Source organism: Hoplias malabaricus, chromosome 2 (assembly GCF_029633855.1).
Source record: "Hoplias malabaricus isolate fHopMal1 chromosome 2, fHopMal1.hap1, whole genome shotgun sequence".
In the NCBI taxonomy this organism is placed as follows: domain Eukaryota; kingdom Metazoa; phylum Chordata; class Actinopteri; order Characiformes; family Erythrinidae; genus Hoplias; species Hoplias malabaricus.
In genome coordinates this window covers 72,336,965-72,580,757 of record NC_089801.1, presented here as the reverse complement: position 1 = coordinate 72,580,757, position 243,793 = coordinate 72,336,965, and the positions used below count along the sequence as shown (strand labels likewise).

The following is a 243,793-nucleotide window of genomic DNA, read 5'->3' as shown; positions in this document are numbered from 1 at the left end:
ATGGCTGTGCTAGGACCCAATGTGAGATAAAGATTATCTACATAAAGTTTATACTTAACATTAATGCAAAAATACTTTTTCAATACACATTTCACATATGCTTCTGCCTGTCTGATATTAATATATGATGTGTCATATCTAAATGACACGTTTCTTACTTACTTATTTGAGTCCGTGCTCAATTGACCATAAAGGAGCATTTTTGTTGTTCTACTGTTAGACTATAGCCTGTCTGTTGCTCTTCATACTTTCATCCTTTCATTCTATTCGAAAATGACCACATTTACTTGATTACCTTTTTACATGTGAAAATAAATAGCATTTATAGGTTAGAAACTTTTCAAATTTAGATTTGTTATGTTCAGTGTGATTCTTGATTAAATATACATTTTAAAAATAAAACACAACATGTTTAAACATATTTACAATTTTACAACTTCTGACAGCAAGAAACACATTAAAACGAAACTTATTGAAAAGGTCAACTGAATGAAATGACATCCACAAAAGCAGATGGCGACATTGTGGTAACGTGAACGCGCCTCAGGGAGGAGGAGGGGAGGGGAGACGGGGCTTTGTGAACGCGCGTCGGGTCCGCTAGATTATCGCTGTCCGCGCGGTAGACGGATGGAGTTGCTTTAAAAAGCAGTCCAATTAGCGCCGAAGAGTCCGGTTTACAGGAAAACGCGTCTTTAGCGCTGGACAAGTTCGGGAGCTGCAATTAAATTACGTCTTTGGTTTGTTTTTTTTCACCTGCAAAATTAACATCAGTGTCCAACTCGGAGAAATGCGCGTTCACGTTCCGCGGTGTACTCGGCGCTGGAGAGAAGGACAACAGATACTTTCTCCCCCTTGACTCAGAAAAACGTTACCCGTCGCGTGCAGGCGGGTGGTAAACACATCTACGCAGCATTTATACTCACCGACCTAACTGTTATACTTTTATTTAAGACAGAAACTTTGCTGCTTGTGGATATATTACTATTACGAGCTGCCGTGACTGAGCGGTTCGCTTGGTAACGAACGTTAGCTCAAGCAGCTAAAGCTCAGTCCGCGCCGGGCTTTGTTTTGATTGTGTGGAGAGTAACACTGGCGTTGTTTCACAGTTTTATCACCCGTTTACATAGACGAAGAGACTCCAAGACCGTTATCTTCGATGTTAGTTTGGTGTATTTTGTCCTTCAGCGACGTAACTCTTAGTATAAGTGAACGCTAAGTCGGCAATGACAGGAGTCCCAGATTAACACTCGTTTGTGGAGTCGCTAACGAGAAATAAGTATGCGATAACATTCGCTTCGTGTCGAGAAAACTCGCTTATTTCCACGTATAGCCCCTGTTTTACCCCCCAACTACCGACTAACAGTCGTGGGGACTGACCATGTCTTTCTTTAACTTTCGAAAAATATTCAAGTTGGGGCCAGATAAGAAGAAAAAGCAGTATGAGCACGTTCACAGAGACGTGAACCCTGAGGAGATCTGGGCGATTATTGGAGAACTGGGGGATGGCGCGTTTGGAAAAGTGTACAAGGTAAAGGAGAAAACCAGCACGCTTTTCTGTGCACAACGGGCTTTACCTTGTGCTTCACATCAGCCAGCGTTATTTCTAAGTATTCTAGTTATTTAATGAACTATATAGTTGAGTAGAGAGAGAGTTTTATGAATGAAGTGCCTTTGCTTCAGCAGTAGAACAAATTTTTGCACATTTTTGAAAGCTATGATTTCAACTGAATTCATTGTTATTGAGCATAGTCTCAAAATGTTTTACTGTTGTCTTAACATTTAAATGATTAGGAGAGAAGCTCAGATAAACATGTGCTGGCCATTTTGATGAAAAAACAAATATAAAGAGATTACTTTTTAGAAAAATAATTGTTGAGCCCCAAGTGACAATGTGAATCTGCCATTTATGGGCTGCTTTATTTTACAGGGTTGATGCCGGTGTTGGTTCTAAAGCCTTATGGCCATCTCTGTAGTTAAACACTGTTTACAGCAGGAATGAACAAAGATGGTGATACGAGACTGATATTTGCTTTTCAAGTCAGCATTGGACAGATGTATTTCAAAGCACTATTTCTACACAGTCCATTGAAATAAGAATTGACTGTTGAGGCAGCACTGACCCACTGGGTTAAAGTGTGAATGTTATTTATTATATGCCGTAGAAGTACTCTGTACACATGACAGATATATGTCTCTGTACTGATGATGCAGACGATTTTTAAATCAATATATGTATGGGCAAATATAAACATTAGACATCAGCACTGTTCCTACACTATTGCTACGTCCCTGACATTTTCGAGCTGTGTTTACATGTAACCTCTCCAGTTTTACTACCTTCTAAAGAGACCTCCGCTACTAGCACTTACAACAGCCATTCAAGCCAATTGCTTTCAACAACCATTTTCCAACCTGATAGCTTGTCAAGGCCAAATTAGCGCATGACTGCTTGGCTCTGAGATACAACAGCAGGGTCGTTTAGAAACACAGGGTGATTTGGAGATTAGCTTCCAAAGCTTGTGGCTTTGTAGGCTCTGAAAAAGAGCTCATTCTTGATCTAGATAAAAACAACAACAACAACAACATCCACTGCAGTAAGTGCTGTAAGGAAATGTGTTGGTGACCACTTTGAGCCCTGCAACTGCATGTTCATGATCATGTATTGTAATAGTGGAAATCAGCACTGGGTAAAGAATGCTTCTCTAGGACATGCAACTAGTGGCAAAATGAATAGGCGGAAGTGGGAGGAAGTGTATTTCCTGCAATGGGGAAATTGACATGCTTTCCGTGGCTTAATATATGACAAGGATGAGCTTGTAGCCATTTAAAACAGCAGGTAAATTATTCCAGTTATCAAACTACAATGAAACAATTTGCAGATTGTGTATTTGGATTATGGATGCACATACTGGACACTTTAAAGAGTTGGAGTTCAGGGAATGGCTGATTGAACATCTTAAAGGAATGTTAAGTGGACATGTCATTTTTATATTTTTTATATAAAAAAAATTACATATTCTATGGATATTTAGTATGTATATGTATACTAAATATTCTGTACATATCATAAATATAAGATATTTACAAAAAGGGACAACAATGCAGTTATGTCACTCTGTTTAGTAAAATATCTCCAAAAGAACCTATGTGCCAACTCTGACAAGAAAAGGTTAATTTCTGAGACTTTAAAGCATGCATTCAAAATTATACAGTGTCTTGAAGTACTGTTAAAAGGACACACTGCTATTTCATTTGGTCCTTGTGTATTTTTTTTCTCCCACAAAGCATGTCATAGATGTTTCGTTAAAACCCCAGAGAACTGTGGGAAATGGGTAAAATGTGTCACATTTTAAAGGAAACCTTCAGGTTTTTAAATTAAACCTCAGGTGTTTAATGAGTTATTTTTGAAATTTTCAGAATGCTTTTTAAAACTGTAATTTTACAGTGTTGCGATAAAATTGAGACTATACATTTGACACTTCAGTGGTGTTCTCTAAAGTACATTGCATTCTGTTCTCCAGAAGGAGAGGTGAATATTTGTAAGATTTCATTACAGATTAAATTGGGTGTATGAAATCAACAATTTAAATTTCTACAGTTATAAAAGAATAAAGTACAATTGTGCTCTCCCGTAAAAGGTACTGAATATGTACCCTTGAGGGTACCACCAAAGAAGCAATTTTGGCTCTTTCCACTCCATTGAGCCTACTTGAGTCGACTCAGCTCTTTTGCTTTTCCAGAAAGCACCACATACTTGTGTCTTTGATATTTTTGATGTGTGCATCCTTACCCACAAAAACCTAATGAGTGTCTTGATTCAGATATATTTGCATATATCTTTGTAGAAGTATAAATCAGTAATTAATATGGAATAACATCATGATTTTGTTATGTCCAGGCACTTCTAATAATTAAATTTGCTATATTTATTTAGGCATATTTACCTATCCTCCCTTACACACTGAGCATACGATATCATTTAGGCAAATCTGTTTAGTAATAAACATGTACACTTTGACCTGGTTAATTTTTCACTGGCTTCTAGTGTGTGCTGAGTTCCCTAGTTTGTAGACTCTCCCCTCTTTCATGAAGTCGGATATAATTATTGTAACGGTCACATTGTGGTCACTGACCTTCTCTGCTCTGCAGAGCTAAAAAATTAATTTGCATGAGTGACATTGAGAGTGATCGCTGCTGAAGGTTGGTCCAAGTTCCACCGGCTATGTGTCTCCCAATTGTTTCGTGCTGCAGACTTGGTTTTGTGTCGAATTCTCTGGAATGATTTGTAAATCAGCAGGAGATTGGAACAGATAATACAGACAGACACTATTTGAAACAGCACCGTGTTAAAGAGAGAATATGGTACAAACTTGTTTATATGTTGTCCATATGCTCAAACTATAAGTGTTTTTCAGTTGTTCACTATGTAACGCCTGATGTATTTTTGATCAAATTTAAGAAAATAATTCCCGTCATAGCTAGAGCTTCTTTCTCTGATATTTCACGGGCATTTGTGATTTGTCCTTATCTTATCTGGTCATTCCTACCAAAGACCATAGGTCTTTGTTTGGAACAATGCCATAGCAAAACAACATTTGGGTCCCTTGAGAACTTATCATAAGCTCTGTATTATATTTCTCTAATCAAACTTTATATTTACTTCTGTCATCAATATTTGAATGAATGCTGTGTCTGGTAGAGAACTTGTGGACTCTTAATAGCACTTCAGAGTGTTTTTTTTTAATCAATAAAGTAAATTATTTCTTGTCACCTTCTCTGTCTCTGCAGTTTGCTTATGTTTGCCATGTTGTCTGCCAAGGCAAATAGTATTTTCTTTTTATTATTATTATTTTTTGCATGATTGTAAACTCTTGGAAGCTCATAGTAAAAATGACTTCTCTTCCCACCTTCCCCCTCCACATCAGGCTCAGAACAAGCAGTCAGGTATTTTGGCTGCGGCAAAGGTGATTGACACTAAGACTGAAGAGGAACTGGAGGATTATATGGTGGAAATTGAAATTTTGGCATCCTGCGATCATCACAACATAGTCAAGCTTTTGGACGCCTTCTACTATGAGAGCAAACTCTGGGTGAGCATCCGCAATTTGTTTGGAAGTTTTGTTTGATGTATAATTGGATTCCTGAATGTTTTAGCTTTACAAGACCTCACAATCTCATGCATCGTTAAGCAGCTTTGTGAGAGTGGTTAACAAATGATGTGTTCGTTTTGGTGTGATGGATGCACAGCTGTGATTACTACTTGTGTATGAGGTGGCACATTCTATTTTTCTGGGAAGGAAGAGGAAATCATGCATATATGTAAACATGGGTTGCAGTCAAGTGATTATTTTTTTTGCTCCGGATGTCATTTTGAGGATTGATTTGCAGCACTAATGTATTAATCTAATTCACAGCTCCTCTCACTGTGCTGTCCATGACTTGTCATGATCCCACAGTGTTTAATAATGGGGAGAAATCTGTAAAGCACATTAGCCTCGTTATTCATGCACAGATTCAAGCTTCAGTAATTGTGTTATTTCACACAGGCACAAGCCACATTCTGTTCCCTCACTTTACAGGGTACATAATCTGATCGCTCTGACCCTGCTCTCTGAGAGATTCTGATAATGTTTTATTGCAATTGTCTGCCTAAATTATTCTTTGTTTTGGCTTAAAGTTTAATATGTAATTCTGATTGTCTGAAAATGTGAGATGATATTTCCACACCACAGTGAAACAGAGGCTGAATCATAAAGGTCTCCTTTTACCCTATGTAGCATAGTGTGTAGGTCATGAACTCACTTTCATGACTTCACTCAGATTGAAAAATCAATAAAATTTGGCTATCAGCTTCAGAATTCCCAGTTGAAGTGTAGAAGTCTTGGATTAATTAACTGTGAAGTGCACTATGGAGGGATCGTTGCACTATTTGGGACCCGCAGTTGGGCATAAACAGGACTGTTTCTAAATATGACACAGGTAAATGTGTCAGGGTTCCTCACTAATATTTATTTAATTTTAACATCTAAATGAAAACTAAATGTGTTCAAAGAAACAATATCAAATTGTGAGTTTATGAGACATGTGTAAATCTTCAAATGGTGGCTACTATTCACAGCAATGTCATGTGTAACCCATGGTAAATTGAGGAGAAACTAGAGCACTGATAGAAAAATATTGCTCTTGCCCCCTCCAGTGTTTTGTGTACCATTTGCTTTATTTACATGTAGTTCAGTCCACTGAAAAGATGATTGGGGCCACAGATATCACAGGCAATTTAGATGTTTAGCATACTTTGCTATGGGGGTAAAAAGTGATCCACAATCCAGCATGAAACAAAATCCAAGCTTAGGACAAACTAAGCCTGAAGTTAGCTGACAAAGCACGAAATCCTGCTTCGTGAGACAACCCCCTGGTCTCTGCCATAATGAATGGTAAGAACCATAAAACTGTATACACTCCTCATACTTAGTGATTTATTAATACAAAGTTTCAATCTGAAAAAAAATGTCACTTGAGAAATGCCTCCTGCTTATCTAGAACTTTAATCATTGATGGAAAAAAAGTGATGAAATGTTTATCCGACAGTTTGCTACGCTATCCTAGGTGCCTTTAAGATTACACACTCCTGAAATGTCAATGAAATGTTTGTGTTTTGCTTAACGTTGACTCATTAAGGATGTGAAAACTTACTTTCAGTGAGCACAGTAATTGGCATGTTTGTCATGGTGTTGAACACATGGCTAAACGAACAGGAAAAACTGCCTCTGGCTAATACCATATTATAATACTTTTCGTTTTTCTCAGAAAATGTTCCTTTAGTTAACTGTTACCCTGTTTCAAACATAAGTGGTATCATAACAGGTTGGTCTTATTTAGAGTAGACCACACATATAAGGACATTGAGGAAAGGATCAAAGAATGTGAGGACAAGGCCTGTTACATCACTGTTTTCCCAGCTTCCTGTGTAAAGAGGTTTGATAATATAGCAGCCAGTTCTTTTATACATTTATGCACAGTTTTTGTGGCAGGACAGACCAGCCATAATTATGTGGTTATAATATTACCGCCTTTGCCGATCCTGCTAGTGTCCTTTCGTTTCTCATTGTGCTCTGATAAATGGGTGTGACATGGAGCAGATTTTATCAGGTTTCACAGTTCACCAGCAAAAACAGGCAGACTTAAGCCCAGCCTACTTCCTCATGATGTAGTCAAAGCAGGGTTGTGCTGAAAATAGGATATTCCATATTATAATATTATTGTCATGTCATTGTAAAAAAAAAAATCATACGGGATATTTTTTAGGTTAAGATTGTAATTAATCACAGGTGGTCCATGAAACATAGCACAAAACTGTAATAAGGAGTCTCATGCTTAGTTTTGGTTTAGAAACTACTCCTATTTTTTCTGCAACCGAGGGTAAAACTGTATGACTTGGGCTGCTCATTGTAGAACTGGTGTGTGTAGTTTATAAAAGCAGACGTGTAGTAGATTGGCTCAAACATTAACAGGATGCATTGGTCAGAATGGCTCCACTGGGACTAGATAGGAAGGCAAAGCCCATGAGTATGCTTGTAACTTCTAGACTGCATGAATTCATGTGTAGGCTATTGTGTTATCTTAGTTGTTGTGCTAAACCAAACATCTCGCCACAGTGAAACAGCTGAATGGAGGTTACTGTTCTGAGAGAAGCTTCTTTGTCTGTTCTTTGAACAGGAGAGTCTGATGTCACCACATTGTGTCTGTCTAGAGACTGTCCCTGCTTATTTCTTAGAGGAAGACTGCAGACTGTGCTGACCTTAACTAAACCTAATGCTATTTTAATAATCGTGTTTTTTTTTCCAGAAATTTTAAATATAATTTAGTTGTCTATGTCGAGCAGTTTCTTATAAAATTGTGCAATCAACTAATCACTGCAGCCCAGATGTCCAGTGCACTACAAGTACCTAACTAAGTCTCCAGATGCCCAGCCTTATCCATGAACTGCCCGGCCAGTCTGCATGGAAACTCTAATCCTATTAGGAATAAGGGCTAAATTCTGGCTCCGTGTCAGTGTGCGAAACTCTCCAGCATGCACACGTACACGCATACATTCATGTCCTCTATTGGCCGATCCGCTTATATCACCAGCCATGCTGAGAAGCAGGAAAAGCCCTCCAGACTCAGCATATCCATTCATGGGCTGCCATTCCACTCCTCAGAGTTCGCCCTGACCGCCGATGAAGGCGTTCACTGGGACCCTCATTTGTGCTTTAGAGTTCTCAGCCAAATCGTCTTTGGACTGAACTGCAATTTTGAACTGCTGGGTGTTGAGCATGTTTTTTTCTAGGGCCACATTGGATGCTGTGTGTTGCTAAATTTAATGCGCTGTCAATCTATTTATAAATATTAAATGTTTAGAAATATTAAAAGTTACATTTGAAAATAATTCGAGTGATACAGTTAAATGCTGGAAACTCATTATTATTCACATAAGAGTTAAAATCTATTGGTATTCCTTTTAAAAAGAAGGTAGTTGTTGAAGCTCAAAAGAGAATGTGATTTGTAAAGACAAGAATAATGCATGGAAATTTTAAAAAGATCAGTAGCAAAAAAACAAAAAATCAAAAGAATCAACTGACAAAATGTCAGCAATTCTTTATTTAACAATCAATAGCCCATGTAGCTAACAGCAAAAAACTAATAAAAGAAATAATTTGTAGCATATGTTTTAAATGGTACTTAAATGAAGTTTAAAATCAAACGGTGTCCAGGTTAAAACGTATTAAAAAGCGTATTAAAAAAACGCTTTTTATAAAACGTATTATAAAAAGACGGCTTTATTGATTTATTGTGTGAATCATAATACGATCACTGTGCCAGGCTAATACTACAAAACTTGACTTCATTGTAAACAATTACAGTGATCCCTCATTTTTCGCGGGGGATGCGTTCCAAGACCACTCGGACTTTTGGACTTTTAAAACCCTCCCTGTTACTGTTAACAACCCACCCTTTGCATTAAATAGTCGTTCTATAATGTTTTTCAGCTGGAACTACATGTGATATCCTACCAGTTTCTTTAATAGAGTCATTCCTAAGCTGTGATTTAGCGTCAGTAAATTTCACTCGGATGTGGACATGAACAACACATGTACGTAAGAAATACTTGTAAATGATATATTTTGTTACCTACAGGCCCAGTCTAATACATGTATTTTTAGGCACCTAGTCTGTGATATAGTGGTCATAAGCCCCCTTGAAAAAAAACGCTAAGTAGTGAGTCCGCGAAAGAAGAACTGCAAAGTAGCGAGGGATTACTGTAGATGTATTCAGGAATATACTCAGTTGAATTTTGTGTTTTTCGAAGTAGTTGAATGGAGTACATCTATTGTTTGCAGATTCTGATCGAGTTTTGCGCTGGAGGGGCTGTGGATGCTGTGATGCTGGGTAAGTAAAACCACACTGATTTCACACTCAAAACGTCTGGTACGTTACCAGGACATTTCACCACTAACATTGCAGTGATATTTACTATTTACATAATATTTAATATTTATATTTACAGTGAAAGGCATGATGTCCACATTTAGGGTCATTAGATACTTCGGTTCATGCTGGTTTTATGCAGGAATAATATCCATACGCAATACGATTTTTGTCCTCACAGGATTAACCAGATTTTTTGAAATATGTGTCTTTAGGGTAAAATAATAAAAAATATTTAACTGTGTGTGTGTGTGTGTGTGTGTGTATAGAACTGGAGAGACCCCTAACCGAGCCACAGATCAGAGTGGTGTGTAAGCAGGTTCTGGAGGCCCTAGTGTATCTGCATGAAAGCAAGGTCATCCATCGAGACCTCAAGGCTGGAAACATACTACTCACATTGGATGGAGAAGTCAAACTCGGTTCGTACTTGCAGAAGTGGGTGTGTTTGTGTTCGGCCAAGTAATTAACTTCAAATGGGCTTTGAGAAGCTGGTCAAACGAGCATTTACTGACTTAGTGTGCTGATTTTTTTCCCCATAGCATATGAAAAATATGAATATAAATAAGTACACAGAATGTAGTGAGTGGCTCTTTTGGAGGATTTGTAAAATGCGGGCGAGTGAGTAGGTAAATTATTGTGAGCTACAAGGCAGTTTCATGAGGTGCTTAACCTCTAATAAAATTTCTAAAATAATACCAAAGGGGATAGGAAGCTTTCATGAAAATGTATACAACACAATGAATTGATGATGGATTTCTATAGCCTGTACAAATACTTTTGTCTTTCTTGTTAAGATAAGACCTACAAACTATGCAAAACAACTCCAGTATAGATTTCTCCAAAAGGGATAACGTTTCACACTTGCTTTATCTCATACTACTGCTTTGCTTGCACTTAATGCTTAACATATTTACCCACCACCAAAGCAACTGGCTACATGTAACGTGACACTCACTAAACTGGTTTAGGCTTGTTTTTTTCCAGCAACAAGATGTGTAGGTATATGAAAGTGAATAAAGACAGTACCAGGTATGGTGTTCACCTAAGTAGATGTTCCTGGAAATTTAGTCTTTTAAACTTTTCCAACTGGTAAATTAACTTCAACACAGTTGTTCAGTTTATAAGTAATCATTTTAAGTCATCTCGTTCATTTAATCAGGTCTGTTTTTTTCTGCCTGTTACTCCATGATCTGTATCTTTTGTGTTTAGTGCTTGTCTGCCCAGAAAGGACACGTTTTACTACATTTTATCATGCATTAGTGTCTGCTGGCACATCACCCACGTAGATGTTGATATGAAAGTAATATGCTCAAGTGCTGTGAAGTGAATTTGAAAGTCACATAAATCTGACTTGAAGTTTGAAGAAAAACTCATAATTTGTATATCGATTGAAGAGTTTGGCATATGCATAAAATTGAAGCTCAACACCATTCTGTACCCACAACTTTGAGACATATTCCAATGTTACCAAACTTCTGCTGTTAAATTTGAAGCACAGCTTACTGGCAGAGAGTGACAATCGGATTTAGATTTATGCTCCTTTGATTAACTAATAGCCTGGCAGTTTAAGTTCCACTAACTAGTGCTTCTACTTTCTAAAGTGCATTTTGGAAGAAACTTCTACCCTCTCATTTCAACCAGACAAGCACATATCCCTCCTTTTATCCATGGTTAATTTTGAACTGTATTCAAGGGATTGTGTTTTAGAAGCTTTCAGAAAGTGTATCAGGCCTATAAATGTATAAACTATCACTGATTTACTGTTGTGTTCAATAATTCCCATGCAGTTTTTTTAATCGTCAGTGGGACAAAATACCAAAATACTATTAAACACAACTTTTCGTATTCATTCATTTACATCAGCACAGTCATCATGTGGCCTTAATGTTCTGCTTTGTTGTTGTTCTGGTGCTGGTTATAAAGAGGGAGTGAGTCATTCCCATCTGTAATGTATAGCCGAAGCAAAGTGTTGCTTGCCTTGCATATTCTTTTATCGTGCTACCACTGACTAACCCCACATAGGCTTCCACTGCGTGAGTCATTGTCAGCTGTGGCTAAATGTGCTAATAATCATGTTAGGTGACAGAGAGCGAGAGGAAGAAATAAAGACCCCATTTGCATGTAAAAGTTTGCATGTAAAACCCTTGAGGACGTTTTAAAGAACTCTGAATTAACCAGTGGTGTTACTGCCCAGCTGCATGATGCAGCTTTTTATAGACCGTGGGTATGGTCTTGTTGAGGCTGCTTTTTAAGTTACAAAAAATAGCTTCTATTTCAGTCAGTTCCATTTCTCTTCATAGGGAAGCTGAAATTAAACTCTCTGACATCAGAAAGAATCATTTTAAACATTTTAATTCAGCGGAATTAATCTATCAACACATGCTAATATTTTCTACGTAGAGCATATACTCCTTTGAGTTATTATAGCTTAATTTAACTAAAATTTAATGGCTCTTACAATTTTATATTACAGTGTTATAATATGTTATTCGCATTCGCTTCACATTTAAAATCCATACTTTTGACAGGATGTTTTTCATTTAGCTCGCTGTTTTGATGACTGTGACATCAAAGGTTTATTGTTAATACTAAACCAGAATCAGCTCAGCTGGTAATTAGTCATGCTTTCTTAACAACACGTTACAGTGATCCCTCGTTTTTCACGAGATTTGTGTTCCAAGACCACCTTTGAAAAACGAATTTCCCCGAAGTAGAGGAAAGATATTTTATGTATTTAACGAGTATTTGGACGAGTACTTTTTTCAAGCTGGAACTACATGTGATATCCTATCAGTTTCTTTAATAGAGTCATTCCTAAGCTGTGATTTAGTGTCAGTAAATTTCACTCGGATGTGGACATGAACAATACATGTACTGTACGTAAGAAATACTTGTAAATGATATATTTTGTCACCTACAGGCCCAGTCTAACACATGTAAATAATAATGAAATATTTTGAATATTCATCTTTCACGGTTTTCCTAGATTTTCCCTCAATATTTGCGATATAGCAGCCATAAGCCGCCTTGAAAAAACCCGTGAAGTAGCGAATACGCGAAAGATGAACCGAGAAGGGATTACTGTATTCACATATAAGAAAAAAGTCTTTTTCAACTGGCATTGATGTTGTGGGTGTATAATTTTTAGTGCTGTCAGCCTTAAACCTGTTATCACATATGATTAATCTGAACATTTTAACACATGAATTAATCATATTACCAAATTTGGTCACAGCTTCCTCCCATAATTCACTCGTTTTTCAGAGCTTGGTGACGTATTAGCGGTTTAGGATTAGGCAATGTAAACAAGGCATTGCTACTGTTAAAGTCAGAAGGTAGATTATATTATTGTTATGCTGAAATGCTAAACCTCATAACTGATTCTCACTTATACCCTCTCTCTCTCTCTCTCTCTCTCTCTCTCTCTCGTACACATTGATCTCTTATAAAAATATTGAAGCCGGAATATGGAGATGAATTGTTGTCTGAGCTGTGAGTTGCACACTTCAGTTTTCTCAGTTAAAGCTTTCCTCAGAGCTTCGTGGTATTTGATGTCGACTCTTTTCCTGAACGTTTTACTCAACAAATTAATAGATTTGAATTCAAATATTGTAAACACTGCTCTGAAATGACACGATAAAGTAAAGAGAACAGTCTCCTCTAACCAGTTTGTTGTGCACACTACTCAACACATTTATCCCCCTTTTGGGAAAAACAAAAAGGAATTACAAATATATATTTTTTATCTTACAGCGGATTTTGGAGTGTCTGCCAAAAACACTAAAACATTTCAGAGAAGAGACTCCTTCATTGGAACTCCATACTGGTGAGGCACATGGCCATAGCAAAAATTAGAGTATATTTCATTTATGCTGTAGTGTTAAAAAACGTCCCCTCTCTTCCTTCTATACACACTCAGGATGGCTCCAGAGGTGGTGATGTGTGAGACATCAAAGGACAGGCCTTATGACTATAAGGCAGATATCTGGTCTCTGGGCGTCACACTGATAGAGCTAGCCCAGATGGAGCCTCCCAATCATGAGATGAATCCCATGCGTGTGCTGCTGAAGATCGCCAAGGCCGAACCACCCACTCTCATGCAGCCTTCCAAATGGTAAGACAAAGAAATGCAGACACAACAAAATAACATATGCATTTGATAGACAAGAAAGAAAACCAGGGGATTTGGTAGTATTAGCTTTGTGGAAATTTTTGCTTGCCTTTAACTTGCATTAAACTGAATATCAATTTTAATTCGCCTTAAAGTTCCCTAACCATTTAACAGCCGTTCCTAATCCTTCGTATACGTATTTGTTCAGGCTGAATAATTGAAAATTATTCTTTTTCATTTTTTGGGAGGGATATGGAGGGATAAAAATCTTTTGGAAATCAGTATTAAATAAACAAAACAGTGCGAAAACCTAAACACAGCCATAAGCAAGATTGATCCATATTGTTTGAGTTGAATATAACCTTCCTATTATATAATCTATAATGATAGATTGCAGTACATTTATTCAAACTCGGGTCTTTTTTTTTTCTCAGGTCTCCAGAGTTCAGTGACTTCTTGAGGCATTGTCTGGATAAGAATTTGGACAACAGATGGAGTGCAGCCCAGCTCCTTCAGGTGAGTCTGCTCTTTCTTTATCATTAAATCATCACCCTAAAATACTCAATCTTAAACCCACTGCCACTTATGAAACAGCCCCTGGTCTTAGATTTGTTTTAATTTGCCTCCACTTTTTATTCCACATGAAAGCACAATCTACAAAACTGGCCTTAAATCAGTGTATGCGTTTACCCACAGCCCATTTAGTTTCCTAAACACCTGCTGGAGCAGGTGGCCGTACCACATAGACATCTGTGTATTTAGTTGTTCGTTTGTCTGGTACTCATTTCGTCCAAGTTCATCCTTAGGCTCCTACGTCAGCAGAGGAGCTTTTCTTAACAGAGGCTTTAAGGAGCCTAGCCACGCAACAGTCTCTCTCACACACGTGTCTCCACACAGTGCGCTACAGTTACTCTGACACTCAGGAACTCGAGGCAAGGAATCTAAATGGGTGTGAAAATACAGAATCAGACTTTCCCTCCGATGAAGGTTATAATATCGAAGAAGCTGCACATTCTTAGGCCAGCTATTGACTATGTGCAGCAAATGGCTAAGAAGGTAAGACTCTGTGTTAGTTGTTGTGGAGTGCCATTAGTTTTTTATTAACACGGATGCCGTTGATGTTTAGCGTTTATTGATAAAACTCTGTTTTTAAATATCTTTTAAAATTAAGCTGAGAAAAAACAAGTGGTATAGTAATAACATTATCTAGCCGAGCTAAGTCAAATTCTGATTAATTACGATCTTTTAGTCTGCTGAATGTATATTGTCACTGTCCACAAAAAAACATTTATCCTCCCGAGTAGTAGCTTTTTAGCTTTCAGTGGAAGTCAATGTAAAAAGATTTTATTGCAAGTAAATCTGCTGCATTTCCATTGGTCTATTCATCACGAAACAATTACATTAACAGTTTACATTGCTGAGGGTAATGTGTGTTATGTTCTTGTGTATAGCACCCATTTGTGAGCAGTGTGGCTGATAACAAACCTGTACGAGAATTGATAGCAGAGGCCAAGGCTGAAGTCACAGAAGAGATAGAGGAATCAAAAGAAGAAGAGGAGGAGGAAGATCAGGAAGGACAACTGGTGAGACAGCCTCCTCTTTATATAGTTTTGTAAATATTGATTTTTCTAAGCTGTTTTCTAAGCTGAGTCACAGTCAATCAGCTTATAGCATTTTGCAGCATTTTTGCTCTAGCATGTACTAATGCACAGTTTATTGTCATCATCTTCTTTGCAGCTTAATCCATCTAAGGGTCGTGATACAGTTTATTGTATGGTTTGCTAGTTGTGTTGCGGTGCTGTTGTTTGGCTATAGATAAACAACTTTTTACATAGCATTTACATTGTATTCATTTTCATATATTCAGAATATTAGAGGAGGAGAAGAGGTTATATTTGAATAATGTGTTGATATCTGTCGGGGCTCCTAGAGCCAATGGCCTGTAGAAGCACAGTTTTCACACTAAAGTGTTCTAGTAACTTCAGTACCTCAAATGATTGAAGTTGAAAATATTACTTTGAACCAAAGAAACAGACGTAAATATAAATCAGATTCTTTTGCTCAAACCTGATCTCTGAAACTTGATTTGTATCCATCACTAATGTAAATGAAATAACATATTTTCCCACAACACACTTTGTAACTTCTTATACATTTATATATTTTTTTCCAGCTGTTCATATTAAGAAAAGGCCATAAATATTTCAGATGCTTTGCTGTAGTTTGGTATATACTGGCACTGCATTAACTCTAAATGGGTGGGGGGGGGGCTATTTTGGTGTCCACACAACTTGTAATATATCAGATCTATGCAAGATTAATAAAGAAGTGATTCTTGTCTCTGACTAGACAGTGATTCTTGTATTAGATTGCTTTATGGGTGATTAACCAGTATATTAAATGCCCACTCCTTCTCTGTAGCTCATTCCTGGACACAAACGTGCTTCATCTGATGCCAGTGTTGGAAGCTCTGAGGATGAGAAGCTTTCCCAGACGCCTTCTACTCTTGAATCTGTCCCAGAGAAAGTTGAAGAGGTTCCCAAGAGGCAAGAACTGAAGGATGACAAGGCGTCTGAACCAGAAAACCCCAAAGTAGATGTGAATCATATCAAGGAACCACTAGAACCTGCAGAGGTACTGAGTCTTAATGTGAAACCTCAGGAACCTACAGAAAGTGTAAACACTGTAGAAACGTCTGACCCGGTCCTCAGACAAGAGGTACCTTCCACACATCTGACTATAGAAAAGGCAGAAGAGAAGACGAAAGAGAAAGATCTCCCAGTACAAGAAGGAGAGAAGGAGATAGACACTGCCGAAAACGTGTCCATAATCCAGGGTAATAATGAGGAGGTAAGAAAAGAGCCTGTATCTGAGACTTCCACTGAGAAGGTGGAGATGCCAGTCATCGAGGACGCTATGAGACAGGTTAAGGTAACTGTCACAGTGCCTGAGGACAACCCTACACCTCCCTGCTCTCCAGTGAAGGAAGAAGAGAAGAGGGAGATAGAAGATGAGAAGTCTGGCATGGAAAAGGAGAAAGAGACTCCTAAAAAGCGAAGGTTTGAGAAGAAAAGCTCAGACTCTGGAATTGGTTCATCAGCTGATAACAGCAGCATTGATCTTAACCTGTCCATCTCCAGCTTCATAAACAAATCTAAGGAGCCCGGGGCCATGCAGGTGAGATTACTATTATTATTTTAACTAAATTACACCATGACTAGGTGGCAGCTATGTAATTTGGACCACAAATATAAAAGCAGGTTCACATATTTTGACTTGTGAACAACTCTGCCTTGAACAGGTGTAATTTTTTATAGGTTTAAGTAGCTTATGTGTCATAATTTCTCATACATCTCTAGTATTTTGATTAAAAACAAATCCTCATTCTGTCACATTCCCAATTTATTGCTGCTATAGGATGCAAAGCGTCAGAAGAAGACCCTGAAGAAGACTCGGAAGTTCATAGTGGACGGCGTGGAAGTCAGCGTAACAACGTCTAAAATCATCACAGACAATGATGTCAAAAATGAAGAGATGAGATTCCTCAGGTGACTTATGTGATTTGGGCTCATATTTGAGTTTGACTCATTTAATGTCATTTGCATAGTAATTTACATTTACCTTTTAATTAGTGTTGTGTGATTCAGACAAATATCTAGACAGCTTTTCAACTTTAAAAATATCTTTTAATGTCCCAGTAAATACCTGTTTAGGTGTCAGAAGCCTCTTGTTTAATTAGCACAAGTAGCTAAATCCCCAAAGTGCTTAACTGTGCTGTTAACATTTTTAGCGGTCTGGATCAGCCGAATAGGGTCAGTTGATTCTATTTACAGTTCTGCTTTAATGGGACTTCTTTGTTACTGTTTTTATCTACTGGCTGCGTTAAGTTTTTTTTATTTTATTTTATTATATTTTTTCCTTCATTTTTTGAAATAACAACAGATAGTTGGCATGATTTAAAAACAATAAAAATGCTATTTACATATTTAAAATATTAAAATGACTATTTTTTTTAAAACAATTAAATTTCATTAACATAAATATTTTGGGTATGATTTTATAACACAAGAAAGATACTGTTTTAATACGACCAGAGGTGTCAAAATTTAATTAACATGACCGCCATATTGGGTGAAACCATGCACGATAGTCCAATCTTATCACTACTGTCTGCCCTTTGGTATAATCATGTTGTCTGATTTTAATTAGAAATATATTTAATTGAAGAACTTTATCACCCACAAATCTTTTGGCCTCCCAGGATCTGTAAACACTCTTCAGCTCCCTTTTCAGCTTCATTAAGTACATACAATACAGACGCAACTGAAAAATATTTTACTTTTCCACAGGTCGTAAATATTATTGACATATTAGGCATCATATATTATTTGAATAATATTAATTCAGCCACGGCACAGAGAACTGTGAAGCAAAGACAGGAAGAAGATCGCTGAGTGCCACTTCCTCTTCTGTATTGGGGCATGTCCTGTTTGGTGGTCTAGGATGTCCTTTTGGTGCTGATCCTAGTCTAATATCTCACACTCCTAGTCAGTTTTTCCGTAGTAATTTCTTTTTATAAATGAAAACAACTGAAGGTTTTTAGCCTCCTCTGTTTGCATATACAAAAGCATTATTGCTCAGAGTTTTGTATTTACATATATATTTGTGTTTGAATTACACAGGCGTCAAGAGCTCAGAGAGTTGCGGCTACTTCAGAAAGAGGAGCAGAGAGCCCAGCAGCAGCTCAGCAACAAACTGCAGCAGCAGAGAGACCAGATCTACCGACGCTTTGAGCAAGAAACCATTGTCAGTACCTTCTGAAATACAGAAAGGAATGACTTTATAAAATGTGTGGCTTCATTAAAAATCTTTAGTTATCTCATTTCAACTATTTATTAGGGGTCGTTGTATCAGTCTGAGGCCCACTTGCCACCACCCCACTCCCCGGCCCTGATTTATTTAACTGATTAAAATATATAATAAATATCTGACAAGTTTTTCAATGGGAAGTTTATACTTCAACTGGTGGGGGCTTTTTATGGTGTGGTCATAAAAAAATCAGAATTTCTGTGATTTCTTGTGAAATCAATGCTAATGCTTATTGCAAAATATATTTTATTAATTTTTACTAATGATGGCTTGCACTTTTAAATAGTACGTCTCCATTTCCATGATGCAGTGAATTCAGTCAGCATTAAGCAGAATATTAAGTTTTAATTGTTAATGTTAACGACATTTTTCATGGCTTTTTTGCATTAGCATAATAGAGTGTTATCTTCTGTCAGTTCACCTGTCGTACAATATCAATAGTAGGAAAGACCAACAGGAGAATAATTAGGACAAAAATGATATTAATGAAGCCTCTTGCTTTGTCTTTCAGAGCAAGAAGCGTCAGTATGATACAGAGGTGGAGAATATGGAACGTCAGCAGAAACAGACCATTGAGCGACTGGAGCAGGAGCACACCAATCGCCTCCGCGACGAGGCTAAGAGGATCAAAGCCGAGCAGGACAAGGAGCTCTCGAAGTTCCAGAATATGCTGAAGAATCGTAAGAAAGAGGTACAAGAGACAGGAAGAAAGAAAAATTGTGTAGTTGAAAGTGATTTAGTTTCATATTTCAGGAGTGTTTTGATTCCAATGCCTACAGTGCTTCCATATCACTTTGAGAATATTGGTGCTTCCAGTGTTGATGCTCTCACTGTTTGTACTGAAGAATCACTTGGATCTGGTAATTGCTTCCAAAATGTACATTTTTGGATTACCAGATCACATCAATTGATTATTGGAAATGATATTGATGCTTTAGATTTGGTATAGTGGTAAAGGTCATGTGTATTCTGTCTCTGGCAATAAGTTTGGCAAAAGATTGTTTGTACACTAAATCCTAATATGTATGATGTTGAGTTCCCTTAACATTGTGTAGTTATTTCCTCTTTCTTTCAGTCTCCTTTTAATCTTGTTAGCCTTATTGAAGGGTTCTTTAAGCAACCTTTAGCTGGTAGAATCCTCTGGCACAAACAAGCCATGGCAACCACTCCAACAGATGTTTATGTAACGACATTTAATTCAGGCTTAACCTGCCTGTCTTTTCTTACCAAATCCAGACACATTATCACAGACACACAGCCACATTTTTTTTTTTTTTCATTTTATCTTTTCTCCCCATCCCCGTTTTGCAACATTTTCCTGACCGCTCAGGAGATGGGCCTTTCTCCCAACCATGTACGAAAACCAGTTACAAAACGCTTTAGAGAGGATCTAATCCAATCACCACATGAAGAGGTAACAAAGTGGCCGCTTGTGTCAAAAACAAATTTGAGTTTTACACCTTAATCAGGTTTGAATTTGAGGGTGCACTTCTGTCCACTTATTCATTTAGTATTTTGAATGACTGGTGCATGTAGTCTTGCATGTGAATATGGTATTTGATGTCTATTGAACACAGCTTATGTTTGATCTCATTTACGTCTGGTCACTATTCTGCTGTGATATTCTTTTTCCTCACTAGTATTACTAACTTAAGATTTTTTTATTATTATTATTATTTCACACACAATTGTACTCACATAGTAATTCACCAATTTTGAATCAACACTATCAGTGTTAAATTAACAATGAGGGGTGATAGTGTTCAGTAGTATAGCTGTCAGTATTATTCATTCATTATCTGTAACCGCTTATGCAGTTCAGGGTCGCGGTGGGTCCAGAGCCTACCTGGAATCATTGGGCGCAAGGCGGGAATACACCCTGGAGGGGGCGCCAGTCCTTCACAGGGCAACACACACACACTCACACACTCACACCTACGGACACTTTTGAGTCGCCAATACACCTACCAACGTGTGTTTTTGGACTGTGGGAGGAAAACGGAGCACCCGTTGAAAACCCACGCAGACACAGGGAGAACACACCACACTCCTCACAGACAGTCACCCGGAGGAAAGCCACGCAGACACCGGGGGAACACACCACACTCCTCACAGACAGTCACCCGGAGGAAACCCACACAGACACAGAGAGAACACACTACACTCCTCACAGGCAGTCACCTGGAGGACACCAACGCGTACACAGGGAGAACACCACACACTCCTCACAGACAGTCACCCGGAGGAAACCCATGCAGACACAGGGAGAACACACCACACTCCTCACAGACAGTCACCTGGAGGAAACCCACACAGACACAGAGAGAACACACCACACTCCTCACAGACAGTCACCCGGAGGAAACCCACACAGACACAGGGAGAACACACCACACTCCTCACAGACAGTCACCCGGAGGAAACCCACACAGACACAGGGAGAACACACCACACTCCTCACAGACAGTCACCTGGAGGACACCAACGCGTACACAGGGAGAACACACCACACTCCTCACAGACAGTCACCCGGAGGAAACCCACACAGACACAGGGAGAACACACCACACTCCTCACAGACAGTCACCCGGAGGAAACCCACACAGACACAGGGAGAACACACCACACTCCTCACAGACAGTCACCCGGAGGAAACCCACACAGACACAGGGAGAACACACCACACTCCTCACAGACAGTCACCCGGAGGAAACCCACACAGACACAGGGAGAACACACCACACTCCTCACAGACAGTCACCCGGCGGAAACCCACGCCGACACAGGGAGAACACACCACACTACTCACAGACAGTCACCCGGAGGAGGCCCACGCCGACACAGGGAAAACACACCACATTCCTCACAGACAGTCACCCGGAGGAAACCCACACCGACACAGGGAGAACACACCACACTCCTCACAGACACCCGGAACGGAATCGAACCCACAACCTCCAGGTCCCTGGAGCTGTGAGACTGCGACACCTACCTGCTGCGCCACCGTGCCACCCTCTGTCAGTATTAGTTTAAATTATAATGTTGATTTAACATTGGCGAATTTGCTGTGTACTAACTTCTCATGTTTCCTGTGTAATCACAGTTATGACCTTGTGAGCTTGGATTCAGAATGGTACAGAGCAAAAAAAAATATATATGCAAAAACAAGAGAATGTCAAGTAATAAATATACAAATAAGTTCATTTAGTGGAGTATTGATAACGTCTATTTTAAAAAATGTTTCTGAACAGATTTTTTTTAATCTATAGTTGTCCTATAGATTAATGCCATTCTTCTGATATAGCATGCTCTGTGTAAATTATGTCTACTGAAGTAAAGCTTACTCACTGAAGCATTTGGGTGGTTAAAAAAATGGAATTTACTGGTTAACTGCTTTTGGACGTTTCTTCTCTGGAAGTTTGAAATACGTTTTTTTCTTGCTATTGATTCCTTTTTATAATTTTGTGTTCATTCCCTGTTAACTGTTTCTAATCCTTGCACGCGTCTGTCTGCTGTGTACTCTAGTGTGTTATTTGAAATTTGTTTTATCATTGCTTCTGCATTTAGCTATATTCTAACCCCACAGGGTGTAGCTCATGTAATGATACAGTCTTTTCAGCTCTCCTCCTGCACACTGTTCAACGCTCCAATGCAGGATGTAAGTGTTAACCAAACTTCTGTCGTGGAACACTGATCTGAAACCAGCCTTTTGAATGATTTCATTTCAAATCTACTTCTTTTTGATCTATTCATGAGTTGTTTCTGTAGTCAATTACTGTTTTAGGGCCTATTTGCACCAAGTGGTGTTTTTATAAAAACAGATGTGGATTGTAAACTAGTTGAGCATGAAAAAAAGTTAAAGGAGAAATGAATCATTTAATTTTACTTCTACCACCATATTTCTAATTTATTTAATGAAATGCCCCATTTGTTAAAATCTGGCTTGTGTGATTATGGCTTCCTCGTTTGCTGATGTGCTGATTCGGGTGTCTTAAATCGGAGACCTCTTAAAACTCATTGGCTCTGAATCTGCGCTTAACCTTGGGAAAATTGTGCAGGAGACTTTGTTCTTAAACTGCACTTTCCTGAATTTAACATTCACTTCCTGTAGCTCTTTATAAATAAAATAATTTAAGTTATGCACACTGTACTAATTAAAAAGTAAATAGTTATTGAAGTGGTATTAAATAATACAAATATTTCACACATTTCAGATCAAACTTCGGGTCAAACTTATTTGCATTGGCCATGAATGAGGCCTTTTGTCTTAGTTGTTTTTTCACGAGTCTTTGATTTTTACTTCTTTATTTATTTATTTTTTGTTCTTTTTTTAATGACCATTCATGGCAGAGGGGTGCATGCAGGGTGTTACAATGCAAAATGGTCCCAAAAGAATGCTCTTTTTGTTTTCTGATTCATCCCACATTCATCAGCGTGTTATATAAATGCTCACAAGACACATAGTCCATTTTGAATAAAAAAAAAAAAAATCTAATGATTATATACATGTTCCCTTGGTGCATAACCCTGGTTCCAGTCAGCAGCATTGTAAAGAAATCTCAGCTGTTAATCTCAGCTCATATCAGACTCCTCGTAGCTACTTTGTTTACATCCAATAAAATGGTGAAAATCCAATGGAATTAACTTAAATTTATTATTTATTTCCTAACAGTACTAGTGTTATTTATAACATTCTTGTTCAAGTTCTGCAGAAGCTTTCTGTCAAGCCTTTGTGTCTGACTACGAGTGCCAGAGGAGGTCAGCCAGACCGTGTCCTCTCAGAGCTGGGTGGATACGAGGACTCAGGAACGATAGGAGCATTCTAATCTGTTGTGGGTTTGGCTTGGGTTATGATAGACATTATGGCCAGTGTGTGTCTGAAGTTTCGGTGAGCAGATGTTCCCCAACAAACATAAATATTTTTATGTTGGCTGCTGAAAAGTGCTGAACATTTGTGCCAAAAGAACTGGGATAAATGAAAACGATATACTGTCAGATTTCTAACCATGTGTGCTACTACAGCTTCAGTGGTTTGGTTTGTTTGTTGAGGAATGTTAGCTCTGTGTGCAGTGGGCCGTTTGTCAAAACTTTGAGGAAGCTTGGCTGCTTAAAGTATGATTATTCCAAATTGGGAACATTTTCCTTGTAGAGTCAAAGTCCCTTTTTCAGAAACAAAGTTCCCTGGTACTTAGCTTTTTGAAGATTTCATACTAATGAAAAACTTTGTAGACATTGTAGACATTATCCGTGGTATACTGGTAAAACCGTGTTGGACATAATGTGACATTTGACCTTAATACTGACAACTATCACAACATTGCCCCCTCCTATCAAACTGTTTTCATTATTCTAATAAAAGTGTTCACACCTCTGTTATGTTTTAATCCAAATATAACAGTCAATTTGAGACATTTTCCAAGTTTTTCTTTCTTTTCTTGTGTCAGTTTCTTGTCAGTTGTCCCCCTCTAATCATTTATATTCTCCCACTCTCTTTCTCTAGGAGCAAGAGTTTTTACAAAAGCAGCAGCAGGAACTGGACAGTGCTCTGAAGAAGATCATTCAGCAGCACAAGCATGAGCTGGCCACAGTGGAGAGAGACTGTCTCAACCACAAACAGCAGCTACTGAGAGGTGAGGCCTTCAACACTTAAGTCTCTTTCTCAAAATGACCTCTTTTGGTGACTGAGCTAATGCTGATTTCACTAATTCCTAAGTTATTATTTCCTGGAAAAGTGGCATGAATATAGTGTTGATCACATCCTGCAAAAAATGGTCACTTTTTTTTTCACGGTTTACTATTCACAGTGTATTCAAATTCTTAATGATACAAACTGTGCACCGTGTGTAAGTCGTAGATATACGGTGTCTGGCTGTTAGTGAAAAAAGTCTAGCGAGAACATCTTAGAGTAACAAATGCTAGCCTTGGTATCACCGGCTCATTTGATGACAACACCTAACAAACAATTCTGTAGGTTTTAATGGTATATAGTTGCGTTTCTTTATAAATGTTATTTATTATAAATATTTCCTACTGAGCTGAATGTTTAATATAATTTATTTCTTATAAACATACACTCTTCTAATGCTATAGCTAATGTAGATATAGAAAATTGCCTGAAATTTCTATTTTCTTAGATTTCTTTCAAACTTGATTTGGTTGGAAACTGTGTCAAAAGCCCTGTAAACTTTAGCACAACAGGGTGGAGAGGTATTTATGGAGAAAGCTGGTAGGCTTTAGAAGTGGACTGGAAGTGGCTGTTTCCCAGCCTGATAAAGCCATACCTCACCGGCTAATTCTTGTCATGTGGCACCCACGCACTGCAGATCAGAACAACAGCCACCTCCCTCTGATCCTACCGTTAATGCAGTACCTTTTCCCCACCACCGAAGTTCAGACTTAGAAGTCTATTTTTGTTCAGTTTGCAAATTTCCCTCTGGTCCTGTGGGTCAATGCGTTGCTTTGACATCCGCTACATTGTAGCCACCTCAGGTCTTTGGAGAAGGAAAAAACAGAGGAGCAAGAAGAATGACCATGGAAATTTTAGCTGAGGAGAAAAAATGTATTTCTCATATCACTGTCATAAAAAGACCTCCTAAGTCTGAAATTATAACTTTAAAGAAACAGGAAAACATTTCTAACCTCATGTTAAGTGAACTGTTGAAATGTATAACTAGAAAGAAATTTGGAGTTTGAGTTTCCAGAGAGCAGCTTATTTATTTATTTATTTATTTCAATTAATGTACAATAAAATGGTTGGCAGAAGTAGTGTTGTTTATTTATGTTTTTTTTCAATATGTTAAATTAAGCAAGTAAATAGTAATTGTTCATTGGACTCCGAATCACCATGGATACCAAACTATGTTTTTTTACAACAGTTATTTGTTTGTGTACTTTGTTTCTGGGGCTGCCTGACTCACAGTGCTTTAATCTGTTTATATGCTCTTAATAATCTTTGAGATCAATGCGGAATTCTCCTCCAACACTTGGTGTTCCCAGATTGCTTCTTAGTTTCATACTAAGTTCTTTTCCTGATTTGCCACAGCCCGTGAGGCTGCAATGTGGGAGCTGGAAGAGCGCCATCTACAGGAGAAACACCAGCTCCACAAGCAGCAGCTGAAAGATCAGTACTTTATGCAGAGACACCAGCTGCTCAAGAGACACGAGAAGGTTTGAATACTGTTTTATATCATGCGTTTTAGTCGGATTTGAAGATTGATTTGCAATTTGATGCATTATTTTAAAGACTGTGTGAGGATACAAAACAACCTCCTGTTATATCAATAGATGGGTATTATATTAAATATATACTTTTACTAAGTTATACTCTCTGGTGTTTTCAGTAATTTAAAAAGTATATTTAAATATTTAATGGAGGGTCAGAATGTGTTCCTTTTTCTCTTCAGGAAATGGAGCAGATGCACAGGTATAACCAGCGTCTGATTGAAGAGATGAAGACAAAGCAGAATCAGGAGAGGACAAGACTCCCCAAGATCCAACGCAGCGAAGCCAAGACACGTATGGCCATGTTCAAAAAGAGCCTGCGCATCACCTCAGCCAGTGTCTCCGCTGAACAGGAGAGGGAAAAGATCAAACAGGTCAGATGTTAAATCCAGTCCTTTTTGCTGAAGATGTATATTAGTTAAAGTAGTTACTCGTCATGTGGTACATATATATATATATATATATATATGTATGTATGTATGTATGTGTGTGTGTATATGTGTGTGTGTGTGTGTATATGTTCTGAGAGTAATTCACTCATTATAAGTGTGTTTTTTTATATGTTTGGAGCAGTTTGCTGCACAAGAGGAGAAGAGGCAAAAGAATGAGAGACTTCATCAGCATCAAAAACACGAGAACCAAATGAGGGACCTGCAGCTGCAGTGTGATGCCAATGTCAGAGAACTACAGCAGTTACAGGTACAGACACACACACACACACATGCACTCAATCATATGCTGAAGTTATTAACCACTCTTGGCTCTATGTTACAAACATCAGCCATGTCATTTTCTAAATGACCAATGTATTGAAAACCCCTTCCCTGGATTTACCATTGGTAAATTTCTGACCACAGTTGACCAGATATTATTTCGGTACTAGACAATTCTCTGCACGTCTTGCGTGGAAGTAACATTGTAGTGTGTGTGTGTAGCACTAGTAGAAGGGTATTAGGAACATCGGTGTTGCTAGAGATTTTAAATATTTTTCTGTTACTGTTCGACTGAAAGCAGTCCAACCTCCTAAATGTCCAGCTCTGTGGTCAGAAGAAATGCCCACTGTTCATACATCAAATACATCAAAAGCATTAACAAGCGAGCTACTGTCTCTGTACACCACTTGAGTGACATTATGCAGAACGGTTGATGGTTTTAATAAAGTTAAAGCCTGTTGTACATATCACATTCAGTGATCTGTCATGGTGTGTGTTCTCAGAATGAGAAGTGCCATCTGCTGATTGAACACGAGACACAGAAGCTGAAGGAACTGGATGAAGAGCACAGTGCTGAGCTGAAGGACTGGAGAGACAAACTGCGACCCAGGAAGAGGGTAAATCACCAACACTGACACACTGTAACACACTTATGAAGCCTGCACACCAAGCCACTACTGCAGTACTGTAGTGCACTAATGTAGCTGTTACTCAGTCAAAAGTGGAATGGGAAAAATGAAATGAAACGTTTTGGCATTAGATTGTAACTATTTCACCATTTAAATTGGAATGATAGACTGGATAAAGTATTGGGTGCCAGATTATAACTGCTGCATTAAGTTGGAACAAGAGTTTGGTGTCCAGTTTTGTTCTGTGTGGTTTTTAAGTAGCTTTTTAAATGTTAGGCCACATTTTGGTTTCTGTTTGATCTAAAACCTCTATTTTTAACATCTTTACTTTGATGTAAGATGTTGCATTTGTTCACATATTTCACAGTACATTAAAGGCTTGTGTGTGTGTGTGTGTGTGCTAGGCGCTGGAGGAGGAGTTTGCGCGGAAACTTCAGGAGCAGGAAGTGTTCTTTAAGATGAGTGGAGAGTCAGAGTGCCTAAACCCTTCCACACAGAGCCGCATTTCCAAGTTCTACCCCGTCCCCAGCGTCCACTCCACTGGTTTTTAACAGATACACACACACACACACACACACACACACAGAAATATATGCCTGTTGCATATGTTGGTAGAAACTGGTGTATTTACAAATGACATTTTCAGCTCTTATACAAAAATGCATTAACTATACACTATGCACACAGGTGGGTTCAACATGAAATATTGACTGATAAAACATGTGTACAGCACATGTACAAACTACCTGGGATTATTGTGACTCAACCTCTGCTGCCTTTCCCCTCTATTCTAAAAGAAGTCAGGTGTAATGGAGGGGCTCTACTCATATAAAGGGGATTATTTCCTCCTTTATTTTCTCTGTGGAAAGACTGCACTGTTCCTATAAGCTACAGGCCATGTGCATGAAGACTTTACAGTGTCCAGGTTTAGTATCTGTAGCATTTCTTTTTTTTCTTTTTTTTTTTTTTTTTTTTTTTTTTTTACTCGTCTAAAAGTGACATAAAATCCAACCTTGTTCCACGAAATGAAAAGTCAGTTCTTTTAGAAGTTAGGAGTCATTCATTTCATTTCACGGTGGAATTGTGGGACTGCACATTTATTAATATAGTGATTTATGCAGTGAATTACACTTACATCAATTTGACATTATATTAATTCATTATCAACAGATAAGTTATGCATGTCCGTTCTTTTGTTTTTTAACTGCACTACAGGCCTGTACACAGCACCATTCCATCTAAATCAAGTCATAATGGAATGTTTTCAGATGTACACTCATACCGCATCGACTGAAAGGTTAGAATACGGATTGCTGCTTGTGTCAGTTAGCTACAAGAGAGAAATAATTCATAAAATTACTCTGAGCTTTATCGCCGGCGATAAATGTGACTTCTAAGGGTTAATTAAGGGGAGAGGTCAACTTTCTAAGCATTTATTTTTAATCAGTGGTTCTAGTGCCTAAGCGGTTTGTCTCCATACACTGGCTTTTTAAATCCAGAAACACTTTAGTTTTGCACTAACAAAGCTGCCAATGAAGAATGCTAGAAGTCTATTATATTTACACGGTTCCGTGTTGTAGAATGTAATGTAAAAAAGAGTGAAGGAAGAGCACAATTTAAGAAAATAAGGTAAAAATTCAAAGATCAATGAGATGAAGGAAACTTGTGGTTGAAATTCTGTGGCTTCTCTGTGTAGCAATAGAACTACACATGCCTGTGGTTTTACAGCAAAAATGAATTGTTTCTTGCTAGTCCTCCCCCCACACAACTGGGCTTAATCTGTGTCATTTATGTCAGTTACGTTTACTAATAAATTCGCAGCCATACTGAAGGTATATGCATATCAGCTGACGTTTATGCAAACTTTCTACATCACTGTGGTATGAAAAGTGTAGTGACAACACTTTTAAACTGAGTATATGCGATGTGACACATTTTTGCAACTGAACTTAACTGGTCAGCCTTTTTCTCTTATTTCAACAAAAGATAACCTCTCAAACTCTCCAGCACCAAAAACTATACTACATGCTTTTTTTGTGGCTCTTTGCTGTTCATTTACGAGCTATAAGTACAACCGCATATTTTTATTTTCTCTATAAATTTGTATAGAGTAGAGGATGACTTTTTTTCTGTGCTTATAAAATTTGAGAACATATCCATCTGTATTTTTGAGTTACAGGATTTGTAGTTACTGTAAGTGCATTTACAATAAATCAAATAACGGTGCTGCGTTCTGAAGCTTACAGCAAAAAAACTACAAACCGGTGAGAAGTTATTGTCACTTTTTGATTAAATTAAATAAGTGGAGGCACTTTTGGAGCATTTTGTTTTCATGCTGCTTTCTGAGCTCAGAGCTTCGATCAGTGCTTGTATTTTATTATGAGATGAAGATGTGTTTAGTTTGATGAATGTGTGAAGGTGCTGTGCACTTTCCCCCACAAATTAGAAGCATTTTGCCAGTCACAGATCTAATGATGTGTATTTAGACTAAACTTTTAGCATGACGAGTTAATTTTTTCCATTATGTATTCGTTTGAAGCTGCAGTTATTGAATCATGTTTGAAACTGTTTTGTCATGGTTAGGATCTTTTTTTTTTTTTTTTTTTCTATTACCGATGTGTATGGAATTAGTGATGGTAAGAAGTACTGTATTCATGTCAGTGATCAGGTGATTTGAATTTAGGAAGCTATTGTTGATTTGCAGTAATTTGACTACAATAAAACTTTGGTTGTACATATTACTGTGCTGTACTGAGTCAAACATTTACATGGTTTTTCTGAGTTTATTACTTTTCTGTTTATATACGGGGAGTCGTGGACTAATGGTTAAAGAAGAGGGCTTAGGACTGAAAAGTTGTTGGTTTGATTCCTACGAACGGCAGGAAAATTGAGGGTGGTGGGAGTCAACAGGAACAGCACTGCCCTCCTCACTCAAACCACGACTGAGGTTCTCTTGAGCAAGTCACCAAACCCACAACTGCTCCCTGGGTGCCGGGGATGGCTGCCCACTGCTCTGGGTGCGTGTTCCCAGCCCCTAGTGCACTAGTGTGTGTTCACTGCCACAGATGGTTTAGATGCGGAAGACACATTTAGTTGTATATTCTACAAAGATAAATGATTGCACATTAATTATAAGTAAACTCCGGCAGCACTGCTGTGTCTCATCCACCCATACCCGTGCGACATAACAACACACCACCATGAGTGTAAGAAAAAATGGGAATTGTCAAACCCAAAATGTAAGAACATTTCTCATGGCTAGATGGCAAGGAATCTAAGTCTTTCATAATCTAACTTAAATAATACGGTTAAACTGTTCAGAAAATCTGGAGAAAACTCTATGTAGGGCAAGGCTGGACAAAAACTGTTGAATGTGCATGACCTTCCGATCCACGTATAACATTGCAGATAAATGATACTAAGGTAAATATGGCCTCTTCAACTTGGGAGTACACTTGAAAGTCGTTGGCACAAAAAGTAGTCTACAGCAGCATCAAAAATGCAACCTGAAAACTTTCAAAAATTCATAAACTAAAACATTAAGTATCCTCATTCCCAAACAATAAAAAGAAATGGTGATATAACACAATAGTAAACATGTCCCGGTCTTCTTCAAAACTTTTTTTTTTGAGTATGTTGCAGGTATCAATTTTATTTTGTGAAAAAATTGGAAATATTTGTGAAAAGTTTTTTGTCAGTTAAATAGAGAGAATAAGCAAATCACAGATTTTTTTTAATGCATTTTACAAACTCCCTTTTTTTTTCAGATGGATGGATTCATTTGTGTTGGACATATGAACATTTGTGTCGGCATCTTGGAAACATTCACAATAAATAAATAGTTTGATTTATAGTTCCTGATTAAAAGAACAATTGGGACACTTTCTAAAAATTAAATAAAAACTGAATCTGAATTTTTATTTAAGAACCAAATTGGTAAATAATTGATCTTCACTGCTTTCCATTACAAATAAAACTCACAGCAATGAAATAACTCACAGAAATAAAACACAGAGCAATGTTTACCACTGGGTCACATCACCTTTCAATTATACTTCATTTATAAACTGAAGACAAAAATGTTGTTGCTGTATCAAAGATTTGAGCTCCACAACAGTCTATGGTCACCACGGTGTGATTCTCCTCTTCATCAATCATAGATTCTTGTTTTTCCCACATTTTACAAAACCTTTTTTTTCTAATGTGCAATACCTCAATGGATCTGACAACGTTTGAGCAGTGTTTCATGGTACCACTCTGTCATTGGTCAGAGGTAAATAAGATGGCTTTATTAAAGAAAAAAAACTCAAGATTTTATTTTTCAGTTTCATTAAGAAAACAGATCTACATGTACACAGTGGTGACATACAATGCACTAATGCTTAAACAATTACCCACAAAGAGGAATGAACTAAACTCTGGTGGTTTGTTTCATTAACATGATCACAATTAGTACACTGATTAAAAAAGGACAAAATGCTTATAAAAGTACATTTGCTTTGACAAAGTTAATTTGAACACACACACACACACACTACATCCCAGACAAACATGCAAGAAAACCTAATAATTCAGAAACAAAATGTCTACAGTGGAATAACTGTATTAAAGCTGTGATTAAAACAACACGATAAAAACTGGAATTCCTCAAAAACCTACATAAAATATATATTCTTAAAAAAGTGTATAAAAAAATGTAAAAATTTAATATTGCTGAAGTAAATTTGTAAATGTAAATGTAAATTTCAATATTGCTGAAGTAGGGTGGTGCAGCAGGTAGGAGTTGCAGTCGCACAGCCCCAGGGTCCTGGAGGTTGTGGGTTCGAGTCCCGCTCCGGGTGACTGTCTGTGAGGAGTGTGGTGTGTTCTCCCTGTGTCTGCGTGGGTTTCCTCCGGGTGACTGTCTGTGAGGAGTGTGGTGTGTTCTCCCTGTGTCTGCGTGGGTTTCCTCCGGGTGACTGTCTGTGAGGAGTGTGGTGTGTTCTCCCTGTGTCTGCGTGGGCTTCCTCCCAAACTCCAAAAAACATGTCAGTTTGTCGATTGCAGACTCAGGTGTGAGTTTGTGATTGAGTGTGTGAGTGAATGTGTGAGTGTGTTGCCCTGTGAAGGACTGGTGCCCCCTCCAGGGAGTGTTCCTGCCTTTTGCCCAATGATTCCAGGTAGGCTCTGGACCCACCGCGACCCGGAACTGGATAAGGGTTACAGATAATGAATGAATACTGCTGAAATATTCTCTATAAAATCTGATCCTGAGATAAAACCATAGATTTGATATTTATTGTTTTTTTTTGTTTGTTTGTTTGGTTGGTTGGTTTTTTAGAAATGGTATGTACATACATTGTCTAAGACAGACATACAAGTAATAGACTGTCAAGACTGTTCACATTAAAGAGTCTCCATATTAATTTGTATTTAGATTTGTGTCTGTATCAGCTACAACCTTCTTGCCTTAGTTCATCCATTTAATTTCCCAAGCGGTTACAGATAATGAATGAATGAATGAATGAATCTAAACACCTTGGCTTCTTCTCCTCCTTTTGAGGTTCATGTATCCAGCAGCACCTGAAGCACAGTAAGAACTTCTTGTGAATAACTTTTCAATACATAAATCTTCAATACATCAAAACATAAATCAGCTTTTATTTATTTATTTATTTATTTATTTATTTTTAGTGTTAGACCAGATACCTTTCTCTCCCTTTGGTCCTGGAGTTCCATCATGGCCAGGAATTCCTGGAAGACCAGGAAGACCTTGCTCTCCTCTGGGACCTATAATATGACCATAATATAATGCACAACATATGGAAAAGTGATTACAATGGCTAAGATGCCTATGTTTCTTAAATAAACATATGGTTGATGAAGGTGGCAATTGAACAGCATTAATATTTGGACTCTAAGTATGAATTATACATCATAGTTCTATTAGGAAAATGTATTTTCAATGTGTTTTAAAAGCATCATCGTTGCTTGAATAAACATTTGTTTTGTTATACTTGTTTGTTTACTTAGAAATCATTTAAACAAAGAACGCAAACTGAACTGTTGTCTACTTTCATTTCAGTTATAAAGGCTCTTACCTCTTGGTCCTTTGGGACCTGGATATCCCATGTCTCCCTTCTGTCCGGGTCGCCCTGGTGGTCCAACAATGCTGTGTTCTTTAGGGAAAAGGAATGTGTATTATTTTGTCTATAGAACAAAGCACAAAAACACTCATTTGAGCATAGAGAATATGCTTATACAATTCTGGTGGATAATTCCGTTTGTCCCCACCTCTGATTAGGTTCATGATCTCAGTCATGTTGCTGTAGGGTCGGAATGTATGAACTCCAGGAGGTCCAGGTGGACCTGGTGGTCCAGGAGGTCCTTGAATAACATGGGGATCACCCACATCTTGCAGCAATAAACCATGAGCTGGAAAGGGTACAGCATAAAAACATTCATAGCAAAGCACAATGACAACATCATGAAGATAGTTTACACACCGTGTTTATGTTTAATAGTGTGATTTGACTTTAGGCACATTTTGTTAATGCTTCACCGCTGAAATGTGTTTATCTTACATCTGATGTAGTTCACCACTTGATCTACAATGCTGGAATAGTCCAAACGCTCACCTTTGGGACAACAGAAGAAAAGGCCATATAAGATATTCCACAGATAAAAAAGATTTATCCCCCATAGATTAAGGGCAGTTATAAGACCCCTGGTGAATTTTGCAATCAAACTGTAAATGTTTCCCTAGAATATATCATTTCAATTCATAATGTAAAAAACAAATTAACCAGCAATTTTCTCCAATGATTCAGAATATTCTTCCTCTTTAGATTATGAATCAACAACTATACTGACACCTTCTGGTCTGTGTGCAATAGAGGACCCGTATTAATCCATTTTCAACATTGTCACCCCCATGTACCGGACCTGTTCTATGGAGCATAAACTGGTGCATTCAGAGACTATGATGCGGTTTCATCATCTCTTTATCTGAGTTGCTCTTAACAGAAAACAATAAGACTAGATAATTCATTCACTCGTTCATTATCTGTAACCCTTATCCAGTTCAGGGCAGCGGTGGGTCCAGAGCCTACCTGGAATCATGCAAGGTGGGAATACTGGGAGAACACACCACACTCCTCACAGACAGTCACCCGGAGGAAACCCACACAGACACAGGGAGAACACACCACACCCCTCACAGACAGTCACCCGGAGGAAACCCACGCAGACACAGGGAGAACACACCACACCCCTCACAGACAGTCACCCGGAGCGGGAATCAAACCCACAACCTCCAGGACCCTGGAGCTGTGTGACTGCAACGCTACCTGCTGCACCACCGTGCCGCCCATAATAGATAATTTATTTCATAATATTATTTGCTACATTGTGGTGGCAAAAATGGAGAGGCAGAGCTTCTTCCCCAGAGTATACACACTCACTCTTCAGATACTCCTGTAGTTCTGCACGAAGAGGCTCCTGCTGTGCGTTCTCAGCATATGACACCAGTCCTCTCGTGATGCCAGGAGGACCCTGAGGTCCAGGTGGTCCAGGAGGTCCAGGGGGTCCTCTAAAACCAGCATCTGCAAGAAGGGAAGTCTGGCTAAAACACTGCACATATGGATGTATATAGATGTGTCATGGTCAGTAATTATCTACAAAGTGCACCTACACTGTAACAAAACTGGTCATTTACCTTAACTGATCAAATTATGTTTTGTGATTTAAACTGGATTTGATGAGTTTTCAGCCTTTAAACTCAAGTTTATAAATTACTCCAATGAAGAGGAAATTTGAAGGAGTGAAATGAACTTGCAATTGTGAGTTAAGGCTGTGGGCGGAGCTTTGGTACGTTCAAGAAGAGCTCCCGGCATGCACTGCGGGCCCACCTTTTTCACTATTTTGAGGTTTTATTTTAATTGATTTGTGCTGTGAGGGTGCCCTGAGAGCAAGGAGACGGCGGACCACTGAGGGCAAAGTTGGAGGTCCACTAGTGTTTTACACAGCGTTTTCTGGGCGGACCTCTGGTGATTAAACAGAATTTTAGACAAAAATGCCACATTTTAGCACTTTTCCATTCACAGTCCAATTTACATTTATTTCCTTCATTAAGTTCTTTTTGTTATTCTTTATAAATAAGATTAGTAAATCATTTAAATCCAGCACAGTGTCAACATCTTTATCATTGAATCATTTTATATCAGGCTTTTACTCATTATTATATCTCTCATAGTTGTTGGTAATATTTGTATTAGTTTGTTTTCCAGAATAAAAGTCTCTGTGAATGTAAAATCTGTTTGAGGAGATTATAAATGAGGTGTATCCTGTACAGGACAGTAATTTGAGTGGTCCGATGGTGGACCAGCAGTGGTCTACAGTCAGTGGTGTGCTAGCCTTTTTATGACAGTGGTGATATATGCTCGCTGTCTGGGTGGGAATAATATATATGATGCTTTTAGGTTGTTTACTGGTGTTTGGACCTATTAGGTCTTTCTTTGTAGCGAGAACTACAGAGCGTTTTTTCAGAGCCCTAACCCTCAGGATGAAACACTGCAGCATCGGTGATGTTCCAGCTGAGTCTCTTTACAAGCCACAGACAAATGCTGTGTTATTCTTTAATGGTTTTTTCAGAGAGTTTAAGTAAAGATTGTTAAAGGCAACTATGACGCTGGATGTTCTTCTTGACAGTGGTTGTCACAACTAAATTTAAAAATGTAACGTCAATACTTCTTTAACTTAAATACCTACGTTGGAATGAGTCATGTGTACGGTCAACGTATGTAGTTGAGTTGAAACAACAAGCAGTTCAAAGATAAATCAACTTGCAGAAAGTAATTCAATGCCAAACTTGACTTAAAATCATTCTAATTGGATTTAACTTAATATTTTAAGGCAGCTTTTGAACTTATGTTTTTAATTTGAAGCTGGTGGATTTTTTTTTTACAGTGTACAATGCCTGTCATTCAAAGATACAGAGCCCCTAAGGTCTTATGGTGGAAACATATTATATGGAGACTTCCCTCCTTTCCTCAGTTGCATAATTTGTTTTCTCAATTTAGTAATGCGTTCCTTTATTTTAATAATTTGTTCCCTAAACTTAAAAACATTTCAGGCTGGCATGATTTCTCGTGTTCATTCCTTATTTGCACGTTACAACCACATTTTTATCGACTAAAACATTAATAGCCCAGATAAACGATGATTGAATGAAGTCATAACTCTGAATCTGGTGGATTTTTAGCTGTGTGAGTTTGGCGCTGCACGCTTTCAGCAGGAGGTGGGACTCTTTATTTGTAATTATCCGATTAATTTAGCCTATTGCATAGGTGTAGGTTTATACTTATTTACTTTGTTCTGTGTTGTCTAAAGCAAAGCCTAACCTATGAAATAAAGGTAATTTAATTCTTGATTTGTGTTTATTAAAAAATAAACAGCCTTTTTAACAATAAAAGTCCAGGCAGCCTGAGGCACAGGAGCAGCCGCCATTTTGTTTTTGTGAGCCGTAAACAAGCCGAGCACGAGAAACAACTCCTTGGAATCACTGGTGGTTCCAGACTGGCATTCTTCATATTCTCCACTTCATAAATTGTATATTGTATAAGATAGCTACGAAATTATATGAAAACTGGAAGTTTCCTCTTTCTAACAAAGTAGTATAATGTATGTAAATAATTAGGGTCATAAATAGTGTCAAAAATTATGTCACACAATGCTCCATTACCGTGAATGCGGTGTCAAATAAAAGCTTAGGGCGTCCTCTTGTGGCCGACATTAGGTAGCGCATGATTTGATATGCTTGGGTTGAGCCTTCTGTCTGTAAGAGCCCTGTTAGGTTCCAATCCAATGGAAAGAGGACAGTTCTAGCTTTCGTATGTCACCTTTATCTTGTCTGTATGTGTCTGGCACCAGACGGCCGTAATTCTGTACACAACAATCTTGTTTTTTATGGTTTTGTGCATTTTTAAAACATTAATTCTTGGAAGAATTGGCAATAACAGATCAATTGGATGTTACTGATTAATTTGAGAATAAAACATGACTTTGGCTGTGGCTGTGTGCATGAACAACAGGAGCTCACCGTCCCACCTCCAGCTGAATGTGCGACGTGCCAAACATGCTCAACTAAAAACTACTGGAGTCTGACTGATTCAAAATTATGCTTATATTCACTCTCTCCTCTACCTTTACATATGTTTTAGTCTATAAAAAAGTGGTTGTAACAGGTAAATAAAGAATGAACAGGAGAGATCCACCACCTGCCCTAACTCATAACCTCTATCGTGTCTGAGTGACAAGGATTATTTAATTGAGGGAACAAATTATTAAATTGAGGAAATAAATTACTAAATAGTGGGAACAAAGTAAGTCTTTAAATAAAGAAGAAAACCAACACAAATGCTGCTTACTCTCCATGTATCTCTGAATGTCTTCCAAACCAAAAGTGCCAGTATAAGGAACTGGGCCTGGTGGTCCAGGAGATCCTGGGAAGCCAGGAGAGCCAGGAGGGCCAGGGGGTCCTGGTGGTCCAATGAGACCTCTGTATTCCGAGTCTTCAGAGAAGATTAAAATATATTTCACACTTTAAAATTAACATAAAAAATGTGTTCTGGTTTGACAGTCAATAACTGGCTTTCAATTCATCTGGAAGTAATCAGTTTTATCTAACATCGAACAATTATATTTACATGCCATAAAACTTCTGAGTATATTCACATATTTAATTCTGCAGTAAAATAATGGCTAAAGATTCTCAGCAGGAGGGCACTATAGCACTGCAGGAGGGTTTCAGTGTTCATCAGAATGTTTGAGATGAAACAATGCCTGCAATGTTAATGTAAACTTTATCAACTATGATTAAAGGCTACCGTAACTAACACTAGCCCTAGTCAATGCTGAAGCACATGCTTTAAATATCTAGAGTACACTGTCTGTAAAAGAGCATGGGGTTGCAGGGACTCATGGAGTTGTAGTGCAAAATAATACTATTTTCTCTTACTTTGTAGAAGAAGAGAGAGATCACCATAAGTTGGTCCAGGAAGTCCAGGAGGACCAGGTGGACCGGGGGGTCCTGTTTGCCTAAGCATACCCTGCTCTTAAAACACAAAAGCTTTTAGTCTTTTTTAGTCTATGCATTCATTTTGAGCGAACAATTATCACTCTAATTTCGTTTAGGAAAAGAAGTATCTTCAGAGTTTACCATTCATTAGATTGAGGATTCTTCCAGCCACTTCCTGAGTGTTAAACCCATAACCTCCAGGAATACCTGGAGCTCCAGGTGGTCCCGGGGGGCCAACAAGATACCGCCTCACTTCCTCTCCTGTTTCGCACACGGAAAAAAAAAAAATGTGATCATGCCAAGCACTAGTAAGAATGGTATAATAATCTAGTTCTGAAAGCTTACTTTGGATGTAACTGATAACACGCTCAGCCAAGTCATCATCAGAGACACTTCCAGGTGGACCCGGTGGTCCAGGAGGACCAGCCAAGTATTCTCTAATCCCATCATCTTCACAAAAAAACCAGAGAAACATCAGTGATTAAACTCTTAAAGCTTTTGAGTTCCATAGGGTTAATAAATGTAATTTAAAAAACACTGTACCAGAACCAACAGGTCCCCAAGTGTTTTTGAAAATACTCACTCCTGAGGATGTCAGAAAGCTGGTGTGCAACATCTGGAGAACTAGAGCCATCACCAGGAGGTCCAGGAGGTCCAGGGGGCCCAGGGGGACCTGGTGGTCCAGGTGCACTTCTACCACCGCCTTAGAACAGGGGTGAGGAATAAATCATTTACTGCTAGTCCATCTCTGTAATATTTCTGATAATGTGATTATAAGTGTATTCATGCTATTTCAAGACACGTTTATTCGTTTTTTGTAATTATAAAGTAGTTTTGCTGGTTTTAAGCCCAATTTAAATGAAGAAACTGTGGTCATTATTTCTTGAAACAGGTCAAAAATCTTCCAGTGGCATTAGACATTTTCAACTTAAAAAATCACCAGCAAATACAATATCTATAATTACTTAAAATAATTCTTAATATACTTACAGCTAACTCATAAGATATATATTAACTATATTGATTAGATGATGTCACTTCCTAAGATATCATTTTATTTTACGCATTTTTACACAAATCAGCAACAACAGTCATTCCTTCTCACCATAAGAATATCCTGGAATTCCAGGGGCTCCTGGGACACCAGCATCACCTAAAATGAACAAATTATAAAATCCATTACTGAAATTATTGACAATTAAAATTTAGAATAACACCTGGGGAGCTCAGTATCAGTATTTTCAATCATTTCTACAAATAACAGTTTTACTGAAAAGCCAACATCAATAATGTTATATTTAGCCAGTCCTTCACAGGGTGACACACACTCACACCTACGGACACTTTTGAGTCTCCAATCCACCTACCAACGTGTGTTTCTGGCACGTGGGAGGAGACCGGAGCACCCGGAGGAAACCCACACAGACACAGGGAGAACACACCACACTCCTCACAGACAGTCACCCGGAGGAAACCCACACAGACACAGGGAGAACACACCACACTCCTCACAGACAGTCACCCGGAGGAAACCCACGCAGACACAGGGAGAATACACTACACTCCTCACAGACAGTCACCCGGAGGAAACCCACGCAGACACAGGGAGAACACACCACACTCCTCACAGACAGTCACCCGGAGGAAACCCACACAGACACAGATAGAACACACCACACTCCTCACAGACAGTCACCCGGAGGAAACCCACGCGGACACAGAGAGAACACACCACACTCCTCACAGACAGTCACCCGGAGGAAACCCACGCGGACACAGGGAGAACACACCACACTCCTCAGAGACAGTCACCAAGAGGAAACCCACGCGGACACAGGGAGAACACACCACACTCCTCAGAGACAATAGCCCGGAGCAGGACTCAAACCCACAACCTCCAGGACCCTGGAGCTGTGACAGAGACACTACCTGCTGCTCCACTAATGATGTTCTCAAATTAGAAATATTTTTAAAAATCAACTTAACTCATATGATCTATTTTCTAATAATATAGTTATTAAAAATAATATTTTATAATAATTAAAATAACCTTCCACCTGATATGAGTTTTAGCACACCTTTTGGCCCTTCAGATCCTGGTGGTCCCAAAGGTCCTTGTGGGCCTGGTGGACCCTCAGGACCTGGACTTCCTCTTGAACCTGGGGGACCAATTGGTCCTGGGGCACCTGATTTAACAAAACAACAACAACAAAAAAAGACAGGAATTAATATATGAGTTGAATTGACCTATTAAAATTATTTAAGTGTAAATGTCTATAGTTTGAATCAGATTTACTTTGCATTGAGTAGGAGTATTTTTAACACTCTATAATCCGAAAATACTGTTAAAGGGTCAATGATAAAGAGATCAGTTTAGATTTCTTACCAATTCCAGGTTCTCCTGGTAGTCCAGGATGACCCGGTTCTCCTAAAGAAGAAACAAAATAGGGAAAAAAAACAATATAAACATATAAAAAAGGATAAATCATGATTTTTAATAACAGGGAATCAGTACTTGGGAATCTTTTAAAATTATGAGAGAGCAAAAGCATCAATTAGAATTAAGGAATCCTTATTAATTAAGTTTTATTTATAGTCTGATCATTTCAAATGAATTGAAATTTCTTTGGTGAATATCCACTGACTGTTGTTAGACGAAAGTGAAGATTTGTGTGCAAAAAAATTTTATATTTCACATATGAATTATATTCTACCTTGAGGTCCAGGAGCTCCAGGAGGTCCAGCGGGTCCTGGTGGTCCAGCAAAGAAGGTTTCTATAGAATGATTAAAAACAGCGCTTTTATGACCAAGCTGATTTGTTGTGAATGTATTTTTAAAGGAAATACAGGGTCTAAAATGATGGGAATTTGAATACAGCAGAGATAAACAAAGTGTTTGGAAATCATCTACCTGAGCTGGGTACAAAAGTTCCAGGTTCACCTTTAGCTCCAGGTGGACCAGGCTGACCAACACCTGAACCAGAAAAAAAAGGTGATGGAGATGAAACAAAAAACAAACACATGAAGGCAGAAAAAAAACATATTACATTATTGACAGTGGACATATTTAGCATATATTATAGTAGTATCATTATGCTACAATATGAATCAATTTTGTTTAGAATTTACTCAGTTGATGCGCAATAAATACTACAAAATCAACCAATACCATACCTGGCTCTCCAGGAGGTCCTGGTGGCCCTGCTTTTCCTTCACCTTTAGAAAAAAATAAAACTACATTCATTTAGAGTTACATTTTATATTTTTAGCTTTTTGTAACAGAAAAAAATCCAAATTTACCAGGTTTTCCTGGCTCTCCGGGTGGTCCAGGGGGTCCAGGAGGACCAGGGGGGCCAGCTACTGGTCCTGTGTGAGATTACAGATAACATTATAAATACCTGTAAAAAGCATATCTGCCTCAAAAGCATATGTACGTGTAAATGTTTTCACCGTTTTTTTCATTGTTAATTATTTGTTTATTTGTATTTGTGGATAATCCTGTATAAAAGTGAAAAACACGTATCTTCATTTTTGTCAAATTTTAGTTTACAACATCATTTGAACACAGCTGCTGTCCTCCACATTGTGTGAAAAGGTCATGATGAATGAACCAATAGAAATGCTCCAAAATGACTTGGATTAAAATAATTTTACATTGACTTCCACTGAAAGTTAAGAAGGCTGTATCCTTCTCCTGTAAAGTTACTATTTTTGGCATTTTTTCATTGAAGAGCGACACATAATGTAATCCAGCCATGGCATTAAACAGAATTTTTTAAAAAAAAGTAAAGCCATACTCTCAGACTTGGTTGTTTCAAAAGTTTTCACAGAGATGCCTGGCTCTCCATCTTGTCCCTTGTCACCTCTATCACCCTTTGGCCCTGTGTAAAAGAGCTGTCAGTGAAAAGAAGCATTCACAGAACTCTACTGTTTAAAAACACATATTATCCCAGTGTGCTAGTGTCCTACAGTAGATTAAAAACAAATGAAATTATTTGACACATGTAAGCATCAACCAGTAGGCAGTATTTATCTATATGAAGATAAGATAAAGATAAATATAACAAAACATTTCTTATTGTGTGCCTTTATTCTGCTAAAAGTCATTTTAAAAGCTGAATGTATTTTCCAGACTTTATGCTTAAAGGGACTCATCTTATTTGTGAATACATTTATTCACTCACTTGCAAAAATAATGTGTAAAATGCAAAGGGCCTTCAATGTGATTCTTTGAATGGATAAAATGTACCATCTCACCTGGTGCTCCAGGAAGACCAGCAGGACCAATAGGACCTGAGAAGAGAGAAGATATCTTTAACAAGAAAGCACACATGAATATAACTTGTCAATAATTTAGCAATTCATTCTTAGTCAGTAAGATGGCCGACCTGACAGTCCAGGTGGTCCAGCAGGGCCCGGAGATCCAGCAGGTCCAGGTGGTCCAGGAATGGCCACAGTGTTGGAAGCATGGCCTGTCAAAGAAGGTCATTCAGGGACCAAAAAAAAAAAACAATTCTTTAACTACTTTTTGGTTCTAAAAATTGCTCTTTAAAGGTAAATCTCAGATGAAAGTATTGCTAACATTTATGTTTATGTATAGACACTTGTAAGCATTAGGTTAATAATGGCATGCTAATCTCCCACAGTTCCATTAACCATGTGTTAGAACGTGTTATTGAGCTGCTCCTTAGATACAATTTGAACTTTTCAGTGAACGGTCTTTTGAAATGATTTCTAAGATCAGGACTAAGGTCGGCAAACTACTCACCAGCAGCGATAACTCTTCCTGGTTCACCTGGCTCACCTGAATAAACAAACATGTACATGTTAATATAGATATAATAACATGAGATGACATAACTCGGAAGAGGAAGAGGTTGGTACCTTTAGCTCCAGGCTGACCTGGTGTTCCTGGTAATCCTACAAACAGGAATGTAAATGAAATATAATGAAATATGCTGCATACAAAATGCCCCACAGCTCACTGAAAATACAGTAGATCTAATAGTAAATCTCACTGCTATAATGCTTTATTGACTTATTCTGTTCTTTTATGTCTTCCATTCATTTATTCAAGTAAGAATATACATAGCTAGGGTTAGCTACGGTTAAGCAAAGAAAAATCACAGCAAGGCAACATGTACAAACAAAACTAATTGAAGCAAGCTAATTAAAGAGATACATAAATCGAGGGAGCAGGCTAATGACTGTATGCAGTCCTAACGTCCGGTGGGAGGGAATCAAACCTAGTAATCACATGTACTTCTGAATGTGTGAGTGTGCTTGTTCAGAAACAATTAATATGCATCCAGAAATAAAGACAGGCTTGTGTGTATTTTTATAGTGATAGTAGCATGTATCTTTAGCGCCACCTTCAAAAGATTATACCAAGGTTTATTAGCTTAATATTCTAAGCTGGTGGGGTAAACTCAAACCTACCTGGTGGTCCTTGAAGCCCTGGAGATCCTGAAAAAAGTCCATTTAAATAGTGAGATGTGAACCAGCGGATGAACTTGTCATTTACAATAATGTATGAACTCATTAGTTTGGCAGTAATTGGCATGAGTTGATTTAAAATTTGGTCCAGACTCAGTACCTGGGGTTCCTGCATCTCCTTGCGCTCCAGGTGGTCCACGTGGACCTGGCAACCCAATTGGTCCTTGGTCTCCTGAAATGTAACACAAAAAAAAAGGCCATATTAGAAACCTGGGCAAAATTAACAAGTAAACGAAGTGCAGTTTCAAAGCAATTTAAACATACCTCGTGTTCCTTTTTCACCATCTGGCCCAGGGGGACCTACAAAATTAGATAAATAATATCTATATATTAAATAAACATAATAAAAACAAATAATATATATATACAGTTATATACTGTACACAGTTCTAGTTACGTCGCAGTTGAGCAGTTGAAAGTTTGCTGAACTACCTTTAATTATAACTATTTTATCAGCTATTTACGTCTATTTTTTGGCATTATATATAGTTACATTTTAGTATCCCATTACATTCTATTATGAAAACACATCCCATTTTTCCCTAAAACCCACCTGCTGATCCTTTAGCTCCTTTCTCTCCAGCTGATCCTGCAGGTCCTGGCTGTCCTGGCTCTCCTGCAAACACAGCGATGTTGCAAACTATGACTAATGCAGCAAAATAATACATCCAGCATCCATCACCAAAGAAACTAAACTTTGTACAGCTCTATTCTACTCTTATGTGGCAGTCAATTGTGGCCAAACACAAAGCAGCATGAATCCTGTAACATCAAACACATGCACGGACACTGTGTGACTGGTGCAAAACAATGAATTGCAAAGTATTTCGTTAAAGGTGAGTGAGTAAGTGAGTGAGTGAGTTACAAGCCAGTTCAATGAGGTGCTTTACATCTAACAAGGAATCAGTAACTAAATGTTAATGTCTAACATGTAACTGAGTGAAAAATGAATTCCTTGCCCACTTCTTTATTCAACAATTTACTTTTGTCCAGTCTAGACATAACAATTTGTTGTTTTTATCTTATATTATCATCAGCAAGTACGTACGATCACTTACCAGTAGCACCACGAGGTCCTTTCTCGCCTTGATCACCTATTGGAAAAGATGAGAAAGAACAAATATGTATATCATTATTGAGAAGCATTATTAAACATTTTAAAAAGTCTTCTCAGATTTGGGCTGACCTTTAGCTCCAGGAGGTCCTGCAGGTCCTCTCTCTCCTGTAAAATTAATGGAAATGAAAATATCAGTAACTACAGTAAATCCTTCTGTAACATTTATGAACTACAAACGTGTCCTTATTGTATAAATATGTATCCACATTCAAATGTAAACTTACCCTTTGATCCAGGGTCACCTGCATCTCCACGGAAACCCTGAGGTCCAGGAGTCCCTGGAAGTCCTGAAGTGCCTGGAGCACCAGCCTCACCTGAATGACAGTTTACATGTTACAGCTCAGTTTCTTCAGGAACACAATAAGAAAAATAAGAATATACTTCCTTAGAAACATTTTCAAACATGTATTTAGTTACAGTTGTCGTACCTCTGGGACCCATAGGGCCAGGTGGTCCTGCAGGCCCAGGAGCTCCAGGATCTCCACCGGACCCTAAAGAAGAAGATTATTAGAAGAAGAAGAAAATAACAGCCGCAACAGAAATAACAGCGGTTTGTTAAATAACACAGTTTAACACTGGTAGGGTGTTCTCCCTGTGTCTGTGTGGGTTTCCTCCGGGTGACTGTCTGTGAGGAGTGTGGTGTGTTCTCCCTGTGTCTGCGTGGGTTTCCTCCGGGTGACTGTCTGTGAGGAGTGTGGTGTGTTCTCCCTGTGTCTGCGTGGGTTTCCTTCGGGTGACTTTGTGTGAGGAGTGTGGTGTGTTCTCCCTGTGTCTGCGTGGGTTTCCTTCAGGTGACTGTGTGTGAGGAGTGTGGTGTGTTCTCCCTGTGTCTACGTGGGTTTCCTCCAGGTGACTGTCTGTGAGGAGTGTGGTGTGTTCTCCCTGTGTCTTCGTGGGTTTCCTCCGGGTGACTGTCTGTGAGGAGTGTGGTGTGTTCTCTCTGTGTCTGCGTGGGTTTCCTTCGGGTGACTTTGTGTGAGGAGTGTGGTGTGTTCTCCCTGTGTCTGCGTGGGTTTCCTTCAGGTGACTGTGTGTGAGGAGTGTGGTGTGTTCTCCCTGTGTCTACGTGGGTTTCCTCCAGGTGACTGTCTGTGAGGAATGTGGTGTGTTCTCCCTGTGTCTGCGTGGGTTTCCTCCGGGTGACTGTCTGTGAGGAGTGTGGTGTGTTCTCCCTGTGTCTGCGTGGGTTTCCTTCGGGTGACTTTGTGTGAGGAGTGTGGTGTGTTCTCCCTGTGTCTGCGTGGGTTTCCTTCAGGTGACTGTGTGTGAGGAGTGTGGTGTGTTCTCCCTGTGTCTACGTGGGTTTCCTCCAGGTGACTGTCTGTGAGGAGTGTGGTGTGTTCTCCCTGTGTCTGCGTGGGTTTCCTCCGGGTGACTGTCTGTGAGGAGTGTGGTGTGTTCTCCCTGTGTCTGCGTGGGTTTCCGCCGGGTGACTGTCTGTGAGGAGTGTGGTGTGTTCTCCCTGTGTCTGCGTGGGTTTCCTCCGGGTGACTGTCTGTGAGGAGTGTGGTGTGTTCTCCCTGTGTCTGCGTGGGTTTCCTCCGGGTGACTGTCTGTGAGGAGTGTGGTGTGTTCTCCCTGTGTCTGCGTGGGTTTCCGCCGGGTGACTGTCTGTGAGGAGTGTGGTGTGTTCTCCCTGTGTCTGCGTGGGTTTCCTCCGGGTGACTGTCTGTGAGGAGTGTGGTGTGTTCTCCCTGTGTCTGCGTGGGTTTCCTCCGGGTGACTGTCTGTGAGGAGTGTGGTGTGTTCTCCCTGTGTCTGCGTGGGTTTCCTTCAGGTGACTGTGTGTGAGGAGTGTGGTGTGTTCTCCCTGTGTCTACGTGGGTTTCCTCCAGGTGACTGTCTGTGAGGAGTGTGGTGTGTTCTCCCTGTGTCTGCGTGAGTTTCCTCCGGGTGACTGTCTGTGAGGAGTGTGGTGTGTTCTCCCTGTGTCTGCGTGGGTTTCCTTCGGGTGACTGTCTGTGAGGAGTGTGGTGTGTTCTCCCTGTGTCTGCGTGGGTTTCCTTCGGGTGACTGTGTGTGAGGAGTGTGGTGTGTTCACCCTGTGTCTGCGTGGGTTTCCTCCAGGTGACTGTCTGTGAGGAGTGTGGTGTGTTCTCCCTGTGTCTGCGTGGGTTTCCTCCGGGTGACTGTCTGTGAGGAGTGTGGTGTGTTCTCCCTGTGTCTGCGTGGGTTTCCTCCGGGTGCTCCGGTTTCCTCCCACAGTCCAAAAACACACATCGATAGGTGGATTGGCGACTCAAAAGTGTCTGTAAGTGTGAGTGTGTGAGTGAATGTGTGAGTGTGTGTCGCTCTTTGAAGGACTGGCGGCCCCCTCCAGGGTGTGTTCCTGCTTTGCGCCTAGTGATTTCGAGTAGGCTCCGGACCCACCACAACCCTGAACTGGATAAGCTGTTTCAGACAATGAATGAATGAATGAACACTGGTAGGGCCTATCATAGCAAAAAGGAAGAACATACAAATATGTAGCTATTTGTGTAGATGTAGAACAGCAGAGTGGATAACAAAATGTAGGGTGTAGCTTGGGCAAACAGAGTACAAACAAGGAGTCCTTGGTTAAGACTCCTAAAGTTACATTAGGCTTCTTTAGTAGCTCTAGAATGGTCTTACCTTTATCTCCTTTCTCTCCCACTCCTGGAGGTCCTGGCTCCCCTCTGGGTCCTGCTGGCCCCTCACGACCCCTCTGTCCAGGAGGGCCATCATGTCCTGGCTCACCTTGTTTGAAAAACACCCACTGTCACCTTCATTTTTTCAGCAGTTTTTTTACAATATAATTTTTTATATTGCTTTTTGGTTAAAAGGAAAACAACTAATAAGATTAACACTGAGTGCTGATGAGTGTTCAGTTTTTACACTCGCACTAATAGTGTTGATATAACACTGGTGAATTTGCTGTGTCTGCGTGGCAAAGTTTGTTATTTCTTTGCTATTTGGGGGGGGGGGGGCATCAAAGATATAACCCAGACATAATATCCATACATTTAATCATTGTATAAAATCTTACATATTGGCTTCAGTCATTTAAACATCCAGCTTTATTTCCCACACAAATTGTATTTATTTCTTGCCCAAAGAAGTGATGCCAGAATGGAACCATTGTGTGTATCTACAAGCCTACAATGCTGGTATAAAATCATTTACAAAACACTGTATTCTTGCATAAGACTTTAAAAAGGCAATACATTAATGTCATTTTTCCTGTGTCTTTTCCTGAAGTATATAGCAAACCTCTATATGCGGATGTTGCTGGCAGCTGTGGCCTAAAGAGAAGCAGGTTTGGGACAAAACCCTGATGTACACTTGCATGGGACAGATTAAGTGCTCATAGTGGGCATGTGGCTGCAAATGTGAGTAATGGGACAAAGCTAAATGTTTGAATCTTACCAGCACTTCCTTTAGGTCCCCTTGCGCCTTCTTGTCCTGGGTGTCCAGGAGGACCAGGAGGACCTGGTGACAAAAATTTTATAAAAATTGTATAAAATAATTAAAATATTTCGTCAAAATTACAAACATTTGGAATGGTTCTTGCTCTGGAACATGTGGAGATACGTCTCCTCTCACCTGGTAGTCCAGGAAAGCCTGCATCACCTGGATAAAGAGAGAGAGAACTTGCTATAGTGTTACCATTCTTCATTTTTAACATAAAATTTAAGAAGTGTGTCGGTGACAAATGTAAAACTGAAATTTTGTAGGTGAACCATCAGAGAATTTTGCGAATGGTCAGTTCAACTTAATGCTTACTAAACATACTTGTTGTGTGAGTTACCTTTAACCCCTGGAGTTCCTGGGTCACCTGTGGTACAATATGGAGGAAATATGTCACAATTAACATGGATTTTCACCGTGCCTTTATATGAGAGTCTGAAGTGTTCTGAACGATTAGATGCTGACCTTTGGGTCCAGGCTCCCCTCTCTCTCCTCTCAGTGAGGTTGCCAGTGTGGCTACATGTGTGAAAAAATAAATGGAAATGTGGCAAAAATTATCAATGGTAAATTTGAAAAAAAAAATGTACTGTGATGTGAAATGATCATTTAATAATTTAAGAAAACAATCGATAAAAAATAATATATATACGGTGTATATTTATATAGATTACATACACATTATAAACACATTATATACATATATAGATTTATTTTGACGCAGTATTTAAGTACTAGAACAAACTCATGTGTAACTACATTGTGAGTACCTCTGACACTGTCGGACTGAATCTCAGACTGGATGAGCTGTTTTATTGTTCGATGTAGAGTTGCAGCGTCCAGCTGTGAGGGCTCAGAGCTTAGGTTTATGGTATTTTCTGAGCGTGTTCCTGAGGTGTATGAAGAGTCCAGAGGATCCACGATGTTCACAGAGGAAGATAAGCGACTGGTACGAGCTGAGGCTGCACTGTCCACGCCACTATGCTCCAGAACATCTACACGAGCCTTAAGAGCTTTCACCTCCTCAGCTACACACACACACACACACAATATTTGTCTGGGTGAGTGCAAACACATATGACATGTAACATACTCCATCAAAGACAAGCACACATTATTAGAGTATTCAGAAAACCAGATAAAATAAAGAAAAAATGTAAATTCAAGAATAAAAATGACAGACATCTGAGATCCAAGTTGGTCTGAGCAGCATAAACCAAAATAATATTTACAGACATGTACCATGTAACAGTTATATAAATTCTTGTAAAACTGATTATAAAAGACTTTGATAGATGTTGCACTTTGTAAATAATAATTTTTTAATATTTTTTGGCTTTTAATCTTTTTACAATAATGCAGATCTACACAGTGTGTAGTTAGAAGTGAAATATTGTATAATCCAAAAATATTTTGTATACATTTCTATATAAAGTATAAAAAATTGAACACAAACAGTAGCTATCCTTTACACTGTATAAAAATGTCATGACGAATGGACCAATAGAAATGCTCCACAATTATTTGGAATAAATTTTTTCTTCTGTGAGTTCCATTGAAAGTTAAGATGATATTTTCCTTCTCCTGTAAAGTTACTATTTTGGAGATTCTCAGGAGTCTCACCCAGAGCAATGAGTCCGAAGAGAAGTCCCAGCAAAAAGAGCAGAGCCAACAATAATCCCAGCAGCCACTTCCACCAGGTACAACAAGAACAGAACCCTAGATTAGCTGTCCCATCATCTTTTCGGATTTCTGTAATACATAGGAATTGACTGCTCTTAACACTTATTATAACATAAAAACAAAATACATACACATACATATATCAGTTACCAATGTAGCTGTCGTGATATGATATTTTAGTAACAGGTGTAGAACACAGCTGCATACCTGCGTATGTGGCCTTGTCCTTGGTTGAAGCTTTAACACCTGTGAAAGTGCAAAATTCAAGATGTTATTGTATAGTGACTGACAGTGTTTGAATCTTTGAATCAAATAAAATCATGCAATGAAATCTTTAACCAGACCATTCGAAACTGTGGTGGTTTCAATGCTGCTGGACACAATCTTCTTCTCCCTCTTCAGTGAGTCCTCTGAAAATGAGCCTGTTAACACAGAAATCTAGATATCAGCATCAGCACAAATAAGCTGAGATTATTATTATTCATTCACCCGGAGGAAACCCACGCAGACACAGGGAGAACACACCACACTCCTCACAGACAGTCACCCGGAGGAAACCCACGCAGACACAGGGAGAACACACCACACTCCTCACAGACAGTCACCCGGAGGAAACCCACACAGACACAGGGAGAACACACCACACTCCTCACAGACAGTCACCCGGAGGAAACCCACACAGACACAGGGAGAACACACCACACTCCTCACAGACAGTCACCCGGAGGAAACCCACGCAGACACAGGGAGAACACACCACACTCCTCACAGACAGTCACCCGGAGGAAACCCACACAGACACAGGGAGAACACACCACACTCCTCACAGACAGTCACCCGGAGCGGGACTTGAACCCACAACCTTCAGGTCCTTCCAGGTATATATATACATACGTTTATATATTTAACACATCTTAATTTCAGTTTTTTTTTATCCTACTAATTTATAGTTTGTAACTTTGTAGTTAGATTGTAACTGTACATCTATTCAAGTAACTATTGGTGGATGGCATTAGCTTATGTAAATGCACATATGCACATTTATTTTAGATGTCATTACTTATATAGAACTGTAATGGAACTATAACAGTGAATATATCCCACAGATACACTGTTGTAACTACATTTTTTTCCCATAAAAATGCATTCTTACTGGGCCCACTGGTGGATGTAGTGGAGGTGAACTGTTTGCCGGTGTTTTTGGACCTGATCAGCCTCTCACTCTCTCTCTTTGCTGGAGCATTCTCTTTCTCGAGTAACATGAACTTGTAGTCTTTCACAAACACATCATCGGTGGTGACAGGACTGCTGGGGACAACTACAAAACAGACAAGAGGAAATTGGATGGATGTAAAATGGCAACTGATTTGGATTTGCTTATATTTTAAAAAATGAATCATGATGCCCTTTCTCACCAGAGGTTGTGGCAGATAATACAGGGGCCACAATGTTCTTTTGTACCCCATATACTGCAAGAGACAAGCACATAGAAATACACCAGACTCAGTTATTTTGTAACATGTGGATATGAATTTTTGCTCTTAATACATTCTTGAAGTTCTACAGGCCTCAGATTCTTTTTAAAATTGTTATAGATATTATCAAACTCATTAAGATAACATTAGTTAATATTTAATAGACCATCAATCTTAATATGATACGACTGAAAAAAGTCTTAGGATTAATGATTCCATAGTACACCTGCCGCATCAAAGATCACAGCTCTATTTTTTCAAAAGAAGAAGACACATAACCCCAAATAAAACCCATAACTTCTTGAATAGCTCATTTCACTGTTGTTCCTTTTCTCACCTGGAGCAGCGCTGATTCCGTTTGCAGTGAGGGCCACACCGCCACTAGTGGCCAAGTTATTCTGCATACCGTACACTAAAGAGGCCAACAACAACGAAAGACTTCATTTATAAAATCATAGACAATCCACATGTTTAATGAATTAGCACTTTATAGGATTCTTTTGCCAGTGTCTGTGGTAACATTAAATATATCCTTCATAATATGTTACTTAATGATTCACTGGTCAGTTTATTAAAGAACGCTGAATAACTGTCAACAGAGACAGCAGCTTATTGATGTTCAGTTTGATGCTGATCATTCTCTAATTTTCCAAATGAAAAAGTTCTAAGATGTTGTGACGCACTGCACGGGATACACCTAATTATACACCTGGAAGTTACATAGTGGAACAATAAATTAAGTGAAGCTCAGAATATTGAAAACGAGTGTAATCCCAAGTAGGAGTCCTAATATATTTGAAAATGAGCGTAGACCATAGATATGCTCATTATGAATTTATCTGAACAGAAGAACGACCAGATTCTTCCAACCTTGGGACCATGTAATGTTGCTCAGTTTATAATTTCATGTGTTTGTTGCTCTGTGAATGATAATGTCACTATGAAGACACACCTGCACCTCCAGCAGAAAGACCACTGCTCATGACAGAGGAGTTAAATGTCAGGTTGTTCTGCAGACCCACTATAAAAAACAATGCACAGTACACTAATCAGAGCGCAGTATAAACACAGATCAGCAGTCAGAACACAGCACAAACACAAAGCACCAATCAAAACACAGCACAAACAAAGAGCAGCGATCAGAACACAGCACAAACACAAAGCACCAATCAGAACACAGCACAAACACAAAGCACCAATCAGAACATAGCACGAACAAAGAGCAGCAATCAGAACATAGCACAAACACAAAGCACCAATCAGAACACAGCACAAACACAAAGCACCAATCAGAATATAGCACGAACACAAAGCACCAATCAGAACATAGCACGAACACAAAGCACCAATCAGAACACAGCACAAACACAAAGCACCAATCAGAACATAGCACGAACAAAGAGCAGCAATCAGAACATAGCACAAACACAAAGCACCAATCAGAACACAGCACAAACACAAAGCACCAATCAGAATATAGCACGAACACAAAGCACCAATCAGAACATAGCACGAACACAAAGCACCAATCAGAACATAGCACAAACACAAAGCACCAATCAGAACATAGCACAAACAAAGAGCAGCGATCAGAACATAGCACAAACACAAAGCACCAATCAGAACATAGCACAAACACAAAGCACCAATCAGAACATAGCACGAACAAAGAGCAGCGATCAAAACATAGCACAAACACAAAGCACCAATCAGAACATAGCATGAACAAAGAGCAGCGATCAGAACATAGCACAAACACAAAGCACCAATCAGAACATAGCATGAACAAAGAGCAGCGATCAGAACATAGCACAAACACAAAGCACCAATCAGAACATAGCACGAACAAAGAGCAGCGATCAAAACATAGCACAAACACAAAGCACCAATCAGAACATAGCATGAACAAAGAGCAGCGATCAGAACATAGCACAAACACAAAGCACCAATCAGAACATAGCACGAACAAAGAGCAGCGATCAAAACATAGCACAAACACAAAGCACCAATCAGAACATAGCACGAACAAAGAGCAGCAATCAGAACATAGCACAAACACAAAGCACCAATCAGAACACAGCGCAAACACAAAGCACATATCAGAACATAGCACAAACACAAAGCACCAATCAGAACATAGCACAAACACAAAGCACCAATCAGAACATAGCACGAACAAAGAGCAGCGATCAGAACACAGCACGAACAAAGAGCAGCGATCAGAACACAGCACAAACTCAAAGCACCAATCAGAACACAGCACAAACACAAAGCACAAATCAGAACACAGCACAAACACAAAGCACCAATCAGAACATAGCACAAACACAAAGCACCAATCAGAACATAGCACGAACAAAGAGCAGCGATCAGAACATAGCACAAACACAAAGCACCAATCAGAACATAGCATGAACAAAGAGCAGCGATCAGAACATAGCACAAACACAAAGCACCAATCCGAACACAGCACAAACACAAAGCACCAATCAGAACATAGCACAAACAAAGAGCAGCGATCAGAACATAGCACAAACACAAAGCACCAATCAGAACACAGCACAAACACAAAGCACCAATCAGAACACAGCACAAACACAAAGCACCAATCAGAACATTGCACAAACACAAAGCACCAATCAGAACACAGCACAAACACAAAGCACCAATCAGAACACAGCACAAACACAAAGCACCAATCAGAACACAGCACAAACACAAAGCACCAATCAGAACATAGCATGAACAAAGAGCAGCGATCAGAACATAGCACAAACACAAAGCACCAATCAGAACATAGCACGAACAAAGAGCAGCGATCAAAACATAGCACAAACACAAAGCACCAATCAGAACATAGCACGAACAAAGAGCAGCAATCAGAACATAGCACAAACACAAAGCACCAATCAGAACACAGCGCAAACACAAAGCACATATCAGAACATAGCACAAACACAAAGCACCAATCAGAACATAGCACAAACACAAAGCACCAATCAGAACATAGCACGAACAAAGAGCAGCGATCAGAACACAGCACGAACAAAGAGCAGCGATCAGAACACAGCACAAACTCAAAGCACCAATCAGAACACAGCACAAACACAAAGCACAAATCAGAACACAGCACAAACACAAAGCACCAATCAGAACATAGCACAAACACAAAGCACCAATCAGAACATAGCACGAACAAAGAGCAGCGATCAGAACATAGCACAAACACAAAGCACCAATCAGAACATAGCATGAACAAAGAGCAGCGATCAGAACATAGCACAAACACAAAGCACCAATCCGAACACAGCACAAACACAAAGCACCAATCAGAACATAGCACAAACAAAGAGCAGCGATCAGAACATAGCACAAACACAAAGCACCAATCAGAACACAGCACAAACACAAAGCACCAATCAGAACACAGCACAAACACAAAGCACCAATCAGAACATTGCACAAACACAAAGCACCAATCAGAACACAGCACAAACACAAAGCACCAATCAGAACACAGCACAAACACAAAGCACCAATCAGAACACAGCACAAACACAAAGCACCAATCAGAACATAGCATGAACAAAGAGCAGCGATCAGAACATAGCACAAACACAAAGCACCAATCAGAACACAGCACAAACACAAAGCACCAATCAGAACACAGCACAAACACAAAGCGCCAATCAGAACATAGCATGAACAAACAGCACCAATCAGAACACAGCACAAACACAAAGCACCAATCAGAACACAGCACAAACAAATCAATGTAAAAAACTCTCTCTCTCTCTCTCTCTCTCTCTCTCTCTCTCTCTCTCTCTCTCTCTCTCTCACTGCTGTGCTGTAGAGTGCCGGTTGGGCTGAGGTTGTTGGGATTGGTGTGGTATCCGTATCCAGCATACGCAGAATCCAGAACGGCACTGTCATAACCTAAACAGGAAAATCAAGACTGAATTCAGCCAAAATCTGTGTAAAGAACTGGGACAAGCATCAGTGTGTGTGTGTACATTAGGTGTTAGGTGTTAGGTGTGTGTATGTGTGTGTGTTACCTGAGTGGCTTTCTGTGCGTGTGTCCACACTGGCTTTTTTGGGGATGGGGAGAGTGTTGGTGGGAGAGCGAGGAGGACTGCTGCTGCTGGAGCGACTGCCTTTCAGCAGCTTCTTCACATCATCCAACTCAGTCCCTACCAAAATTAGAGAAGTGTGTGTATTATATATATATATAAATAAATATATATTTCTTTTTACCCCCAACACAGTGCTTAAAGAATCAATCAGTTATTTACTCCAATGATTCTTCTTCACTGCCATTATTACTGACACCTTATGGCACAGAGATGAGTCTGAGAATCTGTACTAAATCTATTTTAAAAATGGCTGTTCCCCTGTGGGAGATCCACTCTATGGGGCATATTCTGGTCATTTCAGAGATTACAAAAACTTTAGATTCTTCACCTTGGTGAGCTGCATTTAAATGTATTTAATGTAAACACTAATATATATATATATTGACATATTTCAAATGATACTGTTTTCTACGTCTTGATGATAAATCATTGCTCTTGTAAAACTCATTACTGACATCTGGTGGAGGGAGAGGCGCTCTGCAGTCTGGCTCTGATCTCACTCTCTGTAAAAGAGAAGACTGTTTAGTACCTTGCACTTGCACAGCCACTTCGGATTATAAGCTATTTTGTTTTTAATTATGTACCTCTGGTCTGTGTGCGCCCCCTGGTGGCCATACTCGCAGCTGCTGCTAAAGAGTAAAACAAGACAACAGAGAACACAGGTCATTTGAGATCACACAGGTCAAACGTCCCTCATCTATTGGTTGTCTCTTGGATAATATACATAATAACATTTGATTATTTATTCAGAAAAAAACATACTGTACTCCTTCCTGTTGTATTCAGGGGAAGAATTGGCACTGGAGCTTCCTGATAAACAAAAAGGTTACTGGTTTGTTTATTTTATATTATATATTTACACTTCCTCCATTAACAGCACAACTGCTCAATGCACAGGCACAGGCCATTAGACATGTGAATGACCACCACTGACATAAGAACCTATATGTCCAACAGTGTGATAAGCTCTCCCCCACCCCCCAGAAAAGTATGCATAAGAATTTATTTGTTCCGTGGATCTGAGGCCCTCGATCTTGTATATAAATATACAGGGTGGGCCATTTATATGGATACACGGGTGGGCCATTTATATGGATACACCTTAATAAAATGGGAATGGTTGGTGATATTAACTTCCTGTTTGTGGCACATTAGTATATGGGAGGGGGGAAACTTTTCAAGATGGGTGGTGACCATGGTGGCCATTTTGAAGTTGGCCATTTTGGATCCAACTTTTGTTTTTTTCAATGGGAAGAGGGTCATGTGACACATCTAATATATTGGGAATTTCACAAGAAAAACAATGGTGTGCTTGGTTTTAACATAACTTGACCCTCTTCCAAACTGGATCCAAAATGGCCGATTTCAAAATGGCCACCATGGTCAGCACCCATCTTGAAAAGTTAATATCACAAACCATTCCCATTTTATTAAGGTGTATCCATATAAATGGCCCACCCTGTACTATTAATTAATGCCTGTTGTTTTTACACATGAAAAATTAGGCACCTCAATGTATTTTAAGGGTTAAATTCAATATTTCAAGATTATTCTCTGGTTTACAGTCATTATCTAGTTATTTAGGTAGTTATGCTTTCTTTTCTCTAACTGCCTTTATATTTGATCATTCAGACTGAACTCATTAAATAATTAACCACAAAAGGACTTTTATTTTTTACCCCTTTCCCCATGTTTCCCAAAGGGTGGAAATATCTCTGGAGTTGACTGTATATATGGTCATCTGGTTTAAAAGAGCCAGAAACTATTGATATGTCACAAGGTCCCTCTCACCCTCGTATACTCCAGAGCGCAGGGTCAGGCTGGCCTTCCTCTCTGTTGGAACTGGAGAGTAGGTAATTGATGATGAGCCGCTCTTCATTGCGGCCCCTGAGGAAGAGGAGTTGAACTTGGTCACCATCAAAGATCCGCCTCCCCCAGACATGGCTGAGGAGGACGAGGACACGGCCAGAGAACCTCCGGACACACCAGATGTCACCACAGAGGAGCCGGTTACCACCCGAGAAGTGGAAGAGGAAGAGGAAGAATGGGACTCAGAAGCTCCAAAGGACCGTTCTCCTGAGGAGCCTCCAACTGTCACCACAGAGACACGGCCCGAGGCTCCGGCTGAGGCTCCAGAGCCTCCAGTAGCTCTGGCTGAGGATCCTCCAGAGATGGACTGTGCAATGGATGAGGTCACAGACGAGCTGCTACCACCTCCTCCGCTCACCACTCGCACTGGGCCTCCACTTGAACCTCCTAATGAGGATGCTGCAACATAGACAAAAATAAAGGATCAATGAGTTTAGAGGAACTATTAGAAACGACACTGGTCAAACCTCCTGCTTAAAATAATATCAGTATAGGTCAGAATCCACTTTAAATATGTTTCTCATCATGATAGTGACACCACAAGCCATTTACATTCATTCATTCATTCATTCATTGTCTGTAACTGCTTATCCAGGGTCTCGGTGGATCTGGAGCCTTCCCGGAATCATTGGGCACAAGGCAGGAACACACCCTGGAGGGGGAGCCAGTTCTTCACAGTGCGACACACACACACACACACATATTCACTCACACCTACGGACACTTTTGAGTCACCAGTCCACCTACCAACGTGTGTTTTTGGAGCGTGGGAGGAAACTGGAGCACCCAGAGGAAACCCACACAGACACAGAGAGAACACACAACACTCCTCACAGACAGTCACCCGGAGGAAACCCAAGCAGACACAGGGAGAACACACCACACTCCTCACAGACAGTCACCCGGAGGAAACCCACGCAGACACGGAGAACACACCACACTCCTCACAGACAGTCACCCGGAGGAAACCCACGCAGACACGGAGAACACACCACACTCCTCACAGACAGTCACCCGGAGGAAACCCACGCAGACACGGAGAACACACCACACTCCTCACAGACAGTCACCCGGAGGAAACCCACATAGACACAGGGAGAACACACCACACTCCTCACAGACAGTCACCCGGAGGAAACCCACATAGACACAGGGAGAACACACCACACTCCTCACAGACAGTCACCCGGAGGTAACCCACGCAGACACAGGGAGAACACACCACACTCCTCACAGTCACCCGGAGGAAACTCATTTTCTAATCATTTTAGCAGTGATCCCATGCTTTTCAGAGTTAATAATAATCATAAAAAATAATATGTAACTACATTTAGTTAAAAATTTTGACATCTTTATTTTGTTAAATACATGTTTATTCCAGATTCATGTGAGAAATTGTGTCCTCACAAGTTAAAAAGCAGCTCTGTCTACATTAATGGTTATGATTTATGATAGGATGTGAACACATATTTCACAGATACTTTATAACACAGTGAGGTTGAATTAGTAAACGTTCGTTACTGCACTGCACTGTACTGTTGGCAGGTGGAAAAACATTATAACACTCTGCATTATCATTGGAAATAAAGAGGAAAATGTAGTTGCACTCACAGGATATGACATAACTAGTGCTGCTGCTGCCTCCTCCTCCTCCACTGCTCTGAGTGATGATCCTCTTCTCCACCAGCACCGATCCAGAAGAAGATCCAGAACCAGAGCTAGAACCAGAACTAGAGCTCACCACCCGCTGAGTGCTCACTGAACTACTGTTGCCCTCTGGATGTGGAGAGAGAAGAGCTCTTTACAATCATATGTCTGTAATGAATATAATACAGTGAACAAAATGAATGTGAAGTGAAATATCCATTAAAAAGGCTCTTAAAGCAGTGTTGAATTATTACATACAAATTACTTTTGCAGCAGCATAATTTTTACTGTAATAAAATGTTTAATTTGATAAATATGTCTGTGAATTGTGTCCCAGCCTCCACCCCCAAATTAAAACAATACAGTACAGTGCACCCTGTAAACACCTATGAAAAATCTGTACTCAGAATGGAGGAACATAATTGGTTACCAGGCAACAGGCTGAATTAATGTGATTGGTTAAAACAGTTTGGGTGGAGATTTTTTTTGCTTAAATGGAGGAAAATATGACTCACCAATTGCAGAAAGCGAGTTACATTATCCTCCAATCCATAGAGATGAGATTTTGTCAGTTATACAAATGTATAAACTAAGTGTACAATAACAAAAAAGAAAGTTATGTTGTATGTTTATTCTTCCAAAGTCATTTCTGTCAGTCAGAGCAGGCAAACACAAGGGTCTAGGCGGAGCTTTACATGTTTATGTCGCTGTATTTGAACATCTCCGCCCAATGTGTTTTAACCAATCACATTCATAATGGGGGAGGCACGGTGGCGCAACAGTTAGTGTCGGAGTCACACAGCTCCAGGGTCCTGGAGGTTGTGGGTTCGATTCCCGCTCCGGGTGACTGTCTGTGAGGAGTGTGGTGTTTTCTCTCTGTGTCTGTATATCATTTACAAGTGTTTCTTACGTACAGTACAAGGGTGGGTTGTTAACAGTAACAGGGAGGGTTTTAAAAGTCCAAAAACTCGTTAAAAACATAAAAAACATCTTTCCTATACTTCGCGGAAATTCGTTTTTCGCAGGTGGTCTTGGAACGCATCCCCCGCCAAAAACGAGGGATCACTCTACATCTAGTCCACTAGGTGTCAGTATAATGAGTTTCATAATGTGAAGAAGAAATTGCGACTTAAAAATGCACCTACGTATTTCCCCGTGTTGTTCAACCCTACACCCAAGTGGTATTTTTTTTTAAAGGTATCACGATGATTTAAATTATTTTTTACACTGTTGATGTTTTTGTCTGTTGTTATTAGAACATGTGTAGTTTTTAAATAAAAATCCAGACTTACTTGGTGGAAGAGATGTTAATCTTGTCTTGGTGGTCACTGTCTCTGTAACTGTCAAAAAAGAAAAATATTTAATAATACTTAAATATTGTAAAATGATCTTAAATGTAAACAGCTAAAGATATTACATAAAGCGTGATTAACCACTCTATGCAGAATAGCCCCAAGGGTAGAGCTAGAATTTCACAAGAATCAAAAACTAAAATTTCAGAAAGTGAAATAAAAATTTTAAATTAAGTCATAATTTCACAAACTGAACCTCAGGAATTCATACATTTAAGCTATTTGAAGTTTACAAACTGAGCAATAAACAAACTACAAGGGAAGCTGAACTTTCATAATCTTAGTTATTCCTTAAGATATTACTGTCTGAGCTACAAGACGCTGTAGGGAACATAAATATCTCTCCACATGAAAAATAAGAAATTGACATGGCTTTATGCTGTGGGCTGTGAGAAGATATCACTTCATAGTGGCTTCCAGTAAAGAAACATCTTTACAATCTACTGTATCAAGAACTTCTTATTAGGGATGCGCAGATCCGATATTTAGTATCGGTATCGGTCCGGTTCTGGCCTAAATTGCTGGATCAGATCTCGGAAAGGAACAAAACATGCAATCAGATCCATTAAATATATTTAAAAAAAAATTTGGGGGGGGTGAAATTTGCAACATGCCGTAAGCCAATGCAGCACTTTCGCATCGGACCGGCAGGCATCACGTGATAGAGCGATTGTTGTTAGTATCGTATCGGCAGATACCCAAATGTAAAATATCGGTATCGGTATCGGACCTAAACCAGTGGTATCGTGCCATCCCTACTTATTAGAGCATGTAATACACAGGTTTGCAAAGAGTTCTACTACTCAGTTAAAAACGCATTGCCACTCACCTTTCCCTGAAACTCCTGATCCCCCCTCTGCATTCACAATCTTGGATGTGATTAAATTGTCCATTCCATGTTAACTGTTGAAGAAGTGGGTAAATAAAACAAAGCATATTTATTTAACTGTAGTGGCACAAATCAAGCAAAAAGTAGTCAAACTAGGTGACCAGAAATAATACAAATACACACAGCTGCAACTGCAACAAACACCATCAAAAATAGGCAGCGAGACAGGTTAGTACCATCCATGTTCAGCTCTTATTATTTCACAAAATACAGGTTATTCTTAAAAGCAATTCTGTAGCAATATGATAATGTTGACATGTCTCAACTCTCCCAAAAATAACACACCTGCTAAAATCCACAAAACTACGTCCTGCAAAGAAGATAAAGTAAAAAAATAATATATAAGGCACTCTGATCTGAGTATTTTTTAAAATTTTAAACCCACCAGCATGAGTAAAGCCCAACTCCATCCTACAGACCTGGGCTGTGCTCGTAAAGAAGTAAAGAAAATCGAAGCCTAACACGCCCTAAGGAAGCGATTTTAGCTTTGGCATCAGGTAAATTTAATGAATCTGGACGCCACAGGTTTCAACAAGACTCATCTCCTCATAGCAGCAGAGACATCTCTTATTCTTTACATAACACACTGTATGAAATATATATGGTATGGACTCTCCTTAATGCACACCTTGCCTCAGGATTCAAAGTAATTTTACACTCTTAAATACCCTTACAATAAAGATGCCAGAAGGAGGTATTTTTTGAACAATGCTATAGAAAAACCACTGACCATCCATCAGAAGAGCCATCAGAGAATGATTTTGGAAATAATCAGGTTTCTACATGAGATTTCTGAGGATTAGGAAGAATTTTGAAGAACGTCAGCACAAAAGTAAAACTAAATCCAAGCCAAAGCACATACCACCGTTAACACTTTTTTACATTTTTAACAAAAGAGAAGTAAAGCAAAACTTCGATATTACTCCAAATAACACTTTTGACACCTTTATTCTTGTTCTTTCTTCAAAGAATGTCAAAGAAAAAAATAGCAAATGCTGCTTTAGAAAGATCACATTTGGTTCTCTGCTGTCGCTCAAAGGAGAACCTCTATAAAATGTTGATGTTGTACACTGGTTAAAATCTATAAAAAATGAACCTCCAAGTTAAAAACCATTCAGCAAACTTTCCTTTTGCAGTGTATGACAAACAAGCACTTCAGAATAAAGACAAATAAAGCTAATTAACACATTATATACATTAAAAACATAACTTAAAATGGAATTTAATCTAGCAATTATGACTAAAGCCAAGTGTTTAATACAATGATCACAACACGACTGTAAAACTCAACATACTAGTTACTGAGATGTCTTCATTTTGTGAAAATATAATTAGAAATGTCATTAACTAATTAAATAAATACATTTTAAATATGATTAAATACATGCTGGATCAACGTTTAGTCTCAAAGCCCATATTAAAGCAGCACTGCTGTAGACGCTACCACACTTCTGGTCCCTTTGGCGAAGCAGGAACTCCAGGTACGAAACACACTCAAAGCATAAAATCAGAGATTTCTAAATAGTCATTGGCTTAGATGAATTCATCTTTCAAAAAGCTGTGATTGTAGTTTAAAGAATCACCATAAAGTGTTAAGGTTTTATAAACTACAAAAATAATCGTAAATAAAGCATTTATTTGGGGATTGGGTTAAAAAATGGTTCATTTGCTATCACACAATTAATAGCAAAATTACTCCGTGTGTCTAGGTATAGGTGAAGGTGCAATTCAAAAGAGAATAAGTGGAAATAGCAGTCTCCAAAAACAAGTTTCCAAAACTGGCGTTTCCAAAACCACCAACATGGTGGTCATCAGAGAAACATCAGAGAAGTTGGGCTTTTGCTGTTGGGACAGGAGGAAAACTCAAGTTCCACTATGGTCTCAGGTCTGAAAATGTATTTCTTCTGCTGAGAGAAAACATTGAACACTGTGGGTCTGAAAGGACATGTAGCTGAGAAGGATCCATTACTGAGAAAATTAAACAGATAAAAGATCAAACAGATTAACTACTAGTCATCTCAGAACAATGAACGGACCACCCTTGTCCCCACCTCACCATCATTGAATGTGCCTGAGAAAGCTGGAGTCATTTAAATTCGAGATCATTTGTTCTAAGTCTCAACTTTGGAGGTTTGGAAAGATCCCTATAGATTTCTTTAAAAACAAATTAAAGCAAAGATTTCAAAATGATTTGAAACAAATAATAAAGAGAAAAATACTATGGAACAATAAAGACAGACACTCTGAACACTCAAGCATTTGATACTGATTTAGAAACGTCTGGATGTTTAGTACATTTTTATTGATTGATTGATTGATTGCATTAGGTCTTTGCCCGAAGTGTGGCCTTTCACATTCGCAGTGCTGTGGTTTTAAACCCAAGCAATAGCCTTGAAAAACGATATTATTCTCACACTGCTAAAGAACAATTAAACTCTAAGATTAATGTATGGCTTAAAAGAATGAATTATGAAAATGTAATTTTGAATCAAAATGAATTTTGAAGACCTCCTCTATAGATTTCAGTAAACAATTCCAGATTCTGTCACACTGATCCTCATTATGTGTGTGTGTGTGTGTGTGTGTGTGTGTGTGTGCGCGCATGTATGTGCATGTATCTCAAAGCTAGTTATTATGGGATGTTGTACAGTCTTGAGTGTTGTGGTTTTCCTTGTATTGTAATTTAATAACAGTGATTACTGTCTTAAACACATTAATCACACTAATATTGTACTAAGCGTGTTCTTCTTGTATAAATTTCACTACGACTCTGCCTTTGATAATAACATGTTCTACACTTATTGCTCATATTGTCATTTTAAAGCGCTAAAGGTAGACAAAAATGTGCCATCAACAACAAATTTTGATTGATTTTGTCACAAAAACAAAGCCATTACACTTTTCACGTAATCTCGGCTGCATCTGTAGCCTATAGGCCATAATTTCAATGCTGTTCTTGACACTGTCTTGACACTAAGATATTTTTAAAACTCTTAATGCAGTGTCTGGTCCAGTCATACCATGGTCAGCATTGATTGCTTGGATGCAAGTAATTACAGTAGAGGAATGCTCCCGGTGCAATTTGAACTTGAACTCTTGTGGAGGTTTTTTTTTTTTTTTGCAAAACAGAAAAGACTGATTTGTTACGGTATAAGATTTTTTTTCTAGACATAATGTGACTTGTAAACAAAGTAATTAATAGCACTTCTTCTGAAATCAAGGGTATCAGTAGGACATTTGTCCTCCCATTTTTACAGTGAGGTTATGCACTAATGTTGAATGATAAAATCTGGATCACAAAGTTACTGGGTGTTATCACTTCAGAGAACGCACTTCCACTGCTCCTAAGCTCAATGCTGGCGTGCCTTATACCCCCACTTTCTGTTAGTTTTGGGCATGGTGCCCTTTGGTTCATGTGCAGCTGCTCCAGAGTATGCCATTTTATTTTAAATGCATGTGTCTGTCAGCAAAGGGTGCATATTAAAGCACTAGGACTGTCTACAAATATTTGGGTATATAAAGTACAACCAGCTATTGCCTTTACTAAAGAATACTCAGACCATATAAATGCACACATCCGTTTGTTTCCAGGCCTGAAAAACCTGAATTTAAGGTGCAATTTCAATATTAAATATTAAAATAAAATAAACTCTCACCTGTTCCCTCTCTGTGAAGAAATGGCTTTGCTGGTGTCTTCTGTGTCGAGTGTGAATGCTGAGGGCTGAAGACTGATTATATTTACGGCCTGGTCAGGATGAGTAATCCGCGGTCAGGTATGCAGGAGTTTTAAGAGAAATTCTGCAGGACCTTACTGTACAACCGTGGTTCTGACTCACTGTTACTTTCTGCATGTTTCAACAAGACGAGGGGCTGTAACCACCTGCATGAGAAGGGCACTTATAGTTAAGAAAATATAGACCCCCAGGGCAACTTAATTTTCAACAGAGAAAGTGGGCAGAAAAACACAGGCATAAGCTGAAAGATGGATTGCAGTAATATGACGATCTCCATCATGACCCAATGGCATTTTAATACTTCTGCTTCAGTGAATGGTTTGTAATGTAACTGCAAGCGACCCACCAATGTGTATATGTAGATATACATGCACGGCACTGTCAGACATACTGTCCATCTCCATAGACAGTCATTGCCCAGTACACTCTTAAACGTAAAGGTGTTTCAAAATGTTCTTTGAGCATTTCCTTAGAAGAACAATATTGATTTCATAAGATGTGGTTTGTCTAAGAGATGTGTGAGTGAGAAGAACAAAATCCATCACTCGATCTTAAGACTTTTTACTCATTTAAATGTATTCTTAAAAATGGTTGTTTATGGAAACATAAATGGTTCTATGCCATTGCTCAAAGGCCCGTGTATATAGCAATAGAACGGTGTTCTCTGAAGCACATCCACTACATTTAGGATAAGTTGGAATGGCGTTTCTGATCCAGAACTAATCATCCAACATCAGTAATGTTCTTGTGGCTGAATACCATCAAATCCTTAAATATCCAACATCTAATGCAAAGCTTTTTTGAAGTGTAGAGTCTGTTATTACACAAGGTATTCTGTTAATTAATTTACACTTAATTTCAGAGGGAATATTGGATAACCAGATGTCCACAAACATTTGGCCAGTAATGAAGAGTTGGTAGTAAATCCAACAAAAGATTTTTGGCAGTGCATGTGGGAATTGTTTAATTCTCAACCCTCCAAATTCCTCATGTAGGATACAAAAGTGTCAAAAACAACATCTCGCCAACAAGTTATTCGAGGTTAGAGGAAACCAGCAGGAAAAGCAAACAACACAGTGGGCACATGGTCATAACATGTTGTTATTTCATATGAATTCAGATCTTCAAAATATTTTATAGAAAAATATTACAATAAAACATTTCAAATTTTTACAAAAATTTAAAGATGCACTTGATGTGAAATGGTGCATTTTAGAGTAATTGCTTTTTACAGTGATGCTAAAAATCAGGAGTTGTGCACACAGCAAATAAAGCCAAACAGGTGTTTTTCACTGCTGAAATATATTCTAAAATTGTTATAAATAGAAATATTTCTTGAGTACTACACTGATGCAAGTCAAACTAAACACATTCATATGTCATAAATCATCAGGTATCAGATTCATATGAATTTCTTGCAGTTGCTCTTTGGTGGAGACATTTGTGTTTTAGATGTACAACGGTTAGACAATGAAACTGAGCCATTTTACAGTGCCTAAACGACTCATGTAAAGAACGCATGCCATATTATGGGTAACTGCATGCCATTATATACAGGGGTTGGACAATGAAACTGAAACCCCTGTCATTGTAGTGTGGGAGGTTTCATGGCTAAACTGGAGCAGCCTGGTGGCCAATCTTCATTAACTGCACATTGCACCAGTAAGACCATGTGCATCCAATGGTTCAAACATTGTGTCCTGAAGGCGGTGCCGTGTATCAGGACGACAGTGCACCAATACACACAGCAAGACTGGTGAAAGATTGGTTTGATGAACATGAAAGTGAAGTTGAACATCTCCCATGGCCTGCACAGTCACCAGATCTACATATTATTGAGCCACTTTGGGGTGTTTTGGAGGAGTGAGTCAGGAAATGTTTTCCTCCACCAGCATCACGTAGAGACCTGGCCACTATCCTGCAAGAAGAATGGCTTACAATCCCTCTGACCACTGTGCAGGACTTGTATATGTCATTCCCAAGACGAATTGACGCTGTATTGGCCGCAAAAGGAGGCCCTACACCATACTAATAAATTATTGTGGTCTAAAACCAGGTGTTTCACTTTCATTGTCCAACCCCTGTATTTACCTTATAACCAAAACCAACGAAAAAATTGTGATCTGAGAAAAGCCATTTGTGTCTGGATAATAGTTGAAATCCATATAACTCCTCAGATATTACCTTGATAATGTAATGCGGACTACAGTACTTAAGTGCAATTATTCTTTAATTGAAACAGACATTCTCTGTTGCATGATACAGGTGTCAGTTCAAACGTGTAAGTTAATCACATTCAGTGAGAGCACATGAGCATTATAAGTTACTGCTGATCCTCACATCACATGCCTCAGGAAAAACCTTTTACACATCACATATGTTTCTTGATGTTATTACTTACTCTGTTGATCCTGATGTTAAATATGTTGTAAAAAGTGTGCCGTAATATTTAGCCTTATTCAAACACACAGTTTTTTAAAGAGAGCAGGAAGATTTCACTAGATGGAACACACAAAACATGTGTACACACACTCATGCACACTTGTTTACATAACCACACGCTCACATCACACACAACACAAACCACAAACAGTCGTTTAAACCTAAAGTCCATTTTAAAATCCCTTCAGATTGCCTCTGAATGTTTGACCTTTATTAGGCTCCAGGTGTGAGCAGATGAAAGTGAAACCCTTCATAAGCGATGATTCACAGTGACTCACAGAAGTCATGCTCACACTATATACGTTATATATGCTAATATGTCAATTCCTCAGGGATAGCCATACATCAAATTCAAAGACACTTATAACCCTTGTGTAATCACATGATATGTTCAGTATCTTGGGACGATTTAATTTGCCAAAACACAGAAAATGAACTGAATTTCAGCCTTCATTGAAGCTGGAAATTTATGATTTGTTAATAGCTTCTTTTAAATAGCCTCTTTTGTCGGGCACAAATGAAAAATGAAGAACTGCTTGTATACATTGATTATTTATTTACGTTGGGTAGCGTAAACAATAAATGAATTTGTATCTAATATTTTGTTTTAATAATTGGATCTTCTTTCTTACGCATGGAACAAGAACAGGGGCGGCAGTGTCCACGTCGGTTTCCTCCGGGTGACTGTCTGTGAGGAGTGCGGTGTGTTCTCCCTGTGTCTGCGTGGGTTTCCTCCGGTTGACTATCTGTGAGGAGCGTGGTGTGTTCTCCCTGTGTCTGTGTGGGTTTCCTCTTGGTGACTGTCTATGAGGAGTGTGGTGTGTTCTCCCTGTGTCTGCGTGGGTTTCCTCCGGGTGACTGTCTGTGAGGAGTGTGGTGTGTCCTCCCTGTGTCTGCGTGGGTTTCCTCCGGGTGACTGTCTGTGAGGAGTGTGGTGTGTCCTCCCTGTGTCTGCGTGGGTTTCCTCCGGGTGACTGTCTGTGAGGAGTGTGGTGTTTTCTCTCTGTGTCTACGTGGGTTTCCTCCAGGTGCTCCGGTTTCCTCCCACGCTCCAAAAACACACGTTGGTAGGTGGATCCGAGACTCAAAAGTGCCCGTATGTGTGAGTGTGTGAGTGAATGTGTGAGTGTCTGTGTTGCCCTGTGAAGGACTGGTGCCCCCTCCAGGGTGTGTTCCTGCCTTGCGCCCAGTGATTCCAGGTAGGCTCCGGACCCACCGCGACCCTGAACTGGATAAGGGTTACAGACAATGAATGAATGGAATAAGAACAGATTTCTTTAACTAGTTCTCAAATACAACCTTAATAACATTTAGCAGACATATTAAACAAAGTTCCACCTGAGTAGTCTACATCCTACAGGTTCAAAGGGATCCAGACACCTCTTCTTAGCTGTTAACTTAGCTACTTAGAAGGGCACTCGTTGCAATACAATTTGTTTATTTTTCTCTAGTTGTTTCTGGAGATATGATATTTTATGCCCACAGTGAAGATTTATGAAGTGGTGCCACAGTACTGTGACGTTCCCTAACACTGACGTCAAGCAGCACACAAGTGTGTGTGAAAAAAAAAGTATAGGGAAATCAACAGATGACATCATGTCTCATGACCTGTAAACAAATCGTCTTTTATGTTTACACCATTACAAAGGCAGTGCCATGAAAAAACCTGCTGCCTACATTTATGTCATTTTTTGGGGGTGGGGGATTGCCACAGTAGTGATATGTTGAGGGCATTTAGCAGCAGTGAAATGCCAGGTGTGATTGAAAGCTGAAATCCCCCTATGGCCTGAGGATAAAATATTGAGCTTGAACAGTCGTGTTAGGGCACGGTACCAGCTCTTACCAGAGGCAATCATAGTTAAGCGTTTCACAAAACATTAAAAAATGAAAGATCAGAGGTGTTGTGAAACGCACATAAATGTTAAAGAAAATCCAGATACTGCTCAAAGCAAAAATATCCCAACATCAAGTCATTCACCTCCCACACTTTCAGTCCAATCAAAACACAGCTGTAGTCTGAACTTCTGAACACTGAAGCTAAACATCATCGATTTCAGTACTCAATACTATGAAGGATGTGGAACTGACACGATGGAGGTGCAGGTAGTGGCGAGTACTGGTGTCCTGTGTTTGATCACTGCCTCCACAGTTATGAGCGTGTAAGAGACAGAGTGAGTGTGTGACACACTGAAGGTTTGGTGGCCTGTTTGTTGTGTGTTCCAGCCATGAATTGGTGCATGAATGAATGTATGGATGGATGGATAAACGGATGCATGAATTATTCTTAAGCGTAAGTCATTATTGACAATAAAAATGAACATGTGTAATATAGTGATTCTAGTGATTTAACCTCCTGAACTGTAGCAGTATTTGAATCTTGGCTCGTCCAATCAGAAAAGTTCATGGAATGTTGGACATGTTTATTCTTTTAAACATCAGCTTGTGTTATTTCAGTGCTACGCTTAGGTGATAAAAGAGATCAGCGAAGCCTAACAAGCCCCAACCTCCCCCAGCTCCTCTGTCCCCAGGCAGCCCTCCACACTACATCACTGTATATTGCGCACTATACAACACTGAACACTCAGCTCTGTCCACATATCACTGGCCACTCAAGACTCAACCCCGAACAAAATGCCTTCAATTGGACTGTGAGCAATAAACAATCAACACTGAACATTACACAGTTAGGCTTAAACTAAATGCAATACACATGAGCATTGGGGTACACCTGGAAAACAGATTTAGAGTGAAACACGGGATTTTATGGACATGTTGATTGTAGTGATTTGTGGATGGGGTTTTTATGAAGAGCAGAGAATGTTAGTGTAACACGTACAGTAACATACAGAGCCCCTAAAGTGACATGGTGGGTTTATTATATAGTATTTTGAGGCCACAAAATAATATATTTAGGCCACAAAATAGTATATTGAAGTCAGAAAATAGTACAAAATAATATATTGAGGCCACAAAATAATATATTGAAGCCACAGAATAGTATAATGAAGCCACAAAATAATATATTAATGCCACAAAATAGTATTTTGAGGCCGCAAAATAATATATTGAAGCCAGGAAATAGTATTTTGAGGCCACAAAATAATATATTGAGTCAACAAAATAATATATTGAAGCCACGAAATAGTATTTTGAGGCCACGATTTAGTATTTTGAGGCCACAAAATAATATATTGAGGCTACATAATAGTAAATTAAGGCACCCTGACAAAACTTGTACAAACCTACTTTGTCTTCCACCATTTTTGCTGTTTGATTCTCCTCCGTACATCTCTCCTGGAGAAAGTTCTCTACATTGCACTGCTTTTCCATGTCGTCCATGAACCTCAAGGCACTGTGCATTAACGTTAACCAACTGCAGTTTGGTGTTAGACTTAATCTTAAAGGTTAGTTGTGTGGTTGTTCAGCTGCTATGCCAATCAAACTTGTGTGCTTTGCAAATGCAGGTCCCTTGGTCCAAGCTTCAAAATATTATTTTGTGGCCTCAAAATACTATATAGTGAGCTTTATGCATTTTCAGACCAGCACACCTTAGTTAGGCCCCATGGGTTAAACATGGGCTAGGTAGGTTCAAAGTGGACATGGGTTTTAGGTGGGTTGGTACATGGCCTAATAGTTTCGTCTTACTTTAGAGAGATTTAGTTTTTTTCCAAGAGGGCTTCCGCACTGACTCTGTGTTTACCAATAAGGCCATCCTGGTCTTATCACTGACCCTGAAGGGCATCCATATACGGGGCCAACATTTAACCCATGAACAAAATTTGCTGATACCCAGCTGGGCGGCCCATATGGCTGTGTTTTGGCTGGGTTATTGCTAATGCTGCACTTTTCATGTCAACTGCTTAGTCTTCCCAATGTCTACCCAAAACACTATACTAGTAATTTTAAATAAAAAGAAATATTTAGCTGCTTATTTATGATATTATTAAACACCAACCCACAAACACACTGCATGCAGGATAAGACTTCAGCTATTTAAAATGCTCACATTATAAAAGGAGCTAACGTGGCTAATCACAAATCAAATATGTTCATTTGTAATCAACGCCAAATTTTTACCCAAGGCTGTACACACTGTTTGTTCATGTAGGTTTTCTTGGTAACATTGTCCTTTAAGGTGTTTACCGGGTCAGCTCTGTAGTAGGTGAAAGGATCCTTGGTGGAATGCTGTTTAAGAGACAGGAGACTTCAGAGATCTTTCACATTTTTTTCTTTATCTTTTCATTTACTGTCATTATTGTGTAACTAGTTGACACTTGCACGTTTTCACACTGCGCAGGTTTGAAAAATCAGATGTAAAATGCATGTAGCTCATAAATTTATTGAGTGATTTTATCTCTCTTTGAATTTGTTATTCAGGCTTTGTCTTACATCAGTAATGTCTCATAAATCAAGTAATCACAAAGAAAAAAAAATGATTTGATAGCTAGCTTGTCTTGTGTTAGCTAGCAATACAGTTTCATGTGTAAGCTAATCTTAATTGTTTTTCTGGTTTTAATGACTGTCCAAACATTTTCAGTGTTGCAGGCATCTAATTCTATTTCTTTTCTTTATACATTTCAACTAAATACAGTTCAGGAAAATTATGAGATTGCAGATATTTGTATCTATTACATTTTAAGTGTCCCAATTTCTGGTAGTGGGATTTGAATTCAATATAGTATTATGCTATGTTTAACCTGCAGAGTTCTGAAAAACATTTCGTGACTGGGAGAAAACCCATGAAACTAGGTCTGTATGTGTCTAGACTTGATGCCAGTGGATCCTGTGCAGCAGTAAAAAGACATTATATTAGTGTGTAAATCTGCCATGAGAGAGAGAGAGAGAAAGAGAGAGAGAGAGAGAGAAAGAGAGAGAGAGAGAGAGCAAGATCAGTATCAATCTATTGTTGCCTGGGCACACTCAAAAATAAGATAAGACAGGAGTACTGTATATTATTGGTCACTAACTGTATAAATGTTCCTTTAAAGGTACAACAGGGTCTAGAGTCCATATGTGTTCCCTAAAAGGAAATTACATTTTCTTCTCCAAAACATGAATCTTTGTAATCTTTCATTATAGAACTGAATAAAATAAGACAACATGATTTGTTTGGGCTTTTGACATCAACATGAATGATTCCGGAGGTCCGGAGCCTACCCAGAGTCACTGGAACACACCCTGGAGAGGTCACCAGTCCTTCACAGGGTGACACACACACACACCTACGGAAACTTTTTGAGTCAACAAACCACCTACCAACGTGTGTTTTTGACCATGGCAGGAAACCGGAGCACCCGGAGGAAACCCACGCAGACACAGGGAGAACACACCAACTCCTCACAGACAGTCACCCGGAGGAAACCCTACTACCTACTGCACCATCGTGCTGCTCTTAAAGTACTGTTAAGTTCCCTAATTAAAAGTGTGTATGCTTAAGGGTACCACCACAGAGACATTTTTTTCTGACTCACAGACAGCCACCCGGAGCGGGAATCAAACCCACAACCTCTAGGTCCCTGGAGCTGTGTGACTGCAACACTACCTGCTGCGCCACCGTGCCACCGCACTTATATTTTTTCTTATAAATTAAGGACATTGTTACTGTCTTCCTCTCCCACATTTTTTACTCTGCTTAACTCCTTCGTACACTTTAAACAATAAATAAATGTTCTTGGGTGTGACGTCATAGACAAACAACTGAGGGTTCTGTTAAGAGCCTTTCAACTGCTGGTCCTTTAAAGATCAATTTTACCAAAATGAGTTGCACGTTTATATTTACTAACATGTTAAATTTAGTGATTACATTTAGTCAGTATCCTTTAAAACACGCAAGTGAAATCTTACTAGAGAACGCGTTCCCTCATAAAACATTGTATATTTCCCATTCAGCATCCAATATCCCAATTTTTCACGTGATTTCTTACACGTATCCACAATTAGTTGGATATTTTGCTGTCCAAAGACAACCTTCGGGTTTCCATTTGCTACTCAATTATAAACACATTTAATATTTGAAATTTATGAGTAGATGGACTAATAGAAGTTCTCCTAAAAGACTAAAATAACTTTGCATGAACTTACAAAACTTTAAAGCTTTATGAGGTTTTGGTGGTTCATGTTTTTATGTAATATTTCATTTGATGTGAAATAGTAACGTTCATTTTTTTACGATGCTACACGTTGACCAGCAGAGGTCAGGCTTGACCCAGAATATTTGCCGCTCAATCAATGGCTGATTAGCTCAGCTGGTGGAGCCTATAAATAACAGGTGGCAAACCCACTTTAAAACTTCTCGTCTACACTTTCCCTTTCTTATCACCTCACATTTCCCTAAACTAGGTTTTGGTCCACAACGTTCTTATCACAGATATCTTAAGATGTGTACCATGTTGCTAAAAGCTGCTATGGTTTTGGTTATTCTGAATAATAAAATGGACGCTTACCCCTTTACTAAGGATGACATTGTGGCTGATAAAGATTGGAGACCCGGAGACAAATCCTGGAAGGACGACACTGAGGGTCAGGAACCAGAGCAGCTGAATAAAAACAGTGCTAGCTCTCCTGCTCCACAACTAACCCTCCTACTACCAGAGTCACAGAGGATCTTGGCTTCAGAAGTCTATGAAGACCTCTTCAAACCCGGGGAAGGCATAAAACCAATGTCTGGTCTGCTGAGCTCTATTCTGCTTCCAACAACACCTCCTAAAGCAGTCACCCCTCCTTCACAACTGAGACCTGTGGACATGCTGTGCCACCTTGACCGCATTTATGTGAGGGTTTTGAAGAGTCTGTTCTCCAACCACGATGCCTGGAAGCATCTGAAAGTGGGAACATGTGCTGTGAACCAAGCCACTGATCAACATTATTACTTCTTGAATCATCTCAATAGCTGTGATATAAAGCGTCAGGTGGGTATTCCCTGCTGAAACAGCATGGCGGGGACAGCAGGGCCAGTATATCGTTCATATCGTGGCATCTCCAGCTCAGCTCCATGCTTTTACACTTCTTTGGAGACTAGGACTAGATGCTGATGCTTGTGTTTTGGACAGTGGTGTACTTGTCAGGGAGCGTGATCATGCTGGATGACCTGGGGAAAAAAACCCCAGCAAAATCCTACTTAGGCCATCATGGAACTACTTTGTGGCAGCAGAACTGAACGGTGTAGTTAAATTTGAGGTACAACAGATGTGTATTTTAGGGAGTTACACCACTGTCTTACACTCTCAAACTAGACTGATCTCCTGTTTGTGCTTGGCTAATGTAAGTCCCCAGACAACACTTCTATTCTTGTTTTAGCTTATGGTTAGGGCTGTGCCATATCATTTTTGATTATATCGTAGTTTTTAAACCTATAAAAAACATCAATATTGTGGTGATAGTGATATTCGGAGTTACAGGGGTTGGACAATGAAACTGAAACTCCTGGTTTTAGACCACAGTAATTTATTAGTATGGTGTAGGGCCTCCTTTTGCGGCCAATACAGCGTCAGTTCGTCTTGGGAATGACATATACAAGTCCTACACAGTGGTCAGAGGGGTTTTAAGCCGTTCTTCTTGCAGGATAGTGGCCAGGTCACTACGTGATGCTGGTGGAGGAAAACGTTTCCTGACTCGCTCCTCCAAAACACCCCAAAGTGTCTCAATAATATTTAGATCTGGTGACTGTGCAGGCCATGGGAGATGTTCAACTTCACTTTCATGTTCATCAAACCAGTCTTTCACCAGTCTTGCTGTGTGTATTGGTGCATTGTCGTCCTGATACACGGCACCGCCTTCAGGACACAATGTTTGAACCATTGGATGCACATGGTCTTACTGGTGCAATGTGCAGTTAATGAAGATTGGCCACCAGGCTGCTCCAATTTAGCCATGGCTCTGACCAGAAGAAAATGTCCGTCTGATGCCTACAAAGCACTTTCGTTTTTGAAATGAAGGAATGGGATCGGACTGCGCAGCGCTGTATCACAGAACCTCCCTTCTTTGTGAACTCTTTGTAAAAAACAGTATTAATTAAATACTGTAAAGAATATTAAAACTTAATCGGGTCTCCCACGAACACGTCGTCTCCAAAGAGAATATAAGGACGAGATATAAGTACCACATATGGAAGTGGCTCGAATCTGATTTTAAATAGATTCAATGTGATTTGTGATCTGTGTCTCTCATATGACCAAACGGATCAGATTTGGGCCACTTTTACCTGGGCCATATTGCCCACCCCTACTAGTGTTTCCCGAATGCTGAAATAGTATTGATCCTTTACTGCCTGCCCTTGCCTCTGCTTCTAGGAAAATGAAAATGAAGTGATCTATTCAAACACACTCCACTACGAGCCAGCAACCACTGATTTTGTGGTTAGAGAGCTGCCATTTACTGTGACACTGGAGTGCCATTACACCAAGTGAGGACCTTCTCTCTAAATCCAGACAAATTACACGTCTCCAGTGAGGTTAAGGGTCAAAATCTTTGCTTTGCAGACATCACCGCGCCTATAAGGTGGGCTTCTGGCCTGAAGTGGCAGGTGAGACCATCCTTTGGGGACTTAAACCTGTGGTCTCCCTCACACCTGTAGACCGTAAGTAACTTTAAACCTTCACATTGCTTGGACACTTCTCTGGCCTTGTATAAAGACTCAGTGTCGTTAGAGAACATTAAATATTAAGGGCAATGTTAAGTGGAAGTTAATGTTGATTAACGGCAGACCCCTGCAATAAATAGCATTGCGCTAAAGAGGGAGGCTAGCTCTGCTGCCTTGAGCTCAAAGTTCTGGTGGATTTTATGGAGGCATAATGGATTTAATCTGCAAATTTAATGTTGTAACCAGGTCCTTATAGTTTTAGATTGTCATCAGGTGCATTTTACTAAACAAGCAGAATTTCTGGACCTTCAAAGTCTGTACTTCACAACACTTGCATGTTACGTGTACGCTGACAAGTTAGCATACCTACGCTGAGCGCTAAAGCTAAAGGTGGGTTCTTGGGAGCAGTGCCTTAGTTGCCCAAAGGCCATGGGTCTTCCAATAAATGATTCAATCTAAAGAGCTTTTGTAGCTTCATAATAATAATAATAAAAACATTAATAAGGTTGAGGGAACCTCGACATGAGGTTGAATCCCATTGTAAGGGTTTTCCAAGAGCTGTGTAATTTAATCATGTATGTCAGCACGTACCCAGCAAATGGTATTTAACCCTGTTCAACAATTTCCCCTACAGAATTCTGGAAGCCTCTCCCTGCTTGGTCTAGCCATGTTATTGGTCAACCCATATACTTTGAGGCTAAAGCTCCAATGCATGGGAAAGGGGGAAGGATATACTTGAACACATGCTACATCTCTACTTCGCCATCCACAAAGTCACATACTCCAAGATATTCAGTGCTGGAGAACTATGGGTAAAACAGCTGCGAATGCTAGCTTTAGTTTTATGTAATCTTTTGAAGAATTAATGCATCATGGTCAATCTTCTTGTACAGATGCATGGTTGACAGTAAGAAGACTGCTCACACCACGTTCTATCCGAGTGATGACAAGACTATACTAAGGTTCTCTGTGGGAGCTCTTGTCTTCAAAGGAATGCCACATCAGGCACCAAAGAAGGTAAACACATTGAGAAATGACTTATTCTATTTGTATCCTACACTGTTAGGAAAAACCTCTCACAGTGGATCTGTATATTTTCTGTACCTTTTTAGTTAGGGAACATAAATGGACCTTATTCTATTTGTAGGTCTTTAAATAGTTGATTTCATATGCTCTTTTTCATTTACCGTACTGTTATTTTCTTACTTATATATGATTAAAAGATACATATCTCACTACTTTCTGGAGAAGCGACCGTACCTTAAGTTTAGGTTATTAACAAGGATTTTGTCCCTCGTTGCTGCATATCAGCATCTGCTAATCTGTTAAGGATTTTAGGCAGCATTATTTAACATCTGCTGTGAGGTATTGATTATGTTCTTACATGGGAGCATTAGTGAGGTCAGGTACCATTTGTCAGATGATAAGGTATGGATTGGAAATATCACTGCAACTGGAAAGGTTCTGGATGGAGGTCCATCACCTCAAAATAGTTGGGCTGCTTGACAAAACTGGGGAGCTTTTTATCCATCTAGACGATGCTTGTGCTAGAAATTCGGCATTGAGGAGTCAGGAGACTGGAGTTCGGCGTTGACTGGTGTTTATTTACACATACACAGGATCATGTATGAGTACAACTGGGTGATTGCATTCTATCTCAGGATGATCTGGAGGTTCAGAGGTTTCCTTCACGTGCATGCAGAAAAGCATTGGTCATCAGTTTGTCACCAGTTCAGTCTATAGTCAGTTCATTCTGTACCCAATTCAGTCTGTTCTCAGTCCAGTCTCTAACTGTTGCCAGTCCAGTCTGGTACCAATCCAGTCTCACAACAAATATTACTAGCCTTGTATACATTGGAGAAATGGGGGAAGGGAATAGGAGGAAGAAGAGGAGTTTGAGGTGGGGTAAGGGCATTGATGAGAAGAAGGAAGGGGAAAAATAGGTGAGAGAGGAGTGGTATCATGTAAGGGGGGGGGGGGTGATTGGTGGGAACGGGGGATGGGTTGAGGGGTATAACAAAAGGTCACACAAAGCTGCAAAAAGACCATCAGGTTTCTCTCACTTGTCACTGAGAATGGTAACCTAAGACTAATGTTGCTGGTCCAGAGCACATTAGGGGATTTGGAGCAATTGGATTGATTTCCATTGTCAGCAGTTATTTGTACACTTTATGTATTTAAAAACAGAGCAATATGGTGCTCCAGTTGCCTCTCACAATCCAAAAACACATGTTGGTAGGTCAATTAGCTGTGTAAAATTGGCCATAGTTGTGACTTTGATGGCCTGCAATGGATCTGGGCCCTGTTCAGGGTATTACCCTGCCTGGTGCCCAACAATTCTGGGTAGGCTCCAAGCTAGTCTCAGCCATAAGTTAAGGGAAGGTCTGATACTTCCAGTGCATTAAATTGGACTCGCTGTCAACATTCTGAAAATTGCTTTCTGATCGGCTCTTTGCTGCCTCCTAGAATATGTCAAAATGTCGTGATCACAAAATGTCGTGTGTTGGTCGTTCTTTTCCTGCAGCAGTAGGCAGTTCTTGGCCAAAAGGGCGTAAAGGTGCCAGACTTTCCCTAGAGACTAGCTCCAGACTAACCTCAGCCCTGAACAGGAAGCAGTTACAGATAATGAATGAATGTTTGTGTATGTGTTTGTTTGTTTTTTTTTTTCTTTTCCCTCTTTACAGATTATGTATATACATTGTGAGATGACTTTTGGCCCAGAAAACCCAACTCCAAGTGCCAAGTCATGTTCATACAACACTGTTACAAAACGGTGAGATGAACTGAATTGTGTGATTTATTTAAAAAAAAAAAAAAAAGGCTTTTTATTTTTATTTATATTTTCCATCTCTTTGTCATTATTTCTGTTTCAGGTGGTCAGAGCTCTATGGAAAGGACTCTGTATGTGCTTGCTGTGACTCCACCTGTCCTGCTCCAGAGCCCTCAGGTCTGTGAATGTAACATGAAATTATTTTCATATCTCAATGATGACTTGATTAATATAGAGGTAGCTTACGAGTGCGCTACTGAAATTTATGCTAAAATGCTATTTACCCAGAAAACAAACAAATCACATTTTGACCATGAATCCATTAACATTTTTATTTATATATAAAATAAAAGTCTTGGTGTTTATAATGCAATTTTTATTTTTTTGTCTATGTTTTATACAGTGGGTACGAAGACGATCAACAGCAGGCCTTGGGAGCTGTATTTTGAAGACGATGATGGTCTTGAGCCTACACCTAAGACCTTTGTGTCATAGGATATGAAAGTTTGAGAAAATGAGACTTCACACTTACTTCTGCTGTTATTTGAGTTTTTATTGTACATTGTCCAATACAGCCACAATAATATGGGTTGTCTCTTTGCTTTGTACAGAATAATGCAGAGTGTGAATGTATTTATTTAAAAAGAAAAAAAATACAACAAACAAAACACACACTTATTATAGGCATAGGGCTTGGGTCTGTGCAGCTTTTCGTTAATTGGTTTTCCATTTCTAATCCTACAATAGAGAAAAGAAGAATGGCCCATTCCCTGTTCTGAATGATATAAATATCATTGATTAAAGGAAAATAAACTTTTCTACAACATAATTCATCTAAATATGATGAAATATGGACAAATGTAAATTAAAAGGTTTTTTTCATTCCTGCTTGTGGCTAATTGAGTTGGGCAGATTTTAGCCAGAAGCTTGAGTTTTTAATATTAATAGCCCCATATATTGTGAAATAGAGGAAATTATTCTGCTGGTAGATTAAAGATGAACATACTTGACCCATTTCATGATTTAATTAAAAATATGTGCAAGGACAGGGAACATATGCTGAGATTTCTAGGCATGTTGGGGGTATGTCCAGAGAGGGTGTTCGAAGGCTAATATAAGTGTGTTTGTGAAACCGCAACAGAATGATGACATTTGTGGCACGTAGTTATATCTATTAACTTCCTTAAAAAACAAAATATTAATTTACAGTGAACTATAATCAATATATATCAGATTCTAATATTCCCTGTATTCGTGGATTGATACATTGGAGGGAAAAAAAAAACACGAAGTTGATTACATTAAAAACATGGAAATCCTCTGAATTTTCTTTCGCAGGATTAGAAATGGAAAAACAATTATTGAAAGGTACACAGAGCATCTTGTTAGGTCACCTGTGATTTAGGCCCAAAATGCTCTCCCCAGGGGTTTCTACTTATGTACATCAGCTTTTGGACACTGACAGGAAAATGTCTTGTATCTCGTACGTACGTTGCATTACGACCACAACCAAAAGCTTAATGAACAAAAATGTTTTTGAGCAAAAGGGTGCAGGGAATACATGGATGTGGGCCATTTAATTGTTGAACTTGAAAGTTAATAGAAAAACAAAAATAGAATTAAAGTCCTGAAATGGTCCAGTTAATCCTTGGTTTCCTGGATTGTGCCTTTTATTTTCATTCATACAGTTTTCCATAGGTCATTCTGAGCATTAAACTGAAACATACTCCTGTATAAGCACTGGTGTATTTTTCACCAATTCTTGTAAGTGCTGCAGAGTTCTCCTGTGTAGCTCTGGATCTGAAATCTCTGGCAGAAAAAGGTTGGTGGGTTTGGCTAATTTAACACCTTTAGGAAGTCCTATGCTACTTGGCACAAGGGAGTTTCCCACTAAGCTGTGATGGAACCTGCATGCTTCAAGACTTTGTTGAAGAAATATTAGCATATCAGTCAATCTGCCAGCTAAATGTTCAAGTTTCCATTCTGTAGGCTTGGTGGCGAAGAGGACGTGTAGCAACGTCAGCTTCAAATGGTAATTGGTAAGCCCACATTTCCCTGTTAATGTGTTTTGGTTTTTGTGCAGGAAAGAGAGAATTTGGAGACATTGAATATGGCAGGAATCATATGGAAGGCTTTTCTTGAAGTGCTGAAGAAGTGCCTTTTCATAGCTAGCGAGAGAAATTGGCCATGCTGTGTCTGATGTTCTTTGGTCTGATGAAAGATATGAGACTAAATACAGATCTGAGCCTTGGATCTGCACCACAGGGGTTATATTGAACAGAATTACCTGTCCTGACCTGAGGCGCACCTTCAAAGCCCCAGGAGCAGCCTGGTTCCGAAAAGCAAGCTCAAACTCGTACTTATGACTGTTTTCTTCCCATGCTTTCCTAATAGTTTTCCTGAACCATCTGACTACTTGTGTTTTAGCAAGATATGGTGTATTCTCTGCACACAGTGGACCATCAAACGCATCCAGGACAACACTTTTTGTTTCATTATGTGAATGGATTAGACATAGCATATCGTCATCATCCTTTATCCCAACACTGCAAGGGCAGCCATTTGAAGAGTTTTGAACTTTCAACAGTTTTATCCTGCCACTTCCAGGCATATTGAGTTCAAAGTCGAAGCTGTATGAATTTGGGGCAATGATGCGTACGTATAAATCACACACTATTGTCTTACCTGTAGCCCAGAACTCATATAAGCTCCCTACACCAACAAAATCTCCAATTTGTAAGTCGTTTGCTTTAATGCTAGTACGTTTGGCAGCTTCAAGAAGCTCGTCCACAAAACCCTCCACAAAATCGCATACTTGTTCCTGTGTGCTGGGAGGAATTTGGACACACTGCTCATAAAAGCAACTCAAAACTTTGTGGTCAAGGACAGATATCTTGGCTGATATGCTAGTAGCTAATGAGATTGTTTTGCTATCCATATTGGAACTCGGTTTTCCTGAAGTTTTTGATTTCCTGGCAATGAGTTTCCTGAGAAGACGGATCACTGAAAACAGGGAGAGACCTTTCCACAAATACCAGGTGTAGGCGTTTTCTGACAAAAGTTCTTGATTTTGTTCCTGACTTGAACTAGAAGGTTTTTGGTCCGCGTGTGGTGTTTCTTTAGCAGTCAGGCTATCTTTGCTATCAACCTCAGGCATTATCTCATCTACTCCTGTCATCAAGTCTTTCTGCATTTGGAGTTGTTTAGCTCCCTCTGATGACATGCTATCAAGAGATGGGTCCTCATTTTGAGAAGCTTGAAACCATTTCCCTCTGAATCCGTTTATTATCCACTGAAAAAATGACTCCTTTTCATTCTGAGGAATTTCCTTATCTTCTTTAGATGGTGTTTGTATGTCAGTAGTTTCCACCTGATTTGCATTTGAAGCTGATGATGATTGAACATCACTCAGAGTCTCTGTATCATTAACATGGTGAGGGTCTTCCGTCTTTTGCACTGATTCCCCATCCTGCTGGTGCATTAATTCATTTCCTTTAGACATGGTTTCCTTGGTTTGATCATGGCCAGCAGGTACAGGTACATTTGAGGCTTGTTTAAAAACTTCGCCAACATCTTTGTCAGTCTGTAATTCATCAGACTTGTCTTTTGTTAACGACGTATGTTGGCGTATATCCTGGTCTTTGCTTGATGGGATTTGGTGTCCATTTGGTGTCCCTTTGCCATTTGGCAGAAATGGATGAACATCTGACTCCTGGCCCTCCCCCTTTGTCAACCTGTGATGACTTTGTGACACTTGTGGTGGCTCCATGGCAACAGATTGCATTTCCTGTTCCAGCTTGGCCCCCTCCTTCTGCAGCACATGCTCCCGCTCTTGCAGGTCCATAGTAATGTTGCCCTGCTCTTCATAGACGGTGTGGTCCTTTAGGCACAACATACTGACCAACACCACACATACTCGCAGAAACACCTCCTCCATCCTGAGGCAAAATATGAAATTTGGTCATCACTTCAAATAAGTTGAAAATACAGTGAAAATCTAACATGAAAGCTGCATGAAATCTTTTTCTTAATACGCCTTACAAACTAGTCCAGCGTGGGAAGATGGTATAATTAGAATACAACCTTAGGTTCTGGCTGATGCACAGAATTTATAAACAAAAGCATTTTAAAAAACTGTTTTTCATGCTAATTAATTTTTTTCTGAATTTACATTGGATCTAAAGTTCTTAGGCAGTAGATCACAGGGCACTCACCTTAAATGTCAGTATCTAAACCTTACATTTACGTCTGGTGATGCAGCCAGAAGCACAATTTCAACTTCCTGGTTTAAAGAAATAGGTAGCTTCCTTTTCTGACTTTAGCAATTCATATTATTATTTTGTTAAAATGATTACCTTGGCTTAATGCAAAGTCATTTGCCTTTTCAGTCCACCTACCTGTATATTTATGTTCTTAAAGCCAAAGTTAAAAGAGCACCGCTGCATCAGTGTTTGAAACTTGCTCTGAACCGTTTCTTCCTACTGAGGATGTTGGTTGTCAGATGTAGGCAGACTTTGACAACACACTTCCTGTGTGCTCTGCCTGTGTGACTCTTTCCTCTCTGTCTGAAGCACCCTAACAGTACAAGCTGCCTCCAGAGAGCTTTCTCATTGTCACAATAATATCACGACTGACCACAAAGGCTTAAAGCACTCGCTGTTAGCACAATGTGTTGATGTTAGTTGATTTGAAGCTTACTGCCAATAGCCAAGTAATTCAATAACTTAACAGAGATGTGCTTAGATGTGTTAAATATAATTCAAACACTGATAATATTGAAGGAATAAGTAATAGTAGGGAGGGTTTTTTTTTTAAATATTTAAAATAAAAACACATCACAGTCCATGTAATACGTTTGATTACTTTTTTTTTTTTTTTTACCTGCCATAAGGTGTTTAAGTTTTACAATCACTCATCAGTGACATAGGCCTTGTTCGGTCAGGAATAATTTGAATAGGGTGAGGCAACTCTGCCTGAGTACATTGTCAACTATGTAAATACAAGAGGCTTTTTCCTACAGATTTTTATAGGAACAAGAAAGCATTATAATATATTGCATGTGTGAAATTGTTATGATTAATTATTAAGATGCATGGCATTCATGGTAATTTTGTATATATTGAATCTTGAGGCCGTGATTACAGGACGGGGGTAGCAGGTGTGTGTGTGTGTGTGTTGTTCAGCTCCACCCTCCACTCTCAATGTGGTTGCCTTTTTTCAAACCCTGGAAACTACATTGAAACTTCAGAGGATACTCGTGCTATTACGACACATGCTTCAACAACTTCTCATTGGAATATTACAACACTTCTAACACCTCCTAAAACCGTGTAAGTAGATCCAACTTTCTGTCTGTCTTACATGAATTGGTTTACGTACATGGTCATTTTGAGGAGTCATTTTGTGTGTTGCCAATGATGAAATGTAAAATTTAATGGAGTTAAGTGGGGTTTTAAGTTTAGATTTAATGTCTACTACTGTGAAATGGCAAAATTATACAATTTTATTAATTAAAACTCCCATAATGTTAAACATTTCTTAATGTATCTTTCCTTCTTAAACAGGTTTGTTTTAAAAAACAAAGCAAACCAAAATGGATAAGTTTCGTATGATGTTCCAGTTTCTTCAGTCAAACCAAGAGTCCTTCATGAAGGGCATCTGTGGCATCATGGCCCTGGCTAGTGCCCAACTCTATGCCATTTTTGAGTTCAACTGCCCTTGCATGCCTGAGTACAATTACACATATGGGATTGGCGTACTGGTCATCCCAGCCGTTTGGTTCTTTCTGCTTGGCTTTGTCCTAAACAATAATGTATCCATGCTAGCTGAAGAATGGAAGCGCCCAACTGGGCAACGAGGCAAAGATCCTTCAATCCTACGTTACATGTTCATTTCCATATGTCAGCGCTCCTTGATTGCGCCTGCTGTTTGGATTTCAGTGACATTAATGGATGGAAAAAGCTTCCTTTGTGCTTACAGTGTGGACCTGGATGTCTCTCTGTTCGGCAATATAACTGTACATGGATTATCAGAACAAGAACTCATGAGGATGCTTGCCAAAATCCCCTGTAGAGATATATTTGATGGCCATCGTGTTATATCTCAGGAAGCAGCTACCAGATACATACAGTGTGTGTCACAGGTATGGGACAGCATGAAATTGTCTTGTTCTTTGTCCATTTACATTTAAGGTAATCCCTAAAAACGAATTGATTTATTAACTTATTTAAATTACTATGGAAATATGGGCCTTTTAGTTAGCCCAAGATGACAATCACTGCTGAATTACCAGTTTGAGTTGACTCACTTTGTCCTTATCTCTTGAAATTCACAGGCATTTGGCTGGCTTTTCCTGCTGCTCATTACAGTCATTGCTTTCATGATCCGGGCCATTCGTCCTTGTTTTAGCCAAGCTGCCTTCCTCAAAACTAAATATTGGTCACACTATGTCGATATTGAGAGAAAAATGTTTGATGAGATGTGCACGGAACATGCAAAGAGTTTTGCTAAGATCTGCATCCAGCAGTACTTTGAGAGCATCAGTGGGGAGCTGCACAGCTTCCATGGCCAGTTGCATGGGGACGACAGTGATGACGATGATAATGAAAAGCACAAAGACGATGAAGATAAACTGCTGGGAATTTGGGCCAAGGAGGATATGAATAAAGCTTTATGGAACTGGCACACATGTAAACCTGCTTTAAGTCTGAGGAGGGAGGGAGTTGGTGAAGATACTAACACTCAAGAGAAAGGTCTCCTGAATAATGATGCTAGAATAAATGGCACCACAGTTGGTTATGACAATGCTAGTTTTAGCATAGATCAAAAGGGGTTTCAAGATGGACGCAGTAATTCTCATTTTGGCACCAATCACAATGACTTTTCACATAAGTCTGTCAGTGCTAATGACAGCATGAACCAGCACACCTTTGTAAATGGAGGGGATTACCCATCAAGCACTATTCAGAAGAAAGAGTGGGCTGTATATTATAGTAAGGTCTGAATATTTCATTGTCCAGAGTTCCATTGGTATGGTTGTCTTATTCCATTAAAAAAGTGCTGATTAAAAAAAGTGCACATTTTAAATGACAAAAGAAACCATGGCAATTCACTGCCAAATCACACTACCACAGATTTAGGCGCTATATGCATCTACATATTAAACACATTACTTCCTTAGTGATAACTAAAGGAGAATTTCCATTTATTTGATTACTCATGTGACTACTATTAGACATTGTTTATAGTTCCAACAGATACTGATCCTCCATTGTTATGGCTAGCTGTGCATCACAGGGTGTTGTCCCTCTATAGAGCACTTTCATCTTTGGGACATGCCATTGACAAGAGCAGTTTAGCCATCCATAGGCAAATGTCCACAAACATCACATTGTCTAGGAAAAGGATCAAAGCCTACCACTCTCACTGTAACATGTAGGTATTGTAAACCCATGTCACTGACTCTGTGTCTTGCAAATTAGGGCAGAGAGGCAATAGTAGAGTCATGCTGCTTTACATATTGATGAAGAAACAAGGTCACTTTGTTCATGTCTACCTTTGTTCACCTCTCAAAGTGAACATGTAGACTTCGATCTGATAGCTGGGATATTTAATTATCTAGTTATTTATATAACTGAATGGGTTTGTGTTCTATTATTGTGGGTAAATGCTGCACTGAAATAAACTGATTGTAATACTGATTAATGTTTTGTTATTGTTTTCTTGTAGGTAAGTTTCACTTTAACATATTGGCTAGTAGACGCCTTCAAACAAACAAACAAACCTTGTCTCAAGTGGATGAGAGAACAAAGAGTGCTATTTTACTGATCCCAGCAGAGGGCATAGTTTAGTACAGTAGTTATTTATGTATAGTGAGAAAAGACCTATACTAAACTATTGTGGCACTTATTCACAACAGTGATCATTTAAATATAGTGAACATTCATGTTATTAATTGTGTTACTTTATTTTAATCATTTGATACTTTTTGGCAACATTTAAAGGCTCTTAAATAAATACACAACCACACACTTGAATAGTATTCGTATTTCAAAGTCGTCTTGGAGATCCACACTACTTTATCCACAAACAGAAAGAACTTCTTCGTAGATCAGCAATAATTTATTTGGGATTTGTACGGTGATCATATATATTTTATCTACAGAGTGTATTTAAATACATATTAAAAGAACACTAGGTAAGATTTGGTATTTTTCCTCCTTAGCTCCCCCTACAGTTGCAGAGTGCAATTAATTTCTACAGCACTGTCCTGAAATCAAGGGGGAGGGAGTATTATGGTGCTTTTCCACCGCATGAGTCTGGCTCTGCACGACTCGGCACGCTTAAACTTGGCACTTTTCCACTGGCAGGGCTCCCCAGTGAAATGAAGCCGGTGACGTTGCAAAAACCCTGTCTCTAATGGTGCTTGTCCACCATGTGAGGCCGGCTCCATACAGTGGAAAAGCGCCATAACAGGAATCACTGGCTTTGAAAACCAAAACAAAGGCAGCGGTAAAGTTACGCGCTGTTTACTCATTGTGTATTTGCGTGTTGTTTTTGTTTTTTGGACTGAATACAGCTCTAGAACAGTTTTCCATTTTACTTGTTGCATGTTTGACTACATTTAGCCAGTGGAAAAGTAAAAGAGCCCTGCCAAGTCGAGTAGAGTGTAGGTTCCATGCAGTGGAAATGCGCCATTATAGGGGTTGGTTTCCTTCCCTCCTTTTAAAGTTAAATATTACGGTTTCTGCAGTGCTGACCCTGGAGTGGCAAGGACAGAGGCTCTCTATTACATGTCAGTAAATAATCACAATGACTCTGAAGCTGTAATTTTAAGGTAAAAATAATATTGAGTGTTTCCTTTAAGAAATGGTCAAATAAAAATCTATTCCTATTTTATATTCAGCCATATACCGATTGTCTAAAAGCAATCTTGTTTACATTTGTCCAATAAAATATTACAGAACCTAAAAAGATGTGCATGCTTTTGTTACTGTCCAGTTAATATCATTATTTCAACATTAACATAAATGGTATATTACGTGGCCACTAATGAAACCAATAGTGACAGCACAGCACTGAGTTCATATAGTCCCGATATCTCGGCAGAGATAAAATGCCTCGGAGGGGGATGTACACTGACACTATCAGCAGCTGTTAGGTCTAAAGCGGACAGAATCCCTTACTAGCGAGGGGGTGGGCTTTGTTAAGCCATTTCTGTATGTGTTGAGACATGTTTATATTCATCCACGAGAGCAAGGCAGAGCAGTATAGGCTCATGTCAGACAGTTAGTAGGTCAAACTGTAATACGCACAGCTTCTGAGCTGTTGTTGCCTGGTCTCTGGCTGTCACTCTCACTCTAATGTTTCCTCTCCCTTTTCCCTTCTCTCTTTCATGTTTTGTTTTCATCTATCAGTGTTTTGTTTTTCTTGCTGCATCTAGTCTGTCTTTTGCTGCTGATACAATGAGAGAGAGGTCATCCTCTGCAGTCAACCCTAAAAAAAGATGAGAGAGAGAGCGAGAGAGAGATTGGAGTAGGGGGAATAGCACGCAGGACGGCAGGAGGGAGAGGGAGGGAGGGAGAAAGAGAGAGAAAGAGTGGGTGAGCGGAGTTGCGAGGCAAACCCGGGATCACATGAGCACATATCTGTTTACAAACTGAAGCTGGGAGGCCGAGGCAAGCGGAGCAAGAAACAGAGGAGCTAATACTCTGGGGCCTGACACATACACATACTCCACCCAGGACCCTTTCGCAAGAACAAGGAAATCTGGATGAAGTGAAATCTATCATCAGCCATTGTGGGTTTGTTTTTTTCCCCCCTCCTCTTGAAGAAGGAAGGATTCAGAGACCAGATGGTTTGAGGCGGAGAGAAAAACACTCCCCCACATAGGCTGCATACAAGCAGATGCACAGAGTGAAGAGAAATACCAGCCTCAAGCGAGCTGGAGGGTGGTGGAATATAGGTCTGTATGCTTCCTTTTGTTTCTGTTTTTTGGAAGGAGGCCTGCATTTGAAAGAACATCCCTCTCGAATCAGCCATTTTCAGAAAGACGGACAGAGACAGAGGGCGCGCAGGACTCTGGAAAAAGGAGAATGACATCAACGAGGGACGAGGCTGGTCCAAATCCTTTGTGACAGATAGGGCTTGTGAAGCTGGACAAAGACCATTTCTCAAAGGGATTTCCTCCAAAATGGAGCATCGCCCCTCCACTGCCCTGGACCATGCCTTTGTGTTTTAAATAGTTGGGACAGCTCTTTGGAGGTCACTAGACCCGAAAAGTCCACATAGGCTGTCATTATCAAGGAATTGTACTCAATATCCATCTAACTGTCCAACTGTGGCTACGACACTAAACGTGCTCTGATGTTGCTGCTTATTTTCTGTCAGGACCTCGACTTGTTTTCTTTCTCCAGAGCCTAGAAAAACAAATAGGGGCACCGTCGACGTTAGTATGAAAACAAGCTCTTTGTCTTTGTCACAAGGCAACCGTTTGTCAACAACGAACTAATAATAGTAATTCTTTTTTGTGTGTAATATCCACGACGAGTTAAGAAAAAAAAAATGAGACGAGGAAACGAATGAGGTAAAGACAATTCAAGTGTGGGCGAGTGAGTGGTTCAAGCTTCTCTTCGAGCTTCCGCAATTTTTGTAACTTCGGACCGTTAGCTACATCTGACAGGAAAAATAAAGAGGACTCGACGGTTTGCTTTCGCCGTTTGGCTGACAGTCTCGTCTGGAGGAAAAGTGTGAGGCTGCGCGTTTGTTTCGGACTCTCTCAGCCTTCACTTCACCTCAGAAACCCTGACCATACCGAGCTAACGCTAACGTTTCGGAGTCGAGTTACATGCAACCACTCCAATGGTGTAACGGTGAGCAGCTGCACTGAACCAACTCAACTCAACCTTCAGAGACCACTACACCCTTCCCCACAGCCGTGGCTTTCACACATTCAGTGTTTACACCCTGTGTTACCGTCTACGCCGTTTTCCTTCCTTTAACTCTCTCCTTAGGGAACGCAAGCTGACGTTTTAAACTGTTGCCGTACTGACTCATAGGCCTAGTATTCGCCTCCATGATTTCATGTTTACACACGACTACGTGGATTCAAGTCCAGTATCGATTCTGAATCACCTTATTCATTTCTGTTAAATCTACTCTTATTCTCTGTCTAGTATTTCTCTGGTCCTTGATGTCATCTGTTTGCACTTATGTCAGGGCTAGGCTATATTCATCATTTTATATTCAAAAAACATTGTTGTACTGTAACATTTCATCTGTCATAGCCTAGGCTGTTTACCAACAAAAGGGATGTGGTGATGACTATATTAAAACACACGCTTTATGGCCTAAGATGGGCCCATCTCCTAAACCCAGATTAAGGCGACTATATAAACCCATCAGCTCTTGATATAGTCTAATAATTATAATAAAATCATATACTGGAAACAGGTGTAATATGTTTCATAGCATGTCCTTTTGTATGATTTAATAAGATGAAGCATGATTTTCAGGCACTGCTACATTTTTATAAATATATAACATAAAACAAAAATTCTTATGCTGTCTTTCGCAGATTTGAAGCATAAGCATAAAATAATGATGCTGTCTTTGTCTATGAAAGCTGCTGTTATATTCACCCCTACCTACAGCCTCCAGAATTACCGAAGTTTACAGTAATCCCAGTGTTAGGTACCCATCCCCCCCTGCAGTAGTTAAAGTAAAAGCTTTGTCTGGGGAATTTCTATAAACACCTCTGTTCTTACTGCTTACTTTGTTTGTTTGTTTTTCTTTACAAAGAACGTAAGCAACCAGCTTCAGCAAGTTTTTACTGTATGAATGAAGGTGTTTAGCAGTATGTTCCAAATTCCTTATGTATGAATGGAGATCCTTACAACGCACACACACATACACACCAGCTGCCTGCCCCCTTCTCTAAAGGGCCAGATGGCGGTTTGTTGGAGGTGGTGCCACAGTCGACCATGTTTGATTTGTGCATAGCTAATTACCCAGACTCTACCCTTGCCACCCAGCGTGTGGGCAGTGTCCAGAAGCCAGTGGCTTTAGATGATAAATATTTGGATTTAGCATCTTATCTTTTATGATAAACCAAATCAGCTGCTATGGGCTAGGTGTACACTGGTATCAGTACTGACACTGGATCTGTATCATCTTAAAAAAGTACATGTATTGGTAATAGAGAGTATATTAAGCAGTATGGGACTATTTCACAATTGAGACAAGCAAACGCAAAAATGCTCAATGCCAATTCTGTTAGTATTTTTAGTGGTGGTATTTTAGTGGTATATGTGAACCAGAAAGTGCCATTCATTCAAGCCAAGTGTGTTATGTTAGTGATGCAGAATGCTGTGTTTATAAACACAGGAGTTATAAGCATGTGTTAATTAGTTATCTATATAAAAATATATTATTCATGTCTGAGATACTTGAGGATAAAAAGTTTCTACAATATCCCCCACTTATCTGTATGTTTATGTGAATGTGTGTGTATTTAGGCTGCCTCTGTGGTCTAGGGCTGCAGCGTTCAGACTGCGATATGACGTCCGAGGGTCTGTATCACCTGCCGCTCAATGTATATGTCATCGTCCTGGGCATCGGTCTGTTTGTCTTTATGCTCAGCGTGATATTCTGCTGCTACCTGTTCAGGTACAAACACCTGTGCTCACTCTGTAATGTTACCTGTTCTGTTGAGAGGTCACACCCCCACACTTGGTTTCAGACAGCCTGTCGGTATAACACTTTGACATTCATTGTGTTTCCCAACATTGATTCAGATGAAGTTTGTGTTATTTTGCAATCATTTCCTGTCGGTCCGTTTAGAGGGAAATTTTAGCACAATGTGAAAACCCACAGGAGATTCAAATTTAAGGAACCATTTTTGGTAAATATGTATTACCAAAAATTCATAAGAATCAGTGTCATGGATCACTGTTCTATTATGAAACAAGTTCTCCATTTTAGATGGTTGCTTCAGAACTGTATGCTGTGTCTTGGCACATGAAACTTGGTGATCATGCCTTTGTTTTTTTATTTTATTTTGCAGGTTGAAACAGCAAGACACTAGACAGCAGTACAGTTACAATGAGGTAGGTTATTAAAGCTAACAGACTTCTCCAAAGTTTTGTCCTAAGAAAACCTTGTAGCCCTGCTTTAATGTAGAAGTATTTAAAGCTGACAATGCACTTGTAGTCGTTTTAAATGTCTGGGAGCTAAATGGACAAGTTTGAACATCTTAGAGCCTGGTAAAATGGTGTCAATCAGCAAAAAACTATTTTCTTTTCTGCATATATAAGCTTTTCTCGCTGCATTATGCTACAGATGGTTTTCGATAATTCCTGCTCAGTTGGTCAAATGTAGTGACCATAAAAACAGTCTAAGCTTTACAGGCTTTCCCTGAACCTGAATCTTAAATCCTTATAGATCAATGACCTTGACATCTGGGTCAGTAAGTGCTTAGGTTTAGTTTTTACGTACAGAGCAATATCTTCAGCTTGTTATAGAGTCCATGCATGGACTTCCTGGAGAAAACCGAAAGATGAGGTGGCAATGTGTCCTGCCCACACAGAGCAGCTTGCTCAAAAACATTTTCCTTCCTGGTTTTCTCTTAACAGGTGGTGCTGAAAGGGGCGGGGAAGAAGCTGAGCCTGCTGGGAGTATGTATTCAGTCTCTGATGTGGTTAATGTGTGTTTCATATGTAAACTAAATGCCTTTTGGTTTTGGAAATGATGTGCGTAGGCATGCTTCCTTTCTACCGATTAACTGCCTTGGTTTACACACAGGTTTGTGCACCACTTCTGCCATGATCATATACAAACAGAGTATAAACATACAAAAACAAAACAAAAAAGACATAAGGTATAACAGCATTCACTTTGCTCTTGCAGTCACCCCTGGGGCACTTTAACTATCATGAATACCAGATCATCCACCATAGCAACCACCTGGAATATCTTAGGAATTACTTAGAAACATCCTATCAGCCACTTAGTAACATTGAACCACCTGAGACACCCTATCAACAACATAGCAAGCACAAAAGAAAAAATCCATATCATCACCGTAGCATCCATTTAGCAAAACCAACCAATTTGCAAAATACAGTTTCTGCCTAGTTACCACTTAGCAACAGAATAACAAGTGCCTGGAATGCCCTAGCAACACCCGGAGCCACTAAGATTATGCAGCTTTATGTTTACTTTGGGAGAAGCATTTTTTAAAAATTATTTAAACTCAGTTCATAATAAAAAAAAAGAAGCTAAAATTGTTAGCGGGCTTTTAAACCCAGCTATCACTGTGTAAGTAAGCTCATGCTAACTTGGTAGCATTTTGGAGCATTATTATAGAATTAGGTTCTTAAAATTCAAACTTATCATTAATAATTACTTACTATCATAGTAACCGTTGCCGTTAATATGAAACAGTATGTCAAAACTACAAGAAATATTCTCATTATTATGACTTACTAAATGGCTATATTTTTTCGGAGTAAGGTAAGGAATGGGCTTCCATATAAAGCTAATAACAACTTTGTGGTTGAACATTACAGGAGCTGCAGCATAAAATCACTTTTACAAAAATGTCTGCTTATATTTGATAACAGAATTATTGATGTAGTTTTAGTTTATCATTGAAGTCATGGACTAATGTGGAACAATATGGTTGTTTTAACCTGAAATGTCTGCTGGCTGCTTTCAGCTACATAAGCAACCTTTATTTATTTTATTTACAGATTCCTAGCTTTAGATTTTATATAAAATAAATGTTGGCTGTATTACAGTGTGGCTCCAGCTCTAATCTTACGAAGCTAAATTCTGACACTAGACGTATCATTTTATCTTGGCTGATTGACTACGTCTGGGGAAAGTGGAAAGGTCTTTACAACTAATCATATGTTGTCTGTTCCTTGCAGCAGCCCTGTGCGGTGTGTTTGGAGGAGTTTAAAGCCCGTGATGAGCTGGGTGTGTGTCCATGCTCACACACCTTCCATAAGAAGTAAGTGCTAGGAACATTGAAGCAACACTTTACAGACACCTTTCAGAAGACTGTTTACACCATGTATCATGGATTTGCCAAGTGTTACAAACTAGAGGACATGAGGAAAGTGTTTTGGCTGCACTGGGTGGAGGCCAAGGATTAGTCTAAAAGCAGATAAAATATCAAGAGCATCTTATTGGTGCCAGCTTCTGATAGTGCTTGCGTATTTATTTGCAACTCATGCTAGTGAGGTGTGCTTACAAATTATCCAAGAATAGCTCAATGATTTAAAGTAACATTGCACACAAAATATGCTGCTTTAATTGGCTCGTAAACACAGTCGCCACCAAGACAAGGTCAGGCTTACTTGAAAGATGATTGGATTAGCTATTTACATGTCTGGTTCATATTCAAGTACTGATTGAGCGTTTTTAGGAAGTGACGTGGGGAGCACTTGCTGTTGAACTCTGTGGCACTTGAACAATCTTTTAATGTTCAGTAGTCTCATGCTTCAAAGCGTTTCCACTGTTATTTTCAGGTGCCTGTTGAAATGGCTGGAGATCCGCAGCGTCTGCCCCATGTGCAACAAGCCAATCATGCGACTGCACAACGATAACACTCCACGCGGCGCTGAGGGGCCACAAGACCCTGAAGAAGTGTGACCCTAAAATGTAAAAACCCCAGCAACAACAAAAAAATTTGGCCAAAGGCCATGTTTATCATCTCCAGTACTGCCACCATTGGAGCACACAGGATCTGACCCATCACCTTCGGAGGTGATAGGATTAAAATATAGCTCTCCATTATGCACCAACCTTTTGGAGGCCTAGTGGACTGTCTGCTGTCATCATAAAGAAGGGGCAACGTGTACTGCATTGCCTCCATTCAAGAATTAGCACTCAATTGGCAAAAGCCAAAAATAGCCCCTGATTTACTCAACAACGTTCTGTGAATTGACCCGAGTTATTCAGCAAGGCACAAGGCGTGTGTTCTAGGCAAGGTCGAAGGTCAAGAGGGAGGTAAACATCTCGGTAGTCCACCTCAGGAGGGGGGGGGCAGTGTCTAAGCAACCAGCTAATGAGGAACAGCACTGAACTGGAGCATCTGTATTAAAAGCACTACTGCTCACAAGGAGTGCTCTACTATGAGCAGAATTGTCTAACTGCAAGAGAGTCTGCCATGTGCTGATGTTTTACAGCTATAGAGAGTAGTTGAAAGTGTATTGTCTGTTCGACTGGTACTACAAGTCTTTAATTGGGTTTGTCTAGTGCTTATAAAAGAAGAGGGGAAAAAATAAAAAAAAAAATAATAAAAAAAGATACAAGTAACCAGCAGATACAATGTACTTCCCCATTATTAAATATGTTTAAAGGTCTCCAGTGACCATTCCCTACTTTTAATCTCGTTATTTTGTATGGTTAGATGTTTTTTGAATAAAAATGTCATGTTTTGTGGTTAAAAGTCTTGAGTGAAAGTTACTGAGTTGACACTTATTTAAAACAATGTCACGTTCTTTGAGAACGACAGGTTTTTATTACAAAACATTATCGATTTTAACATAAGTCACTAATACTTCTTCTACTGCAACTTTAAAAGGAACTAGCACTGTAATTTTTGGTCATTTGACTGGTTAAACAAAACAAAAACCAAATATAAATTCATTATCTGTAACCGCTTATCCAATTCATGGTCGCGGTGGGTCCAGAGCCTACCTGGAATCAATGGGCACAAGGTGCTGTTGCAACGTGTGTTTTTGGACTGTGGAGGAAACCGGAGCAAATATAAATTCAGTTAGAATTAAAAAAAAAAAAGTATCCCAATAAGCAAAAGTGATGCTGTTCTACAAACAAACACAGGAAGCGTCATAAGAGGTTCCAAATCCACTGGATTAAGAGTGTCTTTATGCAGAGCTCACAATGTCTAGTTATTCGCTTCACTTCCTTTACTTGCCACATATTCCACAGCTTTCCGCTTGACAGCCTGGATGCTCTCAGGTGTGCCATGCTTCTTCTCATAGTCCAGGTAGCGCTTGAAGAAAAACTTGATCTTCTTTACTGATACACTCAGGTGAATTACCCGGTCAAACAGGTCCCTAGAGGAGCACAGAAAGCAAATTTAGATTTAACTGCGGATCAGGTTCTTTCCTAGTTCAGTTCATGCAGCTTCCAAGTAAGGGAAGGATCCTGAAAGAATATATATATATATATATATATTTTTTTTAAATACATAAATGTTTGATACAAAGAAACGTAAAGAAAAAACAGAACTCTATAATACACTGTAAACCAACATGACTCTTTGTTAATATCGAAAGCTTTAGGAAATGCAGCAAAGTTCTGTAATTAACGAGTGTATCCTGAAACCGCTCTTAACTAAAGTACTACATAAACTCACTCATAAATAATGTATGACCTTTCCTATTCCTTATTCATAATGTGATTCTGTCCACAGAACCTGCTCACAGTTCAGCAACTACAAAGGCAGAAGTTACTATTCTGGTGGGGGGGGGATAAATCAAATAGTAAGCATTGAAATAAATAAATACACAAACCTCACGTGTCCCCACTGATTATGTCCCTGCATTTTACCCTTAGTTCCAATATACAGTTCCTCACTGTTTTCTGGTTCTCCATATTCTAGTGATAATTTCATTAAAACCAATGAGAGATACCTGAATTTTAGCGCAGTAATTGTTTGCCAGTGCATGTGTACGCTTCTTTTAATTTATTTGGTTCTCTACATCAGTGCACGTGGGGTGGGGGACTCAGATGAAATCAAGTTTCCAGGAACTAAACAAAGGTTAATTGTTACAATGACACTCATTTTGTAAATTGGGGAGTTGTATTAACTGGTAAATAAATATTTTTCAGTAAATTATACTCTTTGTTCAAATGAAAACAGAGTTTCTTATATTAATGCAATAATGTTTTGTTATTTGTCACATGGCTTAAATCTCTTCACTCCGTTTCCACTGAATTCCAACTTTCAAAATAGATACAAAATGTACAGGGTGGGCCATTTATATGAATACACATTAATAAAATGGGAATGGTTGGTGATATTAACTTCCTGTTTGTGGCACATTAGTATATGGGGGGTGGACTTTTCAAGATGGGTGGTGACCATGGCGGCCATTTTGAAGTCGGTAATCAACTTTTGTTTTTTAAAACACCATTGTTTTTCTTGTGAAATTCCCAATAAGTTTGATGTGTCACATGACCCTCTTCCCATTGAAAAAACAAAAGTTGGATCCAAAATGGCCAACTTCAAAATGGCCGCCATGGTCACCACCCATCTTGAAAAGTTTCCCCCCTCCCATATACTAAATGTGCCACAAACAGGAAGTTAATATCACCAACCATTCCCATTTTATTAAGGTGTATCCATATAAATGGCTCACCATTTAAGGAACAGGTGGCACAGGAGAAGCGCTGTGAGAGGAGGTGGATTAAAAGTCTTTCAAGCAATTATCTACCCTCCAGATTTTCATCATTTTACTGTGGGCTTTGCCCAGGACCCTTTCCTCCTGTGAGGTGAGAGGTATGGTTAATCGCCCTCCACCAGTTTAGGACCTCTGTCTCTCTCAACTCTCTCAAACTTTATCTTTCACCTATTAAAATATCAACAGAATAATAAAGACATTCTCTATTTGAGTGAAACGGTTGCTTCCAATTTCAAACTGGCATTTTGTGTGTGCAGTTGACGGGGAGGGAGTGATGTTTTTTGAACTTGATCATTAACTACAGAATTACAAAAGATTGTGTGTTTGTTTGTTTTTTGCCAAGATCAGTTAACCATGGGAGACTGTTCAATCCAAAGAAAAATATATTAGTTGCTTTTAGGATTTTTCTTAACGTTAAGATTGACATTTGAGTGAATATTTACTAATGTTTCTTCAGATTTGCTTGCTCTAGTTGACTGAAAGGCCTCCCCTATCTTGGGAACTGCACAGCTGTGGACCACCTCAGATGCAGGATTGCTAAATGGCTGGCTACAACAGTCCTGGGGTTTACTTGGACCTTATAGTTGTTAGTTTGCATAGTTATTTACAGCAAGTTTCCCCTACTATAAATGTGGTTTAACAGAAATGACAAAGTGGCTTCTAAAATAACCTTTTACATTTTTAAGCTACAAAATGTAATACAACAAGTGAAGCAACATTAACCACAAACACCCATACAATAACTATGAATTATTTCTTTTACATGTGCAATTTGTAATTCTACAATAAGACTGTAGGTCAGCACCCAACAGCAACACCACAGAGCAGGTATTATTTGGCTAGGAGATATTTTGTGGTTGGACTATGACCAGTCCAGCATTAAATCTGAAGACTTTTAAAACTCCAGCAGCACTGCTGTGTCTGATCCTCTCATACCAGCACAACAACAATAACACACCCACCACCATGGCACAGCAGTGCTGATGATACACCAGCCCCCACCCCGAGACTCATTACGGTGTTCCCTGCATGCCTTGCTTCTCTATATTTTCTGTCTTTGAGAATTTTTGATTTTGGGTTGCATTGGGGAGATTGTGTGTGTGTGTGTGTGTGTGTTTTTCTAATGATGTGTGTTGGTCAGGAAAGTTCACCATCAGCCCGTGTTCCCGAGTGCTGGAATGTGGCGCCCAGATCCCACACATTTATTTCGTCCTTTTAATAATATCTACTTTAAGGGCTGAATATAGGATGCAGTTTGGCTAATATCTAATGTCTAAATACAGCAATATCCCAGTCTCCATTCGTCACACAATTTACGTTAGTTCGTTAATTTTATGGCAAAGTACTGTAAACAAAACAGTTCAATTTACGGTAAAATTCTGTCAAACACAGCTGCCAAATTTTTACTGTAAATTTTACGGTATTTTTTGTTTTGTTTTAAATAGTGTAGTAATGCTGTGGATGATTGGTGTTTATATCATTCACTTGTCTCAAACCAATTTAAGTAGACGGTTTTTGATGAAATTATGTCTGAGAAGACAAAAACGTAATGCATTTGCGATAGTATTTACTCGTATGTAATGTTAATTTTATGGTGCTAAACAATGACCTGTTTAGTAGCAAATGTATCTTTGTACTTCCAGTGCAAAAAAAGAAAGAAAATGGGTGGGAAGTGGGACCCACAATCGACTAGACTACATTTTGAATAAAGCACTAAGCTCATGTTTTGTTACCCAGCGAGTAAACTAATTTTGATGGCTTAAACCACCCCTTTATCCAAGTCACCCCTCCTGATTCACGTCACCTAAAAAGTGGTTTTAACAACAGCCCTCAGAGATTGCATGATGGTACAAATTTTACTTCAACACCTATGTGCTGTGAGGTGGAAAAACAAAACAGAGCACATGATGGTTTAAGAACCACTGCATATAATGTAGGATGGTTCCCAGTGTGAAAAAAAACTCACCTGACATCCTTCTGTGAGCCGTGCTTCACCATCAGATCTATGAAGACAGACCACAGGTCTGTGCGCTTTGGATAGCTGGTAAGAACTTTTTCAAACATGGTCTTGGCTTTCTCCGTATTGCCATACTGAAATTCTAACCGGGCAAATTTGATGATCAAGTCCACATCTGTAATAGAGAGGAAGAACATATGAATCAGTCCCAAGTCTTGACAGAAATTACAGATTGAGGAAGGACCAGCTACAACAGTGTCATGCGTGTGAGAGCCCTGTGTACGAGGGTCCAGGGTGTAAGGAAACCCTGGGGCATGGGGAAAGAGGCACAAGAGAAGCAGGGTGTGGTGTGGTTATTGGAAAGTCATTTAAGCAAGAATCTACCCCTCCAGATATTCCTCATCTTAATTTTGGGCTTGCAGTTTTCCAGGACCCTCTCTTCCTCTGAGACAAATAGTGTTAGTAGCAGGTCTCCACCAGTTAAAACCCCAGTCTCTCTCCTGAAATCTGCCCTCCTTTTTGCAGGATATTTTGAAAGCAATGCAGACCCTTACATTAGGTTTGCAACATTGGCCTATTTCATTTTCTTCTTTGTTATTTTAAGACGGGTTACAGCATTGTGCACAATACATTGTTATATAAATTACAACTGACAAATATAACAATACAGGGCATCTAGGGTAGGTTCACATTAGTGTGCAACCAAACAATGGCCAATTATTTGCGCTTGCAGTTTTGTAACCTGTTTAAGTGTGCAGTGTTTTACCGTGTCCCAATTTTCAAATTTTCAAATTATTTTCAAGCTTCCAAGGCTTGAACAGCTACAACCATCTTATCCACCCTTAAATGACATCACAAAATGTATGCGCTTCAAAAAAGGCCTTTGAGATTAAGGAAAAAAAAGCTGGAAAAGGGCTTCAGAATGGAATAAAGAAGCAGAACTCACGGTCTTGAGTAGAAAGGCTTTGGAGTGCCCTCTGGAGGAGAGCATTGGCAGCATGACTTTGACCCTGGCGCAGCAAGAAGGAGCCGTAACTTTGCCACACAGCCTTCTCCTGCCTGAAACGCTTTACCATGTTCTTATACAGCGTCTCTGCCTCCTGCCCAAATAAACACATTTTATATTGATATACTTTTACTATTTTACAATTCATTGTGTTCCAGGATCAGTTCAGTGTAAACACATCTATGGGCTGCTGATTAGAGGAAAACTTAACTAAACGGCTAACATTCATTAAAGTAGTGCGTTTGGGTTTCGAGGTCTCACCTTGATTTTGTCTGACTTGGCGTAGATGTCTGCCAGCTGTTGGTAGACAGGCAGTGGCTCACAGTATTGAGTGGCTCGTTCAAACACATTCTGTAGACTCTCCTCTGTGCCATACATGTTCTCCAGGTTTAACAGAGCCACCCAAACATTCAGCTTCTCCTGCTCTTCCCTACAGACACAGAGGGGATTACAATCATTTAAACAAACACCAACTGAGCAGGCTAACCCAAGACCTCCATCTGTAGTCAAACTCAGCGTGAAGGAACAAAACTGTCAGAGAACACACAACAAAATGTAAATACAATAAAGACATACTGTACTAAATCCTTATAGTTTTGTATTTATGTGAGTGAAGGATTGAAGCGAGCAGTAAGGTTTTATTCTGATAACATTTCCATCCAGGTGGAGGAGTTGACCTTCATGGTATTCAACCATTAACTTTAGAAATACAATAATTTCTTTGTCTGTTATTCGCAAAGTAATTCATGGGAGTTTCAATGATGGAGATGTTAGCTTGAGTTTTTTTTACATTAAGATTTTCTTGCAAATTTGAATACCCTACTTTGGGTGGCACACTTTTGAAAGCACCACATGAAAAGTGGATGATCTTGTTGAATGTACAGCAGTCCTGAGATTTGAAACTTAGACCTTCAAGTGTTTGCCTCCAATAGCTTCAAATTCAGTTGTTGGGAAAAAATATAAAATGATTTGATGATGAACTTTCCCCTGTACTCTATTTTATTAAAGCTACAATTAATTTAGCACAGGGGCGGCATAACTTAACAGTACTTTAAGAGCAGCATGATGGTGCAGTAGGTAGTAGGGTTTCCTCCAAGTGACTGTCTGTGAGGAGTGTGGTGTGTTCTCCCTGTGTCTGCGTGGGTTTCCTCCGGGTGACTGTCTGAGGGGTGTGGTGGGTTCTCCCTGTGTCTGCGTGGGTTTCCTCCGGGTGACTGTCTGTGAGGAGTGTGGTGGGTTCTCCCTGTGTCTGCGTGGGTTTCCTCCGGGTGACTGTCTGTGAGTAGTGTGGTGGGTTCTCCCTGTGTCTGCGTGGGTTTCCTCCGGGTGACTGTCTGTGAGGAGTGTGGTGGGTTCTCCCTGTGTCTGCGTGGGTTTCCTCCGGGTGACTGTCTGTGAGGAGTGTGGTGGGTTCTCCCTGTGTCTGCGTGGGTTTCCTCCGGGTGACTGTCTGTGAGGGGTGTGGTGGGTTCTCCCTGTGTCTGCGTGGGTTTCCTCCGGGTGACTGTCTGTGAGGAGTGTGGTGGGTTCTCCCTGTGTCTGCGTGGGTTTCCTCCGGGTGACTGTCTGTGAGGAGTGTGGTGGGTTCTCCCTGTGTCTGCGTGGGTTTCCTCCGAGTGACTGTGAGGAGTGTGGTGTATTCTCCCTGTGTCTGTGTGGGTATCCTCCGGGTGACTGTCTGAGGAGTGTGGTGTGTTCTGGCGCCCCCTCTGGGGTGTATTCTCGCCTTGCTCCCAATGATTCCAGGTAGGCTCTGGACCAACCGCGACCCTGAACTGGATAAGCGCTTACAGAAAATGAATGAATGAATGAATAATTTAGCACAAGTAAGGGATTAGGTCACTGTTCTCCGTTACCTGAAGGAGATGGTTTTGAGGGCTCTCTCAGCCACAGCGCGAGCCTGCTCAATCTGTGTGGCCTGCAGATGGAAGGCCATGTACTGCAGCCAGAGCAGTGAGCTGTCTGGTGAAGAGAGCAGCAATCGTTCAAATGCTGATGAACTCTCAGGTCGAGCAGATGGGTCCATTAGCTCCGCCTCCAAACGACTCAGACTCTGCTCCGCCTGCTTCCGCTCCTGCTCCATCTCCTTACGAGACTTCTTTTTTACAGACTTATAAGGTGAGACACAGAGACACAGCGTGAGTCTTTGGAAAACTTGACAGCTCCCTTCAAGCAGATTGTGTCTTATATGGGCATGTTAAAATAGTAAAGAGCCATTTCACCAACAAACCCCCCAGTACTAACCAGACAGTAACCGGTTATAAGACCGTTACTGAACCAAGTCAAGGTGGGTGCTGAACCCCATTTAGTGCAGTATTTTTATCTAGTGCACATCTATAATTATCACTGATTTACCATTGTGTTTCTCTGTCATTTTAGTGTAATCAAGTTTTTTTTTTTTTAATACCTTTTAACTCATTTTTTTTGCACAGGACCTGCATATAACCATCATTCACAACACATTCACAATCAAGCTGGTTTTACATTACGGAAATCATAGATTCTTCAGTTCTGAAATACAGTTTTAAAACGTTTTAGAGAAGTTTTTAATTCATTTATATATTTATTTTGTAATTTACCTTGCTCTGGTTATCCTCCTCCTCATCGCTGGACTCATAAGTGTTATCTGCAGCAGTGGCAGGTTTCAGAGTGTTCAAATCTGTGTCCCAAGAGAAAGTAGATGCTACCTGCAAGCTACCAGGCTCTCCTGCTCTCTGTGTGTCCTACAAAACCACAAAATAATATTAATGCCATTACAGTTCTTATAGAAATGTCTCTGTAAATATGCATTGTTGTCAAATTTCAATATTTACATTTTTCACCTTTTTCTTTCCATTCTCTTTTTCCTCTTCTCTAAAATACACTTCAACTCCACTGTCCAGGTCTTCACCTTTGGAGTTTTCCACTTTTTTCTTCTTCTTTTTCTCTGTGGAAGTCTTCTCTTCTTTCTTTACCTTCTTCTTTTTCACAGCTTGCTCCTAGAGAGATACCATTACTGTTACATTAAAAGGAAGAATTCTGTCATTATAATTAGGGTTTAATATGTTAACGATTGTCATGCAGTGGTAGGTAGCACAGTATTTTACCCCTCAGCCTCAGTGTTGTGGCTAATGGTGATATTATACTTGTTCGCATATGTTTTCCTCAGGTGTTCCCTCATTATACTGGGAATCCCCGTGGTGTTAACCAATCCTGACTGGGGACCACTGAGATTAAAATTTAAAATAAATAAATGTGAATTATCGTAAGATTCATCTTGGTTGTCTGCGATAATAATAAGGCTCATAAGGCACCACTGTAAGATAGGGAAAGCATGATTAAAATGCACATAGCAACAATTATGGTTTGGGTTTTGCTGCCATGTTTGTTTCTGAAGAAATGTATTCAGTTTTTGGGATTTATTTACAACTCTCTCACACACACACACACTACACCTGTTTGCTCTCAGAGATCTTGCGCTTCTTTTTTGCCTGCTTCTTATTATACTCCTCTTTCTCCTTTCCCCTCAGACGCAGAGGGAACCCAAGGGATTCTGGTAAAATGTCGGGCTTCCCAGTGTCTTCTGGGAGAAGGGAGAGGTCCACATGGCTTTTCTTTTCATCAACGCTGAACATAAACACAAATACAACATCAGTGAATGATGATTCTACACAGTGGAAAATATGACCCTACCCATTATAGTAAAATACAAAATATTAATGTATATCCATATAGTTTACATAGGTCTTACACTTGTGTTATATTTTGTAATTTATGAGAAAACATTAAACACAGCCAACATAATTAATACTGTCGGACTAGGCACTAGAATGTAATTGTACATATGACTTATAACATTGTAAATCAATACTATATCATCTTGGAGCTTTAAACAAAAACAGCAACAAGTCAAACACAAACTTAAGAGGCTCGACTGTCGGTGTAAATTCTTACTGGAGGACTTTGGCAGTAAGAAGTGAATTCACGGTGATGTGTTCAGCGAATGATTCGGAGTCAGACGCAAAGTAGTTTGTGGCATGTTGGAAAAGGACTCTTCCAGTGACTAATCTTGATAACCTTCAACAAACAGAAAAATGTAGTGTTTCATCATCAGTTAGACAAGATAAAAAACCAAGTTAAACCAAGAAACCCTCAAATGACACAGATTACACACAAGAGTGTGTGTATATATATACACACACACACATTCATTTAAGGCAATGTCCATGAGGATCCAGGTCCATACTTCACAAATAACCAAGTTTAATACCTCATGTATATGCCATTGTCGCTCACGTTCTTCACATATCCTTGGACAATCTGCCCCGCCTGTAGTTCTGAGACAGAACCAATGTCCTTGTCCTTCACTGGAATAGGTTTCCCAGGATGGATCCTGTGTAGTGTCAAAGGAGAAGTGAAATATCTATTAATCTCCACTACATTATAACATTCTACTGTTACATAAAACAAGGCCACAAGACTGTGGATATTGTTCAAATAGAGGAACAACTCTCAGATGTTCAGACACTGCTCTTCTTATCAAAATGTTACCACAGTCCTCGGTTTTGATGAACTCTGTCATCAAAACACCACAAGGACCAAACACCACATACTCAGCTTTTCTAAACTGTTGTTTTCAGAAAAGACAGGCTTCAGTTGCAGGTTTTTCTTTGACAACACAGTTTTACCCACTATCAATTTGTTCTCTGTTCTTATTTTCACATTATTTGGGTCAGTACCCTTATTTCTGAGGGCTTGTCATGACCGTTTAACCTCGTCTTTTGAATTTCACATTAACATGGGTCCAGAGCAGTGGTTGGAGATATTCAGACGAGAGAGTGGTACATCTCTAAACCCTCAGCACTTGACATAAATGCAGCACAAGCTCTTCAACATTTTCTCATATCCCCTGAACCCCTCCCAGAGCCACCTTCTTTGTGACAGAGCCAATAGTGCAACAACGGAAAGCTGAACACTCTTGGAGTAAAAAGCTAAATGCCCAAAGTTGTCAGCTAAAATGGTTTATTATTAAAATATTTTTTTATTTAAAAAAACAAAGTCATTCTAAACTTTCAAATCACTGTGTGTGTGTGTGTGCTTTACCTGGACAGACGCAAGGACACATGGAATTTTTCATTCTCTTCACAAACAACACAGCATCTGGAGAGAAAAACATGGGGGCAGTTTAAACAATGTTTTTTAGTATTGTTTTGAAATTGGCCATAATTTGACAGTAGACTTACGCCCAGCATATATTTCATCAAAGCAAATAAATGGGTGTGTTATGTATGTGTGTATAAACTTCTCCATAAAAATTCTGCAGTTACAGGCTGTTGTCCACGTGTTGTCCTGCATACTTTATTTGCCAGCTTTAATCTTGTTCAACTGTTAGGAGCACCACAGTACGGGGATTATTTGGTTAGTGGATCATACTCAGCACTGCAGTGACACGGATGTTGAGGTGGTGTCTTGGTGTGTGCTGTGATCAGTACAGCAGTGCTGCTTGAGTTTTCAAATGCCTTCGGTGTCACAGCTGGACTCAATAGTCTACCAGCCAAAAAAATCCAGCCAACAGCGTCCTGTGGGCGGTGACCTCTGACCAGTGATTGAAATAAATAAATAAATAAAAATACAAGGATGTCAACTGGTTCTGTCTTGACTCTATAAGGTGGACCAACAAGGCAGAAGTGTGTAACAGAGTGGACAGTGAGTGTATGTAGTGTTTAAAAACAGAAGCAGCACTGCTCAAGAAAATCACACCACCACTGAGAATGATCCACCACTCAAATCATGGTCTGCTCTTTGGTGGTCCTCTAGGGGTCCTGACCATTTAAGAACACGGTGGAGGACTAACAATGTATGCAGAGCCACACATGGCCCAGTCTGTAGCTGCAGAATTACAGTGGTGCTGTATGGCCAGTGGAGCGGAGAGACAGGATCATGAGTGTAGAAACAAGGAAGTATTAGACAATCTCACCTAACCACCTGGCCCTCTTTGTACATCTCCAGTGGGTTTTCTGTGTACATGTCCGACAGATCTGTTATGGAAGCCAAGCCGGATTTCCCAAACGGCAGCTTCAGCCTAACTCCCATTTGGGGGATGATTGAGAGAACGGTTCCCATGGTAACAACTCCCGGCTCGAGCTTGTGGATACCTGCAGCGACAGAACACGCAGGGAACAGTGAAGCGGCCCAAGGGGGGAAAAAATAAAGTGTGACATGATCATGATGTTAAGGTGTGCCATTTCGTAATGTGACTTGGAAAACAGCTGATCCAAAATCTTATTTTGAAACACGTTTCTGCGGCATCCACTGGAACGGCCACTAAATCTACACTTCAGCCATCGTCTGAAATAACTGAACGTAAATACCTTTGAATTAGAAGCAAGGCGTTTTTGCTGTTGCTACAAAAACAATATATACATGTTACCTGCTTGTAAGTATAACATAATGTGCGTCAAAAGTGCCACTAAACCACTCACAGCCATGACCATAGGTGAGTGTGGGGTCATAGACTGACTAGTAAATCAAGAGCAACAGGTCAACAAAATGTCCAGTACAGTACATTACTATAGATCCTCATTAGAAAGACCCTCAGATATTGAACTTCTCCACTTCCCCACTAGGTTCTCAAGGGGCAAGCATGAAGTCCTAAGTCCTTTTCCAAGAATTAAACAAGGCCTCAGGCTTGGAGGTGGTGATACACATACTGACCGCTGAATGCCATGTTGCAACTAAAATGTACATAACAGTAAGTACTCGAAATGTGACGTTGTATTTCTTGTATTAATTGGTTGTAATGGTAGCTTTGTTTATGATGCAGAACTCTTCATCCAACATCAGTACCTTACAAAAGCTCTTATGAGTAAAAAAAAAAAAAAAAAAGTTCCTAAATGTAAGGACTCCTCAGATGATGTAAACCTGTTACTGCAGCCAAGTGGTACAGACTTAACCTTTGATAATTCCCTTGATTCCAGGGAGAAAAAGAAGGAAGAGTGTGTGTGTGTGTGTGTGGGGGGGGGGGGGGGGGGGGGGGGGGGGCTTACCTGAAAGGGAAAGGAAAAGCCGACAAGGCTTTTTGGACTTGACCCCGACGACTTTTGCAGACACGCATTGACCAGGTTTGAAGTGCTTTTGTGGGTGATTGGCATCCTGTAACAGATAAAACAAAACACAAATACACAATCAAATGACCTAACCTTGTTTCTGTTCATTAACATCATTAAAATATACATTAATCAGAGTTCCCCTCTAGGCATTAATTAAACTGATCATTAACATGCTTAAAAAATTCCTATTAGTTACCACAAATACTAGAGATGCTTAAAGACAGCTTGAGCTAAAGATTAATGGACGTTGCTTAGCATTATTTACCAATAACACAAGGCCAAATTATAAAGGCCTGCTCAGCCTTAACAGATCACAACATGTAGGACATTAACTCACGCCAGGTTTGTTGATCATGGACAGCAGCTCTACAGTTCCGGTGATGTTTGGAGACACGGCGAGCTCCAGGCATTTTGTCTCTGAAATGAACTGCAAGTACACAACCGTAGAGTTAATTATACACCATCAACCTTACAAACTTTATAGGTACATGTTCAATCGTTCTTACTTTGGATACAAAGCATATGATCTCATCTCCAGGTTTGTAGTTCTCCAGTTTAGGTTCATTCTCCATAGATTCAAGGCTCCTATCCATTTTCAGTTTACTAGAGCATCGAAAAAGATTCTACTGGTAAGATCTTCTGAGACAGTTTGACCAAGCTAATTCAGGCAGTTATGTGTTGAGCTAACTGAGTAAATGTTACATACCTGGGGAGAAGTGTGAGCTCAGGCAAAGAGTAAACAAAGTTTGGATGACTGATTGGGAGGAATCTGTGTAAAAAGAAATGTATTATTATATATATATATATCTGAGGATTTACAGGTAAAGATTTATTCTACATTACAGGCGGCATTGCTAGTTAGCAAGAAAAAACTTTCACCTCAGGGCTGCTAAATGTGCTGGGAAGGTCTAGTTATAATAAGGTAATAATCTGAAATTCTCCTATGGGTTTTACAATGTTATGTTAGCAGCAAGTTAACCAAAGCAAATTTATTTTTCCTTAAACACTATATTATAGTTTTCAATTTAAGTTCCATCTCTAAATATTATTCCAGTAGCCTGTTAGCTGTATGCTAAACTGATTTGCAGGCTAGTGTGGTGTGTTTTCCCTGGGTCCGCGTGGGTTTCACAAAGTGTCCACTTGCGCCCCCTGCAGGGTGTGTTTATTGTCTTGCGCCCAAAGACCGTGCAGGCTCTGGAAATTTGTGAGGGTGATGGACATTAATGAATGATGGTACAGAGCGCTTTCAGAATTAAAGTGAGACTGGTAAGTACCTGGTTTGTAGGATTTAGATCATCTTCTAAAAAGCCAGTTATAAATGTTATATTTGTAGGAACAATTTCAAATGAAATGCTTCAAAATCCATAAGAGAATGCTTCAACGTGGGAGACGCTGATAGGTGCATGGGTTGCAAGCTTGTATTACGTGTTAGTTTCATTAGCCTTGTATCTCTAGTGAACAGACTTCCAGAAAATCTAAGATGTGCCTGGAATGTAGAAATATATAAATCTGGGTTAAAGAATTTTTATTTATTTATTTTTTTTAACTATGCTTTAGTTTTGCACTACATTTTTATTAATTAAATTTAATCTTTAACTTAAATTATTCTAAACTATATTTTTCTTTTGGTTTTAATTTTTTTAGATTGTCTCTTATCTGTTCTTTAATGTCCTAATGATTTTAATTTACCTGATGGAGAGTACTTTGAACTACCATTGTGTATGAAAGGTGCTGTACAAATAAACTTGCCTTTGCCTTTAGTGTACAACTAAAGCAAATAGGAAAAGGGAAATTCTATAAGTGTAATCTGCGAACCGAATATCTCATCTACCTTCGTTTACTTAACCTTTGCTTTCAGAGTATTTGCTGAACGTATAGCAGTTTGGTTATCACACTTACTTGTGGCCACGAACGTCTTGACCGCCGATGACCCTTGCGTTGACCTCATCATTGACCTTCAGGGTGGATGTGGGGAAGCTGCCCACTTTTGGTGTGTCCTGAACTTCAGAGACGTGAATAGCGCCCGTTATCCCCTCCTCCAATGTCACAAATACCTGTGTGGGTTTGACCGTCTTGACTTTGCCCGTCACCACATCCCCAATGTTGTAGCTGTGTTTTGCACCCTTGCTCTCAGACACCTTGTGTCTATGTAAGGTTTTTACAAACTGCCAATCTACAAGCGGCAATCCCCTCAGGTCTTCACACTTTGGATTTGTCACGGTTACAGTCAAGTTGCTGCCCACGGTCAGTTTCTCTGCCTCAAAACGGAAGGTTTCGTTCAGGTGGGTTGTTGTGGATATTACAGTCAAACAACCGGTTTCGCCCAGTGAGATGACAGCAAAGTCTTTGTCCACGTATTGAACTGTGGCCATGTGCTGGGAGCCCTTTTCCAACTAGAGAAATACAAACAAGACAATAGTGTTTGAACAGGTATAATGTGACTTTCATCACAAAAAGTAATCCCTAGACCCCTGCACTTCTCATTTATCTTTCCTGTCTTTAAAGTAAATTAAATTTTACTGAATTTCTCTCTTATAGAGCACTGAGTTTATTTATTCTGCGCAACAGTCATCTCCCAAATGAACACTAATAGCAGCAGATTCCAAAAGAGCTGATTCTTTGATTCCGGATGTGTCCTGACCAGCTTCACAATGTGTTTGGCCTGAACTCTTAATAATAAAAAGGTGCCATAAATGGTTCTTTTTACTGATGCTATAAGAACTAATTTGAATTCATTAAAGAACCTTATACAGCGTGAATTTATATAACGGCGACTTGGTATAATTAATTATATTTTTGCCATACACCCAAACCTACTCTGCCATCCGTAACCACAGCTCTACTCACTTTCTTTTTTGCCATGAGCTTCGGAAGGAGGGACACATGCACTCGAGTGTTCAACAGATCAACGTGGAGCACCACAGCAGTGACCTTGTTTCCTGGGGTGGTGTTCACATCTACAAGAGTCAAACATTAAAACAAGAACAGTTAGAGTGAAATTTGTGTTTCTTTGTCCATCTTGTTTTCTCCCTCTCAGTATTTTCACAGCTGAATTGTTAATAACAAACAATGAAGATACACCAGCAAATGTGAGTGTTTACCATACAAATCAAACCTGGACCACTACCCTGCACCGTGGAAACGGAGGGCTTTGCTGTACAGGAGAGAAAAGACAACGAATGAATGACGAGAGAGAATCCTGACCTGTTGTGTGATGCTTTGAGGCTAGCACAGCAATATTTCCAAGCTTGTCAGAGCTCAGACTAACTGAACCATCCTCCATGACCTCTTTCACAGACATCTTCAGTTTATCCCCCAAAGACACAGAGGAGACATGCTGCAGCAGGTCAGAATCTAGAAAGAGAGTGACAAATGTATGAGACTAATTTTACTTTACCACATAAAAGGGCTCCCTGTGCCTCTTGAAATACTAACGACTACCACTTAGGTTCAAAATGTCCAAACCGATTATTTGATTCAAAGATCACTGTTAAAATCTGATCCACTGTCATGGAACAAGCACAGATTTTAAAGCAGTTAAACATAAGTGAGATCAACACACATTATATATGTATATTTCAAACAGTGGGTGTGTTTACATGCACTTAATAACCTGCTCTTAATAGATTTCTGCAGTTATTGGAATTACACTGATCCCTCGTTTTTCGCAGGTGGTCTTGGAACGCATCCCCTGCGAAAAACGAGGGATCACTCGTATTCCTGCAAAGTAGAGGAAAGATTTATGTATTTAACGAGTATTTGGACTTTTAAAACCCTCCCCGTTACTGTTAACAACCCACCCTTTGCATTAAACAGTCATTCTATAATGTTTTTCAGCTGGAACTACATGTGATATCCCACCAGTTTCTTTAATAGAGTCATTCCTAAGCTGGACACGAACAATACACGTACTGTACGTAAGAAAAACTTGTAAATGATATATTTTGTCACCTACAGGTCCAGTCTAATACATGTAAATAATAATGAAATATTTTGGCTATTCATCTTTCACGGTTTTCCTAGATTTTCCCTCAGTATCCGCGATATAGCAGCCATAAGCTCCTTTGTAAAAACCCGCAAAGTAGCGAATCCGCGAAAGATGAATCGCGAAGTAGAGAGGGATTACTGTATTCTTGTGGTCATGTAAAGAGCATACTCTGATTTCTTTTGGATTTCTCCATCTGCACATGCTCACAGACGTAAACAAAGAGTGGAGAGTTGTCTCCGACATATTTCGAAGTTCTCTCACTGTTCTTTATCTGATAATTCATTAAGTATATTAATATTTACAATAAGCTGCAGCAGGGATTTGTCACATTTTGCTGTTGCAAATCAGAAATCAGCCTCCTGTAAACTCTGAGACCTCCCAGGTGCATGTAAAAGCTTTGGTGGGATTACTCAGAAAATCTGATTTTGTTCAGTTGTCTATGCAATACACCCTCAACCATAGAGAGAGTTCTTTCATTATTTCTGAGTATTTAAGTCACGGCTCTCCTACCTCTTGAGGTTATCATGTCGTGGACTCCCATTCTCTCACGCTGACCCTGGATCAGTCTGGCTTGGGCATTTTGCTCTCCTTCAGAGCTCACCTCTGACACCTTCAGACTGACCAGAAATCTGTGCTTCTCCTCGTCCAAATTAGTGACCTTGGCCAGCACAGTCTGGCCAATCTGGAATATCCCCTCAGTACTTGTGAGAAACTTGTCACTCATTGCCTGAGAAAAGACAAAAGGAGCCAGAGAATACAAATCAGAACAGAGGATAGGAGTTTATGACTTTTTTCCCTTTTGCACACAATTTTTCTTAGTGGAAAAAAAAAAAAATTATATATATGATCCAGGTCTGGGAGCAGATCCCTCAGGAGAACATCTGACACCTCATCAGGAGCATGCCCAGGTGTTGTAGGGAGGTCATAGGTCACGTGGAGGCCACACACTACTGAGCCTCATTTTACCTCGTCTTGAGGAACTTCCACTGAAGCTGGATCAGCCTGTAATTTGATTTTCCACTTTTAATTTTAAGTATGATTCCAAATCCAGACCTCCATGGGATAATTTTGATTTACATTGATGATTTTTATGTTATTTTGTTCTCAACGCATTCCACTATATAATGAATAGGAAATTTTAATTGGAATATTTCATTCATTAAGATTTAGGATGTGTTATTCAAGTCTTCCCTTTATTTTTATTTTTTTGAGCAGTGTAAACACACACACACTGATGTCAATCACATTACACACACAGCACAGACAAATCTACTGATCCACACACACACACAGATGTCAATCACATTACACACACAGCACAGACAAATCTACTGATCCACACACACACACAGATGTCAATCACATTACACACACAGCACAGACAAATCTACTGATCCACACACACACAGATGTCAATCACATTACACACACAGCACAGACAAATCTACTGATCCACACACACACACAGATGTCAATCACATTACACACACAGCACAGACAAATCTACTGATCCACACACACACAGATGTCAATCACATTACACACACAGCACAGACAAATCTACTGATCCACACACACACAGATGTCAATCACATTACACACACAGCACAGACAAATCTACTGATCCACACACACACAGATGTCAATCACATTACACACACAGCACAGACAAATCTACTGATCCACACACACACACAGATGTCAATCACATTACACACACAGCACAGACAAATCTACTGATCCACACACACACACAGATGTCAATCACATTACACACACAGCACAGACAAATCTACTGATCCACACACACACACAGATGTCAATCACATTACACACACAGCACAGACAAATCTACTGATCCACACACACACACAGATGTCAATCACATTACACACACAGCACAGACAAATCTACTGATCCACACACACACACAGATGTCAATCACATTACACACACAGCACAGACAAATCTACTGATCCACACACACACACAGATGTCAATCACATTACACACACAGCACAGACAAATCTACTGATCCACACACACACACAGATGTCAATCACATTACACACACAGCACAGACAAATCTACTGATCCACACACACACACAGATGTCAATCACATTACACACACAGCACAGACAAATCTACTGATCCACACACACACACAGATGTCAATCACATTACACACACAGCACAGACAAATCTACTGATCCACACACACACACACAGATGTCAATCACATTACACACACAGCACAGACAAATCTACTGATCCACACACACACACACAGATGTCAATCACATTACACACACAGCACAGACAAATCTACTGATCCACACACACACACACAGATGTCAATCACATTACACACACAGCACAGACAAATCTACTGATCCACACACACACACAGATGTCAATCACATTACACACACAGCACAGACAAATCTACTGATCCACACACACACACAGATGTCAATCACATTACACACACAGCACAGACAAATCTACTGATCCACACACACACACAGATGTCAATCACATTACACACACAGCACAGACAAATCTACTGATCCACACACACACACAGATGTCAATCACATTACACACACAGCACAGACAAATCTACTGATCCACACACACACACAGATGTCAATCACATTACACACACAGCACAGACAAATCTACTGATCCACACACACACACACAGATGTCAATCACATTACACACACAGCACAGACAAATCTACTGATCCACACACACACAGATGTCAATCACATTACACACACAGCACAGACAAATCTATTGATCCACACACACACACGTCAATCACAATACACACACAGCACAGACAAATCTACTGATCCACACACACACACTGATGTCAATCACATCACACACACACAAAAAAAGGAGTTGAGAGTGAACTCACAGCTTTAGGGGCAAGGCCGTAGAGCCCATGAGGGAAGTCAATAAAGATGCCGTAGGGCATGATGCTCCTAACCCAGCCCACCATCGTCATCCCCACCTTTAGCTCTGTGAAGGAGGTAGCAACATCACCTCCCTCCAGAGCTTCAACCAGCAAGGGTTTCTTAGTGAGAAGCTGCGAGTAAACCAATTAAGGAACAAAAACCTCTTGCTTATACCACCACAGATTTATCAAAGTCCTTACAGGCAAGTCTGTCCACATCTGTCCAGGTCCGTCCGGCTCTGGGCAGTTATTCAAAACCCTTACAAGATCAGGTGACTCCATCTTTGGAGAGTGACCAAAACACCCCAAACCAAAGATCAAATTACTGTTTTTTTTTATATATTTCAATGATATAATCACTAACTTCCATTGTGATATAGCCATATTACACTGAGCAAAAAAGAGCTCATTCTGTTTAATGTGCAGTACGCAGTGTGGATCAAATGCTTTGTTGACTATGAAAAATAAAAGCAGGTGAAAGGAAGTGAATGTAAAAGGATACAATGGTGTGCTTGCTCTGGCAGAGACACATGGCATCGGAGACCGTGTCCCCCTCCTGTAGCCCCTCCCACAGCAAAGGCCAGTTGCTCACATGGTCAGAGAGATGCACCATGGGAAGAAGAGCTGTGACTTTCTCTGGGAGAAGAGAGACCTTAAGGCCAGTCAGGTCTTTCTTTAAGACAATTGCCTCTACTTTCTAAAAACAGAAGGGAATAAACATTTTCATATTAACACTCAGAAGAACTAATTAATATAAAAACATATGATTCACGTTTGTTGTTTTTAGGAACAATTCATGCATGTATGAATTAGACTTCCATTTTACTGCTTGGGGTTGTTGTTATTTGTTTGAAATTGTATGCAATTAAACACTTGTTCCTCAATCTCAAATACTTCACATCTGTGAAAGAAAACAAGTAGTTTCTACAGTTCTTTACCTTGCCCACTTCAAAGACAAACTCTGCACTTTGAACCCGTTCAACGTCTTCCTGGGTCACTGATTTGAAGGACAGAATCAGCTTCTCGTTTTCAGGATCACACTTCAGCACCTTGACCTTTACCACCTGTTCCAAGAAAGCGTAATAAAAAAAACACTACTGTTCAGAAAACAGCAAGAACGGAACAAACCATTCTTGGGCACAAGCGGCTAAATATCTGAAATCACTTTGTTTGGATACTGTAACACATTTATATAAGTATATATGGACACCTGCTAATCCTACATCTGCTCTAAAACAACAGTGTTAACAGTGAATTCTTTTCCCCTTTGCAGCAGTAAAGGCTGGGAAGGGTTTGTGCAATATTCACAAGCATTTGATTGCATTTAATCACAGCAGCACTGAAAAAGAACTAAATAATGCACCACCGTGGTTCACTGACCTGTCCGACATAAAACAGACTTTGTGGCTTGACTGAGGAATCCATGTTCAGTTCATGCCTTGGTAAGAGACCCTTGACATTGCCGTAGAAATGCACAATGCAGCCGAAGTCCTTGATGCAGACAATGAAGCCATGAGAGATGCGTCCCACCTTGGCATCCGCGTACGAGTGGAACAGAGGGAGAGGAGACTCCACCAGAGCCTTCTTCCTGGTCAGAACGACCTTCTTACTCTGTGGATCCACCGATAAAACCTACAGAAACAGAAAATCCCTTTAAACCATTTGACCAAAATCTCTGCTCACTCAGTAGTTCATCCACAATGACGTTCATCTCATCTGCTGCAGTTAAGATTTTACACTAGATATTGGAAAATTGCTGTGAAAACTGACTGCATTCAAAAGGCTGGAATATAATTATATTTTTCAATGCTAATATCAATGGTTTGCTAATTTTAATAATTATTTTTCCCTGCCCTCTGGATTTGAATTGTTCTTAACATGCCCTAGGCACGAAGAAAAAAGTCTGTTCTAGTGGTTAAGGTCATTAATAGTCAACTTATAGTTTATAATTCATTAATAACTTAAACATCTGTGCATCATCTACACTGTGAGCCCAGTAGTGGAAAAACAACCCATTTACTCCTTCTAATAAGGCCTTTGTACTGTGGACAGAAACAGGAGTTAACATTCTAAAGGATCTGTTTATTGACAAAACCTTTGCATCTTTTGAGCAACTTAAAACTAAATTTAACATCCCTCAAGCTCATTTTTCCAGATATTTACAGCTGCGTAGCTTTGTGTCCACAAACTATATTCAATTTCCTTATTTACCTTCGTCATTATTAGACACGGTTTTGAATATTAATCCACAGACAACGAATGTAATTGGATCTATATATTTATTATTGCATTCATTGGATATGAAACCCGTAGTTGCTATAAAACAGCAATGGGAGGAGGAACTTTATATTAGTTTCTCTGCCGAGTTGTGGCAGAATGTTTAAGGCACATTATAATACAATTTAAAATAGCTCATCGTGTACACTGGACTAAGGCTAGGCTGGCCAAATTTGTTCAAAATATGATTCCAACATGTGATAGATGTCAAAGAGGAACAGCGACACATGCACACATGTTCTGGTGTTGTCCAAAACTAGCTGTTTTTTTGGAATTGTATTTTTGACTTTTTCTCAGGGGTGTTTGAACAGCAATTCCAACCTTCTCCTATAGCAGCAATATTTGGGGTGACTTTCTTCATTTGAAGTAATCGGACTCAAAGGTGGTAGCATGTGCCACATTAGTGGCAAGACCTCTTATATCACTCAAGTGGAAAGAGAAAAACCCTCCTACTTTTAAAAATTGGGTGAATGACATAATGCAGTTTTTGGTTTTAGAAAGAATTCGACACACTTTGGCAGGGTGCAGTGGTAAATTTAATAGTATCTGGCAACCTGTTTTGATTTATATAGACAATATGGACACTGGATTAGTCAGCAGTTTGGAAACTATGTCAGTATCTAATATGCTATGGATGCTTCATTTAATTATTTAGGTGTCTTTTACCTTTGGCCTTTTATTTGTAAAATTGGATATGTTTATATAATCTTGGCTATATTTACATATTATCTGTTTACCATTCATTGTCTGAAGAATCAAGTTCTAGGTTGATGCAGAAGGGGTTTAACACTGGAGACCTCAGTGGGGTGGGTTATTTTTAGTAATTTTTTTAATTTTTTCTTTCTTTCTATATATTATACAAACAACTACAGAAAATCAAGTTGAACAGATGGAAAGGAAAAGTGTTTTTCAGGGTAAAGTGTGCTATGGAGTTATTAGAAAAATAAATAAAATAATTAAATAAATAAAAAAAGAGGAGTACATTTGGTAAGTAAACATTACTTAGTAAGTTTAAGAAAAAAAATTAATAAAAAGACTGGTGTGAACTCTAGTCTTCAGAACATGTTTTTCCATGACCATCTATCATTAAGGCTATTTTTTTTCTTCCCTAAAATCACATCATGGTTATACGTAATGAGGTGGGTAACTCACCCTGCATTTGATCTTCATGCCCTCTTTGTACTTCTTCTCTGGGTTGCTGAGGGTGATGTCAGCCAAATGAATTTTAGGGACCATGCCTTTAATATGATCAGAAATTTTTATGTGCATGCCATATACCTCCAGGCTCTGCACTGTGCCCTGAAAACACAGAACCAACAGTCCTCAGTCAAGTACATCCAACATATCTACCAGCATTTTATGACCCAAAAAACAAAACAAAACCCTTTACAATTTTTCAGATATTTAATTATTAATTTCAACACATTCTTAAAAACACTCTTTACCCAATTGGATGGCGATAGAGGACCCAACAGAAATTCTCAGACAGGACTTTAAATTAAAATTTCATTTTTGTTTCTTTTGTAAAAGGGATCATTGTGGATTATAATGGATTATAAGATTATAACATTGTGATATGTTTTTCTCCCTATGGCCAGAGAGGAGATGCAGCTCTTCCAAACACAGCAGAGGGATGTAGATCTGTGGCAGTTTCTGCTTCACTCACCTCAATGATCTGCCCTTCTTTAATATCATGATAACTGAAGAAGGTCGCTTCAACGGTGCTCCTAAGGTATTAAAAATAATAAATAAATAAAACACAAACGCGCATATACACAAGTCTCTGGCATGAAACCACATACGAATACTCACTTTCGCAGTGTGGCCAGGTGCATCTGCTCTATGGGGCTGTAGTCTGTGATTCTCAGCGTGTGTTCGGGCTGTGCAAGCAGTCTATTCGGGTTAAAATCCTCTTTAGCTTCCTTCATTTGATTTTTCTACAAGTCAAATTACAGTCGATACATCGTTAGGGTTCCTGATGAGATTAAATTATAGGAAATTGCTAAAGAGTGATCTGCAAAGAACCTAAAAATGACCTAAAGCATACAAACAGAGCTCAGGAATCACAAAACAGAGCTCAGCAGCTGTTTCCCACCATTGTTTTAAGTCGTACAACATACCATTTTACAGACATTATTAAAGGAGGTGGTGTGACCTGTCACTGGTTGAAAAATAAAAAGCTTGTGGTTTTGTGACATTAAAATACCTGTATGTCGGGAGACAAAAAATAAATCAAGAAATAAAGAAGTCCCATCCTTCAATGAGGAGCCAGCTCAGGTCCATCATATCAAAAATAGGCACGTGGACAGCACAACACCATAAAAAAAGCTGCTATTTGAGTCAAACACTAAAAACAATTCATGCAATTTATGCCAACAGTGATTTTTGTTAATTATTTTTATAGGTCTCTGTCCATTCAAAGATAATAAATTGGAAACAACTGGCTGGCAAATTGACCAAGATGGCCACAGAGCGGACAGACTTTCCTATAATGATTTAGGTGTTACTCACATGTACAAATGCAGAGTTTCCATCAGGCAACTCCATTATGGCTCCAGAGTGGTGGTGTACAGCTGTCATTTTACAGCCCTGTACAACTTCTCCTATACGGTCAGCGGCTACATTCTCCAACACATCACTTCTCGGTGGCAGGAGGTGGCTGCGCAGGGAAAGGCCCACCACGCGATCGGTGGGATCCACATAGAGAACACGCGCTTTGACCTGGATATCACATAATGAACCTTACTTTTTTAATTTATACTGAAACACAAGTATCAGAACTGCCGTAGCTATCTAGAAGCTACTTCTGTCTTTTGCAGTCTGTTCTACTTCTTAACTATCAGTATCCACTTGCTTTTTCAAAGTCCATTTAAAAATAAGTGTAATGGAACGTGGTGTTGCAGGCCCCAAATTTACAATGAGTGAATATTTGCAAAAAACGATAAAATTCATCCATTTAATCATCAAATATCTTGGTCTTTGTAGTGTATTCAGTTGAATATAGGTTGAAAATAATTTGCAAAGCATCGTATTCTGTTTTTATTTATGTTTTTACACAACTTCATTGGAATTAGTGTTGTAAGAATAAACACGCTTATTTGAGCCTACTGTAAAATTACAACATTTCAATGTAGAATTTTCTTTTTTTTTTTAAACTTACCTCATCACCTACGCTGTATGAGGACACTTTGTCTGGATCAATGTGCATAAAGTCCACCACACCAGAGAAAGAGGAGAGGAATGACACCATGAGACCATGAAGAGTCACCTACACAAGCGGACAAACAATGGTTTACTGGTTTGGAATAAACTGTTGTCACAGTAACAGTACACGAACAATTGGTCAATGACAAAAACTTTATTTTCACAGCCATTTTCTGGGTATTCCCTGGCCAAGAAGTCCATTCTGTAGTTAACGTGGCATCACATTCAGTCACAGAGAGTAGTGCTAAACCAAAGAAATGTAAGAAAACCATGAGCGGCTGATATGACTAAGTCATGTTATGCAAAAGGTGCAAAATATATTTAGGTAGCAGTCCAGATACTTGTGGAAGCTTTGTAAAAAATAGCCTGTGTGAGAATGAGTGTGGGAGTGTTGCAAAAAACATGCTCAAACATTTCACAAGAACGCATGGGGTTTGATGGAACTAAAAAAGTATTAATCACTGATTTAAGAGCGAAGGTCTATGATTCCAAGGCTTTATGTATGTTATGCTGTAACATCTGGAAAGCCCCAAAAACACTAAAGGTTCCACTTAAAAGAATAATAGTGTCTTTATTATTATTATTTAACAATAGGCACAGATAACCTCTTAATAGCCATGACTGAAATGACAGGGGATCCTTTGGTCATCACAGGTTTCTACATCTTAAAATTTTGCATAATCATTTGTATCATAAATGCAATATTAAAAGTAAACATGACCAAAAATGTATTTTTATATTAAATAATAATAGTTATGTAAAATAATAATAACATTATGTCTTTACCTTCTTAATCTGAGCTTGTATTAATAACCCAGGGACTAAATTTCCCAGCGTCCAACCATGCTCGCTCTCCGCACAGGCCTGACTGACAGCAGCAGGGTTAATGGAGAGACGCGCCACTCTTCCCTTGTTTTTCACCTCTGTCACCAGAGCCGTCACATACTGACCCACCTTCAGATCTGAAAAACAAACTTAGTATTATTACCCAATATATGTTCCCCATCTTCTATTGAAAATATAAATAATTTGTGGATTTTTTTGGCCAATTTTAACATAGAAAACGTTAAAATACATGCAACGACACTGGTACAGGTCGTATTCTCTCTTTTATTTATTTGCACATTTTTATATTTAGATAATAAACAGTAATTCTGAACTAAACTGTGCTCGGCAGGATGTGTGAGACAACATTTATCATGGCAAATCACCATTAAGAGTGGCCAAACTTGTGCATCCAGCTGTATAAACCAGAGCCTAAAGATAGATCAGTTTTAATATTACAGTATGATTTCTAATAATTCTTTAATCACTTAATAAAGTTGAACACCAACAAATCTGCACCGCTCAGTAACAATGTGCCTGATTAGAGCTACATGATGTTTACAGAACATTTTGCTTATATTATTGCAATATTACAAAAGGTTAACCTTGTATTTGTGACTTAGCTCCACTTGTTTTCTCTTTGGGCAGAAAAGCTTTCGTTCCAGAGATTCCAACGTCAATCAGAAATCCATGATCCTCCACACTCTCCACACAACCACCCAAAGTCTACAACCAGACAGAGAGAGAAATGTACATATATACATTATGAAATAGTAGATGAAGACCAAAAAAAAAAAGCAATGAAGAAGCAGGAGTTTGTAAATATCTAAAACCGGGACACACATACCATGCCTGCTTTCAGAGAGCTGGAGCTGAGCTCTTTATTGACCTCTTTAGGGTTGATGGAGACCCTGAGACAGACAAAGCCAGTTTTGGATGCATCCATACTGGACACCACGCATCTGACCAGCTGACCTGGCACGAGGAGGTTTGATGGATTGACATCCTATCCGTAAACAATGAATGAATTAAAACATTAGTAAGTTCAAAACAAAAGATCTTAAACATTCACTCTGTATCACACTGCAATTCAGTCAAAACTATAAACTATAAAAAATGATTCACAAATGTCAGAGCAACCTTTTACTCCATTCCATGTGAGAATATCGGTCTAAAGACAGTATATAACTGACTCGTTGCTTTTACTCGTTCTAGTTTACTCATCTCATCTACCATACTCATTACTCAATACTCATTACCTTACTCATTTACTCATCTACCAATGATGCTTATTTCAAAATATTCCTCAGCACACTAATCATTATATGTTTGAATACTTTGTAGCTACATACCAACAGATGATCACCAGAGTCCAGTTTCTCGCTGAGAAGATTGCTGTAGGCCTCACAGATGTTGGTTACTGGCAGGTAGCCTTTGAGGCCATTTGGGAGACCCAGCACAAACTCTAAGTTTGAAACCTCCTTCACACAGCCTAGTAACACAGTGCCCACCTTCAGATTCTAAGAGGAGGAAAAGAGATCTACAGTAAGACAACGGTAAGAATTTCCACAATCATTAAGTAATGATGAACGACTTTCAGTATCATCTGCTACCTATCACTCCTCTATCACAACACATCATAAAGATGAGAGGGTAAAGGCCAACACAAGGTCCTCAGAGATGTAAACGTCCACCACATCTTTGCAAACTTGTGCTAACAACTCGATTTAAAAAGCTCTAATTGCTTGGAGGATATTGCTAAAAAACACAGAAGAATTTGTTGGGAGATTTGAGGAAAGAAGACAGAGAAAGTGAAGACATTTAGACATGATTCTTCACCACTTTGAACTCTATGGTTAACATGTTCTCAGCTTTGAGGAACTTTGTTATACGTTGTCCATTCTGTCCTCTGCCTACACAAGCTCTGACGGAGAGTCTGATCATTTCTGTGGTACACTGTGGTAAGTCAACCTCACTGTCAGGAGCCAGTTGCAGTCGGATGGCTATCTGCCTCCTCTTACATATCAAGGCAAAAAAGCAAACTTGTGATTGGTCCGTTTGCATGTCAGTCTCATCTCCTTTCCTGCAGTAGTTCTAGGCCATGTTTGGTGATGAAAGGTACCAGACTGTCCCTAGAGAGTCCGGCAATGCGACACTAGTCTCTGGCTCACTTATGATTCTGAATAAATAGGGCTTAACAGATTTGCCAAACATGTCCTGGGCCATATCCAGCAACTCTAGAACCCCAAAAGCCTTAGGGGAGGTATTTCTGTTATATAGTGACAAGGGACTAGGACTCAATTTCGAAAATTAACCAAAGCTCCTGCCTTAAAAAGCCTCCATCTGATCTGCATCGAATAACTTTTTGAGGAAGAGAACATCCTTATCAGCTCCTACCTTCAGATGAAGGATGTCCACGGTGGTAGGAGCATTTAGTTTCAGTCCAGCGCCTTCATTCTTCGGCCGTTTGACAGTCGTCCCATCTTCCTGTTTGTTGGTGCCCTTTCTCTTCTTCTTCACCGTCGGTTCTCGGGTCTGAAATGCATTAAAAGTAAAGTGTAAGCTGTAAAGGGCCTACAGATTTATTTATTTTATTTTACAAAGTTTCATCACCAATAAACACAACCATCATCACCATCACTTACCTCAAAAAGACTGTCAACCTCCACGCGAGTCTTGGGAACTTTAGATTCAGGGGCTTTCTTAGCTGGACCTCCACGGGGAAAATCCTCCTCCATGATTTAATACTAACATACAGAGATGAATATGGATCAATAAAGAGCTTATTACACAATTAACCAAATCATTCTGAAAGCTTTAAAAGGGGACCCCCTCCCCCTTTTGTTTTTTTATTATTTTGTTTTCTGTTTTTATTTTAAAAAGAAGTGAACACAGTACTGGGGAAATGGTATGTTCAAAACACTGCATTGATTTATTTAAAAAAAAAAAACAAGGCAGGAACACACCCTGGAGGGAGTGCCAGTCCTACACAGGGCAACACACACACTCACAAATTCACTCACACCTACAGACACTTTTGAGTCGCCAATCCACCTACCAACGTGTTTTTGGACTGTGGGAGGAAACCGGAGCACCCAGAGGAAACCCACGCAGACACAGGGAGAACACACCACACTCCTCACAGACAGTCACCCGGAGCGGGCATCGAACCCACAACCTCCAGGTCCCTGGAGCTGTGTGACTGCAACACTACCTGCTGCACCACCAGATTGGAATCAAACTTCTGAATACTTTACTGCCTCAAAAAGACTGGCTCACAGAAAGGCATTAGACAAAATGTTTACAAAAACCATACACTGCCGAACACCTCAGAAATCCCCCTCCAATTAATAACAAGTCCCTTACCTTGCTGCCATATCCATATGGAGTTGTTTATATACAAGGAGACGTTCTGTTTTTTTTTTTTAATTCAATTTTTTAATCGCAAAGCAGGTTACAGAGGTCTAGGTCCAAGCCTCATTCGAGAAAACCAATGGTGACAGTGGCAAAAAAATATTAAACGGATTCTTCAAGAATATTAAACTTAAAATAGACGATTCTATACAGAAATATTCTGTTTAAAACCCTGTTTTTATAACTCTCAATATTAATGATAGTTTTCTCAATAATAAAAGGACATTTATTGGTTATGGATTCTGTGATTTTGGTTCTCGGAAACGTAGAACCTATTTTGATGCCATAGGGGACCACTTGTACATTCACAAATCTGCACCTACAGAACAGTAGTGAATGTGTAAAATTAAATCCAAGCTGGTTCTAAAGTATTAAGGGTTGTTGTTGTTGTTTTTTCCTTTTTCTTTTCCTATGAAATATCTTCTCAATAACACTGATGAAGTTACATTTATGGCAGAGAGGACTCTGAAGGGCAATGTGAGGCAATATATTCCTCAAAATATTTATATTTCTTTTAACCTGCATTTAACTTTCATCAGAATTACACGCAAAGAGGTCATGTGGATGTTCACTGCCTGGGTGAGAGGGTAAATAAAAGTCCATTATAAATTGTAAATATTAAAAAGGCTATTTTTGCGCTGTGGACTTTAGATCATTAGTTACTAGGACCATCAGAGTGAAAAAATACAAGTTTACAAAGAACCTATTCACGTTAAAACTACAATGAATACGTTGTTTACAACCTAGTTACTTAATTGTGTAAATATAAAAATAAAGATAACAACTTTTCAAAGCAGAACCTCATGCCGAGCCCATCGAAGGAAAATATATAAAACTAAAGTAAACGACCACAAATGTATTACATTACTTATTTTTACTTACACTCACTCTCTCTCTTTCTCACACACACTCGCACACAAAACACTTTCAGCGTGTTTCATACACAGCCGCAGGACTTATACCTGCACCGCTCAGACTGCTGTTAAATAAGGATAAATACGCTGTGTTTCAGAGCTCGACTCACCTTCTTAGAGCTGAACAGAAGAAATGTCTGGGCTGGTTTTGCTCATGCGGAGAAACTCACATGTTCCTCTCACAGCGTGCCATGTTTGCGATCCGGAAACACTCCAAGCCGCACCGTGCGTTAACAGTTAATACGAAGGAGGGAGAAAATAGACCAATAGGAGACGAGTATCCCTTTTATTGGCGTGATATTAGACAAACGACCGAGCGGCTTTCTTAGACTGACTCCCAAAAGGACCAATCAGCGCGGAGTAGGCGGGACTTCCGCTTCTTCACTCACTTCCGGTAAAGCTGTGGCTTGAAGGGCAATCGGCTTCAACTCATTTCACTTCAGAAGAGCTCGGCTTTAGGAGGTTAGGAGCCTTTTACTTTTATATTAATTTCTAGTATACGTCGTTCTAACTTTATAGCGTTTGTGGAGTGTAATTCCAGAATGAAAATGTGTGTGAATTTAACGTGTCTTCGCTTTACAGGGTCATCGTTTGTGGCAGCGGCAGCTAGTACTGTGTTAGCCAAGGTTGAGTTAGAGTTATTATTCGCAGGATACACGTTAAAATGTGTCGTTCCAGCTTATATATTGTATGGTTCTGTGCAAAGAACGAGTTTAACTGCTGCCACATTTAATTTAAAGTAATGCTTGCTGGGGAATAATGGGACAGCAGTGCTTCTTTCAGGTCGTAATAGAAACGGTGTTCTTGTGAAGAGACTGGATTATCTGCAGCGTCTTTGAATACCAGCGGTGGTTAGGCTCCAGAATTACTTCAGTTAAACAGTGTTTTACTTAATAAATATGCAGCTTTTGAACGATAATAGCTGCAAATACATTCTGTCCCCAATAAGCCTAAAAAACGTAGCGATAGCTAGCTCCACAACAGACTCCCGCAGTCACACTGAAGGTGACTGAGCCTCATGAAATCTGCCTGCTCTCTGAGCTACATTTCTGAAAGTATTTTAGACTGAGAGTGAAGCCAACACTATGTATGAGACAAAAAACTGACAATTGATTAGCACTCCTGTTCCATGCGTTCTTAAATATGTCCTCCAGTGAGAAAGCATTTTAACCTCATTAACCTGTTTGTTTGTCGTATTTATGCAAAAAAAGACGTATGCGAAATAAGAAGTTAACACTTGGCTGAGCATTAGTGTTTCATAGACAGTTTCAAACGGGCAGGTTCAAAGAGCAAGGGTTTCTTACATCACAACCCTAAATCAAAACTAATTACTTCAACTTGTGGGGCAAGATTTCAAGATGCGGGTAAGTGGAAATGGATTAATGCATACTGACTAAAGGAGAAGGGGTTGTGCAGCAGGTAGTGTCGCAGTCACACAGCTCCAAGGGCCTGGAGGTTGTGATTTTTGATTGGAGGTTTGATTCCTGCTCCAGGTGACTGTCTGTGAGGAGTGTGGTGTGTTCTCCCTGTGTCTGCGTGGCTTTCCTCCAGGTGACTGTCTGTGAGGAGTGTGGCGTGTTCTCCCTGTGTCCATGTGGGTTTCCTCCGGGTGACTGTCTGTGAGGAGTGTGGTGTGTTCTACCTGTGTCTGCGTGGGTTTCCTCCGGGTGACTGTCTGTGAGGAGTATGGTGTGTTCTCCCTGTGTCTGCGTGGGTTTCCTCCGGGTGACTGTCTGTGAGGAGTGTGGTGTGTTCTTCCTGTGTCTGCGTGGGTTTCCTCCGGGTGACTTGTCTGTGAGGAGTGTGGTGTGTTCTCTCTGTGTCTGCGTGGGTTTCCTCCGGTTGACTGTCTGTGAGGAGTGTGGTGTGTTCTCCCTGTGTCTGCGTGGGTTTCCTCCAGGTGACTGTCTGTGAGGAGTGTAGTGTGTTCTTCCTGTGTCTGCGTGGGTTTCCTCCGGGTGACTGTCTGTGAGGAGTGTGGTGTGTTCTCCCTGTGTCTGCGTGGGTTTCCTCCGGGTGACTGTCTGTGAGGAGTGTGGTGTGTTCTCCCTGTGTCTGTGTGGGTTTCCTCCCAAGCTCCAAAAACACACGTTGTTAGGTGGATCCTCCTTGGTCCCAAGCCGCGTAACCGTGTATTCTTCCGCCGCGCACACCAAACACGAAGTTCGCGTTACAATGTAAAACCACTTAAGTTGAAACAAGGCTTTAAACAGTAAATGGGAGATGTGTCGTAACCACGAAACATCGTAACTCGGGACCGACGTAACCCAAGGACCTCCTGTACTTAGCTCTTTTTCCAGCTGTGCAGGAAGTCTTAGTATTCAGCGACTGAATATAGAACTTGTCAATCTCTTGTAAGCAGGTTTTGGTGCTGTGCAGCATCAACACAACATTGTTTTCTAAGTCAATGTGCTGCCAGCGGCGATTTCTTTGTCCAACGCCAAATATCCATGAGTAGTAATGGATTACATTAATATAAAGTGATTTCTTTAATATGCAAGAGGTAATTAGAGATGACTGTAGTTCTTTAGTTTTAACACGCGAGGGGGAAGGAAGTCTGTCATTAGTTAAACATCTGTACATCATCCAAATGACTTAACTGTGTTTCAACAGGGAATCTTAACCATGGGTGGACATGACTCTGGAACGCAGCATCAGTTTACTGGCATTGCCAGATACTTCAATTCATACACCACCTTTGGAAGGAGAAATGTAAGTCAGTCTCACTTTTTTAACAAATTCCTTGTTTGAACTAGAGGCCGTTTGTTAACGTGAATGAAAAATTCGGATTCTGTTCTTGGTTCTTAACGGACTGTTTTCCCATCTCCACCAGTGTGTGTTGGCTACATATGGCAGCATTGCTGCCCTTATCCTCTTCTTCAAACTGAAGCCCAAGAAGCAGAAGGCCGTGACACAGAGTTAATTTATTGTAAGTAACTCTTTCGTTTACCTAAAAACCTCCACATATACAGTATAAAGTGAGGTGCAGACAGTTGTATAGTAATTTTTGTAACTTGTTCCTCTCCTCTTCTCTTTCAGGATGTTTTGTAAAGCTGCTGGTTGTCCTCTTGAGTTTCAGCATGTTGAAAATAAAACTTGCAAAAAACTCCATTATATAGAAAACATGTTTTATTTACACAATGGGAACCATTATAAAAGTCTGTACAGAAGGAGGTTTTTTTGGGCGGTGGACTGGGGCAGAACCGTGCTTGGCAGTGATAAACAAATAAAATTAAGTTAAAGCCAAACTAAGATTCACTTTGCTTAACAATTTCTGTTCTTAGTTGATCAAAGCATGATGACAATGCACACAGTAACAGTTCATAAAGTTTAGTCATCATTTGAAAGTCTCATTAAGAGACAAGATCCATGTCATTGGGCTGTGTAGAGTCAGAACAGCAGTAGAGGCATCACTGAGAGTTGTATGCGCCGGCAGCCAGGAGCAGGTTGCGTCTGGTGAAGTGGAGATGGATGACTGGTGTTGATTTTGTGAGGTATGTTCCCATTAATAATTCCTGTGAGTTGTCCAATAAATGAATGTGACCAGTGGCTGCAGTAAAGTCATCTGTTTCCACGTCATCAAAAGCCTTGATGGCATCCCACAACCGTACTGTATTGTCCATGGAGCCTGTAATGAGGAGGGTAACAGGGTTAAAAAGGTTAAAGAATAAAATCCCCAATTACCTGCTTATTTAGAAATCAAGTGAATGTTCTGTAGCAGTTTCATAATATTGGGAAGTACTGCTTAATTTATAAAAGGTGCTCATTATGGAGTATTTTCAGTGTGCTAAATCTGTTAAAAGCCAGGTCCCACCTTAAAGCCACTGTTCACTCATTATGCAATCTAAAAGATGTCGTGAAATAAGCATGTATCACTATTATAATGCTGCTGTGAGTGGTGTGCCATATCTGAATGATTTACAGGGCCATTGCTATGTCAAAAGGCTTAGCACAAAGCTAACTTAGTTAGCAGATGACAGGCAGCCAGCAACAGAACTGAAGTTTGTGATATGTAAAGCAATCTGCCAATTCATATTGTGTATCCCTACTGCTGATTTACAGAAGAAATTAAGATTTTCATTTTAGTAAATACTAGCATTATTAGTCTTTGAACTACAGTGCAAATCTATATACTTTTTTTCCCTCATTGATTAGTGTGTTAACTAGTCTTGACTAAATATCAGTTACATATTTAACACTAAAAAGCAGACATGAAATTTTGTAGAACATACCTGAAGCTAGAATCTCGCCATCTCTGCTGAACTTGAGGGCATAGACTGTGTCACTGTGACCCTTCAATTCACCGATCATAAGCCCATGGCCAATGTCCCACAAAAGAACCCTGCTGTCTGTTGATCCAGATGCTAGGTACTTTCCATTGGGTGAGAAAGCCAAGGAGTGAATGGGTCCCTGTAACAGAGAAAAACAGACTAAAATATGTCTCAATTCCTGGTTAGCTGCTGTGTTAGTCGCTGCCTTCACAGACGACTATATAATAGCATTACAAAATGCAGATAGCCTTAGGTTAAGATACTATATAGACAGGCGGAAAAAAAAGATTTGAGGAGACACTAAGACCCTGTGTGGGGTAAATTTAAAGGCTAAGCACCAGCTATATGAAAGTGTCAAACCAATAAATACAGTGGAATTTGAGTTGCTAACTTGTGTTTATTGATAGTCAGAAAACATGTTATTTCTTACTAATTCAAGGAATAAGGTTTAAAAGACCGTTGGTCTGCATCTGTGAACAAATGGCCCAAAGATCCCAAAATATCCAGAAAATGGACTAAATTTGTCAACTTTAAACGGGCACTTTGGAAAGGACCATCCGCTCACTCCGTTATCTGTAGCTCATTTCACTGGCGCTTTTCCAACAATATGGGCATGTAAGGACACCAACGAAAGGTGTTCAAGAGCCTCTGTAACATGGAGGTAAACAGGGTAAGGACACTCACTTCGCCTGTTTTAGTTGGTGTTAGTTAACGTTAGCTTGACTCGCTAAACTCGGTGGCTCAGATTATACTCGGCTACGTAGCTGCATTACGGAGGTTTATAGTGTCGGATGAATTCGAGTTCGACTTCGATCACATTTACAAGAATAACGGTACCTCTAAGTTTGAGTGTAGCTTATTGCTCGGCTATTGTCATGAATAATGTTGGTTATTTAGCTAGATACTGTCATAAGTCAGTCATAACGGTGTTTTACCACGGCGTTGTTCAGCTGTTGTCCACCAGTGACGTCACGGTTGCGTTCGAGAATTTCCGTAGCGAGCTCAGGTTTTTCCGTCAATTTAATAAAATTGTCAGTTTTTAAGCAAATTAAGCAGCTATTTTCATTTTAATTCATACTTATATCTGTCAGTAACTAAAATAATGTGGAATATTCATGAAGGTCCATTAAGTGGTGCTTAGCCTTTAAGATCAACATATAACTGAACAGTAAGACGAACTTCCATCAAAGCAGTAATAAGTAATTTTTTTCCCAAAAAAAAAAAACAACCCACAATGTAGAACATTTTGAAAAGGCCTACCTTGTGACCCGTGAAAATGCGGACGCAGTGCCCATTCAATACATCCCAGAGGCGGATGGTGCGGTCAGCTGACCCTGTGGCTACATAGTTGGAGTTGGGGTGGAAACGAGTGCATGTGATATCACCCAGATGTCCAGCAAACATGCGCAGTGGCTGGTAGTGGTCAGTCGCCCACAGGCTACAAGAAAGATTGCATTTCATTGCCCTCTGTTCTGATTCTTACTGTATAAATAGTTTGCAATCAACATAATGCAATAAATGCAAGTGCCAATCCTCCACATCATGTAAAAATAATAAAAATCTTAGTGGTATTCCTTGTGTCTTACCGTGCCACTCTGTCATGTCCTCCAGACACAAAGTAGTAACCATATGGAGAAAACTGAGTGTCCCACACTGGGTAGTTGTGCCCTTTATATGCGACCAAGCAGGTAAACGTCTGTAAGCTCCACAACCTCACTGTGCCATCTTCAGAGCTGGACAGCAAGTAGTTCCTGTGGAATAAATGGACAATCTTATATAATGATCAATACAGTAGTAAACCTGCTAAAAGAATGTGCATTTTGGATAAGATATTATATTTCTAAAGCTACATACACCTTTTACAGATGCTACATGCTAGTTAAAAGGCAGAGAAGCAAACCACAGCTGTTATTTGAACTGGTAACGCTCTCCTTTAAACCAAACCCCCAAACATGCAGCACAGTAGTTGTCAGTGTTAAGAAGCACATCCCATGAGGTAATATTTTCATCTATGGCCACCTCTCTGTAATGTTGTGCAAAGGGCATTTCCAAAACCCTGTTCTGACCTGTCAGGACTGAAGCTGACGCCATACACCGGACCACTGTGGCCGTACAGGATCTTCGACTCACTGGCCGTCTTCTCATCCATGATCCTTTCCAGCACGTCGTCAGACTCCTTGTCTATCAGACTGAGATCTAGAAACAGTGTGTTACATTAGACCATGCAACTCGATGCTTGTTTCAAACATACTGTCATTGACTTAATGCAAAAGTATGTTTTATATATATATATATATATATTTTTTTTTTTTTTTAAGCACGTGACACAAACTCGGAAAAAGCTCCAACTCACCTCCTGCTGATTTAACTTTGCGTAGTTTCTTGGGTGTGACACTCCACACCCGCACTGTGGAATCAGCAAAACCTCCGGCTATCAGACTGGAGTCATCTGTGAAGTCTATCGCAGTCAGTCCCTGAGGAGTGTAAAGTCAATATTTAGATTTTTGCTAACTCTACACAGACCATCCAACACCTTGAAAATGGTCAAGAAAGCAAAATAAATATGAAACCCCAAAAAAAGACCAATACAGGAAATGCTTAAAGCACACACAGTGGAACCTATACTAGCGAACCTTCCAAGATACGAACCGGGCATTTGAATATATTTTGCCTCCACCAACGAACCACAAGTCTAGAAATGAACCCGAGCGAAATGGCCACTGACCCCAATAGGCGAGTCTCCCAGCGCCCCCAGACTTGAGTGAGCTTTATGATTAGCAAATTGTAGTTTTAGCAATTTAGCATTAGTGCAAATAGCAGACATTGAAATTCGTGCTAAGTTAAGCCGTATCTACGCTTCGTCTCCCCACATTCACCGCCTACTCTCCGTTATTCCACCCACCCCCCACCTCCCGTCATACAGCCAGTGCCTGTGTTACTGCTCCAGCCAGTCGTCACGTCTTCAAGGTAGCGATAAGTAACCACTTAACACTTTTTTATTTCTTTTCTATTACTGTTACCACTGTATTCCTTTTTTACTTTTAGTAAAGCTATATGTATTTTTTTTACTAATTTGAGAGTGTTGTAAACATATATCAGTGCAAAAAGGGTGACTTTCGGGGTGGGGGCTGGAACGCATTCATTGCTTTTCCATTATTTTAAATGGGGAAAATTGAGTCGAGAAACGAACTTTTCCACTTACGAACCGGGTCACGGAACGGATCAAGTTCGTAGGTAGAGGTTGCACTGTAATTATATCATGATTGGATGAAACATTCCAATTCAAACATGTAAAACACAACACACTCCTTAAACATTAATATCATGCATATAAATGCTTGATGAGTTGCTCATACCTGATAAACATTGAGGAATGTGTAGAAACATATAGACGGCAGAGATTCTGGACCTAGCCGGATCCTCTTGGTGGCTTCTTTCATTAACATAATTTTATCCAGTTTATCAGAGTCCTTCAGCTCAGGAAGAGGAATCCTATACATTAAAGATGAGAGAAGAAAAAGTTCTAATCTGCGGTAATTACAGTAGAATCATAACGTCTACTCATCTGTTCCCATGATCCTTTAGGAATATCATACATAGCAGTTTGAAGACGGGTTAACCTGGTGTCTAACCTGTTTTGCTGTGGCGCATTAGGATCCTGTTTCTTGCTTTTTGAGCCCACACTATCCTTCTTGGGTTTCTTCTTCTTTGGTTTGCCCTCTTCATTCTCTGCCTCTTCGTCCTCGTCATCTAGGGGAACCTCGATTTCTGGCTCTTTCAGAAGCCCATAGAACACCTACAAACATTGCACGAAAATCACAGCTTTTATGGTCAAAACAGATGCAGCAATACAAACAATTGGGTAGCACTTACAGTTTACAGTTCCAGCTAGCAGTTAGATTTATTGAAAAATCTTTTGTAAACCACCTGTAAAGCCAGAGGGGATGTTTCCCGCATTACTGACCAGACAGTACCTTTGTCTTATTGGCCTCCCGCTTGGCCTCTCCTGCCAGGCTGCCGGACATGCTGTCTATCTGGCTTTTGCTGCGTGGCATGCCATCGAAAATGTCGATGTAGAGATGCTCCTGGATGATGTTCCAGATCTGGTTGTTCTGTCGCTCCTGCAGGTGCCTCTTCAGCAGCTGGTAGGAGTCGCGGGAGATACGCAGAACGAAACGGCTTGTGCGGAAGTCTAGCAACGTCTCGTTTCCCTTCATGTGCTCCTTCTTGGTCAGGCCAGAAAGCACACGCAAATCATCCTGGTAATAGCACTCCTGGTCCCCACTGAACCTGAACAGGAAAAGCAGCGTGAAGAAGTGCAAGGCCAATTTTCTGGCAAGAAATCTAAATTACACAAACGTTCCCGTTTCCCAAATGAACAGCAAAAAGCATGTTTGTATCTGAAGTTTGCTTAAGTAGTTTCGCTCTAAAGGTAAGCCCACAGGTAATTAAAAAAGAGGAAAAGTACAAGCCCCATTTCCGAAAAAGTTATGGTGACATGGTGAGCCACAGCCCTATTTGCTTACAAAGACGTTTTTATATCCAACCTGACACACACTCACCAGTTACCAATTCACCTAGTCATTAGGCACTATGTCCTAAAAACAGACTGTGCTGCAGATATCAAATTCAAAACTGTTTCAATTTACGACATACAAAACAATTCAAGATAACTTCAAAATGACCGATAGTTCTTTGTATTGTTTTCAATGTTTTTTTGTTTGAGTTGACTGGGTGACGGTCTGTGAGGAGTGTGGTGTGTGTTCTCCCTGTGTCTGCGTGGGTTTCCGCCGGGTGACTGTCTGTAAGGAGTGTGGTGTGTTCTCTCTGTGTCTGTGTGGGTTTCCTCCGAGTGACTGTCTGTGAGGAGTGTGGTGTGTTCTCTCTGTGTCTGTGTGGGTTTCCTCCGGTTGACTGTCTGTGAGGAGTGTGGTGTGTTCTCCCTGTGTCTGCGTGGGTTTCCTCGGGGTGACTGTCTGTGAGGAGTGTGGTGTGTTCTCTCTGTGTCTGTGTGGGTTTCCTCCGGTTGACTGTCTGTGAGGAGTGTGGTGTGTTCTCCCTGTGTCTGCGTGGGTTTCCTCCCACAGTCCAAAAACACACGTTGGTAGGTGGATTGGCGACTCAAAAGTGTCCGTAGGTGTGAATGTGTGTTGCCCTGTAAAAGACTGGCGCCCAGTGATTCCAGGTAGGCTCTGGACCCACCGCGACCGTGAACTGGATAAGTGGTTACAGACAATGAATGAATGAATGAATTCCTATACGTCACCAGTTAGCATTATGTAAAGCCTCACACTTCAATGAATTACATAAAAAGTAAACACACAGCTTATCATCTCCAGCACAAATATAGAAGCAAACTTTGAACACAAAACAGATCATAAATGCTCACATTTGGGGGGTAAGGGGAATCTGTGTAAATTTGATTACTGACTATAGCACCTCTGGTTACAGAGGGAAAAGACTAAAACAAGAGCATCCCACAGCCAAAGTGCACACACACTTCACGACTTACTTTTCGTAAAAAGCCTTGGCTTCGTTTTCATGGTTGTTGTAGACCAGCTCCAGGTACATGTGCACGAAGAGTGGATAAAAGAGCTGTGACAGCTCAGCCCTGTGGCAGTCCAGCACTGATTCAATAAACCTTTTCAACCCGCTGTAGTAAACCTGATACAAAGATGGGTCTCCCTGCTGGCTGTACGCTGAGAGAACAACACTGACATCTGGCTGATCATCTCCACCTACAGACAAAACAAAAACATAAAATAAATCATATTCTCAATACCTGTGGTTGTTTTCAGCACTGTCAAACAGGAACGCGGTGAAGTTCTCAACTAGCTTGGCCATGACAAGATCATTTTTGCACTGTTTATGTTGTTTTGCTTTTTAGGGCATTGCTTTCTTTCTAAAACAGTGAAGACTTGTGGATTCACTAAATGTTGAGAAATACTATGAAGTAACAAAACTCTTGAACCAGAAGCCATCCTCATGATATTGTAAACAGAATTCAAGCATTTGTTTCCAGAAAACTCGTACCTACACTGACTGATAAATTAACAACACTGAAATTTAGAAAAACACCTGGAAGTCCACTCTGACAGAGACTGAGGCGAGAATGTGTGTTTTGTCACATTAGCGTTTACAACACAGCAGTGCTGGTCCATCAAATTTCAGCTTTACTTCCAGTTAATTTTGGACAATTTAATTGTGTACGGTTAGTTTACCCACTAAAACTGATACTTTGAAATAACACACGCCGGCGGCAGCCAGATAACTCCGGACTCTACAATTCGGTTTTGAACGGACTCACTTTTAACGGTCGTCGGCGCCGCTACGCCGTGCGATGCCGCAGTAACGCGACTGATGAGGCTACTGTTGTCCGCAGCTCCGCTCTGGGCGCCCGCTACTCCGGCTCCTCCGCCGCTCTCTCCGACAGGAGCAGGGTCCGGTTCGTCCGCGAGTCCCGCCTCTCTCCGCAAAGCCTCCACAGACGCACTCAGTTTACTCCGCTGCAGAAACTGCAGCACGGCTCGCAATGTCTCGGGTTCCAGCTCCGGAGTTGCTGAAGGGGCTGCGGAAGCCACAGAGCCGCCGCTCATGGGCTCGCCCTGCGGCTGCGACTCAGGCTGCGGCTCCGTGTCTCCGTCCAGCTCGTTCCCTCCGTCCTGCACCGCCGCCATTTTCTCCACAGCCGCGAAAACTACAGCAGCGGCGCAGCGATTCACCAACGAATCACTTCTTATGAACCGGTTCTTTTTATGAATCAGTTGAGCCGATTCAGGATTCAGAGAAACGGTAGTCCCCCCGAAATTACAAGATACTAAATATTATTATTAGCTAAAACGACATAGTCACGATATATTCACTAAAGTATATAATCTCACAATATGTTCACAAAGACACAACGCACTAGTAGCATTATTATTATTATTATTATTCAGTGTTTAACCTGCTGAAATAAATCCATTTAAACCTTAGATAATAAAGGCATGCAGTTTATTACAAAAGTAAAACTTGCCCCAAAATCATAATCAAAAAATAATATCTACTCTAAAACTATGAAAGGCATTCGTTTCATTTCCTTTCTTAACGCCACTTCCAGTAAATATCAAGTGTTAACATGTGGGTGAGATGTTTCAGAACCTGTGTGAAACACAGAGTCAAAGCCATGACTGAGCATTTCCGTGGTCTTATACAGGTGAATTCAAACAACCGGTGTTTCTTACATCATAAACCTTAGCAACCAATCCCATCAGTTTGCATGGTATGGCTACTGAGTTGCAGGTCTGTGGTGGAGGGGTGTGTGGAGAATGAGGTGGGGATAATTTCATCATAATTCAGTGAAAACTGAAATAAGGTGTAGTTATAGAGTTAAATCTAAATCCGCTTCTGTTTATTTTTTCTTCTTTGTTTTCTTTTTTTGATAAACAACTGGTTTTGCCAATGGTTTGCCAACTACCAGAAGGAGAGTTAAAATATATTAGTACTGGCAGTGGTAACTCTACAGATATGTGTTGTATTTCTTTGTAAATGTTGAAAATGTAAAATGTGAGCATTGGACTGGTTTTAATGTTGACACTAAAAATGTCAAATATTAGTATTTGTGATTTCACTTGACAGTAACTGTCAAGTACTCACACTGTACTCATTGTGCCTGAAAGTTTTAATTATTTTTTTTTTCAGTTTTATTTATTTTGTCTGATCAAGTAACAGTCCATACTTCAGTGGAGATCGACGACTACAGAAAATAAATTTTGTTTTATTGTTGAACCCATTATTGAAGTTAGATGAAGAATCAATTAATTATTGAATCGGTTGAATGATTCATTAAACGTGAGGGAATCGGTTCAATGAACTGAATCGAACACGCGGAAATGCGAAGGAGGACATAGCATGTGAGGAAATCCACGTCCGACGCTTGTGATTTCATTGGTTGGGCTCAAGGTCTCTTTTACTTCGGATCATTATTATTTATTTATTTTATTGTGTTTTATCGGAATTAGCATTTTTCCATACTGTTTTCCATACGTAACAAAACTCAACTATACTTTAATAATAGCATGATATGTCGAAATAATATTAATATTGTTGTTATTATTATTCATAATATAAATATTACATTAATAATCATAACAATTTATTAAAAACAAACGAATTTTGTAATAAATATCGTCATGAGCACACAAGAACAATATTAATCCGACACCGTCATGGTGGGTTTAACCTGAGTGAGTTTTGTGTATGAACGTCTCTCAGAAACATTAGCGCTTTCTCGACCCTAGAGGACGCGCTGAAGCAGCTTGCACCGTAGCTGCATCCTGATTGGCTCTCGCAATATCTCCGCCCATTTCCCCAGAAATTGCTTTCTCATTGGTTGGTGCGAAACACGTCACAACACGTGTGCACAACGGTGGATTCCCGTAAGCGTTCGTTTACGCAGATCTGTAGTTTTGAAACGAAGACTGCGCTCACTTACGGTGACGTCTCTACGTTATTTTCGTAAATAAAAAATCCCCACACAGTCGAGTCTGATTCACTTTAAGGAACCGGTTCTGAATCTTTCGAGACGTAGTTTTTAAATAAATAATTCCCAAATATTCATCAATTTAAAGACATATGACAAATTCTCCACTGATCACATTGCTTTCTTCTTTGATGAAAATAAATGAACACAAATACAGTCATGGTGTTGTTTTATGTGTACTCCTTCCCTCACACACACACACAGCTGACTGGGACTGGACTCTATTTGGAAAATAAATATTACATTCACTTAAATACATGAATAATGAAAATCTGCCAAAGAATCATGGCCCGTACTCTCACACACTCGCACTGAAATGGACACACTGGCCCTCATAAGACTTCAGTTACTTTGCACTTTATATATAATATTGTATACATTAATATGGGAATTAATATACAACATCTAGTATATTATCGACTACTACGGCCAATCCACACGTTTATTGTATCATATCAAATGCTTACCCAGGCTTTATATTTCAATAGTGCATGTATGTTTGATTAACGCATGATATTTGTAAGATGTTCATAGGATGTGTATGCTAAAGTCTGCCTTTTGTACTTTTGCACATTTGCGTGTATTTGATCTTCTTAAAGGATATTCAAAAATATGTAATTTGTTGATTCTCTTGAACCTTGACTTATCTGACAATTCAAAGAAATCAACTTTAATATTTTGACTGAGAAACTTAATTTTATGAACATATTTTACATTTGAAAATTTGAGTATTAGCTCTTTCAACATATGCCATAAATAATAATGTAATGTGCAATTATTTGTTATTGTACAACAAAATATGTCTTCCACATTTAACCCGTCTGTGGCAGTGAGCACACACACAAACACACACACACACACACACACACACACACACACTAGTGCACTAGGGATTGTGAACACACACCCAGAGTGGGGTGGGCTGCCATGGGGTTTGTGTGTTCAGTGCTTTGCTCAAGGGCACTTCACCCGTGGATGTTCCTGTCGGTCCTGGGGATCAAACCGGCAGCCTTCTGGTACCAAGCCCAGTCTCTAACCATTAGGCCATGGCTGCCCACTAATGTGAAAACAGTCAGGGAATCCAGAGAAATCTCAGACCATATATGGCAAGGCTGGACACTAGTCTTGAGTTAACATGACATTTGAGCCCTTAGACATGAGGAACCATCATGGTAGTGTAATAAATATATATAGCCACATGGTCTCGGGAGTATGTTGGAAAAACACGGTCACTTAACACACTCTGCCACTGCTTCTGGAAATGCAACTTGAAAATCTGTTACAAGGTGAAAGCTGTACATTAGTTCTTGGGCATGAGCTTATCTAAGCTGGTTCAAACGACAGTGGAAATATGCTCCGGTCGGATGAGTACACGATTAGCATGTTTTCAGGAAAAATATCTTTGAGTTCTCTGAGGTACAGACAAAAGGCACCATCCAGATTGTTACAAAAGTTAACATCTCTTACAGTCTGGGGATGCATCTGTGCCTTGTATATCATCATTGTCCATAGAAAAGCATGTATCTCCAAAATTATAACTTTACAGGTTTGAGGAAAAACCTCTTAACTTTCGAAAGTTTAAACATTCATTCATTCATTATCTGTAACCCTTATCCAGTTCAGGGTCGCGGTGGGTCCAGAGCCTACCTGGAATCATTGGGCGCAAGGCGGGAATTCACCCTAGAGGGGGCGCCAGTCCTTCACAGGGCAACACACACTCGCACGTTCACTCACACCTACGGACACTTTTGAGTCGCCAATCCACCTACCAATGTGTGTTTTTGGACCGTGGGAGGAAACAGGAGCACCCGGAGGAAACCCACGTGGACACGGGGAGAACACACCACACTCCTCACAGACAGTCACCCGGAGGAAACCCACACAGACACAGGGAGAACACACCACAGAGCGGGAATCGAACCCACAACCTCCAGGTCCCTGGAGCTGTGTGACTGCGACACCTACCTGCTGTGCCACTGTTTAATGTTTAAACATTTCTTCCAATTAATTGGAATTTTAATTCTTAAAATTAATTTTGGAGCACTTCTATGGGTCGATTTATCATGAGCATTTGTCATAATGTAAAGGACTGTTGCTGTGAAAATTGAGATGCATATTTTTCTTTAGACAATATAATAATAATAATTAAAATAATTAGTAGTAATATAGTGCCTTTCACAAACCCAATTACGCTTTACAATCATAAGTTTTAAGCAGATATTTGGAGAAAGACAGGGCTGAACAATTACGAAGGACGGGTTTGTGAAAGGACAGGATATGTGATGCAGAGGCATATACTGGTATTTAAGAGAGACATAAGCCATCACAGTGATATCTGTTCCCCAGAAAGTCCATGGCTATTTCAGGAAGTCAATGACAGGTCTCATCCAGCCCACGCTACCACTTGCTCATTCATAGACACAGCATATTTGTGGTTGATGTGCCAGGCTACAGTCCAGATCTGTCTCCAGTGGTGCATGGAGAAATTGTTCACTCACAAAACAGCAACAATTAGTATCCTCAGTTCCCAAATCATCAAAAGAGTTTTTAAAAGAAAAGACAATGTAGCACAGTGGTAAACTATCCAAAAACTCATGGCCAAAGGTGATGATAGAGATGTAGATTGACCGGTATATTGAAGGTTTCGCTTTTTAGCTCAGTTCCCTCTCTTTTCCAATGACTGCAGCCACTGCATCTAATCTATGGTCAATCTCATGATACCTCTTCTTATGACCCGTGAATAAGACCCCATACAAGTTACCTTTCACATGATGTAGGTCCCCTACATGAAGGAAGCATGTCATCTTTTGCCATGAGACCACTTCAATCAAGTGCATACTGGAGGTCTTCATACAAAGAAGACAGAAAGACTACTTTATAGCACTCCCAGACAGTGCCGTGCCACCCTGTCCATAAATATCAGGAACAGGAGTAGAGAAAAGGCACAGTCCTGATGGGTCCAACCTTTTCAGCCTGTACTGAATAAGACTCATTTAATACAAAAATGAAAACTCACATTCTGACCAGCATGGCTCACCTCAGCCAGCCTCATACCCCCAGTCATATGCCTACTCCAAATCTTCAAAACACAGATCGAACAACAAACTCCCATTTCCCCTCAGTCATCTTCTAGAAGGTAAAGAGTAGGTCCACCTTTCCACAGCCAGGATGAAATCTGTGATATTCCCCCTCGATCTGAGTTTCGACTATCAGATATACTCTCTTTTCCAGTGCCCTGGCACGTAGTTTCCCAGGGAAGGTGAGAAGTGTGATGCCCCAATAACTGGCATACACTCTGCAGTCCCTGATTTTAAGAATGGGAAAAAACATTTTTAGTTTGCCAAAGGCACTGTCCCTAACGTCTATGCAATATTGCAGATCCATGTCAGCCAAGACACCTCCCTAAAATGGAGGTCTTTTACCAACTCCATGTGAATCTTATCCATTCCAGAGGTCTGCCATTACTACCTTAGCGACTTCGGCTAAGGAAATGGAATCTGACCGCCAGACACCTCTGGCTCTACTTCTGCAGGAGGGTTAGGAGGTTCTCTGGATCAGAAGTTCCCCAAAGTGTTCCTTCCAACACCTAACAACACAACAACAACAGTCATGTTCAGAATCAGTCCTCTGTAGACGTCACAGTCATTGCCTACCTGTGTGTAAAGGTGAGCCAAAATATATCTATCTGGTATCACTTTACCTCCTACACCAGCTCATAGACAGATAAACAGAAAGAGATAGATAAATAGACATTAATAAATAAACCCTGTTTACACTCCGTTTGGCAGATTTCACATCCTGCCAATTATAGAAATTTAATTCATATTTTAGATATTTTCACCCACTCTTCCTTGATATTCTTGTACCACTTTGTATGCACAGCATGTTTAAGGTCTGCCCACAGTTTCAATGTTGTATAGGCTGATCAGACGTCCTCTTTTACCCGGACATGTCCTCTTTTTTAGACTTAAAAAAATGTCCGGGCGGAATTTCACAAACGTCCGGGATTTTGTTTTTCTAGAGCTTACATAGAACTTCGAGAAGCGTTTCGTTCACAAACTAGTCCCTCCCCTACTCCGATTGGTTCGCTTGAGTGAGAAGGGGGCGTGGTGAAGTAGCCTAAAATCTTCTGATTGGACGGTCTGACTGTAGAGCCGTTATTGGTCGATATCCTTCCCTGTAAACATTTAATTGGTCAGTCTGCACGTCAGTAGTGCTTGTTTACGTCAGGCACAGCTCGTGTACCCACCCTCATCTCGAGCAGCTATGCCGAAACGTAAATGCAAGCTCTCGGATGAATTAAAAAGAAAATCCTATGTTTTCCCATGTGTAGCAAATAAAGGTGTAAAGCTCATCCATTCCCCCACCCCGGGTCACCCTACGTTTGTCACTGATTTAAAACTGGTGTATTTTTGTTTTCAGGCAGCGTTTGGCTTTTGTTTTTTTGTTATCTTGCATACTTGAAATGCCGAGGTTTGTAATGATGTGTTTATGCAAGTATTCTGTTGCACATAACATTTTTTCTTATATTTTATTTTTGTGAAAATAAATCAACATTTAAAAACTCTGAAGTTATTTATGTAAAAAAAATGTTTCCTGAAATGGTTTCGCTTTACTTCAAAAAAAGATACCAAATATTTAACTCGGGCAGATGTGCCCAAACTTTTGCGCACAATCGTCGTATGAATCAGTTCAACCAGTTCATTTCAAAGATTCGATTCTTTGTTGGTAAGTCGGTTCGTCTCTGTAGTGCAGTAGAGTTGACCAGATGCTGGCCTGGCCGAGCTACAGATTCTCGGAGGAGTGAGTTTAATCCAGGGTGGGAGTTTATCAATCACCGCAGTGTACTGTTTATCAGCTGGCTGAAGTCGGGACACGTCCCCGGACATTTTTATCTGACGGCGGATCTTTTTTTCCTTGAGTTTTCTTCGCGGTGATTGTTGGATGAGGAGGCGCCATGGCCAGTGGTCGGAAAGAGCAGCAGCTCACGTTCACTCACAGCAGCTAGCTTCGTTTTAACAGCGTTTGAAACGTTAATATTTAAAACGGATTAACTGTAAAAAGGAGTCACCGTCTGGATTTCTTTGACATCGAACCGTCTGTCTGCTGTGTTTTTACAGGCGTAGCTGTAGTGGTTAACGGTAACGTCGCTCATTCTCTGTTGCCTGCTGCTAGCAGCTAGTGTGCTAATATAGCCAAAAAGACGTTTTTTTTTCTTGGTTGAAACCGAGTGATATTTACTTGTAATACCAGTTTTTGTTCATTCAACGCCGGCACGTGCCCTTTGAATATATATCTTTAGCCAAACGAGCTATTTAAATTGACTGTTAGCGTTTATTTAGGGCACATATTGCCGTAAAAGCGAGTTAAAGACATTTTTAGCTGAGCCGCACAGAATCGCGGGGACAGCGTGGAGCTGACAGCGGGTTTTCTCCGCTCTGAGAAAAAAAACATTTCTACCTTTTACCCAAGACGTAAATAAGGATAAATCTGAAAAGGAAGTTCGCCTTCTGGACGCGCGGTTGGAGGAGAAATTCCAGGAACAAGAGCTGAGAAATGTCGGGTCGGCCGAGAACCACCTCCTTTGCGGACGGCTGCAAACCAGTGCCGCAGCCTTTTGGCAACGTCAAAGTGAGCAGTAAGTATAAAGCCTCACTCTCGGGTTCTGGGATCAAATGCTTAATAAATCTCACGCTTTTAAGCCTTAAATACCAAAATGCGTACTCAGTCGAGCTCTGAAAGGCTCAAGACTGCAGAAAATCTTGTGATTTTTAATGTGTCGAGATAATATTTCACCTGGAAACGAACGTAAACCAAGACTTTGCTTAGTTTGTCTGTAAACTACTGTACATTCAAATGATTTAGTGCTCTTCCCTGTAAACTGAGGTACACTTGCCTTTATAATATTTGGTGATATTCCATATAAATTAATATACACCCACTTTAACAGGCTTTGATCATCTTCCCTGTGGTCAGTTTTAAAACCTTGGTCACTTAATAAGATGTAGGGATAGTATGGGAATTATGTGCCTGTCCCTGTGTTTTTCATTATAATTAGAATGCTCAGTCCAGTGCTTGATGAACACTTGATGGTCTTTCTTAGTTTAAATGAACTCAGTGGTCACCCATCTGTTCAATAGGACTCTGAGAACTACCAGGGGATCCAGGGCAGGTGTCCAGTTGCGCTGAGAGCCGTGCAGTGATGCACTCTGCCACACTACAGCATAACCGCTACCTTAATGTGGATTAGCGGACGTAAAAATCATTGATTTTACATTTTGAAGACGGGGGCTGTGTGGTGGAAGTGGAGAGAGTTTCTTGATGCTGTGTCTAAAACGTTATTTAGACACGTGTTTACGAAACGAAGGGTGTTAACAGGGAGTTCGTTCCTCGTTTGCTGCATCACTAGCATCTACTCGACTAAGAAAATCTTTAGATGTTGGAACGTAACTGTAGGAATTTAATGGCAGTCGGCCAGTTCTACCACAAGAGCATTAGAGAAGCCAGGTATGGATGCTGCAAGATCAATCACGGCAGTCACTCCAGCTGATCCCAAAAGTGGATGGTGCTGTGTTGCTTCAGAGAAACAGTTAGACTGCACGTTTAAAAAACCAAGGGTGAGGGATTTTTAATACACAGTGAGTGATGAACATGGGTGTGGTTGCTTCGGGTTTGTCTCTATTCTTGGGGCAGCCATGGCCATAAGGTTAGAGAAGTGAGCTTGAGGCCGGTGCTAAGGGGGTTGGCAGCCCCCTGCTTTGTTTGTGTGTTTGTTCACTGCCCCTAGTGTGTGTGAAGAATTGCTCACCGGTGTGTGTTCACTGCAACGGATGGGTCAAATGCAGAGAAGCAATTTCCCTAAAGGCAACAATAAAGGTGTTTCTTCTTCTTCTTCTTCTTCTTTCAGCAATGCTTTTCTGTGGAGAAAATCCAAGCTGTATCAGTGCATCTGATCACTTTAGTAATGATTGCACCAAAAAACAGCAGAATATGCCATTAAAAAATGCACATGGTTACTCTGAAAGATTATATATGGCTGGCTGTGTGTTGTGTATTGGGAATACATTTTAGCCTGGAGTACTTTCCTGTGGCTTGACCCTGTTGCATCAGGCACGTCCTGCCACAATGATGTCCATCTCTTATCATGCATTCTAGGAAGTGTTGATCACAGAACTTACTTTGGACTCTATCCCAATAGGGGGCCTTCCTCTGATCCCTTCATAGTGCCCTATTAATAACAACATATTTGGCAAAGGAGAGGTGACACGTGAACGAACACTAGAGCTAATGGCTTTTGATTTTATTAGAAGCCAGACCCTGAATGAAGGTGTGAGTATCTGTGATGGTCTGGAAAGTGCATATCGCCAACAAAGACATTGAGATATGTTCATTTTTAGTTAATTAGTGCGTAAAACTCTAAAAACGCAATATTTAAAAATCACAAATGGGCTTAATGCAGCATAATCTATTTGGCTTCATTTTTGAAAGTAGTTTAACAAAGGTTCAGCTTTAGGAGTTTTATTCATATGTTGATAACCACTTTGAGTCTTCAGTACGATTGATTTTATCTAACCTGGATATATATAAATAAGTAAGCCTATGTTTTAACACTCCTTGAAACAATGCTGTCTTGTAAGAGAAAATACAACCAGCGTTTGTCTGCATTTTTTATTTATTTTTATTTTAACTTTGACTTTAAATAAAACCTTGTTGTATTAGTGCCCCTTTCCTGTTCTGACAGGGATGATATGTAGCAGGCCTCAGTCTAAACTTAATCTGCGCTTCTCTAAGGCAGCGAGAGCTGCTGTGCTCTGCAGTTCTGACAGACAGGTATTGCAGCAGAGACCTGCGGTTTGGCCTAATGCGGAAATCCCAGTGATTTTCACTGTGGCTCGGTCAGCCTGCCCTGACACAGCATTCAGCACCGGCCAGCTGAGGTCATCTGCAGATCAGCGACCTCCTTCAGATCTGCTTTGAAAACCAGCCAACATTTGTAGGAAGAGGAAACTGCTGCCAGTGTCTTGGCGAATTGTGTCTAAATCGACACAAGACTAACTGTAACGGAAGTAACGGGCTTTAATTACTTAGTCCCAGCGAAATTTACCTGGAGATGGACCCCTTATTGATACACATGATTTCAGATATGACATTGCGCGGGAAGGTTTCCACAAACATTTGCCAGTATAGCATTGTAAATATTTATTATTCATTAAGATCTGTAAACTGTTACAGAAGCAGTGAGAATTCCAAAGAAGAAAAGAAAAAAGAGAAATAAAGAGCTCTGACATGGCACTTTAAAATATGGGGTGTGTATTGCATCTGCTTTTGTGTCAGAAAGAGGAAATTATCAATATTAGTAGGCTTTGAAAGGGTATTTTTTTCCCCTCTACGTACTAAAGATCAGAAGATCGATCAGTGAGACAGATCCCTCTTTTAGATTCTCTTTGATCACTCTATAAATCCTGCTGTTATTAGGTGAGTCATGAAGCAGCACCCAGGCCTGAAGCAGCGGCTATTCTTTAGGCAGGGTGTGGCCTAGGCAGTGGCGTGTAACACCTGATACTCACGTCATCTTCTGTTTCGGAGCCCTCTGAATTCAGACATGTCGACCTAGTCAGAGCGTGAGTGTGTGTGTGTGTTTGGGACAGAGGCTTATTTAGTTACAACTCTCTGGAATATCTGGAATTTGATTGGGAAGATTTTGATAATAGTCCTCTATGCTAACTTCACAGGTGTACATATCCATCAGAGGTAAGTTCTGGTCGTTCTTTGTGTACGACAGGTTGAGAAAAAGAATAGAACCTGATACATAGCGTTAGCAGTTATTATTTGAGTGATTCTACGTTTCTTTCTTAGTTGTATATAATTCCTTGACTTATGTAATATGTTAATCATTTAGTTTTTAAACGTAATATTAGCCTGCTTTTATCTTGATGTATTTTTGCGTTAAATGGCCTTGTACTAAGCTTCTGTTAAAACAGACTGTAAAAGAGGCCTTTCTTTTGTCTTTTGTTTTTATAGATGGATAAATATGTATTATTTTCTGTGCGAGTGGTTCTGAGGGTAGTTACATCTGAAACAGTCTTTTGCTCTTTTTTTGTACCTGTTCTTGGATTAGAGTTGAAAATTAGCCAGCTTTCCTAAACTGCCACATATTCAGTAATGATTTTTAAAGAATCTACACATTTAAAAAAAACCTCTCTCCTTAGCCAACGTTTACTGGATCAGCATGTTTAATATCTGAAAATTCTTCTTTATTGTTTGCGCAGTGGCTACGTTTATAATGTAGAAGAAGTCTCTTTTAATCAATTGACATTTATTATTTTATTCTCCATTATATCTGGAGTCCCATAAATGCAGCAGTTGTGTCTTGGCTGTACATTCGGGTTTATGGGGTGGTTGATTTGACGACCATTTCTTTCGTCTAGTGTGTAGTAGTCCTTTAAGTATAAACTGAATAAAGTACAGTAGCTAAAACATGTGGAAACCTATAAATCTCTAAGTTCAAAGGTCTTACATCAGACTTGACCAGTAATGCGAGTTTACAAATGCAATCTGAACTGCAGGTGAACATTCACAACTCTTGTGGTTATGTATTATGTACATGTAGCTGTTGTTCTAGCTGTGACTTACAAAATGTATATATCTAAGTTTTAACAGGACATATATAGAAGTTGGATTAGTTCTGTTGTTAAATCAGTTCTGTTTGACCTCTGGACTCTGGATTTAAGGTTGAATTCAAGCAACTCGTGTGACTCAATCTCTCCTGTCGCAAATGTCACAGTAGCAGGAAAATGTAGAGTAGGAACTCTAGAAGGTGGTATCCATGACTCTTTAAAATACTATGCCAGGAATATGAAAGTTCTCTCAGCTGACTGTTAGTGTAAGTGTCTGTGTCTTTAAATGTGTGGGTGTTCGTACTCTGACCCATCACATCTCTTTGGTCGGAGTAGAGGTGTTCGCTGTTCCAGGCCTTACTGTCTTACTGTTCCAGGAGGTGTTTGCTTTCTCTTTCTCTCTCGATCTCACACACACATGATCACATTAAGACTAACCTTAAACCATTTTTTGTGTATGATTATATCAGCAGGAACACACCTTGGAGGGGGCGCCAGTCCTTTGTAGGGCGATACTCAAACATTCACTCACACGCCTACAATTCACCTACAACATACACACAGAAACATATAAATAACATCAGAAACGTTACAGACGTAAACCTGCAAAAGTAAAACTGTATATTCTTAAAAAAATTCTCTATATTTCTAGGTTTATATTAAAGCTATTCATGTACACTGATCGATCATAACATTAAATACCACCTCCTTGTTTCTACATTCACAGTCCATTCTCGTTTTACAATGACAGACTGTAGTGGTGGTGTGTTGAACTGGTGTGAGCGGATCAGACACAGCAAAGCTGCTCGAGTTTTTGGTTGGTGGTGTCAGTAGAGTTAAGAGAATGGACCGTGAGTGTAACAACTATGTGGTGGTAATAATATTATGTGTATTTAGTTAGAAGAATACTATTAAGATGATTAAGGTTTAGTTCCTGACATAATACGCAGCCAAATTATTTTTCATATAATCTGATGTAACCTCTAAAATTGTGTTGCATTTCTCTAATGGTGTGTTCAGGCTTGTAGTCTGGTTTCCTTTACGTTTTAGTCCTGGTTTGGTTCACACTGATATTTTTACAATCAAACCAAAGTAAGCTAAAAAATTGAAAGTCGTGGCACACACACAACTTTTTTCCACCTGTTCAGGCACTCTCAGTCTGCATGTTTGGTGCACGCCAGAGCACATAAGGGCTGGCTCCCACTTAGTCTTACAAATCACACTAAGGTTAAGGGTAAATAAACAGCACCAGGGTTTATTTAAATCAAACCAAAACTTACAAGTCTGAACACACTCGAAAAAGTTAACCGAGCTGACTTGGTAAATTCTAGTTTCTAAACCTTTATGCCAGTGGTGGAGCCAGACAATTTTCATAGGGGCGGCCCGACTGAGACCATTACTCACACAGGGAATGATACCTTATTTTTTTTTCTGTGTGAATTTGCTGTGGATCTAGTAGTGTTTTTTGATCATGCACTCATTTACTGATACAGGCATTGAGTACAGCACTACCATCTGTTTCTTCAGAGAAGTACTTGTTTGAGGTGCACTTTTAGATTGCATCCCTACAGAAATGGTACTGCAAAAAAGTTGCTGGCAAAGCGTTGGTGGGAGGGCCCAGGGGGTGCCCGAAGATTAATTTATGGTGGCCTTGGCCAACATTGGCTCCGCCCCTGCTTTATGCACCAGCATAGAAAGTAGAAAAATATCAGATATCGACACTAGCCTAGCTTAAACCACTAATTCCATCCAAGCATGAGATGCTCCATAACTATTACAGTAGCTGCATCCACTGAAAAAAAGATTAAGCATTGCATATATTCCTTAATTATTTGTAATAACAGATGCTTTTGTTTTGGAATATAACTTTATATACTCCTATTTAAACAAGTTAAAAAAGTTACATTCAAGCAGTAGGCCCTTGCCTAATATTTAACCGCATTATCCATAAAAATTCTTCATTTTACTGTATGTGTCTACGTCCTTTGCTGATGATAGAGACCACAAGTGTGCATGACTCAACGATGTGTCCATAAGTGTCTTTGTATGGACAGCTGTTGGGTTTGTGTGATCACTTTTGTAGAGATATGCGCATGCAGCTCTGCAAAAACGTTGTATAGTTTTATCAGAATTTAAAAGCTGAATGTTTTTAGGCTTATCTGCATTCAGAGATACAGGAGGCTAGTTTTATTTGAGTGGAAATTACTGCCCAATGGCTCTGCCAAAATGGTCCTGAGCCTACAGACTTATCTATAAGGCTTTTATTTACAGCCAAGATAACACTAAACTACAGGGCAACCTTTTTTTTCACTGCTATACTTCAGGCGTCGCCAATCTTCTGCAAAAGTCGGCCTCAACAAAAAGTTTTCATTCCAGACAAGCACAAGCCCACTTTATGTAACTAATCAAGGGCCGGAGGACTTAGATGAGCTGTTTCAGTGAGGGGAGTCAGGTGTGCCAGGTATTGTTTGGCATCTGCAGACACACCAGCACCTAATGGATAAGAGTGATGACCCTGGTCAAATAGGCTGAAGAGTCAGGCTAGAGTGCAGGTGATGAGAGTGCTGTCCTAGACACAGTAATATCAATTAAAGCTCACTCCAAGTTGTGTTAGGTGACCTTATACATTTTTTGGCATCTCTCTTTGAACAGCCATCTTAACAGATACTGAGCCGATTAAGTTTTTATGTCTTAAAATGTTAATGTTGATTCCTCAGAGCTGTGTTGCAATGCAAAATTTGGTTTGTGTGTATTTACAAATGTTCTCTAAGTAGTTTGGAAGTATGGTATTTGTATTACTTGAATGTATGATTTAATAATTATACAAAAGATGTTTTCATGTGACCAAAACAACCATGCTTTTGTGTACATTATTTATTACCTGTGTATATACTTCTTATAAGAGATGTCACAAGGACAGATACTTCGGTTCCAATTTGATACCAAAATTCTGAAAACGATACGGTTTTTGTTTCCTGTGGTACCGGAGGTACTGAAGGTTTCACAGATCTCCCAGACCACACGAGGTCACCATAATAAGCCTACATGACAATAAGCGGAGAACGCTAAAACAACAACACCAACATAGGGCGTGGCGTCAGCAGGAGAATGTCTGTTGTACCTGGATGAAAAAATTAAATGTATGTATGCAAATATTTTGCGTTTGAGTCAGACGACTGAACAAAACATTGTCACAAAGCCTGAAGAGCCCAGAAGTGACTCACACACAAACAAAGCATACAAGCTCTTACCTTAGGCTGTTTTTTTTTTTTTTTCCAAAACGAGAACAAAACGAGTCTTTCCGTCAAACCGTTTGTTAGTAAACCTCATGTTTGGGAAAGAGTACTGGTCAAAGCTTTACAAAATGTACTAAAAAAACACTTAATTTAGGCTTTGAACATTTTAACGACATGTCAATCAAGTCTGTAGACCAATCAGTGGCCAAGTTATGGCTGAGTGCAACCAAGGATGAGGGACAAACACAGACCCAGAGAGGTCTGAGGGAGGTTGCCTCGCTCTACAGCCAATCAGGGTGAAGCTCCCACCTTCCACCACAACTGGCATTTATAGGGGAAGAAAAAAAAATAATTAACTAAATTGCACCTTTTTTTCTGTAAAAAGACTTTTATATAAAGCATTAATATATGCATTCATATAATGCAAATATTCATATATAATGCATTCATTTCCTTAGTTTATTTTTTGTCATGGTATTAGTGTACTGACTTACACAGTTCTGGTATTGTGACATTCCTACTTCATGTATACAGGGGGTCCTCTTACGACGTTGATCCTTTCCTACGTCGTGTCGTAAACCGATTTTCTGTGTAAGTCGGAACATACGTACATACTGTAGGTAAATAACATACTGTAAGCACTTATCCTAACACCTATCGTTCTCTGTCCCGAGCCGTTCACGTTACGACGTTTACGACGTAAAACCACTTAAGTCGAAACAAGGCTTTAAACAGTAAATGGGAGATGTGTCGTAACCACGAAACATCGTAACTCGGGACTGACGTAAACCGAGGACCTTCTGTATAGTGGTGTTTCATTAATTTTTTTTTTTTTTTTTTTGCATGTTTGTCACTCTTAAATGTTTCAGATCATCAAACAAATTTAAATATTAGTCAAAGACAACACTTTTTTACACCACTGTATATTTCCTTAAATGGTTATAGGTATAGGTGATATCTGCATATTTTATAAGCATTAGACAAATTAATAGATTTAACACGTCTTAACTGTAACTTCATGATTCGGCGACGCAGGGCTGATGCGCTGAATATTTTTATTTTTATTCATGTTAACGATGTAATATGCCATTGTCATCCTGTACAAACGTATATAATTCTTCACTTTAATGCAGGTTCTTGTGAATGTTGTCCCAACCTGTGCAAACTTTTCACTTGTTTTAATGTTCACTTGAGACACACTATGTATATTTAGAGCTTAAAAAGCATTTGTCTTTATACTCTCTGATAAATTGATACATCTGGCTGTGACACTAAATATTCTGGCGTTTTTACCAAGTTGTTGGCTCAGTTTGAGTCATTTATTCAAACTTCAAAGTAGGGCAGACCTTCAAGGTTGTTGCTCAAATACAACAGTTTATCATAACTGATCAGTGTAATAAATCATATTTATTCAATTTCTCTAATAAATGAGAAGAGCTGACTAAATAAAAAGAGCAGGAAAGCATAATTGTAGCAACACAACCAAAGATTTGCCGTGTAACAAGTGTTCTCCCTCTTCACCACAGATTTCCCCTTGTCCCATAATCCGTCGCCTAGTGATATAAAGGTTATTCATAGCACTGAAATAAAAGTCCCACGTAATAAAATGATCAAACTTGCCTTCCTGAAATGCGTGTGTGTCAGTCACCAGGAATGTGAAGTGGAAGCATTCTCTTTGTGTGAGCAGCTCCTCTAAGTGGCGATGACGAATAACCTCTTACTTCACTCCCTGGAAAGGGGGAAGTGGGGGCAATAATAATGTAGAACACATGCTCTTACTAATGCCCATCCCAGTCCAGAGGGAGGTAAAAACCTTTCCATCTTTTTTGATTGACCGTCGTTGTGATTTAAAACTCTTTCATTGGAATAAAAAAAAATTGTGAAAGCCTTTTATTGGACTAAACTTTACCATTTTAGCAAATAAAATAACTATTCCAATAAGGTACATTTGTATCACATGACCAAAAATAAAACCGACAACCCCAAAACCCAGCAGTAGCTAATCTGTAGGGCAATTAATTGCTTACATATATTAGTTTTAATCACAGACAGGATTTTTTTTACACCCCCAATAATTGCAAGTCAAATTAGATCCCATGTTGTTCAGCTCAGTTTAAATTAATCTCAATTAAAAAAGAAATTCTTGAAGACATAAGAATATGTTGTACTTCATGGTTAAATAATTACAGTAGTCCCTCGTTTTTTGTTGGGGATGCGTTCCAAGACCACCCGCGAAAAACGAAATATTTTTTTGAGTATTTAACAAGTATTTGGACTTTTAAAACCCTCCCTGTTACTGTTAACAACCCCCCCTCTGCATTAAACAGTCGTTCTATAATGTTTTTCAGTTGGAACTACATGTGATATCCCACCAGTTTCTTTAATAGAGTCATTCCTAAGCTGTGATTCAGTGTCAGTAAATTTCACTCGGATGTGGACACGAACAACACATGTACTGTACGTAAGAAACACTTGTAAATGGTATATTTTGTCACCTACAGGCCCAGTCTAACACATCCATCTGCGAAAGATGAACCGTGAAGTAGCGAGGGATTACTGTACCTTTAAAATTACAAAAACCACCAATCATTCAGACCCATTGCTAACTTTTGTCAGATTTAATACGTTCATTTACTGTCTGTAACCACTTCAGAATTCTGTTCAGGTATAGCGGCTTTATCCTACCCAGAATTGTTGCGTGTAAGGCAGGAACACAACCCTGGACAGGGTACCAGTCCATCACAATACACAACACAATCACACATTCACTCACAATTATTGACACTTTTGAATAGCCAGTCCATCTATATTTGTTTTGGCCTGTTAGAAGAAATTGGAGCACCTGGAGGAAACCCATGCATACACAGGGGGAATACACCAGACTGCTTCCAGAATTAATTTAATGGCAGGTAAAATATGTCATAACATGATTAAGCCAGCTGTGGGCTGAAATGCTATAATATGGCTTAATTGTTGGAACAGCATTTAAAACAAGGAACGTTTGCTTTAACTGGGTCACAAAGATATTAGTGGAACATGGCACCTGTTTATATATGATTTAAACAATGGAAGAAGTCAACCTCTTAAACTGATCTGAGATCAGTTTGCTCAGTCCTCTTTTTCCTTTTTTAAAGATGACATTCAAGATGACATTCAAGCCAGAGATAAGATGACGATTAGCCAACTGTGATTGGAATTAAAGCTGGAAGGAATTTGCTGTTCCACTCCTAATATTTGGAAGAAATTAGACAGGTCTGTCTGGCTTGGGCTCACTTGTGGAATATTTATTATGTGACAGGATTCACTGAATTCTCTACTGTGCGGTTACTGTTTTATAACTGTTACATTGCTATAACTCAGTATTGCAACAACTAAAGTCTGGAAACATGGAGGTTAAGGGAATCGGTTACTCTAAAATCTGCCTGTGTGTGTGTCTGTGTTTGAATGCCTGTATGTATGCCCAAATATGGATTAGTACTTGGTCCTGGGTGAAGACCCACTGCCTGAGGCAGTCCTCCAGGTGGACAGTCATTCCTGGTTGAGAATATGCAGTGTGTGGTGTATGGAATGACGTTTTGTGCAGCGTGGATTGTAAAGTGTCCTTGTCTTTGACAAAATAATATTAGGGATGCAAAATTGTATCAGAATTATATCCATAAAAGTAGACCTTTGCTTAAATGCTTTGATGCTGTGCTAAAATGTCTTATCTTTTGTAGCATATTATATAACTTTTTATAATAATGTTAGGTTTGATAGTTTGTTTCTACATTGTTTTTTTTGTTTGGAAATAATAATGTATTGGTATCAGCAGTTATGTACATAAAATGTAGATGTCAGTAGCGCCCCACAATCAGTCCTTCCATAAAGGGCATGTCAGCTCTGCTTCACAACTGTACACACTTTGAGTATAAATATTGGTAGTCCATATCCCTGTTTGGGCATTTGCCAGTCACGTGACCAGTCATTTCTAATATTCACATTATTCTGCTACTGTTGCCAGTAGGGGTGGGCGCTGTAATATCATTCACTATAATACCTCTATGTTTATTAATTCGATAAGACTTATCGCGATACTGATATCGTGACGTAAGCGCAAGCTTCTGTCGTAGGTGCATGAACATGACTTCAGCTCAAGCCAAAGCTGGGTGATATATTGATACATTCCTTTGTATTTTTTACGCAATTTTGAAAATGACCAGGGCGGCACTGTGGTGCAGCAGGTAGTGTCTCTGTCACAGTGGAGGTTGTGGGTTCGAGTTCCGTCTGTGAGGAGTGTGGTGTGTTCTTTCTGTGTCTGCATGGGTTTCCTCCGGGTGACTGTCTGTGAGGAGTGTGGTGTGTTCTTTCTGTGTCTGCATGGGTTTCCACCGGGTGACTGTCTGTGAGGAGTGTGGTGTGTTCTTTCTGTGTCTGCATGGGTTTCCTCCGGATGACTGTCTGTGAGGAGTGTGGTGTGTTCTCCCTGTGTCTGCATGGGTTTCCTCCGGGTGACTGTCTGTGAGGAGTGTGGTGTGTTCTCCCTGTGTCTGCGTGGGTTTCCACCGGGTGACTGTCTGTGAGGAGTGTGGTGTGTTCTCCCTGTGTCTGTGTGGGTTTCCTCCGGGTGACTGTCTGTGAGGAGTGTGGTGTGTTCTTCCTGTGTCTGTGTGGGTTTCCTCCGGGTGACTGTCTGTGAGGAGTGTGGTGTGTTCTCCCTGTGTCTGTGTGGGTTTCCTCCGGGTGCTCCGGTTTCCTCCCACGTTCCAAAAACACACGTTGGTAGGTGGATTGGCGACTCAAAAGTGTCCGTAGGTGTGAGTGTGTGAGTGAATGTGTGAGTGTGTGTGTTGCCCTGTGAAGGACTGGCGCCCTCTCCAGGGTGTATTCCAGTGGCGGATGCTGGTCTTTCAAGGAGGGGAAGCTCAATTTCGGCCTACATCATAAAATGTGTCGGTTTATTTATACGTAAATTCTACCCTCCGTTCCTTTTCAAGAAAATGATCTGTGACCCTGTCGTACCAACAAGGCGTCTTTTCCAGGGACTTGACTAGTGTCCTCTGAATGGCCAGCAGAGCTAGGCTGCTTAAACGGCCTTGCCCCATGTGAAGTGTGTCCGCCTGTGAGAGCTTTGTGACGGTGGAGGGGCTCAGCGGCACCCGCTGGACAGAAACTGCGATAGAAGTCAGAAAGAGTGATAGAAGTCAGTCTCTAAACACAAGCAGCTACAAAAAAACCCACCAGAAATAGAAGCTTGATTTGTCGCTAGTCGTTTTTAACAAAGAAAATGCCGCTAAGAGGTTTAAGAAAGTCACCGGTTCAACTCAGAACAGAATGAAAATGTAATGCTCCCACTGATATTTAAACCAAAGGATCGCTGATTCGCTCATTTCGCTGTCAATCAAAAAGGGATTTAGCCTCAAACAGATCATCCAATCATCATGCAGAAGCTGAGCGTCCGGGCCAGCCGAGGCCAGCCCACTGCCCCGTAGACCCCCAGAGACGCTGAGTGTCCGATGGGCGGGACAAAGCCCAGCATTTATCCAATGGCTCGTCTCGTTTCCCTGCACTTCGCTGTTTTGCTATTGAACTCTGTGGACGCTCAGCGTCCTCACCGTTTAAATCACTGTGAATCTGCGCGAATGATTGAGAGGAAAGCCGCGTCTTTACCAGTGATAAGAAGCTGATTCTGAACAAAAGTTAATCGCGTTGTAGTGGATATTTATTCAATGACATGTACACACAACAGTATGTATTTGATCACTTATTTTTAGACATTTTAGGGGAAGCTGAGCTTCCCTCGCAGTCTTAGAGCAATCGCCACTGGTGTATTCCTACCTTGCGACCACTGCGACCCTGAACTGGATAAGGGTTACAGATAATGAATGAATGAATGTCTGCTACATCAAATCTCAAACAAAACAAGCTTGTGAAATTAAAAAAAAGGCATTTTTTTACATTTCTCAGTATTGAAATTACCATTAATTTCATATGACACTCCTATTGAACTCCACATATTGAACTCCTAGGTGCCTAGAGTTTAATGAATGCAGCCAGTGGCACTGTGTAGACCTGTGTGTCTCTTTTACTGTGAAACTTTCATGAAGCCTTCCTCTCCAAACGGAGTGTTCAATTTTCATGTTGTCAAACACTTGCTGAGAAACTTGCTCAAATTAGTTGGTGCGAAATGAAGTGCTACTGAAGTGTGACTTCCAAACGAGTGTGGGCGTGACTGAAGGATGCAGGAGATTTTAATTTTTTTTTCCTCTGTTGTAAAAGCACTCCAGCATGTAGTAACACTTCCACCTGGTTAGTAGCTGACTGGGTTTTTTCAGTAGACAAAAGGCCACGCTGAGGTGTTTGATTAGTGCAAGTGTGGCTTTAAGCTTTGATGTGGGTGGCTGGTTTTAACAGAATCTTGTCTTTGGACAAATATAGAATATTGGGGTCGAAAGCATGTTAATGCACCATGCGGTTTGACAGAATCAAGTCTTTAAAATGGTCTCTTACTCTCTTACAGAATCTGCACTTTTGCCAGATTACTCAGCATATGTTAATGAGCAATGAATGAGAAATAACAAGAACAAGAAGAGCCTCTAGGACTGTTGCGCCAAATACTAAACCTCTTTCATCTTTTTCTCTACATTTCTTTCTAGGAGATAAAGATGGCAGTAAGGTGACGACGGTGGGGGCAACCCCAGGGCAGGGTCCAGACAGGCCTCAGGAGGTCAGTTACACGGACACTAAGGTCATTGGAAATGGCTCTTTTGGTGTAGTCTACCAGGCCAAGCTCTGTGACACTGGAGAACTGGTGGCCATCAAGAAAGTCTTACAGGATAAGAGGTTTAAGGTACGTAAAGGCAAACTTTTCTTTCTTAAACATGTCCTTACTCCTCTAACTAAAATATAATTGTTTTCCTACCTTCCTCAAAAAGGTGTGTTCCATGTGTTCATTACACGGTCATTACACATTTTAATGTTTCCATCTGTTGGTAGCTATAGTGCATCTTAACCATTTCTGCACTCAGTCAGGTTTATACAGATTTTGCCTTGTATCTCTGCCATAAAGCATGGCATTGGCAGTCTCCCTGTCTTTTTATTGTATATTAAAACTACATTGACTGTGCTTGACTAAATTTGATTATGTCCAGGCAATGCTCACACATCTGCTGGCATTATTATTGGCAGAGAGCCTCTTTCACATACATCTGCCTGTTTTAGACCTCTGTTATAAGGTTTATAAAGAGTACGAGTGTGACCAATGTGCCCTTGACTTTTATGATGTTTAAATTCTGTCGATCTGTCTGCTTTCCAATGCAGAATCGTGAGCTACAGATTATGAGAAAACTGGACCACTGCAACATTGTACGGCTGCGTTATTTCTTCTACTCCAGTGGAGATAAGGTAAGCGTCTCCTCCCCTCCAATCCAATCCAAGTAACATGGTGTTACGCAAGGTCAGGAAACATCCCATTCCCTGCACAGGAAATAAGAGTTTGTGGTTTCCTAAAGGGAGTTATTAGAGACAGGTTTGTGACTATTGTCCTCAAGGGAACCACATAAAAAAAAAAAAAAAAAACATGCCTGCAGCTTCCACAGTTAAGAGGATAAATTATATTTTATTTTTAAAATGACTGCCAAAGAATCTTGATAAAATCTTTCAACAAGTATGTGGCTGTATAGTCGTGAATTGTTTTGTGGGTGTTGTCATCTTTCGTCACGTTTTTAAAAACTTGTTGCTACGTTTTGGGTCAAAGGTAGAAAACCTTATAACAAGGAAAAACCCTAAAATATCAAAGTTGTTAAATTGCAGATTTACAGACATTTAATCTACATCTAATATCTCCAAAACATCCATAAAATCAATACAGTTGTAAACTGGACAACAGTCTGATGTTTAATTGTTGCAAGATGCTGCCCCTTTTACCCGAGTCACAGTAGAGGGAGGTAAAAAAAATGACCTTTTTGTCAAAAATCTGGGTCCAGTTTTGTAATCTCTTTTACAAACATCAAAGGAAAATGTTTCCCAAAACTCTGTGTGGCTGAGAAAGCTAGTTGGGTCTATTTGCATGATCTTATTTAATAAGCCTTCTGATGTATAATGATTTCTCCTGGGATATTTTGATATGCAGAGGAATGATTCTGTTCGCTAAAGAAATTAAGGATGACTACATTGAACAATAGGTTTGTTTAAGTGATTTGTACAGTCACCTTCAGGCAACTGTCCCACATTTAAATATTATTTCACAGGAGGGTTTTTTTTTTATATATACAGTAATCCCTCGCTACTTCGCAGTTCATCTTTCGCGGATTCGCTATTTTGAGGGTTTTTTCAAGGGGGGCTATGACCGCTATATCGCACACTAGGTGCCTAAAAACATCCAACATAAAATTATATATTTATTATTATTTACATGTGTTAGACTGGGCCTGTAGGTGACAAGATATATCATTTACAAGTATTTCTTACGTACAGTTCATGTGTTGTTCATGTCCACATCCGAGTGAAATGTACTGACGCTAAATCACAGCTTAGGAATGACTCTATTAAAGAAACTGGTGGGATATCACATGTAGTTCCAGCTGAAAAAAATTATAGAATGACTGTTTAATGCAGAGGGTGGGTTGTTAATAGTAACAGGGAGGGTTTTAAAAGTCCAAATAATCGTTAAATACATAAATATCTTTCACTGTACTCTGGGTGAACATAAATTATGCAAATCTGATGCTGTCAGAGTAAATTAGTGTTTATTGGCTGATGGAAATAAAAGCTCACTTATATCAGCTTGGTTTTGGTATTATAGGTTTCTGTGAATTAAATATTCCGGATATGTTCTGGATGAAGACCAGAATGGTTAGAACATGTTTAGCAAAGCCAGGAAACTACAGCAGTGTTTTCACAATTGGATGACACTGTCATATCGCTGTCACTGTCAAACTAGGTGCCAAGGGGTTGATTGTGATAGATACTGAACTGGTTGTAAAAGCTTTTAACAGTGTTATTTGTCGCTCTGGACACTCTTAGCTGTCCAAGGTTTAAAAAAAACCCCAAAAAAACCATAACACTTTAACAAAAATTAAGTCGGGAAAATAGGGCCATACAAAAGTTATCTTCATAGTGAATTTTGGTTGAATTTTGTACATTTTTAAAAGCCGTTGTAATGATAAGTCCAGTAAAATAACATGCACAGACGTGGAACGTCTTGCAGTTTTCTTTTTTCAGTTCTCTCAAAGCAAAACCTATGCCATTCAGTGGATATATATCAGTGGAGTGTCCAAGATTTCTATAATCCTTTACTTATGGTCACCCTGTGATTTTCCTGCGGATTGTGTCGACCCATGAAGGAAGGTTTAACAGCGTTCTCTACCATAAAAGTCAAGCAGTCATTAAATCAGGGAAATGTGAAATATTGCAAGCAGTCAGTTGAAAAAGTCATCAGTTGCTTGACTGAGTGTCTACCCTCCAAACCATAAGATCAGTGAGTGGTATTACCTTTCATGGACAAGTAGAGGACTTTTCTATCATGACCTGTGATTAGAATAATGTTTTTAAAGATAGACACACACCAGTAACATTGGGCAGTGGACCAAGGGTATAGAGGTACTCAAAATGATAACGTTTTTATATATTTTAACTATTGAGAGGGTGTTTATCCAGAGATTTACATTTGCTGTCTGCTTTACACTCCTGTTAAAGAGCGATTTTTAAAGTGCTTTAAGCAACAAAAGAAAAAAGTGAACTACAGCACGGGTATGTTTGTCTAGAGCATAGGAATGTCCCCATCACTTTATTTTTGTTTCTGTTCAAAACGTGACTCTGTAAAGAGATTAGGGAGAACAGGAAACCAATCCATTGTAAGTCGGAGAAGGAAGGCTAACAGAAACTTTGTATAAATACACGGTAAAGTCCATTAAGTATGTGCATAATGTGGCGCACTTCTTCTCATTTTATGTGCATCTTAAACTGCAATTTAAAAACGAAACTAAGGACTGCTTTCATTCTCCGTTTAAAAACAACTCCACACTGCAGGGATTTAAGTCACTCAACTTCTGAAAAGCATTGCACTTTTCTGCAGGTTCTTGATCATGTCCCAGTATGTCCTAGGCTGACCCTTCAAATAGTTTATAGTTCTGTTAAGAACCTCAACTCTCTGCATAATGTTTCCGTCACCGTATGCGTCTCGTTCAAACACGGCGTTTAAACTGTAAGTCCTGTTAATGCCTCCATTTGTAATGGGAAAAAAAGTGTCTTTAGGGTTACGTTTAGAGCAAATAAGACTTAAATTAACCATAATCTAATTAACCAAACATCTTTTTTTGCACTGTATGCTTTGATTGTGTTGTCTGACCCACTGTGATGGGCATGACCTGGCACAAAATAAGACACAGGATCATCCTGTACCCATCTCCCTCACAGAAAGAGTCATATATGCCATACATTGGCAGCAGTCTATTCTGTTCCCTGGTGATGGGACCATGGCTGACCATCTGGAGTGTTTTCTGACCTACATACAGGGTCAATTCTTATGTAGCTCTGCCTGGATCCATGAGAGCTGCTGTTGTTTAAAAGTCACCCAGACCTAGATAAAGCCAAATTGTAAACTGATATGATTTTCAAAGGTGTTTTTCCATTGACACTTCGGACCTTATCTACCTCCGGGAAACTGATTTAAGAGGGAATTTCTTTGACCAGGATTAAGCCTAGCCTAGTAATATCAATTATGATTTGACACTGCAATGCTTGTAGTTTAGTCATAAACCGATTACCAGCTTAAGAAAGGGGTCCTTTATGAAAATGACTGCAGTGAACTAATGGGTTGAGTCATTGAAGATTTTGAGAGTTGAAAGGTAACTTTCTTTCACTGATCTGGCTTGAAAAGGCAGCACGGTCGTGCAACAGGTATTCTTGCTGTCACATCTTCAGAGACCTGGGGATTGTGGGTTCGAACCCTGCATTAAGTCACTGTCTGTGATGACAGTTCTCCTCGTGTCTACGTGGATTTCCTCCAGTTTTGGGTTTGATTGGCTGTTCAAAAGTGTCCGTGTGAGTGTGTGATGCCCTGTGATGCCCTGTGATGCCCTGTGATGGACTGTGCAGGGTGTGTTCCTGCGTTGTGCCCATAGATTCCGTGTAGGCTCTGGACCTACCTTGACCCTGAACAGTATAAAGCAAACAGATATATGGCTTGTCTGATGATGTTGATCTCTATGTGGTTAGCACACTGCTCCTCATCACTATATTCACAGAGCAACTGTGAGTTTGCAGCCAATCATGTGCCATAATTCAGCGCAGGACCTTAAAGTGAACCAATTGCATCACCCTACGCATACCATCCAGCCAATAGGAGAATAATTGCAGGGGTGCTGTTGTGAGGCAGAAAGTGACTCATCATCTTTGGTGTATCTGTATCAGTACAGAGCTGCAACAGGAGGGTTTTGGGGGAAAAGAGAAAAGAAAAAACATAAAGGGAAATCAAATACACACCAGATTTCTTTTTCTTTCTCTCTCTCTCTCTCTCTCTCTCATACATACACAAACAAAAATCCCCATACTTTGATGGACACTGTGACCACGGTCTGATGAGTCAGTCATTCCTCTGTAGGCTAGAATTGGATATGCTGTGTAAAATAGGGTTATGAAATTTGCAGGATTGATTAGTTATATCTGCTCGGAAAGACAGTTTCCTTGCACTTAATCCTGTGTGTCAGGGTCGGTCAAGCATTGACACTCGCGTCGTTCTTGATCTGATTTTTATTAAAATGGTTTAAACATAAAGGGGTAAACCATTTTAGAACCTGCTGTAAAATACTCAGCAAGTCAACGCTCAATATTAAAGCTCCAAAACATTAAAAACCCATTGTGCTGTTCTTGGAATAACATTTGACCGTTATATTGCTTGGCAGCTATGGGCTACATCTAGAAAACTGCGTTGCTTGGCTGAAGAAGTGAATAGTGTTGAAGAACAAGTACTATTAGCGAATGATTTATTGAACATTGGTATACTTAAATCCTTGGCACCCCTTGAACATCCTTGTTGTAAAATCACTGTAACACACACAGTCTTAAGGCCTATAGCTGTATTATATTAAGCTTTAATTTCTATAACTTACTGGGTTTTGAAGTAAATGTTTAATTCTCCCACTGTTTGCTTGTCTTACAGAAAGATGAGGTGTACCTTAACTTGGTGCTGGATTATGTCCCAGAGACCGTCTACAGAGTTTCCAGGCATTATAGCAGATCCAAGCAAATCCTTCCTATGCTCTATGTAAAAGTGAGTATAAATCCTACTTGTATACCTTCAGTGCTTTTGCTTGGCGACTCAGATGTGTCCACAGGGATGTGTGATGAGTGAATGTGTGAGTGTGTGGCACCCTGCGAAGTACGGTGGCTGAGAAGGGCAAAAAATGTACCAAAAAAACACATTTACAAGCTGTGAAACACTTCTACCAGCCCGAAACACTTCTTCCAACATTTCTACCAGCCCCATACACTTATACCAACATTTCTACCAGCCCCATACATTTCTACCAGCCCCATACACTTCTACCAACATTTCTACCAGCCCCATACATTTCTACCAGCCCCATACTTCTACCAACATTTCTACCAGCCCCATACACTTCTACCAACATTTCTTCCAGCCCGAAACACTTCTTCCAACACTTCTACTAGCCCCATACACTTATACCAACATTTCTACCAGCCCCATACACTTCTACCAACATTTCTACCAGCCCCATACACTTCTACCAACATTTCTTCCAGCCCGAAACACTTCTTCCAACACTTCTACTAGCCCCATACACTTATACCAACATTTCTACCAGCCCCATACACTTCTACCAACATTTCTACCAGCCCCATACACTTCTACTAACATTTCTTCCAGCCCGAAACACTTCTTCCAACACTTCTACTAGCCCCATACACTTATACCAACATTTCTACCAGCCCCACACACTTCTACCAACATTTCTACCAGCCCCATACACTTCTACCAACATTTCTTCCAGCCCGAAACACTTCTTCCAACATTTCTACCAGCCCGAAACACTTCTTCCAACATTTCTACCAGCCCCACACACTTATACCAACATTTCTACCAGCCCCACACACTTATACCAACATTTCTACCAGCCCGAAACACTTCTTCCAACACTTCTACTAGCCCCATACACTTATACCAACATTTCTACCAGCCCCATACACTTCTACCAACATTTCTACCAGCCCCATACACTTCTACCAACATTTCTTCCAGCCCGAAACACTTCTTCCAACACTTCTACTAGCCCCATACACTTATACCAACATTTCTACCAGCCCCACACACTTATACCAACATTTCTACCAGCCCCATACACTTCTACCAACATTTCTTCCAGCCCGAAACACTTCTTCCAACATTTCTACCAGCCCCACACACTTATACCAACATTTCTACCAGCCCCATACACTTCTACCAACATTTCTACCAGCCCCATACACTTCTACCAACATTTCTTCCAGCCCGAAACACTTCTTCCAACACTTCTACTAGCCCCATACACTTATACCAACATTTCTACCAGCCCGAAACACTTCTACCAACACTTCTACCAGCCCGAAACACTTCTACCAGCTGACGTTTGTCAGTCAAACTGCTTCATGGGGAAGAAGTGAATGGAGGTTAATTACAAACCAGCACTTCCTGTGTTTGGGCCTACTTTTTCCTTCTGATTGGCGTTTGTAAAAGTGTTTCAGGCTGCTAAATGTGTTTTGGGCTGGAAAAAGTGTTTTGCCCTTCTCGGCCACCATAGCGAAGGACTGGCACCCCCTTTAGGGTGTGGTCCCGCCTTGCCCCCAGTGATTCTGGGTAGGCTCTGTGTAAGCACAATTTTAAAAACCATTTTTGTGTGTGTTTGTCTCAGCTGTACATGTACCAGTTGTTCCGGAGCTTGGCATACATCCACTCGTTTGGAATCTGCCATCGGGACATCAAGCCTCAGAACCTGCTGCTGGACCCTGAGACAGCTGTACTTAAGCTCTGTGACTTTGGCAGGTGGGTAAAAGACATGAAGGATAGTAGCAATCCTTAAGGCTGAGTATATTACAATGGCAGCATTGTGGCTCACACACACACACACACACAAGAATTGAATTCTGAATTTAAGAGCAGTACGTTAATAAAATCCAAATGAGTCAAACCAGCAGCAATCGCAACTCAGCGGTGTAATGGGGGAACCCCAAATGGGTTTAATGTTGATGATAAGAATGATGGTGAATAATTTTCTCAGTGCTCTCTTTCACACTGTATCGCTCCCTCCCTCCTGCAGTGCTAAGCAGCTGGTGCGTGGTGAGCCCAACGTCTCCTACATCTGCTCTCGTTACTACAGAGCCCCTGAGCTCATTTTTGGAGCTACAGACTACACCTCCAGTATAGGTAACTCCACAATCATCCACAAAATGTAATAAAATTAATAAAAATATTTGTATGCCTCACAGTCCTGTCTCTCTCTCTCTGCTCAACAGATGTGTGGTCAGCTGGCTGTGTGCTAGCAGAGCTCCTGCTGGGCCAGCCTATCTTTCCTGGGGACAGTGGAGTGGACCAACTAGTAGAGATTATCAAGGTTGGTGTGTCTGTGTTGCTATGATTGGTTTTCCCTGGTCATGTAACATTTAGACTCTCAAATCCCAGATCAAATTCACTACACCTCTTTAGAACATTCAGAGAATGTTTCCTCGCCGCTCCCTGTTTTCGTAAGTGTGTCCCGACTCTGTAAATGGGAGACCTACAACGTGGTTTGGACCGAGCACCATGGCACTACTCCAGCCAGTCGAGAGAACGGGGCATTTCTGGTTGTGTTCATGATGGGGGAAGGGGAGGAGCTTACAGGCAGTTTTAACTTAAACTTAAGCTACAGTTGGCTTAACTTGCCATTCCTCCTTAAAACTGCAGCAATTTACATTAGTTAAAGTGGACCTCAGCCTCAGAATGCTAGCAGCCACGTACAGCAATGCTGGAGCCAGATAGGTACGATTGATTTGGGCTGGTTAACTAGACTTTTTAGCGTGATATTGCTAATATATTTAATGCTTCAAAAGCAAACGATAGTGGATGAATCTTCTGAAGCAGAACTGAAGGGAGGAGTGTTTTTGTTTTGATGTGGGAAGAGTTGTCAAGAATCGTATACATTGCATTTATTTGTTGTTTTGTGGTTTTTACGGGAGCTATGTGGCTGTGAGCGCTAAGGCTAATTGGAGCTTATACCCCACCATATTGAGCTTTAATTTTTGTGGTTTCTCAGACTGTATGACATGATGTTTCTAGAAAAGTGCACAATAATATATATATCTAACCTTGGAGAAGCTACAAGTGCTGTTGTAAAGAAATCTATAAATCTGACTAAAACTAGCATAGAGCTATTAACCTTAAACATCTTTCCTCTCAGAGGAAAAGCTCTGTTAGATAAAAGCTGATGTCTGTGGTAAATTCTGAGACATCACTGAGCGTTTCTCTTAAGTGTGTGTTTCTTTTGTAGGTTCTAGGAACCCCGACACGTGAACAGATTCGTGAAATGAACCCCAACTACACAGAGTTCAAGTTTCCTCAAATTAAAGCCCACCCATGGACTAAGGTGAGTGTGCTGTTGCAGCCAAAAAAAAAAGCATCTGGATCTTTGCTTGGACTGAATCCTAAACTCTCAACTTCTGTGGGAGGTGTTATAGTACCCCCTTGTGGTGCTGTGGCCATAATAGAGTTTGTGTAGTGGTCAGTATGGTGTGCCTGTGTTACGTTTGTGGGGTATCTGGCTGAACTCGCTGTGTGTTTGTGTGTCAGGTGTTCCGTCCGAAGACCCCGCCTGATGCGATTGCTCTGTGTTCTCGGTTGTTGGAGTACACGCCTACTGCAAGGCTTACTCCTCTGGAGGCCTGTGCTCATGCTTTCTTTGATGAGCTACGTGCACCCACCCTCAAGCTCCCTAACGGCCGAGAGAGACCCCCGCTCTTTAACTTCACTACACAGGGTATGCTCACACACTTTTACCAGCATTAAACAAAGGATAATTGTTCTGGTTCTTAAGAAGTGATATGTGTAATAAATATACTTGTTGTTCTGGCTTGTTAGAGTTGTCCAGTAATCCATCACTGGCGTCTATACTCATCCCTGCACATGCCCGCAACCAAGCTGGAGCTTCCCCTCCCTCTTCTACTGCAGGTTAGTGCCGCTGTGTGCTGTCTCTCTACACATCTTAATTTAATAGACGTAACCAGGCCAAAACAAAACTGACTAATCTCTCTCTCTCTCTATTGCTCTCTCTCTCTCTCTCTATTGCTCTATATCCATCTCTCTCTCTCTCTCTATTGCTCTATCTCCATCTCTCTCTCTCTATTGCTCTCTCTCTCTATTGCTCTCTCTCTCTATTGCTCTCTCTCTCTATTGCTCTCTCTCTCTATTGCTCTCTCTCTCCATCTCTCTCTCTCTCTCTCTATTGCTCTATCTCCATCTCTCTCTCTCTCTATTGCTCTCTCTCTCCATCTCTCTCTCTCTCTCTCTATTGCTCTATCTCCATCTCTCTCTCTCTCTATTGCTCTCTCTCTCTCTCTCTCTCTCTCTCTCTCTCTCTCTCAGATGCCAGCAGCATTGAACGCGGCCCAACCACCAATGCTGCCTCTGCCTCCGCCCCCAACCCTTCAACCTGAGCCCCACTCCCTCCTCAACAGGCCAACCCCATGATGCTGCTCATTACCACGCTCACTCCCCCAAGTCAGGGGTGTGGCTACGAAAAAAGAAAGAAAGCAGGAAGAAAGGAAAAAAAAAAGAAAGAAACAAAGGGGAAAAAAAACCAACTCATGACGAGACACGGACAAACCAACTGAACTATAAACTCCTCTCCCCTCAACCCTCACCATTTGTTATTTTTACAGTTTTTTATTTATTTATACAAAAGGACAATGATGTCTTTAAAAGCCTCTCATCAGTCCCCAGCTCGGGGACAAGAGGAAATGACTGTGGAGAAGTTTGATGATAATATATACATCTACTTATATAGAGATACAGATATATAGAGCGACAAATATGCTTTTTCTTTTTTTTGGTCTCCTTTGATTCTTATTTTTTTAAATGTTTCACAGTAGCCTTCTTTTCCGCCCGTCTTATGTTTATAGCGAATGCAGATTTCTAAACCTTAGCCCCAGCCCCCGCGACCCTTGCCAGGTCCAAAAGAGCAAAGTGTGAGTGTCTGCTGGTGCAGAAGGATGGCGTCAACTACTGGTCCCTTGAGCTGAAGCATCTCTGAGTAAACGTGCTGAACTGGGACTGTTTCCTTAACACTGATCCCAGGTCGACGATGCTCAATAGATACTTCACCACTTCTGGCAGGTTGTGTTTCTCTTAGTGGTTAAGGCTATGATCCGGGTTGGGTTTCTTCATCCCAGATCATCTTACAAGGGCTATTTCAACGTGACACAAGTTAAAGTGGGCGAGAAAAGATTCCCAAGGCTTTGTGAACTGTATATTTGTTTCCTGTGAATACCTTGTCTATAACGTTGCCTTTTCACTTCATACGTTGTGTGCTCAGCTTCAACGGTATGCTGCTTTTATTCACCTATTTTATACCTCTATTTTCACCTTCCCTCCTCCACATACCTGTCTTCCCTTCATTAACTGTGTACAGTCACCTTCAAATGCTTCACCGTACTGTACTTTTGCATAACACCAAATCCCGGTTCATTTATTGTGTGTGTGTGTTTGCGTGCATGAGCACGCATGCTGTACGTCTATTGTATTGAAAACGTTTGACCCCTCAAGCTAAGTGTTAGCGAGGGGCCGGGGAAACGAGTAAAGACACGAGTTCAAAACGCGGATCAGGACTGAAACGAATCGACTCCATCTTGAAATGTACATACGATTCTTCCCCAGCCACAGAGTCCAAAAAAACATCCGACAGAGCCGTAGGTGCAATCTATGTAATAGTTTTGGAGTGCCTTTGCTTCCATGGTTTCTTTTATCGTGCTGTTCCTCTGTACTTTGTAGAACCCACTATTACATTCTCCGTTCTGAAACTGGGGGATGTTCTTTTTAAAACAGCATTAAGAGTGAATCAGCGCTGTTGTTATTCGCTGGTCAAAGTTGTTCTTTTGTAGTTTGGTTTCTGATGTTCCCTGTGTTCACAATGTTTTCAGCCACCTCTCTCTCTCTCTCTCTCTCTCTCTGAAATATTACAACAAGACTGTGATGATGATGATGATGAAAGAAGCTAAAAAAAAAAGGCAGCATCTCCCAGATTTGCTTGTTTGCTTCTGATCTGAGAACAGTTAACTGCTTTCTTCTTGGATCAAGGCTGAGATTTGGATCCGGTTTTGTGCTGGTCCTACATCAGCACGAGCAGGCCCACTCTGTCTCAGCTTACGGACCTCCCTGGAGTGCTGTTGAAAGGCTGCTGCTCTTCTGTTTTATCCTTTTAGAACGTTGCTCTCGTCTTGGTCGTGCTGCTTGTGCCATTTTTTTAAAATTACTGGGGCTGTGTTTTTCATGAGTTGCGTGCTGGGGTTGTTGTGGTTCGCAAACTAAATGAGCCCTACATTAGCGCGCTAACTTTAAGACTCTCTTAATTATCCACCACTTTTATAGTTGGATAGTTCTGGTCTTGGGGTGTACTGTACATGTCCTACAGGACCAGGACCAGAGCGGGACAATCTTGATCTGTTTATTCGTGCTGGAGGTCAAAGTTCAAAACCCGGTGCAGTGAAACGTGTTAAAACTGTGGTTTAGAATGAATCCTGTCACAATCATGAGGTTTTAGATTTATTGGCAGATACATAATGGATTAACCCTTTTTCTTCTTCTTCTTCTTTACAATGTAGACTTATTAACTCCAAAAGTGGCCAAATTGGTCGATTGACCTGTTGACACCAAGTAAAGACCGAACAATTCTCCAAACCCCTGTATCACTCAATGATGATTGAGAAGCTGTTTTATAACCCCAAAGCTCACTAGACTGTGGACAGAGAGAAGCGAGAAGCAGGGTGTTTTTTGTTTTGTTATTTTTTCAGTGGTGCTCTTGTGTTTTCACCTCCCCCCCCCCACTTTTTTTTTAATTTTTAATTTTTTTTTAATTAATTAAGAGACTTTATGGCAGTTCACCATTGTTCCATTGTTGAGTCTTTTAACTTCACACTTTCAGTCAAAATTGTAACGATCTCTGTTTTAAAAATGTATTTGTTCAGGGGGGGGGGTTAAAAGTAGCTTCTTTTTTTTTTTAAACTGGTATTATTATCATTTTAAAATCTATTACCATTTAAGAAATGGATATGAAATAACTCCATGCTGTGCAGTATTACCTAAGCAACGATGGCAATAAGTATTACACAAGCAGATGATTTTTAAAAAATAAATAAATTTCCTATACGCCTAAAAAGCTGTAACATAGGCTTTCGGCAGCACTCAAAGGGAGAGATGTCATGTAGCATTAAATACCTAATTAAAAGAAAAAGAATAATAATAATAATACATGTACGCGTATGTAAATGCTTAATGCCTGTAAAATTCCACAGCCATAAATATGTTGCTTCCTAAACGATTGTGAAACGGAAATCACGTTTATCGTGACGTTTCAATGAAGATCAAACCTGTCGGTCACACAGGTCCAATTCAGATGCTTTCTAAACAGAGAAAAAAATAAAGACTAAAAAAATGGGTTGCTGCATATTTGGACAAATCTGTGTACAGCTGTTGGCGGCGGTCATAAGAGACTATAACTACAGACAAAAATGACTATGACATTGCTATTACTTGAATGCCTGTTGACTAATATTTTTTTTAATATACACATATCTATATACATATATATAATTTCATCCAAAAACACATCTTGTTTGTTTTCCCTCCTGTGATGGTTATGCTCAATGTAAATACCGTTCTGTTCTTCTGTGTAAAATGGTTCAGAGAAGTAGTTACCTGGTACTGTAATTTGCATTGAATAAATTGTAGGTTAGCCTGAGTTTGCTTCTATTTTCTTTTTCAGCTGGAAGATAGGGCTGCACCGTATCACAGCAGGTAGCGTTACTGCCACACAACTCTCGGGTACCAAGCCCTGGGTTTGATCTTTGACTGAGAGAAGTTCTCCACCACAATAATAATAATAATGTTAGCCTTTCTAGTACCCAAGGTCGCTTTAATGATGCCTTTTATTTGTAATGCACTTTACATTTCAAGGAAATCTCAGTGAGAATAAAAATCAATTAAGAAACAAGTAAATAAAAACAATCAGAAGAGAACTAAAAAAAAACTAAATCCTAGTGAGCCTAAAAGACTCTGTGCTCTGTGGTGCTCTCCAGAGTGAATCTGGGAGTGAATTCCAAAGACGTGGAGCAACAGCTTGAAAAGCCCGGTCTCCCAGAGTAGAGAGTTTGGTTTGGGGCTGCTGAAGGCGATAGGCATTGGTGGAACGGAGATGTCTTAAGGTATTGTGCGGAGCTCTTTGAGGTACAGTGGGGCGTTTCCATAGAGACATTAGTGAGTCAGAGAACAGATTTTGTAGTGGATGGGTAGACAGTGTAGAGGTTTTAGAATCGGTGTAACGTGCTCATATTTGCGCTTCCTCGTGAGGATCCTGGAAGAACAGTTCTGAATCTGCCGGAGCTTCTGCAGGCTCCTTCTCGGAATCCCAATGTGGAGGGCATTGCAATAGTCCAGCCTGGAGGAGACAAGCTTTACACAAGAGGATTTAAAAAAAAAAAAAAAGTAAGGGGGAAGACACGACTCATGCCTGTAGAGAGCAGAGGTACTGAGAGAAGAGGCAGGTCTTTAGCTGGGATTTAAAGGCAGAAAAGGAAGAGCACAGACGAAGACTTTGTGGTAATGAATTCCAGAGCTTGAGTGCCATCGTGTGAATGATCTACCACCAGCGGTAACTAATTTAAATTTGGGCACTGACAAAAGACCGCTCTCAGAGGACCTCAGTGATGGTGTAGGACAGTGGAGGTGTAAAAGGTCAGAAAGGTCGGCAGAGCTTTGTATGTGAGCAGGAGAACTTTAAACTGAACACAGGGGAGACAGGTAACCAGTGGAGCTGATGAAGAACAGGGGAGATATGAGCTGATTTTTTTTTTTAGAATAAAAAAAACCCGAGCAGCAGAGTTCTGAACACACTGAAGGGAGTGTATGGTCGTAGAAGGAAGGCCGATGAGAGAATTACAGTGGTCTAAATGGGAGATGAAATAAAAGCATGGACCAGAATTTCAGCATCTTTAACAGACAGCAGGGGACGAAGGCAAGCAATATTACGTAGATGGAAAAGGGATGTTTTGGTTAAGGCCTGGGTGGCACAGTGACACAGCAGGTAGGTGTAGCAGTCACAGCTCCAGGGTCCTGGAGGTTGTGGGTTCGATTCCCGTCCGAGTGACTGTCTGTGAGGAGTGTGGTGTGTTCTCCCTGTGTCTGCGTGGGTTTCCTCCGGGTGACTGTCTGTGAGGAGTGTGGTGTGTTCTCTCTGTGTCTGCGTGGGTTTCCTCCGGGTGACTGTCTGTGAGGAGTGTGGTGTGTTCTCCCTGTGTCTGCGTGGGTTTCCTCCGGGTGACTGTGAGGAGTGTGGTGTGTTCTCTCTGTGTCTGCGTGGGTTTCCTCCGGGTCACTGTCTGTGAGGAGTGTGGTGTGTTCTCTCTGTGTCTGCGTGGGTTTCCTCCGGGTCACTGTCTGTGAGGAGTGTGGTGTGTTCTCCCTGTGTCTGCGTGGGTTTCCTCCGGGTGACTGTCTGTGAGGAGTGTGGTGTGTTCTCCCTGTGTCTGCGTGGGTTTCCTCCGGGTGACTGTCTGTGAGGAGTGTGGTGTGTTCTCCCTGTGTCTGCGTGGGTTTCCTCCGGGTGACTGTCTGTGAGGAGTGTGGTGTGTTCTCTCTGTGTCTGCGTGGGTTTCCTCCGGGTGACTGTCTGTGAGGAGTGTGGTGTGTTCTCCCTGTGTCTGCGTGGGTTTCCTCCGGGTGACTGTCTGTGAGGAGTGTGGTGTGCTCTCTCTGTGTCTGCGTGGGTTTCCTCCGGGTGACTGTCTGTGAGGAGTGTGGTGTGCTCTCTCTGTGTCTGCGTGGGTTTCCTCCGGGTCACTGTCTGTGAGGAGTGTGGTGTGTTCTCTCTGTGTCTGCGTGGGTTTCCTCCGGGTGACTGTCTGTGAGGAGTGTGGTGTGTTCTCTCTGTGTCTGCGTGGGTTTCCTCCGGGTGACTGTCTGTGAGGAGTGTGGTGTGTTCTCTCTGTGTCTGCGTGGGTTTCCTCCGGGTCACTGTCTGTGAGGAGTGTGGTGTGTTCTCTCTGTGTCTGCGTGGGTTTCCTCCGGGTCACTGTCTGTGAGGAGTGTGGTGTGTTCTCTCTGTGTCTGCGTGGGTTTCCTCCGGGTGACTGTCTGTGAGGAGTGTGGTGTGTTCTCTCTGTGTCTGCGTGGGTTTCCTCCGGGTCACTGTCTGTGAGGAGTGTGGTGTGTTCTCTCTGTGTCTGCGTGGGTTTCCTCCGGGTGACTGTGTGTGAGGAGTGTGGTGTGTTCTCTCTATGTCTGCGTGGGTTTCCTCCGGGTGACTGTCTGTGAGGAGTGTGGTGTGTTCTCTCTGTGTCTGCGTGGGTTTCCTCCGGGTGACTGTCTGTGAAGAGTGTGGTGTGTTCTCTCTGTGTCTGCGTGGGTTTCCTCCGGGTGACTGTCTGTGAGAAGTGTGGTGTGTTCTTCCTGTGTCTGCGTGGGTTTCCTCCCACAATCCAAAAACACATGTTGGTAGGTGGATTGGTGACTGAAAAGTGTCCGTAGGTGTATTTCCACCTTGCGCCTAATGATTCCAGGTAGGCTCTGGACCCACCGCCGCCCTGAACTGGATAAACGCTTACCGATAATGAATGAATGAATGGTTAAGGCCTTAATATGAGGGTTGAAGGACAGAGAGGAGTCAATAAGTTCACCTAAATTGCGAACAACTGGAGAGGTTTTTACAGCCACACCATCAAAGTTAAGTGTGATATCAGAAATTTTTGATAGAGTGGACTTGGGGCCAATGAGCAAGACTTCAGTTTTTTCTGTGTTGAGTTTCAAAAAGTTGGCATGCAACCAGTGTCTCAGATCCCAAACTTGTCTGCACAGGTTTGTTACAGGTGCTTTGGTGTCCTCCCACAAGGCCAAAATACACAGCTTGGCTATGCTAAAATGTCTGTACAGGTGTGAGACAACACAGACACACATTCACTCACACCTACAGACACTTTCGAGTCGCCAATCCACCTACCAACGTGTGTTTTTGGACTGTGGGAGGAAACCAGAGCACCCGGAGGAAACCCACACAGACACGGGGAGAACACACCAACTCCTCACAGACAGTCACCCAGAGCGGGAATCGAACCAACCACCCCCAGGCCTCTGGAGCTGTGTGACTGCGACACTACCTGCTGCGCCACCGTGCCGCCCTCATTAGGAAACCAAACATGTAAATTAATGATTTCAAACTCTGTTAAAAATAATTCTAATAATTGTCAGGCCCTGTGAAGGACTGGCACCCCCTCCAGGCTGTGTTCCCACCTTGCACCAATGATTCCAGGTAGGCTCCGGACCCACCGCCACCCTGAACTGGATAAGGGTTACAGACAATGAATGAAGTAAAAGTATTTGCTCCATATGAAGATGACAGTCCTAAAAATGAGGTGTTGCTATTTTGATCTATGACCTCATCATGATCCCTATTAACATCATCGTGAGAGATAAGACCCAAAGTGCAATGTCATCTTTATTTGTTTATTCTTTCACTATTTATTTATCAATTACTGTGTGGAAAAAAAACAAAGGTTTCCTGGGCACAACGGGTCTGAAAGGATGTGAAGCAAATTGCTGTCCCTTGTGTATTCCTCAGCCTGGCTCTGCCTTCGTGCATTCAGTTTCAACTCCAGTATGTCTTTCAAACTGATGATTTAATGATGGCATTATGGACTGAAGAGCCAGCCTCCATATTTATCATACGTTTTTGATTTGCAGCACAACCGTATGATACACAGTTATACCCCTAGAAAAGTGTTTCTTGAGTGCATTTATATCTATTAGAGATTACAGTTGAAACCCAACGTCTGTGTGCTTTACTGTGGTGCTCTAGGGGTTTTATTAAGCTCTGATATTTATCATTGTGTCTTAGGTACTATTCATCAGCCTGAGGTTAAAGACCAGTCAGACGCATCTGGATGAGTTCAAAGACACCACACTTTTAAGATTAAGTGATACGCTGGTCCAGTTAACTGTTCCATATATGGAAGCAAATCTGTCTCCTCAGACTTTGTTCAAATGTCGATATGTTTAAATATGTTTAAAAACACAAAGGCTTTCACGGGATGTTCTAATTTTCACACGACTTTATCCCCACAGTTCATGTTTCCACAGATTCTTTCATATCACATGCTCTGTTCACAGGGCCGTTACAAAACATCTCCACAGTAAAATATCTTCATCTTCAGGATATCAATAGTCTGTTATATTGTGTCTTTAGTGAGACTTTCAGATTTCTGAGACACTTTGAAAATAAAGAGATAATATCCGAGGAAGGAAGGTAAACGTGTAGTTTTTCCACAGTGTGGAAGTTGTGTTCGTATTTCGTCATCTAGCGGCGACAGAATGCAACTAGTGCAGAATTTAAGGTGAAAGAGAAAATTCAAATGAATCGATTGCTCGTCCTTGGTGTCCCGGATGTGTATCTGAATTTTTTGTAACTCGTATTTTGGTATCTGAATTTCGTTTAAATTGTTGAATTGTTTGAATTGTTTTATCTGAGTTTATTAACCTTAAATAATAACAGTGAAAACGTGTTCTTGAAAATGTACAAGTTCTATTCCAGAGCAGTTATATTCAGATGCATAATTTCAGTGCTACAAATTAAAAGGTGGTAATATTTTAAAGTCTGATGAGACAGATTTGCTTCCATATCCATACCCATATCTGAACTTGATGGCACTAGAAATGTTGCCCATACTGTTGTTGAACTACTACATGGATTACTGCTGTGGAATATTGCTTGATATTCCTAGACACTCTGATCAACTGTACAAAGTAAAATATAAATAGAAATAATGCCTCATTTTGTTTTGACATCATTTCTAGGGGAGTCAATAACTGACACATGGTTATGTTAAATATTATGATTTATTGATGTGGATTTTAATTTTTAATTAATTAATTTATTTATTTATGTTACTCAGAATGTATTTGTGTCAGTTAAAACTGTTAGGATTTTTTCATGTGTGAGAAAATCCCATGGAATTTAAAAAAGATGAGTCGATAATGGATTCCTGTTTCACAAATATTAGTAAGTGTTTCACAAATTATTTTAATACCCTTTGCTGCCAAACTGAAGAATATAAGTAATTTCAGCTTCAGAAAAATGTAGATAAACATTAATAACATCCGGTTGCAGAAACACTTCAGGTAACCTTCCATTTATTTCAAAAATACATATAAATTTTTTTCAAATTTGTAACTTTCTCCCAAGTAATTCAATAATAATTTCATGAATTAAACACTTTCGTTGACCTTGTACACACTCCGAGGTTATAAACACATATTTTTTCATTGGTTGAATTGTTATTGATTTTGACTGTTGCTTGAAAACCCCACAAAATCTTTAATCATATAAAACAGTGCAGTATTTGGGTATGAAACCGTCGTATTTACTTTCAGTTGTGTTTTGACGACGGTTGATGTTACCATGGCAATTGCACTGTTCTTGGAAAGCTGTAGGCTGCAGGTGAAACAAATATCGCATTCAAATGTCCACTAGGGGGAGACATACAATTACATGAGTGAGTACTCTTATTATTACAGGAAGAGCCTTTCCTTCGTGACTAATTACAATGGAAGCGTAGATGTTTCCTTTCAAGGAGGTCCGTTGATACAGGTTGTCAAGTTTGGGATTAGTCAGATGCTCCTAACAAGCATAACATATCGAGCTACTTTTTTTTGTTAACTAAGCACTTATGAGCCGTGCCTTGTTTTACAACAGTTGACGTGTGACGCCAGTGACGTGTGATGGGAACAAATAGAGATAAATGGTTTTCTTTAGACTCATAGCATATGGCAACGATTTTGAAGCACTGGAGTGAAGCTGTAGAAAAAATATTTGTCGTGTCTCATATAAACCCATGCAACTGTGTATGTAAACCTTTTCTTTAAAAGAAAAATCTTATTTTTATCTCTTTTCAAACGCAGCTGCAGCACACTACAGGCCACACCAAGAAACTTTTTTTAGAAATAGCTTAATAATGTTTGACGTTGACTCAAGTATATGTTTTACTTTTTAAAATTACACATAGGGGCAGCATGGTGGTACAGCAGGTAGTATTTCTGTCACAGCTGCAGGGTCCTGGAGGTTGTGGGTTCCTGGTGACTGTCTGTGAGGAGTGTGGTGTGTTCTCCCTGTGTCTGCGTGGGTTTCCTCCGGGTGACTGTCTGTGAGGAGTGTGGTGTGTTCTCCCTGTGTCTGCGTGGGTTTCCTCCGGGTGACTGTCTGTGAGGAGTGTGGTGTGTTCTCCCTGTGTCTGCGTGGGTTTCCTCCGGGTGCTCCAGTTTCCAGCCATGCTCCAAAAGGTAGTTGGATTGGAGACTCAAAAGTGTCCGTAGATGTGAATGTGTGTGTTGCCCTGTGAAGGACTGCACCACTTCCAGGGTGTATTCCCGCCTTGCGCCCAATGATTCCAGGTAGACTCTGGACCCACCGCGACCCTGAACTGGATAAGGGTTACAGATAATGAATGAATTATTGAAAATTACATATAGCCAGTTCTCTTATTTGTACTTGTTTATTTAGTTAAGAAAATGCATGTTTTTATATGTATTTAAGGATTTAAATATTTATTTAGCAAGCGACTAAATTGTGAGGGGGAAAAGTCCTGTTGTCATGCTGTAAAAAGGTGTCTTTTTTTAAATAAACAAACTTGGGGGGTATTTACTGGAACCTGTCAGTTGATTTTTAACACTTCAAATATATTCCTTGCCTTATATTTCTTCTACTTATTTATATTTCGGCACCTCACCACGAGATCTAGCAAAACGTTGGTCAATTATGTTGTTAACTCTGCTTTGCTAACATGCTAACATGCTAATCTGAGGGGTGACCGATATATTCACTGAGGGGGAGAGCTCGTTATGAAGATAAAGTTTATTGGGGTTAAACTAAACCTGTAGATTTTATGCACAACATGTTTGTGTCAAAGTGTTTGACTGCCTTTGATCTTATGATATATTTTGTTGATTTAGTACGTTTTAATAATGTTTCTATGTTTATAAAAAAAATAAATAAATAAATAAACCTGGTCCGCTCAAGCGCTCAATTTATATTCTAGATTTTTATTTATATTTTAAAATACACATATGCGCATGTGCTTTATTTTTTCCAAATATGTGAAATTATGGAAGTACATAGAAACTCTACACTGAAATGCGCAGAAAATTTGCACTTTTTAAAAATGTGACCAAAGCAAATGAACGAACTGCAACGATATCCCCACTGTATTCACATTTTACACAAGAATTTAAGCCAACGGTCAACAGCTCAGCAACGTTAACAACATTGAGAGAGACGTTTCTCTGTGATTCTGACACGGTGCCGTGGATGAAGCCTCAGTGTCGAGGAGCGGGGTCCTGTTGTGTTTAACCTCGGAACTGCAGGCTTCATTACAGGCGTCTTATTGCGTTTTCCGCTCAATAAAGCACTTTCAGAGCTGTGCGCGTGAAAGGGCGAATAACTGAGCAGTGTAACAGGTTATAACGATTTAAAGAGTTAAACCCAGTTCAGTAACGGGGCCCCAGTCTGATTCTCAGGCTCTTCACTGAACGGAAACCAGCGCTGATTGAGATGAAGCACTTTGGCGCGCAGCATCCAGACTTTTGTCGCTTAATTCGTTTGAAAAATAAATCGCACTTATTTTATTAATTGATACATTTGATTACATGTATTTACAGAAACAAAAAAACAAAATCTGCCACACACTCGGGGACAGCGAGTGACCAACACACACATACACACACACACACACACACACACACACACACACAAACCGTGCCCTGTTTGTTGCCATAATTTAGGTTCAACTGTTATACATTTATTATTTATTTTAATGTTTAACATGTTTCTCGACTCCCACTGTTCTTTGGATTGCTCTTTTATCAAAAGAATTATTATTTGTATTGTTTATGTATTATTATATATATTATTAATAATTATGATTTCCTTTTAAATAATCAATAATTGTATTAATGCTTTAGCAATTCTGTGTGTAAATATGGTCAGGTCAATAAAGCTTATTGAACTGAATAATTTAACTGTAAACAGCTAAAGTTAACGTCTCAGAGTGATGTGTAAATGTATAAATAAACTATGGAGTAAATGATCGAACTGAACCTTGTTAATACACTCAGCGTCGACCAAAATAGAGACAATTTGTTTGGCGCCAACTTCAAACTCTCTTTCCTTTTTTGTATAAAACCAGTCGCTAGATTTCTTTGTTAATCGCTGAAAGCCACAGCACAGCAGTCAATGAAAACAGAACAGAACTGAGTTACTCTACACAGCCTACACATATCCGTCAGCGGGAGTGACTACAAGTATAACTTTACAACTATAACCTCCAACGAGAACTCGACAGAGCAGGATTGTTTATTCCGAAGGTGAAGCGGTGAGGACATGATACATTTGAGAAGATGCAAGACAGAAATCGTCCATGAAAAAAGAAAAAAAGATAAAGAAAACGTGTGAGATGTTGAAAAGAATAAACTTTATTGACTAATAAATATTTGGTCTCTCGAGGCACTTTGTAGATAAGGCCAGTAAGTACTTCTTGTCACATGACGGACAACCCCAGAGTTTTAATTCGCCCCAATATTCTTAAATCCCTCCAGCTCCAGCTGCTCCACAAGAGCATCAACATATCCTCCATCTGACACACACACACACACACACACACACACACACACACACACACACGACTGAAGCAGACTTCATTCATTCTTCTACTGGTGCGACCTCCGTTTTACGCATTTACACAGCAGAATCGCCCACACTGGAACCTACAGCGCTCCGATGACTTTAACAAAGCTCTTCTTGACGTTTGAAGTTATGATGTTTCTACTGATTTAAAGTTGACCGATGTTTCAAAACTATTTAAATCGAATGAGACCATTTCAAACGTTTTACACCGGACTAATGCACCGCTGTTTACAGCGCGAGGCTCGTGCTGTGTAAGGCTACAATAATTGCAATAATATGTATCAACTAGTGAATCTCAGAGGCGTGGAAGCCCGTTTCCGCCACATTAAAAAAAAACAAACAAAAAAACACCAATTTTTATTTTTCATTAATATGTACGTTGCTATCTCAATATGTCGAGATACTATCTCATTATTTTAGATAAGTCAATATATCGGGATAATATACAATCTCAACATTTTGACTTTGTATCTTAAAATAATGATATGGTACCACAGTATATTGATTTATTATCTCAATATAATGAGATAATATCACAATATATTGACTTTGTATCTCAAAATAATGAGATAGTATCTCAAAATATTGAGATAGAAAATTGCATATTAATGAAAAATAACAACTGGTGACTTTTTTGTATTATTTTATGCGGCAGAAACAGGCTTCCACACAGAGGGAAAGTGTCCAAGGCTTTAAAACAAATCCATCTCTACAAGCCCAGCCAAAAAAAAAAAAAAAAACGTGCACGTGGCTTCAGTCAGAGGTACAGCAACTGTTCACTGTCTTGCCCTGGTGTCCCGTTTTTGTTGCAAGAGAGCACGCACACTTTAAAGGTGACCGTGAGGAGGTTCTTTTAGTAATGCAGGCCAGCCACATCAAGCCGTCACCATCCATCCATCCATTATCTGTAACCGCTTATCCAATTTAGGGTCGCGGGGGGTCCAGAGCCTACCTGGAATCATCGGGCGCAAGGCGGGAATACACCCTGGAGGGGATGTATTTCAGTCCTTCACAGGGCAACACAGACACACACACATTCACTCACACACTCACACCTACGCACACTTTTGAGTCCAGTCCTTCACAGGGCAACACAGACACACACACATTCACTCACACACTCACACCTACGCACACTTTTGAGTCGCCAATCCACCTGCAACGTGTGTTTTTGGACTGTGGGAGGAAACCGGAGCACCCGGAGGAAACCCACGCGGACACGGGGAGAACACACCAACTCCTCACAGACAGTCACCCGGAGCTGGAATCGAACCCACAACCTCCAGGCCCCTGTGACTGCGACACTACCTGCTGTGCTACCGTGCCGCCCTCAAGCCGTCACCAACATGTTGTTTTCTGTATGTTTCGGTTTAGTATTTTGCAGTGGCCATATATAACGGTGACATCTGTCAGTTTCTTTTAAGGTCTATGATGCAAAAGTTTGGACACTTCTGGTTTAATAACCAGCTTGGTTTATTTTCAGAAAGAAAAAACGTGAACACATCCCCACCAAGGTTTTTAACGTTCCTTCAACTTTTACCGCTGCTTATATTCATTCGCTAATTATAACAGATATATATATTTATATATATAAGCACGGTGTACGTTTTATGTTTTATTATTCATTTTTATAATTTCTTAAATACAGCAAATAAACAGTAATTGTGCATTAAAATGTACAAAAGTGCATTCTCTAGGAGAATGAGTTCAAAACAATGTCCCTTTGACCAGGGGTGTCCAAGCTGTTGCTTCAGATTTTGGAAGAGAATCGTTTGTCCATATGCTGCAGGACCGCAGGCTTTTAACAAACGCAGGCTAACGGAACACATCTCAATGCATTAGCCACGTTCACTAACGACTTTCAGCACATCGCAAAACTATTCGTCCATATGCTGCAGCCCTACAAAGTGCACGTGAAAACGGAACGTGAGGGCTGATTTCAAACAAAGTCCTTAAGCTACAGACGGGCCCACGTGCGGCCACGGACAATTAAGACAAGTAATACATTCCGTAGGGTGAGCTGAAGAGGCCGGGAAGGGCGACGGCGGCCCGGGGCCCAGGCCCCGGCGGCCCATACACGGACGGAGGCGCGTGCGCGCTGAAGGCGAAGGGCAGGGCGAGCGCGGGCAGGGTGGGTTTGGCTGCGAGCTTCAGCTTCTCGAGCTCGGCCTCGTGCAGTCTCTTGGCCTTGGCTCGGCGGTTCTGGAACCAGATCTTCACCTGCGTCTCCGTGAGGTTGAGCGCGCTCGAGAACTCCGCGCGCTCCGCGATGGACAGGTACTGCTTGTGGCGGAACTTGCGCTCGAGCGCCAGCAGCTGCGCCGTGGTGAAGGGCGTGCGCGGCTTCCGGTTACTCTTGTGTTTGCGCAGGTGACACGGAGTGGGACTCGGATGTCCTGGAGAAAAGGGGGAAAAAAAAACACAGAGGGGGTTTTTTGATTCACTTTGAAAGCAAAGGACAGACACGGATTATTCACTTTTTCACCTGAACGGAGCAATGTAAACAGTCCTGAATATATTTATCTACATTTCTTTCTTTGGAAATTAAGGACGGGTCGGATTTCTCCTGTAAATTAGCGTTTGGGAGATGCTTAATTTATTAAGTGTGTGAACAGTGCGCAATTAACATCTGCTGCTGATTAAACACCTGCCCAGCTGCTGAATGAACGCATGCAATGAGAACCAAAGGGTAACACATAGGTTCGTTTGAAAGTCTCCCATTAGAGTCAGGATCTCAGCAGAGGACCGAGGAATCCACCCGTTCAACAAAAGTGAGCAAGAGGAAAACCTCACTCTGAGTGAGTGTTGCCTGCGGAATCTAATAGAATCAATGTGATGATAAATATACAGCGGTGAGTGGAGGTTTGGATAAATGACACGATTTGTGGACATTGTCGGTCAAATACAAAAATTAATTTTACTTAAATACAACCTTTTTTTTTTTTTACACAATCCTTAATTATTTCGCAGGCTGGAAAAACAGAAAGAAAACCCTATAACAAAGCATTTTAATGGGCCCTGTTAAAGAGCACGTTGTTTTAAATGTGTTCCCCATGTTAAATTTTGCAAAATTATAATGGTGCAATAACGGAGAAGTTGCTCACCCAAAGGAAACGGTATAAAGCGTAGAATCCGTATTAAAAACCCGATTAGACTCTTGACAGTTGTTGTAAAAGGTTAAATTTACGACAATTTAAGCACTTGAGATAATCGCGTAAATGTGTGAAGCCAGCGCTGAACGAATAACGTACGTGGGTCACATTAAGTGTCCAAAAGGGAGTGAGTTGAAACTTTGTATTTTTTGTCATGTAGCGTTTATAAGAACGAGAATCGCTCGCTCTGATTGGCTTAAAGTGCTTAGTATATCATATAAAACCCATTTTTTCCAGAGCTTGCAATTTTCAAACGTTTCCTCACCATCAAATAGTTTTGTTTGAATCTCCGTGGCTCAAAAACGATAAGAAAAATGAGCAAAAACGACACAGTGGCTGCTCTAAGACCTGGTGCCGCAGAACTACAGCATTGAACTACAGCCCACGATAATAAACAAACCCCTACACCGTCCGCACATTGCCCCTTTAATGTGTTTAACGGTTAAAACTGTAGTAGAGTTCCTCAGCGCTACAGGTGTTCATCCAACAGTGTCACACTGAACACACACACACACACACACACACAAAAAACAGGAAACAGAGGCGATAACAATTAGGTGGAAAACACAACATGATCAACACATCTGCAGCAAAGATTTTATTAACGTTAGAGTCATTTACAGTAACGTTTATTGTGGTTATTTTTAGTAGGATGCTCGTGGCCTAACTGGTTTACTACATCTTTTTTTCTCTCTCTCCAAGACGTCTGATGGTTCAAATGTATCCTGGCGTTAAGGGTTTAATCCCAAAATACTGTACAACAATGAATGTATAATTAAAAACAAACTGTAATAGAGTTGGTATTAATTATAATAAATGACTGACTGTTTATGGTGTATCCTGAGAAATTATACTCTTTAAAATTGTTATAGTATCCTTGCTGCTAGTCCATAGTTTTCATTAAGCAGTTATGAACTAATAGCATTATCAAACAGCCAGGTCTACGTGTGTTAGATTGTAGAAAGAATAGCAGTTTTACTGGGCGGGGAGTTGAACGCCGGGCTCTTTATCCAGGTGTTCTGCTCCTTGTCGCTGGAGTCCTCGCTCTCGTCGTTGTTGAGGCAGTCCGTCACCGGGGGGAAACCCAGTGAAACTTTGCTTTTCTGTCCCGTGAAGTAAGTCCTGTGAGGAGGAGGGTAGTGGCTCTCGCTGGGCTGGGTTAAAGCTCCTGTCTGTGTGGGCGCAGGGCTGCTGTTTGGGTTTTTCGAAATAAGCGACTCGACGCTAAACGGGTGGCGGCTCGTCTTGCTCTTGGTGTCCGACTCCACCGCCATCTCTTTCGGCTTGTCCTCGCTCTCCCCCCGCTCCTCTTTACCTTGAGCCGCGGCGTCAAAAGCCTCAGCTATCCTCTCGGGAGAGTTCATGGTCAGGCTACGACTATGGGCATGAGACCGCGGGGTTTCGGCATATATGTTTTACTACAAATGGTACCCTTCTAAATCCTCATCAAAATCCCTCTTCGTCTCTACTTCGCTCTTCCAACTTCGTTCTGACAGACCGTTAGCTACGAGCCGAGAGACTTAGCTTTTAAACAAACACAAGCCCCGCCCCTCGTCGCCAAATCAGGGCGTCCGCTCGGGCTCGAGCTCTGTTCTGAGGGGTTCGTGTCCCCTCCCCCGCGAAAAAAAAAAAAAACCGAAGAGGACGGTTGAAGGAAAAAAAAAACTCGAGCCGATAATAATGGCAGGCGTCTTGCTGAGGTTTGATGTATGGATGGCCCGAGGGCTCCGGACTCTTTTCGGAGAGCAAAGCAGACCAATTTTAGCCCAATTAAACAGCGGGGAGGCTTTAGAAGTGTCCATATCCAACTGCTGAATAGTCACTGAAACCGCACAAAAGAATTAACTTTAGCCTTCGGTGAAACTTTTAACCTGTAGCATCAACTAGCCTCAGCTGGTTCATCGCCAAAGAGCACGAGAACAAAAATAATACCCACAAAATAACAAAAGAAGTGTAGTAGAAGAAGTGAGAGACTGATGTGTAATTAATAAACATAAACAAACAAACAAACAAACAACCCCAGAAAGCCTTTAGATGCTGTTATAAAAAAATAATATTTACTTTGAATTGTTCCTGTATAATTTTGTACAGGCCCCATTAATTTTCATAATTTACTAATTTTTATAATACAAAGATTAAATATTTAAAAATGTCCAGGAGTAGGCCTGTTTTATTGAGACTTAGAAAATCAACAAAACATGTACTGGGGTGCTTTAAATTTTGCACACGACTGTATTTATCCAGAAAGTCTTCGCGGCTGATTCACCGAAAAGGACTTTTATGAAGAAAGGAATTGATTTGATAGGGCTGTAGTTCACACTGCATTTCCTCAATTTAAAGCCTGTCATGGGCTTTGAAGGTTACAAAAGCTTCAGCTAAGAAGCAACAGGCATCTCTCTCTCTCTCTCTCTCTCTCTCTCTCTCTCTCTCTCTCTCTCTCTCTCTCTCTCTCTCGGTCTGGGCATTTAATAAGCCAGACGAGTTGCGTTTCGGAAGGCGCCAGTGAGGGAAGGATCAAAAGAGAATCTACCTCAGGGAGAAAAAGGCAACAGTTAACTCCACTTAACCAATTGTCCTCAAAATAATGTCATAGTCCAGTAGTGCATAGCTGGAAGGGCAACGGCTTACATCAAGAACATTAACTGTTTCTGTTCTGGGAACTCTCTCTCTCTCTCTCTCTCTCTCTCTCTCTCTCTCTCTCTCTCTCTCTCCACAGATTACATCTACACGCGCTTGTTGTTTTGATATTGAAAACGTCACCCATTCACTGGGAAACATGTCGAACACCATGTAAAATCAGTCAACTTAACTGGTTTTATTCAATTAGAATAAACCATTTCAACGAAACAATAAGGTGGTTCATTCAAAACAGTTCTTTATGTAGAACAAAACCAGTTAAACATCACATTAAATATTTGTCGTTGGATGAACTCTGTGATTGAACCGATGAAGATTTTTTTTCATATAGTCTACATTAACCAGATCTGTGAAGGTTTTGCATGAGATTACGTGACAAAACCAGATTAAAAACATCGAAAAAATAAATAAATAAATATAATGAAATATATTTGACATACATATTTTTTTGCATTATTCTATGATTGATTTGATTTGTATTATTTTTTTATTTGTCATCCATCAAGGGTTGTGGGAAATGTTCAAAGTTTTCAAAGTGCCCCTGATATTTCGACACTAGAAGAAATTATTCACCTCAGTGAAACATCTAAATTATTCAGCAAGTGACACATATACATCAGGAAGCTCCTCTCTTTCATTTACTGAAGATAAAGGGAATAAGTAAGTTTTATGACTCTTTCTTTATGTTCAACCTTGTTACGGACGAAAGTAAACAGGAAAAAAAAAATGAGAATGTTGTAAAAGTTATCCTGCCATTAGCATGGATGTTAATTAATCGTATTGTTTTATTGGCTTATTTTAGTTTCTCTCAGTATCTTTGATTAATTTCTGAAAAAAAAAAAAAAAAATTGTGCCTCCCAAGTCATGGAACTGTCCACTAAACTGACTCAGCCTCTATGAGGCAGCTGCTTCAAGAGATTTGCCAAGCATTCTCAGATGTCCTAATATTCCCTAAAAGCTAAAAGGCTCACTAGCATGCCTGTTGGTGTGACAAATCTGTCGTGGTGTGTATGAATCCGAGCCTACTGAGCCCCCCACAGCATGGCTCTCAGAGCAGCTCGCTGCTTGCCATCTTTCCTCTACCATGCTAAACCTGCTAACACCTTCTAAACGCTCAATAATGCAGAGAGAGTAGGTCAAATTACAGTTTGAAGCCATTTTAATGAACATAAAAGGTTGAAGCAGAGTTGATTAGCACAGTTCTCTCTTAATTTATTAAGCTTTGCATGTGGCAGGGTAGCTAGGGTCATTATAATGTCTATTCAGCTGCGTAAGGCTAATTGAATTGGATCAGGCATCTTTCATGCTGAGTAAGGCCATGACAAGGGTGTCTTGGCTGCCTGTCTATGTCACTTTGAATTACAGCGTAGATGTCAGGTGTGCAAGATGATCCATAGCTTTTGTGGAGGTGAGGACCTCTGGGTCCTACAACCCCCAGTTCCTGAAAAGCTGGGACATTTTGTAAAAATGCAATAAAAACAAAATAAATCTGATTTGACAACTCTCTTGAAGCTTTACTTAACTGAATAAAAGTACACACACACACACACACACATACGACCAAAGCAGACTCCATTCAACACAAGATTTACAATGTTTTATCAAAAATCTTGATTGTATTTTGTAAAATTAAACACATTTAGAAATACACTCCACTTTAGAAATACGCTGCAATACACTCCAATAAACAACAATTTGGACAAAGGAATGTTTTCTATATTAAAGCACATGTCCTTTTAATTACATATTTTAATCATTTGGGAACTGAAAATACCATTTGCTAAAGTTTTGCAATTGAAAATTTTGCCCATTCTGGTTTAATACAAATCTTAAGCTACTCACATGTCAGTGGTTGCCATCTTCATGATATGCCAGGGCATGTTGTAGCATGGCGTATTCTTGCTGAAATAATAGATTTCCCAGGAAAAGAATTTGTCTGGATGGCAGTCTTTCTAAAAACCCAACATTTGCCTCCCCATATAGGGAAATATCTCACATATGCAAGTCAACCATGTGGTGATCATTTGCACTTATTGTTTGATCAAATCTGGATGGTTCCAAGCCAAATCATTTATTCCTCTGACCACCGCAGATGTTTACACTGTGTTTTTGACCGTATGGACTGAGCTGTGACCCAGAGAACTGCTTTGTGGTTCCACATAGAATTGAGGTATGGCTTTCTCTTTGCATAATACAGATTTAGGTAGCAATATTCATTACTGTGGCATGACAGTTTCTTATTCAGTGCCAACGGAGGGCTTCCTACTCTCCAAAGAAATGGCTCCCTATCCACTATTCCCCATATTACTCATTATAAAATGCACTATTATAGGGAACTGAGTTCAGGAGGGTAGTGAACAACTTATGCACACATTCATTCATTCATTGTCTGTAACCCTTATCCAGTTCAGGGTCACGGTGGGTCCAGAGCCTACCTGGAATCATTGGGTGCAAGGTGGGAATACACCCTGGAGGGGGCGCCAGTCCTTCACAGGGCAACACACACACATTCACACCTACGGACACTTTTGAGTCTCCAATCCAACTACCTTTTGGAGCATGGCTGGAAACTGGAGCACCCGGAGGAAACCCACGCAGACACAGGGAGAACACACCACACTCCTCACAGACAGACACCCGGAAGAAACCCACACAGACACAGGGAGAACACACCACACTCCTCACAGACAGTCACCCGGAGCTGGCAGTCCATACAGACAGTCACCCGGAGCTGGACTCGAACCCACAACCTGGAGCTGTGCGACTGCGACACCTATCTGCTGCGCCACCGTGCCGCCAAACAACACAATGCATTATGGGTATCTGCTATCCACTAGTGTCAGCTAGTGTACATGGGTTGTATACTAACTTTTGCAGTACACAAACCCATGAGTGCACTGAAAATTCTGCACTAGGTTTTCAGACACCAAAAATAGTGCACTATATAGTGAATAGGGTGCAGTTTCGGACACGCTGATAGTGCAGCTTCAACAGTGCTGAGTCTGGAGAAGAAAGGACAGGGGTTTTATTTTCACATGGGTCAGTGAATCATCATAATGATTTTGAATTTGTAATTTTAAGGTAATAAAAATATATGTATTGTTCCTTTAAATAATTGTGTAGTACCCTGGAGTTTTTACCTGGTAGATTCCTAAGACCCTGCGAACTGTAAAAAAAAAAAAAAAAAACTGTTACCGTTCCTTATTCCTCTGACCAACTGTGTATGACCTAGGGTGCAAAACCAAGTCAAGCAAACTGTATATTCTCACTGGAACAATGTTACAACAAGCCCCAGGAAGAATAATTTGAGTCTAAGTAAACTTATATACTGTACCTCATATAAGAGGTATCTCTGCTGATGTATTTGGTTTCATAACATTCCTCCTTTAACCTACACACGCACGCACACACTAACACACACCCATCTGAAGCAGCATGAAAGCCTTTTGCTTTTTGTCAGATATCGTTACACAGTTTGAAAGAGGATTTACCCCTGAAGGTCAGGCCGCAACAGGCCGCACAATTTACACAGGCAATAATGGCGCTTTTCACATAGAGTCTCTTCCAATTCGTTTTTCAGGCTTGGATGGAACCACTCAGCCAGTTCATAAAAGCTGGGGCCAAGGCAAATTTAGCACAGAAATACCAAACTAAAGTTCAAATGTTGGTGATTGCGCTTGTCAGTCTCAATTTAATGAATTCTGGAGGCCCTACTGTGACAGTGCTCAAGCGTGATGGGATTCTTCTTTATGTGTTTGGATTTATTAGGCTATGAATTTGATTCCTAATGTCCTCATTGGTGGGGTCACCCTCTCACCCAGTCACTCACTAAGTCATGTGTAATTAGATCTTAATATGACAATATTCAATTAAAAATGTAATTATAAATGAAAAGTGGACCTTCTATTTAAAACCTGGGGTTTAGTTTTATCCCTTTAACCCCCTCCAAAGAATTTTAGCCTTAACTCCATTATGTTTGCCCCTGAGGCTCAGTGATAACGTAGGTGTGGTTTAATGGTCTTTTGAGTGTGAATATTTTCCAACATCTTTTTGTACTTATGAATGTACAGGTTTTTTATTTTTATTATTTAATTGAATTTTAACTGGCTTTAAAATTGCTGTATGCAAATGATGTACATTCTTATTGGCTATATAATGCCTTGCACAAAAAGAAGTCCAGGATGGAAGCTCATTACAACTTAAATGGTTGGGGCTAAAGTTCCTGAACAAGCTGAGCACGCATCCTACTGCTGTTTTTCATGGCTTCACTAAAAGAGCGAATTCAAAACAGACTGTTCCTGGAGCGTTGTTTACAAATATAGACAGAGAAATGGGTCTCCAGCACAGGTCTCCAGCACATTACGCACCCGGTTTTAGACCTAGAACCACAAGTCTTCTTGGCTCCTTGGGAGAAGAGTTCAAGGGAACGTGAAGTAGAAATGTAAGGCATATACTGTATTCATTAGGTCTTATAGCTAGGAGGTGCCAACGACATACCGCTGTTTCTACATTGTGTGCTGGAGACGGGCTACACGGTTCTGTCTGGAAAAGAGAGGCTGATCATGCAGAGCAGCTTCGCTTTCTCCTCATTCAGTTTCTCAGCAGGGAGAGAGCTGCCAAAATGTTGTGAAATGGACAAAGGACACTGAGGAATGGCACTGATATGCGTGACTGTCATTCGGGATAGGAACAGCCTATAGGTAGAGGAAAGGATGGTAAAAGGACAGTTTTTTGCTGTCGTTTATTTCCTGTCGTATCTTCTGCAGTTGCAGCTAGAGGTGAGCAATATAATGATGCATATCTTACTCTGTTCAACCAATACGCTTTTCAGAACATATTGTGGATATTAATATTCACCAACACGTTCCAAAAGAACGTAATTAATCATGTCTAAATGGAGTAGTGAAAAAACAACACTGTATTTTATAAACGTGGTAGTACCCATTGTTTTTGAGTTTTTCAACTCTCCAAACCCCAGTGAAGGAATTGTATTACATGTCAGTTTGTGCTAACAGTTTGTAGACAAAATGGTGCGCTGTGTGTAGAGACAAGCTGCACACACAGCTTGTATAAACTATATATATATACATTCATAGACACCTTGCTCTAGTGTAGTGAAGCAACTTTCAATTGCTGATGTCTTGGAAAGGAATTTGTGATCAAAAACTGTCTATTGTGCAAATTTCACATAGCATCATAATGTTATATACGTTTGCTTTATTTGGGCATTCAATTCTCTGTTCTGGGCAGAATGTAGGATTCTTTAGGTCAACCTATAGTAACAAAAGCATGAACGTACAATAATAATGTTTTTCTCCATGCTCTCCAGCCTTCTCTGTACATTCCTGAGAATGGGATGCAGCCAGGAAGCCCACGCATGCAGACCACTGTGAATATGATTCACATGGAAAGTGTATGTGTGTATCAGTGGGAAAGGCATTGCACACAGTATCTAGGCACACACACACACTAGTCAGGAACGGTCTGTGTGTGTTTGTGTGTATATGTGTGTTTGCTTGTGTTTGCATGCAGACCATTGTGGCCACTCCATGGTCTCAGAAACCCAAGAAGGAATGTCCACACACCTCCATAGGCTGTTAGTGGCCAAGCAAGCCGTGTGTTATTTTTCACACAGGTCTCCACAGCTCCCTAAATTACACTTTAACTGTTCAGGCAAATTCTCACCGCAAAGCTATTGTATGAATTGCAGCTCTCAGGAACACTTCACCGAAAGTGGTTTTGCTCCCACACAGAGCTAAATTAGCTTTAAAAAAATGGCTGAAGTTCATATTTCTTTAAATAAAAATGGTAACCACTTCCTGCAGGTCAGCGCCAGATTCCCAAATGGAGATTTGTTAATAAATATAAAATTAAGTACTTTTTTCCATAACTCTGTCAGGTGAACCATCCTAAAAGTGGCACAGAGGATTTTTAAGCTACACAGAGGAACCATTTTAGCTCCCTAATGAGCCATGGTTGCAAATGTATTCTATATATATATTTGCAATAGAAGAACTTTAAAGTTATAAAGAAACTTTACATAATGTAAAAATAACTCTATATGAATAACTTTATATGAGTCATAATTTGAAATGCTTTACATGTTTATATGGGACCAAAAATGGTTCTTCTGTGGTATAATACAAAGTCCACTGTTTGTTTTAAGTCTACTGGACACTTTTGTCTCTCATTGTGTAAAACGTGTCTTTGTGTTGACCTGCTAGTGAGCAAAAAGGGGTGAAGGGGGAGGGGTGAACCCTCCCCCTCTAAAAACAAGTCAAACTGAAGTTTTCTTGATATCACAAATCTGTACACAGCTGCTACAATAAAACTAGCATTTAAAAACTATGAAACACTTCTGAACATTGTTCTTTCGTAAATAATAGACTTGCAAAGTATATAACTAATAATACATAGTTCAACATAAGGACCTCCAAACATGCTGAAATTAATTAATACTTTACGGCTGGTGTGGAAAAGGATCACTGTATAATTAATTTCAAGCCTTCTGATAGCCGGATCGCTCGTGGATATGTGGTCATAAAACTTGTGACAAAGATTGACCTTATCTGGTTCCACACAACATCAAATGAACTTTTTTGGTCAAGTCAGGCGATATGAATGATCCACAGAAGATTTGACGCTAGACTGTTAAAGGAGGACTTCAAGCCTCAATCATGCTGTCACAAATCCGTTTGAGGCCCAGCACACTGAGTGGTTGTGACACTACGGTACAGTTAAGGGCCTTGTGACCCAAAGCTGAGCTCAATTTGGAGATGCCTCATCACACGGACAAGAGCTGACGCCGAACTTCTTATACATGCCGTATCAAAGGGAATAAGCTCTGCGCCGACATTATTTGATTTTCTCTGGTGTCATCTGTTAAATTCTGCTTCAGTATTTCACTCTTATATCTGCATTATTATTAAGTACCGGGTACTTCTTGAAAGGACAAGTCCCATTGTTGTGGACTTTTAGTTTGTTAAAATAATCAGCATTGCTGTGAAATCAAATTTCATGATGAAGGGACCAATAAAAATACAGCAAAATGACTTGGTATAAAATTATTTTACACTGACTTCCATTGAAATATAAGAAGTGTTTTTTTTTCTTTTCCTTCAAGTTACAGTTTTGGAGATACCTGTTTTCCTTTGGACAGCAAGGCAAGGCTAGGCAACCCAGTAAACAAGGAACGTCCCTGGACATTCAAAATAGGTCTAAAAGTAGTCTGTCCGTCAAGGACATATTTTAAACGTCAATGGACGTCCAAAATCCATCTTAATAAGTTAGTTAATTGGTGACCAATCGATAACGTCAGTGGACGTCCAAAATGCGTTTTATACAAGTAATTTATTTCGGGACCAATTAATAACGTCAATCGACGTCCAAAAAACGTCTAATAGTCGTCTTTTCAATGTCTGTGTTTGGACGTCTTTTCAACTTTCATTTTCAATCTTAAGAGAACGTTGATTAGACGGCAGTCATTACGTTATTTCAACGTTGAATCAACGAATTACTGGGCAAGTTTATTTATAGAGCACCTTTCAAACAAAAGTAATTGAAGGTGCGTTACAGAAAAAAAAACAGTTAAATTAAAAGCCAGAATAAAAATCATAAAAGTCCAATAAAACAATTACATAAAAAGAGTAAAATGATTAAATGATTAAAAATGATTATAACAATTTAAAATGATACAATAAAACAAAAGAACTGAAGTGCCGTTACAGAATAAAAGTGCAGAGTATTTTAACCTGAGCTGTAAGCTGCTCAAACAGGAAGTATCGCTATACTTAAAGCGATGCTACTCTTAACTAGTAAAAGTATACTAGGCTCCAATTGCACAGGGGATAACACCAACGACTTCTCATGGAAGAGTGGGATTCAACTTCCTGCTTAGAATACCTAGCAACACCTATATAATCCCTAACACACATAACACTACATACACCTTAATGTGTAGCATAATTACATTGTAATCAAAACATTGGAGGTCCCTCAGCATCATTTACGCCTGGAGATTGGCCTGTCACTGTCCTTCCTACAAAGAAAGACAAGAAATATTGCCCCACGCCTTAAAGTTTAAAAGAGAATTTCACCGGTTTTCAAAATTTCTGCATAAATTAGCCGTTGAGATGTAGACAATGTAACAGTTTGATGATGAATTGTTAATTGCAGGGAAACTATGTCCTTACACTGATGGCGATAGAAGCCAGGTCTAATTGTACGGTGATAATAAAACTGCCTCTTCATCATGAATGGATGAAAACATAGGTCTGAAGCCAACATCATGTCAACATATTTCACACATCACATAACGTATTTCAACCCATTTCCTCATATTTTGAACTCCTGTGAGTCTTTAAAAGGTTGCACTTTGTTTACATCTGATCCTAAAGAGTGAGAACCGGAGAAAATTCTGTGGAGTTTTCCTTTTCACTCTCTCTCTCTGTATATATTTCTTCATCATTCCATAATTCCTGTTGAGTGTGTGTGATTCACTGGCTTCTATAAGCATTTCGTTCAGGCTTCCATCTGCCATCAGATAATTATGTGGTTGGCGGAGGTTGGGCCATGAACAAATATGTGTGCTTGGTTGCCCCCAGATTACAATTTGAAATTCCTCCCATGAAAAAGCTGGCCGCCAGGGGGTCCACCAGTTGAAAGAGACTTTGAATAAACACTCTTTAGTCCCTCTCAATGTGAATAAAAGGAACGGTGCTGGGAGGAATGACCTCTTTTGCTCCAGTCTGGGGTCAGCTTCACTTTACCTGAATCCCTATCCTAACCACTATAACAGACCCCATTGAACTGATCTGAGGACATCACGAATGAGTCAATTCTATCACACTGGGAAAGAGCAAAGGGCTTTTAAAAACACATACAGGACGTGAGGTAGGAGGCCGGAGCCGTGGTATCTAGGCAGATGTCTGCTCCCAAATGTTTCTGGTGAATCAGTTTAGGATGTGTCTTGGGGAAATTGGTCCTACGCTCTCAAAGATAAAGGTTCCTGATTAGTTTCAGCTCTTGTCTTCAAAGGCATGGTTCTAGGAAAAAAGACTACATCCTACACCTTACTGAAGTAGCTCAGTTACTGAAATAGTTCTTAAACGACCCTTCCAGTTTCATTAAGGCACCAAGTGTGGTCCTTTATCACAGTTCCAGCCAAATATTTGGTTCGGTTTCTGGATTACGAAGCTGCAAAACGGTTATTCGCATTTGCACGTTTGCACATCCAGAGCAGCCTTTTTGACAGCTTTAATTTTAGGAGCCTGTCGCTCAAAATGGCAGCATTTACCAAGAATGATTTTTTAGGGAGTTGTTGAAGGAAAGCGGTAATCTGAGAACAGTTTTGAAGATTTTGATTACAGCGGCTGAGGTTGAGATTCTTGCCGACAAATCAGGATCTACTCATTTTATGACATCAAACATCATTCAGTGACGAGAGAGAGAGAGACTTGGAAAAAAGAGTGAAAGGCTTTGATAACTTTAAATGAGCTTGAAAACACAATTGCACTTTTTCCCCGACTGTGAAAACGAACTGGGGGGCATTGTAAATGAAATGTTTGGGAAATACCCCGAAGGCGTAGGGCTACTTGCTGTGCAGTGAGAATAGGGAGCAGAGCAGGGAGGTGCAGGAGGAAGATCACAGGCCCTCTTAAGCCTACATTAAGAAAAAGCTGCAGGTAATTGGCTTGTTGCATTTCAAAGCCTCCTCAGAAGTGAATCATTAAAAGACAGGGTAATTAGCACAAGCTAAGGGGGAATTGATTTTGCAGATTAGCCGCTGATGAGTCAACTTTTAGGGTTTCGCCTTTAGAGCCAAATCCTGCCTGGAACGCGTAGCCTGCCTCTTTGTTTTCAACAGAAAAAGAAAAACCAACAACCTTTTCAAGCTAACAATCCACGCAGGTTTGATTATCGTTGCAAGTGTATTGCCGCTAAACCCTCGGACCCCTCGGATATTAATCTTAAGACTATAAATGGCTATAAATTGTTTGGTAACTGCTAAATTGTTTGGTAACTGTTAAAATAACAGTAGGTAAGTTTAAGAGGATAATGTACATTTTGTGCCAAACACATGGATGTTATTACAAAGTGTTGTGAAATGCTACAAGATCCTGTTGAGTAGGCGATATAATCGTGCCTGTGTATAAAACAGTATCCAGAAAACACCCAGTCCTTAATGAGTGAGAGTGGGTCAAGTCTTACACTGTGTCAAAATATTCACCAGCAAATAATATACAAGAGTTTAAGTGCAATAAGTGGTTGAGGGAATTTGAGTTATTTCACACACTACACTACAGTGCATTATGTCATCTAAAGGTTCGGAGACAATCGAGTAGAACTGGATGCCCAGGTTCTTTGGTAGCCATTAAGTACCAATGGTGACATGTGCGTGACAAGCCCTTTATACTTCACTACACAGCTTTCTACTTCACTTCCAATCTTTTTAACACTGCAAAAGCTTTATTAAGCCGTACCATGTTACATACGAATAACTGGAGAAAAAGTTGTGGTGTGTAAGTTGCATTGGGATTTTAACCCCAAAATAATTAGATACGAAATAATAATAATAATAATAAAAAAATTAGTTCCATGTTTTTTTTGTTTGTTTTTTATTGTGTTAATTCATCATATTCTAGTCTAGTAAAGTGGAATAGCTGCAGTCTCTTTTGACTATAACTTGCCCACTCTTTTGTAAGCTTTGGACATTTCTATTTAGCATTAATGCTCCTCGGTTTGCGATCTTTCGCCCCGACCCCATCACTGAATCACACTTCGATCATAAAGGACGTCAAGGAGACAAAACAATTAGTGGAGCGCTTTTGTACGGGAAACTATTTTTATGCTGTCATTAGCTAATCAGCCCTTGTAAATACAAGAGTGACCGGTGAGCGCAGGCCGTCAGTTCCCACACTACCCACTGCCCCGTGGCCGTGGTCTTTAAGCTCTTCCCTCGCTTGGCATCTGTTGCGTATGGCCCTTTTTTATTTGCCTGTATGTGAATTCTAATGATCTGCTCATGCTGAGGCATTCTTCTCAACGAGCCACAGTTGGTGTGCATGCTCTTGTCCGTCTGTCCACTCATGAATTCTGTCCCTGTCCCTCGTTTGATTTGATCTTCTTCAAGTCTGGGCTTGTTATTTAGTATAAAGGGAGGTTATACGGTGAACCCTCCTAAATCCCAAAATGCATCAGGGCTTGAACGTATGATTCTAAGAACGTCCCATGGTAAAGGAACTGTGCATCATATGGAAGTTGATTCATTCTATGAACGTGTATTTGGTGTTACTCCACAGCGCTGGTCATTGCTTAAGAGACGATGTCTTTTTGATTCTCACCACCGAGGGAATATGGAGAATAGAAGGAAAGAAAGAGAACAACCAAACATCAAATCATTTAGAGATGGTTTCACCTCAGAATAAAATACAGCTGCAATTAAGGCTGATTTTTCATGGTGTGACTCGTGTAAACGCCTTGCTTTCTTTGTTGTAATTGATGTTAAAATATGAAAAACAACCAGGAGGGAGAAAGAGAGAGAGAGAGTGTGTGTATGAGACAGACAGAGAGAAATAAGGAGAAAAAGAGAAAGACAGAGAGATACATAAATTCTGAGGTTGAAAACACTTGATGGGCTTCTCATTCTCATTCCACAGGCTTGGCACAAGGCTGCTGTTACTAAGTGGACTAAGTGGCCTTGTGGTGAGAGGCCTCTGGATCCTCTTTTCTTCCTCACGGCTGGGTGCTGAGGCTAACAGCTCTGGCAGCTGCTTCACTCTCTATTCGCCCACAGAGCTCTATAGTCCTCTCTCCACAGGTGAGTTTCTACTGAAAAGAAGCTCTCTCTCTCTGACTTTGTGGCTGTTACAAATACATTGAATTATGCCACTTCAGTCAAAGAATAGAGTTACTACACCATCGTGCGCAAAAACGGCTCTGGGTTGGCTTCTGTACGATGTATGAACTGTTTACTCTGTGTGGAGTTACTCGCACCCTCACGCCTCATTTGTCAAACCGGTTCTTTAAAGAACGATATGCTACAGTCTTAATGATTATTGGACCAAACTGTTCCTTACGTAATGCCATAAAATAACCACAATATTCTTCATTTAGATAAACAATGTGGCATGTGAGTAAGGAATCTTTCAACGCTTGACATACCTCCAAAGGTTCTGGACTGGTACCGGAATTTTAAATATGTTCCTCACACACACACACACACACACACACACACACACACAGACGCACATAACTTTTACAAAGGTTTCTTGGAAAGGTTCAAGGTGCCAAGAAAATGGGAGTCTGATCAAATGCTTTAGTGTCCTTCAAAGTTATAAAGGTTTAAATGCATTAGTAATAAACTAAGTCTCTATAATGAATAGAAACACAGCAGGTAACAGTGAGTTTTTTTTTCCATGGAAATAATCTCTTCTGTGGCATCGCTCAAGATCTCTTTGTGTCACCAAAATGATTCTCTGATAGCGGAGCCACTTCCTGTGCCTGGACTCGTAGCATGTGACAACAGCTGATGTTGCCATTGCTGCGTGGACGTGTTTCAGTTTGCGAGTGAAAGAAGCTCTTTAGCTTTGTTTGTTTTCATCGTCTGGGTGCCGCCCTGACGTTCAGGAATGTGTGTGTGTGTTGATCCGAGGGGGCTCCAGATTAAGTTTATTTTTTGTGCGCTGAAGATGATCTTGCTGCTGAGTGTATTTTTAGTCTGTGCCTGTTGCGCGTTACTGGCGAGGCGTGGTGTCTCTCTCAAAGTTCCTCTCTGTTTTCCTGCTGGAATGCTGCCTGGCTGGACCGTCTATTCATTTGGTTACTTAAGTGTAATTGCCCCTGCTTTGAAGCCTCTGAGAGGCAAATGATTTGCTTCGCCCTGGGGCCGGTAGTGGCCACATACTCATCCACATACACACACACACACACACACTTCCATCCTCTGTCCCAATCCCCCCCCCCCCTGCACCCTCCAAGGGTCGACACTGTCAGCCCGCTCAGCAAGAGGGCAGCTCTCATACGGAGAAGAAATAATAGTGCCTTGGCTGCTCAATTTCGCCCTCTTTTCATCCTCCTCCTTTTAAACTTTTATTAACAACAGCTTTGGCTCCGAAACGGATGCAGGTTTTTTTTTTTTTTAAGCGGCTGGACAGCGGGCGGCTGCTGGCAGACCCTCCTGTGCCCTGATCCAGTCCCCTTCTCCCCTTCACTGCCCCCTCCATCAGCACTGACAGGTCAGGGAGGCAGGAAAATAAGCGAAAAGAGAAGAATGGGATTGCAGGACTTGCAGGCGGTTTGGAACAGCGTCAGTGTGTGTGAGATATGAGCTCTGGAGAAATTCAGACAATAGCCTGAACGCTAAGTGATCCCCAAACCATTATGTGAACCTCTGGATGAAGGCTGATGTGACTTGTGGCAGCAATAAGAGCGTCCTTCTTGTCCAACATCAGCCTGTTGTTGGACAACCTGCTGCTGACGTCTATTTTAAGACTGATGTTGCACCACCACCCTTCATTCATCAAAACGGCCATTTACGAATAAATGGAAAATTGCACAACAGTCTCTGCAACTACATTTAATATGTTTCAGTATTCAGTATCACAGCTTACAATATGTTGGAGTGTCTTCCCTCGCTTCAGTCCCATTTGTCAAGCCCAGGACGCTAGTCGTCTCAAACACATTCAGTGATGTTGAGATTTGGGCCTCAGTTTTCTACATTTTTTTTTGTCGCTTTCCATTTCTCAGTAAAAGCTTCTTGGAAGCCACACGTTATTTTAAACCCAAAATGCTGAGTTGTTTTCTCACACTGGAATGATGGACACAAACAGCATGTTATGTGGCAGATCTAAAGGAGGAGTCGAGCTTGAGTTTCTCCTGTCTCTCAAAGATGAAAGGCTTATGTTCTGTTTATCTGATGGAGACAGATGTGGAGGTCTACCAGGTTTTACACGGTTGATAAGGGACCCCGTGTTCAGCTTTGGAAAGCATTGTCATTTTATGAATTATTTTGGATCTGATCCTATAACTAGTACTTTAATTCTTATTTAATAACTGTTCTGAACGGAAGTTTTAAAGAGGCACCTTTAGGCACATTTAGTCACTCATTTTCCTTCCATAAATTGATGTATTTCTTTGGGAAATGCAGTATCAGGATCTCTGTGTCATAGCTGAGAATTGTCTCTTGATGATAGGTCTGTTTGTGAAGAGTGGTTGTTGGCAATAACAGGAGTGTATTGGTTAATATTCATTTTCTCCACACACTGGTGCATGATAATGTAATCCAATCAACTGTGGACATTTTTTTTGAGTTTAGCAAAAGATCATTAGAAAGAATTGAAAGAATGTAGTCTTTTTAAGTCCAACAAAGGGGTGGCACGGTGGAGCAGCAGGTCGTATCTCTGTCACAGCTCCAGGGTCATGGAGGTTGTGGATTTGAGTCCCACTCCAGGTGACTGTCTGTGAGGAGTGTGGTGTGTTCTCTCTGTGTCTGTGTGGGTTTCCTCCGGGTGACTGTCTGTGAGGAGTGTGGTGTGTTCTCCCTGTGTCTGCGTGGGTTTCCTCCGGATGACTGTCTGTGAGGAGTGTGGTGTGTTCTCCCTGTGTCTGTGTGGGTTTCCTCCGGGTGACTGTCTGTGAGGAGTGTGGTGTGTTCTCTCTGTGTCTGTGTGGGTTTCCTCCGGGTGACTGTCTGTGAGGAGTGTGGTGTGTTCTCCCTGTGTCTGCGTGGGTTTCCTCCGGATGACTGTCTGTGAGGAGTGTGGTGTGTTCTCCCTGTGTCTGTGTGGGTTTCCTCCGGGTGACTGTCTGTGAGGAGTGTGGTGTGTTCTCCCTGTGTCTGCGTGGGTTTCCTCCGGGTGACTGTCTGTGAGGAGTGTGGTGTGTTCTCTCTGTGTCTGCGTGGGTTTCCTCCGGGTGACTGTCTGTGAGGAGTGTGGTGTGTTCTCCCTGTGTCTGCGTGGGTTTCCTCCGGGTGACTGTCTGTGAGGAGTGTGGTGTGTTCTCTCTGTGTCTGTGTGGGTTTCCTCCGGGTGACTGTCTGTGAGGAGTGTGGTGTGTTCTCCCTGTGTCTGCGTGGGTTTCCTCCGGGTGACTGTCTGTGAGGAGTGTGGTGTGTTCTCCCTGTGTCTGCGTGGGTTTCCTCCGGGTGACTGTCTGTGAGGAGTGTGGTATGTTCTCCCTGTGTCTGTGTGGGTTTCCTCCGGGTGACTGTCTGTGAGGAGTGTGGTGTGTTCTCCCTGTGTCTGCGTGGGTTTCCTCCGGGTGACTGTCTGTGAGGAGTGTGGTGTGTTCTCTCTGTGTCTGTGTGGGTTTCCTCCGGATGACTGTCTGTGAGGAGTGTGGTGTGTTCTCCCTGTGTCTGTGTGGGTTTCCTCCGGGTGACTGTCTGTGAGGAGTGTGGTGTGTTCTCCCTGTGTCTGCGTGGGTTTCCTCCGGGTGACTGTCTGTGAGGAGTGTGGTGTGTTCTCTCTGTGTCTGTGTGGGTTTCCTCCGGATGACTGTCTGTGAGGAGTGTGGTGTGTTCTCCCTGTGTCTGTGTGGGTTTCCTCCGGGTGACTGTCTGTGAGGAGTGTGGTGTGTTCTCCCTGTGTCTGCGTGGGTTTCCTCCGGGTGACTGTCTGTGAGGAGTGTGGTGTGTTCTCTCTGTGTCTGCGTGGGTTTCCTCCGGGTGACTGTCTGTGAGGAGTGTGGTGTGTTCTCCCTGTGTCTGCGTGGGTTTCCTCCGGGTGACTGTCTGTGAGGAGTGTGGTGTGTTCTCTCTGTGTCTGCGTGGGTTTCCTCCGGGTGACTGTCTGTGAGGAGTGTGGTGTGTTCTCCCTGTGTCTGCGTGGGTTTCCTCCGGGTGACTGTCTGTGAGGAGTGTGGTGTGTTCTCCCTGTGTCTGCGTGGGTTTCCTCCGGGTGACTGTCTGTGAGGAGTGTGGTGTGTTCTCCCTGTGTCTGTGTGGGTTTCCTCCGGGTGACTGTCTGTGAGGAGTGTGGTGTGTTCTCCCTGTGTCTGCGTGGGTTTCCTCCGGGTGACTGTCTGTGAGGAGTGTGGTGTGTTCTCTCTGTGTCTGTGTGGGTTTCCTCCGGATGACTGTCTGTGAGGAGTGTGGTGTGTTCTCCCTGTGTCTGTGTGGGTTTCCTCCGGGTGACTGTCTGTGAGGAGTGTGGTGTGTTCTCCCTGTGTCTGCGTGGGTTTCCTCCGGGTGACTGTCTGTGAGGAGTGTGGTGTGTTCTCTCTGTGTCTGTGTGGGTTTCCTCCGGATGACTGTCTGTGAGGAGTGTGGTGTGTTCTCCCTGTGTCTGTGTGGGTTTCCTCCGGGTGACTGTCTGTGAGGAGTGTGGTGTGTTCTCCCTGTGTCTGCGTGGGTTTCCTCCGGGTGACTGTCTGTGAGGAGTGTGGTGTGTTCTCTCTGTGTCTGTGTGGGTTTCCTCCGGATGACTGTCTGTGAGGAGTGTGGTGTGTTCTCCCTGTGTCTGTGTGGGTTTCCTCCAGGTGACTGTCTGTGAGGAGTGTGGTGTGTTCTCTCTGTGTCTGCGTGGCTTTCCTCCGGATGACTGTCTGTGAGGAGTGTGGTGTGTTCTCCCTGTGTCTGTGTGGGTTTCCTCCGGGTGACTGTCTGTGAGGAGTGTGGTGTGTTCTCCCTGTGTCTGCGTGGGTTTCCTCCGGGTGACTGTCTGTGAGGAGTGTGGTGTGTTCTCTCTGTGTCTGCGTGGGTTTCCTCCGGGTGACTGTCTGTGAGGAGTGTGGTGTGTTCTCCCTGTGTCTGCGTGGGTTTCCTCCGGGTGACTGTCTGTGAGGAGTGTGGTGTGTTCTCTCTGTGTCTGTGTGGGTTTCCTCCGGGTGACTGTCTGTGAGGAGTGTGGTGTGTTCTCCCTGTGTCTGCGTGGGTTTCCTCCGGGTGACTGTCTGTGAGGAGTGTGGTGTGTTCTCCCTGTGTCTGCGTGGGTTTCCTCCGGGTGACTGTCTGTGAGGAGTGTGGTGTGTTCTCCCTGTGTCTGTGTGGGTTTCCTCCGGGTGACTGTCTGTGAAGAGTGTGGTGTGTTCTCCCTGTGTCTGCGTGGGTTTCCTCCGGGTGACTGTCTGTGAAGAGTGTGGTGTGTTCTCCCTGTGTCTGCGTGGGTTTCCTCCGGGTGACTGTCTGTGAGGAGTGTGGTGTGTTCTCTCTGTGTCTGCGTGGGTTTCCTCCGGATGACTGTCTGTGAGGAGTGTGGTGTGTTCTCCCTGTGTCTGTGTGGGTTTCCTCCGGGTGACTGTCTGTGAGGAGTGTGGTGTGTTCTCCCTGAGTCTGTGTGGGTTTCCTCTGGTTGACTGTCTGTGAGGAGTGTGGTGTGTTCTCCCTGTGTCTGTGTGGGTTTCCTCTGGGTGACTGTCTGTGAGGAGTGTGGTGTGTTCTCTCTGTGTCTGCGTGGGTTTCCTCCGGGTGACTGTCTGTGAGGAGTGTGTTGTGTTCTCTGTGTCATCGTGGGTTTCTTCCGGGTGACTGTCTGTGAGGAGTGTGGTGTGTTCTCTGTGTCTGTGTGGGTTTCCTCTGGGTGACTGTGAGGAGTGTGGTGTGTTCTCTCTGTATCTGTGTGGGTTTCCTCCGGGTGACTGTCTGTGAGGAGTGTGGTGTGTTCTCTCTGTGTGTGCGTGGGTTTCCTCCAGGTGACTGTCTGTGAGGAGTGTGGTGTGTTCTCCCCGTGTCTGGTCCAGGTGATGATTAAAAACAGTCTGTAATTGTAGAACAAAAGTGCCCCTAAATTACCAGTAGAACTGAGAAAATAGACAGTGAGTGTAGAAAAAAGGACATTAAGTTATTTTCTGATCAGTGTATGAGGAAGTGTCCTTAATAAGGCTAGACACTCAACAACAACAACGTAATAAAAAAGGATTTTAGGTTCACAGTTAGAGGCGTAGTTCACGATTGTAATCAAAAACACTTTTTATTAAATTCAGAAGATGTCGCTTCAACATTTGATGCTCTCCAGTCTTTTTGCATTCAAAGTCAGTCTAATGCTTTCACGAAACCCAGGTGTCTGTAAATGAGTAGAAAAATAAACTGTCTCGGTCTGGTATGCTAGGCTTTCTCTGTCTCTGCTCATGACAGAGACACCTGGAGGTTATTTTAGACAACACAGAGAACTCCAAATGTTGAAAAGCATGAGCTGAAATAAGGATATTGCACTATTCCTGCTCCATAGGTGAGTACTGACTCATTTTTGCTGTTTCACATCACTTAAGGTGGAAATGTCAACAAACTTAGGGGATGGCTAACTGCATTAACAAATGTGCTACAAAACTAAACAATTTAAGTTACAAATGAGTTTCTGTGGTAATTCGATGAGTGAATAAAAACTTACAGACAAGTTAAACTACAGACACATACAAAAAACTGTATTTTTTCCCCTCACACACTTGTAGACGTGAAGTCCACTAAAGGCCTGAGATGAGCTGTGAATGAGGTGAAGTACATTGACTGAAATGTTCAGGCCACTAGTCAAAAGCACTGCACTGAAAGGTTCTTTATGCAGGTGCTGTCAAGCTGTAAAGAAGCTGTATGAAATCTATTAGGATGGAACACCTGCCTTAATCCACTTTGCGTAACAGCAGAAGCCTCACACCTCGCTTCTGACCCCTTTTCGTGAAGGCATCTGCGTGGGTCGTAGCAGTCTCCGAGACGCGGAACCCTCAGACCTGTATCGTCTTTGTTTAGACATGCCGAACAGGCCTGTACCCTCGGACGCTGTGTGTGAACATTTGTGTATGTGTGTGTTTATTCAGAAATACTACACCAGGTTATGAACACAGCACTTTGCTTGTATCATTTGCTTTGAGGTTTTAAAGGGAGAAGCATTCCCGACAGTCCACCCAGATGGTAACAATTCTGAAACATATTACGAGTCCAAGCAACATACCTGTGGGCTACGTCCTTTCACGATGCCATAAAAAAGGCCCTGTAATGTAATTTTGATCTCATTTATCTGATATCGCTCCGGTGCAGTCTAGTGTATGTGGAGCCCCACTTAACACAGGGCATATTTCTGCTTGATCTTCTGTGTTGACAGAGCTCCTATGATTTAGACCAGTGGATTCAAAAGGAGGTCATACTTGAGACATGGTGGGTTAGCTTTGAATTTACTTAATGGATGTCCCTGGGCGCAGGGATATTACTATGAAATGCCATTCAGCAGATGGAGCCTACTTCTCTTGCGTGCCTAATACTGACCCTTTGGGAACCCCAATGGAATCATTTGAAAAGCGTTGGGCGCAGTCTTTACATTAATAACCCCTACTCCCAGTATGAGTCCTGATCTCTTTCTTGTTGTTGCGCTATTTGATGTGGTGGACTCCTTTCAGTTTGAACGATCATTTGAACTGCTCATGGGAGTGTGTATGAGTGCAAACAGTTGTTTATCAGTCAGCAGGTTGCTCGCCGTGTGCGTGCTTGAGGCGTTTTAGTCTAGAAGGTACCGTCATGTCTGCATGTTTTCCCTGTTATCTGTGGTGCATGTCACCTTCTCCATTAATAACCAAAGGATGACATGGCAACCACGCAAAACCACAACAAGGCCAGACAAACGGAGGAGTCCTCGGCCAAATTTTCCATTAGCGCTTGCCACTTTTCCCCCCTCCTCTTGATGAGGGATCACACGCACAACTGGCAACCCGCTGTGTGAAATTACTCACGCTAATGGCACAACATACGCATTTTGCTACAGGAAATCGCACAGCCACACTATAACTATTCAACCGGTGATAAAACCAAATTGCATCATGATGTTAGGTTGTGTGTTTTTAGAAATAATGAGAAAACTGCCTCTCCTTAAAGGGGATGTCACCAAATTCTGTTAAAGGGATAGCAGGCCCGGCAATGGTTGGGTTGGAGACACTAATTAGCTTCATTTAGTTTATGAGTAGATCCTATTTAATTATCCTCACATCCTGAGTATATAAACTCAAAATTGTTCTCAGATCAAGATAAATGGCAAATCCCACCAATGCCTTTTGACCCAAAAGACTTCACAGGCTTAATCTGAGTTGTTTTCCTTTAAATAAGGATTTCAGTACAGAACTGCTGTTCCCAGAACAGAAAAAAAGAGTCCCAGCTCTCACACAGCATTAAACAAGGCACTGCAATCTTTATGAGCAGCTCAGAACAGTCCTTAAACCTGCCAATGTGCCCCACCATTGTAAAGTGAGAATGCCCTGCCAGTGTAAAAGGATGGTTATATAGGTCCAACCTCACTTAATGAAACCCATGCGGCATTTTACAAGACAGTTTGGTGTGTTACTAAGGTGTGGAGCTAAACAAAGCATTTGATAGGACTTTAGGGATGATCATAATGTAGTCTTTAACACAGTTGTCTGAGATTGATGTTGGTGCAGTACAGGTGTGTGTGTGTGTGTGTCGGTGTCTGTGTTTGACAGAAAGACGTAAAACTTTCAAGAAGTATGCTAAATATTTATCTTAAAATAGAATATATGTTTTTTTGGGGGGGATTTTTAGAGCTATGCTATAGACGGCCATTTCTATTTTGGTGGTTCTTTAAAAAACAACAACAAAAAAGAATATTTTATTAAACAAAGCTGAAATTACAATATAATCATCACAGAAATAGGTGGATGTAGCATCTGGAGACCTGCCCAAGGATTATTCTGTTTACTGGATAGGCAAGATGCAAAGTTTGACACAATCGAAACAAGATGACCAACATATACACTTTTCAGCATTTTCTCCCATGCTACTGAAAAAAACCCAAACCCAATTACTAACCCCCCCACCCCTCCCCTCCAACTCACCCTTGCCCAACCTCACCCAACCTGACACATGGTATAACCCTAAACCAACTTAAATATACATATGCAACACTGTTTAGCAGACCACTGGACATCCATTTCAAGTAAATGCTGAGAAATCGCTTCTTATACTGGACTCAGTAATGCCTTACTAGAACATATAAAACTAAGGGATTCATTATCTGTAACCCTTATCCAGTTCAGGGTCCTGGTGGGTCCAGAGCCTACCTGGAATCATTGGGCGCAAGGCATGAATACACCCTGGAGGGGGCGCCAGTCCTTCACAGGGCAACACACACACTCACTCACACCTACGGACACTTTTTGAGTCACCTACCAACGTGTGTTTTTGGAGCGTGTGAGGAAACCGGAGCACCCGGACTAAACTCACACTGACAGAGGGAGAACACACCACACTGCTCACAGACAATCACCCGGAGGAAAACCATGCAGACACAGGGAGAACACACCACACTCCTCACAGACAGTCACCCATAGGAAACCCACGCAGACACAGGGAGAACACACCACACTCCTCACAGACAGTCACCCATAGGAAACCCACGCAGACACAGGGAGAACACACCACACTCCTCACAGACAGTCACCCGGAGAAAACCCACGCAGACACGGGGAGAACACACCACACTCCTCACAGACAGTCACCTGGAGGAAACCCATGCAGACACAGGGAGAACACACTCCTCACAGACAGTCACCCGGAGGAAACCCACACAGACACAGAGAGAACACAACACACTCCTCACAGACAGTCACCCGGAGGAAACCCATGCAGACACAGGGAGAACACAACACACTCCTCACAGACAGTCACCCGGAGGAAACCCACGCAGACACAGGGAGAACACACCACACTCCTCACAGACAGTCACCTGGAGGAAACCCACGCAGACACAGGGAGAACACACCACACTCCTCACAGACAGTCACCTGGAGGAAACCCACGCAGACACAGGGAGAACACACCACACTCCTCACAGACAGTCACCCGGAGGAAACCCACACAGACACAGAGAGAACACACCACACTCCTCACAGACAGTCAACCAGAGGAAACCCACACAGACACAGGGAGAACACACCACACTCTTCACAGACAGTCACCCGGAGGAAACCCACGCAGACACAGGGAGAACACACCACACTCCTCACAGACAGTCACCCGGAGGAAACCCACACAGACACAGGGAGAACACACCACACTCTTCACAGACAGTCACCCGGAGGAAACCCACGCAGACACAGGGAGAACACACCACACTCCTCACCGACAGTCACCCGGAGAAATATTACATGTCAACTGTGAAATATTTATCCAGTTTCTTTTTTACTGTAAATGGACAAAAATGACCATACAACGGTCCAAAAGTGCAGTGACATTACAACAACAACAATAAACACCACCAGAAGACTACACTGAATCCTTTATACAGAAATCCTGATTAGGACCTTAATTACCCGTTTCATAACTTGTCAGAAGAGATCTCTTCATGCTCTCAACCACAAACAAGCGCAGTGCCGTGTTTCAGACTCTCCAAACAAATGACGTTCCGCAGCTAAAAAGCAACCGTTTATGAGTGATGGCAATCTAGAGCTCCAAAAACAACACGGAGGGGTCATGTTGATGTCTAATCTCCATACCATTATCCCTGGGCCTGTATAACCCCCAGCACACATCCCTCCTCCCATTTAGGACCCTCAGCTACAAACAAACTTTCATGTAACGCTGAGGTAAAAGAGGAGGGAGAATTACAGCACACAGCAGTCTGTCTGGATGCGTTCCGCTCGGGGCTTTATAAAGGCAGTCTCTTTCCTGGCTCTGTTCGTTCGGTGTAAGTTAACCAAACAGTTTTTATCCCTCTGACTCCTCGTTTTCAGTCGAGCGCAATCCCTTAACAAGCTTCATCTTTAAGCCTCCATCTTTTCTTCCCCTTTTCCTTTCTATTTTCCTTGGTTCTTTTTGAACGTCATGACTCGTAACACACTGGGAACACTTTCAAGTCGAGACGACTTACTGTGAGGAAAAATAAAATCAGCCTCCGTATGAAGCTAAAAGCAGGAGCTAAAGGGAAATGTTTGGGTTCATATTTTGATCTCATTTTATCAAAGTCTTAGATATGAATAAGTAGCAAACCACAGATACACAGCACAGCGCAAAATCAGAGACCAAGTCAAAACTGACACCAAGTGGTTATTATTATTTCTAGTAAAACTAATTAACAAGTGTTGTTTATAAGTGTATTAATTGTGGTTCAGTTCTGTTCAGCGTCTGGCTGCGTACTGTTTTGTACTCTCTGCATTGCTGTGTTCTTGCTTGTCTCTTTTTTTGTTCTTTGTTCTGTGTGCTGTCCTTTTAACATTTTTGTGTTCCTGAAAAGTGCTATATAAATAAAACATTATTATTATTATTTTAGGTAATAACAGAAACAAATATATTTACATAAAACTGTATAAAAGAACCAAGCATTAAATATAAAATCAAATCTGTGAGTACTAACAACCAGTGAAAACTATTACATTACACTATAATTATGTGATTTTATTTTTCCTCATGGGTTTCAGTGATGTTCTAAAGTCAGACACCAGCGTTAAATATATTTATTACCAATTCTAAAACATCTACGACAAGATTAAATTTGACATAATTCACATATAACTGCAAAGCAAAACAACAGAAACCTTATATAAAAAAGAGGCATAAAAAAACACGTCAGCGTCAGATAAGCAGTACTTTCGTGTTTTAGAGGCAGGAGTAAATTAAGATCCACTCTCACTTTGTGAAAAGAAATCCACAGCTGTTTCACCATCAAAGACCACTCGAGACTGTGGGTCTGAAAGGACATGGAGACGGCATCTAAGAAAATTTGACCTAGAAGCCAAGGTGAACTCTGGAGGTGTGGAATACTGTGTGGAAGCTGTATGGCAACAAGTGGACACAGGGCATATGAAAAGTCTCGAAATATGAATAGGTTGTACTTAATGATCACTTTGACTGAGTTAAATAAATAAAAGGGTGGTCTCTGACCTCTGCACAGTAGGTTTAAGCTTTATGCCTTTGGAGAAGAAGTGAGTAATGTGCTGCAGTTTAGGTCATTTATTTAGATGCCACAACCACTGATTCACAGACTGTGAAGCTCCACGTAAACGTCCTTTGTTGTTGCATGCACTGCATATTTGTATTTTCCCCTTCTCGGGCATGTCAGGATCATTTTCAAATTAAAGCAGACAGCTGTTCTTTTACATATTTTTACCATTTGTGTGTTTTTTTTCCCCTTAAAGCCAGTGTTTACTTCTTTCCAGACAGCAGAGCAAAAAGACCTCACCGAGGCCACTTTATCTTTGAATGTAGTGTAAGAAAAGAATGAAAGAGAAACAGTCTTAGTGTCAAGGAATCCCTCATCCCCAGAGTCTGGTGATCGTAATTTAGACTTTTCCTTTTTTTTTTTTTCCACTTTCTCACTGGGGTTTCCCTAATATCTCTGCAACATTACTCTGTACACTCTGTAGAACTGTGTTCAACAACAACAAAAAAATGAAAAAATCAAATAAAATAACTCCACTTAGTTGGTGAATTTAGGCATGAAATCCATGAAAACACAGGAACAATGCGAGCAGAGCTGCTGCGACCACGCTATTGTCTGTGGCTTTTAGGCAATGCTATTGTTAGCGGGTTATGCAGACCCATAATCACATTGTTAGAGGTTTGGGACGGCCACCCAAACCACAGCGCTCTAAAACTCATTGTCTTTTCAGCACAAGACGGTCCTGTAACATTTAGACCAGGTTCCAAAAGCTGACAGCTCAGGGATATTTCTATTCCTGTCCCTTGTTGTGTATAAGCATCTTTCAATGGGTTTAGTCCAACTGAGATGGTTTTACATTTTTATTAATTATTAAAAAAAAAAATTTACTTTAAAATGATTTTATAAATAATATGTAATTAAGGCTTTAAAGCAGTCAGAGCATTGGAATTAACAAGCCGTCAAAATTAAATAACAGTGCACTAATGTTCCTGGCTAATTTTAGATAAAATATTGATCATACCATGTTGATTATAACGTTTATAATCTAGTGAATTACATTTTTTGGAATTGTAAAATTTAATCTCAGAAAATAATAAAATAAAATAAAATAAATAAATACATTTGGGTCATACCCTGCATGACGTTGGACATGGTGACTTTAAGTGCATGTGCAGCTGCTTCAAATATTATATTTGTATTGTTGTTCTATGGCGATTATACAAGCTAATTGTGCATAGCCGCATGACTGCACCCAAAACAACTGCTCCTGAAAATAGCTGAACTCACTCATTAAAAGGCATTTGTAAAATTTTAATTTTAAGCTTTAAGTCCAGGCAGTTAATTAACAAAACCAAGCATATATTTATTTTAAATAAATTGTGATAAAGTAAGATTAAATACTAACTTTTTGATTTCAGAATTTTTGAAACGATACAAATTCGTAATGATTGAGATGTTGTGGATGTGTAAAACATTGTTTTGTAACTATCGCGGTTCTCACGGTGACTAATTTAGTTATTGAGTGTCGAGCCAAAAACTGAAAGTGACACTCGGCTCCTACCAAATAAAAACGTAATGCCTGCTGTTGAATTTGGACGTCACAATAGTTTTAAAAGAAGAAGGAGAACGTTATTAATCCAAGGTGGGCATAGAGGCAGTTTTGTCTTTGTTTATTTGCTGTAGCATGGAAGATAAACATTACAGCGTTTACAAATAAGGTCTGACAACAGCAGACATATGCCTTTGATACTCGAAACCCTGCGTTTAGGCCAAAGGAAGCCAGACCTGGAGTCAATTTTGATTTCATATTCTGAGCTGCCTGGAAAACTAGGAAGACAAGCGTTGAATTCTTCTTCCTTTCATTTTAGTGACCACACAGCCACTCTGTATCAGTCCGTTCTATTTTCCCAGAATCCCAACTGAAAAACAAAGGGAAATTTCCCAAATGAAAGTGCAGGGTTCATAACTTAATCTGCTATTAATAGCTTGCGAGCTATGATGAATACAATACACTTATGGTCAAAGATCTCAGGTCACATCCAAACATTTCTCCTGAAATGGAGAGCATTGACGGTAGTTGGTGCTCCTTTCCTGCAGCAGTAAGAGCCACTGAACTTCTGGAAAGCATTTGAAGTACAGAAAGGAACAGTTCAGTGAATGATGGCATTCAATTATGGGAACATTAGTGAGGTCAGGTACTGATGTAGAATGATTAGTTCTGGATCACAAACAGTGCTCCAACTCATCCCAACGGTTTTGGATGGTGCTCCATCAGCCCTGAGAATGCAGCTCCACTGCAGCAGAGCCCAGTCATTGGGGCTTTATTCATCTCTAACTCATGCTTAGTATTGAGTACGGTGGTCTTAAGCCTATGTGCAGAAGCTCATGGTTTATATTGAAATTATACACATTGCAATTTATATTTATTAGCAAACTCGTTATGAATTACTAATAAACATTTTACATTATTCAGAATAAAGCATTAAAGGATGGAGTGATTCCATAAAATAATTACATTTTGCTTTTTAAACAATCAATTACTGTTTATTATTATTATTATTAATATTAATATTATTATCCAAGCTAACATCCATTCATTTGCAGGCTGTATACAGATGAAAGAAGAGGGTAGAATGTGATTCTAAGTCTTTAAGGGTCATTATATACGTTAGCACTTTTTAATCCATTAATGTGTGACTTACGTTAACTATGTAACTGACATATTTCTTCCCAGTAATGAATGATTAAGTCTTAAGATTATTAACGGAATAATAAATCTGCAGTTTAAGAGGTTAGCAGAGTGACAATAAAATGTGTTTGTGTTGTTTACAGTGTCATTGTTTGTCAACAGTGAATTTGGAAGCTCTAAATGACTCCTTGTTGGTGGAAAAATGTAAAAATTCTTTACATTCTTTAAATTCTTTAGGACCCTAAAACTGAGATCCATTCGGATTTATAATTTACATACTTTTAGGTTAAATTCTAATTCATTCCAAATCAATCAAAAATCAAAGCCTCATAACTATTTTCTATGTTTATTTTACATTTAAAAACACGAGCATTTATTGCATTAATATTTTATGACACATAGACCAACAGAAATGATCCAAAAGTGCCTTGGAGCAACATTACATTAACATTCCTAAGAACTGAAGCATCTTTTCTTATTGAAGTTATTGTTGTGTATATAAACATCATCATGTAGTTTACATCCGTCCAAAAAAAAAAACATGCATTTCTGAGTATTGTTTGATCATTTTTTTCATCTGAAAACATTAGTTGCTCTTTACACTGAGGGAAAACTTGACAAAACATGAACGAGTAAAAATGATCCAAATCTTTGAGAGACTTGGAATAAAACCCCATTAATTTGCATCAGAATGTCTGACTTTGTTTCCCTCTTGTACATTTACTTACCACTTTGGTGCTGTCTTTTTGGACAGTATTAATATTTATTCTATGTCATACATCAAGGCAATTTGTTCAACATGCCATATATTTAAACACTTGCTCTGAAGATCATAACAACTGTAGACAACAACAGAGCTACCAATCTCTGCTTCATCCTGATATAGAACCAGTGACACAAACCCCAACCCAAGCTGAGAAACTGGAGTCAGATCAACCTGATTAAAGAGCAAACACTTAAAGATAGAAGAAGCTAGGCTAATTGACCCCTTGTTCCCTGGAGGTAAATCAACAGAGCCTAAGCCACTGGCCACTAATGAGGCGCTCTTGTAAAGCTGTCCATAACCAATGGGCAATTTGAAACACATTGCATACATTTACTACTCTGTGCCTTGAGTCAGATGTGTTGTGTTCGTGTTTACTACTCAGCGATGAGGACTATGTGCGTTTTTGGCGCCACTTGGCATGGGATTCCTGTCAGAAATATGGTCCTGAAGTCATAGGACCAGACACGCTATTGGCCAGTGACTTGTTAAATCAACGAGTTTGTTGTTTTGATGCTTATTTCTTAATCTTTTAAATCTGAACCCAATCAGTAAGGCGACTGTGAGAAAAGCTCAGTTTGAGCATCAGATTGCATTGATTTTATTAATAGGTGTGTCCCAAAACAACAACATGATGGCATTCGATCGGCATGGGGAACAGAATAGGTCATTATGAGAAGCAGGTGGGCTTTAATTCAGTAATAACCGCCATCATTATGACCTAATGGCACGTTTTGTCAGTCACACACAGTCGTCAATCTCGCTTAATCGCCGTCTCCGTCCATGCGCCAACGTGAGCAGGTAACGGCAATTTCGCAGCAAAACGTTTCCATTTGTGTCCACTCAGTCCGTGCCCAGGGGCCAGAAACACGTGATTTGAGATGGACAGAAAACTACAATTCCCATTTTTCACTCAAAGACATTGGCAAATGTTTCTGAAGTGAAGTGAGCACCCAACCCCCCGGCCCGATGTCATGTTTTGTTGATTTCCTCCATTGGGTTGGAAAAATGGTCGGTCAGCTCAACCCCAAATATGAATTCATGTGGTGTCAAGCAAATTGGCTGGTTTTATTTGAACTCACATTAATACTTTGAATGAAAGCAAAACAAAAGTTTTGGCTTAGAGCAACAAAAGCAGTGTTTTTCAACATTTTAAAAAATTAAAAACATCTACTGCCACGTTTAAATATGGAGTTTAACGTATTGGAAATCAAATTCCAATGCCTTTCAAATAAACCATTTGCTGTAAGCTGGAATTTCTGTTAAGTACCTGTTCATTTCATCAAACAAGCAGAAGTTGTCTTATTTTCACTTTGAAATAGCATTTAGCATTTGAGCCAATTCTTTTGCACACAACCAATGTCAACAACTTTCAGTGTTCTTTGTTCTGCTGCATGTTTTTCCCCCGAAATACACTCCCTGTGAAAGCCTATGTTGTCCATCAAAATCTTACTGTAGTTTGTGGCCCGAGCTCTGGAAGAGAAGCTGGACCAGACGGCTACCGGTCTTTCAGTGTCCAGCTGAATCTGCTTAGCCCTGGTCGTAAAGAGAAGGGCCTCTTTAAGTGATCCATTAGTGGCCCCTATCCCCAAGAGTGGGCAGGGGAGCTTAAAGGAAAACAGCATGGCAGACGAGTCTGAAGATCAAAGACGGGCCTCAGACGCTTGGCCCCTCCCCCTCTACCCACCAGACACATCCTCTCTTCCCTGTCCCTGCTTTCAATTAGAAACTCGCGGAGAAATGGTTCACATTATGACTTTATCAATTAGGCCCATGTCCCTCTCTCTCTCTCTCTCTCTTTCCTTCTCTCCTGGAATGTGACAGGTACCGCAGGATTGATGGACTGACGGAGGGATGACAGGCTGAAAGGCTGCTGGTTTTGATGTAATGAGAATGGATTAAGTCCCCAGAGAAGAGCAGGCTTGTACTTTTCCCACTGGTTATTGTGGGCTGTGGCCAGACGACTTAAAAGTCCTGAGCCCCCACCAAAACACAGTGACTCCTAACATTTCTAGAAAGATCCTTGTACCAAACATAACTGCAAAGACACATTCAATCAAAACCAAAACAGCAGTTCCAGGACATGAAAGTACATTTCATAAGTTGTAAAATGTGAACAGTGTTGATGAGTAAGGGGTCATTTAAAGCAGTTAAACTTTTAATCATTGTCGACCACAGTAGCGTGGTGTGGATGTTTTCACTTTAGAAAAAAGTGAGGGAGAACCACCTAAAACACACAAACACACTCAACCGTGCTGCCACTTTGATACAGACTCATGTAAACTATTATAATATGTGGCTACTACGCTATACGTTTATAAAGCTTTAAAATATATAAAAATATCAGATGTGTCTGGAACTCTCCTGCCCTTCACCTAAGATTAAAGTTCCAAATGTCCATTGCATTACACTGTAATTCATCACAAAAACAAGGAGTGTATGAATATTGGACCATAGGTTTGTAGGTTGCTGTTGAAAAAAAATCTCCAAAAAAGCAGCTGCAGAGGAGAAGGAGATACGTGATCATTGCTTTTAATGTAAGTCAAGAACTTTGAAGTCATTTTGTAGATTTGTCTTAATATATACAATGTGTGTTGTTAAAAAACAGAAAATCATGACGTGTTCATGTGGCCCAGGGTGAATAATAACATCTGAAATTCTAACGGTGTTTACATTAATTGCCTCTCATTTGTTTAAATTCAAAATGGTTAAAAATATTTTTAAATATTCATGTCTGAGTGTGAAGGGCCCTTTTAATGTAGAAAGAACTTCCACATAATGTAACGTTTCTATTCTACATTATTTACAGCTTTAGGAATCATGTATTTAAACAGGAAGTAACAGAGGTATCACAGCTGCATCATATCATTTACACCGTTTATAATAGTACTACAAGATGTTATTGTCTTCAAATTTATTTAAAAATAACAACTATAAACATTCATCTTCTTCTTTTTCTTCTTCTTCTTCTTCTTATTATTATGTATTTGTTTTTTCACATCGTGTTTTGCCTGATATAGACCGTGTTGGCCAAAATGTTGCTGTCAAAAAATAAATAAATAAATGAATAAATAGCTTGTTATAAATTTATTTACAGCATTTTGGTAACAATAAGTTAAAAGGGTCCTTCACACTCACTCGTTTTATAAAGCACTTTACAAAAGGCCTATACAATTGAAAACTATGTTTTAATCTTTTTAAAATAATAAAATCAAATTGTTTTGTTCTTTGTGGCATGATGACTCTGTGCTGAAAGAATCCACAGGTGTTTATACTATCCTTCCACTGTGAGACACCAGCCCAACACTGGGTCTGAAAAGATGTGGAGCAGCCAAGAAGCCATTACTGAGAAAAAGGCAATAGACAAAAAAGAATCTGGTATGAATCATATTGTCCAACCTTGAGAAAGAGCTATTTCTCACTGCTGGTGAGAGAGAGAGAGAGAGAGAGAGAGAGAGAGAGAGATGGAGGATGACGCACAGAGCTAAGACTCAGGTGTCCCGCGGACCCCCTCAGTTCTTTTGAGCCTGATCCTGAGAGTGTCCATGCAGCGGGACAGTGTGTTCCGCTGTGTGTGTTTCTGAGAAAGTTCAGGGTGTGTGTGTGTGTGTGCATGTGAGCTCTCTGGAGGCTGAAGGATAAGAGCTCTTCACACAGCAGGCAGCTGACGCCTGTCACCACCAACGCCACAGTGCCCCCGCCAACCTTTTAATTACCCACAATCCCCTGCAATGCCGGGCCCTCACAAATTACACTCCATTTAGAGTCAGTGATAGAGCTGTCAGCGAGAGAGCTGCCTTTCAGTCCCATAGGAGGACGAAGAGGAGATACACACTCACTCACTCTCTCATACACACGCACACACACACACACGCACGCACACACACACACACACACACACACACACAGATGACTTTTTGCAGCATCAGCAAACGCAACTGAGACCAGCACAATAGAGAACAATAAGAACACCTGTATGGGTTCATCTATTAGAGAGAGAGAGAGAGAGAGAGAGAGAGAGAGAAATTGAGAGTAAGAGATGATTGTGTGGGGGTTGGAAAGAGAAAGAAGAAGCCAAGAAGAATGGTTTCAAACAAACCCTATCTGACAACCATAAACTACCAAGTTTATAAGAGGTCAAAAAGCAGTGACCTCTGATGTGTACAGGTAGCAGTGTGTGCCACTTTGTAAAGGAGAGATGGCTGGTGAGAATATGACAAAGTGGGTGTGACAGAGGAGTGGGAAGGAGAGACAGGAAGAGAAAAAGAGAGAAAGAAGGTAAGAACAACATATAAATAGATGGTAAAAAGAAGGTGAGAAGAAGAAGAGAGAGCAGAGGATGAATCCCTGTTTGGTGCTAAGCCTGAACTCTGTGTTGTTTTAGTAAATTGCAGCTCTGTTCACACAGCCCTGGCCCTGAGCATCACTCACTGCCCTGTAGAGGCCCTACTACTCGTTGTGGTCTTATCTGAGGACAAGAGAGGTAGGAGACTGAGTCAACGTCCACTACACCATTAAACAACACACAGTCCAGGGCACTCATTAAAACTGCAACTAGTTAATTGTTTATTTAGTGTCAATATTCATACTTAATGTTTTTCATACTTTCTCATTATATTTGATATATTTATCATATGCCTTTATTATATATTTTATTACTGTTTTTTGGGGGGGGATTTATGCTTCTTTTTTTTTTCAATTAGTAAACTTACACAGTGTGAGTAGAATTTTCTATGTCATTTTGTCCACATCAGAGCCAATGAGGTTTCTGATTTTGGTGTCGCCTAACAATATATTGGAACATGAAATATTCTCTTTATAATAGCTCTGCTTGTAAAATTAGGCCATAATTATTCTATCATTAACTACACCTGTTCTCCCTGGACGTCACTGTTCATGTTGGTTTGTACCCTTTGATTTGGTGTTTGTGGATAAATATGATTTTTTTATTATCATAATGTTCCATGCCATGTCTTCTTGAGTGACTGATATGATATCGTTAGATGTAACAGATTTTATCAAATAAAGTCAAATTAATATAAACTTGGGTGGAGTGAGTCAGAGTGACTTTTCTGAGCTCAGTTAAACATGAGGTGTGGTTGAGCAGGAGAGAGGGTAAAGCTGAATAAAAGGGCATTGCTGAATAACTGTTTATGTTTGGCTCTGAGACGTGAGTGTTTTAATTTTTTAATTCTAGTTGAAGCAGTAGAACCAGAATCTTTTATTTATTTATTTTTTTTTACAAAATGTTTCCCTGGAATCCCCACCACAAAAGAGTTTGTCGAGCGCCAAAATGTTTCCTATCAGATAAACAGGAGAAAAGACTTACACTTGCCACAGAACTGGTGTTTTCTGATTTTCTTCTTGACCCTGAACCTATCATGGCTAGCAACAAATGGTGGTGGTCTCTCGTTTGCACAATAATGTGTCTGATGGCCTCCCTCCGTTAGTTGAAGATGAAAGAATTTGAATTATGATCAACTTTTCCACTTCCACAGATTCTGTGTTCATTAATCAGCTACTAATCACATATATAACGGTGAACTAACATGTTTACGCTGAGGACTTGCGCACTTGGTGCTGCTGGAACGAAACCATTTGGCTCCGATTAGTGACGTAGGACGCGGGTAGACTCCACTACAGTACGTCTCTAATTTGGATGTCTGAGAATTCACGCGACGTGTCTAATTGCTATAAATTTTGATCCGACATCGACATCTCATGAGGAGCCAGATGGGGATGAAGCGCCATGGGTGAGCACACCATTTGTAAGCCATTAAAATATTTTCTGCCCTCTAATTAATTCGCGTCAGCTCCATCCCGTTGGGTTCCTGAGGCTTGGACGATGGGGGGGGCGTGTTGCTTTGGAATGTGTACAATGTCGAGCTTTCCATATTGCTCATGCGTGCCTCTGTGTGCCAGTTTTCCACAGTAATGTTCATGAAATCTTTCAGTGCTTTCAAAGATAGCATTTACATTTATGGTATTTGGCAGATGTTGTTTACCAGAGCAACAAACTGTTCTAATCATGTTACAGATGTAGGTGAATGCAGTGTCAGGAGTCCTGCCCAATGACTCTTACTGATATATCACACTGTTTTTGCCAAAGTGGGGATCTGAAGACAATTCTCCCACTACTTCAGTACCTGATTATCAACAGCCATAATCTGACAACGACTTCACTCCCTTCATTCCCTTCCCAGGCCATACAATACATATTCTCAATGTACAGGGTGGGTCATATATATGGATAAACCTTAATAAAATGGGAATGGTTGGTGAAATTAACTTCCTGTTTGTGGCACATTAGTATATGGGAGGGGGGAAACTTAGGATACTGGAAGACTGTGCTAGCATTTCCCTGCGGTGTTGCTATCAGTGTGTGAAGAGTGGGAGAAGAGGGTTGCATTGACAATCCAACACAATGGGCAGCACACACACATTTTATAAGTGGTCAGAAACTTGTAAATAACTCATGAAAGAATAAGGTTACGTTAAAACCAAGCACACCATTGTTTTTCTTGTGAAATTCCCAATAAGTTTGATGTGTCACATGACCCTCTTCCCGTTGAAAAAACAAAAGTTGGATCCAAAATGGACGACTTCAAAATGGCCACCATGGCCACCACCCATCTTGAAAAGTTTCCCCCCTCCCATATACTAATGTGTCACAAACAGGAAGTTAATATCACCAACCATTCCCATTTTATTAAGGTGTATCCATATTAATGGCCCACCCTGTACAATACTCTCAGAAAAAAAGGTATGGTACTGGTACATTATTGGTCACTAACACAACTCCAAGATCTTGGATCCTGGGTTTAAACCTCTTCTTGGGTCACTCTTTGAGGAGTTTGGTGAGTTCTCCCTGTTTTTGCATCAGTTTGCTTTAGGTGCTTTGGTTTCCTCCCACAGCTTAAAACACATGTTGGTAGTTGCATTGTCTGTGCAACATTGTACACACCTGTGACTGTGAGTGTGTGTGTGTCAGTGAGATGCCCTGTGATGGACAGGTGCCCTGTTTAAGATTTGTTACTGTCTTATTTGTTTTCTGGACCCATCACAACTTATAAAGATCAAGTGGTTACAGAAGAAAAAAGAATTAATTTTCTTACATTAATCTCTCTTCATTGAATTGAATTGATATATGTATAATGTCTGACCTTAGACATAAAACAACACAATCATTTGTAGGGCTGGGCAACTACTTACATGAAAATGTTTGAGAATGTCATTCAGAATGTCTAATGTAACCTTGCCTACACTGGTTCTTTTTTATTCTTTTCATTCTTGGCAAATTTAACACTGACAAAAAAAATAAATAAATAAACAAAACCCCAAAAACAAACAAACAAACAAAAAACCCCATGCATTTCACAAAATGCACAATCACAATACAACTGTTAGTGTGCTACAGGGTCCTGGAGGTTGTGGGTTCAAGCCCAGCTCCGGGTGACTGTCTGTGAGGAGTGTGGTGTGTTCTCCCTGTGTCTGCATGTCAGGTGACTATCTGTGAGGAGTGTGGTCGGGTGCTCTGGTCTCAAAAACATGTTGGTAGGTGGATTGGTGACTCCACTAAGTGTCCATAGATGTGAGTGTGGGTTTCCTCCGGGTTACTGTCTGTGAGGAGTGTGGTGTGTTTCCTCCGGGTGACTGTGAGGAGTGTGGTGTGTTCTCCCTGTGTCTGTGTGGGTTTCCTCCGGGTGACTGTCTGTGAGGAGTGTGGTGTGTTCTCCCTGTGTCTGCGTGGGTTTCCTCCGGGTGACTGTGAGGAGTGTGGTGTGTTCTCCCTGTGTCTGTGTGGGTTTCCTCCGGGTGACTGTCTGTGAGGAGTGTGGTGTGTTCTCCCTGTGTCTGTGTGGGTTTCCTCCGGGTGTCTGTGAGGAGTGTGGTGTGTTCTCCCTGTGTCTGCGTGGGTTTCCTCCGGGTGACTATCTGTGAGGAGTGTGGTCGGGTGCTCTGGTCTCAAAAACATGTTGGTAGGTGGATTGGTGACTCCACTAAGTGTCCATAGATGTGAGTGTGTGAGTTAATATGTGACTGTGTGTCGCCCTGTGAAGGACTGGCGCCCCCGTTTTTCCGGGTGGGCTCCAGACCCACAGCGACCCTGAACTGGATAGGCCCTTACAGACAATGAATGAATTATACTTGAACATATTTACCGTAAAAGGCTTGTCAGTGAACTACGAGAGCAAGAAACAATAACAATTTAATCGTTTTTAAATCACAATAGAGGTAAATTATTTAATTAATCGTGATATTTCCACAGCTACAAATTTCAGCCTTTTCTGCTATTTATAGTCCAAGCAAGCACAAACATCTGTAGTGATGTTTTAGGTCTAGTGCCTGAGGTTCTACTGTTTTATATATATATAAAAATAAAAGTCACAAACAATATTGAGCTAACAAAAGAGTCTTGCATTCGCTAACCCTTCCCTCTAACCATTAAACCCAGTTTGACAAACCTGGCTGACTCTTCTGCTCCAATCCCTTTTCTCAATAGGAGATCAAAGGTTTGAGACCCCACCCACTTCCCCTCCCCCACCAATGCCTTGTTCTCACAGTGCAAGGCCCTGAGGCCTGATATTTACCGTACTGGACTTTGAGAGGCCTGTTCTGCGTGGTAAATCTTTGTTAAAACTGCCCTTTGAGCCTGTTTAATCCACATAAATATATCCATTTCATTATGGAGCGCACCCAAATATTTGTTTCGGTGGTTTTTCCCTCGTATAACGTAAATTGCTGCAAGCTGCAGGGACTTGGAAAATGTTTCCGAGCCGTGCCGTTGCTCGACGAGTAAATCAAGGCTAAATGTTGCTCTTAAATAGCTACAGACAGACAATTTAGTCTTGGCTTTGGGAGCACCCCCCCGCCCCTTGCAATATACACGCAAGCACATACACACAAACTCTGTGTGCACTGCCAGTACAAGGCCATGCCTTCCAGCTGTCATTATGCACTGACAGTTGTTAGTCATTTCATTTTTCATTGTTCCCTTTATAGCTCCAATATGGGCCCTATTTTTTTTATGTAGTTGAGGGTCCACATGAGGAAATGTGCCATGAGAACAGAGAGAGAGAGAAAGAGAAAGAGAGAGAGAGCAAGCCGACTAATTTGTGACATGCCAAAGTTTTCCTTGCGGTCTCTACCAAGGAATCCAGTCTCCAAATCTGTTCAGTGCTAATCACCCCCCAAACAATTATATCTATAAAACAATTACACCCTTCCTTTTTGATTTCTTGTAAATGATTCTGAAAACTTACGCATGGCACCCGGAGCAGAAAGGTCTATAAAGTCTTCATCCAGAGACGTGGAGGCTGACTGACAGGCAGCGCAAGACAAGTTTACGACCCCAGCAAATCACATGCAGCCTGGGCGCAAATTCCACATGGTAGCTGAAGAGCGGAGTGATTTATAAGGTCCTCCGTAAATGCACATTAGCGTCTGGTTTTTAAAACAGTCTGAGATGGTGATCTGTGCCAGGATCCAGTGTGTGGCCAGAAGCCCTCGTGACATTGCGCGAGAGAGAGAGAGAGAGAGAGAGAGAGAGAGAGAGAGAGTGTAAGTGTCCCCTGACACCTGCCAAATTGCCGGTAGTTACAGTTGATCCATTGTAACCGCAGGCTCTGAAAGAGACTGAAGTCACTTGGAGTTGTTTTACTTCAGTAAGCCCCTAATATTTAAGAAAGCCTGTAAACTCTTAATATCCCAACACCTGAAGTCGAGGGTGTTATTAGAGAGTGTGAAGTGCCGTGAACAATGAACACTACATGTCAGAACATTGCTGTGAGGGTTTGATTGCATTCAGCCACATAGACATTATAGAGGTCAGGCACTGACTGTGTGAGAGTGAGTGTATAGGCGTGAGATTTTGTGTGTGTGATGTTCTGTGATGTACTGATGATGTGCCCGGTCCATGCTGGGTTCCTACCTTGTGTTCAAAGGTTTTGAGTCACTGTGATCAGGGTGAATCAGTTGATAAATGAATGAATGAATGATAATAAAGGAGGAAATTCATTCATTCATTCATTATCTGTAACCCTTATCCAGTTCAGGGTCACGGTGGGTCCAGAGCCTACCCGGAATCATTGGGCGTAAGGCGGGAATACACCCTGGAGGGGGCGCCAGTCCTTCACAGGGCAACACACACACACACACATTCACTCACACCTACGGACACTTTTGAGTTGCCAATCCACCTACCAACGTGTGTTTTTGGACTGTGGGAGGAAACCGGAGCACCTGGAGAAAACCCACGCAGACACAGGGAGAACACACCACACTCCTCACAGACAGTCACCAGGAGGAAACCCACGCAGACACAGGGAGAACACACCACACTCCTCACAGACTAAAGGAGGAAATGAAAGAAACAAATCTTAAAACATATGCAAAGACATGTAGATGAAAGAACAACAAACGAAAGCTAAACTTTTTAAGTTTTTAGATTATTTTTTTAACAGAAGGTGCTTGACAGATCGGAAAGACACAAAACAAATATATAAAATAAAATAAAATAAATAAGTCTTTGAAGCTTTAAAACAGAAAGCAGATTCCCCACTTTTGTTCGGTTCAGGATTCCCCAGCAAGCGTATGATGGCACTGAGATTGAATTTGGAATATATTCTGTCAGACATTTTATAATATAATGCTAAACCGTTTATAGCTTTTAACAGAAGAACTTCAGAATCAATTCACAAAGAGTCTGCATTGATGAAGAAGAGGGTTGATGTTCTCCCTTCTGCTTGTGCTAATACTCCAGCGGCTGTGTTTTGTACAAGATGTAACTTGTCAATAGTCTTTTAAGGCGATCCAGTAAATAGCAGATCATTGCTAGCATTGTAGTCTAAATGAGAAAAGATGGAATCAATTTCATAGTATCAGAGTGCATTAGCCTTGGTTCCCTACACTACAAACTGCACTGCACTTTCTGAATCAGATTAACCCTGTCGCATGTCTGCTCCAATTTCAGCAGTGTGAAAGGGGGCTAGCAGGGTATGCAGAGCCACCTGTGTGCTTCAATGTGGTCAGTGGAGCTAATTAAAGTCACAATGAGTGTCATTTTAATGTTGCAGTCCAGTTTAATTGGGATTGGTCATATACATGCAGAGGTGTGTCCACGCCCCCCCCAACCTACCTCAATTTCCTTGGTGTTCAATGGGGATTAATCATCACCTCTGGGTTTAATGAGAGTGTTTACTGTGGGTCAGTGAACAGATCAAATCGGGCAGTGGAAGGATGTGCAGGAATTAAAGCTAATGTTTACTGCACACCATTGAAAAGCAATGAAATAGGTAACCGTTAAATTCTGCTGCTGTTGTACGTAATTTGCTCAAAACAGTCAAGCCAGAGCATTTCATGAACAAAAAAGGAAAGGACTTTTGAACCCGCTTGCAATCCAGACTGGACCCTTTTTCCTAGAAAAACAACACAGGGAATCTGCTGCTAACCTGCTGCTTTTGCTTGACAACATTCCTTAGCTAAGTACCAGTTAGCTTAAATATTCCAAGAAGGGACACTGTAAGTTCAGTTGGGCTCACATGAATGGCAAATTATATTTTTCAACAAATTTTCAAGCTAACCTTCTGAGGACATTTTCTCATTATTTGCAAATTTTCTTAAAATACCCATTTACTTGCACTTCATCTCCTTATGTTTCTGAATATTTGGTATGAGTCTGAGTAGTATGATATGAAACGTTAGGAGAAGAAATGCATGTAAAGGAGTTTGGTGTGTTCTCCCCGTGTCTGCGTGGGTGTCTTCCGCGTGCTCTTGTTTCCTTGTGTCCATAGGTGTGAGTGTGTGTTGCCCTGTGAAGGTCTGGCGCCCCCTCGAGGTTGTGTTCCTGCCTTGTGTCCAGTGATTCCGGGTAGGCTCCAGACCCACCACAGACCCTGAACTGGAAAAGCGGTTACAGACAATGAATGAATGAATGAATGAGAGCATGTCTTTAGACTGTTGTGGATTTGTGTTGTTCTGTGCTTGTTATTTTCGTGCTTCCATTATCCATGCCCTGCCTTGGTGAGCTGGACTTGGTCATGTGACTAAGCTCACAGGTGTCCTAGTTGTGTCTGATTATATAAGCTCTGTCCTTGTAGTCTAGATTTGCGGTTCATTGTGTTTGTCATTGTTGCTCCATTTACATATCTCAATTGTTTATTAAACTTTAACTCATTTCAGTAGGTTCCTCTGTGCATTAGTTTAGCCCCATAATCTGTGACAAGAATACGTGGTTAAAATTTACTTGAGCATTTTCTTTCATTAGTGTCACAGTCAGACAGCTCCAGGGTCCTGGAGGTTGTGGGTTTGAGTCCCGCTCCGGGTGACTGTCTGTGAGGAGTGTGGTGTGTTCTCTGTGTCTGCGTGGGTTTCCTCCAGGTGACTGTCTGTGAGGAGTGTGGTGTGTTCTCCCTGTGTCTGTGTGGGTTTCCTCCGGGTGACTGTCTGTGAAGAGTGTGGTGTGTTCTCCCTGTGTCTGCGTGGGTTTCCTCCAGGTGACTGTCTGTGAGGAGTGTGGTGTGTTCTCTCTGTGTCTGCGTGGGTTTCCTCCAGGTGACTGTCTGTGAGGAGTGTGGTGTGTTCTCCCTGTGTCTGCGTGGGTTTCCTCCGGGTGACTGTCTGTGAGGAGTGTGGTGTGTTCTCCCTGTGTCTGTGTGGGTTTCCTCTGGGTGACTGTCTGTGAGAAGTGTGGTGTGTTCTCCCTGTGTCTGCGTGGGCAGAAGGATTGTTTCTCCATCTGATGGAAGTAGTTTTCACATCACTGCTCTGCAAGTATGATTTAAATGGAAATTTCTGTATACTGGGCATCATTTGATTTCGCAAGTCATTCATGTGGTGTCTGCTGGTGGGGGGACTGCATTACACTCATCCACATGCAAACATTATGACATATCTCTGCTCTTTTACAACAGAACTACAAAAGTACACATTAAAGCGCTGTTCCCTGCGCATCTGATTTTGTTTCAAACAAAACCACTTATTCACAAATCATGTCGTACTTACGACCTCCAAAGTCCTAAGTAGGAACTTCCGAGGAGCTCTTAAAGGCAGCCTAAGGGATGGGAGGTTATTAAGGGTGCAGAGGAAAAAAAAAAAAAGCCTCGTGACGATTCCTTCCCTTTTGACTTCAATTTAATTCTCCTCCCCACTGTAAACGGTTAATGATTATTTTTGCTTTGACAGCCAAGATGCATTGCTTTTGCAAAGCAACAAACACAACAAGCTGTTTCAAGAGTTTGTTGATATGGTGTTCGTATTCATAGCTTGCTGCAAGCCGGAGATGACGGGTCGATGATAGTAAGAGTTGGAATCATAGCGGTATCAAAGAATTGGGTTATTACAAAAATCCTGCCATGTTTCAGTGTTGTGCTGGTTTCACCGCTGCAGTGAATCGTGGAGTAAAGCATCTTTGTGTTTTAAATATGCACAGAGACGTCAGTCGTCCAGTTTTTTCCTTGCTTCCTTCTTGGAAATGGCTTTGGTGGTAAAAATCCCTGTGTTTTTCAAAGCCCTGGCAAGGTACAGCACTTTCTGACATCAGAAAACATCCAAACACGGCTGTTCCCCTTGAACTGAGTTATGAATTCTGTCAAGAGGAGTATATTTCAGGCTTGTATCAGCGAAACTCTTCTGAAGTGGATAATTGCCTCTTTATTACTAGAACTCTTGCCTGGACATGGCCCGAACGTGGAGTCATGCATCATATTTACAATCAGAAAGAAGAGATTATGAAATGCAGATTTGAAGTCCAGCTAAGGGACTGATCACTGGCAAAATGGAGTGGGTTTTATATTTAGGGAGTGGCAAATGAAACTGGACTTTTTTTTTATGCAGAAACAAGGATTTAATTAAGGTTGCTAAATGGTTCCTCGGCTTGGCGGCTGTAGTGTGGAACCTTCACTAGAGTTGGAGGTTTTTCAGCTTCACAACAGTTGTTATTTACCAATAAGCACTAAGTACAGAACCAAATATAGTTCTTCTACTTCCAAAGGCCCTTTTGACAGCATTATTTCAGCACAGAAACAGAAATTATATCCGCAAAAAATATATGTTGTCAGCTTGGATTGACATCTGATTTCATGAGAAGTGTTTAAAAGCTGCATTTTCAAATGATGATTATAAATTGTCCACTGAAACTTCTGTGGCAAATAAAAATATATATACATATACTATATAGCCAATATTCCATAACAGCCGTGAACAATAATAGGCTGCAGCATTCAGGCAGGACAGGAAGACCGTCTCGATATTTGTGTGTGGCATTGGGGGAGAGGGTGGGGGGCCTTTTTTCCTGCTGACTTGGTAATCCTCATTTCCTAAATTTTAACCTTAATCATTATAACTCGGTCAGAAAGTCGGTACATGACAACACATGCCACACACACACACACACACAACACTATTTTTAATCAAAACCTGCTGCTTCTCCTTGAATTTTTACCCGTTAGCTGCTAAGTTAAATTTTAATCACAGGACGTCGTAAAAAAAAAAATCATTCGTCCAATGACTGTAAAAGAGGAAAAACAGGGCTGTTCTTTAGAGGGGGTTTCAGATGGAAGATGCCATTTCAGTGCGCAGCTAATGACTAATGAGACCTCACATTCTCAGTCCTGGGTGGTGGTGGGGGTTGAGGGGGTATGATTATAATCCTGTGATTGTTAGCTGAAGCTTAAGGTGCTGGCTCATTCTGGAGCTCCGGTCAGTTCCATACTGTGAAGGTTTAGTCATTCAGGATCTAAGACTGTCAGTAGCTCAGAACATCTGTAGAGAAGTTTCACTAGTTCACCTGCCTATCTCCTTCCTCTCTCCTCTTGTTTTATGCTTTCTTTTTTAATTAAACCATTTTACAAAAGTGTTATATAAGGGAAAAGTTTTTCTATAAAAGATAATAACGTTTTTAATATATATACTTTTAATAATGATATATATTTCTAACAATTTACGTTGCGTTTTATTTTTTCCCCCGAATAGTCAACGACTGTAAAACAACTTTCTGTGATTTTGCCTGGGCATCATTTTTAAATGTATAAATATATATTTTAATACTAAAATGTGCCATAGATTAAACACATATACCAGAGTTATGTTATATTCAGTGTATATTTATGTAGTAATATATTAGCACCACCAGAGCACTGAAGTAACACCATCAGTCTCTTTAAAGCAACGCTGACTCCCGCTCCTGACGAGGGCTTTATGATTGACTTACATCTATAATCTAACAGAACCAAATGCTGAAAAGGAAAAATATATGTATATATTATTCAAATATATCACAAAGCATTTAGATAAAGTGTATTTAGCGAAAACTATGAACGTTTTAAAGCCCTGTCTGCACAAATGTGTTTATATAAACAATCTACCAACATTTTTGGTAATTCAGTTTCATAAATAATAAATCAGGGAGAGGTAAGCATATTTATGCAGCTACTACAGAAATCCTGCAGGCGGCGCTGTGGTTGTCTGCTGTGGTCAGGGAACAGAGTGGTCACTGTGCTCTAGTGCTGTGTGTGAGAGCTGAGAGTGGAGTGTGAGGTGTGTGACAGTAATGGTGTGATGATGAGCGACTGTATTGTAGAGCTGAGATAATTACACTGTAGGTTGAGAGCGGGGGTGTTCTAACTGCTGTCAACAGCCTTTGTGTGTGTGTGTGTGTGTGTGTATAAGAGAGAAAGAGGAAAGTAGCGTGTATGTGTGTGTGTGTGCATGTATGTTCAGGGTGTCTGCTGTGTTAGTGGCATTCTCTTCTGGCGCCAGAGCTGGAGAGATCCTACAGAGAAACACACACACACACACACAGCCCACGGGCTTGACCCTAGCCCACTCGGCACGCCACTGTCTCATCAAGCTCCCCCACTGCAGTTTAATCATCCTGTCTGGATCCTATATTTCAGCCTCTTTCTTCCTCTCTTTTTCCATTCTGCCATCTCTCTCTCTCTGCATCAATCTGTTTGCTCACTTTCATTTAACCCATTCTTGTCTCATCCAAACTTAGCAAACTGGCAAATGCTGGGTCTGGGATGTGTTGTTATATAAATATTACATTCTCTTTCACCCTCAGATATATTGGTAAGAAAGACATTTAAGGACATGACGGCTATTGTCATAAACGTTTATACATGTTTACAGCGCAATGGTGTGAAATGAGGGCATTTCCGCCTGTTGTGTGGAGGTAAATACGAGACAGCAGAAAACAAGACTGAACAAGAGGGGTTGTACTGAAATGCTTTTGTTGCTAATTAAAGGAACACTATGTACGGACTGGATTATTTTTTAGTCTCCTGGGCTCCCTCCCATGCACACACACACAGCTTCGGAGCCAAGTGATATTTACATCGGTCATGACCTGCTTTCGGGGCTTCTAGTAATAAACACACTCTCACACCCCCTCAATTTTAAACCTGGAGTATGTGTGTAATAGAATAACACACAATTGACCATGATATTACAAGCATAAAGTGTAACTTTGTTTTTTTTTAACTCTATAACCACAGACGGCAACCGACAGATAAGCCTAATGTCTAATGCTAAAATGTGAGCTAATCTGGCTAATTAGCAGCGGCAAACCCAGGCTCACTTCTCATTAACTCTCAAAACCCTGATTAAAACACTTTTGTCACCAAAGCTTAGCACCGATGAGCACAGCAAGACAGGAAGTGCCCAATGTTATTACTCACTAGTCCAACAAGAAAGCGCCTGTCTTGTGTCATCATGTCTTTCTCAGCTCCCTCCACTGAGTAAAGTCACTCCAATATTAAATCTTTTAAAGTGCTCTGTCACTCTCTCTCTCTCTCTGCCTTTCTTCCTCTGCCATGATGTCAGTACCGAGCTAGATTCTTCTCGAAGCAAACTAAACATCTGAGAGATATGTGCCGTGAAACATTACAAAGGTATTGTGAGAGAGCTCCGCTTCATGATTCTGATTTATTTTAGGGAAGCATTCATTCATTCTCTGTAACCATTATCCAGTTCAGGGCCGCGGTGTGTCCAGAGCCTACCTGGAATCATTAGGCGAAAGGCGGGAATACACCCTGGAGGGGGCGCCAGTCCCTCACAGGGCAACACAGACACACACACATTCACTCACACCTACGGACACTCTTGAGTCGCCAATCCACCTACCAACGTGTGTTTTTGGACTGTGGGAGGAAACCGGAGCACCCAGAGGAAACCCACGCGGACACAGGGAGAACACACCACACTCCTCACAGACAGTCACCTGGAGGAAACCCACGCGGACACAGGGAGAACACACCACACTCCTCACAGACAGTCACCCGGAGGAAACCCACGCGGACACAGGGAGAACACACCACACTCCTCACAGACAGTCACACAGAGGAAACCCACGCGGACACAGGGAGAACACACCACACTCCTCACAGACAGTCACCTGGAGGAAACCCACGCGGACACAGGGAGAACACACCACACTCCTCACAGACAGTCACCCGGAGGAAACCCACGCAGACACAGGGAGAACACATCACGCTCCTCACAGACAGTCACACAGAGGAAACCCACGCGGACACAGGGAGAACACACCACACTCCTCACAGACAGTCACCTGGAGGAAACCCACGCGGACACAGGGAGAACACACCACACTCCTCACAGACAGTCACCCGGAGGAAACCCACGCAGACACAGGGAGAACACATCACGCTCCTCACAGACAGTCACACAGAGGAAACCCACGCGGACACAGGGAGAACACACCACACTCCTCACAGACAGTCACCTGGAGGAAACCCACGCGGACACAGGGAGAACACACCACACTCCTCACAGACAGTCACCCGGAGGAAACCCACGCAGACGCAGGGAGAACACATCACGCTCCTCACAGACAGTCACCCGGAGGAAACCCACGCAGACACAGGGAGAAAACACCACACTCCTCACAGACAGTCACCCAGAGGAAACCCACGCAGACACAGGGAGAACACATCACACTCCTCACAGACAGTCACCCGGAGGAAACCCACGCAGACACAGGGAGAACACATCACACTCCTCACACAGTCACCCGGAGGAAACCCACGCAGACACAGGGAGAACACATCACACTCCTCACAAAGTCACCCGGAGGAAACCCACGCAGACACAGGGAGAACACACCACACTCCTCACAGACAGTCACCCGGAGGAAACCCACGCAGACACAGTGAGAACACACCACACTCCTCACAGACAGTCACCCGGAGGAAACCCACGCAGACACAGGGAGAACACACCACACTCCTCACAGACAGTCACCCGGAGGAAACCCACGCAAACACAGGGAGAACACACCACACTCCTCACAGACAGTCACCCGGAGGAAACCCACGCAGACACAGGGAGAACACACCACACTCCTCACAGACAGTCACCCGGAGCGGGAATCGAACCCACAACAATTTATTTCCATTTTAACATAAGCTTTCGTCTTCAAGATTACCATTATGAGTTGATCATAAGGGATTCTCACGTTTCGGAACAAATGCAGCTGACTTGCCACCTGCAGATTGAGTCATCATCACAATGCGTGGGTGCGTTTTTACACTCAAGATGGTGCAGCAGTGTCAGGTCAAGCCACTGACTCACTACCACGCTGCGTTCAGGCTCTGGAAAACATGGAATAAACTGTGTTACTCAGGCCATTGTCTGTCAGCTACCTGCTGACTTTTACACGCCGTTCAGTTTCAGGTGCACAAAGCTAGAGACCCACACTGTCTAATCCAATGAAAGACAAACCACTGTTTTACAGCACAACCCTCAATCTGCTATAAACCAGCACCATCACAACATGCCTCTTTGCGAAATAAAACCCTCACACATTTAATAAGCTTCTCCTAAATCTGTCTCTCTCACTTTTTCTCTAAAGACACACACGTTACACACTACACATTCCCCAGTGCAAGCGCCCTCTCTCTCCTGGCAACGTTCGCTGGGCCTTTACCAGGCCTGGGTCCAGTAAATACCCTCATAAATACTTTTTAACAATTTATTTGATTCCATGCCCTGGGCAAGTGGCTTTTTAGGCTCTGTCACTCAGAGAGAGAGAGAGAGAGAGAGAGAGAGAGATGAAAATGTTGATTTCATTACAGAGCCGAGTGCAAGGCCCCAGTGTGAAAAATGTGGGCGTGTAAATGAGATGCAGACAGATGCACAGCAGGCCTGTCACACACACTCAACATGCATTCTTACATTATTTCATCACACATCAATCTTCATCTCTACCAGTGTTAAGCTACTTGTATTTTCATATATCACTGTGTATTGTTTGTAAATCAGATTTAGACTTGCCATGAACATTGTTAGGAACATTATATATCAACATTGGGGGTGTTTTTTGACACTGCTCAAGTAAATACATATAAATACATACAGCAAAACACCATTTTTAAAAAGTTTTTCCTATTATTAAAATAGTAGAGTTAGAAGAACAGTTTCCAACCGGTGAAATGATGTGTTCAAGTCTATGCCAAAGTTCATCTGACAGTCAAACCTCAGGCTCTTCCCTCTCTTACAGATAATTGCATGGGAGTTTGCTACTCCACTCTGTGTTTTGTAGATTTGTAGAAGGCATATGACCATGTTCCTTGAGTGCAGGAGGGTGTCTGTCAGGTGGGCTCCTGGCTACTTCAAGTGGAGTGCACATGAGCCATTTGCAGCTGACTGTGAAGTGTTCGGTACGTGGATCAACACCTTCAATCAGAACATATACAGGTGCATGTCATTTATTTCATTAATCCAGTTCAAAAAGTGAAACTCATTATATGGATTCATTACAAACAGAGTGGTCTATTTCAAGTGTTTATTTCTTTTAATGTTGATGTTAATGAAGTCATTATCTCAGAAAATTAGAATATTATGTGACCACTTTAAAAAATGGTTTTTAATACAGAAATGTTGGCCGTACATGCGTATGTATGTACAGTACATGCACTCAATACATGGTCGGGGCTCCTTTTGGATGAATTACTGCATCAATGCGGCGTGGCGTGGAGGTGATCAGCCTGTGGCACTGTTGAGATGTTATGGAAGCTTAGATTGCTTTGATAGTGGTCTTCAGCTCGTCTGCATTGTTGGGTCTGGTGTCTTCCTCTTGACAATACTCCATACATTCTCTATGGGGTTTAGGTCAGGAGAGTTTGCTGGAAATTCATGTGCAGTGATACTGTGGTTATTAAACCAGGTATTGGTGCTTTTGTCAGTGTGGACATGTGCCAAGTCCTGCTGGAAAATAAAGGAAGCATCTCCATAAAGTTTGTCAACAGAGGGAAGCATGGAGGGCTCTAAAGTTTCCTGGTAGATGGCTGCTCTGACTTTGGACTTGATATAACACAGTGGACCAACACCAGCAGATAACACCGCACATCAAACCAATCACCCTTTGTGGAAACTTCACTCAAACAACTTGGACTGTGTGCTTCCAGACCCTGGGACCTTTGATTTGAAAACAACACCTTGGCCCATTGAGCAAAAGTCCAGTCCTTTTTCTCCTTGGCTCAGGAAGGACGCTTCTGCCGTTGGCTCTCAGTCATGAGTGGCTTGACAAAAGGAACGTGACAGTTGTGGCCCATGTCCTGGACATGTCTGTGTGTGGTGGCTCTTGAAGCACTGACTCCAGCAGCAGTCCACTCCTTGTGAATCTCCCCCACATTTTTGAATGGCCTTTTCTTGACAGTCCTTTTAAGGCTATGGTTCCCCTGTTGCTTCTGCACTATTTTCTACCACACGTTTTCCATTAATATGCTTGGATACACCAGGAGGGTGTCAAACACTGCCTTCTGGACATCTGTCAAATCAGCAGTGTTCTCCATGATTGTGGAGCCTACTGAACCAGACTAAGGGGCTTAGGAAATATTTACAGGTGTTTTGTGTTGATTATTCTAATTTCCTTTTGGGTTTTCATTGGCTGTAAGCCATAATCATCAACAATCATCATTATTATAGGAAATAAACGCTTGAAATAGATCACTCTGTTTGTAATGAATCTACATGGCTTTCACCTTTTGAATTGAATTACTGAAATAAATGCATTTTTTGATGATGTACTAATTTATTGAGATGCACCTGTAGTCATCTCCCAGAACAAATGGCATGCTCCCTTAAGGTAAGGGGAAAAACCTACCCCAAGTGAAGGAGATGGGAAAAGGGATTGAGATCAGACTGCTAGGGCCTACCCAGTGCTGGGGAAAACTGAATGATAAGAAATAAACAGGAAAAGAGTACAGCTGAATACTGAAGTCTTTATTTTTCTGTGAGATGACGCTGTGGAGTAACAGTAGTTTGCCACACATACACATGTGAGGGGTGATTAACATCAGTAGCTGCTTTTAAAATAATCTTACATTAACCTTCCTTTTTCCAGTAAAAATCATCACATAAATATACAAAAATAAATAATAACAAAATAAAAAAAAGAGCTTCAATGTTAATAAATATCAAAAAGTAATCCAAACAATTAATTACAACAAATGCACAGAAGCTGTACATAAAGGCAATAAATTAATCAAATGGCTTTTTTAAAATGAAATATAACAGTATAGTACAATCAAAGCAAGTTGGAGGGGGAAATGTTAAAGATGGTAATTTAGTGATTATAAATATGCACATTCATTATCACATCCTTTAGAACACACACAGTCACACATCAAGTATACTGGTCACTCATCTACATCTGGGATTTTAATTTCACATTCTTAAACAGTTCTAACAGGATGATGTTTCATTAATACGTTTACATTTTTACGATTGCTGGTGGTTTGTGTTTCCTGTAAATGTCTATTTAAACGCAAACAAACAAAAAACATTATAGAATGTGAGATCTAAATACATATCAAAATCCTGTTGACCTGTATTTCACATTACATTCAGCAGTTTGTACTTGTCTATTTACATGGCCACGTGAAGAGCAAATGGTTATAGGTTAATTCCAACACTGAAATATTCCACATTAGTGTGTGTAAGGACCGGTGCGAAACGGAAAGCAAATCGCTACAGTTATATCATGTTGTGGAGACAGATTGCATGTTTTAGCAAAATGCATTTCTGAATGGGTTATATCACATTTTAAGATTATGATATGTATGGAAGTGTAATTGGTTTAGAAACTAGTTTCATTGCTGTTTTTAGTAGTGCTCTTGGTTCGCACCGCAGTTCTGAGAGCACGTTTTACAGGCCATGCACAGGTTGTTCCACTAAGCTAAGTTACGTTCACATTAAACTATGAGCAAAAGCCCCTAAAGGACGCTATACAGAATGACAAAGCACAAATACTGAAGAAAAGAAATGAAGCTACCACAATGAGTCAAAGAACAGTGCTGTGCGCTTAAGTGGCTTAAGAACAGGATGCAAAAATCTACATTTGTTTATTACACTGAGAAGGTTTCTGAGGAGTTGAAAGTGTTTTTCGTATTGTTAAGTACGAGTAAGGTAGATTCCAGTGGAGAGCTACTGATTTTAACAGGTTTCGCAGCTTCACAAGTCAAACTCAGCAATGTCTGGATGCTTGTATCACATTAATACCAGCTTTCACACAAACATTCAGTCTTTTTTTTTTCTTACATCTTTCACAATCTTGAAACACTACATTGCGTACTCTTATTCACCAAACATTCACGTGCTTAACCTTACCAGCATATCGCATGACCCTACATAACCTCCTCCAGTGTTCAATCTATTCAGACCATTTCCTTCTTTGTCATACCTGAACAACCCCTCTCTTCAACCTTCACTGCTGGGAGTGGGCTCCCTCCTCCTTGGCCTTCTGGGCCTCTTTGAGGGCGTTGATGACAGGCAGCCATGGAGAGGACAGCTCAGGAAGGGCTTTTTTGGCCTGGTTGAGGTGGCTGATGGCTGTGTATAAGCTGCCCCTTGAGCCGGATTCCTGCTCCGGGTAGTACATCTCCAGAGCAGCGGGAGTACAGTGCTTATGCTGGGTTTTGGAGAAAGAGAGGGTAGGTATATTATAGAAGAAAATCTCATCTCAGAGTACAAATCTGAAAGCTTCCATGGGTGACACTCTCCATCCTTCCAAAGTGAGATTACAATGTGATACTATGGAGCTGAAAGGATGTGTGCATGTGAAGAAGGTCTTTACTCAGAGCAGATTTTGGCTTGTGTATTACTGATTTTCTTTTTCCAAATATATATAAATATATATATAAAATAAAAAAACAAAGAAATAATAAAAAGGCAAAAAAGTGGCAAAGTTGCATTTCATTTCATACCTATACCCCTCAGTTGAGTCAAAAGTGGAATTTTATGCAGAGTTGAGTATTTTCTAGTTTACGGAAAATGCTGTTGATGTGGATTTATTTTTTTTTTTTTAAATAAAAACTTTTCCATAATATCCATAAACATGTGGCCACAAGTATCTGCGGCCTGGTCATCAGGTTTCCAGCACTGCCTCTTGGATGTTCTCACAATTCATAATTTAATATATTGTATTGTTCTCAACAACAAAAAAAACATGCATTTTATTTTAACCACCCTGAGTACTTTATGTCCTTTAGCTGTTGTCAGTAACACGTCTAACATCTACCCCCTCCCTCCCCTTTACCACAAACACACACAAAGTCCACAAAGAAGTGAACCAGTCCACTGAATGCCCGAGAACAGACAGCCCTAAGCAAATATGTCCAAAATAATTCTGTGAACACTAAATATAATCACAGCCAATGTCAATGGATTTTTTAACGTTATAAGGATGATCAAATTGTCATTACACACAACCTAGGCCTATGTAGTTGTTACAACTAATTTTATGTTACATATTTTCAGTTGTTGTGCACACTGAAATACAAATAACTTGATGGTTGCTGTTACTGTAAATAATATAATAAAATGGAGTTTGAAAGTCCACTGCTATTGCACTGTTTAAGAAAGAAAGGAATTGCTAAATGGTAATGAAGAGAAAAGAAGACTGATACTTGCTTTTATTAAAAAAAAATAAACAAAACCAAAAATGAACAATGTAAAACTTGTTCAAATTTAACAAACGCAATCAAAGGAAAATTGCCAAATATTTTGAATAAATCAGACATTGATTTGAATGCTACAAAGCATTATAATAGATTAAGCAGTTAGTGTGTGAAGTGTGACATATATTTTGTTGCTTGTGGGATTTTGAAAAGTGCTTCATGGATGTCCTCACTTATATTTTTCATACATACTTAATATTATGTAATAGAAAATAAATGTGCCAAAAAGGGTTCTTTGGGGCAGTACAAAAGAAAGACTAAAGTCCTTTATAATCAACCTGAGTAGCCTCACAACATTTCTGGGAACTGGTTTGATTTTGAGAGTATAAAAGTAACATGATATGCTTTTGCATGTATTACTGCATTATACAATAAGGTTAAACTGCCTTTAAAGACTCAATATCCACTTCAAAAAGAACAGAAAAGCATCAAACATGAAAACTACAAAGCTGTGTAATGCAGACTCTGCGACAATCATGTCCTTTGGTTCTGACTGCATTTTTATTTATTTATTTATTTTTGCTGCATGATCAAGGACAGCATCTCATTTTTAACCAACAGATTCACTACCTGCATTAATATGAATAAATTCACATTGTGTTCCTTGAGAAGTCTGGGAGCCCTCAAGAGGGAAAAAAAACCCACTAAAGGCACTCCTATTTGTCAAAGCTCTTTTAGAGGCAAGGTTTGAAGTGACAGTTGAGCAGTGAATGATCACAGTTGGATGCCCCAAAGGAAAGCGAAGCTAGAGCAGAGAGGATCCCCCGTTGTTTCTATAACTGAAAGCCATCAGTCAAGAGGATGCCAACAAGCCTCAGCTTTGGCGGAGCTCATTCCTTCTTAATGAGAGGCAATTTGACTGCTTTTCAAGTCAGCAATGCTATGTTAGCATAGCGAGCTAATGGCAACCGTGGCAGCAACATCAAACGGGCTGAGGCGGAAACCCCCGCAGGCCTTAATCACAGTTTAGTCACAGCTAAGACTAATTAAAGACATTCTCACACTCTCACACAGCTGAAGGAAAATGGCCCGATTCTGTACGGCTAGCCCAGAAAGCGTGGTTCCAAAACAGCCTTGAGCAATGCCACAATTTCAGAGGCTACAGCAGCATACTTGAACACTTTGCTGCCCCCAAAGATGAACAGAACGAAAGTGGGAGCAATAGTTTTGAACTTGTTGAGCTTAAATCGTGCTCTAATTGCACTCACTGGTAATTGCTAGCTAGTTTTGACATATGCCACCATGGATGACATCTGTTTTGAGGATAGCAGTTAGCCTACATTGCAATTCAGTAGCAATGATAATCCAGTTAAATAACCCCTTTTTCTAAGTGTGCAAGTGACATTTATTTACAATTCTCTGGCTGTTTATTGACATATTTCTCCCAGCAACAATAATATGACTAAAAGTAAATTAAAACCAGCAATCACCAGTTTAGCCTTTTTTGCATAAAGCTGACTGCATTAGCTTTTAGCTTTCATTAGAAATAGCATCATTTTTAGTGTAATTAACCTTTAATTTGTTTTGTGCAAACTATAATGGAGCGCAGAATAAGAAGTGTAGCTATAATGTATGCTCTGCATAAATTACCTTGAGGACGAACCCCTCAGGGCAGCTTAGCTGGTCATACCAAAGAGCTTTATACATAACCAGCAGCAGCAGACAAGCCAGAAAAGCCAAGGTGATGAGAATGAGTCCTGTGAGCTGAAAAACACAAACACAGAACACACATAGTCCCATAATAAACCCACAAACCCAAATTATTATTAGGTGTTTAAGCTCAAAAGCATCACACAACCATTCAAATATTCACATACACATGGAGTTTATTCTAAGCACAGGAATAGGCTGTCTATATATTCTCTCCACAGATGGCCCAAAAGACTGGCTGATGTTTCGGTAATAACAATTCCTCTACAATAAAATGACTGCCATGTAGTTTCAAGGCTAGCAAAGAAGGGCAATAGCACAGAATGGTTTACCTTGACCTTCTCTGACACCTCTCCATAAAGGTTTATGTTCAGCTTCTTAATGCTTGGCACGTAGAGCTTCTTCTTTTTCTTCTGTTGCAGCTGATACTCAGTTGTTGTTTTGACGATGACCTAAAATGTAGTGAACAGTAAAAAGATAAAGTGAAGAGTATGACCAACACTATCTAAGACTATAGAATTTTTGTAATACATGGTGTTATTCGTATCATATTCGTATCAACAGATAATCGATTAATTTAACTTATAAAAATTGGATAGATGTTGAAATATGACCAAAACCCAATGAAAAATCTACTGCACTCCAAAAGTGCAGAGCCTATGGGTAGTGCTGGGCTATCATACTAAAACGTTTAAAGGGTTCAAATTCATGCTGATCTGGTCATAAAATAATTCTACATTTTGATATTGCAAACATTCTCTTAGCAGTGTTTTCTTAATTACAACAGCTAGATTTAAAGAAAATAATCTGCGTATATCTTAAAAGATAAAATTTGAAATCTAGATTTCAAAATATAAACAGAATTTTTCTTTTATTTAAATTCATACAAATCTGATAGAATTTGGGAGTATTTTGGAAAGCTGTGTTAAAAACAGTAGACTGTCATGTAACAATTAAAATTATTGTTAGCGTTTTAAACAAGCTCTAACCCTGTGTAGCTTTAAAACAAGTCTTACGATTAAACATAAAAATGTACCCAAGATTTTTTTTTTTTTTTCATTATTTGTGGAATTGCCTCATAAGCGCTGCAGTGGGATTGACCTGTTTTGTGCAACTGTGCTCAAAGATTTTTAAGTGGAATGATAATCAAGTGCAGACATAAACAACAAACCAAACTAAAGCCATGGATGCCACGTCTTGGTCGTGTTCACGAGCTCAATGTTTGGACTGATGATTGTCTCGGTACCAGCTCTTTCTGTATAAATGTAGTTGGCTACAAATGAAAACAATTAACCAAAGCCAGCTTATGGTATTTAGGCTTTTAAACGCAGAAATGAAACTCTATCCACAAATACAAGCAGACATGAAAAAACTCAGTTCTTGTAATTCTATGTAATTTTGGCCATCACTGTCACTGAAAGATGAGTCATTTGACTATGAAACACAAACACACTGATTCTATCCTGCACTCCTGCTGCGTGGGGAGAGTGTTCATGCCATCTGTGTGTGTGTGTGTGGGGGTGCATGTTTGCGTGTTTAGCGGAATTAGACCCGGTCCTCTTGAGACATTTAGCGGAAGACATCAAACGCAATCCCAATGATTGTTTAAGGAATAGAACACAATGTAGGGTGTTATCAAAAGAAAAATCAGGACTGGCTCATCAGCCATAAATGTCATTTGTGATAACAAATGACCTTCAATATTCTGTTGCTTTCATGCAAAATAAAGAAAACAGGACACATTAATATTAATAGTGTGGTCCTAAAGTTTGAGAACTAAGGGAAATTATTCTACTTTTGCATTCATTTCTAATTAAACAATTATAGATTGTCAATAAAGAAGTATAATCTTTATCTTTTAACACGAACATCAGACTTTTCTGCACCAAATCTATTGTTACATGTGTGTCAAGGGAAGGGACAAGCAATGTTCTTAGTTGAGGGGTATTTTTAGCAAGGAAATAAAATAAGAGTAACCCTCTTGCCCTCTTGTGGCTTATTGGCTTTCAAATCCGGTGTGCAATGCCTTTGTTAAGAGTAGGTTAGGTTTGCAAAGAAACATAACAGTCAGAGATGAGTGTGGCTAAACAAGTCACAATTTAAAACCAAAACCCTCCGTTTTAACCACTGTAATAAGATGGCCGAGCTGTCGCTGGATTATTGATCGTTACATAAGTGACAATCCAAGGAGGCCTCTACAATGATCATTCAAATTGAAATAGCTTTGATGCTCTCACTTGTTGAATAAACATCTATAATAAACTAGTTCCATCTACGATTATCTAGGAAACCACGTATAACTGAAAGGCTTAGGGAGTCTCTCTTGCAGACACATGGAGGCACCGGCTGTAATGCAGAAACGGTTACCTTGTCTGGAAAGGGCTTCTGTAGCTGGTTAACCTCCAGCGGTGTGATCAGAGGAATGTTATCAAAGCCATCCTCCAGCGATGGCTCCCTCTCCACCTTCTCTCCAAGAGTACTGCCCAGTTTCACCATGTCTGGGAGACAAAAACACACAGTTTTGAGCCTTAGTCACGAAGAACCATATATCCGCCATGTTCGTTTTAGTAGCACTTCTTGCTTGGCCACATTCCGCAGTGAAGATAAACAGTATTACAGCATGAACTTGCACTTAAAATGGAAAAATATAATCTAATAAACTGAAGAAATCTTTAAGTGACTACTGTATTTTAAACAGAATGCATCAAACGATGTCATGTCATGCTTAAAAGGCATTTAAAACAAAATCCACATATTGTTGCTATCAAATTAAAGAAATGTATCTCCCAAAATAGCAGCTTTGCAGGAGAAACAAAGTCTGTGTAAAAAGATTTAATTCAAAGTAATGGAACATTTCGACTGGTCATGGCATTGTAAGGGGCAGCTGCTGTCTTCGAATGATTTAGTAAATTAAAAATCCATAAAAATGGAGAAACACGTTTTTAATTGGACAGCAAAGCAAGGACTCAATGCTTCTCAAACAGCTGCACCATGATTTCTCTGTGTTTGTGAACATGTCAAAAAACATCAGACCCACAAATAAACCTGATGTGTTCTCAAGGCTGTTTGTTTATGATTTCCTCAGTGCTTTAATTTATTCCTGTATTATTTAATCAAGAACAACCCAAGTACACTTTGTGTTCATTGTGAATGATGACCTCCAAGTATCTTTCAGTATTTAGCAGGCAAAATCAAATTTTCCGAAGATAAGCTGCCTATTGATTTGTGCAGTCTTGCAAAGACCCAGCAGTACTGCCATAATAAAAACTGAGCCACAAGAGCCCACGTGTTTCAGTGAATTTAGCACCGTTAAAGGGAAATGATCAACCACTAGCTTGGGTGAAATTACTATAAGACATAGCCTTGGGTCGCTTTTAGTTTTTATAAAACAATGACAGACAATATAAATTATTACTATAAACTACAAATCAAATTGAGGGCCTTTCAAAGCTCACCGTTATTATAAAAACAAAAGGCTGTTTAGTCATTTAATGCTGGTGCCTTTCAGGTTTACTTCAGCAGAACTGAGGTTGGTCCTGAGTTGTAGTTGTTTTATAGTGGTCAGAGTAACATTACTTTTAATGAAATGGAAAAATACTACAAAGAAAATCACAGAAGCCAGTTTATTATTCGATCGTTATTCATAGTGGAACAGCTGCCAAATGCATATCACTACCAAATGACTTAACATTGTAATTTATTATACTTTCTTCAGCTGTAATAAGGCCATTGCTCATTCTTCTCTCATATAAACATGCAGACTGCTATTGCATCTGTTATCGTTGAATTATCACTTTAACACGTGTGCTGATATGCTAGGTATATTCACTTACTGCCATGCCAAAGTGAACAAGGGCGTTATCATTGTTTCTTGAAAAAAAAAAACCTTAGTTTAACCGAATCTTAATCCATATTGATATTGATATGAGTCAGTGTAAAGGACATATATTCGCTGTCCAATAAAAACATGTATCTCAGCTTTTACCAATGTTTAGTTTACTACATCATTTGAAAACTGCGAGGTAAGTGCTCCAAAATGACTCTGAATATTCACCTATGCTCAACCAGTCACAGAGTAAAACTGATGAGAAGCACATACTCTACTGTTTCTCTCTCAACTACTGATCCTGATTAAGAGATGGAAATGAGGTAAGAACAGAAGATCAACTCCTTCTTCTCCCTCAAGAATGAAGCAGCCATATTGCATATTTATACAGCTTGGATGTATGCATGTGTGTACTAGATTAAAATAAGTGCCGGGTAGACTCGTAAAATGGTAACAGGGCAAATGTTTCTTCTTGTACTGTTTATATAATCTAGAGCAGATATTACTAAGGATATACACATGAGAAAAAGAGAGAGAGAACCAGGAATATATCACACTGTAGAGAGTAAAGCCTGTAAGTTAGGGTTAGGGTAATTATTACACTTAAGGCTGGTGGTACCTGTGGATAAGGGAAGTCTATGAGGTCTCCACAAAACGAATTGAAGTCAAAGTAATGTCCCCACAATGCATGAAGGTAAACGTGTGTACGAAACGCATACACAATCACAAACTGACACAAAATCTATAAGGAGAAATTGTGTTGTCAGTATAAAGGGAGTGTAAGGCCCGAGAAACGAGCCTGTATTCCACTCCAGTAAGGCTGGGTTTTGAACTGCAGGTGTTTTTTTTTTTTTTTGTAATTTTGTGTAAGCCACGCACGGAGCAAAAGCCGGAGAAACGAATAGAGACAGAAGATAATCTCAAATTCAGAGCAGATATGTTACAGAGCAGCGCCGTTCAGCGAAACCGTTAGCGTTACCGCAGAGAGCTTGAACAGGTTCTGTTTCGTCGATGATTTTAAAGATTTGAACCTCTGGCTTTGCCTAAACACTCTCGCAAAAGACGGACAGTCTTAAAACCGACGGTTCTTGTGCTATAGGCGAATATACATACGCTAGAAACGCCACATTTGTTTCAGTTGATGAGAATTCTGGTCCCTAACTGACCCCCATAACGTTCCGCCTATTTGTTAAAGGAGGAGCTCAAGGAAAATGTCACATCCTCGTTTTAACCTCGCTAACGTTAACGTTAACAACTACCACAACCACAGAAATACATTTACCCTCGGAAAACCACGTAGCTTTTTAAGTATGGTCTTTCATAATGACACTAAGCCCGACATTTGATTAAAAAGATGATAAATATGCGTTTAAAATGCGCTCACCGTTGTTTCTGTGTGGATAACCGTTGCGGTTGCTGCCTGCGGAAAATCTCTGGAGAAAAGACAGTGAGAGAAAAAAAAACGGTGCAGCTGGACGGAGCAACGGTTACCGTGGCAATGCAGGATATCACACCCGTATTCGGACAAGTCCCGCCCTCTCGCTCTAGGATTGGCTACCAGGGGGGTAGCCTCCTGATTTTTGATTGGCTGATACTTCACGTTCCTCGTCAGTCCCCAGAGGCGGGGTTGGTCTGATTACTGGTGTAGGAATAATACCCAGGCATGGTGGAGGTCGCTGTTGCTGTGAAATGATGTCTCTCGCATTTAAATCTTGTTTAATTACTTTACTCTTAAACTGTAAAAGGCAAATCGGGTAACAAAGCAGAATCAATGCACCGAGAGACATAAAACGATACGACTCTTGCATTTTAAGCGACTTAAGCTGATGACAAGTTCTTTAAACATTTGTTTGTATCTCATTATGGCTGAGTTCATTTTCAACCGAGATGTCAGAGTTTATGAGTTCCAAGTAGGAAAATTCAACTGGAACTCAACACAAGTTGAATTTCCTACT

General features: G+C 40.5%; 12 protein-coding genes across 15 annotated transcripts; 6 read left to right on the top strand and 6 right to left on the bottom strand.

The window, feature by feature from the left end:
* The first annotated feature begins 588 nt into the window (after window positions 1-588).
* Window positions 589-29,717, top strand: slkb (STE20-like kinase b). The gene is made up of 18 exons (XM_066661393.1): window positions 589-1,528; window positions 4,926-5,090; window positions 9,381-9,429; window positions 9,738-9,887; window positions 13,222-13,294; window positions 13,388-13,582; window positions 14,014-14,095; window positions 15,031-15,162; window positions 16,001-16,756; window positions 16,997-17,127; window positions 18,262-18,385; window positions 18,960-19,139; window positions 23,949-24,078; window positions 25,491-25,615; window positions 25,852-26,043; window positions 26,243-26,368; window positions 26,886-26,999; window positions 27,416-29,717. The coding sequence occupies exons 1-18, from the start codon at window positions 1,379-1,381 to the stop codon at window positions 27,560-27,562; spliced, it is 3,021 nt and encodes a 1,006-aa protein (XP_066517490.1). The 5' UTR covers window positions 589-1,378; the 3' UTR covers window positions 27,563-29,717.
* A 2,383-nt stretch (window positions 29,718-32,100) lies between these two features.
* Window positions 32,101-72,623, bottom strand: col17a1a (collagen, type XVII, alpha 1a). The gene is made up of 55 exons (XM_066662121.1): window positions 72,583-72,623; window positions 61,091-61,164; window positions 60,202-60,249; window positions 58,889-59,038; window positions 57,185-57,661; window positions 56,156-56,203; window positions 55,978-56,022; window positions 55,849-55,896; window positions 55,316-55,450; window positions 55,101-55,196; window positions 52,213-52,281; window positions 51,598-51,672; window positions 51,201-51,254; window positions 50,939-51,103; window positions 50,130-50,207; window positions 49,993-50,031; window positions 49,726-49,854; window positions 48,873-49,130; window positions 48,571-48,621; window positions 48,446-48,472; window positions 48,241-48,267; window positions 48,064-48,126; window positions 47,290-47,394; window positions 45,108-45,170; window positions 44,904-44,993; window positions 44,749-44,784; window positions 44,621-44,656; window positions 44,116-44,178; window positions 43,827-43,862; window positions 43,663-43,734; window positions 43,506-43,532; window positions 42,951-42,986; window positions 42,835-42,870; window positions 42,455-42,538; window positions 42,324-42,359; window positions 41,862-41,947; window positions 41,367-41,436; window positions 41,241-41,282; window positions 40,978-41,040; window positions 40,782-40,841; window positions 40,454-40,495; window positions 40,146-40,253; window positions 39,173-39,220; window positions 38,651-38,770; window positions 38,413-38,517; window positions 38,209-38,328; window positions 38,008-38,103; window positions 37,418-37,561; window positions 34,428-34,594; window positions 34,304-34,327; window positions 33,575-33,623; window positions 33,285-33,425; window positions 33,092-33,169; window positions 32,700-32,780; window positions 32,101-32,573 (listed from the first exon to the last, which is right to left on the bottom strand). The coding sequence occupies exons 2-55, from the start codon at window positions 61,152-61,154 to the stop codon at window positions 32,521-32,523; spliced, it is 4,563 nt and encodes a 1,520-aa protein (XP_066518218.1). The 5' UTR covers window positions 61,155-61,164; window positions 72,583-72,623; the 3' UTR covers window positions 32,101-32,520.
* A 1,004-nt stretch (window positions 72,624-73,627) lies between these two features.
* Window positions 73,628-80,112, top strand: zp3c (zona pellucida glycoprotein 3c). The gene is made up of 8 exons (XM_066662222.1): window positions 73,628-74,234; window positions 75,615-75,727; window positions 75,804-75,901; window positions 76,539-76,716; window positions 76,798-76,921; window positions 78,589-78,677; window positions 78,778-78,851; window positions 79,078-80,112. Exons 1-8 carry the CDS (start codon window positions 73,704-73,706, stop codon window positions 79,167-79,169), a joined length of 1,299 nt encoding a protein of 432 aa, XP_066518319.1. The 5' UTR covers window positions 73,628-73,703; the 3' UTR covers window positions 79,170-80,112.
* On the bottom strand, window positions 80,108-83,161 carry LOC136687692 (inositol 1,4,5-trisphosphate receptor-interacting protein). The gene is made up of 2 exons (XM_066662221.1): window positions 83,072-83,161; window positions 80,108-82,612 (listed from the first exon to the last, which is right to left on the bottom strand). Exon 2 carries the CDS (start codon window positions 82,609-82,611, stop codon window positions 80,386-80,388), a length of 2,226 nt encoding a protein of 741 aa, XP_066518318.1. The 5' UTR covers window position 82,612; window positions 83,072-83,161; the 3' UTR covers window positions 80,108-80,385.
* On the top strand, window positions 80,576-85,677 carry LOC136677997 (calcium homeostasis modulator 1). Its single transcript, XM_066655743.1, has 4 exons — window positions 80,576-80,713; window positions 83,858-84,002; window positions 84,239-84,816; window positions 85,009-85,677. The coding sequence occupies exons 3-4, from the start codon at window positions 84,268-84,270 to the stop codon at window positions 85,675-85,677; spliced, it is 1,218 nt and encodes a 405-aa protein (XP_066511840.1). The 5' UTR covers window positions 80,576-80,713; window positions 83,858-84,002; window positions 84,239-84,267.
* A 2,623-nt stretch (window positions 85,678-88,300) lies between these two features.
* zgc:175214 (uncharacterized protein LOC557610 homolog) lies at window positions 88,301-95,040 on the top strand. 2 transcript variants are annotated; one of them, XM_066661390.1, is made up of 6 exons: window positions 88,301-89,259; window positions 91,190-91,340; window positions 91,738-91,780; window positions 92,306-92,347; window positions 93,605-93,687; window positions 94,208-95,040. In XM_066661390.1, the coding sequence occupies exons 2-6, from the start codon at window positions 91,231-91,233 to the stop codon at window positions 94,329-94,331; spliced, it is 402 nt and encodes a 133-aa protein (XP_066517487.1). In that variant the 5' UTR covers window positions 88,301-89,259; window positions 91,190-91,230; the 3' UTR covers window positions 94,332-95,040. The 2 variants fall into 2 exon arrangements, with proteins under 2 accessions (XP_066517487.1, XP_066517486.1); XM_066661389.1 differs by having other exon boundaries at window positions 88,302-89,545; window positions 94,208-95,039.
* A 28-nt stretch (window positions 95,041-95,068) lies between these two features.
* pdcd11 (programmed cell death 11) lies at window positions 95,069-124,996 on the bottom strand. Of its 2 annotated transcripts, none has more exons than XM_066661385.1 (36): window positions 124,865-124,996; window positions 123,072-123,173; window positions 122,824-122,961; window positions 121,779-121,946; window positions 121,274-121,432; window positions 121,032-121,152; window positions 120,388-120,563; window positions 119,558-119,665; window positions 118,909-119,118; window positions 118,210-118,334; window positions 118,064-118,124; window positions 117,550-117,696; window positions 115,501-115,752; window positions 115,059-115,184; window positions 114,623-114,817; window positions 114,082-114,252; window positions 111,661-111,877; window positions 110,367-110,516; window positions 110,010-110,119; window positions 109,062-109,555; window positions 107,869-107,931; window positions 107,669-107,765; window positions 107,500-107,589; window positions 107,100-107,205; window positions 106,031-106,208; window positions 105,157-105,213; window positions 104,324-104,446; window positions 104,008-104,130; window positions 103,509-103,680; window positions 102,888-103,052; window positions 102,654-102,797; window positions 101,931-102,184; window positions 100,336-100,504; window positions 100,015-100,168; window positions 99,078-99,243; window positions 95,069-95,761 (listed from the first exon to the last, which is right to left on the bottom strand). In XM_066661385.1, exons 2-36 carry the CDS (start codon window positions 123,162-123,164, stop codon window positions 95,590-95,592), a joined length of 5,454 nt encoding a protein of 1,817 aa, XP_066517482.1. In that variant the 5' UTR covers window positions 123,165-123,173; window positions 124,865-124,996; the 3' UTR covers window positions 95,069-95,589. The 2 variants fall into 2 exon arrangements, with proteins under 2 accessions (XP_066517482.1, XP_066517483.1); XM_066661386.1 differs by having other exon boundaries at window positions 102,897-103,052.
* A 68-nt stretch (window positions 124,997-125,064) lies between these two features.
* On the top strand, window positions 125,065-127,941 carry atp5md (ATP synthase membrane subunit k). Its single transcript, XM_066661391.1, has 4 exons — window positions 125,065-125,216; window positions 127,368-127,466; window positions 127,588-127,683; window positions 127,794-127,941. The coding sequence occupies exons 2-3, from the start codon at window positions 127,380-127,382 to the stop codon at window positions 127,675-127,677; spliced, it is 177 nt and encodes a 58-aa protein (XP_066517488.1). The 5' UTR covers window positions 125,065-125,216; window positions 127,368-127,379; the 3' UTR covers window positions 127,678-127,683; window positions 127,794-127,941.
* Window positions 127,794-135,720, bottom strand: taf5 (TAF5 RNA polymerase II, TATA box binding protein (TBP)-associated factor). Its single transcript, XM_066661388.1, has 11 exons — window positions 135,333-135,720; window positions 134,538-134,763; window positions 133,000-133,315; window positions 132,658-132,821; window positions 132,382-132,517; window positions 131,379-131,499; window positions 131,092-131,221; window positions 130,612-130,776; window positions 130,286-130,463; window positions 128,987-129,164; window positions 127,794-128,382 (listed from the first exon to the last, which is right to left on the bottom strand). The coding sequence occupies exons 1-11, from the start codon at window positions 135,700-135,702 to the stop codon at window positions 128,165-128,167; spliced, it is 2,202 nt and encodes a 733-aa protein (XP_066517485.1). The 5' UTR covers window positions 135,703-135,720; the 3' UTR covers window positions 127,794-128,164.
* Window positions 135,721-142,294: 6,574 nt separating this feature from the next.
* gsk3bb (glycogen synthase kinase 3 beta, genome duplicate b) lies at window positions 142,295-170,342 on the top strand. The gene is made up of 11 exons (XM_066661383.1): window positions 142,295-143,184; window positions 157,032-157,225; window positions 157,696-157,779; window positions 162,536-162,646; window positions 164,286-164,416; window positions 164,691-164,797; window positions 164,887-164,984; window positions 165,897-165,992; window positions 166,196-166,382; window positions 166,484-166,573; window positions 166,988-170,342. Exons 1-11 carry the CDS (start codon window positions 143,103-143,105, stop codon window positions 167,056-167,058), a joined length of 1,251 nt encoding a protein of 416 aa, XP_066517480.1. The 5' UTR covers window positions 142,295-143,102; the 3' UTR covers window positions 167,059-170,342.
* An 8,787-nt stretch (window positions 170,343-179,129) lies between these two features.
* On the bottom strand, window positions 179,130-184,082 carry msx1b (muscle segment homeobox 1b). The gene is made up of 2 exons (XM_066659949.1): window positions 183,471-184,082; window positions 179,130-181,735 (listed from the first exon to the last, which is right to left on the bottom strand). Exons 1-2 carry the CDS (start codon window positions 183,853-183,855, stop codon window positions 181,329-181,331), a joined length of 792 nt encoding a protein of 263 aa, XP_066516046.1. The 5' UTR covers window positions 183,856-184,082; the 3' UTR covers window positions 179,130-181,328.
* A 49,530-nt stretch (window positions 184,083-233,612) lies between these two features.
* caly (calcyon neuron-specific vesicular protein) lies at window positions 233,613-243,356 on the bottom strand. 2 transcript variants are annotated; one of them, XM_066659952.1, is made up of 5 exons: window positions 243,223-243,356; window positions 240,380-240,510; window positions 238,345-238,464; window positions 237,953-238,066; window positions 233,613-235,314 (listed from the first exon to the last, which is right to left on the bottom strand). In XM_066659952.1, the coding sequence occupies exons 2-5, from the start codon at window positions 240,506-240,508 to the stop codon at window positions 235,111-235,113; spliced, it is 567 nt and encodes a 188-aa protein (XP_066516049.1). In that variant the 5' UTR covers window positions 240,509-240,510; window positions 243,223-243,356; the 3' UTR covers window positions 233,613-235,110. The 2 variants fall into 2 exon arrangements, with proteins under 2 accessions (XP_066516049.1, XP_066516050.1); XM_066659953.1 differs by lacking the exon at window positions 243,223-243,356 and adding an exon at window positions 242,458-242,968.
* Window positions 243,357-243,793: the final 437 nt, after the last annotated feature.

What these genes read in the sequence shown, in the direction of transcription:
- zgc:175214 (XM_066661389.1), top strand. Translation starts at nt 89,521, where the DNA reads ATGCAACCACTCCAATGGTGTAACG. An exon ending in AGAAGCTGAGCCTGCTGGGA is followed by an intron (nt 92,348 to 93,604) that starts GTATGTATTCAG and finishes TGTTCCTTGCAG; the next exon opens with CAGCCCTGTGCGGTGTGTTT. An exon ending in TCACACACCTTCCATAAGAA is followed by an intron (nt 93,688 to 94,207) that starts GTAAGTGCTAGG and finishes TGTTATTTTCAG; the next exon opens with GTGCCTGTTGAAATGGCTGG.
- caly (XM_066659952.1), bottom strand. Translation starts at nt 240,508, where the DNA reads ATGGTGAAACTGGGCAGTACTCTTGGAGAGAAGGTGGAGAGGGAGCCA. An exon ending in AGGTGTCAGAGAAGGTCAAG is followed by an intron (nt 238,067 to 238,344) that starts GTAAACCATTCT and finishes TGTGTTTTTCAG; the next exon opens with CTCACAGGACTCATTCTCAT. An exon ending in CTGAGGGGTTCGTCCTCAAG is followed by an intron (nt 235,315 to 237,952) that starts GTAATTTATGCA and finishes TCCAAAACCCAG; the next exon opens with CATAAGCACTGTACTCCCGC.
- slkb (XM_066661393.1), top strand. Translation starts at nt 1,379, where the DNA reads ATGTCTTTCTTTAACTTTCGAAAAATATTCAAGTTGGGGCCAGATAAG. An exon ending in AAGATCAGGAAGGACAACTG is followed by an intron (nt 15,163 to 16,000) that starts GTGAGACAGCCT and finishes CCTTCTCTGTAG; the next exon opens with CTCATTCCTGGACACAAACG. An exon ending in CAAACAGCAGCTACTGAGAG is followed by an intron (nt 24,079 to 25,490) that starts GTGAGGCCTTCA and finishes GATTTGCCACAG; the next exon opens with CCCGTGAGGCTGCAATGTGG.
- msx1b (XM_066659949.1), bottom strand. Translation starts at nt 183,855, where the DNA reads ATGAACTCTCCCGAGAGGATAGCTGAGGCTTTTGACGCCGCGGCTCAA. An exon ending in GGCGTTCAACTCCCCGCCCA is followed by an intron (nt 181,736 to 183,470) that starts GTAAAACTGCTA and finishes CCTTTTCTCCAG; the next exon opens with GACATCCGAGTCCCACTCCG.
- zp3c (XM_066662222.1), top strand. Translation starts at nt 73,704, where the DNA reads ATGTGTACCATGTTGCTAAAAGCTGCTATGGTTTTGGTTATTCTGAAT. An exon ending in CTCCCTCACACCTGTAGACC is followed by an intron (nt 75,902 to 76,538) that starts GTAAGTAACTTT and finishes TTTCCCCTACAG; the next exon opens with AATTCTGGAAGCCTCTCCCT. An exon ending in TCCTGCTCCAGAGCCCTCAG is followed by an intron (nt 78,852 to 79,077) that starts GTCTGTGAATGT and finishes TGTTTTATACAG; the next exon opens with TGGGTACGAAGACGATCAAC.
- LOC136677997 (XM_066655743.1), top strand. Translation starts at nt 84,268, where the DNA reads ATGGATAAGTTTCGTATGATGTTCCAGTTTCTTCAGTCAAACCAAGAG. An exon ending in ACATACAGTGTGTGTCACAG is followed by an intron (nt 84,817 to 85,008) that starts GTATGGGACAGC and finishes TGAAATTCACAG; the next exon opens with GCATTTGGCTGGCTTTTCCT.
- taf5 (XM_066661388.1), bottom strand. Translation starts at nt 135,702, where the DNA reads ATGGCGGCGGTGCAGGACGGAGGGAACGAGCTGGACGGAGACACGGAG. An exon ending in GGCGCCGACGACCGTTAAAA is followed by an intron (nt 134,764 to 135,332) that starts GTGAGTCCGTTC and finishes TTTTGTCTGTAG; the next exon opens with GTGGAGATGATCAGCCAGAT. An exon ending in GTCAGCTTCAGTCCTGACAG is followed by an intron (nt 130,777 to 131,091) that starts GTCAGAACAGGG and finishes TTTATTCCACAG; the next exon opens with GAACTACTTGCTGTCCAGCT.
- gsk3bb (XM_066661383.1), top strand. Translation starts at nt 143,103, where the DNA reads ATGTCGGGTCGGCCGAGAACCACCTCCTTTGCGGACGGCTGCAAACCA. An exon ending in TCTACTCCAGTGGAGATAAG is followed by an intron (nt 157,780 to 162,535) that starts GTAAGCGTCTCC and finishes CTTGTCTTACAG; the next exon opens with AAAGATGAGGTGTACCTTAA. An exon ending in CTTTAACTTCACTACACAGG is followed by an intron (nt 166,383 to 166,483) that starts GTATGCTCACAC and finishes CTGGCTTGTTAG; the next exon opens with AGTTGTCCAGTAATCCATCA.
- col17a1a (XM_066662121.1), bottom strand. Translation starts at nt 61,154, where the DNA reads ATGGACAATTTAATCACATCCAAGATTGTGAATGCAGAGGGGGGATCA. An exon ending in AGGCTTTCCTGGACTACCAG is followed by an intron (nt 48,127 to 48,240) that starts GTGAGAGGAGAC and finishes TTTTGTCACCAG; the next exon opens with GTCCTCCTGGTCCTCCTGGA. An exon ending in AGGTCAGCCTGGAGCTAAAG is followed by an intron (nt 42,871 to 42,950) that starts GTACCAACCTCT and finishes TTGTTTATTCAG; the next exon opens with GTGAGCCAGGTGAACCAGGA.
- atp5md (XM_066661391.1), top strand. Translation starts at nt 127,380, where the DNA reads ATGGGTGGACATGACTCTGGAACGCAGCATCAGTTTACTGGCATTGCC. An exon ending in CCACCTTTGGAAGGAGAAAT is followed by an intron (nt 127,467 to 127,587) that starts GTAAGTCAGTCT and finishes CATCTCCACCAG; the next exon opens with TGTGTGTTGGCTACATATGG.
- pdcd11 (XM_066661385.1), bottom strand. Translation starts at nt 123,164, where the DNA reads ATGGAGGAGGATTTTCCCCGTGGAGGTCCAGCTAAGAAAGCCCCTGAA. An exon ending in TCATATGCTTTGTATCCAAA is followed by an intron (nt 107,590 to 107,668) that starts GTAAGAACGATT and finishes GTGTACTTGCAG; the next exon opens with TTCATTTCAGAGACAAAATG. An exon ending in CCATGATCAACAAACCTGGC is followed by an intron (nt 107,206 to 107,499) that starts GTGAGTTAATGT and finishes TATCTGTTACAG; the next exon opens with GATGCCAATCACCCACAAAA.
- LOC136687692 (XM_066662221.1), bottom strand. Translation starts at nt 82,611, where the DNA reads ATGGAGGAGGTGTTTCTGCGAGTATGTGTGGTGTTGGTCAGTATGTTG.